The 258325-nt window shown below is 37.5% G+C and overlaps 4 protein-coding genes and 1 pseudogene across 10 annotated transcripts; 3 read left to right on the top strand and 2 right to left on the bottom strand.

The window, feature by feature from the left end:
* Positions 1 to 23711: 23711 nt before the first annotated feature.
* INPP1 (inositol polyphosphate-1-phosphatase) lies at positions 23712 to 45948 on the bottom strand. 3 transcript variants are annotated; one of them, XM_010991987.3, is made up of 6 exons: positions 45599 to 45947; positions 32081 to 32348; positions 30667 to 30727; positions 27982 to 28182; positions 25828 to 26002; positions 23712 to 24458 (listed from the first exon to the last, which is right to left on the bottom strand). In XM_010991987.3, exons 2-6 carry the CDS (start codon positions 32297 to 32299, stop codon positions 23891 to 23893), a joined length of 1224 nt encoding a protein of 407 aa, XP_010990289.2. In that variant the 5' UTR covers positions 32300 to 32348; positions 45599 to 45947; the 3' UTR covers positions 23712 to 23890. The 3 variants fall into 3 exon arrangements, with proteins under 3 accessions (XP_010990289.2, XP_031307664.2, XP_031307665.2); XM_031451804.2 differs by lacking the exon at positions 30667 to 30727 and having other exon boundaries at positions 27982 to 28198; positions 45599 to 45948; XM_031451805.2 differs by lacking the exon at positions 45599 to 45947 and having other exon boundaries at positions 27982 to 28198; positions 32081 to 32220.
* An 11989-nt stretch (positions 45949 to 57937) lies between these two features.
* On the top strand, positions 57938 to 127548 carry HIBCH (3-hydroxyisobutyryl-CoA hydrolase). Of its 2 annotated transcripts, none has more exons than XM_031451801.2 (14): positions 57938 to 58127; positions 61908 to 61950; positions 67136 to 67273; positions 68772 to 68856; positions 71752 to 71832; positions 73531 to 73583; positions 92591 to 92669; positions 97335 to 97480; positions 99995 to 100081; positions 104062 to 104120; positions 105126 to 105207; positions 120315 to 120434; positions 123269 to 123302; positions 126122 to 127548. In XM_031451801.2, exons 1-14 carry the CDS (start codon positions 58093 to 58095, stop codon positions 126235 to 126237), a joined length of 1158 nt encoding a protein of 385 aa, XP_031307661.1. In that variant the 5' UTR covers positions 57938 to 58092; the 3' UTR covers positions 126238 to 127548. The 2 variants fall into 2 exon arrangements, with proteins under 2 accessions (XP_031307661.1, XP_010990283.2); XM_010991981.3 differs by having other exon boundaries at positions 57939 to 58127; positions 67133 to 67273.
* Positions 127549 to 127737: 189 nt separating this feature from the next.
* On the bottom strand, positions 127738 to 222235 carry C4H2orf88 (chromosome 4 C2orf88 homolog). Of its 4 annotated transcripts, XM_064484982.1 has the most exons (3): positions 222153 to 222235; positions 217029 to 217098; positions 127738 to 131512 (listed from the first exon to the last, which is right to left on the bottom strand). In XM_064484982.1, exon 3 carries the CDS (start codon positions 131346 to 131348, stop codon positions 131061 to 131063), a length of 288 nt encoding a protein of 95 aa, XP_064341052.1. In that variant the 5' UTR covers positions 131349 to 131512; positions 217029 to 217098; positions 222153 to 222235; the 3' UTR covers positions 127738 to 131060. The 4 variants fall into 4 exon arrangements, with proteins under 4 accessions (XP_064341052.1, XP_064341053.1, XP_031307662.1 ...); XM_064484983.1 differs by lacking the exons at positions 217029 to 217098; positions 222153 to 222235 and adding an exon at positions 162705 to 162869; XM_031451802.2 differs by lacking the exons at positions 217029 to 217098; positions 222153 to 222235 and adding an exon at positions 148804 to 149164.
* LOC105099359 (bolA-like protein 1) lies at positions 133257 to 138408 on the top strand (annotated as a pseudogene).
* A 10893-nt stretch (positions 222236 to 233128) lies between the features above and the next one.
* MSTN (myostatin) lies at positions 233129 to 239861 on the top strand. Its single transcript, XM_010991955.3, has 3 exons — positions 233129 to 233709; positions 235511 to 235884; positions 237924 to 239861. Exons 1-3 carry the CDS (start codon positions 233337 to 233339, stop codon positions 238302 to 238304), a joined length of 1128 nt encoding a protein of 375 aa, XP_010990257.1. The 5' UTR covers positions 233129 to 233336; the 3' UTR covers positions 238305 to 239861.
* Positions 239862 to 258325: the final 18464 nt, after the last annotated feature.

The following is a 258325-nucleotide window of genomic DNA, read 5'->3' as shown; positions in this document are numbered from 1 at the left end:
AATAATAAAGGTATCGTTTATTGAGCCCTTACTAAGTGCCAAGCAGAATGCTAATGCTGTTACCTTAGCGTCTGTAGTCCGGCCGTGGCCGGCTGTTCTTAGTTGACCCGGGAGACAGGAACTGGGGGGCAGGAGGCAAACAACCGAGGTTTCAGGACTCCCGAGGGAAGGGTGCGTTTGCAGATTGAGAAGGTGCTGCCGAGTATCTGGCACCTTGCTGAAGAGGTAACCATGTGTGTCGCATCAACAACGCAACTGTAGTCGTATTTCTGGTTAAGCACGCAGAGAGGGTGAGGAGAGTGGAGTCAGTTGCAAAAGGTACTGTTCCTTCAGCACGTACTTTGGGTGCCTGTGACGGGCTCAGCGGGTGCCAGCTCCTGTTCTCAGGGAGCTTATCCTCTTGTTCTGGGAATAACAACAAGAATAATAGCAGCTAACATTGAGGAACATTTCTCATATACGAAGCACTGTTAAAACACTAAACTTTACCGTAATCCTGAAAGTGTAAGTAATAACTCCCATGTTACAACTGAGAAAACGGAGGCTGAAATTTTATGTGACCTATTTAAAAGGACATGTGACCTATCTAAAATGACTAAATAGTAAAAGGGAGAGAAGTCTTTTATCTCCAGGGTTTAAGCTCTTAACCACTGAAACATACTGATGAGAATTGTATAGGCCTTGAAGCTTTAGGATTTGAGGTCCCTCTTTAGGAAGAATAAGACAAAATTGCAAAGTTGCTGTGGCCCATTCTGGAGCCTGGGAAGGGTCCCTGAAGCTTATGCGACATCAGCCTCATAATAAACCCACCTGCAATGCTGATAAAAAGCAAAACAACGAAAGGCAGTGAGTGCTAAGGTTTCATATGAAGAGACTGAGGTTGTCGTCGGACTCGGAGAATGATAGATTTTCGTCTGATGTGGCCTGGAGACAACTTCCCACGGCATTATTTGGAACTGAACAGCTCATAAAGTATCCAGCTGGTAGCTGTCATAATAGAATTATCATCCTTCTTTTCTGTTCAGATATTAAAGAAGCAACCTTTTGAAATACAAAGACAAAGAAAAGGAAAAAAGTGAACAGACTCTAGGTCTAACATGATTCAGGTCCTCTCCTGTGTCCAGAAGGAGGGCAGGAAGAACCCAGGGAGGGGCTGGGGGAAAGGGTACTTCTTAACCTACAGCTGCTCTGAGGTGGCTCCATGTTGAAAAGTGAGGCCAAATCATCCCAGCAGTTAAAGTTGGTTTCAAATAAAATGGGGTAGCCTCAAGGGTTGGCGTAGCAGAAAATGCTGTTTTAATTGGTCTTATTAGGGCAGGATTTTTTTTCCTGGTTGCCTCTTCCCTTTTCAGTGTAACTAAGGAGAAGATGCAAACATGCATACAGAAAAAGTGATCTGCCCCTCCTCCCACATCTCCTTACCCTCTGTGAGGTAATTTGTGGGTGTGGTGAAGGAAATTAGCTTCCAAGTGTACTGCGGCAGGCTATCCCAGAGGTCATTGCGCAGAAAGGCTCAAAGACAAAATTAGGGTGTTGAAATCACATGGCTAATTGACTCAATTTAAAATGCAGAGTTAGAAGTCAGGGGAGAGAGAGAGTAGATTAACACACTTAGGAGAGGGTGCAATCAGGTGGTAGAGTTTCTGACATACACATGAAACCTGTGCTCCTCTATCCTGCGTCAGCCTTCCCTGTGCTGATGGTGTGATCACAGGGACCAGAGTTGAGGTTGAATGCGGGGGACCTGGCTGTCAGAGGGTACCTGGTGCCAGCATCAGTCAAGCTCTCTCTATTGAGACACGGGAGCAAGGATGGCTGGCCTCAGGTCCAGCTCACCAATTACCCTGATGAGCAGCTATGGATTTTATCTGCATGTCTCAGGCAGAGAACAAATGGAGGCTGGTAGGTGTCACCAGCGGGTGGTCACTTGAAGCCTTCCTGAATGTTGAGTGCCTAATATGCCTCGTGAATATTTACCATATCGAGAATATTTAGGGTCTACTTGGACCTTACAACCCTTCCCCTCTATGTTCAGGTCATAAAAGCACTACTTCCTTTGTCTCCCAGATGACTTGCTTCTATTTAATTCCATTTCTCTTCCTTATAATGTTTCTCTTATTTCCTTTGGCAGAATTGATTATTCTTATAATAACAAAGCAAGGGTATTATAGTCAGTAACAATGAAAAGAATAACAGCTAACATTTATATAGGACTTACCTGTGCCAGGCACTACTCAAAGCCCTTTCCATATGTTTATTGATTTAAGCCTCACAACAAGCACATACAGGTAGGTACCACTATTACCCCATTTTATAAATGAGGAAGTGGGTACGTATAAAAGTGAACTAATTTTACCACGCTCACACCACTAGTAAGTGGTAGAACCTGCATTCAAACCTGGGTAGTCTGGCTTCAGGGCCGTGGCCCCTAACCAGGCCCTCTTCCTAGCTCGTGGGAAGACTTACAAACCTGTATATTCACATACGGAGGGTTGGGGATTTTATCTTTAGGCAAACGGTGTCATTTGCCTTTTCTCTCTCAGCAATGTTGGACACGAATGACCATCCCCACCGTGAAACTCTCCCTTCCTCTGACCTCTGTGACCCACAGCCTTGGGTTTTGCTCCTCCTTTCAGGCAATACCCCTTTGTTTGTTCTAGGCCTTTCTTTCATCTCCTTTTTCTGTGATGGCTTTCATCCCCTCCCTTGGTTTTAATCACAGAACATTTGAGGATGCCCCCAATCCCTCTCTCGGGGGCAGCGTCTCCCATGAGTGCCCCATCCACTTGGCCACCTCCAGTAGGCTGGTTCACAGGCACCCACCTCCCGCCCCTCCCCTACCGGCTTTTACTTCTGGGTTCCAAAACCGCCACCCACCCAGTTGTATGAGGCCCTATTCTTACCACTCCCTTCACCTGACCCCACACCTAGCATCTTGGTGTCCTATGCTGCTCTAACAAGTTACCACAAATGTAGTGGGCTGAAACAACACATATTTATTATCTTACACATCTGTAAGTCAGAAATCCAAAATGGGCTTTACCAAGCTGAAATCTAGGTGTCCGCAGGGCTGCCTGTCATCTGTAGGCTTTAGAGGAGAATCCACTTTTTTGACTCTGGCAGCTTCTAGAGGCTGCTTGGTTCACAGCCCTTCCTCCATCTTCAGAGAGCATCACTCTCACCTCTGCTTCAGCAGCCACGTTGCCTTTTCTGACTCTGACCCTCCTGCCTCTCTCCTATAAGGTCCCTCATGATTACATTGGGCTCACCTTCACAGTTCAAGATAATCTCTCAAGAACCTTAATCACATCTGCAAAGTCCCTTTTGCCGTGTAAGGCAACGTAGTACCGGGTTCCTGGCATTAGGACAGGGACATCTGTAGGAGACAATGATTTTGCCTACCACACCCAGTAAACACCAAACCCACCTTTCAGAACATCCCTGGAATCTGACCTCTTCTCTCTCTCCCTGTGCTGTGCTAATCCATGAGGTTCTCTCTCTCTTCTCTGCCTTATGACAACCACTTCTCTGGCCTCTCAGCCTCAATGAGTTTTCTCACCCAGTTTTCCCTATTGCAACCAAAGTCACCTTTGAAAACATCCGACTGTGTAATTTCTTTGCAGCCCCACAGGGTTGTGCAAGGCCATGGGGCATTTCACATTGTGTTGTGCCTCCTAGATGTGCTGCCAGCAGACCTTAGTTCCCTACCTAACAACCCATCCAAGGCCTCCTTTACTGTAACAAAGAGATTCAAAAGTCCAGTCATTAAACAGGACTAGATTTTTTTTCACATATAACAGTCCGCAAGTGGGCAGTCCAAGGCTGGTAGTGTGACCCTACCATCCACACAACACGTGAATTCCACATGCGGTCTAGGGTGCCGGCTTCAGGTCTCACCACTCCCAGCACATGGAACAGGGAGAGTACAAGCCCTGTCACTTAAATGGGAGCCCTAGCATGTGCACGCAGCACATCCAGACACACCCCCTTGCCAGAGGCAGTCACATGCCCACATCTGAGTTCAAAGGAGGGAAACAGTCTTTAGCTGAGTGGCCACATACCCAGCTAAATTCCATTACTACAAGAGAAAGGGAGAATGGATTCTGGGAATCAACTAACAGTCCTCCACAGGAAGAAAACAATGTGTTATGCAAGAGAAAAATAGAGAGAGGTAATTTAGATTTGAGGACAGGGAAGGCCTTTTGGAGGAAGTAACAATAAACTGAGACCCGAGGCATTACGTATTAGATGGCCAGGAAATGAGTTCTGGAAAGACCTTACCTACAGAAGAAACAGCCTGGAGGCAGCAAAGAGCTAAGCTTTGGTAACTGGAGCAGAGTGAGGGGCCGGATAAGAGGAAATGTCAAGTGATGATGTTGCAGAAATGGGCAAGAGCCAGGTCAGGCAGCAGCCTGGGCTTCGTGTCAAGCATTTGCTTTTAACTTTCATTCAGTGAGATCCACTTAGGGGATCTGACTTGTGCCTTTAAAAGATCGCTTAAGGCTGCCGTGTCTGGAGAGGGCAGAAGTGGAACCGAGCCTCAGTCGGAAAGTAGCCAGTGGTAAGGAGAATGATTAGCAGTAGTGTGGACCAGAGTGGGAGCAGTGGCGATGGAGAGAAGTGGATGGAATTGAGAGAGAGTTTTTGGAAGTGTGTCAGCCCACTTGGTGATGTACTGGGTGTGGGAGGCGAGGGAAAGGAGGTGTAGGAATGACTCACAAATTTCTGGCTGGAGCAACTGGGTGGATGGTGATAACCTTTAGTGAGAGAGAGAGGACTGTGGGAGGAGCAGGCTGGAGGGAAGAAAGGAAGCGCTCACATTTTCGCATAATAAATCTGAGATGCCTGGGAGACTTGCTGGTGGAGCTGTGAAGTAGTCAGTTAAGTATATGAGTCCAAAACCCAGAAGAGCGGGCTGGACTTGGCAGTCATCAGCACTGAGGTGCTGTTTACAATCATGGGAATGACAGGGTCACCTGAGAGAACCCTGAGAAAGGCCAACATTTACCAGGTGGTATCGGAGGAGCAACGAAGAAGGATCAACCATAGAATAGAGGGAACAGGAAGGTGTTGTCACGGAAGCCTAGAGAAGAGTTTTTCCAGCAGGAGGGAATGGATAACACCCTACCCCTCCTTCAGATCCCATGTAAAACATTATTTCCTCCACAGACGAGGCTTCAGGTACCAGGTGCCTTCTCTATCATGGAACTTATCAAATGCTGTTGTGATGACTTGTCTTCCATGCTGTTCTGAGAGCTCCTTAAAGAAAGGAAACGACTTGCCTTGTTCAAGATTTGTATTATTTTGTATTGTTTGTAATAGTTAGCATGTAACTAATGGACATTAAGTTAGCATGTAACAGTCCACATACAGTGATCTAAACAAGATTAAAGTGTGTTTCTCCCTCATGTAAAAGTTTAGGTAAATGGGTGTTTCCGTGGTGTTGGGGACCAGGGGATTTATGCTCTTTCCATCTTGTTGTTCTTTGGTTTTCAGCATAAAGCTACCATCTCAAAATCCAGCACGTCTACTCCAACTCTTCCCATTGTGTTCACATTCCAGTCACAGGGAAAGAGAAAAGGAGAAAGGGAAGGCATGTTTCTGCCTTTCAAGAACATCACCAGAGGTTGTGCATATTATCTTATATTTCAATTGCAGTGACAGAACTCGGTTGCATGGCCACATGCAAGGAAGGCTGAGAAATGTAGTCTTTAAACAGTAACCCTGTACACAGATAAAAACTGTATTACTATGGAAAGAGGAGCAGACAGATACTAGCTGCAACTAGCAGCCCCGACATGCCATTGTAACTGTCTCACAGAACTTGAATATTGGAATGTGCTTGAATGAGCATAGAGAAAGATGTAGAAGAATAAACACCAAGATCTTGACAGGATTACCTCACGTGGGGGGAAATGCAAGGGGCATAGAGGGAGATGTGATAAATATTTGTTGAATAAATAGATGATAGTAAATGAATTAACTCAGTGGTGACAGTATTAATGAGGTTGGTTCTTTTTAGCTCCCTCTACCATCCCCCTTCTTTCCTTGGCATTGGCTTCATGCAGAAAATGGGTCTTACACTAGACTTAAAGGATGACTTAAAATGTAAATAGGAGGAAAGAAGGCTAACATAGAAATCTTTCATCCTGGTAACTTTTTGCTTAATTCTCTTGAGTCTTCCAGATATGGATGATAATATCAACGTATAAATAATGACACTGTGGTCTACTTTCCAATATTTATACCTACTTTTTTTTAAATATTATTACACTGACAAAAGAATTATAAATATTCATGATGATCAATAGTTCTTGTCTCTTATTACCTTCTTTACTATGAGTGCTTCTCTTGCTTTGCCACTGAATATGTGGCTGGCTATTGCTTTGAGATAGATAATTTTTTTTTTTTTTTTTTGGTGGGGGAGGTAACTAGGTTTATTTATTTATATATGTATTTTTTCAGTGGAGGTACTGGGGATTGAACCCAGGCCCTCATGCATGCTAAGCACACACTCTACCACTGAGCTATACCCACCCTACTGAAATAGATAATTCTTCATTAGGTTACTAATGTATCCTTCTATGTATGATTTGATAAGGGTTTTAAAAATTAACAACAGATATTTTAATATAATTTCCTTCACATGTTTTCTAAGATGTTTTCTTGCCCATTCCCAATCCAGTTCCACATCATATGTTGCTTTTGATCTTCTAATTATGGTCATCTTAAGTAATAACAAATCTGCTGCAGTGGAGCAGAGAGTTAACCCACAGAGATATGAGGAAGTATAAAATCTGGCCCCTTCCATCAAGAGGCTTGTAAGTTACTAGCAAAGGCATGGCTATAAATAGATAGATGATAAAAGAAGGTAGCATAAGCACAGATTAACTTTTCAAAAATATCACTTTCATCAGATCTGGCCGAAGGCATAGAGTTCCAATCTTTAATTACCTTCAAATGCCAATTTTATCTCCTTGGTATCTCACGAATATGTTTCATCTTACTGTTCTCTACACACACTACCTACCCTAAGGCAACAACCTCCATAATGACTTTGCTATTTCCAGCCTTGCACATCTGTACAAAACAAAGCACATAAAATAGATCTCAGCTGTGTGATTTTTAAGAATATATTTATTTTTAATTTTAAAAACTTTTTATTAGGGTATGACATGTACAGAAAAGTGAATAATTCATAAGGGTAAAATTCTATAAATTATAATAAGTATAATAAAAACGTGTAGTCACCACCAATAGCAAGAAATTGAGTATTACCTGCACCCCAGTAGGTCCCTTTGTGACTCTTACAAATTGCTACTACCCCTCCCTTCTCCCCAAATTAACCCCACAGATTAGTTTTGCCTGTTTTTAAACTTTATACAAATGGAATCAAACAGTATGTAATCTTTTGTGTTTGATTTCTTCTGCTCAAAATTACATTGCTATGTGTAGTTTTATTTCCAATGTACAAAGATACCACATTTTTTTCATCCATCTGTTGATAGACATTTGGATTGTTTATATTCTTTAGCTATTATAAATAATGCAGTTATGAACATTCTCGTACTTGTTTTTTGGTGCACATATATATGAAATTTTGTTATATATACATAGGAGTGTAATTGCTAAATCATGGAATATGTAGTTTCTCACTCTAATAGCAAACAGCTCCTCAAGGTGGTTGCAAGAATGTATATTCCTACTGGCAGTTTTCTTGTTTCCTATTCTTGCCTTCACTTGGTGTTTTCAGTCTTCTTTCTCTGTGTCTATTTTTAATCTTTTATTCTGAAGTAATTTTATACTTACAGAGAAGTTGCAAAGATAGAACAGAGATCCCACATAACTATAATGTAATGATCAAAACAAAGAAATTGACATTGCCGCCAATACCCTAACTAAGCCCCAGTATAGCTCCTATTTGGATCTCACCAGTCTTTCCACCAACATCCTTTTTCTGTTCAGGACCTAATCCCGGATTCCATATAACATTTACGTCTCCTTAGCGTCCTCCAATCTGTGACAATTCTGCTGTCTTTCATGACCTTGATGCTGGTCAGGTAGTTTAAAGAAGACTCTCAGTTTAGTTTCACTGATACTTTCTCGTGGTTAGAAGGAGGTCGTATATTGCGGGCAGAATGTCACTGCGGTGATAGGCCCTTCTCAGATCAGATCAGGGAGCACACACATCATACATCCTACTACCTACGATATTTATCTTGATCCCCCGAGACAGGTGGTACTACTAGGTTTCTCCAGTGTAAAGCCACTGTCTTTCCCTTTATAATCAGCAATGCATGGGAAGAGACACTCTGATGCTATACGAATATGCCATTTCCCCTTAAGCTTTTACTCATTAATTTTAGCATTCATCGGTTGTTCTTGCCAACAGCTGTTATTACTGCAGTGTTCTAGTGGAGATTTTCTACTTTTCTTATGACTTCTACATTTATTAATTGGAATTCTTCTGTACAGAAAAGTTTTCCCTTCTTCCCTACTTGTTTACTTATTCAATCATTTATTTATATTAGCATTGACTTATGGATATTTTATTCTTTTTCTTAAAATTCAATATGGTTATTTTCTCTCTCAAATTGTTCTATAATTTGCCTTTGGGTGTTCTTTCAGGTTGACTTCTGTGTCCTTTTTTTTTTCAGGGTGGAATTTGAGTATAATTTATTCATTTCGGCAGAATTTTAAATATATAAACAAGGATAATTTTGCCACAGACTTCGCCAACATATCTTCTAAAATCAGTTCTCAAATTAATTGCTTTATAAACTCATTCTGTTTTGTGGTAAAAGACATATAGAAAAATTTTAGCCATTTTATTCCTACAATTCAGTAGCATTAAGTAACATTGTTGTGTAACCATCACCGCCTTCCATCTCTGTAACTATTTTATCTTCCCAAAATGAAACTATGTGCACATTAAACAACAACTCCCATCTCTCCCCTCCCCCCAGGCTCTGGAAACCATCATTCTGCTTTCTCTATGAATTTGGCTACTCTAGGTACCTCATATCAGTGGAATCATACAGTATTTGTCCTTTTATATCTGGCTTGTTTAACTTAGCATATCTTCAAAGTCTGTCCATGTTGTAGCATGCGTTAGAATTTCTTTTAAGGCTGAATAATATTTCATTGTGTGCGTATATCACATTTTTTATTTCTGCATCTCTTTGACATGCTTATTTGTTTATTTATTTGGGAGCTTTGGCATCACAAGATCCAGGTTCATCTTATATATTGCCTGCCCCAACCTAGAATCAACTCCTTCTCCGAGGAGCTCTGGTTCTTTTTATTGAATGGTGGTATTTGTAAACCAACTGACTGCATTTATTATAATTAAGGATATCACTGCTTCTAGGTCCTATCAGTGGACAGAGAAGGAAATAAACATGTGTAGACTAACCCATCTATACATACATTATCTATACTTATTTCTATACCTATTTAACTGTATATGTAATTAAAAATAAAATAAAACATGAGTTCATACTGATACTCCAACTTTAATCCAACATTGTAGGGTTCATTCTAGCATTCCCCTTTTGTTTATTTAGAATTTTTCTCTAGCAGTAAGCAATCTAACTTGCATTGTCTATAATATATTTACTTATTTGTTCAAACCCAGTATACATCTCAATTGTTTTCAGAGTTGTTCATTAATACCCCTATGAGAAACACATTTACCAACCAGACTGCAGTGTTTTGGAAATTTATTTTTTAGCTCTACACTATCCAGTCAAACACTGTTTTCCAAAGCTACTTAGGTCAGCTTCTTTCTTACCCAACCCTTCAGTGTGGTCAGTCATGTGTAATGCAATTAGATTAATTAGTAATGCAATTAGTCATTTGCCAAAATTCTGCATTTCATCTTGAGTCCCCCTCCTATATCATGTCTGTTCTTTATTTGTGTGCAACAAAGTACACTGACATGTGTGTGTTGTTCTGCCGATTTTGAAAAATTCAGTCATGTTTCTACCAGCACAGTAACGTGAAGAATAGTTCCATCACTTGTAAAGTTTCCTTGTGCTGTTCACCTTTGTAGTTACTGCCCCCAACTCCTGGCAAGTTTATCAGTTATCTGTGCCTATAGTTTGCCTTTTCCAGAATGTCAAAAAAATGGAATCATACAAAACATAGCCTCTTAGATCTGACTTCTTTCACTTAGCATTATCCACGTAAGGACCACTGACGTTGTTGTATGAATCAGTAGCTTGTTTCCTTTTATTGCTGAGTAGTTTTCCATTGTATAGACATAGCACTTTTTTTTTATCCATTCACTGATGTCTGGATTATTTCTGGTTATTGGTTATTATTAATAAAGCTTCTATAAACATTTAGATACAGCTTTTGTGCAACAAAAGGTTTTAATTCACTTGAGTAAATACCTAAGTGTGGGATTACTAGCGCACATGATAAATGTATGTTTAACCTTGTAAGGAACAGCCAAACTGTTTTCAGTGTAGCTGTAACGTTTTGCATTCCTATCAGCAGTATATGGCGACACTTGCCAGCACTTGCTATACAGTGTTTTAATGTTAGCCTTTCTGATAGGTGTTCAGTGGTAGGTCGCTGTGGTTTTCATTTGCCTTTCCCTAGTAACTAAAAATATTGAACATCTTTTATATATGCTTATTTGACATGTGTATCTTCTTTGGCAAAGTGTCTGTTCAGATCTTTTGCCCATTTTTATTGGGTTGTTTATATTCTTATTGTTGACTTTTGAGGGTTCCTTACATATTCTGGGTACAAGTCCCCTACAAGATACATGAATTGGAAATGTTACTCCAAGTCTATGGCTTGTCTTTTCATTCTCTTAACGGTGCCTTTTGTAGGGTAAGTTTGTTTAATATTCATAAAATCAAACTTATCACCTTTTTAAATTTTATGGGTTATATTTTTGGTGTCATATCTTAAAAATCCTTGCCAAATCAGTACAATTAAAGGTTGGTTCTTTAAAGAGATCAATAAAATTGATAAACTTCTAGGCAGATTGAATAGGATATAAAGAGACCATCTACAAATTACCAGTACATTGAGAGAAAAAGAGAGGGATATAAGACAGGGGTGGGGGGTGGCGGGAGAGGAAGAGAGAGAAAAAGACGAAATCACCGCCAATCCTATTAAAAGGATAATAAGAAAATACTATGAATATGCTAAAAATTTGTTAACTTCAATGAAATGTACAAATTCCATCAAAGACATAAACTATCGAAGCTACTTCAATAAGAAATAGATAACATGACTAGCCATGTATCTATTAAAGAAACTGAATTCGTAGTTTTACACTTTTCCACAAAGAAAACTCTAGACTTCGATGTCTTTATCGGTAAGTTCTACCAAGCATTTAACTAAGAAATAACACCAAGTTTATACAAACACTTTCAGCAACTAAAGAGGAGACAACTCTTCCCAGCTCAGTTTATGAGGCCAACATTACCCTGATCATAAAACCAGGCAAAGATGTTGAAAGGAAACTTTAGGCCAATATCCCTGATACAAATGCAAAAATTCATAATGCAGTTTAAGCAAATTGAATCCAGCAGTGTATTAAAAACCATAATACACCATGATCCTTTGGGATTTATATCAGAAATGAAAAGATGGTTCAATATTTTAAATTTAACCAATATAATTCATCATGCTAACATAATAAAAAGGAAACAGGATCATCTCAATAGCTACAGAGCAAATATTTGACAAAATCCACCATCTATTCAACTTTGTACTGTAAGTTCTATTTAATGCAATAAGGCAAGAAAGTTAAGAGCATCCAGATTGGAAAAGGAAAGAAGTAAAACTGCCTTTACTCACAGATTACATATTTGTATATGTGGAAAATTCTAAACAATTTACAATAAAAGCAGCTAGAACTAATAGAACTGAGTAGTGATCTATCAAGTTTGCAAGACACAAAAAGCAATTTAAAAAATCAGTTGTATTTCTCCAAACAGGGAGTGAAAAACAAGTAATTTAAATTTATAAGACATTACCATTTACATGATGTCAAAAAATATAAAGTACTTATTTTGACCTGTTAAAAACTTTCAGTTAAAAAAGTTTTTAGTGTTAAGAGTTACAAAACATTACTCTGAGATATTCAAGAAAGCATAAATAAATGAAAGTGATCCACCATAACAATGGATTAGGAACCTCAATATTATTAAAATGTCAGTTCTTCCCTAATCTGCAGATTAAACACAACCCCAGTCAAAAATCTCAGCAAATTTTTTTTGCAGGAATTGACAAACTGACTCTAAAACTTATATGGAAACTCAAAGGATCTAGCTTTATTTGTAATATCCAAGAACTGGAAACAACCTAAGTGTCCATCAGTGTGCGAATGGATAGATAAATTGTGGTCTATGCATACAATGGAATACTACTCAGCAATTAAAAGAAACAAACAACTGATCCATGCATTGATGAGTACATAAACATACATGGATGAATATCAAAATTATTTATTGTGAGTGAAAGAAACTGGACACCTCCCCTGCAAAAAAAAAAAAAAGAGTCCAGTATAATTTCATTTACAAAACTTAAAAATGCAAACTGACCCATAGGAACAGAAAGCAGATGGTTGGTTGCCTGGGAATGGAGGTGGGTGGGGAAGGCAGGGGAGAGAGGGAATAATTATAAAGGGGTGTGAGGAAATTTTAGAGGATGGTGGATCTGTTCATTACCTGAATTATGATGATGGTCTCAAAAGCGGTTTATAAAAACTTATCAAACTGTACAGTTTAAATATGTGTGATTTGTCGTATGTCAATTATAACTCAGCAAAGCTGGGAAGGCAGGGAGGCTTCAGCTCATGTTCTGTGTCAGTGAGTCAAATCCCCCTTCCTTCCTGGTCACTACTTTTCCAAAATAAATTTTATTTTTTATTTTATTTTTAATTTTTTTCTTTTCTTTTCTTCTTTTCTTTTCTTCTCTTTTCTTTCTTTTAAATGGAGGTACTAGGGATTGAACTCAGAATCTCATGCATGCAAAGCATGCGCCCTACCACTGAGCTATACCCTCCCACCCCTGGTCACTATTGATTGATCAGTTCAAAGCCAAATAACTCTGCAGTACTGAACTGAAAAGCAGTCAGTACCTCAGAGTATTCTTGACTTAAAACTCTGCCTAGTAGCAGTGTCCCATATTGGATGCTACCAAAGGACTCAAGATATTGTACAACAAATGAGGAAATTTCCCTTCCTTGCTATATAAAGTAACTGTTTATTTTTATAATAAACTCTCATTACCAAGGATAATCCATGCATGTTAAGGAGCCAGAAAATTACACCTACTTACACCCATCTTCCACATGCTTGTTGAAGCATTCTTCCAGAACTCCTAGTCAATGCAATAAGAAAATAAAAGGTGGGTTATACATGTTGGAAAGGAAGAAACAAAATCATAATATTTATACTGCTTGATTATATACCTAGAAAATTCCAGAGAACCAAACTGAATAATTATTAGAATTAATAATAGGTTTATGTAATATGGCAAGGTACAAAATTAATACACAGAATTCAGTATTTCCCAAATATCACTTAAAAAACAAACACTGTAGGATGAGGGAAAAAATGACTCAGAATAACAAGAAAATCTTCACTAGCCTGGTCGCTTCTTCTGAACATTTTTTTAGTTCTTCTGAATCCTTCTTAAAGAGTTATCTTGGGAGGTAACTAAAAATACACATGATCATTATATCTCTTTCTGGAGAAGCTACCACAGTGGCAGCCTAAGTGCCATCAGCCCCCCTTGATGCAGTGTCACGGCTTGGTCTCTGCCTCATTCCGTGCTCTCCATGGTCTGACCCGTCTTACCATATGGTTGTCTAGGAATTTTCTAATGAGTAGATTTACACAAAATGTAAATACTGGGTTGTTTTTATACTGGATATTTTTTCTATATGGTGAGAAACTCATTTAATTCAGGAGAGCTCTGTGGGTAAAACAACATATTTGTAATTATAGATTTAAGTTAAAGAAAAAAACAACAGAGAAGCAAATACTTGTGTACTTGTCGGCTTATGCGAATAGGATGTAAAACTGTTGCTATATGGCGTTTTTAAATATTTCAAAATAAAAGTATGAAACAATTAAAATATTTTTAATTGTTTAAAATAAAATCATTTTTATTATTGAAAACATCCCCTGTTGACTGTGGAAGCCTGAGTACTAAAGTCACCGATCTCCCTCACTGTGTGCAGATTACTGAATCTTGCGAGGTATAAGAGTCTTATATAAAATGAATGAACCAGGAATTGGTTATCCTTAAGGTCTCTTTAGCTAAAATTTTTGGTAATTGCATATAATATGTACATCTCAAGTGTTTTCATCTTCTTGCTTTTAAAATATTATGCAGTAAATAATGCTTTCCTTTAAAGCAAAAAGCCCTGTACTCTGTCTGTGTGTTGATATTGTTGAAAATTTGTTTGTAATACCAATATTCTCTGTGTATCCAATTTTCAAAATATTATCACATGGCACACAGAGAATTTAAAAGGAAACGTAATTCTACCTATCTTCACTTTAAATAGATTCAAAGTTGAGTCTCTATTAAATTTGTTATTGTCAAAATAAAGTAGGAATGATGTTTAAATCCTTAAATACCAGGTCACTATTTTTTATCACTGATGATATGTAAGTAATGAGATATCAATAACTGAGCAATTATTTAGATAATAGTTACTAGGCACTCAAAGTTCTGGTCAAGTCCTTGTTGAAGTGGGGGTGATAGCAAGCACAGGAAGAATGAGGCCTTGCAGTCTCAGCAGAGAAGAAATATATTTACAGCATATTTCGAAAACGTGCATCACAGCTGACCCTTCAACAGCACGGGTTTGAGCTGTGTGAAGCCACTTACACGGATTTGCTTTCAATAAATACAGCACCTGTGTTTTCCTTTTACGTATCTTTAGGTGTGAGGAAAAGTTAGTGTTTGGTTAAAGATCCCAATATGTGGAATCAAAAGAAGTAGTGTTTGAGTCCTGACTCTATTCAAGCTGTTTCAGCTTCCTGCCCTCCTGGTGCGTCATTTATCAGTTACTCTGTTTTTGAGGCGGAGGTTGGATGGGGACTTTCAACTGCACGGGAGGTTGGCGCTCTTACTTCCATCCCGCATTGTTCAAGGGTCAACTGTATTTGAGGGAAAGTACATGTCCACATTCAAGTGATGCCCTTTAAAATATTCTTCCATAATGCCACGTGGAGAACTCCTTTAGAGGTAACTAGATGTAGGAAGCTAGCTTCAGTGTCCAAACATTGATGTCAAATATTTTGGGGCACTTTGGTTCATTCATTCAACCAATATTTACTGAACACTTATGTTGTGACTCACACTGTCCTTAATTTTTCGGGTTTTGGCTATTATGAATACCGTTGATAAGGATATTCTTGTATGTGTCTTTTGATGTATATTTGCATGCATTTCTGTTGGGTACATACCTAGAAAGGGGTCATAGAATAAACATATGTTGAGCTTTATTAAATATTGTGAAATATTTTTCTAAAGTAGTTGTACGAATTTATACTCCCACCAATGAGTATGTGTAAGAGACTTAGTTGTTCCAAATTCTCAGTAATATTTGACATTGATTGTTAAGTTTTAGTTATTCTGGTGGGCACGGTGACATCTCTATGTTGTTTTAATGCATTTTCCTGATGACTAGTGATATTGACACTTTTCATATGCTTATTGGCCGTTTAGATACTCTCTTTTGCAGAAGGCCTTGTGGCCATTTTTCAGGTGGGCTTTCTGTCTGCTTGCTGACTTGTGGGAGTCTTTTATATCTTTGGAATACAGGTCCTTTGCTGGATATATGTTACAAATATCTTCTACTCGGTGGCTCATGTTTTCATTTGTTTATGCATAGGAAGAAAACTACTCTAGGAAAGCTGACTAAAATGTCAAGAGTGGTTTTGTCTGGATGTTGTTTTTTCTTTCTTTTTCCTTCTTCATATTTTTCAGTTCCTTAAGAAGCATGTAATGAGAAGAAAATTTAAAACACAATAAAAGGAGTGAGTTTTTTAAGGAAAATGACATACTTGAAACATGATGATGTAATTTTAAGACAACCCATCGGGAGAGGTTAGCATAGACAAGAACTGGAACAATTTTCCTTTACTGTTACTCCTGTCCCTGTGCAAACCTGCTAGAGCCACCTGGTGGACAATGTTGAGAAGTTTACAGCAAATGTCAGAATGTGCTGCAATGTGCTTGGGTTGTTACAGCAAAAGACCGGCTTACTTACCAGGTGAGAAATGTACATAAAACACACTGGCTACCATCTCAGTTTTCAAATAACTGAAAAGACCCTTCAACGTTCAGTGGGGGGTACACCTAGCTCACCAAGGGCCTGGGTTTGGACCTGACCAGCAAATATGACAAAAATTCAGAGTGAACAAAAGACAGCAAGGTTAGAAATAGAAATGAGACCAGTTCAGGGCTGGCTACACAGTTTGCAGCACCCAGGCAAGATGGAAATGTGGGGCCATTTGTTCAGAAAGCAAGAGAAACACTTGCTGTAAAGACACTACTGTAAAGTTTCCCTTGCTTCCACCTTCTCTCTCTCAACCTGTCAGGGTATTGTTCAATTGCTATTTAATGTCATTCTGGGTAAAGAGAATGTTTAAATTCAAATTATCAGCATGAATTTTACAGCTTATCTGCAGGCTGAGCACTCAGCAGAGGTAGGTGTGGTCTGACAAGAGCAGGCAGGAGGCCTCTAGGAAAATTGCCAGGAGCAAGAATCCAAGAGATTTCTCACAGGCCTCAGAAGACGAAGAATTGTGTTTATATTTGTCTTATGTTTTCAGCTGTGTTTTTACTGGCAGGCAGTTCCCTTTCTTTAACATCTTGATGAATGTATTGTTTATGGCACTTTGCATTCTGTAGGGGGTGAAGTGGATAAGTATATCATAAGTAGATAAGGCAGCGTAGCTAAGGTTTGGAGAAGTCTGCCTACAAAGGTCAGAGACCTTAGTGATAAGAACAAGGGATGTGTGATTGGAGGTCAGAGGAAGGCAAACGCCTGGTGGCTCAGTTGAACTGGGTAATAGAGATTGTTTGATGTCCTCCCATATTTGTTTCCCATCTTCCAGGGTGACAGAAATGCCTGATTGTCAGCTGGGTACACAGCTGCTCAAAATGGAGACTACATTTTCCGGCTTCCTTTGTACATGTAGTCATATGACTAGACTCCAGTCAATGATGTGAAAAATCATCTGCCCTTCTTTTCTTGTCTTCTCCTCTATCTTGCTGCCTAAAAGGCAGACCCTGTTGTCTTGGACCATGAGAAGAAGGGCCGTGGTCCAAGGGTGGGGATCAGTGAGACGGAATCCCAGAGGACTCTGGGGTAAAGCCTCCTTTCAGCTTTGGACCACTCACCCAACAGCGGTCTTCTTCTCATGTAAGCCAGTGTTATTTTTGACATTTTGCCTCTCACAGTTAAACCTCATGCTTACTGCTACAAAGTATTACTGCAAACTTACCCTGGAATGAACATCTTCCAGACAGAAGGGCTGTCTTACACACTGTACACACAGAGGCAAAGGTCTGGTTTTTCACACTCCCATCACTATAACATAGCAGAAAGCCCTTTATAGAATGCATATCCCTTGGCACTTCAAAATCTCACACAGGGAGCCTGGGGGTCAGAAGCCAGGGCAAAATTTGGCAACATACAAAGTGCATTAAAAGACAATGATCTTGGGAATGGGAAAGGATGAATTGGGAGTTCAAGATCTGCAGATACTAACTACTATAAATAAAACAGATAAACAACAAGTTTCTACTGTGTAGCACAGGCAACTATATTCAGTATCTTGTAGTAACCTATGATGAAAAAGAATGTGAAAAGAAATATATGAAATATATATGTATATGTATGACTGAAACATTATGCTGTACACCAGAAATCGACACAACATTGTAAACTGACTGTAATTTAATTTAAATTTTAAAAAGGCAATGATCTTTAGGACCATACTTAAGTGGGTGCCAATCCCTAGAAACAGTTGGACTGAGGTAGAGATGATGGTAAGTGAAAGCAAGTGGCTGGTGTAGAGCAACAGGTGAAGGGAATCTGTAGAAAATGTTTTAAAAATCAGATCTTGAAAAATTACTTTATTAGTTAATTAACTTTGATTTTTAAGACACAAGCAAACCATCTAGCCAGGAGGAAAAGACTGTTATGCCATGATGGCTGGGATTACACAAATTTTGCTCATTATTTTAAATAAAATAATGCACATAAGTGTCTAAGACAGCACTTAGAGTATAGAGCTCAATGTACATTAGCTATTACATAGTATTATATTACGTACTTGTATTACAATAAAAGAATTAAGCCTGTTAACAAATTGTCTGAATTACTGACTGAATAAAGTGAGGTCTCCCTTTTAACGTATTTTGTCATGTTTTTGTTCCATGATAATGTTTACGCTGACTACATTATACATGAATAATGCAAGCATTAGTAGCTATGTTTCATTGGGCATCTGTTATGTTAGGGAAGTTTTACACACACTATTTCACCTGCTTCTTACGGTATTCCTGAGAGATGACATAAATCATTTACCAGATGAAGAAACTGGGATTCAAAGAGGTTATATGGCTTAAGATCTAACTTAAGATCACATTGTAGGTGGCAGTGAACCCAGGTTTGTTAAACCAAATTCTTACTCCTTTGGTAGCAAGGTATGTGTCAAGTTTCATTTGTGGGTCTCTTTGTCCTATTGAGACAAAATGGTGGGTGATCATTTTTCCATAGTCATTTTATTTTTAACAGATCTTAAATCAGTGGAGATACAGTAGTACACGATTGCATGAAAGAAGGAATAAATCAATATTTCTAACATGGGAAATGTGAGAAACAAAACAACAGAATGTGAATTAGAAACTTACAGATAGGACCTAGAAAATAATTATTAAATATTTACTACTTGCTTTTGTTAGTGGACTTAGTGCCTTACTGCTCTGTTATAATATTCATCAAGTTGCAAGTTAAGATATTTTATTCCAAAATTTAAAACTGTTGTCCCATTGCAAAACTTGAATTATAAAGATGTCTGTAACAAGTTATGAACATTTTACTTTTTCTCCAGAAAATCCAGGATGTTTTCCACTTGCAGCTCAGCTCAGATCAGATGGGACACATCTCAAGTGCTCAATGGCCACCCGAAGCTAGTGGAAACCATTTGGGTAGTGCAAGTCTCGATTACCTACAGTTTTGATAATGATTATTTTTCAGAATAATCCAGATAATTAGATCATAATCCTTAGAATTCATTTAAACAACGACCATAGAACCAACCTGCCGCATGCATGACCTAGCTTATGATGTATTAGTATAAATTGATAAAATAAAGATAAATTGATAACAAATATCTGCCCTAGGGAAAAGTCATATCAAAGCTACAAATTTCCACTGTAATGGCACTCCCTCGTATGTCCTAAGAATAAAAATACATTAAATCCCTCTGGATTTGCATTATTTGCCTACTTCTACACTCTCAGCCTTGATATGTCAGTTTAACCATATGATAAGCTGTCCCTGCAGCAAGCTGTCTTAATACACCACAGGCACAGTTGAGCTTTCTTGAAAAGGTGAAGGTGGTAAGCCATCCTAGCACAGAGCTCCATGCCTTTAGAAATGCTTGCCCTGAAGTAGATGCATTTATACAGCATTGTATCTCAAGCTATAGATTCCCAAACCCTGCTGAAAGGGCTGATTTTGCGGTGGAGAGAGGTGGCCAGTTTTCTTCATATCCCAGCCATTGCAAGCTCTCTCACTCTGCCTCACCATCAACAGGACACTAGAGTCTGGGGAAAGTGACTTAACCTTTGCTTTCTCCCTCTTTAAAATAATTGATTAATTAATCTTTGTGGGGGGAGGTAATTAGGTTTATCTATTTTTGTTTATTTATTTAATGGAGGTATTTAATTGAACCCAGGACCTCGTGCATGCTAAGCAGGCATGCTACCACTGAGCTATACCCTCCTCCCTCTCCCTTAACTTTTTTTTTTTTTTTTTGGTTTGGTTTGTTTTAGGAGGGTAATTAGGTTTATTTACTTATTAATTTTTTCTTTAATGGAGGTACTGGGGATTGAACCCAGGACCTCATGCATGCTAAGCACGTGCTCTACCACTGAGCTATATCCTCCCCACTACCTTAACTCTTCATAGGTCTAATATCCAGGGCTTGAATATTAGTTTGGGAAATGTTTCGATGTTTATTCTCTGACACAAGAGTCCATAGGTTACTTCAGTCATTCAAGTGATTGAGAATTTAACCAACCAACTATAGGACTAATTCTCAGCATGACAGCAATATTTTTGAAGTATTTTAGAAATAACTGATGTTCAATTTGGAAATAGCTGACAATGCAATGTGATCATGGAATGTGGGTTGCAACAGACAAGTAAAGACCAAACTGATACAGTGACGTTTGAGCCAAATTTTGATGGAGACGAAGGAGGGAACCATGCCAATATTTGGAAAAGAGCTTTCCAGTTAAAGAGAACAGCAAGTGCAAGGGTCCTGAGACAGAGGGAGCATGCTTGGCAAACTCAGGGCACAGCAAAAAGGCAATTTGACTGGAACAGAGTGAGTAAGGGGGAGAGTGAGAACAGGTGGGTCCCCGCTCCACAAGGAGTAGGAAGGGTGGCTGGTGGGCCTGACAAGCTACGCTGGGAAAAACCCAGTCTTTCCCTGGTGTTTATCTCCTTTCCTACTAACACACAACACTTCACTTCTGACACTTCTGGTCACCAAATGTGTGGGATTTTTTCCCCCCATCAAGAATTTTTCTGAGACACCAGCTGAGTGTCCCACAGTTTAACTCAGTTCTGACATATCTACCCGCAGTCAGTGGCTCAGTCCCACAAGACTGCTCCCCCACGTCAGATCCAGTCACAGGTCAGGTGGTCACCAGGGCTCTGACCAATCGGCTGTAAATCAGAGGTTCCCACAAGTCCCTTCTCAGGTTTGATTAATTTGCTGGAGTGGCTCCCAGAACTCAGGGAAGCACTCACCTTTACCTGCTTATTGACAGATATGATAAAGGATGCAAGTAAACTGCCAGATGAAGAGACACATAGGGCGAAGTCTGGGAGGGTCCGGAGCACCAGGGCTTCTGTCCCTGTGGATTTGGGGTGCACCCCCCTCCCAGTCTGTGGATGTGTTCACTGACCTGGAAGCTCTCCAAACCTCATGCTACTGGGATTTTAGAGGCTTCTTCATGTGGTCAATTATTAACTCCATTTCCAGCCCCTCTACCTTCTCCAGAGGAGTTGGGGGCAGGGACGTGGCAGAAGCAGGGCTGACAATTTCAAGCTCCTAATTATGGCTTGGTGTTTCTGGTGAACTGTCCCTATCTGGGGGTCATCCAGGAGACCACCTAGTAGAATAAAATATACTCCGAGTTCTCCTATCACTTAGGGATTTACAAGCATTTAGGAGCCCTGGGTCAGGGACAGGGTCAAAGGCCAAATATTAGAATAAGAGATGCTCCTAGTGCTCTTACCACTTAGGAAATTACAAAGGTTTTAGGAGCTTCGCACCAGGCCAGTAAATATACTTCCTCTTATCTTACCTAGGCTGTGCAAAGACTTTGGCTTTTCCCAAGAGAAGTGAAGAACCACTGGAGGGTTTTGAACAGAACAGAGACATGATCAGATAAATGTTGGAGGAGGATCACTGTGTTCTGTGTTGTGAATAGACACTACGGAGGCAAGTTGGTTGATGGCAATAATCCAGGTGAGACACAAAGAGGGCCTGACACAGGGTGAGGGTAGCAGAGTGATAAGGAATACTTGAATTCTGGGTATATTTAGAAGGTGGAGCCAAGAGGGTTTCCTGAGTGATTGGATGTGGGTTGTGGGAGCAAGAGAGGAACCCACGTTGACTTGCCTTCCCAGAGACTGCTAGTATTAATGTGCAGGGGAAACTTTCTTTTTATTACCCTTCACCTAAGTAACCTGACAGAGTTATCTCTCTGCTAATCTCCTGTAAAACACACTGGCTGATGCACATTTGATCTTCATGACCCACAGGCTACACTCTGGAATATCCTTCCATCATGACCCATAACTCCATCCCCATTAATTGAGTTGTATGTTTATCTGGAATGGTTGACTCCTTCCCAACACTGTGTGTTCTGATTGTACTTATAATAATAGATTAATTAAATATAGTATGAAATAATGGAACATGAGTTTGAAGTCAGAATTGAAGGCTTTGGAAAGTATAAAGTTGAGTCTTAAAAACTCACTGAGTATGAGACCATTGTAAAAATATAGGGGGAAAAATTTAAATCCAGAATGATCATGTTCTCAGATTACTTGCCAAATATTTTTAAGTTCTTCCTCTAAAGAAATCAGCTAGACGTCATACTCCCATGGGTGTGGTTTACGCAAGAAAAATAATGCTGGCGAACCAGCAGACACGTGCTTAAGAGGAGCCTTCCAGCAGAGACTGACAATGGATGCGTATAATAGACATTCACAGAATATAGTGGATTCTCTGTTCTATCCAGATTTTCTGCCCCTAATAAATTGATAAACTGCTTGTTCAGGTCACGTTGAAGACGACAATTTTCACTGCATTTTATTGATAATTTACATACCCTAAAAATGTTCATGTGGACAACAAATGCTTTTCCTTGAACCATATTCCATTTCTCTATTCTGGTGCCTATGAGGGAGCACGACTAGTTTCTGGGTATTGGGTTTTAATGTGTTTGGTGAAAAATGAACTCACTTTGACTTAAAAACCACCTTTAAAATTAGACTGTAAGTGATAAGAATATACAGCTCGAGGGCCCATAATCAATCACAAAGCACGTGCAGACTTTAAAAACTATAGGCCTGTCACTAAGTCGTCCAGTCTGCTGGGTGCAACAAAATACTATTAAAAAGTTTCTTATTATCATTCGTTTGTAATCACAGAAAAATAGAGGAGGTTGCAGAAATATCCTTTGGCCCCCAGAGGGCGCAAGGCGGAAAGAAGTCAGAGCTGGAGTCTGATCCCTCCAGATGGTGGCGCTACCTCCTCACCAGGGCTGCCAAAAAGACGGAAAAGTGGTCTCATCCGCTTCAGAGGGCATTCGCTATGGGATTCTAGTAGATTAAGGACTAAATACAGTAACTCTACCCCTGGTTTCTGAAGTGTAGTACATTTTCAAAAATTGCAGAAGCCTTCTGCCTTACCTACAGAAATGGAGTGTGCATGTGAGAGTATTAGAATTCGAGTATTAGTAGTAGAATGAGAGAATGAGAATGAGTTTGAGAGAGTATTAGAGTGTGTGTGTGTGTGTGTGTGTGTGTGTGTGTGTGTGTGTGTGTGTGTGTGTGTGTGTGTGTGCGCGCACATGACAATGTGTGAGAGTATGTGAGTAGGAAGGAGCCCACAGTGCTCTGGCTTTAATTCTTTTAAGAAACCTAAGCATACTGTTGAAAGTACGTGAGCGTGGCTAAATTATGCTTCAGATTCAGTCCTGCATGTTCTGCCAAAGGCTAAAGCTGCAGATTTTCCCTCCAGATGGGAAACAAAACCTAAGCACAACCCCTCTTTACTTTCCCTAGATATTTCAGCGACATTTTACTTCTCTAGAATTTTACCAATTGGGCAGGAATTTTTATGGAAGAGTTTCAAGCAACATTAATAGCACAACATCCACTATCAAGAATCTCACACATTCCATTGCTGCATGAATATCATTCATTTATTGACATTAACATTATGAACACATAATGGAAAAATGCTCCTCAAATGAGGAAGGTGAATGTTGACCGTCAATAGGACAAAGCTATCTTCCAAAGATAGAGATGTGGGGAGTAGGTTCACAGTTGGGTGCAGGAGTCCACGAGGACGGAGCTCACCTATGTATGTGTGTCCTTGGGGGCGAGGTGTTGGATGAGGAGGCTCAGGAACGCCTCCAGCTGCTTCCTTGACCTGTAGGCGATGAGTCCTCCCTTGTTGGCCCACTGATCCACCCCCGCAGCGCCCTCGTTTCCCACGTGGTACACCAACTGCGGCAAGTCGAGCCCCGCCTGGGGATGTCTTTCCAAGCACTCTTTTAAGTCCACCATGCCCCCACCCATGGCCCTGAGGATGGCGTGGGCAGCACAGGAGTCCCACTTGAACGTGGTATCTTCTGAGAAGATGTAAATGTCGACAAGGCCGAGGACAACACAGAGGCTCTTGTAACCAGCCCCAGCCGCCCGGAATATGCGCTCTCCACACACGCGCGTGAGCGCGGCCTTGATCGGCTCCTTTTCACTCGTGCTGATGACGGCTGAGAACGGGTGGGGGCTTTCTGCCCCCGAGCTGGGGTTTGCGGTCACCGGGCTCCGCGCTTCACGGCTGTTCCTTGCAGAGAGCGGAGACTGGAGTGAATGGATATTGGTCCCCATGTAAGAAAGGCCCCAGTAGCACTGTCCTTTCCACCTGCGGAGGAGAACATTCAGTTTGTGGCCGTAGGTTATCATGTTCGTTTTCACTGCTCATACGGCTTCTCCACTTGATACGAAAATCATTAACAAAAATAGTCTCAAAGGCCCTGAAGCCTAGAAATAGACATCAAGTAGCTAATTCATTTCTAAAAGTTACTCCTACACACGTCGCTGCCCGTGTCATTGCAGATCAGGAATTCTTTGTTTTTCCTCATTATCTCAGCCATCTCAATAAATGCTAAAATATTTATGGGATTTCTGGCCTCCAGGAATACAGCAAAGTTTCACTGTCACATTTGGCATTTAAAGTTTAGGAGGGATACAGAGGGTGGGGAGCCGGGGAGATGAACCAATAAATAATCTCTTTTCAATCTGCAGATCTTTCACAATCTTTATAAATTCTTCAATTGTTTACATCTTTTCATTCTCTAATTCACTAGCTCCACTTTGGCTTTAACACCAAAAAAGAGGGACTCACTACTTTTGGCAACAACAGCACCTATCATTTCTCTGTGTCTGACTGACTATATATGCTGGGTAATTTATTTCCAGAGAAGGAAACTGAGGCTTAGCGCATGTAAGCGTAAGGACGTAAATCAGTGGTAGAATCTGCATTCAAACCCAGGAAATCCCACTCCAGAATCTGTACCACTAACACTTTGTCAACCATTTCTAGGCCATGATTATGTTGGCACCCAGTCTCACTTCTCTTTAACATCTTAACGACCCTGTAAAGATAATAGAAACATTTTCAGTGGGGAAGAAGGCAGGGGTAGAAGAAAAAAATGTCAGGATTCCAGAGGTGTAGTTTCTGACTATTAAAGAACAAGTGATTCTTAGTTGCCTAAAGAAATTCGAAGTTCAATAAAAATATGTAGTTCTATGCAAGTGGAAAAAAAATTATGTATTTCAACAAAAAAACTGAAACCACAGGAGAAAAGCAGCTTCCACTTGGACTCTGCCATGCCCTGGAGTCAACCAAAGCCTGGGGCCATGGATCAGAGCAACTAATAGCCTGGCCACCCTCTATGCTCTGCACAAGAGTCCATGGAAGGGGGAGGGGGGAAGAGGCAGGAAAGGAAGTGATGCTGGTATAATTTACAGGGAGAGCACCCCATAGGCAGGTTCTAATCCTGGCCAGACCTACTCATCTTTTCATTAGATGATTTTCATTAGACATTTTGTTTTGAAACCCAGGATTGAAACTAAAAAGCACATTAATTCATACAATGCAGACTTTTAGTAGGAGTACCCCAATATATCAAGTCACGGGAATGTCACGTGGAGAGAGAATCCTGATGATAAGCAAAGCTGAGGCTGTAACGTCTGAAAGCCATGACAGACTGCAAGTGTTCCTCTTTTACCTGAGGGTGCCTAGGTCTTGTGATACAAAAGGCTGGTTGATGACGCCCATCAGGGGCACTCCTGTCTGTATGTCATAGACACCAATTAGAATAGTGACACACTGAAGTCCACTGGGGAAGATGCCTTGGTTGGATTTAATGTCAGCAGAACCTTTTATATACTGGTAAGTTGAATCTGGAAAATGAAACAAATTTGTCTGGTTTCAGGTCAGGATTATTTAGAAGATAGTGATGAATATATCTATAAACTCTGTCCTGTATCATTTCTCTCTTCAAATTTGGTAACTGCTATAATGTTTATGTGCCCCCAAAATTCTAACCCCCAAAAGGTGATGACATTAGTAAGTGGGCCTTTAGGAGGTACTTACGTCCTGCGGGTGGAACCCTCATGCATGGAATTAGTACCTTAAAAAAAGAGGGTCCACAGGGATCCTGAGTCCCTTCCACAAGGTGAGGACATGGTGAGAAGGAACCAGCTAGAACCAAGAAGAGGCCCCTCACCTAACCATGCTGGCACCCTGATCGTGGACTTCCCAGACTCTGGAACTGTGAGAAATAAATTTCTGTTGTTTATAAGCTACCTGGTCATGGTATTTTCTTATAGTAGCCAAAGTGGTCTAAGATAGGAGCGATCAAGTCTTGCCTTTGGATGCCATTTACACTGAATTGTTACATGATCTATTGCACTTCACTTTTAAGCTGCTTATGTTTCATTTGCCCAACTGTAATGGAAACTCTTGGAGAGAGAGGACACATCCATAGCTCCTATGGCAGCTAGCACAACACCTTGCAGGTAACAAGCACTCAAATACCCATCACATGTCAGAATCATTGAAAAGCTAATGGCTCAGGAGAACTGGTGGGATTTCTTAGAGTTCTTACTAATCAGGGGACTAGTCCAAGGGGAATGGAAAACCTCCTTCCAGGAATCTATCAGGGGTGGAATTACCTTTTTGTTCTTTTGTTTGTCCCTCAAATTAAGAGGAAAGAAATAATGATGGTGGCACAAAAGGAAGAAATTGATGGTGCTCCTAGGAAAAAGAAGCCAAGGAGCCAGGTTTCTCCTTAAAAGATAAACCTGCAGCAGCTGACTGCTAACATCCAGTGAGTTAATGCCCAGTTAAGGATGTACCATCACATCCTGAATCAATTCAGGACGGGACCAAAAAAACAAGGTTTCTGTCCCTTAACTGAGGCTGACTTACCTTCAAGTGGTAAAAGAGTCTGGAAAAGATTCTTAGTTTCTATATATAATCCATTGGACGAATGTTCTTTAGTTTTGATGCTTACAGGCATTTCTATAATGTCGTATTAATGTGATGATAGGAAGGGGAGGGTGGGGGGAGTTTGCCTGATCAGCATAATGATTGGCCCCAGTTGTTTTGGGTAGAATATGCCAGGCAGGGATTTCTCAAAATCCATACCTAGGGCATTATATTAATAGCATCACTGAGATAGGCCTATAATTTTAAAATAATGAGCTATAGATTAGAGTTCTGCCATAATCATGACAAAAAAAATACCGGAAGAGGTTTACACAGGATTCATAAGTTGACTGCTAAAGACACATTCAGCCCTGTGTTGCTTGACAGGTACAGCGATTTTGATTGTTTGCTTATTTAACTGAATTAGTAGCCAGTGGTTAAACTGAGATCTCATTTAAAAATCTAGATTTTGATCGTTTTTAAAAAATCTGAAGCTCTGGACTGTACTCCCATATGGCAACAATCTGCTGGGGCGTGATGCTCTTCATGCTCAGTTATAGCTGCTATCACTTCGTCCTTCTCTCGTATTTAGCAGTCTGGCCCCTGAAGTCTTTCAAAGATGAGTTCATCAGCTTTGTTATGTGTATGTGTGTGTGTGTGTGTGTGTGTACACACACATATATGTTATAGGTATACGAGTTACAGATACATGCATTATAGATATACAGATATATGTGTTACAGATATAGATATAAGTATTATAGATGTGTGTCTCTAACACACATTTCAACGTTTCATTTATCATTTTAAAGCTTTAAAAATTTAAAAATTTCTAGGAGAGATAAAAATTGAAAGTATGGTTTATTTTTCCAACCCCCTGCCCTGCAGAGGACAAAAAGGGTTACTAATAAAAGCAAATGAACAAAAGCAAACACTCTCCTCTACTTACCTATGGGATCCACCCAAATTGCCAAAATGTCCTGTGGAATGCTGATCTCTATTGAATCCAGAGCTGGGTCAGTAAAGATGACGTCCTGATGTACAACCTTGGCTAACGCTTCAGATGCCAGCTTGTTACCACTAAGGACTTTGTTGAGAAGATCTACTGTTTCTTCCTCTGTTGGACACAGTCTCATGATAATCTTTTCCCCTAGAGTAAAGACAGACTAAAACCCATTACATTTCAAGTTTCGGGGGAGAAAGAACAACAGAAGGATGGGAAGGGGTAAAAGCCGTGCACTCAGGTCAGGTGAGGGCAACATACCCATACCAGTGGTTCCCAGCCCATTCACTGCCAGAATCACCCAATGGGCTTCACAAAGTCACAGATGCCCAGTGGTCACTCATGCACCTAATGTGAACAGTGAGGAATGGATTCCAGGCATCAGAGGAACCTCTCCCCAGAAAAATGTCCACATGGGCACATGCATACAGTTTTGTATCCAGTTTAAAGCAGCTCAGGGACCAGTTAAGAAACTCCTGAACCTTAAGTCCTTGATAATTAATCTCATATTTTTTGCCTTTTTACTTTTAATACACGTAGGTCACCCTATTCGTGTTAGAATACGTTATTGAAAAGAATGAAGTGTTTATCAGTACACAGAAGTGCTTCTACCTTCCTCTAGAATGCTTTTAACTAAAAATTGTTCATGCTCAGTAATGTAAATATACTAATCTTTTTTTTCCCCCTTTTTTTTTGGCAGGGGAAGGTAGTTAATGGAGGAACTGGGGACTGAACCCAGGACCTCGTGCATGCTAAGCATGCACTCTATCCCTAAGCTATACCCTCCCCGGAGGTATACTCATCTTAAATGTGCTAAAACTGTAGGACTCTAAATGGCATTCATAGAGTAGCTCTCTTCTCCACTGGGAATCAGGATGTAAGCAAAACCGCTTCTGCGACTGAAGCCCCAAGTGACCAAGTGTAGGTGCTTTACCATCACTTTAAACATGCTTCTTAGACCCTTGTTTAATCTGGTTTCCAGCTCCCCCAGAATGTGAGGAAAGAGGCTAGAAAAAACAGGCAAATTAATATGTCACAAAAAGTGACAGCAAAGCAGAATATAAGCTTTTAAAACTTATGAAAACATGGCACTTTGGGGCTTTTTAAGGTATGTGGACAAATACTCCTAGCTGAGCTAGCCATTCCAAGGACTGGTAGCACCTGCATCATCAATGAGTCACCTGAGAGCTTGTTAAAGGCAGAACTTCAGGCCCCATCCCAGACCCACTGAGTTCTAACAAGCTCCCCAGGTGACTCATTGATCGTTAAAGTTTGGGAAGCACAGTGCAAATCTATTACAACAATGAGTCTGAAACAGCAAGAAACATTCAACTAAATTTAGTTTAATTCAAATTAAATCAGACTATTAAAGTTGGGAAATAATAATGCTAATCACTGCCACTTGGTAAGCACCTACACTAGGCTTAGTAAATGTCATGGGATCATTCAAAGCAGCATATCCTGTCACATTACCACTTTGCTTAAAATTCTCCACTGAATTCCCAACACACTTAGAGAAAAACCCATACTCCTTCCTTTGAACTTCTATGGTTCCATCTCACCTGATCCACCAGCCCTTCTCCTTCACGGTTCTCTCCCCCTCCAACATGTTAAATGCATTCTCTCCTACAGTTCTCAGGCATATGTATGTAGAATGCCCTTTTGCCCCTATAATTCTAGGTAAATGAAATATTAAGATAACTGTTTATGAAATAGTCAAACATAGGGTTTTAAGTGTAGGATTTCTTGAGTTAGTCACAGGTTTTTTTTAACCTTAACTTTAAATGAGATTTCTCTTCCTTCATACTGAATGTTGTAGAACTAATTGCATCTTAATACACAGCCCATGAAGGAAACACATTTTCCCAGGGTTAATCCAGAAATTACTTTTCTGTGTAAATATGCTTCTAGATGTTTAACTATTTGTCACAAGAACAATGTTTAAAGTTCACTGTTTTAATCTTCTACCATTAAACAAACAAAACCCCAGACAAACTAAAAACAGTTTGTTTCTTAAAGAAGATCAGCGATTTTGGTATTTTTCTTTCTACCACAAGGCAACATGGTGGTCCATCAAAGAAGAATTTGGCCTACAGGAAACCAGTTAAATAACATTTAAAACTGTACTAATAGGAACCTTTTAGGTAGTCCAACTCCCTTTCCAGAGTTTCTGAAACCAGAGAAGTGATGAGGCGATTTGCCCAGGGACAGGGCCTCCTTGACATTCTCAGCCAAGGTCTATGGACTCCTCAGGACCTCCACAAACGGGTTTACATGGACCTGAAACTGTCTGCACAATTATACAGATGTGTATCTTTCTGGGGGCATCTAGGACTCCATTAGATTCCCAAAGGACCATGTAACTTTCCCAAAGGTTAAATCATACATTACTCAAATGCTACAGATTTATAACTAGAACAATAAATGTGGACTTGCTAAGTAATTCTAAGACGTCACGTCTCCCTAACTTAAATGTCATGATATTCTGAGGTACTGAATGAAGCTTATCATTAAAATATGTTATTTACATGAAAGGCCTCCAAACATCCACTTATTTCATGATGTAGGTTGAAAATCAGAATACCATATGATAATTAAGTTATAAAAATACATTAAGATTCTTATACTTACCCAAATCATTAGTAAACTCATTGGATTCTTCTCCAAAAATTTTTTTTCCCAAGCCTGGAAACTGAATGATTCAGAGTATGACAAAAATACAAAACAATAAAAAAAAAAAAGAACCCACATTCATGTTCAGTTCTGAACAGATTTCCATTTTAATTTCAAATTAAATAGCACAATTAGATCTGAAATTTAGAAATTTACAATTCCAGAAATCAACCCAAGGATAAAAAGTGAAGCCAGCTTGGTTCAGGACTTAGTTTTTTAATATTTTCCTGCTCCTTTGCCCCTCTAGAAAGTCCAAATCATGGTAGAAGGCTGGTTTCCTTATGTTCTGCTGAGTCTGCAGAAGTACTTCTAAAAACTTCATCCTTCCAGTTAAGGGCCATAGAACTAGAATGTTTACAAAGGAGGTATTTTAACTATGGCTCTTAAACAGCACCCTAGTAGCTTATACAAGTTGATGTTACTGACCAAGTACCTAAAATGATTACTTGAGACTGGATAGAAGGGATCAGATGATAACACGAGATTCTGATATGAAATTCTATCCTCCCAAATCTAAAAGAAAAGTATTCATTATCACATAAAAGGCAATACAGTATCACAAAGAGTCCAAACTCTGAAGCCAGTCGGCCTGTGTTCGAAAACAGACCCTGCCATTCACTTTGCTGTGTAACCCTAGGCAAGTTACTTAACCTCTCTGTGCCTCCCTTTGCTTATTCATTACATTGAAATAATAGTTCTTACCCCATAAAATTGTTAAATGTGAAGTTAATATACTTAAAGCCCTTTGAACAGTACCTGGCACATAGTAAGCATTTATAAGTGTCCGCTAATGTTATTGTTTGTTATGACGACTTAAGATTACAGTTTCTTTACCCTAGTCAACTTAAAAGACCTAGAATTGCAATCATTATTAGTTATAAACAATGTTTTTCTACTAGAATAAAGGGAAACTTTAAGTCTCCAGGACTCTCTGAATCCATTACTAAGGCAATCATTAGATAAATGATTATGTCAAAAGGTGAGACTTAAATATATCAAGTTAAAAAAAAAACAGGTTATAAAACAACATGTTCCCATTTCTTGCAAAGTAAGTTAGACGTGCCATGCAGACACACACAGAAGGGAAACATTCTAACAATATTCAGCAAAACACAGCTGTGGTTTTCTCTAGTGGTAGGATTAAGAGGATTCTTATTTTTCTGTATTTAAAATTCTTTTCTGCAACACACACTTTCTGTAACACACATAATATTGAAGTCAAAACGAGGGGGAAAACCCAAGTTGTTTATTAGAATCCAAGGTGCTAGTATTCTGAGGGGGTGTGGGGGAGGAAAAGGCATGCTACTCTATCAAGGGGAGAAAACCACAGGGGCAAATATTTTGCAATTACCTTGGCTATGACCTTTCTTACCTTGTTCTCCATATTCTGTTTTATAACTTCCTGCACCAGTACATCAGCCAGGGTCTTGAAATCAACTGCAAACTTCTTGTTCTTTTCTCCCTCTCTCTTTTCTTCTATCAGTAGCTGGAAGAGGGCTTCCTGCTGCCTGCACGCCCGGGCAATGTCGGCAGCTTTCTCAGAGACACGGAGCAGCTCCCGGAGGATCTCTGACATTTCTAAACTTGGCATTTTGGTTGCAGTTGCTGGTGGAATAGGCACCCACCCTCTGGGCCGTCAGCTGAAAAAGAGCAAGAATGTGAAAGAGAAAGCAGCTCAGAGAGTGATGTCAGGGTGCCTCAGCACCGCTAACAACCCAACCACCCACCTGGCAGCCAACCTGGCAGCATGGCTGAACAGCTAGTATATATCACAGTCACATCCTCGGTGTGGAAGACTGGATAGCATCTAAAATTTGAAACTTATTTTTGAAAATCAAAATAAATGTATAGACTCAAATCCATTAGTCTCTGAGAATCCACATACTGTTTACAAAACCTTAGACAGATAGACAGCTGGATACACCGGTACAACATTAAAAGGAAAAACCAAGTTCCTGTAATGACCTTCAAATGGGCACGCAAGCTTAGCGACAGTATTAGGAAAGTAGAACTCTTTCTTTCATCCTTTTGGAGAAGGAAACAGTGAAAGTGGATTTACCCTGTCAGTTTGGGGCAGCTTTCTAAAGCACTAAGCACCACACCAGCAAGCACTGTTGTGTCCGGCAAGACTCTGAGGTCACTCTTGGGCTAGCAGCCCAGGCCGTCTCGCAAGACTAACCACCTTTTTTTTTTCTCCCCTATTAAAAAAGTCCCACTACCTGTGCTGCTCTTCTGGCAATTTAAATAATAAAATGAAGTAAAATACACAACTTGTTGGGACTTGAAAAGTTCTGGCTTCTAAGAGGCATGCTACCACACCTTGACATACCTATCGGGTAATTAGGAGAAGAAGAACATTTCTCACTTTCAACACTAGCTGCATTTTATTGAAAACTTTAATAATTTCTATCTCACGATTGTGAGAATTATTGTGAGAATTATCAGCCCTGCTTTATAGTCAAGGAAACTGCAGCTTTGAGAGGTTAAGCAACCTGTTCAGGGTTACACAAGACTAACCGGCAGGGCTCAGTCAGTCTTACACACAAGCTCCTGTTCTTTATTATCATAACAAATACTTTACTTCTTAAAAAAAAGTTCCCTTAATGGACTCTAGGAGGCCGAGAATTAGTACAACAACGAAGATGTCAATGCAATGGAGTTAATTGTTAACTGTTACAGCTGCTTTGTCTTAAACAGTTTTGCTTAAAAAAAAAAAAAAAAACCAAAATAAAACACACACACACACAAACTAGGTTATTTTCTTAAGATTAAGGGTCAACCGCCATGAGAGGATATGTCCAAACTCAATGGTAATAAAAGGAAAGTGAGTAAAAACAATGAGACACCCTACTTCACTATTAGACAGGCAAAACTTTTTAAAGTTAACTTTCATTCTCGCAGGTGAGAAGCAGGTGCTGTTACTTTGCTAATGGGCACACAAACAAGTGGGTTTTCAGCGGGCAACTTGAGAAACGTGTATCCTGATCCCTAGAGATGTCACTACCTCTTCGCCAGTAACTCCAGTGTGGCCTTATTTTGTGTTAAGAAAGTCAGAGTTGCTAAAATCCTTCGGCACAAGAAGGACTAGTAGTATTTGCAGTAGCAAGAAGTTGTCATCAGCTATCGTCATCTTCATGCAAGACCTTCTAATTAATTTGCATGGCTAGCCTGCTGCTTTCTGGCTGAATGCACCATTTCTTCCAAATAAATCAAGCCACCATTCTCTGGATTTCTCTGTAAGCTTCTTCTGTATCTCTCTCTCTCCGTCTGTCCTCAGCTCATTCGCTCAGCCAGGCCACAACACTCAGGGGAGTCCTGGACAATTTGTTCTCACCTTAAGTGACTCACCCTGAGACAAACTGCCTATGAGGAAACTGAGGGCTACATCCAACACAGAATTTTTTCTTCAAGTTTATTAATAGCTTGCATTAACCCTCGTGGAAATTATTATTCAGATGATTTTTTAAAGCAAGTCTATATACTCATTATTGACCTATGTTAGCTTTAAACATTTCAAATATTTTCAATGAAAATTATTATAGATCCATGATTAGTAAGTTATGACATTTATCATAATTTAACAGCCTTGAATATTGAAGAAATTCTTTTGGATTAGTATTTAATGGGTGTTCTGAGAACCACCACCCCACCCCCGTGTTAGAATTACCTAAGGTGCCTATTAAAAAGGCAGATTCCTGGGCTCCATCCCAACTTAGGGAATCAGAATCTCTGGGGACAGGGCCCAGGAATCTGTATTTTTGTTAGCCTCCTAGATGATGCTAAACACTGAGATTTAATGGCTGCTTTCTTCCGGGCTGTTTATTCTTAATACTATGCTGGTAATTTCAGGGGGGCTGGCACCTGGTGGCAGATATCTTGGTGGAACCATGTACGTACTATGATATCCATGTGCAAGGAAAGGCCCAAGTTAAAATAATAATAGCTAACATTTATTAGGTGATTTACTACATGGCAGGTACCCTTCTAAGCACTTTACATGTATTACCTCATTTGATTCTCACACAACCCTATGAAGAAAGTACTATTATCTCTATTTTACTGGTAAAGAAATGGAGGCACAGGAGGTCACGTGATTTGCCCCAAGTCACACGGCTAAGTGCTGGGACAGGATTCAAGCACAGACAAACCGACAGAAACCCATGCCATTAGCCAGTGCCCTAGCCAATAAAATCCTTTTGCCAATTTTTAGCTGTTAACTAAGGGAAGAAATGACTAGTTACTGGATAAATAATCACCAGTGTATTATTATCATAAGGTCCATTATACAGCAAAAAGGAGAGAAACACACACATCTACTTGTTAGCTGTTAGTAGTCTGACTATTTAAAAAAATATATCACTTTATTTGACACTCACTTCCCTTCTTCCCTTCTACTCTCAGGAAAACCTTTTCCCTAGCTGATCCTCCGTCTCAATGTAAACCAGCTTTGCTGGGTAGTAAAAGCTCATCCGTGTTCTGATATCTGTCTTCACTGGCTATCTTGGCATGGAGGTGGAGGAGGGGTTAGCTCCTGCCAAACATCTCATTCCTCTTGTATCTGTTTACTAGGGCTGCCATAACTAAATACCACAGACCAGGTGCCTTAAACAACAGGAATTTATTTTCTCACAGTTCTGGAGACTGGAAGTCCAAGATCAAGACGTAGGCAGGTTTGGTTTCTCCTGAAGCCTCTCCCTTTGGTTTGCAGATGGCCTTTCCTCTGAGGACGAGCAGGCCTGAGTGTCTCTCCCTCTTTATAAACACACCAGTCAGACTGGATTAGGGCCCACCCATGTGGCCTCACTTAACCTTAATTAAATTGAAGGCCCTACGTCCACAAACCGTCCCATTATAAGGTACTGGGGGTTAGGGCTTCAACATTCAAATTTAGAGGGATTATTGTTCAGCCTATAAAATCTCTCCAGACAAAGAGACCTTGATAATCTTAGCAAATGCCAACCCAAACTATTCCTTTGTCTTTTGTTTTCTGGTTAAACAGTAAAAGTGGGCTAGGGTTCTCTTCCCCATTTATGTGGGCAATATGTTTAATTTGGTGTGACAACCTTTCCCACTAGAAGCTACTCACTTTACAGCAGTCAAATTTTTAATGATCAACTAACACTGAAATAACTTCTCATAAGCCTTATTTTGTTACAACCTATTTCAAGTCACATTTGAGCAGAACAGGTTGAAAGAAGTTACATTCCTTACCATCTCAGGCAAATAAATATCTGCATGTTTATATAAGATTGCATTACAATGTCAGATAGAAAGTCTCTTTATCTTTTATGGCATTTTCATATCTACTAGAGAAATATTGAATAAACTGAAATAGGTCAATTAGGGGGACAAAAATCTCTTAAGACTTTTCCTGGAAGCCCAAATCTCTCCACAAAGAGAAAACTCAATTTTAATTTCTGACCATTGTATCATCTCATCAGAACACCACTGTTTAACAATCATATCTGAATAACATACACATATTTCAGATATTATAAACAGTATAATGGGAAAGACACACGCTTTGGAATCAGACAGACCTGGGTTCAAAACCAGGGCTCTGTCATTAACTAGCTGTGTGGCATCAGGTAATTTACCTACCCTCCCTAAGCCTCTCTCTTCAGCTGTAATATAAAAATAATAGTTGCCTTGCAGGGACATTGTGAAGACCAAATGAGGTATTTCTGGAGAAGTGCCCAGCACAGAGCCTCACATATAGTGTATAACAAATGACAGCTACGACTATTAAATACAACTTCACAGGAACCACAGTCACATGTCCTTACTTGAAAAAATAGGAGGTCAGCAACTTTATATGGGTCACTGAAATCTTTTCTGAAAATTTACTACTCCATTAAATCCAAAAGGCTGGAAACTACTTGTAATTCTTTGAATGACCCAGAAAAATGTTCCTTTATGCAGGCCAGATCAGATTGCTTCAGTTTCTGGGCGTCTGGGTGGAAACTTTGGCTCCCAGAGGCTGAAGACTACTCTGGCTTCACGGTAGACATTGTATAGATGTCAAGCAGGATATTTTGTAGGGGTATTTTGTGGGGATTCTAGAGCCAAGGGTGTCTGTTCTTGTGTGATGAGCCTGGTTGTATGAGAAGCTGGCCGTGTCCTCTTGCTGTTCACAGAAGTGTGACGACATAGATAAGGGCCCTCAACAAGACAGAGCTGCTAAGGAACAGGCAAGTAGCTCAAAACATTTCTGTTGGCATTCATTTCTTCCTGCCAATACTCCACCACTTCTACAGAGCCCACATTTTTGCCCATTAGACAATGACTCCACCCCGGCACCACCATTCACATCCTGAACTCAGTCTTCCGCTCATCCTCTGAAGGTTGGCAATTTGGAACTACTGAGTGGTGGCCCTGCCTGACTGCTGTTGCTGTTGAGGGGAAAAGGCCCAACTTCCACGAAATACTTGGTTGTTTTACACTAAGTGTCCATGGTGACCTCTCTCAAGGGATGCAGCTGTCCAGGAGTCTCCCTGGGTGGGCACACGCTGAGGGGCTGGCCAGGGCTATCTTTAGCTCACACTGCTGTCGTAGGGGAAACAGAGACCTTGTTCCCCTTCCCCTTCCTGCTCCATACTTAAGGCTGCTTTAGGGAGTAGTTTAAAGAATGGAAGCTGCCCTGGCAGAGAGGCTGGGGAACAGAAGTGGGCTCACACAAAGTACGCCAGAGGCTCAACTGGAGCAACCATTGATGGCTAACATGAAACTTGCTAACAATAGCCTCCCCCAATATCCCTAAGTGATGCTCATCTGCTCACCTGGTTACCTAGACCAGAGGGAAACCTATACCACAGGCATTGATAGGGATTTACAAATACTGCCTTTCAGCTCATGGGAAACTGAATTTCCTTCCAATGTCTAGCTGTGTTCAATTTTCAGATACTTGACTGTCAAACATTTCTCAGCATCCACTAAGTAGCATAGCATGGGACTGCCTGTACTTTCTTTGTGTTATTTTGCTTTGATCTCTGTGATATTGCTGTCATCACTTCACCGGCTCTGAAGAAGTTTAGCATTTTAGTGGCTGATTTCCTACTGTCTGTTCATTTGCTCCTGTGCTCTGGGCAGACCATTAATTTGTACATAATGTTCCCTCTGGTTGACAAGCCCTTCCTCCTGCTTTCTATGCCTAATGTTTACTTAACTTCTCAGAATCGGTTCAAGGGCAAGAAATTTAATTAATCGAATTAAATTAATTTAAGTATAGTTGATTTACAATGTTGTGTTAATTTCTAGTGTACAACATAGTGATTCAGTTATACATATATATATACTCCTTTTCACATTCTTTTTCATTATAGGCTATTACAAGATATTGAATATAGATCTCTGTGTTATACAATAGGACCTATTGTTTATCTATTTTATATATAGTAGTTAGTATCTGCAAATCTTGAACTCCCAGTTTATCCCTTCCTACCTCTTTTACTCCTGGCAACCATAAGTTTATTAGTTTGTTTTCTATGTCTGTGAGTCTGTTTCTGTTTTGTAAATAAGTTCATCTGTATCTTATTTTTATTTAAGATTTCACATAAAAATAATATCATACGGTATTTTCCTTTCTGTTTTTGGCTTACTTCACTTAGTATGACAATCTCCAGGTCCATCCATGTTGCTGCAAGGGCTAGAAATTTGAAGAGATACTTCATAACAGAGGATATTTAATGGCCAATAAGTATACAGAAAGATGGTCTAGATCATTAGTAGTCAGGAAAATGCAACTTAAAATCACACCAGGATATCAGTGCATATCCAATGGAATAGCTAAAAGTAAAGCTGAAAATGTCACTGTTTGGTGAGGATGTGGAGCAATGAACTCAACACTGCAGGTGTGAATGAAGTTGGTACAACCATGTTGGGAAACTATTCATAATTTGTTGAATATAAGCATAACCTATGACCTAGCAATTTTCCTTGAAGACTTATACTCAACAGAAATTCCTGTACACATACATTAAAAGACATGTAGAAGGATATTTATTAGCAGCATAATTTGCAATAACCTCACATGAAATATAACCCAAATGACCATCAACAATAAAATGAAATAAACTGTGGCATATTTACAAAAGAAAATACTATACAGCAGTGAGAATTAATGAATTACTGCCATAGGCAACAATGTGAATGCATCTCACAGAAACATACTGTTGAGTGAACACACAAAAATATATGCTGAGGAATTTAATTTATTTGAAGTTCAAAAACAGGCAACACTGACTTACGGTGTTAGAAGTCACAATGGCAGTTATTCTTGGAGAAGGAGGGGTTATTGATGAGGGTATAGGATGGGGCTTTCAGGCACTGGTAATATTCTGGATCTGAGTGATGATCACCTTTTCGGGCCGACATTGTGTAAATTCATCAAGCTACACACTTAGGACTTGCATACTTTTCTATATGTATTTCTAATTGGATGAAAAAAAAAAAGGTTTTTAAAAGGGGTGCATGTATAGAGAGGAGAATCAATTCAACAGTTGGCTTCTCCAGGAGCCATGCCTACTGCCTTTATATTGGGTACCTAGGACAGGGGAAAACAGAGGTGGGCCAAGTCCCTCTCCCAGCTGCCCAACACACTGTGTATTGTTTTGCTTTATCTAGGCTCTGTCTAGTAGGAGATTTAAACGTGTGTGGCTTCTTATAACTCTTAGCACATACCTCAGAGATGTTCCACAAATGTTGGCTGATGAATTTCCTCTTAGCTTTGTAAATACAGAATTCATCCTTGTCATATTGTTTATCACACTTGGATTTTATCAGCACTACCAGGTGCTATTAGGCATGTGGGCCCATATTCATTTATATCAAAGTCTGCATACATTCTATACTCATTTACAAAAACAAACCAAAGCTGTATCCGGATGATTAGCAATTGTACACATTTTTCTGAGCATCAAACCAGAATCTAATATGCTCTGTCATTTGGAGGTGACCTATCTTGATGAGATTAATTTAGTTAATTAAATGGCCAAAAATAGTAAGTTTAATTTGGTTTTGTTAGAAAAGACATTAAATATGGGATATGTAAATCCATCTATTTAACCTTAACATTTCTCCCTCCCTTCTTCCTAACCTCAAAATTGTGCTGATATACATGCCATTTCTAAGCTGATCAGTCTACCTCACCCTAGCTCTATTAAGGCTACTGTTGGACCACATTAGCCCCCATTTTTGCTCACTGATGCTGCTCAACACAACAGACCACAAAGATGTCCTCTAACCTCAAATGTTGTCTGGTAGCTTAGAAAGGGAAGCTTGTGCTGAAGTCGTGTTTCCCAAATTAGTAAGACCAAGAATTAATTGGAACACTCATTTAAAATGTAGATTTTTGGACTTTTCCCCTGGAGATATTGATTCAGTAAATCTAGGTAGAGGACAGGGAATGTCTCTCAGCTTATTTTTATTTAACAATTTAAGGAAATACTAGGTGCAACTGTCAGCTCTGGCTCTCACTGGTTATTCAGGAGCAGAACAGGGACTCTTGTATTCTTTTTTTAAGTTTTTGTGTGTGTGGGGGGGGTGTATTATTATTTTTAGGATTGAACCCAGGACCTCGTGCAGGCTGACCACGAGCGCTACCACTGAGCTATACCCTCCCCCTCAGAACAGGGAATGCTAAAGCTACTGCAACTAAGAATAATGGCCTTGATCAGCTAAGGGCCAATTTATATTCCCTTTTTTGTTACAAAAGTTAAATGCCGGGAAAAAATGTAAGTTGATCTACATAGTAAGTATTCCACACTAGCATAATAGTTGCCTGAAGTATGCATTCCAATGACTTCCCAAAACATATTTAAAAAGTGTTAAAAAAAAATCTGTTTGAAAATACTTCTAAATTTGACAGTGATGCTTTTTTACCCTCTTCTCCAGAGTTGGGAACATTTTCACTAAATAGAAGCTCTTTTCTATCTGCTATTTTCTAACTAGACACTTCAACTTCTGTGCGCTAAGAGATGTTTTTAGCCTACAACTGTGTTGTCACAAATGAAACCTGCAACAAATGAATAGAATATAAAAAATAGAAGTAGATTCAGTGTAACTATCTTAACTGTAGGAAAGAATAAATGTTTTAAAAAATACAAGTTGAATGCTTAATTCAAGGCAGAAAGAAAAGACACAAGATGCATAGTTTGTAGAAAGAATCTTTTCCAGCAGATTATTATTTATAGTTTTAGTAATTATTAATCTTATTAATCCTCAAATCCATTTTGAACATTTCCTTCTGAATATAACATTCAAAATATAACAGTCATTTTATCTTTCCTTATGAACTTTTGCAATATGTACTTTGGGTACCAACTCATTTAACACCTGCCTTTTATGGTCTACATGGGCTGCATGGATGTGTGGTAGAAACAGCCTCGTTTAGGCCACAAGAGAGCTGGTTCTTAGGCTCTGCTTTGCCTTTAACCAACAGTTGTGAAACCCTGACCACACGACGAAGCTCTGAGGGACTTGTTTTCCCCATTTGTGTAAATATAAAAAAGGACAAGAAAGAAGGGACAGGCAGGTTGGAGGGGATGATTTCTATGGTCTATTCCAGTTCAAAACTTCCCTGTTTTTTATATCCACTTTCCATACAAAACAGGTTGGGGAATATTATTCAGCCTTAAAAAGGAATGAAATTCTGGTACACGCTACACTATGGATGAACCTTGGAAGCAACATGATAAGTGACAGAAGCCAGACTTAAAAGAACAATATTGTATAATTCTACTTACATGAGATACCCAGAATAGTCAAAATCACAGAGACAGAAAGTACAATGGTGGATACCAGGGCTGGGAAGAGCAGGTAATGGGGAGTTACTGTATAATGAGTCCAAAGTTTCAGTTTGGGGTGATAGAAAGTTCTAGAGATGAATAGCGGTGATGGTTGCCTAACAATGGGAATGTATTTACTGCAAGTGAATTGTACACTTGAAACTGGTTAAAATGGTAAATTTTATATTCTATATATTTTACTACAATTTTTAAAGAGTAAAACACAAATGAAGTTAGTTTTAAAAGAAAGTACATTTTTAAAAAATGTACATTTTAAAAGCTTTTGATGTTTATCACCTACCTAATAAAGACATAATAAAAAAAGATTGGGATAAGGCCATGAAAATTAAGTTGAAAAAGAGCACTAGGCTCTTTGACTTGCAGTTAATTTTGTACAACAACACTGGTTTTTATACTTAGATTGTATGTTCATACACTACAGTAGTTTGGGTTAATGAACATTATGAGGAAGGCCTAAGCTCCCCACCCAAACCAGCCCTTAAGGCACCACTGTTCTCTCTCTAATAGGCTTTAAGTTCCCTGACAACAAGATACATGTTTTTTCCACCTCCTCATGACACACAGTGGGAGTTCTGTAATTTAATTGACTGATTTTCATTCCATTAGAGATAAACATGTTTAAAAGGATTTTCTTGCACCAAAATTAATCTGTAAAGGATTATTCATCATGCAAATTTTAGGATTATAACTATTAGAAAATGAGATTAAAAGGAGTTCTTTACAGAACTTTTTAGAAGATGGTTATTATTATTTATTTCTGCAATGATAAACTATATGACCTAAAATATATTCTTTGACTATTAGAGCAAGAAAGCAAAGGTTGTAGATCATGTTATGTATCATTTTGGCAGACTTGGTTTATGGCAGCACATCTCATCATTCTGCTTTCACTTTGTAGAGGCAAATGTTTATTTTCAACAGATATTTACAAATGTTGACTAGAACAATATAGAATAGTGGATGTAACATTTGCCTTCAGAGGAACACAAACTGATAGAAGAATATTTATAGTCCTTTTCACTTGAAAAGATCAAAGTACTAAACAGATATAAATGGCTCTTAGAGCCACTCCAATACATAAATATAATAAATGCTCCTGCATTTTTGCTAATCCTGCAACCATGATAAATGTTTAAATGGGCTAATATTCACCTTCTTGATCTGATTTTTCATTTATAGTTCCCCCATTCTTTGCTATTCATGAAGCTTGCAATCAACCGTATTTTTAAAACAGACCTTTCATTCTTCCCAGAGCAAACTGGGATTATATGTGATTATATGTAATTCTTGTAAATTCCCAGGCTAGAGGCGTTTTCTAGAACTTGGAAGATAAGGTCCTATTTTTAAAAACTACTAATAAAAAAAGTGTAGGATTTCCTTAAGCAATGTTAAATAACATTTTCCTTTGGTCATCCAAATTAAACTCCTCTGCTATTGATTATAACTCTCACTAGCATCAAGAGAAGCCTACCATCATCACTCTATAAAGAAAAGGACAAATTTAAGTATCTATTGATAAAGTTAGCAAATTACATTAAACTTGGATAATTAAATTATAAGATTTTAAATATTCAGTTGATTAAAAACAAAAACAAGAAAGCAGACAACCCTCCCCTACCCCTCAAAAAAGAGGAAAAAAATGGAAAGAAAAGGAGTGGAGAGAGAAGGAAACTGACATTTTCCATTGTGGTAGTTCATCTTAAGGAACTCTTTTCTAGATGGTTAAAACTCTATTTTGTCAATTTGTTTTTATATATAGTTTGCCACATTTTATGCCCAAGTAAAGTTTTTTTTTTCTTTTTTAGATGGTGTTGGGTAATTTCAATAAAAGTTATAAATAAGTTACTAAAATTTGCATGCTTGTCTTCTCTAGCTAGGAACACAGAAAAGTAACAAATAAGTCTGTTATATGAAAGAGAAATGATGAGGCAAAATATTTTGCTGTGGATTACTACTCACAGAAATCTGCACTAAAAATCCATTAATAAAACGCTCTTAAAACATTGAAGGACTTGAACTAAGATTGCCTACCACAAAAAAGAAACCGAATGTGTAAAAATGTTTGCTAAGTTCAATCACCAGAAGGCTTGACTACAAAAAGATATAAAAGTTTCAGATTTCCTAAATGTGTGACATCGTCATAGGAGCAAAACCACAGCTTCCATTTAAGAACATTTTACGTACAGGAATGCTAATAGGTTGTGTCTGCTATTCATTACAGCAACAGTTGTCTCCCACCTGTGTTTCCCAATCTTGCCTTTTTTGTTTGTTCTGGTTTGCCCTTTGGAAATTGCATCATTTTGGCCTATTTTAAGTATCCTCTTTCTCTTAGAAATTCTGATTCAGGAAATCCCAAGCTGCAACCTGGGAATCTTTGTAGACTATTATTATCCCCTCTTCCTCCCACTTGCCTGCTCCCCTCCGTAATTTTTAAAATTAGACAGATTTGGGAATCAGTACTTAACACTAATCATGAGAGATGGGAAGCAAAGGGCTGCCAGCTCTGCTTTTATCTCGGAACTTCAAATCAAACAAAAACATCAACGCAGAGTTTTATTAGCTTCATTACAAGATTCAAAATATTTTCACAAGGACATTTATTGAGGACACATATCCAGAAAAAGTTCTCACATACACCACCCTCATGTTTAATAAATGAAGATACTTGTACTTATTAATCACTTTATATAACATGATTATCTTTGAGGCAATTTATTTACAAAATGGAATAGAATAAGACTCTTCTAATTGGTATCAAAGACAGAAATAAAAGGGGAAATAAGTAATGAATAACTTTTGCTTCACAGGCCTTGTATGTCAACTATGACTTTTTTCAGAACTACTACAAACATAACTGTAATTTAAATCTGTAATAAGATATTTCACACTAAATGATGTTAATCCAAGATGCAATTTCCAAGCAAGTGATGATTTAGTCTAAAAGCTTGAAAAGAAATGGTAGCTTATTCTATGAAAAAAATCAAGCGTAACTGCGCATTTTACATAATCTTCGTGACCAAGAACTAAATTCAAGAGTAGTATAAAAATCCACAAAAGCTTAAAAATAAACTACGTTCTAAATAAGAATGCAAACAAATATCTGAGTTGAAAAAATTAACTCTTCCATTACCTTTTACCCCCTTATTGTCTATATTTTAAGAGGTAAAAAATGAGGTCACTTAGCTAATTCATCAGTCAATAGTAGTTCAGTGGATTATTTTCATCATTAGACTATAATCAGGTTGAACAGGGCTGATCCTTAACAAATCCTTTGGTTTCAAAGCTAGGAATCACAGGAGAAGGGCCAAAAATGTTCTATTCAACATGTGGGATCCGTACAGCCTTAACCCACTGTTCTTTTGAAGTGAATGCCATTCACACAGTGGAAAACTTCTGCTTATTCAATGCCTTAAAACTAGCTTTAAAACGGAAATTTTCCAAAATACACACATGGATTGTTTACACGTATTCTTCATGAATGTAACGAAATAATCTAGGGATTTTTTTTTCACGCTCTTTGTGTGTAACACGATAAATGATTCGGCCAAACCCACGTTAAATATTTCCCCCTCTACTACTCTACTCTGGCCACATCAACTAACTATGCATATCTCACAAAACAGCCTTTCAAAATGCAGAAAATTAAAAGCGAGGAGGTAAAGACTTTTCTAAATATAGTCCCTTTAGGTTTATTTTACACTCGTCTAGTAAGTCGCTAGCAGGAGCCAGCAGCTCTGGACACAGCATCTCTCAAAGCAAAACCAAGGGGCGCTTGACAGCTATGCCATCTACCTGTTGAACCTGGGCCACTGCTCTCGACAACTGTCAGTTTAGCTTCTAGGACCTAGAAATGCTAATGACAGAATTTGGAGGGGAAAAAAGTTGTTTGCCAATCTTGCTTCTCATTATCTATTTCTTTCGGGTCGTTTCTGCAGGGAGGGAGCCGCAGAACTCGCGAGCTCCTCCGCCCGGCTGGTTGCAGCAGCAATGCGGGCCGGGCGGAGTGGCAGCTTGGCTGCAGCAGACACAGGTCATCACAGGCCGGGCGGAGACGCAAGGAGCCCTCCCGACCCAGATTTACTCACCTACAGTCCGGAGAGGCGATGCGGTGCGTGCTGTTCACCCAGCCCGGGGACCCAGATCCGAGCAGGAAGGGAGGTTGTGGCGCCGGGGCAAGCGAGGCGTAAGGAGGAAAACGTATTACCTAAGCCGGGATGCGGAGCCCAGGAGGCTGCAGCCTTTCCCTCCAGAAACGGAAGAGGCGGGGGAGAAGGAGGAGGAAAATGCGGAGGAGGAGGTGGCCGGGCGCAGGAGGCTAGCCGAGGGGCGCCAGGCGTCTGGCCGCAGGCTCAGCCCGAGAGCGAGGGGCGGGGAGCACGGCGGTGGTCACCCGAGGGCGAGGCGCAGCCGGGCGGCGCGCCGCCTCGCTCGACGCTGGATCGCAGACCGCAGCATCCGCCAGGCCGCCGCCCCGTCGTTTCCCCCGGGACCGCGGCGTGCAAAGGCGCGGTGACGCCTCGAAGCTCCCAGGGCCGGGCGACGGCATCCCACGGCTGCCTGCCGGAGCCCGGAGCCGGCAACATCACAAGTGGAGCGTGATGATTCAGAGGGGAGTGCCAGGAAGAAAAGGGCTCTAGGGTCACCAAATCCACTGTTTTTGTTCTGTTCTGTTCTTGTAGCCGCCCACAAATTCCCTTTTAATACCCGCCTCCTCCGTTCTCTTTTTGAGGATTATGGCTTTGACAGAAGGGTTGGTCGCTGTGAAGATGGACTTCCTGCCGGTGGCAACCGGGTCCCACTGGTCTAATAGAAATGTCAAGTGTGCTGCTTGTTCTGCAAACCCCAGCAAGGTCCCCTGGGCTCCTGACTTACAAGGTGTGGGCCTAGGGCCACCTTGACAGGAGGAGCATCGTGGGTAGGGAACTCCTCTCTCTCAGCCCTTTACACTGTGGAATTTAGTATACCTTAAAGGTGGTTCTCAGTGGTGGGTGGGGATGGGAATTGGTGGTGATGGGAAGGGTAGAAATTTTTAAAGAGCATCGTGGTTTCGAATAGAAAGGGTCTGGCTGTCCGCCCAGCAGGTGGAACGTTGTCTGTGAGCGCGCCAGGCCTTCTAAAGCCCTTCAACATCCTCCCCCTTCACGGCGCACCTAGGAAGTGATCATGTCTGCAGGGCCCCAACTGGGGCAGACAGAACAGGCTGCTCAGGAAGGAGGAACTGGGCTCTTCCACCTGGAGGGCAGAGGAGACCAATACCTACACACCTTTAACTCATTCCGTGCCATGAAATTAGGAAGCTCTGCTTTAGAGTGCTAGCTAGCAGGTTTTCTTATCTACATTTCCCCAAATCACGCGGGACTGCCTCCTGCGTTGTCAAGACTGGTTCTCAGAGCAGTGGGGAACCATCAAGACAGGGGCCTGGAGTAATACTGAGGTCATCGTAGTCCAGGAAATAGTGCTTAAAACTTTACATCTCTCAAATGGAACTCATCTTTTTTCTCCCAGGCTGCTTCTGTGGCCTCTGAGACAACTCCTCCTTCTCACCCTACCCCCACCCCATTCTCGGGCTTTCAGCCTCTAGCAAGTCCAGCTGATCCATTCTGTCTTCTCTCTCAGGTTGTATTTTAGGTCCATCCCCTTAGGGCTCATTGGGTCCACCCTCTTTGCTATTGTTCATTAATCAGTCTCATCATCCTATCTAGTCTCATTTCCAACTATGATGGAAAAATCAAGAAATAGTTTGAACACAGTATTTGGAAGTAAAGAAGCAAATATCAGAATAGTTAGAAAGCAAAGAATTTGCCTCTAGGGAGCAGGAGACTGCTGTTTTTGTTACAACAACATGAATATGATCCAAATCTAGTCCATTTTCCACTTGGCTACCACAGAGGTCATGCTATATCACACATCTCAATGGGTTGCTTGCTTGGAGGCCTTCACGGGCTCCCAGTCTCTGGTACCATCAAGAGCAAGCTCCTGGATGTGACTTTCAAGGCCACACTCCCCCTCCCATCGGTCAAGCCTGCCCCCTTACACTTGACACCCATTTTACCTCACCACATCTAGGTTCCTAAATGCACAAACATTTCATTCCTTTCTACCTCTACACATGTTTGCCTGGAGTATTCTCTCACTGCTGTAATAATAGCTAATGGCATGAGGCTAAGTGCTTTTCATGTTTTACAGCTGTTCATTTTTACATCAACCCTATGGTAGGATTACTGTTATCTCAATTTAATAAAGAATAAAACTGTGACTTAGGTTAAGTAATTTACTCAAATATGTAGTGTGTGGTAAGGCCAAATTGGAACCCAGCAATATGACTCCAGGACTTACACTATTTTACCTGTTCATGCTTTAAAAACATTTCTCAGATGCTAAATTTGAGCAGGCTTTAAAATTTTTAATTCTTTAAAAGTCTCAAAAGTGCAAAGAGAAACTATAAGTGAATTGATTTTAATCTCAAAGTAAGCATGGAACGAATAGCAAAATTACAAAGAAAAAGTGATGGATTTGACTATAGAATTTTAAATTTCTTTCATCAAAAAGACCCATAGGATAAAATTAAAAGACAAGTAAAAAGTGTGCAATATATAGGAAAGATAAGAGAGTAACCTCTTCATTCAATAAGAAGATCTTACAAAGAAAATATAAATATCCTGTTTTTTAAAATGGGCAAAAATGTAAATTAGTTAAATCATGAAAGAAAAATGCAAATGGCCAAACATATTTTTAAGGGAAGTGAAAATGTAAAATGATAATGTACCTTCAGGTTGACTGAGAATAAAAACATACTCTGAGCTAGTGATTTGGGCCAGCGACACTTGAGCCAGGCTAGTTAACAAATGAGGAAGCTCAGTGCTGAGAAGGGCATAAATTGCTTCAGTGTTTCTGGAGGGCAAATTGGCAGAATACAGTAAAAGCCTCAAAAATGTTCACACCCTTTGACTCAAAAATTATATTCTGGGAATTCACAATATAGGGATTGACAAATGTTTTCTATAAAAGTCCAGATTGTAAATACTTTAGGTTTTGTAGGCCACAAATGTCTCAGTTGCTTTTCTTGTGTGTGTGTGTGTGTGTGTATGTGTGTGTTTAACCCTTAAAAAATATGACAGCTATTAGCTTGAAGGCTGTAGAAAAACACACTGTGGCCTGAAATTGGCCTGAGGTCAGTAATATGTGCAGAGGTGACTACAAGAAAGTTCATCCCAGTACATTTGGTAATAGCCAACAGAGAAAGCAAACTAAATGTCTGAGGATAGAAATTAGTTATAACCAGGTATGAAACAAGTTTTTAAAAAGTATTAAATGTTTAAAAAAGTTTCAGCATGATATTTATTGCATGAGATAGCATTCATGATTTATTAAGTGGAAAAATACAGTTTACCAAGGAATATCTATATTATCATTGCAAATACAACATAATCATGTGTAGTTAGGCACAGAAAAAGATCTGGAAAGATATAGACACCCTAAGATATTGATAGTGGTCTTGGGGTGGGGGTGAGATTATAGATATTTAGTTTTTGGTCATGTATATGTGTTTCCAATAGTGAATATGTATTGTTTTTTCATGATAAGTAAAAATATAATAAATTTGCTCAGGTGGCAACAGACTTTAGTTCTCAATTTGAGAAAATCTTCCCTAAATCCACTTCCCCCCACCCCGTGCTCCCTGAGTACATAAGCTTCTTTTGAGTACCGCTATTTACTTAATTGGAGCATGGTCAATACCATCCTTAATTATGCATTCCTCTATTATTGGCCATCTGGGTTCCCAGTACTTCACTGTTATTTTCTACTTGCTCTGCCAGATTCATTTCCCATCCTTCTCTGCTGGACTTTGTGCCTCAGAAGGCAGAACTTCCATAGACTTCTCTGTGCTCTCTTGCCAGCTAGCTTCCAGGTGGGACTGACCAATGTGTGACACCAACAATAGGTTGGAGGATGGAAAACAAAAAAAGGTTGGGGTATTTCTCCCCACCTCTTTTCCTGCTTGGGCCTCTAAGGTTCCTGCAAGGCAGCCCCTACTGCCCTGCTCATTCGATCTCCTGTCTTTATCCCTTCAGTCCTAGCAATGGTAACGGCTTCCTACTGTTGCAAGAGCCTGGGTACCTCCATCTCTAGTTGTTTCCATTTACCCAACTCTATACCCAACCCAAAACTTCTGTAACTAGTCCCTTCAATAAAATCTCTTCTGTTGAAACATCTAAGTGGAGGTGGGATCCTGTTAAGACAAACTCATATATTTAAGAACACTGGTGAACATCATGGAACACAAACCTTTCATTTATTGTGCAACAGGCCCTGGACAGTCACAGATTTTACATCTGAGCTTTTGACTATTTGCAAGGTAATTATAGAATGATTTACAAGTTTCATGAATCAGGAATTTTAGTAGCTAACTGTGAGGCCAGTGTTTGGGAATATAACACTCTGAGTATTGTTCTCTACTTCTCTGGACTTTTTTGAGAAGTAACACTCCATTGCACTTTTATTAAAGAATCATATACTACGGTATAGTGGTGTTCAAATTTTGATATTTGCAGCGGAATCTTTAAGAAATACTCTTACATATCAGGTCTAACAAATAAATGAGATAAAAGTCACATGTGGGGTTGGGGAAGCCTTCTTCCTCATCTTTGAGGCAGACTTTAGGACACCCCTGCCAAACCCCAGGGCTCCTTGGGACACAAGTTCTTTCATGCATGAGGACATATTTCTGGGTTTTTTGTTCATTCATCTGGGTCCTTTCATTCATCCGCCTTTGGGTTACTATGCCAATGGCATAGCTTTTTTAAAAAAATTTAAATACAGTTAGTTTACAATGTTGTGTTAATTTCTGGTGTACAGCATCATGATTCAGTTATTTATATTTATATATTCCTTTTCATATTCTTTTTCACTATAGGCTATTATAAGTTATTGAATATACATCCCTGTGCCATACAGCAGCACCTTGTTGTTTACGGCATAGTTTTTAATAGTAGGAGGGTAACTCTCTGCCAAAATTCACTTTTTCAAAATATTCAAACTATTTATGCTTTTCGATGAAATTTATTAACCATTTTTCTGGCTATAAAAGTGATGCATTATGAAGACAAGTTTGCGGGAACTTTGAAAAAATGTGAAAAAATGTAAAGAAGGAAGTCAAACTCATCCCAAAGTCTATGATTAATATTTTGGAATAGAAACTTCCATCTTTTCTGTGTATGTGAATATTATTTCTACAAATATTACTAAATATACTGTTTTATAAATAGCTGTTTAATCGTCATTAAGGAGCATTCCACCATGTCATTAAATATTTCTTTGAAACATGATTTTTAATGACACATTAGCCAAGGCCTCTAGCATAAGGGTCATAGTAGCAGTGTCAGCAGGGAGCGCTCACATCCTCCTCGACTCAGTCATGTCCTTTGTTCAGCCATATCAAACTAGCAATGAAGTCACTGATTGTTGTCACATAAGTCAACAATGCAAGCCTGCCACTGTCACACCTCATAGCTTCAGATCAGCTGTTAGAAACTTGAAACTGGTTTTGACTATAATTCACTGGATTATAAAGAGTTTCAGAGCATTTGCAACGTATATCTCTTGTTAGGCTTATGAAAAAATGACTCAACTATAGGATATTAGATAGCTAACAAAAACAGGGGGAAATGTAGGTTACCCACACAAGGACTAAATTTGAATGGATTTAGTCGTAAGAGATTCCCAGCACCATATCACACAATTTTATTTCTGTGTTCCTTTTAAAATCATTAACTCATATAAATCATTTATATATACCTTAGAAAAGACTGGACAACTCTCATGAAAACAAAGCATATCTGTCATTTAAAAAAAAAAGATTTGGGGGAAGAATCCTTGACATTTGTGGCAGAACATTTAAAACTCTGAGTTTTCCTTAAGTAACAGTGCCCATTTACTAAACTATATAAACTAGGGGACGGTGAATGTGGGATTGAGGGCTACACACAGCTGAGATCCTACAAAAGCAAAGGATCAATTTCTAGAACAAGTCATACAGATATATTTATAGGCACTTCCCAATGCGTGAGAGCATAGGCTTATTGCTAACAAAATTTCACTGGGCTGGGGTGTTTATTCTCTCACGCTCCACACACACACACACACACACACACGCACACACACACGCGCACACATACACACACACACACAGTGTAAATATGTTAAACTTCGTAAAATGGGAATGATCTATTTTTTTTACTTGCCTTTCCACAGAAAGTTTGCTTACTGTTCCTAGATGTGAAATATAATAAATGCAAAAGTCTTGAAATATATGAATATTTAGGATTTGTATTCCCCTCTGTTTCAAGGGAATTAAAGGCTGGAATCTGAGACCATAAAGTTTGGAGAATGGACACTGGATTGCCTTCCCCAGAGCTTCATCCAAACAATTTTTTAAGTAAAACTGCCCAGCCCAGCCCCTGCTGAGTAGATGTAGAATTCTTTGTTGTTCAGTACAGAAGTTATCCTCTGGAGCAAGCACATTATCAATGAGTCATTTCAGCCAATTCTTAAACTTTCCTGAATATTTTCTTGTTTACTTCAGCTATCAATGGAAGATTCTAGTATCAACTTATTGTTGGATCATCCCTGACACTCTTTAGTTCGTAAAATCATTTTATTGCATACTTCGTTATCTTGAATATTTACATCCTGATTGCTTATTCCTTTTGTGTATTTTGCTTTGGAATAAGTTTGCCTAGCTTTATTTTTAGAACTGTTGAGAAGTTCGTAATCTGTCTTTTGGATATTACGTGGCGAGTATGAATATAAAATTAATTTCATAGGGAAAAATGCATTAAAGTTCTTTAAACTCAGGCATTCAAAAACAGAACTTTAAGAGGCTTCTTTAAAATGTCTAATGTGAAGAATCAAATTCTTTTCCTAAATCACAAGCATTGTATCTCCTCCATATTTCATGTTACCAAACCACTCTGGTAAAAACCTAAGCCAACAAGAGATTAGAAAGGCAAGAAAAGACAAGAAGTAGATCCCTCATATGATGATTATACTGTGCTTTTAACTGGTTAAGTAACTTCCTTCTGTGATGTATACTTTGTAATTTATGCAATATTAGGAGACAAATATATTTGGGCAAAAGGGGTTGTGTTATTACTCCTAATACAAATTAAACATAATATTAGTTTTCATAATGTCTTCACCCGTATTGAACCTTTGATCCTAAATGTTTTTCACAAGTTTTTTTTTAAACAGGATGTACTGACACTGAAATGTTTGCATATTGTGATTAATTTCAAATTTACATAAATAAAATGTTAAAAATGGAAAGAAAACACTGGGTAATTAGAAAGAACATATACTGGTATCCTGTTGGTTATTTTGTTTGGTACTTACTTCACATAGTTTTTTCCTTTATATACATTTCCCCCCTCTTTTCCTGTAAGAAAAGTTAAATATATTAACTGACATATATAGTTAAATTTTATCTTGGAAATAGCAACAAATGTGGTTCAGCAGATGCTTCTGTGAGGCTCAATGAGTTTAAACGAAAGCTGCAGACTTTTGCTTGGCACCAGGATGAGGCAAAGGAAGCTAATTCCCAGTCACCATTCACTTCTCTACTCCCATTTCTGGTCTCCTGCCTGCCATTCCTTTAGATAGTCTTACCTGCTGGGTGATTACGGTGGCTTTGTCCTCAACATACCCCAGAGTCTAGGAGGAGATCCGGTACAGCAGCAGCTGTCTCTAATTTGTTGTTTTTGGAGTCACAACTTGAAACTTGTAAAAAAGAGAAATCTTTGATGTTATCATTTACCACAAATCTTTCATCCGCTGCAAATTATTTCCTACCTCATCCACTGTGACTCTTAAAAACACATACCAAACATTGTTCTCTTGCCTTCCACTATCTTTTTATTCTAACTGACTCTTTTGCTCCTAAATATAGGCAGAAATTTTACAAATTTCAATTGATTTCACCACTAACTGCCTGAGATGCATTGTTTTTGTTCTTTTAATTTAGGATTTGGAGGCAAGGGTCCCAAAGGAGGGTTTCTGAGCATAGTAGCTGCACAAAATGCTAATGTTCACAATTTTATCTTTCTTTACCTCTTTCCCTCTTCCATTGGGAAAGTGAATATAGCATTAAGAATAGTAGCAAGCCTCACCAACCAAACACCAGAACAATTCAAAAGTGACTCTGAAAAGGACTCAAAGTTTTCTCACATGAGCAGAAAAACATACTATTTTGACACACATTTGCTTTTATTTCTCCTCTCTAAAACAAATATCAAATATTAAGGAATTCAGTGCTCATCACAGGGAAGTATATGCACACTTTAAAACAAATTTTAATCTACTTATATATTATTATTGCTATGTATAGATACATACAGGGAATTCTAGGGAAACCTGGAAGAGTTTAAAGTCCATAATTATTACAAAAGATTTTCCTGGTTACAAAGTTCCCAGTGGAACTTGCTAACATTACAGTATTTGTAACACAACTTAACTAAACTTGGTAGGACAGGTCAATTTACTCATTTACAATTGGGAGATTTTTTCAGTGGTAATTTAAATTATTTATTGCTAAACCTAGATTCTCAAGACTGTATCTGTATAATATGCATATTTAAAAATAGTGAAGATAATTTACATTGCGTATTAGAGATACGCCGATTATAAGAAATATAAAAATAGACATTTGTACTATTACTATGTACCAAGACTTAAGTTCTTTGAAAATACGGTGCTTTATAATGTCAGTATTTTATGTTGTGTATGTAAGTGTTATGTATGTATTTTTAATTATTAAGGACACAATTTGGCACACAATAAATCAAAATTAAGCAATGTATTAAAACTTTTTTCTAAGAAATCTGATGTGGAGGTTTACCTTATGGAAAAATGTAAGCTTTCAATCTTTTTTGGTGTAATATATTCACTACCTGGTGGCAACTCACTAGAAACCCAGTGTATGTAGTGAAGAAAAAACTCATCCAAAAGGTATTTTGGGAATTACCTATAAAGAAAATATGGTGGGTTTTGTGCAATGTTTTTTTATTTCTATTCTATTCTTAAGAGAAACAACAGAAAATGTAAATGACTTTAGAGACATAGTAAGTCATCCATATTTCCACCCAAGGATAACTGCTGTTTACATTTTGGGTATGTAGTCTTCTAGAATGTTTCTGTGCATATATACACACAGTATTTTTCTAACAAACCATATTTATTTTTCAAATTTCCTATTTTATTAATGCTCCTATCTTTATCAACTGCTATTTGAAACAAGACGCTGGGCATGGACAATGGTTGATGATCTGAGAAATGACTCATCATTGCCTGCCAAGCCCACATAATCTAGCAACCCATGAACATCTCCAGTATCCAAACAGATGGTTAAACCCCATAGTCTCTTGATTCAAGGTGGCTCATTTATAGTTCAAAAAAAGTTAAGCTAATCAGATTGGTCTTCTGAGTTCAGAAAATGAGAGACAGATTGGCCAGTTAGCAAATGTCTTAAAAGCAAAATGAAAAAGTTAATAAATAAGGATTTAAAAGCCGTAACGTGAGATAATGTCATGAAGTAAAGCTGGTATCAGATAAGCCAAGGCAAGTCAAAATCCCTTACAAGTCAGATTAGTATTAAGGTGTAGAAAAGATATAGGAAGGGGTGTGGGGAGCCAGACATGTTTTCTGTGATCTACTGGCCATGTTTCAAAGTGATACTGATAGAATTCAGATCTGATGCTTAAACACCCTTAAGGAAAGTTTATAGGCCCTTTGTGATCTGAACCCATGCTACCACTCCAGTGCCACTCTCAGAATGCTAGAGTCACATTCTGTTCCATCTGTGCAGAATTTTCCTACATCTGAAACAGTCACTTCTTCTGAGAAGCCTTCTCTGATTCCTAGACTATGACAGGTGGCCTTAGTATGTGCTTCCATAGCACCATGTAACTTCCAAGGCTGTAGGGGCCAACACCTAATACAGCATCTGGATCATAATAGGCCCTCAATGTCTAGACAAAACACCAGAAGAGAAGCAGACATTCCACGAGTCTGTGTGAGAGTCCATGTGACCAAAGAGAGAGGGAGAGGAAAAAGAAAAGGCACCCAGATATGGCTCAACTGTAATCAATATTAAAATAATTTTTACACTGGTTTGTTAAATTTAAATTAAAAATAATTCAGTTTCTCAGTTGCACTAGACACAGTTCAAGTGTTCAATAGCCATGTGTCTAGTATTGAACAACATCGTTATAAACAATGGTGAGATTATTTAGCAGGTAAATAATAAGTCAAAAGTGGTATCCTAGGAAGATTTGTAATCAGTGAAATGCAGAGTGAATTGAAGGATGTGATGGCTGAGAGAGAAGAGAGAAGTTAGACCTAGAATGAATTACATGTGGGTACTAGAATGGAAGCAGTGGTGTTCTAAGAGGATAGGGCAAATGTGAGAGATGTTTCAGAGAAATAATTGGTATGCCTTGATCACTGATTGGTGGCAGGAAGAAAAAAAATATTCAAAAATATTCAAGAAAAAAATAGCCAGCTCCAAACATGATCCTTGCCTCCTAGTATTCACATCCTCATGTAGACCCCTCCTACACTGTGCCAGGGTGGTCTGTGTGACCAACAGAATAAGGCATTAGTGATGGTACAGCACCTCCAAGATTAGGTTATAAAAGATATAGTGGCTTCTGTCTTTTGGGTACTCTCTTTTGAACCACTTGCTCTGGAAGAAGCCAGCTGCTACCTTGTGAGGAGGGGATATGGAGAGGCCCCTGTGGTGAGGAACTGAAGGTAGCCAGCAAGCATGTGAGTGACTTTGGAAGCGAGACTTTGAGCATTCAGATGACTACAGTTCCAGCCAACACTTTGTTCTATTTGACCTAGGTAGTAAAGGTACCTTTTGAACAACCTCAGCAAAGACCCTGAGCCAGAACCACCCAGCTACATCTTCTTTGGAGAACTGTATCTTCAATCCACTGTCCATTTTTAAAATTGGGCTATTTGTCTTTTTTTAATCATTGTCTTTTTTAATAATTTAGTTCTTTACATATTCTGGATACAAGCTCCTTATCAAATACATTATTTGCAAAAATTTTTTCTCCATTCTGTGGATTGTCTGCAACTAGAATTCTTAGTCCAAAATAACACAAACATTTTTGGAAAAGGTCTTGGATGTTACATAATTTGCCTAAGGTCAATAAACTGTTAGTGTGCCAGGGGCAGGTCAGAACCGACTACATAACTTGTGGGGCCTAGTGCAAAAGGAAAATGCAGAATCCTTTGTTCAAGAATTACTGAAAACAGAGCATTAAACCAAACACGAGGTCTTTCTAAGCTTGGGGACTTGTGAGGCTCACATCACACACACATGAAGCCAGGGGGACAGGGAAGATCTGAAGCTTGGGCTTACAGGAAATCCTGTGCTCTTTCCAGTAAACCATGGTGATGATCCATTTTTTTGTGCACACTGGATGAGGACAAGGCCAAACAGCAATGTCACATAGCTGACTGAAAACTTGCAGGTCAGTAAGTTCTTTCTGTGATGCCTGTTTGTCCTCTGTTTAAGGGGTATTTGGTAATTATATTTGACCTAGGTAGAAAAGTACCTTTTGAGCAAAGGCTTGACAGTATATTCTTACATGTTAACTTGCTAAGACTAACTCCTTTAAATTCCCTCTCTCTGAAATTCTTCCCTGAATTCCTCCTTCCTAATAAATATGTCAATGCTTCAGTGGTGATGAAATGTTTGCTGCTGGACATCAGGGTATATCTGGATGCAGAGGAACATTCTTCTGCATCTACATAATAGTGGAGCCTAGTGAGTGAGTTAAATTTTGGTTTCACTCAAGAGTAAGCTATTTTCTAAATACAGTTGCACTTTCGCTGATAACAGTAACTTTTAGTTTAGTTGGTGAAGACATATATCACCTCTTAATAGGACAATATTTGTCTGTCATTAAGGAAGAGTGGGGGATCTGTAACTCTTCCAAAAAACTGTGAATATTGCAACCTGAATAAGAAAGAAGTTCTGCTATGTTAGGCTAGGATATCAATGACCTCTTATCACGTGTATTTCATCCGCTTGATTCTCAGAAAAGAATACTAAGTTCACATTTTTAATTAAAAAAATCTTAAAATTCCAGAAAAGTCTTTCCTGTCAATCTCTGCTAGTCAAACTAAAAAGGCTAAGCCTAGACCACTTGGGTTCTTCGATTGAGCCTCTACAGAGCAATCCTTTCTCTCCCATCCAGCCCGCGTCTGGTCTCCGCCGGCTCCTTCAACCCCGCCCCATCTCACCCTCCGCCTTCACTCCGGCCCCGCCCCTAACTCAGCCCCCGCCCCCTCTCACCCTCTCTCTCTCTCCCCCGCCCTCAACCCATTTCCTCAGGCCGTTGTTCTCGCCTCACCCCTCGGCACCTGCGCAGTAAAGTCCTGCCCCAGGGCCTCTCTGGCCGTCTGGAGGACTTGTCCTCTGTGACCGGAGGCGGTGGTCGGGTCTGACGTGCGGCGTGACGTGAGAGTGCGCAGACTCGTCTGGGCTGCTTTAGGCTCGTTTGTTTTGGCGATGGGATTGCAGGAAGTGTGGAGACTCATGTCTAGGTGAGTGAGCCAGCGGCCTGTGCAGGCTCATCGGTTGCGCTCGCCCATGGGGAAAAGGTCAGGGGTCAGGACTGCCTGGCCTCAAAGTTTCTCGAGTCGCCCTTGGAGGCCGCAGCTCTCAGACCCGAGCCCCGGCCTCCACGGACCACCCCCCGCCCTCCTCCGGGCCTCGCTCTTACTCTTAACACTTTTGCAGCATCACCTTCGTTTTTTGCCTCTTTGGTTCTTAGGCAGCCTTGACTTAGCACTATTTTTTTCTGTTTCGACTGCCCTCTGTTTCCTTTCTTCAAAGTTGAGTAAGTTTGGGGGACATGCAGGGTTTCAAGTTGGAGGAATTTTGTGACATGTTTCGTGCTAATAAACTCTCGCGTTTTGCCACTTGCCGCATCTGGGCTCGTGGTGTGACCCTTGTTCCAGCGTTAGCACAGGTGTCTGGAACTTTGAGGCTAGTGTTGGCGGACACACAACTTGGCTTGGTGGACTGTGTGTGCAAACGTGTGTTTCACTTTTGTTAGTGCTACTCAGTGCAGCTTCTCAGAAGCTCTTAGAGGTGTCCTCCTACCTGTGGAATTAAATAAAAACTTCCCAGCCCAGGTTTCAGAGATTTGGCCCCAATTACTTCATAGATTCAACAGTACTTACTGTTGGGGCTGGGAGGTGGGGGGTGGTATATCTCAGTGGTTAGAGTACATGCTTAGCATGCAGGAGGTCCTGGGTTCAATCCCCAGTACCTCCATTAAAATAACTAATTAAATAAAGAAACCTAATTACCCTCCCCCCCCCACCCAAAATACTTACGGTTATGTTATAGCTCCTGGGGAGATACTGCTCTAGGCACTTGTGTTATCCTATAGCCACCCTGGATTACTTGTTCTTACTGTTTTTTCAGGTCCTTGAAGTCCAAGGATAGCAAATGAGAAACAAATAATTAAACAGAAGTAATACTTAGTTATCAACTCTGGTAACTGTCTTAAAGGAAAAGACAGCTGGATTTAGAAAGGAAGAGGGGGGTCAGGGAGCCTCTTCAAAGAGGTTGATCTTTAAGTTATTACTGGTACTCATTCCTTTCTCCATCTCCTCTGTGCTTTGCCGAATTACATTGTTTTGGTTCGCTTCTTGGGTTCCCTCCTTTCTTTTACTTCTTTTTTTTTTCCCAATTGAAGTGTAGTCCGTTTACAGTGTTGTGTTAATTTCTGGTATATAGCATAGTGATTCAGTTATAAATATACCTTTTCATATTCTTTTTCATTATAGGCTATTACAAGGTATTGAATATAGTTTCCTGTGCTGTACAGTGGGACCTTGTTCTTTATCTGTTCTCTTTCTTGAACTTCTGCATAGTTGTTTTTGAAGGCTCAATATTTGACTGTTAGTTTTTGTTTTTGTTTTCTGTGCTATGAGTCACAAACCCAAATGCAGGGGCTCAGAAGGAAGCGTTGAGTGATGCTGGCTGGCTGGCAGCAGTGGGGACTGGTGGGGAACTGGTGAGCAGTAGAGAGCCCTCTGTCTAAAGGAGGCAGCTTCTCAGCCTCTGGCATTGTAGCCTTTGTAGAATGTAGACTCAGGATTTCCATAGCGACCAGTGTTCCTGGAAAAGCTGGAAAACTGCATTTTTAAGTGAAATCTCTGGATTTTTAAGTATTTGTCGCTTTGAAACACTGCTAACCAAACAACACATTTGTAGGCCCAGACAGCCTTCAGGACACTAGTTTTCAACTGCAGTTTTCTCATTTATTCCTCATAGAGCATTGAGAAGTGCTTCTGCCTCAGTGATTGTGGGTGTGACTTCCTGACATGCCTTTAGTTCTAACTTTTCTTTCAAACTCTAGCCTCTCTTCTCTGCTCACTGTTGAATATTTCTGCAATGTCATTTCAAGCTCAAGAACTTCAAAATGGATTCATATTTCATCCCACAAACCAGCTAGTTTCCTTCACAACATTTTCAGTACCTATTTCTCCTAGCTTTCCTGGCTTGAAATCTTGGAGTCGTTTTTGATATAATTCTTTATCTTTTCCTTTGAGTTTTTAACTTCGTAATAACTCAATAAATCATTCCTTTGATTCCACAGCTGCTCTTCATCAGTTCTTGCCTGAATTACTTGGCCTTGGGCTTGATCTGTGCTTTCCACATTCTACCTTGCCTACTTCTGTAATCTTCATTAAGCACATTTTTATTATGTCATAATCTTAAACAGTTTCTTGAAAAGTTGTTTAATTTTGTTAGCCCATGTGTGCTTTATTGGATAATCAAATCTAAATTAGCAAGGTTCTTACCCTTCTAAGACAGTTGCTTTTAACTTTAGCATGGATCAGAATCACTTGGAGGGTTTGTTAAACAGAGATTTCTTTCTGGGCCTTACCCCCAGAGTGTCTCGATTCCATAGGCGGGTGGGGTGGGGCCAAGAATTTGCATTTCTAACAAGTTCCCCGGTGAACTGATGGTGTTGGTCTAGGAACCACACTTTCAGAACAACTGGTACAAGCCGCCAAGTTGACCATCACCTGAAGAAAATAGGCCTGATAAAGTGAACTAGTAAATTAGCAGTAGCTGGAACGTGTATGTCTCTTCCCTTCCACCAGATGGCAGTTTTGGAGCCAAAAGGAAGGAAAGAGAAGCCCATAAATTCAGCATCACTTGGGGACTCTGCATACTCAAATACACTTTATATATATATATATATGTACAGTCATTTACAGTGTGTCAATTTCTGGTGTACAGCACAGTGTCCCAGTCATGCATATACATACATATATTCGTTTTCATTCAAATACATTTTTGTGATTTAAAAGTTAATACTAGATTTTGAATAACAGCTGAGTATAAATCAGTGTAAGTAGAAAATAGATTATATAGAATCTGGCAGGAAACTTAGTTGTACTTGGGTTCATTTTCTATTCTGTTTTATAGTAATTGGTCTAGAGATTTTTTTTTTTGACCTAGAAATGCTGTGTACAGTGCTTCAAACTTACATTTGTTAGGTTTACATTAATTTTCTTTGAAATAAAATTCTGTCTCGTAAAGAAAACTAGGACTTGAAGTCAGTCCTGTGTTTGTTTTAGGTTTGCAGAAAATTTTGACGAATGTGTAATGACGGGTCTCTCATTACAGTTGTGAAGACTAGTTTCACTGCCCTAAACATCCCATGTGTTCCACCTGTTTTTCTCTCCCTCCCCCACTAAACTCCTGGTAACTACTGATCTTTTTACTGTCTCCTTAGTTTTACCTTTTTCAGAATGTCCTATAGTTAGAATCATACAGTATGTAGCCTTTTCAGATTAGCTTTTTTTGCTTAGCAGTATGCATTTATTGTTCCTCGATGTCCTTTTGCGGAAAGACAGTGGATTTCTTCTTATTGCTGAGTAATATTTAATTGTATAGATATACCACAGTTTGTTTATCCATCCAGCTATTGAAGAACCTCTTTGTTACTTCCATATTTTGGCTATTATGAATAAAGCTACCATAAACGTTCATGTGCAGGATGTTTTGTGTGTGTGTGAGTGAATATAAGTTTCCAACTTGTTTGGGTAAATACCAAGGAGTGCAATTGCTGGGTCATGTGGTAAGATTATGTTTTTGTTTCGTTTTGTAAGAAACTGCTAGACTTTCAAAGTGGCCATATCATTTTGTGTTCTTACCACAGTGAATGAGAGTTAAACTCTTAACTTTTGTAATACCTTTTCAAAAAGGCTGGAGCAAACAAAAGGGAATATAGTATTTATACATTGAAACATGATTACCCAGATTACTATATTCATTGTATTCTACATTTGTTTCAGGTTTAATTCATCCAGAAGGACTAATGTCATACTGCAGCATTTGGTAAGTTTGGACTTTGTTTTGTTGGCATTATTAGATTATGAAGTGTAACTTAAAATGTCATTGTTAGGGAAGTAGAGAAATACTGGCAGGTTTCGTTGGCTTTGATACACCATAGTTTCGAATTTTATAGTGCCAAGACTTGACACGTACAACTTACAGAAGGTGGCATAAAGTTATGGATAAGGGGATGGATCTTAAGTCAAAATGCCTGGGTTTAAATAATGGGTCCACTGCTTAATCTTGGGCAGATTACTTGGTCTCTCTCAGCCTCCTTTCTTACATATATAAAATGGGGCTAATAGTATCCACCTTAGAGTGCTTATGAGTGATAAGTAAATCACTTAAAAATCTAGCATAGTGGTTGGCATACAATAATCATTTTATACACATTAGCTACTTTGTACTAAAAGTACCCTTCCAAAGCTTAGAGGGTGTTAGTTTATCACACTGCAAGGAAGAAATACTTTTAATTCATTTTTGTATATCTCTGCTATTGACTGCATATGTCCCCGCAAAATTCATATTTTGAAATCGAATCCCCTACATGTTGGTATTTGGAGGTCAGGACTTTAAGTGGTGATTAGGTCACAAAGGTGGAGCTCTCATGAATGGGGTCAGTGCTTTTATAAAAGAGACACCAGGGAGCTCCCTCACTTCTTCTGCCTTCTGGGGGAGGACACAGTGAGAAGATAGCCATTTATAAACCGGGAAGTAAGACTTCACCAAACACCGAATCCGCAGCTGCCTTATCTTGGACTTTCTAGCCTCCAGAGCTGTGAGAATTAAATGCTGTACAAGCCGCCCAGTCTATGGTATTTTTGTTTCAGCAGCCTAAGTGAACTGAGACACCTTTCATACAGCCTGACAAGTACCTTGCACGTTAAAATGACAAGTCACTCTGATACGGCAGTAGGGTGTGCCAGATGCTGTTCTGAGTACTTCATATGTGTTAGCTCAGTTGATTCTCATTATAGTCTTTAAGGAGTGGACACTACAGATCTTTTATCTGCAACTCTAAAACCTGAAAACCAGAAGTTCGTGGTGGGTTTGTGGTTTATTTGTGGTTATATTTGGTGGGACAATCTAACCTGAGCATACTTAAAGCTTTTCTTTTTTTTTGTCTTTATCCTAACTAGGGTAAATATTTCTGGTTTGGTGCAGAAATAGTAAAGCATTTGTTTATAAGGTACCAACCCAGACTTCGCTTGGGGTGTTTCATATACTGTATGTACTGGAAGGATATGAGACTGGGTAGAGAGAAAGGTCAGTAAGACATGTCAGTGTTTCTTTTCTAAAGTTACCATTTTTCCCTTTTCACACTCTGTTCTTTGGAAACAAGTCAGTAAGTTCATCCCACACTCAAAAGGTGAAGGGACTAAGCTCTACCTCCTGGAAGGGGCATTTCTACATAAATCATTTAGAGTTCTTCTGTGGGGAGAATCAGCTCTTCTCCATTGATTTATTCAGTTATTTTTATCAGTGTGGACTCATGGATATTTATTTTATTCTTTGGGTTATAATCTAACAGCACATTATTTATTTTGCTACTCAGATAATTCCAGCTTTGGCCATTAGGAATTCCTTCATTTTGGCTTCTTGTGTCTTTTTGATAGGACCATATTCTTTTAATTTTCAATTTTTTTTAAAGTACTCCTTACTTTCTGGTATGAGAAGTGTGCTCTGGGCTCCTCTCACCTTTTCCCTTTCCTGGCTCTGGGATCAGTCATTTCTCCAAGGAGCCCTGGTTGCCTTTACTAGAGAATTGCATTTAGAAATCAAGATGTAAGCTCTGGGCTGGCTCTTTGTTACTGGGGTGTCATGGCTTTCTCTTGGGGGTTAGAGCTAGGGTAATGCTTGTATGTATGGTAGAATGCATATAGTGTACAGTGTTTGCTAACTCATGTATCATATCTGTAGTTTCTGTATTTATCCTATGTGTGTATTTATTAAGATAACAGATTTATACCACTGTCTCTGACTTTAATTCAGTACCATAGGGCAGGGTTCAATGTAGCCTTCCCTTCTTGCTTGTTTGTAACTCTCCTCCAGACAGTGAGAGTCTGGTTCTCACTGACAACCCTCTGTCACTTGTTTAACCTCAGTATACATGCAAAGCAGTTTCACAATTTTAACCACCCCCACCATGTGAATCAAAGTTACTAACTAGAGCAGTGTTAGTGTACAGTTCTTTTGTATATTTCCTTACAGTTTCCAATCAAATGATTGTTTTCTAAAGTTACTTACGTCAACTTTCCTGCCACCGTCACTGAAGTCACTTCAGTATGCTTATGTCATGCATGTGTAGTTCAGTTAGATTGATTTGTCATAGTCTGCATTCCATGTTGGAATCCCTTGACATCCTGGCTGATTTTTAAAAAAATAGTTTGTATACATTAAAGTTCACTCTTTGTGATGTAACCTTCTGTGAGTTTTGACAGATGCATAAATTATGCATCCACCACCCCAAGTCCGTACAGAGCAGTGCTGTCACCCTAAAACTTCCCCTCTGTAGTCAGCCACTTCTCCCACTCCCAACCGCTGACCTGGCTTATGCCCCTATCGTTTTGTCCTCTACAGAATGTCATATGAATCATACAATATAATGGCAGCATGTTATTGTCATTTTTGGATTGTATGGAATCATACAATATAATGGCTTTTGTAAATATAGATTATTTCACTTGGCAGAATGCGTTTAAGATTCGTCTGTGTTGTTGCATGAATTGATAACTTGGTCCTTTTCATCATTGAATGGTATTCCATTGTTTGGATGTACCACAGTTTATCCATCTCCCTGTTGAAGGGTATCTTGGTTGCCTCCAGGTTTTAGCAATTATAAATAAAACTGCTAAATGGTTGTTTACAGGTTTTTGTATGCATATGTTTTTAATTCACTTGGGGTGTGATAGCTGGATTGTATGGTAAGTCTGTGTGTAACTTTATAAGTTTGCCGAGTTGTCTTCCAAAGTGGCTATACGAGTTTGCAGTTCCTCTAAGAATGAATGAGTTCCTGCTGTTCTATGTCCTTGGCAGCATGTTATTGTCTGTTTTTGGATTTTAGCCATTTTAATATGTGTGTGGTGGTATCTCATTATGGTTTTAATTTGCATTTTCCTAATGAGAAATGTTGAGAGTTTCATGTGTTTGGTTTTTTTTTTTTTTGCCATCCCTATATATTCCTTGAAGATCCTCAATTTTTTTTTTGCCTCTTTTAGGATTGACTTGTTTTCTTACTGATTTTAAGAGTTGTTTATACAGTTGTATATTTTGGATGCAAATCTTTTGTCTGATATGTGATATCCAAGTATTTTCTTCTAATTTCTGGCTTGTCTTTCTTGTCTCTAACAGTATCTTTTGCAGAACTGAAGCTTCTAATTTTATGAAATTCAGCTTATCAGTTTTTTCTTTTGTGGATCATACTTTTGGTGTTGTATCCCATTAATCCTCAGTGTTTGGAGGTCAGTGTGAACTGGAGTCCAGGGGTGTGGCCGTCATAAGCGTTCTGTTCCTTGGCTGGGGATGGGCTGCCTTTTTTTTTTTCTCCTTTGTGCCCTTTCTTTTCCCAGCTGTGGTTGGTAAACACTAAAGTCAGTAGGCTATGGTTTTAAAGTGCTTCTCCCTTGGGATTAAGGGTTTTATTTTGTAGGCTTCCATCCCATTCTTCCACTGTAGTGGGGCTCCATGCCTGAGCTGCCAGCTTTGAAGTCCTTCCTCCCTCCCTGCAGATTTAGCCTTTTGTTCTGTATGGAAGATGAGGGGAAAGGATTTAGCTGTGCTTGCTGTTCCCCTCCCTCAGCCAGCACTTCATGGAAGGCTTTCTCCAGTCTTCCCTGGGAGGGCCTGTTTGGGTTCCAAGAGGAAGAACCAGCAAGTGTGGAATCTCCCCACCCATGACTGTGACCACCCACCCGTCCTCCAGAGCTTCATACTATCACACTTGCCCTCACTCGGCCTCTAGCAAGTCATCAAAAATTCTAGTTAATCTTTCTTAGGGCTTCTGCCTGAGGTAAGCACTTATTCTGGTCCTGCATCTCCCTGAAGGCACCTGTCTCCAGTTTTTATTACTGGCCGTTTGCCCTGTGACCTCACTTCTCTGATTGAGTTCACCAAAAGCCATTAATTTGCAGTCTGTTCATCTTTTTTTCTTGTTATACGGTCAGAAGGTGCATCTTTTCAGCTCTCAGCATCTCAGAGCTGAAACCAAATAATAGGATTTTAAATGATTGCATCTGGTTAGTTAAAAATTTATGTAAAATTGTTCAGTGAAAGCAGTCATGAAACTTAAAAATTTTTTTTGGCTGGCGAATCTGACGTGGGTCAAGCAAAAAAGAAATACAATGTGGAAGGAGATGAGAGTTTATTAATACTCGTATGTAACAAGTTTGTATGCTTTGAAAACTTTTATCTGTATTACTTTAAAATTTAGAATGATTAGGTATCTGAAAAGTGCAGCTTTTTTACTCTTTCATCTGTCTTTTCATATGAGTAAGGGATTAATCAAGGAAGTTAGAACTACCGTGAGTATTGAAGGGGAGGTCACTTGCCTCACTCCATGACTTAGGCAAGTTCTTTACAATGATATGACTTGTAATCTGGCCTTAAACTACTTATTCCACCTATTTTCCCATCACTCATTTCCTCAACCAGCTTTTATTCCATTCATGTTTAACATCTTAATATTTCCAAATAGTCATTGTCTATGTTTTAGCATGTGCTGCTCTCCAAGATTCTCACCCCCCTTTTTTTCTTGGCATACATCAAGGCCCAACTCAAATACCATGTTTTTTGTCCCAGTTGTTGGTAGCTGCTATAGGCAGAATTATTTGCCCTTTCTATTCACCTTTGATTTCCAAGTACCTAATATGAAATACTTGCTTGGTACACAGAAATAGGAGTATTTCATAGTCCAGGAAATTCTAGGGCTGGGTTCTATTTTAAATCAGTTGACCAAGTTTACTCAGAAATAAAAATTAAGAGATTTAAGAGGTATGTGTAGTCTGATTTGGATTGTCTGTCTACAGAGTCTAAATAAACTCAGAAACCTTTGTCAGACGTATCTAGTGACCCATTAAATTACCCTTAACATTGTGTGAAAGATTTGTATTTAATGTATATGTTTTGATGTTGGCTTGTGACAAAACCTTAATGAATTTCATCTTATAGTTATTCTCTGTTTACACAGAAGGTGTCTAAGCACACAGATGCAGCAGCAGAAGTGCTTTTGGAAAGAAAAGGTTGTGCAGGAGTGATAACGCTAAACAGACCACAGTTCCTGAATGCACTGAATCTTAATATGATTCGGCAGATTTATCCACAACTAAAGGTTTGTAATTTTCTTAAAGCAATCATATGGATCCTTTTAAATGTATATCTTAATAGAACACTTCTGTATGCTCTCTATAGAATCATTGGACTATCTGGAATCAGTGCCCAAATCCCGTCGATTCTTGGGTCCTCAGCACTTCCCCTAAGTGGTTATCCTAGGGGAGCACCCCTAGTGACAGGGAGCTCATTGCCTCACAAGACAGCCTCTTCCACTTTTACATAGCTCCAAGTTTCTTCTTGTGCTCTGCCACTCTTTATTTATCCAACTTTTTAACCAGTATACTGGTTCTGCCTCTTGAGTCATGAGTATACAAATCTAATCTGCTTCCAGATTTGAAGACGGCTGTTGTTGAACTGCTTGCCCAGCCTTTTCTTAAAGAAGACCTTAAGCTTTTCTAAGTTAACTGCATGGTGCAGTGAAAAAGCACAACTTGAAGTCAGGCCACTTGTGCTTGGAACTTGGATTTCTATTAACTGTGTAGATTGGGAAAGTTAATCTCTCTGTATTTCATTTACTCATCTGTGACATGGGGATGATAATATTTCATAGAATTGTTGTGAAGATGAAGTGAAATAGTGTACCTAACACAGTTGGCTGCACAGGGGTTAAAGACTAGTTCTCCCCTGGTCACAAGTTCCTTTATTCATTTGATGAGTCTCTCTTCCATCCTGCTTTGTCTGTTTGGGACACTTTGTAATATGTTCTTAAATGTGATACAGAGAAATAGACCAAGTGTTCCAGATTAAAGTGGAAGAAAGTAGAAACTTCCATGTGAGAATACCATACTTCTATTAATGTAACCCATTGTATTAACCTTTTTTGGACAACCACAAGGTTAATCTGTCTAGTTCTATCTCTTCTTTGCCCATTTTTTATTTTTATTCTCAAGTGTAGAATTTATGGATTTCCTGTTAATTTCTCTGTCTCTGGTTAACTAATTTTTTGTTTGATCCATTGTTTTAGCCTTTTCAATTTCCACTGGTTCTTGATTCTTTCATCCTACTTAATTATTAGCTGTCCTTACCAACCCAAGATCGCTTTCAGATCTGATCAATAGAAGTGTTTTTTTTTTTTTAACTCTGTTCCTTTTAAATTTGTCAGTAGGCCTGTATCACCACAGTAGAAAGGTTTACTGTTCTATTTATCAACAGTCTTCGGGCTGATTTGTTCACCGCTTATATAACATAAAATTAAGCCCGTATTTTTTCACCTTGGTTTCAAAGGTGTCGTGGTAAAGATTTCAGTTGCCATCATCAAATCTGGATCACAAAATGCACTCATCTAGCAAGTTTGTTGGAGTGACCTCTAATTTATGCCAGAAAAGAAAATGAAAGTGGGATCCATTCTTCTGGATATGCTTTATAAAGCTTATGCTTTATTTATATCCACATATATCTCTATCTATACATATATATGTCTATGTGCATGCAAACATATCTTTCATGAGTTTGTATTTATGATATGCTATATACTGTCTTCTTTTACATTTGGACAGAAGTGGGAACAAGATCCAGAAACTTTCCTGGTCATCATAAAGGGAGCTGGTGGAAAGGCTTTCTGTGCTGGGGGTGATATCAGAGGTAAAAACTTTTTTCCCCTCTCACCTAAATCTTTTTTCCCCCAATAGCACTGATAAGGTATTAGCAGATTTTTATAGTGCTTTGTGATTTGCTTTACTTCTTAGAATTTTTAAAATTATAATGTTAATAATTCTTAATGAAGTTAACTTAGAAAAAGGAATAAAGACTTACCTTTTGTAATTAATAGAAAAATGAGAATAGTGAATTGTTTTATTTTTTAACTACACGTATGCACTTCAGATATCTTGGTTCTCTTCCTGAATTATTCTAAACAAAATGTCCAGTTATGGTTAATGAGTCCACTTTTCATTTTGGAAAAGCTGATATTAAGCAGTTCCGTCTGGCTATGTAAGTGACTTGCCATTCTGCACATATGCCATGCTCTCACATATTTCCATGAGTTTGTACTTTCCCATTGTTCATGATCCCAAAGCAAGAATGTCCTTACAGAATTTATCCTATAATATTATCAATATATTTTTTATGTGTGTTTAAATGAACATGCTGAGATGAATAAAAAGATTAATTCTCCTTGTCTTTCTAATTATTTGGGTCAATCTGTACACATTTAACTATTAAAGATAAAAAGAAGAAATGTTATTACCACTTGTTAGTATTTTATGTATACTGAAAACTGTTCTCACATTTTCAGTTTTGTTTCTTATGGGATTGATAGGTTCCTGCGATGGTCTTTTCCATGTGTTTTACATTTTATATTTGTTTGTTTTTCATATTGGGTTAAGACAATAATGTTCGGGTTGATCTATTTATGAATTTTATAACTTTATGTAAACCATTATATTTGAAATAGGAAGAAACAAGCTTGATTCAGGACATAATTCCAAATACGTGTTAAAGTAACTGAGTCTTCAAATTTCACTTTAAAATTTTTAGTTGCTTAGATTGACTTGTTAGCGGAATTGTTTTTGAATTTATTGTTTTGCCCACAATTAAAATGTTTTCCAGCCTGGAATTGACCTTTCCTCTAGAGTTGGGCCTTCTATCTTGTCACTTTACAAATGGGCAGAGCCTTATGTATTGATTTTTAGCTTCTTCTGACTGTGAGCTATTTTTGCATATAGGCCTAACTTTATATTGATAGTAAGAAATACTAGGGGGAGGGTATAGCTTAAGTGCTAAAGCACATGCTTAGCATGCACAAGATCCTGGGTTCAGTCCCCAGTACCTACTCTAAAAATAAATAAACCTAATTACCTCCTCCCCCCAAAAAGAAAAAAAAATTTTTTAAATTAAAAAAAAAAAAGAAATACTGTTATAAATTCTAGAGTTATTCTAGTTTACATGTATAAAGCAGTGGATTTCAATTCTAGGAAATTTAGTTTCTTTAAACATCATAGTCTAAGTAAGTGGCACTCTGAAAAAAATTTTTTTAATGATATTAACATCATTTAATTTATATGGAACCAATTGATTAGAAGGTTAGAAGGAAATCTCCAAAGAGTTCTGAGGCAAAAGCTTTATTCCACAGGCAATACAGTTCTCACTCCTTTCCTTTTAGAGAAATGGTAAGAAATGACAAAGACTGAATAAAAGATAATAGATGAGGGTTTTGGGGGTTTTATTGGTGAAAGACTCAGAACAAGAAAACTAGATATCAAAGCTTTTTTTAAAAAACTGGGAAAATAAGCTAACATTTGGTTGGAACATTTTGAAGGAAACTATATCAGAGTTCTGGAGTTAGTCTAAAAATCTGTTAATAGTCAACAATTTTTATGTAACTTTCCCATAAAAGAGGAAACGTGTATATTTACATTTTAATTTATATTTTAGTAGGTAATACTCATAGGACTTGAAGGCAGGAAAAGCATATCAGCCTGCAATATATGGAAGAGAGTGGTTTGTTAGTAGTTTTATGTTGACTAGAATAGGAATACAGTAGCGGTAAAGTCTGGATAATAGGAAATTGCAATGGAAATGAAACCATTTGATATTATTTATTATTTAGATATTTACTGAACACCTGCTTATTAAGCCAGGTATTCCTATGCTGTAGAACATCTTTGAGAAGTTATATTTCATTGATATTAATAAACAAAGATACTGCTATCTCATTTACCTCTCTAGCCTCACTTTTTACCATTCTCCTTTAGTCCTTTAAAACTACTTATTTCTTGATTTTATTCTTTCTTGCCTGTGTGCCTTTGTAGTACTTCTTTCTCTACTCAGAACTTTCTCCAGTCATTTTCTGGGAAATCTCTACTGATTATTCATATTTGGCTCAGATCTCTCTCTTCTGGGAAGTCTTTTAATTACACCTCTCTTGCTCCCATTCCCACAGCACTCCAGGCTTATAGCGAGCATAACACAGGAGTGTGTTTTAGTAGTGTGTCTGTCTTACTAGTCAGAACTCCAGGGTGGCCATCTTAGATTGCTGTCTTGTTATCTAAAACATTGTGTGGTTACTAGTAGAGGCTCAACAAATCTTCCATGGTGAAATGAATGTGGCAGAAGTATTTTGACGGAATATGTAGAACTCTGTGCACACACATGTGCATGCCTTTCTCTGTGTATAAGTATAAGGTACTTTGTATTAAGGTACGTTACCAAAGGAAGTATGTATCCAGCAAATGTTTATTTAGGTGCTACAGAAAATAGAAGAAAATGCATTTTGTAGTGCTATATAACTTCTAATTTTACACTTTGTAAGAGGTTCTGAATAAGAATTTTTGCCTTGACATTTGAATTTGGATTATGGATCTGGGGCTAACTATAGTATGTCTGTGGCATGAACATCTTCAGAACCTTAACAAACCATTCTAGAATTTCCCCCTGGTACTTACTATCACAGTATTTTAAATTTATTCTATTTGACCGTATTGACTAGAAAACACTTTCTTTGATTTGTAATCCTTTTTTTCTTTTTTTTTATTGTAGCACTCTCAGAAGCTAGGAAGACGGACCAGAAGATGACTCAGGACCTCTTCAGAGAAGAATATGTGCTGAACAATGCCATTGGTATGTGTGCTCTGGTGAGAGCTTTGAAAATCAAGACTTAAGTTGCACAGTGTGAATTGTTAAAATGTAATCAACAGACACTCTTATTTAATCTTTTATATACTTTGTGCCAGAAATAAACTTGATTAAACTAGTCTGACTGCTCATTCCAGAACATTTCACACTTTAGTAAATAAGCTATATACCTAACTATTTGCCACACAATCAATGTGAAAACATGGATTTTGATTATATATGGTTGGCTTTCTTGGAAAATGAAAAACTTGGGTCCCAGTTTTCTGTATGAAATGAAGTTACTTTCCTAATTATTGAGGAACTCTAGAATGAAATTTCTTTTATAGTTGATGTTCCAGATTTTATTGGAAGTGAAGCCTCTATCAATCATATGTTTCAATGTTAAATTACAGGGAATAATAATGACAGATTCTTGTGTACCTGCCAGCCCAGAAGGAATAGATATCCATATTTTATTTTTGCTTGATGTTTTAAAAACTATTTAAATAAAATAGAATACTACAAGTTTTTAAAATTACTGTTTAGTCCATTTTGTTGCTTTCCTCAGTACCATTTCTTTCTCCAGAAGCAACCACTGTCATTAATTTTTAGTGCATCCTATTAGATCAAACTTTATATTTTTACTACATATTTATGAACAAAAGTAGTATTACTTTGTTTTTGAAATTTGCATAATACTATCTTACTGTAATGCTGTTCCATAGATTTTTAATAACATGGAATGTAACTGTTCTATATGATTCAGTTTCACCATATTATCTATTCTTCATTAATGGATATTTTAGGTTATTTCCAATTTTTGCTAATACAGATTGATGTACCTTATATACCCCCCTAGTGCCCATGTGCAAAAGTTTCTAGAAGTAATAGAAGCTGAATGGATAGATCATTGAGTTTATACATCTTTAATGTGTTTCCAAATTTTTCTCTAAAGCACAAAACTTGATTTTCTACATGTCCTTTCTGTCATTTTTTTGTTTGTTTTTAAACTTTGCATGTTTGATATCTTACTCTGGCTGTAATTTATATTTCATTGAACACAGGTCAGGTAGAAAGTGTTTTCTTATGTTAATTACTCATTTAGATTTTCTTTTCAGTTTTATCCTTTGTTTATCTTCCTTTTGGATTGTTTATCTTTTACAGATGTAGTAGGTCTATATGTATTCTGGACTGTTTTCTTTTGTACATTATATATATTACAAATATGCTTCTTTCAGTCTGCTACTTTACCTTTTGGTATAGACAAGTTTTTGATGAGATGAAGTGTATCCATTCTTTTCATTTTGAGTTCTGCTTTTTTGCATTAAAAAAACAACATGGAGGTTTTTAAGATGGTCTTTTATTTTTCTTTTAATAGTTTGTTTATACTGTAAGCCTCTAATGTAATTGGAATTTTTTTGCATGTGGCGTTTAACTTTTATTTTCTCAATAGTGGAGTTATTGAAGGCTTTCATTAGTTCCAAATTGAAGTACTGAGTTATTAAATAATGATGAATAGATCAGGATTGTATATGGATTGACATTGTAAAAAGAATATATTTTATAAGCCAAAAGTTTAGTCTACTTTGATATTTCTTCTAAAAATTTCTAAGGAAAATACTCAGAGTTCATGTAACATGTAATTTTTGGAAAAAACAAATGTATTTTAAACATTATAACTGATTACAGCTCTGTTTCTTTTAGATTCTTGCCAGAAACCATATATTGCACTTATTCATGGAATTACAATGGGTGGGGTAAGTAGACTGTTCTTATTATTGAAGAGAGGTGTGATGATGAATGTAATACAGTAGAACTTTTTGTAACAAAATCATGTTTTGAGCCTTGCAGTTTTGCTTCACCCAAAAGAATATGTTCTTAATTATGTTATATGCTGTTTCAGCTTCTGGAATTAGTGAGTTCTTAACCAACAAAACGGACTCTTTTTCGGTTACGTAGAGCCCCTTTTCAACTTATAAGTAAACCTATTGCTTCAACAGCTTCAGAAAAGAAATTGGAATGTTGAGGGTTTTTTCTTTTTTAGACTCTGACTAGTGGGGATGTGGTTGCCTAAATTGTATCTTCTGCACAAAATCTTAGAGAAAGTATTCAGACACTTCGTGAAGCTCTTTGAAAGCACTCTTCTACCAGTTCACAGATCTTTGTAAATAGCACAGATGCAAAACAAATTGTCAATGTCACTGGCCTTGAATAACTTGAAACATGAAATAATTACAGAAAAAGTATTCAAATGTATGGCACTGACCATAAGAAAGACAGGCCTTTAAAGAAATGAGAGGGCAGCATGGGTTTTCATGGCAGGAAAAGGTAGGATTTAAGTAGGTAGTAGGAGGCCGAAGGGTAGAATTTCAAAGATTGAACCTGTTCAGTGTTTCAAAGATTTAGGCATTGGGAATACAAGAAGTCTCCCTCTTCCCAGTAGAACCACACTAGATGAAGCCTTCTGGCACTGGGAATTGCTTAGATCTGGGAAGGGATTCCACTAGAAAGCAGGATCCAGGCAATCTTTACCTCTCTGCTTGTGGCAGGAACTGAGCATGGGTTGATTGTGCTTACTTGTCAAGGAAGTATTAAGATGGGAAAAATAGGAACTCCCTGAAAAAATACTGCAGAACCAGGGGAAGGAAAATAATCTGAAGCATTTTGAAGGAAGAGTCCCCCATGAATGTGAAAGGAAATGAAAGCAAACAAAAAAAATTGGACATACTTAATAACATGTAAAAAGATGTGGCTCCAATAAAATAGGAATGACAGTCCATAAGGAGACAGCAAGCTCAGATGAAAGGGCAACAGGCTGCAGAGGGGAACAGGGAACGTGAGCAAAGATGACTGGAAACTAAAATGCAATAGCAGAACCTGACATTCCACTTTGAAGGCAATAGACTAGAAGTAATTGAATTTAATATTACAGATAATGAAGTGTCTGTGTAGGATAAACTTGAGAAGCTGTCACCAAAAAACGACAAGGATAAAAATGATGAGAATAAACATTTTGAAGTAATGAATGTGAAAGAAAGATACTGGGAACGCAGCAATGATAAATACTCGATAGGAAGTAAACAAATGGTCAGATGTAATTAAAGATGCCTTTCTTTTATTTAATTAAAAGCAAAAAATTCTCAAAGCTGAGAGATGTATAGTTAAAGGAAACACAGTGTTCCAGGTAAAAATCGGTGAAAAGAGATCCACACCTAGGTAAAAGCTCTGGTAAATTTTTTGAATTATAAGCTTTAAGACACAAACAACTGGAGGTGTTCAGGCCAAGCCCTGGGAGTGCAGGAGTGATTGATGGATAGAGGTTATGTGCAAAGCAGCATAAATTATTCTGGTTTCAGACTTGGTTATGCTGAGTGCCAGAAGTCAATGGATTGGGAAAGTTGTAAAATAGTCATTAAGACCCAAGAGTTTTCTACCCAACCAAATTATCATTTAGTGTAAGTATAAAAGAAAAATACTCTCAGAAATGAAAGGAAAATATATTACTGACATAACAATTGTTGAAAATACTTCTGTAAATATTTGGCCTAGTTGACCAAGAGATTGCTCAAATTTAATAACACAAGATTAGTTTTGAAACAAAAAGATTGGTGAACTTCCCCTTAGTGGTGTCAGTGGACAGAACTTCCTTCTTGTTATAGGAACCTGAGAAGAGTTCCTGCCCTAGCATACCACATCTGAATGAACTGGCCATGCCTGTGGCCTCCGTGACAGATATAGGTTGGTACAATGTTTGCATGCACTCCTGTGTGTGTTACAGCCAAGAATACGTCATTTATTTCTAAAAAGAAGACTGCAGTAAAACAGACCAAGATTATGTTGTCTTGAGTAGAGGAAGTAAGGGTGATGGTGCTTCTTCCTACTGGTCTCTAGTTTTCGGTATTTAAAAAGTATGAATGACTTTCAAAATGAAAATGAAAATATACTTTATATCAGCCTTTCTTAGCCAGAATGCTACCAGAGAATGAGGTCTTAGTACCTTAACGCAGTAGTTTTCAAAGTGTTATCCCTGGGCCAACAGTATCAGCAGCACTTGGGAATTTGTTAAAAATACAAATTCTTGGGTTCCATCCCCAGAGTCAAACTCTAAGGGCAGAGCCCAGCAGTCTGTGTTTCAGCAAACCCTCCAGATGATTCTGAGTCATGCTAATTCTGGGAGCCAGTGCCCAAGGCGTCAATTGTTTGTAATGAATTAATTGCACTCTTTATTCTGTCCTGTGATTCTAAAGTGGTACCAGTTATATACTAACTTTGGAAATATTGAGCAAGTAGTTAAGTCATTTGCAGTGATCTGTGGTTCAGATAAGGAACCCCTCAATGAGAAAGGTTCTTTTTTATTACATGTGTTACATATTGTCAGCCCTGCCCCTAACCCCCCATAAAACCAAAAAAAAAAAAACCAAAAAGCAATAGAAAAACCCCCCCAAACCCGTGTGTCTTTTCTCCCATCAGGCCTGCCACCTACACGTCCTGTGTGCTCTACATCTAATTCATCCTTAAAGACTGAGGTGCTACCCTATTTTTTTTTAGCAGTCATAAATACCACTATGATTAGGTGTGATTTCTTCCTTCATTGACTCAGTGCATTCAATCTTTACTCCAAATTTGGTGTTTATACTTTATTGTCAGTTATTACAAAAAATGCCCAAGTACATTAGATGATCTGTAAAGGAAAGAACTATCTTGCCTTGATTTTTTTTTTTAACCTTCCCATAACAACTAGGGAATGTACAGTATATAGCTAATAAATTAATAATTAAAACAGTTGTACTTTAAATAATAGTAAACATCTTGTGTAGCCTTCGAAAGAATAAAATATACAGACTGGAGTTGAACTAGTTTTGTTTTGTTTTGTTTTGTAATGGGTTTTGTATGTATCTTGGTTTTGAAGGCTAACTTTTCATGTCATATTTACAAACTTTGCTTAATCTAAGGCTCTTAGTGAACTTTAGCTTTTGAAAATGTAATCCTTTAGGTCATTGGCTGTCAACCTTGGCTGCATTTAGCATCACTTCGGAGTCTTTCAGAAATCCTAGTACCCAGATTTTACTTACCGTCCAGAACTATTAAATCATATTGGAGCACAACTCAGATGTTTTTAAAACTCAGTGGTAATCCTAATGTGAAGCTAAAATTATGAGCTGATTAAGCGATTTCTTAACTAGAGTGTGGTTCAGTGTAAGCTGTGGGCCTTTTTCAGAACGCCCTTAAGGCAGTGGTTCTCACAGGTTAGCTTGTATCAGAATCACTCCAAGGGCTTGTTAAAATGCAAATTCCTCTCACACCCATTTCTAGTTTAGTCTGTTTGAAGTGTGGCCCAAGAATTTGCATTTCTAAAAGTTCCCCTATGATGCTGATGCTGCTGGTGATAGTGGGGGCACCTCACTTTAGGAGCCACAACTGTAAGGTGTTGAGAACACATAGTTTGTTATTTAAAAGGCCTTTATTTTCAGAATTTTTAATAGAATTTTGGTATTATACATAATAGTTCTATAGATATATTTTTAATCCCAATATTAAAGTATGAGAATAAGAGAGAATAAATATGGCTTAAGAAAAGGTATAGAAATTGTTTTCTCTGTCTTTATCTTGATAGTGATCAGTAGTATTTCTTATAATGTAAGAATTTTAAGAAAACTTGAACAATCCAAAAGGTGGCGCCATAGAGCTTGATTTTACCTACCTATCTAATCTATCTGATCTATCTATCTTACCTATTTCCAGCAAGAAAATGACAGTTTTCCTGTCTCTTGTTGTTTACCATGAAGAGTATCACAGCACTTTATAGAGGGAATGGCTAAATTCTGTTATGTTTTCAGGTTTCAGAAATTCAAACATTTACTTGATGTTTTTGGTATACAGTAAAATAAAAATGTTTCTGAGTAGTTCTCTACTTGGCTAATCAAAATTATGTAAGATTATGTCATTACAATGTTTCTGGAAGAGAGAAACCCAATTTTTTAACAAGTAACAATTTGAGAGAGTAATTCATTGTTTCCTAGGAAGAAAGAATTTAAATTTCCTTTACCTTTATTTTAAACATTCAAAGTCATATTTTTCCCAAGTTAATATTAACAGAAGCCAATTTGCTTTAAAAATTAAAATTAATTTTAAGTAGATATAGAACAGAGAAAAATCTTTACATTATTTTGTACGTGTAGTACCCTGTTTCCCTTCCAACTGAATTCCATGAAAGAACTTGTAAGTTTGTTTCCTTCTTTTCTTTCTTCCTTGCTTCCTTTTTTCTTTCCACTGATGTGTTTTACAATAGAAACAAATTAGCTCCCCCAAGCCAACTCAAAATATGGGTGCAATATGGTATTGTTTTTGTGTTTCTCAAAATATCTTAAGATGCTACCAGCAAAAGAGTTTAGTGATAAGTATGATGGAAAATTAAAAGTTTTAAGGCATACTTTAGAAGAGGTATATTCTGATGAATAGAGAAGTGGGAATTAGAATGGAAATAGTGAGCAGATAAAATTCCCAAAAGACTTTGCGACACAAACCAATCATGTGGAAAATTGACTAGTGCTCAGTTAAATGGGAACTGTGAATCAGATGAAGTTTACCCACTGATTAATGTCATTGAAACATGTTCTTATGAAAACAGCAGTCCTCAAAGATTGAATTATGTTAATGTATTGCAGAGACATACTAGGTACACCTTTGTTCAGTTCTAAAGGTATTTTGTTTTGCTGCTGTTAGTGACAATTTGAATAGATGACATTTTAAGAAACCATTTTTTATTGTAATGAAATGCTAGGTTCTTCTTACAACAGCATTTAATTAATAGAATCTGAGCAATTATGCAAGAAGAGATGACATAATTTTGTTAACTATGTTAGAGAAGATTTTTAAAGAAACTTGAGTTTAGCTGAACTTTGGTACCCTTCTCTCCCCACCTCATTTAAATCTCTTCATTAAAAAAAGAGTTATTATAATGCTTTTTAATGTTTTTACATTGTAGCACGGTGAGAATACAAAGACAGGCAAGGGCCATGCCATTTTTAAGTGAAAAACCCTCCAAGAAGCTTTCAAAAGATCAAATATTAAGTCGTTAACAAAGCCTGGAAAACATTCTAAATTTGTATTTTGCCATTTCAGTTGCCCATGCTTGAGACTTCCATTGTAAAGGCTATAATCCACCAACCAAAGAATGTTCTTTTTCATGCAATAACAATAGGAAGGGCTGGGCATAGGAAATTGATCATGTATTTGCCCTACACACAATTCATCAGTGATGTTCCTTCAGCCTCAAGGACTAATTGAGAGGCTTAGCCATATTAAAAAAAAGAATGATTTAGAATGACCATCCTTTGTCCAGTGATTGGGCATGTTCTTAAGATAGATGTAAAAATCACAATCCTTCTTACGATTAGACATGACAACTAATGATAGACGTTTTTTTCTGCTTTATTGAGGTATAATTGACAAGTAAAATTGTAATATATATAAGTGTACAATATGATGATTTGATTTATGAATACACTGTGAAAGGAATATATTGTGAAACAATCCTCAGATCTTATAACTGAAAGTTTGTACTCTTTTAAACAACTCTTTTATGTTTTCCCCATCCCCCAGCCCTGGCAACCACTATTTTAGTCCCTGTTTACTTAAGCTGCACTTTTTTTTTTTTTTTTAAGTTTCCACATATAAGTGATACTGTGCAGTATCTATTTCTCTGTCTGGCTTATATCCCTTAGCATAATACCTCCATGTTCATCCATGTTGTTGCAAATGGCAGAGTTTCTTTCTTTTTTTAAGGTTGAATAATACTCTAAATTATATATATATTTATACTATGTATTTATATTGTATAATAACCATATATATTGTTACATATATTATATGTGTATGTATATATACATATACATACATGTGTGTATACACACACACACACACACACACACACACACATACATTTTCTTTATCCATTTATCCATGGACAGGCACTTACATTGTTTTACATCTTGACTATTGTGAATAATGCTGCGGTGAATATAGGAGTACAGTTAACTCTTCAAGTTAATGATTTTATTTCCTTTGGATATACACCCAGAAGTGGAATTTCTGGATCATATGGTAGTTCTATTTTTAATTTCTTAAGGAATCTCCATACTGTTTTCCATAGTGGCTGTACCAGTTTGCATTCCCACCAACAATGTACACAGTGGATTTTTGTGTACAGTATGAGGGGTCCAGTTTCATTTTTTTTTCCATGTGGGTATCCAGTTTTCCCAACACCATTTATTGAAGAGACTATCCTTTCCTCATTGCGTTATTGTAGTATTTAGATTTCCTTTATTAGGGAAGTAGTATTTAGATATGCTTTATTAGGGAAGGGTTGTTAGGGTTGCTTTTAGATGCAGAATTTCTCATAGCAAATTTTTAGGGTCACTTAGTTTCTTAGTGATCCTTTTTCATAGGTAAGCATTGGATTCGATTTTTCAAGACACAGTGGATTATCCTCTAACAGATGTTCTTATGCTGTTAAACACCATCTCATCCCTTGTCTGTCTTACTAGGTAGAGCTCTTTTATTCTTCCCTTTCCTCTGTTCTTTTCCCCTTGACCTTTAGCCCATAGATATCTGACTACAGAATTTGGAAATGCTTCCATTTCCTAAGTAGGAACTTGGCTTTACTTGTCTGCCCCTCACCCCACCCTCATTTTAAGGTATTGATTTCTGGGAAATAGAACTTTGACTTTCTAGGAGTATGGGTGTTCTTGACAACTTTCACAGACTTGCAGATTCTCAGATCTGCTGGGAGTTCTCCTTTTTTCTTGGCCATTTCCTGTGGTCTTATTGGTCAGGATTTTGGTTCATTTTCTTTTTAACTGTGAAAGCACCTTGGGTTCCTGGTCAAATGGCACCCCTCCCCTGTGTCATTCTCTCCCTGCCTTCATTTTATCTCCACTATGTTGATTTGGATGATTTGTGGTCTAGGGGCTCTGTTCCTTAATGAGGCATTAGATTATTTCACAAAAATGAAAGGGACAGGGGAACTCCTCTTGACCATGAAATGAGCTCATTCTTCGAAGGATGTATGGGCATAGGAGATTTAAGACTACCTAGAGCTTCCTTATGATTTTGGCCATTATTTGACAGTGTTTTCAGCTCTTTCACCCATCCAGCAAAACGAATTGAATGTCTGCTGTTACTAGATACCAGATAGGTTCTAGGGATAAAATAGTGAGCGAGGCAGATTTGTTTTCTTTCCTCATGGAGATTACTGTCCAGTGAGGCAGGTGGGTACAGGGTGGTCTGGAAATATACATAACAGTACCAGCCTCACCTGTGTGTGTATGTGTGGGTACATGTGTGAGTACTTTAATGATGAGGATGTTGTAGGGAAAGCATCCTGGTGGGTTTTATTTAAGCTGAGACTTGAATCAGTCAGGGAAGAGCGAGTTGGAGTGGTGGAGGAATGTGGTATGGTTGATACAAGTGAGTTAAGGGGTTGATGCAGTGTAGAAGAATAGTGTGTGAGTGAGAAGATAATAGCATGTGTGAAAATGAGATAGAGAATTCATGTTTGGGGGAAAGTTCAGTGTGCCTAGATTCTGGAGTACGAAGGAGATAATGGTTAAATTCTGAGGTCAGAGAGGTAAGCAAGAAGCCAGATCAGTCCTCTTATATAAAATATATTAAGTTGTTTATCCTGAGATCAAGAGGGAGAGCCCATTTTTAAGTGCTTTTATCAAGGGGGATGGCCTGAATGGCACATTTTAGACAGATAACTCTTGTGGGAAGAATAGGTTGGAGGGTGGCTAGGACTAGATATAAAGAGATTATTTAGGAAGCTGTTGCAGGATCCAAGTGAGAGATGATGGTGATTTTGAACTAGGGTAGAGAAAATGCAGGAGCAGAAAATTAGATTTAAGGGAGATATTTAGGAGAGACTTGGTGGAATTTGGTGATGTGGTGAATGTAAAGAATAAAGGCTAGAAGGAGGCGAGGATGACTTCCAGGTTTCTGGACCAGGCAGGGGGATGAATGGTGGACTGCTCACTAAGATTTGGGAGAAAGAGTGACTGGGGAGTGGGTTGGGGAGAGTGAAGGGAGATCCGTTTAATTTGGGCCTCGTAGATGTGAAATGCCTGTGGGTTTATCCGTGTGGGAGTGTCTTGTCCAAACAGAAGTGTTTTGTCAGTTATGCAGGTCTGAAACTCAGGGTGCTGCCTGGGCGAGAAGTGTAACTTTGGAACTTACAGACTTGCTTCTGCAACATGAGTCAGCTCATAAGTGATTGGTAAATGGGAAAACCATGTTAGGATAATACAAAAGTTGTATCGGTTCATATGCAGTTTTTTCCTAGATGTGGGGAGATATGATAGTGGCAGTGGATACATAATCAGCTAGATGGGATGAAAGTGCTTAGCTCAGTTGCCATACTGTGAGCAGAAATTCTCTTGTCTGTATTTTTAAAAAATTAAAAAACAAACAAACGCCTGTTGGGGGCACCTCCACCATAGGACGAACCCTCAGCTCTCAGCACTCGGTTGTGGCATGGCAGTCCCACTGGCTCCTAGCTGCACTTACACCTGCTTTGTCTCTGCATCTGCCAGTCCTGCTCTGATTAAGGTATTGCCATTCTTTTCACTTTTATTTTTGTGCATTTTAAATACCTGCTGTGACATTCTTTGTTCATACTGAGCTGGTGGTCCTAATTAAGTCCCTGGGGCCATTTATAGTTTCTGTTGCACTCAGATTACAGAGACGCACAGGTTTTGAGCAGGTGGCCCAAACCCTTTTGCCTATAAGTGCTGTGCAGTTTTGTAGAACCTGCGGATTTTTTCAGCAAGTCATTATGTTACAACAGAGATACTCGTACTGAAAACTTGTCAGTAGAAAAGATCATGTGAGGCAATATGGCAGAAATAGAGTGACAACCAAAGTAAGTCCAGAAAGGAACCTTAAAAAAAAAAAAGGTTTATTGGCCAGAGGCAGAACAAAGAGCCTATAAAACATGCTGAAAAAAGGGGCCCAGAAGAGTGGGCTTGTCATGGTAACCTTTGAGTTGGCTTCTATGCTCCAGAAATCTTTGACAGTTTCTTTGCTTTGTGGTAAAGAACCATATTCCAGGTCATCTTGTACACTAATTCACCACACCTAAAATCAGGTGTTTTTCTAAGGCAGCCCTGGTCACTTTTAGTGAGAAATGGTGGTTAACAATAACAGTCGGGGCACTGCTTTAGTTGGTAGTTTCTAGGCTTTTTTGAAGAGAACTAAGAATATATGTTTTGTTTTTAAGTGAAAATAGATCCTGAGTTCAATACTCCTATTCAAATTTAAATTTTCATTTCTTTGATATTTGTATCATGTATGTTGAAAATCTTATATTTAAAAAAAATTGAAATTGTAACAAATTTGCTTTGTTCTAATGTGTATAATAGTTTCAGAATAACAACATCAATACTATTATGAAGAACAGTCACTTGAATTAATTGCTGTCTTTGCCCTATACCAAATTATTTTAGTAACTTAGCTTTTTCATAATTTTTCCAGAGTATTCAGCCTGGTTTTCATGAAATAACTCTTTATACTCATATTATTTATGATGAATAATATTTAAAATATGTACTCACCACAACAGGTGCAGCTGGCGTAAACAGATTGGAAATAAATATGACTGCCATTTGGTAAAGTCTGAACTCAGCAGATCAGAGAAGTATGCAAATATACCAAAAAGTAGCCAGAATAGCTTTCAGGATGCTAGTTAATACGGATTTTAGTTAATACTTTACAGAGTTAATGGAATTCCTTGGTAAATACGAGGTTGTTTTAGGAGTACTCCTATTACAATAATCCTTCTTGTTTGAATATATAAGACAGTAGTTTCTTAGAACTTCTTTTTTTTTAATATCTACTAAGTATACAGACATTTAAATATAATGTGTGATATGTGATATGTTATAATATATTGTGGAAATGTACTTATTGAGGTAAAACCTTAAGTATGAATCTAGGAGGTGTGTAAAAGTTATTTCTAATTTATGTTTTAATGTATGATGTACCAGAATTCATATTTCTACTCATTGGCTTTTTTTGATTGAGATATAGTTGACATATATTAGTTTTAGGTGTATAGCATAATTTGATACATGTGTATGTTGCAAAACAATAAGTTAACACTCATTACCACACATCCTTAAATTTTTTTTCTTACAACTTTTAAGATTTACTCTCTTAGTAACTTTCATATCATTTCTCCCTGGCTCTTTTGTTTAAAGTAAAACTGTACCTCCAAGAATGGTAGACTGTTAATTCATAAAAAAAATTCAATATTTCTACTTTGTTTCTGCTGAATATAATCTAAATATATAAATATAAAATGTAATCAAAAAATAGCATGAATTATATGCATCCAAAGCAGGATAAAAAAGTGTGTTTGGTGCTGATTCCGGTAGTCTATCAAATTATATTAATATTGTATAATCATTTATTAATACTATTAACATTCAATATTAGCCTGTTAATATTAATGTGAGAAGCATAATAATCTTTGTTTTTACTATGGAGCCTGCTAATTGGGCTGCTAATCTAAGGTATGTGGTCCAACATAATAATCTTTGTTTTTACTATGGATCCTGCTAATTGGGCTGCTAATCTAAGGCATGTGGTCCTAGAGATACATTATGAAGATTATTGTATAGTTATAACATTGACTTTAATACCATAATGAGATAACATATGATGAAAAGTCTATTTGAATTTCTAACAGAAATATGTAACTATTTCAAAGCACCATTTATAATCTTGCATGATAATGAGAGAAGACTCTCACATGCTCTGATACTGTGTTGCAGTGTTCATTCTGGACAGAACCTTACTCATTCTCTCTGATTAGAATTTAAATGCATGACTCTTTGTGTGAGCATTAGTCACATCATCCATTGTATGCCTTTTGTTTGTTGTTTTCTTTCCTGTGGTTGTTGCTAGTTACTTTGGAACACTTACTTTTTATTTTATTTACTTTTTATTTAAAAGACTTTATTGTGAAACGACTTCAAACTTACGGGAAAGATGTAAGAATAATGCAGAGAACTCCAGTATATCCTTCATCCACATTTCCTGTTATTTCCATGTTTGTTTTATTTTCTCTTCTCTCTCACATCTGTCTATGGATAATTTTTTTCTGAACCATTTGAGAGAACGTTGAAGACATGATAATTACTTACTGCTAAATTCTTAAGTGTGTATTGCCTAAGAAAAAAGACACCAAAATCAGGAAATTTAACAGTTATGTTATTATCTGGAACATTTCTTTTTCAAGCACCAGATTAAATTGTTGTACTTGTGTCTTTGTGTATTGAGGGATTAATCTTGCCATTAATATAAATTGTGAGGTAGTTCACTGTATCTTAAATTAACTTTAAGTATCCTTATAATTATCAATTTAAAAAAATTAATGTTTTTTATCCAGAATATTAATGTTATCTGGAAATAAAGAAGTAATACTCATTTCCAGTTACTGACATACATATTTGCATTTTGAAGGATTAAATTGTGCTTAAGTAATCATGATGACATCTTCTTTAAAAGCCTCAAGTAAAGCTACAGCAGCATTTTTCCTCTATTGAACAGTGTGAAAACTCATCCAGCCATGTCTCTTGATTAAAAAAAAGTCTTAGATTGCCTAAGTATTACCTTTAAGGATGCCAAAATTTAAATAAGTAGATCGTCATTCTTGTGACAGGGTATGATAGTTCGACTACATTCATATATTCAGTTATTTATCCTTATCCATATTAGTGTTATAAATATGGATCAGACTTATTTTACTTCATCTGCACAGTATCAGTACAGTATTGCAGTGAAGATTGTTTACTGGTAATTCAGGGGTAAAACAAGGCATGTCAGAGTGCTTGGGACACCATTAACGTAAGGCACAGAAGGGTTAATGTAAAATAGTAGAAAAAGATACCAACACTAAAAATAAAGCTGATGCAGCTATTTTTAATATCAAATAAGGTACGTTTTATGGCAAAAACTTTTACTTGATACAGGACGTTTCATAGCTATAAGACATATAACAAATCTAAATTTGTATGTTATGTGAATCTTTCTGTTGTGTATTTTTTTCTTTCGCTTTAGTCATGTGGTCTTATATGTCAGATTATTTCTGAATGCTGGTTATTTCTAACTGAGTTATTTCTACTTGACAATTATTGGAGCCCTAAGATGGCAATCTCTCAACCCTCACTTGTAGCAGGTCTCTAGGCTGAGGGCACTAGCAATCCATATCATCTCAGTCCAGTCAGGAAGGGAGGATTTGAAGCTGAGCTTCACTCCACATGACGGCTGGTCTGAATCCAGGCCACCCTATCTCCTATTGTGTAACAGTTAGGGGCCCAATTCAGCAAGTCCTAAATTTCAGGTTTTGTTTCCTTAGCAGATGGGGCTTAGTTCAGTCTGTTGAAAAATGTTGAGCTTTTCAACTTCTTAAGATGAGTGAGGTCAGATTCTGAATATAATTTTATTGACTATAATCAGCTATAGAAAGATATTTTATAAATGCTTGTCTAAAACTCTCCGTTTATAACTGAATGTGAAGCTGAACTGAATTAATGTGTTTCATAACATACACTATGACACTGAGAAACAATGAGAACAAACTCCTGCCTATCTGAAATAACTCTTCTGGTGTGATATTTTCAAACATTTAAAAACGTTTGGTCTTGTAAAAAAGTGGAAAGACCTTAAAGGGGAAGTAGACAAAACCACAATCTTAGGAGATTTGAACATACTTCTTTCAGTAACAGATGAAACAGAGACATAAAACAGTATACGTGCATGTATGCACACATATTTTACATGCATGCACACAATTTGAACATTGTCCAGTAAACTTGATCCAATTAACGTGTACTCGGTAACTGCTCATTTCATGTGTGTATGGAACATTTATCAAAATTATCCATAGATTTAGTCACAACGTTTTTTGAAGGATTAAAATTGTTCTCTGGCCCCAGTGGAATTAAACTAGTAATCAATAATAGGCAGATAATTAGAAGATCCTGAATGTTGGAACATGTTTATGCTACACCTTGAGGGTATGGAAGGATTACTTAAATAGTACATTAAATGCACCATAAACAAAAAGAACACATTAATTGTGCTAAAAAGTAGTTCAATTCGCTGCATGCCACAAACTGGAAAATGAGTATTTGGAATACAGTTGTCCCTTGATATCAGCAGGGGGGTTAGTTCTAGGACCCCCCTCAGACACTACAATCCAAGCATGTTTAACTTCCTTGTATAAAATAGCATAGGATTTGCTTATAACCTATGCACATCCTCCCATATATTTTGAATCATCTCTAGATTACATATAATACCTAATGCAATGTAAATGCTGTGTAAATAGTTGGTGGTATGCAGCAAGTGCAAGTTTTTTGGAACTTTTTGTTGAAATTTTTTTTTTCTGAATGTTTTTGATCTGTAGTTGGTTGAGTCTGCAGACAAGTACCAGTGGATACGGAGGGCTGACTATATGTATATTTGTCAAGGAATCATATCCAGAATGTATAAAGAATTATGACAAATCAGTAAAAAAAAAAAAAAAAAAACCAATGGAAAAATGAGCAATAGATTAAAACAGACATTTCACAAAGAATATACAGATGACCAAAGCATGGCAAAGCACTCAATTGCATTAACATCAAGGAAATGAAAATTGAAAGCACAATGAAATACTGACATATGCCCAGAATGGCTAAAATATGAAAGACAATTTCAAGCATTGGTGGAGACGTGGAATATAAACTTACATTGCTGGTGGAGTAGAAATTGGTATTACTGCTTTGAATAATTGTTTGATACCATCTTTCAAAGTTGATTGAATTAATTCTCTGACCCAACAGTTTTATAGCCTGATACAGACTCAACCAAAATGTGTGCACTTATGCCCCAAAAGATTTGTGTAAGAATGGTCATTGAATCATTATTTACAATAGCCCCAAGCTGAAAAACCTAACTTGCTATTTACAGTAAAATAGATCAATAAATTGTTTATTCATATAAAGGAATGCTATACAATGAAAAAAATTGCTACACATGACATGAATAAATCTTGCAAACATAATGTTGACAGAAGTCAAATAAAAAATAATATATACTCTATAAGCCTATTTATGTCAAGATCAAAACCTGAAAGACTTAATCTTATTTTGTTAGAAGTTAGGATAGTAGTTACCTGAAGGATGGAAGGAGTAGTGACTGATGGGATGCATAAAAGAATTTCTGATAATTTTTATCTGAGTTTGGGTGTCATGGGTATGTTAATTTTGGGATAATTCACTGGATCTGTATGCTTACTATTTATACCATTTGTGTATTTTCGATTGTATATTATATATGTCAATTAAACATTTTTCAAAAAGAAAAAAAAAAGCCATTGTGTCTGACAGGACACACTGAAAGTGAGGAAAGCGGAGAATAGTGGACCATACAATCAGGGAGATAGAAAGGGACCAGTTCACATAGGGCCTTATTAGCCGGGATGTGGAATTTCAGTAATACTTTAATGTGATGGGAAGTCACTGGAGAATTTTGGGCAGGAGAATGTCGTGAACTGATAATACATTTAATAAGCTCGCTTGGCTGCTGTGCAGAGGATGGATTGTGGCAAGAACAGAAGCAAGAGAGACTAGGCCAGGCAAGAGGTAATAGTGGCTTCAGCTAGTGTTGTAATGGTGGAAGTGGTGAAGAGTGGCCCAGTCCAAGATAAATTTTGAAGTTAGAGCTGTCAAGACAGGTTCATAGATTAGATTGTAAGGTCAAAAAGAAAGGATGATGCTGAAATTTTTGGCTTGAGCAGCTGAGTGAATGATGGTGCTATTTGCTGAAGTGGAAAAGACTGAGGGAGCAGCATGTTCAAAGAGAAAGGTTTACTTCTGATACATGAATGTCGAGATTCATGTAGACATTCAGGTGGAGGTGTTAAACAGCTAGATATAAATTTCTAGAGAAATCAGGGATGGGGAAATAATTTGTCATTAATGTTACAGTGCTTAGAATCTTGGGGCTCTTGGAAGAGATTACCTAGGGAATGAAAGTAGAAAGAACAGAGTGTAGGGATGTGGAGGGAGTGGAGTGGAGGGGGTGACATCTGGTCATTGGGGAAGATCAACATTTTGATGTCAGAGGGAAGAGAAGAGCCACTAACGAGAGAGGAGGAAAGCCAGGATAGGTTGATGTCTCAAAGCCAAGTCAGGTGTGTCCTGAAGTAGGGAGTGAGCAACTCTGTCAAATGCTAGAGAGATACCTAATTAGATGACAAATGAAATTTGACTACTGGGTTTGGTAAGATACAGGGAGAGTATCTGAGGAGAGTTAGGAATTGGAATAAGTTTTACATTTGGGGAGTGAATTTGTATAACCAGTCATTGATAAAACTTTGAAGACTTTGAAGCATTTTTAGTCTAGCAAAGGAGTGCCAGCTAAGATGAATGATTAAATAGTAAATAACAGATAACAGTAAATTTTGAAAGTTTCAAGGGGGATTTAATACAAGCAGCCTATAATGGATTATTTTATGTAAGATACAAAAATTTGGTATGAACCTGCGATGAGAGTGCCACACCCCTTTCATCATTTATGTTCTTAGTATCTCCAAGTCAGGTGGCTTGAATTTCCCAGTCCTCACTTCATCTTACTTGAAAAGCATTTTATATTGGCTCTTCATGGTACTTGTGTCAATGATCTCTTATTTGGAAAGTTTTTCATTAATAACTTCTTAATAAAATTTTGAAGATTTTTATTTCGTTCATTATTTTTATCAGCTATGGCTGAAACAAAATAAAGAACTGAATCAATGTATAGGGGATCAATAATTTCCACGTGAAAGAGTGTGAAGCTTATAAATTTCTTTCTTGAATTTGGGAGGTTGGCAGGGCTCTCTGTAGAGAAGTTGGGCTGTTAGGTGGTTCTTCTGCAAAGGAGTGAGGGTTCCAGAAGGTACGATGGGAATGACTGTCAGGGAGAGCAGTGTTAGGGAAAAGCACACAGCCCTACTGGGGTGAATTTATACCAGGGGACGAAGGCATCTATCGTGTGAGGCTGAAGCGTGACAGAACCGAGGTCTGGTTCTGATTAGAAAAGGTGAAGAGTCTTGTTTAATTGAAAAGAACAGAGACTCACCCAAACAGATCCAGAAAAGAGAAGGGAGCAGTTATTAGCCAAGTGCAAGGGTCAAATGGGAATCCAAAGACAAAAACCGCAGTAAAGCTTGTCTTCCTAAAAATTGAACTGCAAGTGGGACCTAACAGCAAATTTGAGTAGTGTGTTTTCCTTTTTTCTCTCTCCAGCTTCTACTTCTCTTTGTATGTTTGCTTTGTTCTCAGTGTTGTACAGGCTGCCTTCAGCGTCTCAGTTTTTTGTTGTTACCCCATATAATTTCAGCTTTCACTTGGCTGTCCTGTCTTCTTTAGCTCAAATTTCAAATGACCTTTAAGCTTCTTTGGCTGCCATCGACTCACAGCTGCCCACTGTGTTTTAGGTTAAATACCTAAGAGTGAAAATCTTGTCTAATGTACTCTTCCTCCTCTGCTCCCTGGGCCTTGAAATCCTGGTTAGCCTCAATTGGCTGCCCTTGGACTTAGTACCTGTCCGTAGCTCAGCCACTGCTGGGGAGAGGGCAAAGTCTCTGGGCAGAGCAGAGTGACGGGGCAGTCAGTGGCCTTCTCTGCTATGTCCTCCTCACTTTAAAATTAGATGATTAATTGAAATTGTAAAGGCTTGGAATTTGGGAGGAATGGCACAAAGACCCTGTGGCTAGTGGAATTAGCATGGGAAGAGTGATGGGAGATGAAATCAGAGAGGTATGCTGGGCCATATTATGTAGCACCTTGCAGGCCATGGAGTAGAGTTTGATGTATGTGTGTGTCTCAGATATAAATATCCACATTTGTTCAAATATGTATCAGAGATATACAGGGAGAAAACCTGAAGGGTAACATGCGAAATTAGTAATAACTGTGTGTCTTTGAGGAGGTAGAGGGACACTAGGATTGACGGTTGTGGTCAGACTTACATATAAATGTTTTGTAAGGAGGGATATAGTCATGTGCTGTTTGTGGAATTCAAAGTTAATGAAGAGAAGTAGGGGCGATCGCCAGAGCAGTGTGGTTGGGGCAGGGTCGTTCAGTGAGGCCTGCAGCTCTGCCTGTGTGCGGTCCCAGACGGAGCTCCTCTGAGCCCCAGGACTGAGAACACAGTGTGAAAAGTGCCACTCCAGTGCAGCCTCTTAGTTCCTGACAAGACATTCCCGAACTTCCTTTAAGTTCCTTTAGAGAAATTCTTTTATAAAGAATTATATATAATATAACATATTCTGTACCTGAACACTAATAACCTTCAGCCACATTGTGATAAAGTGGAGAGTAGAATGTGAGACAAGGGCTCTTAAAATAACACAAGGAATTATTAGTAACACTAGTAATGTTTTATTTCTTATTAAAATTTGTAAGAATATATATAATCTTGATGTGGATACAGTATAATTTAGGCTAATATTGTGATGATTGTGTCATAATAGAAACTTAGAACATGATGTTTACCTGTACAAGGAGCATCAAATTTGTGGATTTAATTTATAAATGTTGACTCCAAAGGATGTAGGTAGTGACTGAAGAATTTTATTCATTTCCGTGTTTATTTATACAGTCTTCTAAAATTTAAGAAATTGCATGTGTTTTTGAGTGTTTTCTTAAGAAGTTTTAAAAGTTTCAAGAACTTTTAAATGGCTGAACTGTGAAATCACTTGAAAGGCTTGAGGAAATTTTAATGAAAAATTAGAAGAAACAAATTAAAAATAAGGCCCTTTCTATTTAGTTAACACAGAACTCTAAGTGCCTGGCATTGTTCCAAATACTTTACAAGTTTTAACTCATTTAACTCTGTGATGTCAAAGAAGAATACGCTGGTTCAAAAGGACTAAGAATGAGTAGAGCCAAAATAATATAGTAGAAGTTCTGAATAATGTGAAAAGAACATGACATAGGAAATGTATGTAATAATGTGAGCACTGACATAAACTTGGATACTTTAATCACGTGTCCCTCTTATTTTATTAAGGTATATCTATTCAATGACCATTCTTTTCATTCAACAAGTCAGAAATAGACTTTCAGCCAAATCTTTTTATTTTGTAAAAATTTATTTTGTGTTTAATAACCCAAATTAAGAGTTAAATAGTTACTAAGTGATGTATCTTAGAAAAATGATGTTGCTAATTTTATTTGATGAAATATGTGAATAAATAAAATGTGTTAAGGTTCTATTTAAATCTACTGAAATTTGCTAGAATAGCTTGGTTGTGCTTTTCTAATGATTGGTTCCACTAACAGCACTCAGTGGTTCTGGGAAGAGTCAGTATTCTGTAATGCTCCATCTCATTTGAAATGAGAGGAAATGGGGATACAGGACGCAAAGCAGAGCACAGGACACTGATTGAAAACATCTTAGCTAAAACAGATCTATTCCAGATAGCAGGTATATTCGTATTTTTTTGCCCAATAATTTCTTCTGAAATTGTGTGAGTTAGGGTTTCCCTCCCTTGTATCTCTTGAAAGAAATTCCTTTAGAGAAATTCTTTAAAAAGAATTATATATAATGTAGCATATATACTTTTATATGTAATATAAAGATAATTTACTTGGTTTATAACGTTTGTGAATATGTGTTCTTTTTTTTTTAACCCTCACAGTATTTTTAAACAATTATTTTGCCTTTTCCCTAGGGAGTTGGTCTCTCAGTTCACGGGCAATTCCGAGTGGCTACCGAAAAGTCTGTTTTTGCAATGCCAGAAACAGCAATAGGTAAAAACAACAAAACCCCCACAATTTTTCATAATTACTTTTAGAATTATCATCTTTTGATACATTTCAGATTACACTATTGTTGAAGGAATTCACTGAGTCCTGTTTGAGATACAGCAGTGAAAGAATTTTTAAAAAGAAATAGTAGGACGATACCTAAAAGTTTATGTTAGCTCATGATTATATCTGAAAACACAAAAGCATAAATATTTAACTGGAGACACTAGTACACTATAGTTAATTTTAGGTAAAAGATTATTAGCAGAAATATTCTTGCATTCAGATCTGTGCTCCATTTTGAATTAACTTTTGTAGGTGGTGTGAGGTATGGATCAAAAGTATAGGTCAAAGTTCATTATTTTGCATATGGAGAGAAAATCATTCCCATATCATTGTTTTGAAAAAGCTGCTATTTCTCCACTGATTTTATATCTATGTCTATATAGTTGACCTTGGTGCCAACACTGCACTGCCTTTATTACTGCTGCTTAATAGTAAAGTGTTGATTGGGTAGTGATAATCCTCTAATTGTGTCTGCCACCCCCTCCCCCCCCAATTGGTTTGGCTATACAGATCCTTTTATTTTTGTATGAATTTTAGAGTGATTTTGTAAGTTTCAACAAAAAATGCCTGTTAGAATTTTTATTTAGATTGTCTAGAATCTGTCAGTTTGGGAGGAGTTGACGTCTTAACACTATTGAGCCTTCAGACCTGTGAGAAGGTGTATCTCTCCATTTATTTAGGTCTTCCTAAATTTTCCTAAGCCAAGTTCTGTAGTTTTCAGTTTCTTACACATCCTTTGTCAGATTTATCCTCAAGTATTTCATATCGTTCAGTGATATCATAAATGATATTTTTAAAAAATCTAGGTCTGATAGTTACCGATACATAGAAATGTAACTGGTTTTTGTACTTATTTTGTATCCTGCAAACTTGCTAAGCTATTAGTTCTAGTAGATTTCTTTTGTAGACTGAATTGGATTCTCTAAATGTGTAATTTTGTCATTTACAAATAAAGTCAGTTTTACTTTTTCTTTCCCACCTGGATACTTTTTTTTTCCTTGCCTTATTACACGAGGTTGAACTTCCAATACAATGTTGAACAGATAAGTTGAGGGTGGACATTCTTGCCTTGTTATGGATTTTAGGGGAAAACATTTAGTCTTTCACCAATAAAGTACGATGTTAGGCATGGGTTTTTCACAGGTGCCCTTTATCAGGATGAAGAACTTTCCTTCTATTACTAGATGTCTGAGTGGTTTTATTAGGAATGGATTTTGAACTTTGTCATTTTTTTCTGCATATGTTGAGATGATCATTGTCTTTGTATGTTTTAAGTTTGTTAGTGGTGAATTACTTTGATTTTTTTTTTTCAACGTTAAACTAACCCTGCATTGCTGGGCTAAGTCTCACTCTGGTATGATGTGCTGCTCTATTTTTTATATGTTGTTGGGTTTGATACACTAAAATTTTATTTGGAATTTTTGTATTTGTGTTCGTGAGGGATAACGATCTGTGGTTTTCTGGTAACGTCCTTGCTTCTTTTGGTATCAGGGTTATGCTGGCCTCATTTTCTGGAAAAGTTTATGTAGGATTGGTTCCCTTTTGTTTTTTGAGAATTCACCAGTGAAACTGTCTAGGCCTGCAGTTTTCTTTGTGAGGAGGTTTTTAACTACAAATTCAAAAATCTTTAATAGATGTAGGGCTATTCAAGTAATCTATTTCTGCTTGCACAAGCTTTGGTAATTTGGGCCCTTAAGGGTTTTGTCCAATTTATTAGCATAGATTTGTTCATAATATTCTTTTACTATCTTTTTAGCATTTGTAGAATCTGTAGTAATAGCTGGCTTTCTCTTATTCTTGATATTAGTAATTTGTCTTCTCTTTTTTTTCTGATCAACCTAATTAGAGGTTTATTAATTTTATTGATCTCAAAAAGCAGCTTTTTGGTTTTATTTAGTTTCATTGATTTCTGCTCTGATCTTTATTACTTCCTTCTACTTCCTTAAGGTTTTATCTCCTTTCTGTAATCTAAGGTGAAAGCTGAGGTCAGTGGTATGAAACCCAGGTATAGAATCCTATTCTATTCTGACGTTTAAATGTCAGTACTTCAGAAATTTTGCTACGCTATCTTATTTATATTGGTTTCCATGAGAAATCTGCCCTCATCCTTGTCTTGGTTCCTCTGTAAATGTCTCTTTTATTTTCTCTTGACTGCTCTTAGATTTTCTCCTGATCACTTGTGCCTCGGTCACTTGATTATGATGTGCCTCTGTGTAGGTTTTTTCATATTTCTTATACTTGGGCTTATTGAGCTAGTTAGGTTTAAAGTTTTTGTCAAATTTGGAAATTTTTACATTCTTTCAAATACTTTTCTGTCCCCCCATTTCCTTTTCAGGAACTCCATTTAAACTTTTATTAGGCTCACTCATGCATTTTTTTTTCTTTTTTTCATTTTAGATAGTTGCTATTCCTGTGTCTTCCAGTTCACTAAACCTTTGTTTTGCAAAGTTGAAACTGCCCTTAATCCATTCAGATATTTTTCAGGTTATACATTCATCTTTGTTTTCATCTGTCATAGTATCTTTTGGGTATTTTTCTAAAAAAAAAAAACTCTGTTTCTACTTAACTTTTGAACATATTGTATATGTTTATTATAATTGTGCTGATATTTTTGGTTTCTGACTCTTATGTTTATGTCAGTTCTGAGTCTTTTATTTTCCCCCCTGGCTGCTTGGAGTTTATTTTTCACTTGGTGCAAGGCACAGGGTTATAGGATGTTAGGAAGGCTCTCCTGTGGCTTGAGTGGGGTTCTCTTAACTTCCTTTTTGGTGTTTTGCTGTTTTGGTAGAGCTCAGCTGTCTAATACTGTAGTCACTAGCCATATATGGCTACTTAAATAGAAATTAATTAAATTTAACTAAATTCAGCTCCTCAGTTGCACCAGTCACATCTCAAGTGTTTAATAGCCATATCTGGTTAGTGGCTACCTTATTGGACAGAATAGATTATAGAATATTTTCATCATCACAGAAAATTCTGTTGGCTAGTACAGGTCTAGAGAAAGATAATTTTAGGCTTGGAATAGTATGGCGGTGTAGAGTTGGAATGGAGTGGATAGATTTGGAAAATGTTTTGGAGTTAACTGGCTTGCTGATGTAATGAGTCGGGAGTAACTCCAAGGTGTTTAGCTAGTGCTGCTGGGTGGATGACGCTGATTAGAGGGATGGGAATTAAGAGCTGTGTTTTTGCCACATTATATCTGGGATGCTTATTATCTATGTAGGTATATCTAGAATGCAGATCTGAGAGTTTTGGTATGCAAGGGAAAAGGTATAACTAGATAGACAGATTTGGGAGTGTATTAGTCTGCTGGGGCTGCTGTAAGAAAATATCACAGACTGGGTGGCTTAAACATTTATTTCTCCCAATTCTGGAGACTGGAATTCTGCACACTATACTCCACCAGAGTGGCTGGAGTATAGTGAGTGAGTAGTAAGAGATGTAATTGAAAAAGTGGTCAGTGGTCATGAAGACTGAAACAAGTGTTAGCTTTAATCTAAGAGAAACAGAAAGTCATGGAAGAATTTTGAGCAGTAGAATGCAAGACTGATCAAGATTTGTGTTATTAAAAAGATCACCCTGGTTGTTGTGTGGAATACTGTTTAGAAGAGGAATCAACAGAATATAGTCATTGGTGGAGGGTTAAGGGGGTGGTACAGGAGAAGAAGGTTTGAGTGTTGCTGGTTGTACCCTTTATTGGGATGGGTGCTACTGGAGGGAGATGATGGGGAGGGGGTCCTGAATTCAACTTTAGACCTATCTTGTTTGAGGTGCTTTTATCTCTTAATTTCTATTTATAGTAGCTTGCCACTGATTCTTTCAAGTTTAGGAACTTTTAGATAAGTAGAACTGGAAAGAATTTGAATGTTTGTGTTTTTACTTCAATTTAATTAATTAAAACAATTTTCAGATAGATACATGGATTATAAAACTAGAGGGTCACAATTTTTTAAGAAACTCTTAAACACTAAAAAGTAGAGTACTGGTATATTTATATATATGATACTTTTAGTTGTTGCCAGTGGAGACAATAAGAGAATTTTTAAAATACTGACAGTTAAGAAAAGAGTAGATGCAAGTGATTTGATTAGGTATAAAATTGTTCATTTAATAGGATGTCACTTTAAATATCTTGAATACTAGATAATTTGACTATTTGGAAAGTGATTAAATGGTAATAATGATTTTTCACTTAATAACCTTAGATTATGTATGTTTTTTCCTAAGCTTATTATTTGGAAAGAAAGTATTTTTTCAATCTTCACCTATTTTGGAGGTTCTAAAAAAGTAAACTAGTGGTGAGAAAATTTAGGTAATGTTTATTGAGTACCTATATACAGAACATTGTGCTGTCAGCTCCTTTGTTGGCTTCTATAGAAATGAGACATAAAAAATTTGAAGAATACTCCAATTAAGTTATCATAATTTATAGCAAGTCTCTTGTGATATTGATTGCATTGTATTTGGTGCATTGTATTACTCTGGTATAGTAATAATATTTTTAATATAGATTCAGACTCCAGAGGAAAATGGCTGTCTGACCTAAAGTGAAGTATGTTTATCTCTCTCATTTGAATTATCTCTTTTTGTTCATAATTACAGGGCTGTTCCCTGATGTAGGTGGAGGTTATTTCTTGCCACGACTGCAAGGAAAACTCGGATACTTCCTTGCATTAACGGGATTCAGGCTGAAAGGGAGAGATGTGTACACAGCAGGAATTGCTACACACTTTGTAGATTCTGAAAAGGTAATTACTCAGATGATTGCATTTTGTGTTGGAATAACTCATACTGCATGGGGAGGAGTATGAGTGGTTAAAAGTACATACTTTTGGTAGCATGAGTCTGAATCCTGGATCAGCTCTTAAAGCTGTGTGACCTTGGAGAAGGTACTTAAGCTCTTCAGTCCTCAGTTTCCTCATACGCAAAATGGAGATAATTATAGCTGGACCCAGGGCCATTTTGCCTGCACTTTCAGTGAATATTTCTATTGAATAATTACAGCCTATGTTAAAAAAAAAGCAAGTAGTATTTTAAGAAAGTCTAATACACAAAAATCTAAATTTATATATAGATAGGCTTTTATAAAGACATTTTTGAAAGGTTCTCTTGTTTGTGTCCCTAATATATCTAAAAGTTTGTAAAATATGGTCTTAAAAACTCTTCTGAAGAGTATCTGTTGCAAAGGACATCTGTTACTTATCTTTGTCTTTAAAAATTATTTTTAAACAGTATGGCCACTTTTCTTCTACAGGATAGCATAGTGACAAAGGATATGCAGACAGACAGCCTGGCTTTAAATCCCAGCTTGAATTTAGCCTCTTTGGCCCCAGTTTTCCCATCTCCAAAATGGGAACGACAGGTTTACCATAGTAGTTGAAACTCCCTTGTGTTAAATGTAACAGAAAATGCAATTCAAGGTAGTTTTGCCTTGCAACTCCCAGCAAGAGATTTGGGATTTATTCTGCTTCAGCTGGCTTAGCTCACTCTGACTGGGCTGGCTTATATAGCCCCTAAACCACATGGGTGACTGGAATACACTGACTAACCAACCCATCCCCGCTAATGTGCTCCATCCCTGGAACTTTGGGGGTGAAGTCAGTTTCTGAGGAAACCCATGGATTTCTGATCTTGATGGAGGGGCATTATGGGGTAGTGGAAGGAATGTTATTAAAATGTATGAGGTAAACAAAGTTGAAAGTTGTCCCATTACTCTGTTAGGAGGGCCTTGCCTCACATTTGCTTGATGTTTCAGATCTTTCTCCATGTTACGGGCATCCTCAGTCCATTGAGTAGTAGGTGCCTGTCTCAGTCTTCCCTTGAGCTGTAACAGGAAGCAGGCGTGGGCGCTCCGTGATCTACTCTGGAGGGATGCCCTTGAATCTCGTGGAGTTTGGTTAAGAATGGGAGAGACAGCTGATCCACAACCCTTTTCGCTCTTTGTCAGATTGCCCAGTAGTATCAGTAGCATGTAGACCGCCTTACAGGGCCTGTATTGGAAAACAAAAATAAGTAGTACACATAGGGAATGGGGCCAGAGGTGGGTACAAAAGGTAAAAGCCCCTGTATCGTCTGGCAGTACAGTGTGGTAAGTGTGAAAACAGAATACAAAGAAAGTACTCAGTGGATTGAAAGGAGAAAGAGCTTACTTAGAAGAGGGGGCTGGAAGTTTTCTTACAGAGCTTGCAGTTCGGCAGGGCTTTAAGATAAGTATCGTCAGAAAAAGCTGTTCTGGATGGAGGAAACTTTAATAAGCAAGCCTGTCGGGGTAGGAAAGCATTAGCTATGTTTTAGAAACAGTAAAAAGTCGCATTTGGCTGAGCCCAGGAATAGGTATGGGAGGGACTTAGACGGAGAGTTGCTGGAGGATGGAGGGAACGAAAAGTACCCCCTGAACTAAGAAGGTATCTTGAGACCAAAAAACAAACCAAGCAACTCTGTATAATCAACAGATCAGTTTCTTATAGTGTAATTTACTTGCAAGGTGAGATTGGGCGCAGAACGATCTGGCAGCATTTGCAGCTATGCTTTGTACTGCTGAGAGTCTATTGGGACAGGTTTATAGTTGACCTTGGGGCATGGGGGTGTGTGCTTGGAAACAGTGCATTCCTAAGTCAGGCTTTATGAATGGGCAACTAGTCTCATATGAGTACCAGGAATACATCAATGAAAGTCTTCATCATTGTTCGGGGACTAACAGAGCATAGAGGCCACCTGGTCCTAAAGATTATTAAACGTTATCTATTAACTACAAAGCCCTTGATGACAGAGAAGTGACTTACCACACAGCACAGTCCTAGGTAGAGTCAGTGGAAGGACAGGAGGAACTGTATGGGCCCAAGATGATGTCAGTTATGTTAACCATACAGGAGTTACATGTGGCTATATTATAGAGCTGTGCATTGACTATAGTAACTGTTAGTCACATGTGGCAATTTCAGTTAATAGTAATAAAATTTATAATTCATATCTTTGGTTGCAGTACCACATTTCAAGTGCTCAGTAGCCCGAGGGAAACAAAGATGAATGTCTCTCCTCTTCAGTGTCTTCCATCTTTATCCATTCCTTGCAAGGGAGCATTTGCTTTGTGGGAATGTGTTTGCCTTCAACCTCAGTGAAAATTTTCTTCATTGACTCAGCTGAAGAGAGAGCATCATAATTTTAAGACAAAGATTTTTTTAAAAAGAATGTAAGATTTCTAAAAAAAAAATTTCTGTGTTTCTATGGGGTTTTAAATGTTTTCGTTTATTTCCCTCCCATAGTTGGGCTTTTTAGAAGAAGATTTGTTAGCCCTGAAATCTCCTTCAAAAGAAAATATTGCAGATGTCTTAGAAACTTACCATACAAAGGTAAGTTGTCAGTATTCTAACCTCAGATTTTAATTCATGGGGAAGGGGAAGTGACCAAAGAGTTAGCAGCTGGTGAATATTACAGTGTGTGTATGTAAGTAAATGTACTGGGATTTATTTACTTTAAAGCTTGATGGGAGGATCTCTGCTTCATGGTTGTTAGGATGGCCGTCTAAGAAGATGACTTCTTTACCGTTCAACTGCACAGCTTGCTTTCTCACTGCTGGTGAATTTCAGTGCATAGCCTTGTGATTGGCCCTTGTGAGGGCTTTTTACAACGTGCTGTGACATTTCTGTATTGGAGGTTCAATGTTGATGCTGTTTGTGGAGCTGCTAAAGTAAAACTCTGGTATATATCTAAATATAATAATAAAGTATATCGCAGTATTTACTTTTAATTCCTATGTTGTCTAACTTGAATTCAAGCCAAGAATTATAAAAATGCTTCATGACTTCTAGTTAAACTTTCCTTCCTGAAACCCCACTAAAATTAAAAAAAAAAAAAAGGAATGAAAAATGCATGAATCCACAAAGACAGACAGAAAGAAGAGGAGACAGTGGCAAGCATGAAATGTCAGTATTTTGGAAGCTTGAAAGTGAAAGTGTGAGGGCAACTATCTTAGACCCGAGAACGCTGAAATTTTATCCTTCAGTGGGGGAAGCCAGTTAGAAGCAAGCCAGTTCTTGATGCAGACCCTTTGTAGTGCCAGGGCTCCCTGCTGGGCCTAGCTGACTTAGGGGAGGGCTCTACTGAAAAGAGGCAGAATGTACTAAATGGCAAGAACTCTGGCCTCTTTTTAGTTGGCCTCCAGAACTCTTACACTGCATCTGTTGTGGTCTGTTTGGGCAGCCGTAACAAAAATAACATAGTCTTGGTGGCTTAAACAACAGATTTTTCTCACAGTTCTGGAGGCTGGAAAGTCCAAGCTCAAGGTAGCAGCCAGTTAGGTTCCTGGTCCTGCCCTCTTCCTGTTGTGCAGGTGGGTGCCTTCCTGCTGTATCCTCACACAGCAGAGAGAGAAAGTGAGTGCCCTCAGGTCTCTTCTCATAAGGGCAATAATCCCATCTTGAGGGCTCAGTCCTCTTGACTTAAGTACCTCCCAAAGGCCCCACCTCCAAACACCATCACACTGGGGATTAGGGTTTCACCGTGAATTTTAGGGGGACACAAACATTTAGTCCATAGCACCATCCCACTCCCAAGAAGTTCATGAGAAGAAGAAAAAAACCTATAGCTGTTGACATTTGAGGACCTCTCTAATGAAAGAAACATCCAGTTTCTTGCCTGAGCATCTCATAGTGCGTCAGAATTGACAGTCCTAGAAGTGCAGTTGGCGTTACACACAAAGCTTTCTAATTTCAGTGCTTCACACACACACAAAAGCAAGGATTGCCAGGCGTTAAAAAAACAGGGATTGGCTAAAACAAACAAACAAACAAAAAGCACTTGAAGGAAGTAGACAGTGCAAGGGGAAGAAGGAAACTTAACAATTATAGGCTTGGTTGGTTTTTTTATTTTCAGATAAGAGGAAAATACTTCATCTATGACATAAGAACAGATATTATAAAGAGAAACAGTTAAAGAATAAAAAAGTTTAAACTGTGATAGTAACAGGAGCGGAAAAAACCACATCAGATTAGATTAAAATGATGCCTGAGGAAAACTCTAAGAGGAAAATGGAGAGAAAATAAAATTAGGTATTATTCCAGGAGATCCAATATCTAGCTGTTAGGAATTTGTAACAGAGGAGAGGAAGTATTTAGAGAAATAATCCCCCACCTGATTACCCAGAACTGAAGAACATGAGTAGAGGCTGATGGAGCCCTGAATACTTAGCGCTATGAATGTGAATACAGAGCGTGTGAGGGTTTCATCCAAGCATTTGAAGTCTCCTCTTTTGTCAGATTGGGTAAACACGGGGTGGATTATAGTGTGTGGGGGTTGAAGGGCCTTAGCAAAGAGTTCTGTTAAATGTGTAGGTATTAGTCTATAAGTCAGGTCATCTTGACCTTGTCTTACTCAGTATTTTTCTCAGTGATTTGGATGAGAAGGTTGATGGCATTTTGATCAGATTGATTTGAAACTAAGAAAATAAGTTAAATTAGGTAAACATACTAATGAAAAAAACCACTTGGGATTGATCTGTTTAATAGTAACAGTGTGAAATTTAATAGATGTACAGGGAAACTCTCCATGTGTTTTCTCTTTCTCTCTCCTGTCACTTTCACAGCACTTCTGACACCAGATGTGCTGGTTTTCCACATCAGGCAATTCTGCACAACACCTGCTGGGTGTGCCATATAATTCATTTCAGTGCTAGCACTGTCTCTCTTAGATTAGTGTCAGATCCCACAACTTAAGGGCGCAGTCGCACAAGATTGACCCTACTTTAGGCAGCCGCAAATCCCAGGTTATCACCTGTACTTCTTCTCGCTAACTGGCAATAAATTTGGGTTCTCCTGCCCCTCCTCTTTGGGTTTGATAATTTGCTAGACTGGCTCACAGATCTTGGAGAAACCCTTAACATTTATCAGTTTATTATAAAGGACACAACGAGGGATATGAATGAACAGTTCTATAGAGAGATACATAGGGTGAGGCCCAGAAGGGCCCCCAGCCCAGGAGCCTTTGTCCCGCGAAGCTGCGGTGCACCACTCTCTGCCTTCTCATCAGCTTGCAGCTCTCCAAACCCCATCCTTTTAGTTTTTTTCTGGAGCCTTCATTACATCAGCATGAGTGATTACATTACCAACCATTGGTGATCAGACTCAGTCTCTCCCCTCACTGGAGGTGGAAGGGCTGAAGTGTGGAGGGAATGTTGATATTGGGAGATGGGACTGAAATTTACCTTGATTCTCCTGGCAACCAGCCCCCATCCTTAGGGGCTTTCGCTAGTCACCTCAGTAACAACAAAAGTGTGATCGAAAGGGGCTTGTTGTGAATAACAAAAGACACCTATTTCACCTTTATTTCAGGAGCTGAGGACAGAAAACCAAATACAACAAAAGATGCTCTGCTTAGGGATTTCCATGGGTTCTTGGAAGTTGTGAGCCTGGAACAAAAGACCAGATAAATAGGCAAAGATCAAATACGTATTTCTTATTTTAAATCACAGTGTCGCAGTAGAGATAAGTGAAAATCTTGGATATCAGTTCAAGGTACCAAGTTCATAAGTACAGTATGGGATAAACGTAGCCTATGGTGGCACCAGTTAAAACAGAGTTATAACTGCTCCGTGTAAATCAGCAGCATAATAGGACTGCCTCAAAACTAATCTAGAGTTAGTCCTGTTATTTAAAGCATTGTATCCAAAACAAACAAGGGTATGTGAAGCCCTGTTGTACTTTGCTATGACTCAGGCACATCTGCTACTAAGGTACATGTTCCACACTTTAAGAATGACCTTGATAAACTGAAACTGTATAAGAAGGACCTGGATTGTGCGGGAACACAAAACTGCACTGTGTAGGAAGAGAGTAACTTGAAGAGGGATTAACTAGAACTGTAAACATGAGAGGGCTGATTTTTGGTCCAGAATTTTAAAAAACCCTAATTACAGTTGTTCAAGCACTTATGAGTTCTTTAATGAGGTACTGTTTCCGCCCCCAACCCCGAGGTCAGTGCTGCAGGGATGTCAGGGATATGGGATTTCTGTATCAGACAGAAATTTGGGCAAGATGACTTCTCAGGTCCCTTGCAATCCTTAATTTCATTGATGCATTTTAATGGTAACATAATCATTTATAATTACATACATAAAAATACAAAAACATTTTTTGCTGTTGATGCTTTTAAGAGCTAGTCTGGAATAATACTGTCTGAATTTTGAGCATACAGTGATAGTTATTTATGAGGCTGGATGTGATTTGACTGGAAGTTATAATCTGTCACAAAATGTATCATTAAATATGAAAATTTTAAGGATTTTTAAAAGGCTTGAGTTACTATAAATTAATTAAAGATTTTTCTTTTCAAATAGTCTAAGATTGATCAAGACAAGTCTTTTATACTTGAGGAACACATGGACAAAATAAACAGGTACCTAAAGAGAGATCTCAATTATATCTGTTCCTTTGGAAAGACTATATTAAACTGAATTTACTACCACTGTAATTGCATTGTGTTCAGGTAATATACCGAATTCTGCAATCAGATAACAGTGTTTTTTTTTCACTTAACTTTGAAAGTAGCTTCCTGCCAATTTCAGGGGGAAATAAATTCATTATATTTAAGTAATCTATCATGCTAATTTGTTTTAGTGCAAAACATTTTTTTTCCCTTTAATGGGGAAGAGAGGCTAGAAAATAACATTTGAATTAACTTTTTTTTTATTGAGTTATAGTCAGTTTACAATGTTGTGTCAATTTCTGGTGTATAGCACAATTTTTTCAGTTATACATGAATATACATATATTCATTTTCATATTCTTTTTCACTATGAGCTACTATAAGATCCTGAATATATTTCCCTGTGCTATACAGTATAAACCTGTTTATCTATTCTGTATATACCTGTCAGTATCTACAAATCTTGAACTCCCAGTCTGTCCCTTCCCACCCCCCTCCCCTCGGCAACCACAAGTTTGTATTCTATATCTGTGAAAGTTTGAATTAACTTATCTTTTATCTTTGTAAAGTCATGTTCTCTGAAGGTCTTAATCAAGCTGATCAGCAAAAGGTTTTGTGCAGTGATTTGAGAGACTGACAGACTAACTTAAGGAACACAAGAGGAAGAAAACTATTGGAAAATAAGACAACTATCTCTCCATTTTAGAAGCGTCAGCTTTTCACAGCATTGTTTAGTTACATGTAATAGATACAGGAAAGCAAAAGAGAAAACTTAGGCTTTACTTTGCAGCGGTGAAGGTAGACTGTAAACACTTACCCAGAGAAACACTGTTCTTTCATCATCCTGTGAAATAGATTAGAAACCTTTTCATTATTGAAATGGGGTTTGGGGAAAACCTGTGTTTAGATTCATTGCCATCCTGGAAAGAAGAAATTGCTTGCACATTGTTGAAATCATGTTTTCTTTTTTTATAGTTGCTTCTCAGCCAATACTGTGGAACAGATTATTGAAAATTTACAGCAAGATGGTTCATCTTTTGCCTTAGAGCAGCTGAAGGTAAAACATAGATTGTTCCTGCCCTGAGTGTGGTGAATTCTTGTGATAGGGAAGCCTCTGAGGGGTGGTAGAGCTCTGTGGTGGTGACACTGCATAATTTTTTTTTTTTTCTGAACTCAATTGAGCTTCATAAAGTAGTTTCACAAAACCTTTATTTACCTAAATCCAAATGCCTTGACTATCTGCTGGATTTTGACAGCAAAGCTAAGCTGTTTTTAGGTCCTTTGAATATAACAGAGAAGAACTTCATAAACATGCTTCATCTCCAGTAATCCTCCTTGTCCTGAGAAGAAATGTTCAGGGACATTTTTAGTAGAATGGGTTAGATCAATGAAAACAGTCAGCTTATAGTATATTACAATTGTGACATCAATCCGTAAGTTCTGTTTAACGTGCATCAGTATGTGGTCTTTTTAGCAGTAGGTTTAATAAAAAAGTGATCCTTTTTAAACTAACAAGAGGCTCCATCTAGAGCCAGAGCTGAGTCTTAAGCAGTGTTTCTCAGTGTTAGGTACACTTTGATCTTTCTTCAACGTAACTCAGCTGGTTACAATAGAAGAAGAATTGTTTCTGCATAAATGAGTGCACATTGGACACTGACATTCTTGAAACTATCATGTGATTATGAAACGTGGTATTTTAGGCTGTCAGACAAAGGAAAGGAAAAGGTCTGCTTCCTTATACTAAAAAGAAATGATATTTTGGCTTGTCTTTATTTGATAGTATTTTTCAATTAATAATTATAGCATTTCACTTATCAGGAAACTTTTGACAAAAAAATCTAAGTCTTACCTGTGAAGATGAAAACATTTCCTCATTTTTAAGGGAATGTTAATTGTCTTTTAGGGTCTTACTCAGTATTGGAATTCTATTAACCTTCCAAGAATAGACATAAAGTAGACCAGCCATGTATTTCCCTAACTCACAAAAGTAATGTTACTATGAACAACTTTCAGGAATGTTTGCATAAATGTAGGTAATCATTTTATATTTCAGGGGTTCTGACTTAAAAGTTGGTTCTCTTGTTTTCAGAGCAATATAGAAACCAACATTCCTGTTTGGTTTGTTTTTTTTTTTTACCCCTTGCATTAGGGCCCAATTAGGTATGCACTTAAAATAGTCAGGCAGCACATTACCTCTAGTCTGTATGATGTCACTTTAAAGTGATGCAAATAGGCAAGTAACCGTATTATTTTAAAACCGCTGGCTTACCCCGAAACTGAGGGGTAGGACACAGACGGTCTTTCAGTCTTCCTTCCATTCCTCTAGCAGTATGTTTATTCTGCGTTTGGGAGAGGGTGCTTGGCAAGCTAGGATCACTATAAGCACTCCCAGTGAAAGGACAGATTTTCATTTTTATTCATTTGACCTGCTCTGGTGAATGAATGTGGTGCCACAATTTTAGTACCTGCTGGGAATCAAGAAATTCCCACTGAGGCTTCCCTGCTAGAGCTCAGATACAGGGCTCCTTTTAATTATGTCAACCAGAAACAACCCAGAAGGAGGAGATAACTGATGGTGCTTCAGTGACAGGTGTGCAAATCACATGTTTGAACAAATTTTAAAGAAGATTCTAATACTTGGGTCAGTAAGCCTTGAGGATTGCTCCTAATCCCTGTAGGCTCTTCAGGGGTTCCTGTCTACCTTCTGCAGGTGCCAACCATCTAGTCTATGTCTATATCTAGGGGTTCCTTTCTCTCCAGGATTGTGCACAGGACTTAATCTTTTCAGCATATTTATAAATCATTACATAAAGACATAAGGGTTTTTTTTTAAATCCTTTCTTCAGAGTTTTAACTAATCACTATAGGATAGTATGGGGCTAAAAAAATGACAAATATGGGGAAGTTGTAAGTTCTTTACAACTGAGAATTTTCATAGAACCTTATTTTATGGCTTCTAATGTCCTTTCTTAGATTTTCCTCCAGAGTTTCAATACACTTTTGTTTTTTTAAAATAATGCTTAAGGTTGGAATTTATCAAATCTCCTTTTAATCTCTCTTTTGGTGAAGGCTATTCATGGTGCCAAGCAATTCATGTAAGCTAATAGGCTGTTTAAATACCCTGGTGGGTAGCTTATATTAGAGAAACCTTAACCAGACTCCAGTACTCGTGTGTGTGTGTATGTGTGTGTTTTTAATAGTGGTCAAATACATGTAACATAAAACTTACCATCCTAACCATTTTAAAATGTGCAGTTCAGTATTGTCAAGTATATTTACATTGTCATGCAACCACCCACCAGAATATTTTCACCTTGCAAAACTGAAACTCTGTCGCCACCTCCCAGTCTCTGGCAGCCACCACTATACTTCCTTTTCTGTGAAGTTGACTACACTGGATACCTTGCATAAGTAGAATCATACAGCATTTGTCCTATTGTGACTGGCTTATTTCATTTACCATGGCATTTCAGGTTTCATCCATGCCGTAGCAGAATTTCATTCCTTTTTAGGGCTCAGTAATATTCCATTATATGTTTAGACCACATTTTGTTCATCCGTCCATTGTTGGTCATTTGGGTTGCTTCTACATTTTGGTTCTTGTGAATAATGCTGCTGTGAATATGGGTATACAAATCTTCAAGACACCCCTTTTAATTCTTTTGGGTACATACCTGGAAGTGAAATTGCTGTATCATACGGTAATTCTGTTTTTTAGTATGTTCAGGACTCTGTACTGTTTTCCACAGCAGCTGCACCATTTTAACATTCCCGCCAACAACAGTGCACAAAGGTTCCAGTTTTCCCGTGCCCTCCCCAACACTTGTTACTTTCTGTCCTTCTGTCCTTTTTGTTGTTGTTTATGTAATAGCCATCCTAATTGCTGTTGGGTGGGAGGTGATATCTCACTGTGGGTTTGATTTGCATTTTCCTAATGGTTAGTGGTATTGAACATCTTTTCGTATGCTTATTGACCATTTTGTATTTTCTTTCGAGAAATGTTTATTTAAGGTCTTTACCCATTTTTTAATTGGGTTTTTTGTTGTTGAGTTGTAGGAAGTGTTCTCCTGTTTCAGTTTCCCTTTTCTGGTGGTGAGACTATTAGGGTTGCCAAAGTGAAGAAGATTCTTCAGGGCCGATGAGAAGTTTTTCTTTTCCAGAATTACAAGTGATAACAATAATCAGAGCAATCACAGGTAGAAGGGATTGCAATTACCCCCCTCACCTCAACTCTCAGCAAGGACACTAAGCCGAGGACATAATGTAAGTGGGTCAGCAGTCCTTAGGAGGGCTAGGCAGTGAGGTCCACAGCCAAGAGAGGCAGAGAAACAAGAGTAGAGAGCAGTGAGTCCGGGAGGGTGGCCCTGAGCAAATGGCCAGGGACCATGGTTGCTTTTGACTTGTCTATTAGGTGTTTCCTTGGTTACTGGTGGTAGGATAGGCTGCTGTGTCAAAGGTGTAGAGAGAGGGCATACACTTTCCTTTTCCAGCACTAGAAAAGTCAAAATTCTTGGGAATTTCTTCTTTCTAGTCACCAGTGTGAGATTTATGTGTGCGTGTGTCTGTGTGTGTGTGTTTTTTAAATGCTCATTTTGTGAAGAGTAAATAAAACTCAGTTTTCACTTGACGAAGTTAATATACAAGAATATGCCAGGCCTCTGTGAAGAATTCATGCACTGAAGAATTGGGGGAAGATAGGAAAGCTAAGAATGATAACCAAGGCATAGAGTTTATGTAAGAAGAGCAGCACAGTATTAAGAGGAGAAATTAAACTTAAAAGATTACTAAGCTTTACGTTTTGAGAGTTACCTATGTACTGTACTACTTAAAAATAAAATGACTGATATTCAGGAAAACTGCTAAAAGAGTTGTTCTCCTGCTGTAAACAACTAGAAAACTGGACAAAACGTATGAAACAAGTGTTTGTAGACATTAGACAATGCAGGCAGCACATGTGATTCCTGAGAGAAGGGAAACAAACAAGAGAGCCCTAAGATTGACCCAGCTTTCTTCCTGCAGGAATTTCCAGACTATTGATCTGTATGTTTTTGGGGGTAAAACTTCAGAAGACCAGCGGAAGAGTCACAGGGAGGCAGTACTCTGAATAGTTAGCAAGGCTCATACAGGTCTGGGAAGCATTCACATTCCCATCAGCCAGACAGTTTATACTTTAGCAGTGGGGGTAATTAATACTAGAATAAAACCTGCTCTGAACTCCCAAGGTAAGTCAGTGGGGAAAAGACAGTCTTTAATAAATGGTTCTGGAACAACTGGCTATCTGTATGGAAGAAAGAAAAGTTCTTGACTCTTAACCTTGCCCTTGTATGGGAGTTAAAAATTCTCTACCCTCTTGGGTTCTCTGGCTTGGCCTAAGAATCAAACTTACATAAGACAGATTAACAGTAGAAAAGCATACAAATTCTGTTAAATTTTTACATGTACATAGGCATCTGCACAAGAGAATGAAGACTTGAGGAAGTGATCAGAGCAGGAAGCTTTTGTACCTTTTAGGCAAAGAAACAATAAGTCTGTGAAGAACTGACAAAACAGAGAACTTTGGGCTAGGAGTAGTAAGTGGTGAAGAAATTAAGGAAGATAAGGGTTATTTTAACAAGTTTGTACAGATTTCTTAGCCACAAATTCCCTGTCTCTGGTGATCAGAATGTCTTCCTTCTGGCACAGGGAGGGTACCTTTCATTTGGTATTATCTCCTGCTTTCAGGAAGAGTAAGGTCAGAGTGCCCTTCTTACACCTGTTATTTCTCAAGTGACTGTAACTCAAAAGAATCAGTATGCCAACGTGCTGTATCTTGGGATGATGTGCTCTGAGCTCCTTCACAGCATTTGCAATTCAAAAGGGATTACGCACCTAAATGTAAGAGGTAAAACTGTACAACTCCAAAGGAGAACAGGAGAAAATTTTGTGACTTTGGGTTAGCCACTTTTTTTTTTAATGCAAAAAGCAAGAACTGCAAAAGAAAAAAATTGGTAAATCTATTATAATTAAACTTTTCCTCTTTGAAAGACATTATCAAGAAAATGAGGAAGCAACAGATTGGGGAGGGGGGATATTTGTAAAACATGTATCTTTTAACAGGACTTTAACCCACCACATACAAAGAACTCTTACAACGTAAGAATATAAGGAACGCAACTAAAAAATCTAGACATTTCACCCAGGAAGATACATGTATGGCCAGAAAGCACATGAAAAAATTCTCAAGATCTTTAATCTTTAGGAAAAGGCAAATTAAAACCACAGTGAAATGTCACTGTGCATCCATTATAATGGCTGAGATTTAGAAGGTTGATGGTATCCACACCAGGTGTTGGTAAAGATGTGGGGCACCCGTAGCTTGCATATTGCTGGCAGGAAAGCAGTTTGGCAGTTTCTTATAAAGTTAAATGGACACTTAAGTGTAAGACCCAGCAGTCCCATCCTTAGAGATTTACCCAAGAAAAATGTAAACATATGCCCTCGAGGTGCTTGTACTCACAGGTTCATAGTACCTTTATTTATAATAGCCTCAAACTGGAAACAACAATCCCTGTTAACTATTGAGTGAGTAAGCAGATTGTGATGTAGTCATACAGTGGAGTACTCAGCTGTAAGAAGGGATGAGCTGATACATCACACAGCATGGATGAGCCTCAGAAGCATCGTGCCAAGTGAAAGAAGGCAGACACGAAGGACTACTGTATGATTTTATTTTTATAAAATTTTAGAAAAGGCAAAATTACAGGCACAGAAAACAGATAAGTTGCTAGGAGATAGGATCGAGGGAAGGAGAAGCCTTTGAGGCAGTGGAAATGTCCTACATCTTGATTGTGGGGCTAGTTGGACAACTGTGTATGTCATTCAGAATTTGTAGAACTGTGCTCTTAAAATGAGTGAATTTTTATCAGATGTGAAAGTAAAGCTAATGATTTGAAAAGTGAAATGACATACCAAATTGCATTTAAAAAAGTTTAATCTATAGAAGTGAGCGTTATATTTGCTGAAGGTACCCATAATGGTATGCAGTTTACTACTATTAACAAAAGTAATTTAATGGTAGTGCTGATAGATACATTGTGCCTTTGGGAAAGAGTACAATAAACCTTAAGGGGAAAATGCATCAGCTTATGTAGACAGGAAGAGAAGATGGTTTCCAGTCCACTGATGGATCTCAGTGACCCTTAAGTGCTCTCATGAGCATTCAGGATATCATGAAATAGCGGTACTTGAGTCTTTAGATACTGTCATTTTATTTAAATTGTCAATGCTTTTAAGAAATTACTAGAGAAGTTTAAGGTTGCAAAAAGTACTCTTCTTGGACTGGTTCTAAGCTTTTTTCTAAGAAGAAAGAAATATTAGTGCTCATTTTTTTTAAAGTATTATTTGGACTTTATATAACAGTGTGACCCTCCAGAATAGTGAAAATATATTTAAAAATAAGATTTCTGTGAAGCGGTGGTATTCGGTGAAGCAGACCAACTTGTTTAGGTGTTTTGTATTTCTGTTGGTTTGTTGTCAATCTGCACATTTCCGGAAAAGGTTTATAGATGTAAGTACATAATGTATAAGATGATTTAGAAAAATATTCACAATTCATAGCGCAACATTAACTCTTAACTATGGTTGATTTAAGCGAGTTTAAAAAATCAAAAACCTGTTTAACAGACAGGATGTAACACAGACTTATGCTGCTTCATTTTAAAATAATGGATGATGTGGTTTATTGTAGCTTAAATTCCACCTTCTACTTAGTTTTTCACTCAGTCCTGAGGACAAATGCTAAGAAATGCTTCCCTTTGAAGCCTTAGAACGGCACAGCAAAGCTTTAGATCCTTAGCAGCAGTGCTGTAAAACACCATAAAAGTAGCAGTATTATTCAGTGAAGACCCCTGTCTGCTTGTCCCCATCCCATTATGTGTCCTTTTCTATCTGCTGCTCTGTCGTTTTCTTTATTGACTGCTATCTATAGCAGACGATCAGCTCCTGAGAAGCTTGCTTACCCCTGTATTTTCAGACCCCTGTCACAGAGCATTCCACGTGGCAGGGATGAGGGATGAACAGGTGAGGCGCTGTGCTGCCCCTGAGCCCCCAAAATGGACCCTCAAGTACCTGTTCTCAGAGGGAGTTGACAGTTTAGTGGAATAGACACGTACCCAGACAGGATGGTAAGTGCTGCTAAAGCAGAGGCTTGCACAAATGACTGCGGGTGTCCAGCACACGGTGGAGGGAGTCTTACAGGCTTCACAGAGGAGACCTCTGAGCAGAGAATAAAAGAAGAGGATGAGCTGCCAAGTGGCAAAGGTATACCAGACAGAACAGAGCACACACTCAAACTCAAAAGACAAATGTTCTTTTGAAGGATTTTAGGATTTTATTCATTTTTGAGTTGTGTACAAAATCATACATTTTCTGTCTTCTTTTGCTCAGTACTATGCTTGTGAGGTTCACCCATTTTGTATGTAGCAGTAGTTTTCATTGCTCTGACATATCCCTGTTGTGTGACATAGCACATTTTATTAATTCATTTCTACTGTTGATGGACATTTGGGTTTATTTACAGGTTTTTACCGCTAGGGATCATGCTGCTGTGAGCCATTTTGTCTGTGTCTTCTGGTTAACAAAGATACACATTCCTGTACATACCCAGGAGTAATAATGCAGAGCTATCACATACGTTGTTAAAAGATAAGCTATGGCATATTCACATTTTTAAAGGTTTATTTAGCAAAAGTTGATTTAAATTGGGCAGTGCCAGACCAGTAATGGTTAGAAAAGCTCCACTGATGAGAGCGTAGGGAATGACTTTTATGGAGAACAGGTGGAAGCAAAGCAAGGAAATTATTTGATTGGCTGTAGTTTAAGTGTTGGCGTTGTTTGGGAAAACCTAATTGGCTGTTTATGATTGGTTGTCCTTAGGTTTCCATTTTTAACCTTGAGGCATTGCAGGCTTAGATTGTGATTTGCTTACAGGCTACTAAAGCGTTAAGGGCACCTCAGTCTGATGGCCTTTTTGTTTAGTTTGACAGTGTGTACATTTATCTTAATAGTTACTGTCAAACAGTTTTCCAATGTGGTTGTAACAATTTACATTTGCATACTAAATTGCTCCACATTCTCACCAACACTTGATATTATTTGTCTTTTTCATTTTACTCATTCTGGTGTATATAAAATAGCATCGTATTGCGGTTTTAATCTGCATTTCCATGATGGCTAATGACGTTGATCATCAGTTCATACATTTGTTGGCAGTGTAGGTATTTAAGTGCCTATTAAATTTTTTTATTATTACTATTAATTTATAGGAATTATTTCTATCTTCTGCATATTAAGTCCTGTATCTAGTACAAATACTACATATATCTTCCTCCTGTCTGTTACTTGCTTTTTCTCTCTCTTAATGGTGTCATTGAACAGAAATTTAAAATTGTTGTGTAATCCAAAAATCCCTTTTTTTTTGTAGTTAGTTCTCTTATGTCCAGTTTAAGAAATCTTTGGCTACCCTGGCAAGTTTTAGAGAATAAAATGTCACATATTAAGGCTTCAGATTTCTCAACACCACTGGAAGCTAAAAGGCAGTGGGGATCATTGCCTTCTGTATCAAGGGTTCCCAAGACTGCCCCTGGGTTTGGTGATCCACCAGAGGATTCACAGAACTCAGCATAGTCATACTCATGGCTAAAATTAAATACAGTGAAAGAATACAAAGTGAAATCAGCAAAGGGAAAAGCACACGGGGTGAGATCTAAAGGAAACCAGGTGCAAGTTTCTAAGCGTTTTCTCCCAGTGGAATCACACACGACTTGCTTAATTCCTCCAGCAACTAGTTGAGACAACACATGGGAAGGCTTTCGTTGTGGACTGGTCATGTAGGTACTGTCTACCTTGCATATATTACAAAGTTCCAGACTCCCAAGAGGAAAGCAGTTGTTGAATCTTCCATTTCATAAATAAGATATGTTGCTCTCTTATTTTAGGTCCTCATTAATTCATCTCAATAATGTTTTATACTCTTCTTTATAGAGGACTTGCATTTATACATCTTGTATTAGATTTATTCCTAGATATTTGATGGGGTTTGATGCAATTATAAATGGTATTACATTTTTTCTATTTGTTGACCTATATAATTGTAATTGGAATTAATTTTGTATATTGACCTTGTGTCCAATGGCTTTGCTAAACTCATTTATTTTAATTGTTTTTTAGATTACTTTGGATTTTCTGTATACGTAATGATATCATCTATCTTTCCTTCTTCCGTCATCCGTTCTCTTTCCTTCCTTCTCCTCCCTCTCCTCCCGTCTTTATCCCTTGTGTTTCCTACCGCCTCCTCCAGCTTCTTATACTGGCTAGCTCCTCCAGCAGAATGCTTAATAGAAGTGGTTATAGCAGCCATCTTTGGTTTATTCCCAGTCTCAGATGGAAAGCTTATAAGGACATTAAAAACGTTGATTGCTGTAGGTTTTCTGTGGGTATTATTTATTAGTATACGGAAGTTCCTTCTATTCCTAGTTGGCTAAGAGGTTTTTTGTAATTGTTTTGAATGAATGTTGTGTTTTACCATGAGTGTTTTCCTGCATCAAGATGATCATACGGTTTTCCTTTTACCTTTAATAATGTGATGCATTCCAGTAATTTTTGATTAAAAGCTTATAATTTAAAGAAGCCTAAGTTAACTTTTTTCTCTTTCATGAGTATTGTTTTCTGTATCCCAAGAAATCTTTACCTACTCCCAAGTTCAAAAATACTCTTCTGTGCTTGCTTCTAAAAATTTTTAGTGTTTACTTTTTTTGTAGGTCTAGATTCATCTCAAATTAATTTTTTGTGTATGATGTGAGATATTAGTTAATTTTTTTCTCATATTGTTATGCAGTTGTTCTAGCACAATCTGTTGAAAAGATTTTCTTCTTCATCATTGGATTGCGTGGTGTAAATTGACCATGTAAGTAGGGATGTATTTCTGGGACAATGATTGACTTTTGAATATTGAACTCACTTTGCATTCTTGAAGTAAGCCCCATTTGGTCATGATGTGTTACCCTTTTTATATATTGCTGGATTTGACTCACTAATATTTGTTCAGGGTTTTTGCAGTATGTTTATGAAAGTGATTGGTCTATAATTTCTCATGTAATTTCCACGTCAGATTTTGGTAATAAGGTTATGCTGACTCAAAACAAATTCCCCCTTTTTTTTTCCATTTTCTGGAAGACTTTTAAGAGTTTGTGTAAATTCTGTATTAGTGAAGCCATGTGGACCTGAAGTTTTCTTTGTGAGAAGGTTTATAATTATGGATTAGTTCATCTTAATAGATAGAGGACTAATCAGATGTATTTTCTTCTCGGGCCAGTTTTGACAATGCATGTTTTTTAAAGCATTTGTCACTTTCATTTAAATTGTCAAATTTACTGGAAAGTTGTTTGTGGTTTTTTTTAACATCTTAATTACCTATAGTGATTGCTTTTTTAACTAGTGCTGCTGCCTGCTCTTTTTCAGTACCTCACCTATATACCTTATTTTTTTCCTGTTTATATTTTTAGGCTCTTTGTTGGTGAGAATTCTTGTAGAAAACAAAGCCGACTCTAGGTACTCCGAGCAGAAAGAGTCTTACTAAGGGGCATAGATAGTTCACAGAATTTTGGGGATACTTAAACAGAAACTGTTTAATTTCATCCATTAGATAGTTGGAAGTTACACTGAAGGGACTATCAAAATGTAGAGACGGTGTCCAGAAGATTTAGGGCAGCCATAAATGAGAGATTTCATTACAAACTCTTTACATTAACCAGCTGTAATGTTGAACAGGAGTTTGTTATTTGGGGGTTTTGATAACTTGTTTTAACTATGTTCTTATGGACTTAAAAAGTGGTTGGATATACTACTTTAGGTTTGCTTTAAAAAAATTAAAAATCCAACAGTATAAGGTGTTTCTAATTGTAGTATTCCTTAGTTTATTTTCTGAGCATCGTTTGCCCTTGTAGAGAACGTTATTTCTACTTAACATGCTTTCTATACTCTCTCAGATGATTTGTTTTGACCAGTTTACACTGCTTATTTTCTCTTTTGCCTTGGAAGTGTTTAAAATACCTGCTTTTCAAATTAAACAATTTCTGTAGTATAGTATGAGTGAATGGTTTTTCCTTCTCTGACCTCTATAATGTGAAAACTACATTGAACACTTCTTAAGTGGTTATTGTCTGTGGCTTAAACTTTTTTCTTGATGCTTTAAAAAAAAAGACAGTTCAAAGAAAGTTTTTTAAAGTAGTGAATTTCTTTTTTTAATGGAAGAATTAGAAAGTTCATCTCAGCATATTAATAGATTTGAAATATGTTGTAGCCTTTTTTTCAGAGTAGAGCAAAATTACACACATCTGTATTTTTCTTACATCTTTATTCTTTTTAAAAAACAGGCCAACTTGTTGCCTTTAGTTAGCTTCTTAAGCTCTCATTTCCTGTTCATTGCCTTTACCCTCTATTTAATGTAAGTCAGTTATCAGCTCTATTTTTTAAACACATTTTTAAAAAGTAAAATGATCTAAATTTACTTGAATTGCTAGCTGTTAGCATTCCTTCTTTTGGGATTAAATCTGGCAGAGCCTAGACTTTTAGAGAGTGTTACGATTTTCTTCTTTATAAAGGAAAGAAACTCAAAAGCTCATTTTCTAAGATCACAGTGAATCAGAGAAATAGCTATGTTATAGCCCTTAAGTCAACCCTGAGGCCTACTTGGTAGAAATTTTCTAATTGTAATCAGTAGTCTTGTTGAATATTGTTTTTGTCCTGATAATGCCTGTCAGATTGTATATTATTGGGTGTTCTAGTGGACTCCTGAGGAGAGGGTCAGAGGCAGGATCCTGAGTTTTCCTTTTGTTGGAAATTCCCTAGGCTTTAGTAAAACTTACCAGAAGAAGGGTTCCTAGGACTCTCACCCAAAAGGCAGTGCTTATGGTACTGATAATGCTCTTTGAGTGGAAGGACCACATCCTGTTGATTGTTGTCTCCCCTTAAGTGTCTAATGCATAATTGATACTCAGTAATGTTACTGAATTTGATTCCTCTAACACGTCTCACTTCCTTGTCAAGGGAAACACCCCTGTCTGTGTTCTTATTCCATCTTTTTCTGTCTCCTCTAGGAACTAATTGCATCAGTCATCTCCCTCTTTCAGTATCTTCAGTTTTACCTTCTTTAGTTAGTGGCACGTTTTCTCCTGCCATTGTTTTCACAGCTTTCCTACCCTTATAAAAAAGCCTTCCCATGACTCTGTTTTCTCTTGAGCTACCGTCCTGACTTTGTCTTCCCCTTTCGCCATCAAAATTACACAAGCAAGTTTTTGTTCACTTCTTCACCTGACACAGTGTTGTCTCCTTTATCTTTGTTCTTTTTGGCTTTTCTTCAGCCATTGACATTCCTGACTACTTTTATAGCTTCATATAGTTGAAGGAAGTAGGCTTTGGGGTCAGCAAGATTGGGTTTGGATTCCTGCTCTGTGTGACCTTGAACAAGTTCATATCAGAGTCTGGTTTCCTTATTGTAAAATGTGCATATATGTGAATGCACTTGCCTGAGAGCTAAGTGTGCTCAATAAATGTCCCTTCCCTTCTCTGATTTGCTTGCTTGCTGACATGTTGTGATATAGGAAAAACGAATGTGGGGAGAGAGGAGGGCCATGTCCCAGGTCTTGATTGAGTTCCTGGGACATGTCCTGCCAAGTATGGGTCCTTGGCTTCGCACAGGAAAGAATTCAAGAGCAAGCCACAGTTGAGTAAAGGTAGATTTATTTAGAGAGATACATACTCCATAGAGTGCAGGCTGTTTTAAAAGGTAAGAGAAAGGCCATGAGGTATCAGGGGTTGGGTGCTCAGTTTAAAGTAGATACACTCCATAGACAGAGTGTGGGCTTTCTTATTTAGAAGGGAGTGTGGTCATAAGGTGTGGGATTGTCAGTTTTTATGGGTTCAATAACTTCATATGCTAACAAGTGGGAGGATTATTCCAGCTACTTTGGGGGAAGGCCTGGGATTCCCAGGAATTGGACCACCGCCCACTTTTTGACCTTTTATGGTCCACTGTCATGGCGCCTTGGGAGTGTCATTTACCATGCTAACATATTACAATGAGCATATAATGAAGCTTAAGACCTACTGGAAGTCAAATCTCCTGCCATCTTGGGCCTCAAGGCCTACTGGGAGTTGAATCTTCTACCATTTTGGTGTTAATTGCTGTGTCATTTCTTGATTGGCTGTGCCCTGCCCCCTTCCTTCCTGTCTCAGTTGCACTATCCTGTATTGCCGTTCCATTTATGAATTGTGTAGTATTACTAACTTCATTTGATAAGTGAGGAAGCTGCCGTGTAGGAGGTGGTGGAGCTGGGCTCCCACCCCAGAGCTGTCTGACTGTCGAGTCTAAACCCTAAGCCTCTGCTGAATTGCCAGCATACTAAGAGTTGTTGAAAACTGCGGTTTCCTTGGGTGGTCAGTACACCAGTTTCTTCTTATGACAGTATCTTTAATACATCATGAAATGTCTGAACCAGTGGAGCTTTTTGAATGAAATTTTCTTCCCAGTGTTTTCCAGTGTATGTATGTGTGTATGACACAAGCACAGACAACGGGGTCCTAAGTGGCCTATCTTATGAAATTAATTGGTAGCCAATTGAGGAAGTACAGTGAGAGACAGGCTTTGTTTTGAGAATTCTAGATGGCACATAAAGTGCCAAACCCGGAAGTGAGGACATGGGCAGTTAACTGTAACGGTATTACTAGGTGAGGTACATGGTCCTGGGTTCGCATGCTGCAGCCCTGTTGGAAAGGGAATTGTAGCTTCACTGACTTTACAGATAAGAAAAGGAAGCTATGTCCCTCCTTATGTACGCCTTTTAGTGTTGTGAATGAAGTTCTTCCAGGTCTTCACTGTGATAACATGAGCATTGCTCTGCCCAGAGAAGCTAGTGATTTTGTCAGTAAAATGGACTCATTACCTACTTGCCTATGGAAAGGATGGGCCCCCTAGCACAGTACGCAGACCACTGCAGTGCTGTCATCCTCATGACCTGCAACCAGAGGGCAGGAGCATGGAGTAGGATTACTCTCAGGGCATTAAATGGGATCATGTCCACACAGCACTGAGGGCAGAAGAATGAGTTCCTGTGAAGATGAACTAGGTTCGTAAAAGCCATGATCAGTTCTGTCTCCTCCTCATCTTCAGCAGTATTGTGGCTGTAGGCAGGACGCTGATCATCCCTGAACTTTTCCTGTTCAGCGTCTCTGTAAGCTGTGGCAGCTGCTTGGTAAGATACTGCCCTACCCACTCGCTCTGTTCCTAAATCTGTTTCCAGACTTAAGGATGCTACTAGCTACCTGGAGCCTTGATGTGGGAAATTCTTTGAACTCAAAAAGTGAAATGTGTGTATACCTTTCAGACAGTCATTCAAAAATACGCCTGAATGTTTACTGCAGTTACAAAGGAAAGGGCGCGCATCCGATTTACACACATGCCAATTGCAGCAGTTGTGGTCAGTCACACTCGTGTGTCAGAACATCAGTAATAGCATCTTTAGGTTCAGGAGGAAGTGGCATAGCATTGCAGCCAGGGAGTCAGGCCTGTAATTTCTTACTTTATTAAATATCTGAGTACTGTGAAGACCACCTCACAATACCTCGAATTAATGTCTTTTTCCTTCTAAGGTAAGTGGATTTATTTATAGATGAAGACTGTAGTTCAGTTAAGACACTTCTCTAGAGTCACAGAGTGGGAAGGAAGAGATATGTATTTCTACTCCTTTGCCTTTTTTATAGTATAAAGCAAAATGTCCTATGATGTGTTAGTGGTTTATAACATGTATTAATTTTATCTAGGCATAATCACTGCTTACCTGATAATTTATGTCAGGCAAGCTATGACATGTAGATTTGTTTTATTACTTCAGTTATGAGTTTAGAATTTCTTTCACTTGTGGAATATCTGTTTTGTTGTACTGGATAGAAACTTGTTTGGTGCTTTGGCAGAATTAGGCTAAGGCATAATCTTTTATCAGATTTTGTCATGTGAAAGTACTGTTACGGAGCAAGTTTTAATATGATTCATATCAAAACTCAGCTGTTTATTGTAGACAGTAAATTAACTATTGGGCTAAAACTAATAAAAAATTTTTTTTTCTCTAATAGGTAATTAAAAAAATGTCTCCAACATCCCTAAAGATCACACTAAGGCAACTCATCGAGGGGTCCTCAAAGACCTTGCCGGAAGTATTAACTATGGAATATCGACTGAGTCAAGCTTGTATGGTAAGAGTTTTTCTTTAAAGCTTTGTCATTTTCTAGTTATGAAAGTAATGTATGTTCATTGTAGAGCATGTAAAATATAGAAAATTACAAACAAGAAAATTGAAACTATCTGTAAACCTACCCTGTGAAAATACAACAGGCCACTTAGCTTAAGGCATGTGGAAATACTGCTCACAAGTTATTATTAGACTTTACGAAACAGCATTTATATTTGCATGTTATTGTAAGAAGGCCTCTAACCTCGTGTGATACTCAAAATAGAAATTATAACCATTTTTCAGGCATAGTCCCTGACCTTGGTCAGGAGGCATAAATTCTCTAAATCTAAGTATATATAAAATGTGCAAATGGAATTTATTAGTTTGTTACATGTTTTAATTAATAGATCAGGATTGAAAATACCACTATGTTACCTACTATATACAAAATACAGAGCAAATTTCTTCTGTATATCACAGGGAACTATATTTAATATCTTGTAGTAACCTGTGATGAAAAAGAATATAAAAATGAATCTATGTATTTATTAAAAGTATGACTAAAACATTATGCTGTACACCAGAAATTGACACATTGCAAACTGAATATACTTCAATAAAAAAATGAAAGTACCATTATAAATACACTTAAAATAGGCAATAATCACATAGAATATTATTGACTTCATGAAACAGTTCAAAGTCATAGTGATTTCTTCTTCCAGAAAAACTCTTTAAAAATAGAATTGTCTCTTGTGTTACGTGTAGAGGACCCTTAGGTCAATAAACTCATGGCCTAAAGGATATACTATAACTAGAAAGCAGACATCCCTAACGGACTTCCATGTCTTGAAATAGTTAAGGTATTTGAAATAGTTCATCCAACCATAAATTAAACTCTATTAATTGTATCTTTTTTGGGGAGGGTGGGGGCGGTAATTAGGTATTGATTGATTGGTTGATTGACTTAATGGAGGTACTGGAGATTGAACCCAGGACCTTGTGCATGCTGAGCATGTGTTCTACCACTGAGCTGTATCCTCCCCCACCATTTGTCATATCTTGAGGTCACTTCTGGTCCATGAAAGCTGAGGTCTTTTGTTTATTATGAGTAGGTGCTGCGCCAGGCACTTTATGTGCATTCTCTGCATTAAGTAGTATACTGTCTCTAGAAGGACAGGTACTACTATTATTGTTTCCATTTTACAGACGAGGAAACTGTGCCATAGAAAAGTTACCTGCCTTAATGAGGTGGTACGGCTATTAAGTGGCAGAGACATGGCGTGTGAAACCAGGTGGTTACACTCTTGACCACTGCCCAGTATGCCTCGTCCAGTCGCTGTCTTTCTCTGTACAGTTAGTGCACTGCCTAACTAGATCGATCGATTCCCTCCTTCATTCTTTCAGCAAATGTTAGCCGTGTGCCAGGCACTGTGCTAAGTAGTCTGTTGTTGTCTGTCCTTGTTCTCTTGGATTGTGTAGCCTGTGGAGACTATGAAGAACAAGCAAACAAAACAAGTAAAATAATTGCAGGTTGTGCTCTAAAACAAACATACAGTGATGATAGAAGAGAATGATGTGGAGACAAGAGGGGCTGGGGGAGGCAAAGGGAAACCTGCTTTAGATAAGTAGGTCCAGGAAGCCCTCTTTGAGGTGTCACATCACCTATGACCTGAAGGGTGAGAAATGAGTGTGTTGAAAAGCCTCTTGGGTTTCAGCAGGGGCCGATTTAGTTTGATTTAAGAAGGTAATTATTGCTGCTGAATGGAGATGGGGTTTGGGAGGGGTTCACAAGTGGATGTAGAGAAGAGACAGGAGTTTACTGTAGTAATCCAGGTGCAGGATAGTAGTGGCTTAGGCCAGGGTGGTGGCAGTGGAGAAAAGTAAATGGATTTGAGACCAGTGTAGGGGCTGGCGTTGATAGGCCTTGATGGATGTGAGGTTGAACTACCTACACTTAACCGTTAAGTTATACTTCCTACACTGATGATGCCAGGAAAAGAGAGATGGATAACCTTCTCGATTGAAGTCCTTGAGAAGAGGGCATATGAGTGGGAATGCAGGGGAGGGCTGGCTTTTGGCAGTGGAGGGTCCCTTCCTCATCAGGAAAAGGAGGGCCTGGTACAGGTGGCTGCGGTTGGGCTGTAAGAATTTTAGTGGTGGGAAGAAGAGAATGCTCATGTCTTAGGGCTTATTTTATTTAATAAAGTAGAAGGTTGAGTCATGAGCTGAGAATATAGAGTAGAATTTGCTACAGGTAGGGGTTGAGGGGAGAAAAGACAGTTTCAGTCATTTTCTTGGAGTAAAGAAGAGAGCATGGATTATTGGGCAGTTTTCCATGCCTGTTTGAGATGTGCGATCATGAATTTTAAAAGCCAATCACAGTTGTATGGCTTTTCTGCAGTAAGATTTAGTTGCGTGAATGCAGGCAGAGGTAAATGGTAGGATTCAGCTGGTGCTGAGATTTTGCCAAGATAGAATAAAGGAAGAAAAAGGCTTGAGGGAGATGGGGGCATTTTTCAAGAAAAATTGAGTACATTAATGAACTGGGGGAACTGGGCTGGATGAAGAGCAAAGTGAAGCCAAAACAAACGATGAGACAGTTGTATACACTGGGGCTCAGTAAGATCGGGAATTTGCAACCACAGAGACAGCTGGGCAGATAAGGATGGGAGGTGGTTATCAGAGAGAGCGTTGTCAGAGGTGGCCCAGTCTGGGAATATGAAGGCTGGCAGGGGTGAGGGTGGGGCGCGGTCATGGGAGTGGGAGGCTGACGCTGCGGTGGGGGGGGGGTGGTAAGATCATCAGGAATGAGGATGCCCAGAAATCTCCTGTTTAATCTTCATTTTCTTTCAGAGGGGCCATGACTTTCATGAAGGCGTTAGGGCAGGTAAGTGACAGTTGTTTACTTCCTGGCTTTTATGGAAGTAGGATTTGTGAGTTCATACTGTTTAAAAAAAAAAAGATAGTTGTTTTATTAGTGAAAATCAAACTTTTATAAAGATTGCAAAGTTGTATGCATGTGTGTTTTAATATTACCAACTGGTATATGAGGGAAGATCAGTCTTTGAAACCAACATTGTCTTAAAAATTGCAATAACCTGGTCACTGCTCCTTAATTTATATGTGAGAGGTAATCCTGCTCCTCCAGGCATGGGGACTGCCTCTGCTAAGTGTAGTGTGAGTTTATAAACTCATTCTTCTGCTGAAGCCTTTGAAAGGTGCGTTTATTCTCTTGCAAAAAGCCTCAAGTCCCCTACCCTTTCTCTCTCCTTGGTCCTGGCTTGGCAAAATCCCAGCAACGTTAACCCTACCATCTGCCTCTTTACCTGCACCCGAGCAGTTAAACATTGACATTGAGAAAAACCATATGACATAATTAGTAACATCTGCTAATGTTATTAATTTCTATTTTTGCTTATCATTTTCAGTCAGTATATTTAGAAGCAAGTGAAATAGTTGATCTTTTTTTTTTGTTCCTAGCAAATTTGCAACCATTTCTTTTTAAGTATAAGCCCATATCCCTATAAAGAATGGCTGTTATTTATGTTGTATAAAATGAGTTCTTTCCCTGTGCATCTGTCTTGCATACCTAATTTTCTTATGTCTTTCTTTATCACTTCAATATTGTACAGACTTTGGATAGACTTTATCTGAATAAAAGGTTATGTTCTCTGAGCTGTAAGCTTCAATACACACTGGTCACTGTGCTGGAATTCTCTTCATTTCTGGCATGATACGGTATCAGAAATAAACAGTGGATTCAGGTCCTTTTAGAGGATGCGTGGAGTTAAGTCAGAGGAGATGGCTATATGTTTTCTATAAAAACTTGCATTCTTCCTACTAATTCTGTGCAAATTCTTGCTGCACGTGGATCAGAGCCTAGATCTCTGGTTTTAGGAGGACCTGGGTGCTACTTGGATTATGTTGCTGAAGTATTCTTTACGTTATAGCAGCCCTTATTAAACTTAAAAAAGAAAGGCATTGTTTTTAGATACATTGTCAGTTATTTAAAGGAAAAAGAGTAGAAACCAAGTAGCAGCAAAGTTGATTCACAAAGCAGGTGCTTATCAAGCTACTTTTTAATGAAGAGAAAATATGTAGCCTCATCTTCAGAAAGCAGTATCTATTCTGGGTAAAACTGTTAGATGTTCTTTCATAAACAAATGTTTGCAACAAATTGCTAATTATAAAATATGTAGCAGATTAGTTAAACTAGCAAATTAGGGGAATGGCTGTCAAAAATTCTTACTCTCAACATCTAGAATAAACTTCTTCCTGATTATAGAAGAAAATAAAAATGGATTATTTTAGAAGAGCCAGAGAGCTACCAAATGGAATTTGAGTGGATGCTTCATGAAACCTGAAAAGGCTGAGTTGTCTGCATGGCAAGAACTTGTTATATCTATGGTAGATTAAAATTCTGTAAGTTTGAAATTAAGCAACATGCAGATTTGATTAATACTCTCTTTCCTTTTGCCCTTCAGTGGACTGTCAGGGAGGTAGATAGCATTGGCCATAGGGCTTAAAAGGGGAGAGATTCTTGTAGAAAGAAATGTTCTAGGATTGTTTTCATTTACTCTCCCCAGGGAATGTAGAACTTTCAAATTGACAGGGATCAGTGTTCAGTATCACCACTGATCTGATCCTGGAGTCCTATAGTTAGGCAGCCAAACCTTGAAAACCTCCAGTATCCACATTAAATTATGCATAAAGCCCCCTTCCTTCCGCCTCTTGAGGCAGCGTGCTGCTTTGGTTCCCAGATTGCTTCTTCAATTATTCAGCCTTTTAGTGATTAAATTCATTTTTTTTTAGGTTCACTGCAGACTCTGTATGTTTAAATATTTTCATTCTTCACAGGAATTACGCACATTTTAAGCATGGTTGAAATTCCCTACCATAACCATACTGGGTATAGCCCCCTTCCCTTTCTTATTTTTTTTGAGATAATTGTAGATTCATATGCAGTTGTAAGAAATAATATGGAGAGGTCCTGTGTACCCTCCACCCAGTTTCCCACATGGTAACATTTGAGTAACTGTAGTTGCTATCACACCAGGGAATTGATGTTCTCCTGTTTTTAAGGGGGTTATGGATTGCCTCATACTCCTAGTCCTGTGGGAATACTATGTGGCTACCCTAAGTGATGACTACATTGAAATAAGAGGAGTTTCTCGTGACAACCTGAAGTGGTCTGGTATTTTAATTCAGTGTGAACTAGAAGATTCAGCAAAATGGCAATGTCCACATTTAATTATGTATAAAGTCCCCTCAAGTAATTTTCCTCTTAATTCAATGTAGAGAAGGTTAGAAGGCAGATCTAAGCCCTCCAACCCCCTCCCCCACCTTCCCTTTAAACAACACCAACTCTGGTCTTAGCTATTTTATAACAGATTTCATTTATGATTTTGTTTGAAAAAGGAAAAAGTTCCAAGGCTTAAACCATTGGATTAGTTCAGTAGATGTATTCAAGCTAGAGGCATCAGGCTTAGCAGGTTCAAAAACCACCGCACAGATCATCATCGGTATCTCTTATCCATAATTTACGGTGGAAAAAAGGAGCACATACAAAAATTTCAACTTTGCAGAAAAGATGTGCTATGGAAAAAAAAAATGCCTAGTTCAGGGTAGCTTGTGTCACTTCAGTAACTAAAATCCGGTAATACCAAAAAGGAATGTACTAACATTTTTTATGTCTTTACTTGACAGTTTTAGTAGACAAAGACCAGAGTCCAAAGTGGAAACCAGCTGATTTAAAAGAAGTTACTGATGAAGATTTGAATAGCTACTTCAAATCTCTGGGAAGTAATGATTTGAAATTTTGAAGTGACTGGATTTTTAAAATACTATTTTGGAGCAGAGGTTGGCAAACTATGGTACATGGGCCAGATCGGGCCTGCTGCCTGTTTTTTATATATCCCTTAGCTAAGAATGGTGTCTGCATTTTTAAATGGTTGGGAAAGAAATCAAAGACCAATACTGCGTGGCATGTGAAAATTACATCAAATTCAAATACCAGGGTCCATAAATAAAGGTTTATTGGAACATAGCTGTACCCTTCCGTTTACATATTACCTGTGGCTGCTTTGAGCAGCTGCAAGAGAGATTGTAAAGCCTACAAAGCCTAAAGAATGCACTATCTGGTCCTTTTCAGCAAGTTTGCCAGCCCCTATTTTAAAAAATGGGAAAATTTGATGAGTCTTTAGAGATCCTTAGTTAGTGTATCTAACTGAAATGGGAACTTAATGTTTTGGCTTTGGGTAATGGTTTTAAATGTTGATTAAATAAACATATATAGGTTATAAAAAAATTAAAACCCTGAAAATTTTTTGGATACTATGTTAACACTTCATAGAATTTTCTCCATATATAAATCTATTTTAAAATAATTATGAGTTACTGTAGCAGAAGTGTTCCTTTTATAACATTAGAAATCTCAGGCAAAGAGAAGAGAAAGAGGTTTTTATGAGGCTGTCTTTCCAGTATTATCAGCTCAGCCTTGGCCGTCCCTGAAGTTAAGCAGAATTCCTTCCTACGGTGAAAGTAACAGCATTATTTTTTGTTGTTTGTGGTATTTGCTAATCTGGCAGAATGAGGCATTAGGAAACTCTAATCTCTAAGATAGAGACATTTTGCTTTCTGCAATTTACACCAGAATTTTGTGTGGTAACAGTTACTCGTCCTTACACAGTTCAAAGCAGGAGAAAAAATTGAAAATGAGGACTTCTGTTCAAAATAAAAATACCTTCAGTAATTAGTCTGTTGACAAAATGAGTTGTTTTTGTTTTTGTTTAAGGTACACAACTGTAGGTGTTCCAGACTTGGAATGTTAATGTCTAGGTAAGAATCATTTTAAAATTAAAGGCCAGCGTACAATTTATTTTATAGCTTTGTACAGTTTTCCTTCATTTATATGCCTCAGAAACTAAGAGAACTTTAGGTCGGGAAGAACAAAAAGTTGGCAAAACTGAAAAAGACATCAAGGATTATATCCTGCACCCTTCTCGTAGATGAGGAAATTGAAGTCCAGAAGGAATTGCTTTAAATTTTCTGTTCTTAATATATTTAACATGAAGCATTTTCCACCCCCCAAAAATTAGGAACAGATTTGGAATAAAGATGCCATGATAAATGAACATGCTTACATTTGTATTCTTAAAGCTGCTAAATTAGATGTGAGTGATCTAAGAAAATATTTGTAATGGATTTTTATTCCCTTTGTATTTGCTAGAAATGCAGAAAATGTTGTCTTTTATGTTAAAAAATTGAAATCACGCAATGGTGAAAAGCATTTGCTTGCAACTAAGTAAGAACTCGTTAACTAGTTAATTGCAACTAGACTTTTATTGTACAATTAGGAAAAATGTTTTCACAAAAATATTTGGAAAAAATATACCATTTCATAGCTAAGTCTTACAGTGAAAAGAATTTGCTAACAAAACTTGAGTTTTGCAAAGTACTGTTGGAGTACATCTGAGCTTGTCCCCAGTGCTCCAAGGAAGACACATCCAGTTTGGTCACACAAATACAGGATAAGGGCATTATAAGTAAGCAGTTTGTTAGATCTTTGTTTTTAAGTTACTGTTCCTTGACATTATTTGTAATTTGTCTCTAACTTTTGATTTCTAAAGCTATATAATTACAAAAGCACAGTCCCCTATCTCATAAAATGCCAATGATAGCGAGTAGGAAATACGAGTATTATACTGCTTCCCTCAGCGCGTCTCTCTAATACTAGTAAGGCAGTTTGACACAAATTACTCCTTTAGGACTAAGATTGTTTTATCACCTTCAAAGTTGTGCTTTAAGTGCTAATAACTATAGGTAGCTGCAAAGAACTGATAAGGCAACGGGAAGTTTCGCGGAGAACTCTCAGATGAAAGGCGTGTGACTGAAAGGTAATAGTTCCCCAGAGACACCGCGCTGGGCGCTGGGGGCGGGGAAGCGCGGCGGCGCGGAGCTGGAGCAGCGCGCTGCCCCTGGTGATCTGCTGCTGCCACAGTTGCCTCCTGCGGGTTCGTCGTCGGTTGGTGGCCCCTCTGCTGGACGTTCTTGAGGGAAAAGTGTCCGTGGTCGGGCACGTGGCAGCGTGGTAAAGAACAGGACTTGGCTACTGTGTCCTTGCCCTCAGAAAAAAAAGGGGGAAACTTGTTTTTGGAGCCTGACATCAGTGCCGTTTATTGGGCCCTCTTTTCCTCACTTGCCTTTCCCTTATAATTTGGCCACTATTTTTATTTCTTCGTGTTTGTGATTTAAGTTGAAACAAATGTTTCCCTTTCCAGTAGCTAATAATTATGTCAGTCTTCTGCTTTATGTTTCCTTCCTTCTCAAATGGTCCTTCTGCTCTTTGTTTATGAAAGACCTTATCTTGTCATGAAGGCCAAACTATATCTTGATAATAATCACAAGCAGTATATTTGTTTATCCAGCTCTTTCCTGCCCCCAACATGGTTTATCCCCTAACTTGTGGATTAAGTGAGCCTTTGCAGTTCCTTGTTCATGGTTTGACATGTAATACGACGTACATTTAAGTAAGTCTCTGTATGTCCCAGGGTATTATATTCTTGTTAGAATGAGTCAGGGCCGCACTGCCGTGGTACCAGAGAGGGCGGCCCCAGAGATCAGACTTGTAGCCAGAAGTTGGTCTGACCTGCATTCCTGTGTTATGCCCATGCGAAACAGAGGGCCAGGGCAAAGAAGGAACCAGAGGTTAAATGGTTTAGATATATTCAGAACGTAATAGTCTGTCCCTGTGTATGCTGAGAAATTTAGTGTGATGTGCTGCTTTTATATGGCTTTGTGTTCTCACCATAATATCTAGTATCTTATATACCTAATTATACTTTTTAAACAGCAAAGTATCCTGATGTGAGATATAGAGTGAGTGAAAAAACAGGGTCTAGGCTTTTGTCTGAGTCATTAGTATAAACGCTCATAAACCTAAATTTTTCTTCCTGAGCCAGAAATATGCTTTGCATTTTTTGGAAACTTCTTAGTCTTGTGATTTTAAATCCTTGTATAAACAGAGGAGGTGGTTTTTCTATTTTGTAAAGTTGCTAGATTATAAATACAACAGGAGAGTACAAATCCTAGGACCAGGTGAAATGAAAGTTAAATGACCAATTGTCCAAAGGCAACAAAAAGATGCCTTGTCACTCACTTCAAAGAACTTTCTTTGCCCATTTTCTGTGGGGAATTAACTATTTGATTGTGGATTCAGAGTATAATTGCTGAAGTTAGAGGTAGCAATTCTGCCTGCTTTGAAGGTCAAATATGTATTTATGTTATCAGAGGTCACAGGCCCTTTTCTGCCTCTTTAGATTTCAATGACAAGGGTCTGTTGTATCTTAGTAAAAGGATCTAATAATGCTCACAGAGGTAAATAATTCTTTTTTCAGTTCAACTCTATGTGTAGCATATCTTGATGAAAAGGTAATTCTGAAGACTCAGTATCAATTTTCTTGCAAGTTATGTCTTCTCAGTATCTTCTTCCCTCTTCCTCTGAGTTTTCTGTAACCATTGCTCTTAAGCAGTACTTAATTCTTAAAAACAAAAACAAAAACAAAAACCTTCCCTAAAATGGTAGCCAAATTTATGAAAACAGTATAGTCTATGGCTATAAATGCCCTGTGGGCGTCGTTACCATTAAAAATACACAGCGTATTCCCTTTGGAGGAATACTTGATCCTGTGTAATGACAACGATAAATTCTCACGTATGATCTGGTGCCACAGTAACTTGAAGGGTGCTGCCCGCGTACCAGCCCCTGGAATCTGAGACAGTAAAGCTCAGAACACATGCAGCACTGAGACCAGGTTCCTTCCACCTTCCCAGCTAGGGCTTCTGCTATTTTTACAATTTACTGGATTGCTGTTTGTCACAGCTACCATACTTGTTTACCTGTATAGTAATGTCAGCGGGCTACTGAATGCAATGCAGTAGACATTGCCATGACTTCTGTAGATTGTATCTTGTTAAGATGCTTGTACACAAAACCTGAGTCATCCAGTAACAGCCGTGAATAGTTTCAAGGTGAGAGTTACGCTTTTCATCTGCAGAAGTACCTTAATAAGGACAGGGTGCACGGTGGGCCTCTTCTATGTGAGTCGCTTCCTAATCCTTGGTCGCTTGAGGGATCCTTGACTCAAAAGGCTTTGACGAACAAGACCCACTAATAACCACTATGGCCCGAGTGCCATTCCCTTGCCCAGGCATTTCAAGAAAAATCCTTTGATACTCTGTTTTTTTGTGTAAATTGACAGTTATTTTAAGGGAATGTATTTAAAATAACCATTTGGAAACCCAGGGTACTTTTAAAATTCTTACTCCTTTGGTGATGGCATTACTGCCTCTGGGACGGAAGTGGTGTGACACACAGCTGATTACTGTAGTGCCATGGGACTTACATTTAGCCCTTTAAGGACTAAAATCCAAAACCAAGCAGATAGAAATCACTGTTGTAGAACTGCTTAACACACCTTTCATTTTAGGCATTCTTAGAATCTCGATGCTGTCATAGATTTTTTTTTTAACACCCAGATGGAGTTACCGTATTTATTCATAGCAGTTTTTGCTATTGTTTCATGTATTTAAACTAGCACCGACTTGATCCACAGTTTGAGAAAGTGTCATCACCCTACGTACAGCGTCAAGGCCCCTCACTCTCGATATAGGGGATGTCATAGTACTTGATGTTGTCGCCTGCCCACTGCTGCAGGGCGTCAGTCAGGATCTCCTGGGACAGGCGGTGTGCAAACTCAAAGACCACGATTTCAGGCCCTGGGGGTTCCTTCACTTCCTCTTTGACGTTAACCAGAGAAGGCATCCTGGGTAGAAATCTCTCTTCAGGCATAAAGCTTTCCTCGTTCACATGCCTCTTCCCACTCTCAAGTGTGGTGGGAAATGGGAACGTTTGCTTTGATTTCATGCAGCCCATGTTATGAAGCGCTCTGAGTGAAGGAAGGCAGCAGCAAAAGACTACAGCGGCATCTCTGGGAAACACCAAGCATTTGTCCGCTTGATGGTGCCCGGTGCTTCTCCTGTCCAGGCCCCCTCAGCAGTCAGCGCTCCCTCTCAGCAGTCTGCACATGTGGTGTTTATCTGTTGAGAGAAGGGAAGTTTCATTCTGAAGTCATAGAATGCAAAATACTGTATAATTAGGTAGCAAGTAGAAACAAATCTTTACCACCTTCATCACTCGGAGGAAATGTGAGGCAGCAACAGCTTTTCTTATTGGTAAAGAAAATTAGTCATTCAGAAACAGCAGGGTACAAAACAGGAAAATGTTTTTTCAAGCTCTTGAAAATTTTATAAAACTGAAAACAAACCATTGCTGCCTTAGATATCAACACCAGGGTTCAGCGAACTGTAGCCTTTGGGCCAAATTCCAGCTGCCTGTTTTTGTAAACGAAGTTCATAAGAACACAGATGTGCCCACTTGTACAAATCACCTGTGGCTGCTTTCCGGCCTCAGTGGCCCAGGTTGGTTGGCACAGAGACTGGCCTGTTGGTCTGAAATACTTGCTGTCTGGCCCTTTGCAGAAAACGTTTGCTGACCCCTGAGCTATACTGTTGAGGGAGACAAGCAAATCAAAACTCGCTCAAACCTCAAATGTCGGGCACCTGCACGTTTTGGTCTGTGATTTGAGTCCCTTGGTCACATGTGTACAACTCAGAGAGGAGGACAGAATGATGGCCTTCACACTGGTGCCAACTCTGGGCGACACAAGTCAGACACGGCAAAGCCGCCCGTCTTTCCTCCTGAGTTAGCTGTTATGAAAAGTACATGAAAAGCTCAGATTACTTTAAAATTAGCCTAAAAGTTTCTCCCCCAAATGTCTCTCTCGGGTTTGATGTTTGGACAGTAAGTAGGCTACAGTGTTTGGGATGTGCTTTCTGAGCTCAATGGGGTGCTGCCGCAGAGTGCACTTACCTGAGATAGGACTTAAGTAACTAAAACAGCACAGAGCAGCTTCACTGGGGGGAGGTCTAGTTATAAGAAAGCACAGGCAAAGGTTCTATGAATGAGGTTATGGTCCTTGATTTTATCTTAGTTTTCAGACCAAAGACAGCTCTAAAAATTCATAAAATAAAACAACTATATCTGAACCACTGATCTTAAGAAGGTAAAAACTAGCATGCATTTAATTCATTTTTAATAGCTTATAAGAAGTCCAGAAAAGGTGACCTTTGCCCAGGTCTTAGTACTATATGTTTTTCAGATTTCTAAAAATTTTACCCAATTTCTCCCATAATATAGTTGTTTCCTACCTCTACCCCTGATAAGGGATGATATGGAGGGCTGGAAAGGTAATCTAGCTTTCTGCTTTTAATTACCTTCAGTTCTGTATGCCCTGCTACATGCTCCAGAGATGCATTTCAAACAGAACAAGGGATGTGTGTGCTGTGTCTGCTTTACTAGGCTGAACTAGAAGACAGGAACTGTGCTGGTTCTGCACCTCTAACAGTTATGACTTACACAGGATCTATTTTGTGTGTTTTTTTTTAATGGGGGGAGGTAATTAGGTTTATTTATTTACTCAGTGGAGGTACTGGGAACATAATATCTATTTTGTAATATGAAGGATGGTTAAGGGAACTGGACCTAGTTAACTAGAAAATGATCAGAGAATTCAGTGAGTGTCAAAAGGCCATGAGAAGAAGCAACTCTGTTTTCTAAGATCTTTGGTTTTGCAAAAGCAGCTTTATCTTACCATAACAGAAGTAGTGCCAAATTTACCCTCTCACCAAAAACAACTTTCAACCTGGAAAAATATATGTGGGCAGGCATTTGCAGGCGTTGAACAACAGCACAGGACTGTGATTTCCCCAAGAGGAGGGAAACATGATGTTAAACCTCACAACTGGTCCTCCTGAGAGTCTGCCTGGGAGCATCTACCAGCCTTATCACAGGGGTGCTGAGCCCCAGCAGAGTGCAGTTCTGCCGAGCTGCAGAGGCAGAGGCTGGGTTACTGAAACAGATGAAATTTACAAGACAGTTCAAGAAAAAAGGGAGCTGAGGGGGGACTGAAACTGAAACTGAACAGGACTCTTCCTGGGGACAGACCCCTGTCCCCTGTCTCTTGTTTCTAGAAAAGCTTTAGCCTCCTAGGCTGTCCCCAAGTTCCAAAGAGCAAATTTAACCAGAGAAGTGAGAAAATCCAGGACAAAACGAAGTAATAGTTTAGCCATAAAGTTAAGGACCCTTGTTTCCTCCTCAAGGGCTACAGACAATATCCTGAGCCATATACTTGAGTTGTTTTACAGATATTAAAACCCCCACCAGGTGAAGGAAGTTAACTGCATGCTGACCACCAGCATGTTAGACCTCAGACCTGCTGGAACCAGAAGGTTGATGATATTAACTCCTCAAACGCCACCCAGTTACCTCACCACCAGCCAATCAGAAGGATGTTCACGAGCTGATCACACACCGTCTGTTAATTAACAGAACTATAAAGCAGCTATTTAAATACATTCAAGGACAGAAAGGCAAAATGATCATGGAGTGAACAGAGAATCTCACCAGAGAAATGGAAATTGTAAAACAAAACCAAAAACAAAGAAACAAAAACCACACAAACACACACAAAGTAAACTCAAGAACTAAAATGAAAAACTCAACTGTATGGGCTGTTGGACACGGGAGGAGAAAGTATTGGTGAACTTGAACATAAATATATAGATATATAGCCAATCTGAAAAATAAGGAAAAGATTTTAAACACCTGAACAGAGAAACCACTAAAAAAGATAAAGAAACAATGAAGAATCAGATACGTTTAACCCAGAAGAAAGCAGGAAAAGAGGAATATAGGACGAAAAACAGTGGGACCATTAGAAAACACACAGCAAAATGACTAACTTTAACCTGTAGATATAAAACATTATTTGAAAAAAAGGACTAAAGATTAATTCAATTAAAGGGAAGACTAGTTAAATAGTTAAACAGGATCCAACCCACACAAGTGTAGTCAGCTGATCTTTGACAAAAGAGCAAAGGTAATATGATGGAGCCAAGAGTCTTTTCAGTATGTGCTGAACAACTGGACATCCACATGTTACCAAAAAAAATCTAGACAGAGACCTAACACTTTCACAAAAATTTACTCAAAGTGAATCACAGATCTAAATACAAAACAACTTATAAGACTTAGAAGATAATATCCAGAATTCAAATCTAGAGAAATCTAAATGAACTTGGGCTTGGCGATGACCTTTTTAGATACACCATCATTTCATGATTCATGAAAAAAAAATTGATAAATTGGACTTTTCAAAATTAAAAATGTCTGCTGTGTAGAACGTAGCCAAGAAAATGAGAAGATAAGCAAGCCACAGAGTGGGAGAAAATACTTGCAAAAGCATATCTGATAAAGGATTATTTATCCAAAATATAAAAAGAACTTTTTAAAACTTAGTAAGAAAACAACCTGATTAAAAACAGACATGAACAACAGATCTAAATAAATACCTCACCAGAGAAAACATACAGATGGCAAATAAGCATGTGGAAAAAATGTTTAACATCATATATCATTAGAAAGTTGCATTTTAAAACAACACTGAGATACCACTACAACCTATATGAGTGGCAAAAATCCCAAACACTGACAACAGAAAATGCTACTGAGGATGTGGAACAGCACAACTCTGATTCATTGCTGGTGAGAATGCAAATGGTACAGCCACTTTGGAGGACAGTTTGGCAGTTTCTTACAAAACTAAACATACTCCTATCATATGATCCAGCAATCATGTTCCTTGATATTTACTCAAATACTTGAAAAATTATGTCCACACAAAAACCTATACATGGATGTTGATAGCAGTTTTATTAATAATTGCCAAAATTGGAAGCAATCAAGATGTTCTTCAGTATGTGAGTGGATGAACAATGGTATATATCCAGACAATGGAATATTATTCACTGCTTAAAAAAAAGTTATCAAGCCATGAAAAGAAAAGGAAGAATCTTAAATCCATATTACTAAGTTAAAGAAGCCAGTCTTTCCAACTGTATGACATTCTGGAAAACTCAAAACTATGGAGATAGTTACAGTCTAGTGGTTACCAGGGGTTAGAGAGGAGGGAGGGTTGAATAGGTGGAGCACAGAGAATTTTTAGGGTAGTGAACTGTGCTGTATACAATTACAGTGGTGGATACACGTCATTATACAATTGTCAAAACCTATAGCATGTCCAGCACCAAGAATGAACTGTAAATTACTGGCTTTGATCATGATATGTCAATGTAGATTCACTGATTGTAACAAATGTACCACTCTGGGATGTTGATAGTGGGTGAGGCTGTGTGTGTTTAGGGGTGCTGGGAGGGTTTATCTGTACTTCCTCCTTAATTTTGCTGTAACCCTAAAACTGCTCCAAACAAGAAAGTCTATTAAAAGAGCCAGCTGGTCCGCGCTGGGCTGCCGCCCCGCTGGGCTGCAGCAGTGGAACTCACAGCCCAGTACCTTGGGAGAAGCTGCAGCGGGACCTGGAGGCGGAGCACGTGGAAGTGGAGGACATGACTCCCAACCATTGCGCGTCCAGCTTCCGAGTCCTCATGGTGTCGGCCAAATTCGAGGGGAAGCTGCTGCTTCAGAGACACCGGCTTGTGAACACATGCCTAGCGGAAGAGCTCCTGCACATCCATGCTTTTGAGCAGGAAACCCTGACCCCAGAGCAGTGGGCCCGTGAGCAGCAGAAATAAGAGACTGGGACCAGCACACGCAATAAATTATGAATCAAGGCCAAAAAAAAAAAAAAAAAAAAAAAAGCCATCTGTGTGCTACCTATGAGAGATACACTTTAAAAACAAATACACAGGTTGCAAACAAGAAAGGATACAGTATGCAAACAAACAAAAAAGCTGTTATGGCTATGTAAGTATCAGACACAGAAGACTTCAAGAACAGTAGTATTACCAGAAATAAAGAGGGACATTTTATCTGTCAGTGAGAAGGCATGGCAATCATAAATGTACATGTAACAGAGCTTCAAAATACATGAAGGAAAAAATGACAGAATTAAAGGCAGAAATAAACATTACTCTCTCAGTAACTGATACAATATCCAACGAAAAAAGTAAAGAATTCAAGTTTTGAACACCACCATGATTCCACTTGAGTTAACTGACATTTATGGAAGACTATACCCAACAATTCTAAGATATATATTCTTATAAAATGCATATAGAACATTCATCAAGATAGACTACATGATAGTCTCAACAGATTTCAGAAGTTTGAAATCTTAAGAGTGTATTTTCCAACTACCACAGAATTAAATTATGAATAAATAATGAAATATCCAGAAAAGCCCCAAATACTTGGGAATTAAACATCCCATTTCTAAATAACTCATGGGGCAAAGAAGAAAGCACAAGGAAATTAACATATTTTCCACAAATAACAGAAACCACAAATTAAAATTTTTGAAATGCAGTGTAAAGATTTAGAGGGATAGATTTAAATCTTTTTAACAGAAAAGAAGGTTTAATTCAGTGACCTAAGCTTTCACCTTAAGAAGCTAGAAAAAGTAAATTAAACCCAAAATAAGTGTGGAAAGAAGGAAATACTATAGATAAGAGCAGGAAATAGTAAAGCAAAGAAAAAGCGCAAATAATGGAGAAAAATCAATGGAACCAATGCTGGTTCTTTAAAAAAAAAATCTTATAAAATAGGTAAGTCTCTAGTCTGACCAAGAAAAATGAGAGGACACATTCCCAAGATGTGTGTGGGGAAAAGGACATTACTACAGGTCCCATATACATTAAAAGCCTAACAATGGACTATTATGAACAACTTTAGACACACCAAATTATCAAAACTGGCACAAGAGAAAACAAAGTCTGACTGCCCTTTATCAATGAAAAAAATTGGGTTTGTAACTTAAATCTCTCCAAGAAGAAACATCCTGGCTCAGTTGGCAACTCTAGAGCTCTAAATTCTTTCAAACATTTCAGAAAGAAAGAATGCCAGTCTTATCCAGACTCCAGAAAATAGAGGACGAGGATTCCAAATTCATTCTGTATGAGGTCAGGATTCCCCTACTACCACAAGCAAAGGCAGTTCAAAAAAAGAAAACTTTACAAGCCAATATTCCTCATGAACATAGGCCCAAATATCTTTTAAAATAGCAAATTCAATCCAGCATATATAAAATGGTTATTACATCATGACCAAGTGGGATTTATACTGGAACACAACGTTAACTTGAATGTAACATTCAAAAGTCCATAAATATAATTCACTATATTAATAAAAAAAAGATCATCGCAATAGATGCAGAAAAAACATTTGATAAACATTCACAGGAAGGAGGGAATAGCTCAGTGGTAGAATGTGTGCTTAGCATGCACGAAGTCCTGAGTTCAATCTCCAGTACCTCCATTAAAAAAAACCAAACAAACCTAATTCCCCCCTCTTCCCCCCGCCACCCAAAAAAACATTCATGATAAAGATTCTCAGCCAACTAGCGACAGGAGAGACTTCCTGAAACTAATGTAAGACTGAGCAACTTTTTTCCATGATAGGAGTAAGACAACAATGTTAATTCTCAAAAGTTCTATTTATTGTATTAGAGGAAAGAAATACAATGCATAAAGATTGTCAAAAAGAAAAAACCCTTTACTTGCAGATTGTATATGTAAAAAATGATTTTGGATCATTTGTAAATGATCCAAGGATCATTTTTATAATGATTTTACAAATCAAGGGATATGTAAAAATCCTAAAGATTCTTTATGAAAAATTACTAGAACTAACAATTTTAGCATGATCTCAAGATATAAAATTAATATGCAAAAATCAACTATTTCTGTGTACTTAGTAACTGAAAGATGAAATTAATGCCTTGCAGTAGCATGAGAAGTGTGAACACTTAGGGGTACATTTAATAAGATACATGAAAGAAAACTACATTGAATACTGTGTATATAGTACATAAGTGATATGAATTGTTACTGAGAAAAAATAAAAAACCTAAATGAACAGAGAAATAGTGTTCATAATCTCAAAGACAATATTGTTAAGATGTCAGTTCTCCCAAAATACATAAATATAAAAAGCACAATTCCAAGAAGCTTTTTTGTACACATTGACAATTCTAAAATTCCACTAAAAAATCTCAGCAGGATTTGTGACAGATATAAACATGCTGACTAGAAACTGTGTATGGAAATGCAAAGAAATTAGAATAGCCAGAACAATGTTGAGAAATATCAAAGTTCAAAGATCACATTACCCAATTTTAAGAATGATTAAAAGCTACAGTAATTGAGACAGTGCTATTAGGCTAGACACACAAATCTATGGAACAGAAGAGTCCAGAAATAGACCCACAAAAATATGGTCAACTGACTTTTGACAAATGTGCGAAAATATGCAAGAAGGAGAGTTTTTCCAACACATGGATCTGGAACAACAGCCATATCCTGCTCCCCTTCCCAAACACAAAAATATACCTTTCCTTTTATACAAAAGTTAACTCCAAAGGAGGCATAGATCTAAATGTAAAATATAAGACTTTTACAAGATGTCACAGAAAATATTCATGATCTTGGTAAGAGAGTTTCCAGATAAAACACCAAAGGCATGGACCATTAGAAAAGAATTAATAAATTGGTCTAAGTCAAAATTGAGTACTTTTGTTCTGAGGATTACTGTAGAGGAAATAGATAAGCCCCAGATAGGAAGAAAAATATTTGCAAATTATTTCCTCAACAAATGACTTCAATCTAGAATAGATAAATAACTATCAAAAGTCAACAGTAAAAAGCCCAATTTTTTAAATGGGTAAAAGATTTGCACAAACTTTTCACTTAAGACATCACCTATGGATGGCAAGTAAGTACATGAAATGATGCTCAACATTACTGGCCATTAGAAAAATGCAAATTAAAATCATGCTATGATAACATCTACACACCTATTAAAATGGGTAAAATTTTAAAAATACGATACCAAGTGCTGGTAAGTATGCAGAGCAACTGGAACTTTCTTTCATACATTGGTAGTGGGAATGCAGAATGGTACAGCCACTCTGGAAAACAGCTTAGTTTCTTTTAAATTTGGAACATCTACTTACCAGATAACTTAGCACACCTAGGTATTGAGAAATGAAACTTGTGTTCATATAAAAAGCTTTACATGGATGTTTATCACAGCTTTATTTATACTTGCAAAAGTTGGAAACAGATACTGATACCAACATGGGTGACTCTTAAAGGCATGCTAGTCAATGATGCTTGTCTCAGGTTTCGTGTTGCATGATTCTATTTACATGATTCTAATTATGATACTGCATGATTTTGGAAAAGGAGAAACTCTAGGGACAACAGATGTGGTCTTCAGGAGTCAGAGGAGGCTGTGCTCTTTAAAAGCCTAGTGAATATACTGTCTTTCAAATTTCAATTAGATGCAATTAATAAAAATGCCAATTCTTTAAAAGATATAACTGAGTTCATTAAAAAAAATAACAAAGTCCCTAATAGCATGTTTGTCATTATTTTATTTGTTCTCTAATAAGAGTACTAAGACCCTCCTTCCTGTACGGGTCCATGAAAACTGGACAGTAAACAGAGGTCTTTGTACTGGTAATACTGACAGTTATTGACTTAGGGTATAAATTCATAACAGGGTCAAATGACACCAGTTAAACTGGCAAACATAAATGAACTCAATTTAAATTTAATACTCTCACGAAAAAGTAAAAGCTAGAAAATACAGTAAATATGATTTTGGTCAGTCTGAAGGTCACCTCTAAAGCACACCACTGTTTGGTCTTCAGACACTGGGTGGCTGGCAGCCGCTCACCAGCAGGGCAGTCTCAGGAGGCTCTTTGTGAAGTCACATTTGGGGCCAAATTTCTCAATGGAAAGGCAGAGAAAAAACATTGGTAAGTGAAAGGACAATGTCTGAGATTCTAATAAATCTGAGTAGAGCCGTGTGGTGCGACTTTTGTCAGTAAACCAAGATTCCACCTCTGATGTTCACCATAAACATCATGTGAGCATCTACACGTAAAGCACCTAGAGCCGCCTTGGAACATGGAAGATGTTCAGTAAGTGTTACTTCCTTTCCTCCTCTTAGATTGTTCCCTAAACCTACTAACATCAAATTACTAGCTATTTTTAGTTAATGATTTAGTCATTGTATTTTAGGATTATAGTTAAGGAAAGAATTATAACCTAAGAATGCTGACAGTCATTTGGGATGTTGAAGAGTTAGAGCCAGGTGACAGATCTAAGTCAGGTGTCAGCGCTTCATCTAATTTACCAGGTCCTCCGGGTGGAGAAGAGAAACAAACAGGCTTTACTTTGGGTCCAACTCTGGCTTCACCTGACCACTCCTATTCATAACTATAAATAGTGAACTTCAGTCTGCAGTTAATTCCTCCAGCACTGTAATCTAAATCCTTGCAGGAAATGAAGACCAACTAGTTGAAGAAAACCTGACCAGTAAGATTGTAAAACATTTATACTTTGTATTCTGTACTCCTTTCTCAGTCATGTCTTGTCCTAACTAATGACACAACTGGACTCGTAACACATGAATTAAGCTCTGTAAAATTCTGAAGCCAGTTCCTTAAGCAAGTGTTGATAAATGGAGGTGGCAGGGGTGGGTGGGGGAGCTGGGTAACGTCAAGAGTATTGTATTTAGTTTGTTACAACTGGACTATTTAGATTGTGTAGCTAAAACTAGGAACCTAGAGTGAATCAGAGCAGGAAACTAATAAAACATAGAGCACAAAAATGAATACTCGGTCCTTGATCCACTGCAGTCTGAAAATCATGATCCACTCATCCTTATATACTAAGCCAGTTATTTACTCTGTAGACTCCTGTATCACATTTGTAAATGTTTTCTCTTTTAAAGGAGCTTTCTTATTTTTTTCCTTTCTTATTCACACAGATCTCTTTAAAAACGGACTCATTCTTAAGTGTCCACCTCAAGTACACTTCCTAACATACCTATCCCCATCACTATTTTTCCCATTCTGCGTTGTTTACAAGTCTGTGTGTCCCTCACATCTTGAAGGCAGGTACGTGGCCGTGCCACTTAAATTCTTTCTGAAAGATGAGAAATAAGTAATTGTTGTTCATCTTTATATCTCACTTTTATATACCTAGCATAATGAAGGCCTTGAAAATGTTAATTGATTTAAATAATTTAAGTCAAGATATTTGAAAGAAATTCCTGTACTCTTAGAGAGCAACAGAGTGTGTGTACCCTGAGTTACAAACAATAAGCAGGTGTCTGGAGCTTTTCAGAGTCTATCTCTGTTATCCATCTCTTTCTGTTTCTGCTGAGCAGTCTCATTTCCATTTCCCCTTTCCTCTTTCCCTGGTGTCTTTTGATTATTTTATACAACAGAAAGGAATTATTTTTCCTCATTTTACAAAGTACATTGACATTTAACTATAAACTTCAGGTTAAGTACCCTGCCTCGGGAAGCACGTGGCCTTGATGACATTGTTTGAGAGACCAATTGCACTGCCTGTTCTAAAACCCGTATCTTTTGACTCTAGTTTAAAGGAACTTGCTGCTTTTCACTGTGCATGCCTTTCACATTTTGTGACATATGCTAGTTCAAATAAACTGCCTAATTATGGAACAATTTATTTTACAAACCCATTCTTCAAAAGAATTGTTTTATAAGGGATAGGGTGCAAACACAGATATTAGTAGTGCAAATTGCTTCCACAGTAGCTTAACAATTCATGTTAAAAGCCCAAACCCAAATATCCCACTTCTAGAAATCTATCTTAAATGATCAGAGTTGTAGACAAAAATTTATACAGAAAAACTTCCATGAAAGCCCTTTTATATAAAGAAAAGTTGAAAACAGCCTAAATGTCCAATAATAAGATGTTTGTTAAATAGCTATATCCTAGAATATTATGGGATTGTTAAATAACTGCAGTAGACAGTCTCTAAAAAGGCCTTCAACAATCCCTGCCTCCTGGAATTCCCATGCCTTGTTTAATCCCCTCCCCTTGAGTGAGGGACTACTGAGTCACTTCTACCAAGAATATAGCAAAACCAACAGGATGTCACTTCTAAGATCAGAGAAACCATGACTTCTGTTTTGCACTCATTCTCTCACTCTGATGGAAGTCAACTGCTGTGTTGTGAGCAGCCCTGTGGAGAAGCTGATGAAGGAAACCTCTGTACGGCAGTGTGCAAGGAACTGGACTGTCCCCTACTTAAGCCTTCAGATAAGGTGACAGCCCCAGCTGACAACCTGACTGTGAAAGGCTTTGAAGCAGAGGTCCTAGCTAATCTGCACCCAGATTCCTAATCCACAGGAACTATGAAATTAATATATGTTTGTTATTTTAAGCAATTAAGTTTTAGGGTAGTCCATGATACAAAAATAAATGCTAACAAATTATTTAGTAACGTGAAGAAATGTTCATGTGTTAACTTTTTATTACTGTTTACTGTACTGTTACTGGCAACTGACTAACTAGTTAAACTGCTGGTCAAATGGTTTATCCATAGCAAAACAATTTTAAAATAACCTCAGGCTGTAAATAACAAAAATATTGTTTAAAAATGCACATATTTGTCATCTGAACTAACAATTTCCTACAACATTTGCATTCATTGAAAATATTTTCAGGACTGTTAAAAGCCTGCCTTGTAATATCATATAATTTTAAGTAGAATCATCATTAGCTAAAGAAATGATACCAAACATTGAAAATATTACAAACTGCCTCCTAAAATATAGTAGAAAAGTTTACAAAGATTACTAAGTTTCCTCCAAAACATCCTGACGAGGTTCTTTTAAAAAATGACACCTTGATGTCACAAAATACCAAACTAAAAAGGCTCCACTAAACAAAATGCCTTTATACTCAAAAATCAATGCATAAAATCCTTTTCTCACAGGTTTTCTTTGAACTTAATGGGGCCTAAGGAGAGAAAATAGATCATGTACAGCACATTTGTATCATTTAGGGCTCAGAAAAGTCACAAAAGCCAATAGATTGTACAGATTTCCTCATACGGCTTTTGTCTAAAAAAGGATTGAGGAATTTAATGAGCAGTTTTTCTTTGCTTCTTTGAGACTGTTTCCTCATCTCTAAACTAAGGGTAATAATGCTTGCCTGAAATTCCTTGTGAATAGTGAAAGGGAAAACAAAAAGCACCACAAGAAATGCAGCTATTACAAGAGCATTGCTAAACTGACAGTGAGGCAAGAGGAAGGAAGAAAACACTGAAAGGAAGGAAAAGCTAACATTTGAGTAATTATCCTGGGTAACCAGAAACTCCCTGGTTGTGAACCGTTCTCCCAATCCTCTCACTAAAGTCCACCCACAAGAAAAACACCCTAATCGCAAACCTCCCTCAATGGTGGAAGCCTATACTCCAAAACAATGTAGAGCTTGTGGAATTACAATCATGAATGCAGATCTCATTACACTGGGATGGATGGTGTGTTTGTCAGTCTCTCTCACAAGACTGAATTCACAGAGGGTAGACACTTTGCCTCACTCAAGCCTGAACTTTAATAGTTTCTAATTCAAGGCTGGTCCAAAATAACTAAATCTTAGTCAGCTTAATTGATCAAATAATCTTAACTGACTTTTTTTTTTTGAGCCACTAACTTTTATTTACCTCAGTTGTCATTAAGTAATTAAAACGGGATCAGTTTGCCACCCCAAAGCATGCCTCATTGTCATAAGGGTTGTTTGATGTGAAGGAAATTAGCTTTCTGCCATCCACCTTCCTGTCCGAAAGCAGGGCATAAATTTCCTTTTGTAAAGGTGTCTCCCTCTCCTACACCAAGAAGAGAACCACTCTGGAGACAATTCTTATCTGCAAAACAAATAACCCTTACTTATCTTACATTTCCTATCACCCTCCCTCCTAGAACTCACTGTCATGCCAGAAGCCCCAACCCCCCTTTCCTTAGTCTAGCTGCTTTCCACATTTTATCACTTTTGTTAAGATGATATGCAAGTCCCCAGTTCTAACGTTTCTTGAGTCATTTCTTTATGAACTCCCATGCATACACAGGTGATTAATTTTTTTCTCCTGTTAATCTATCATGTTTGATTTGCAGGCCCGCCAATGAACTTAAGAGGGTAGAGGAAGATGGTTTTTTTCCCTTCCCTACATATTCAAGGTTAGTCTTTATGTTACATAGTGAAACCACTTCAAGTATTTTAGAACAAGTAGGAGGCATAAATAATAAATTAAAAGAGCGTTAAGTGCTATGCACTGAATTAAATTCCAGGTAGTAGTATACGTAATTTTGAATACTTAAAAGAACCATTATTCTTTTAATGGGGAATTGGGAAAACACAGTGTCCAAATCCACTTCGACTCAAGATCAAAGGACAAGAATTCTGAAAGTTTTGCTATTTACATTTTGATAATTCTTTCATGATACATACACCATACTCCTAAGGCGTCACAGAGTTCCTGTGCTCTGTAGCTGATGCTACAGTGTTTCACGGTGGGGAGTGGAGGTGAGGTGGGGGCAGGGGTATGTTAAATTCAACCATTCTTTAAAAGCCTTCTTTTTACTTATTGGATTTAATTTCTCACTAATCCAAGGAAACTTCCCCCTCTCAAACTATAACCCTTACCACATGCACATGCTCATTTTCTTCTTCTAGCCTTCCCTCACATTGAAAACCACCACCTCCCCCGTGTCTCCCCCCAGCACCCTTTCCCCTCCTCCCTGCATAAATCAGAGCTGTACCACATTCAAGGCTAGAGGAAGTCCCATCTCCCTCATGTAGACTTCCTGGAATTCCCCAAACCTTTACCCAGAATTCTCTTCTTGAACTCAGATCTAGCCTATTTAATTTATAAGTGCTGCCGCCCCAAATGAGACTAAATGTTCCTCAAGGGCAGTAGTCATTTCTCCTTTTGTTATTTTGCACAGAAGTTCTCCACATAGAGGCACTTAATGAATGCTAATTAAAATTCGGCTATTTATCAAATATCCATGTGCTTCAAAGTGTGTTAGATGTCGGCGATAAAACAGTGAACTATACGGAGTTCTGTCTCTTTCGGGGCCCTTACGAGCAAACGCCCCAAACTCACAGTAGTGTTTGGGCCAGTGTTCTGTCTGGCCAGTGTAATGTTCAAAGTGTTCTGAATTAGAACAGTTCCAAGCGGGGCATTCACTCTCCAGTCCACAGGACTCTGTCACTCCCTTGTATCTGGCACCTGTCCACTCACTAATTTATGTTACCTTCAGCCCCTTGTGAAACATCCTTTATTTCACAATTCTCAATTTATAAGGAACAAATTAATTATCAAAGTACAGGCTCTTTCTATATCAGATACTGACCAGAGTTATTTATTACTCCCCAAATATTCAACATTATAATGCTGCGATTGATTTATTTCTCCACCATCATTCTGTTCACAGTACCCTTATATGGAAAACATGCTCCAGTTTAAAAAATTCCAAATCCAAATCCAAATCCAAGGCAGATGGTATATTAATTAATTAGAGAAAGAAAATAGAATTCCTCAGGAACTGTTTTGCTTTCTTAAAAGCAAATGATCTTTAAGCTGGAAAGAACAGAAGAAACCTCACTGAGAGAGAACCAAGGTACATGCAGAAGAAGTCACTTTAAAAGAATTCATGTCTTCAAATTCTGGTGAATTATATTCCAAGGAGAACCCACAGATGTAAGCACAGAAATATTCTGACAACCTTTAGAAAAACATGGAGAAGGAGGGAAAGCTCAAGAAACACACTTTTTTCCCCTAATTTTTTTAAAATTCAAAACTGAAGGAAAAAATCAGAGTTTCTAGGCATTACAAACCAGTTAATACCGATCTCTGGCAAAATTCAAGATTTAAATAAAAAACAGGGAACATTTGGGGAGGGTAATATTGGAGACTTCTGGGAACTTGCAGTTCACTAAGAATCAGTCATTTTTAAACTAACATCATTTACTTTTGTGACAGATCAGAGAATACTCACAATGTTTACTTTCAGCAAAGCATTTCATTAAAATGTTTCTCATGATGTCCTTCTGAAGAAGACTGATCTATGGGCTAAAGAGTTTGATAAATACAAAGGACAGTGCTAGCTGAGTTCAGCTGATTCATTCATTAATTTGTCTCAGCTGAGGGCCACCTACATTCCCAACCAGTACTGCGCTTGGTACTTTCAGCACATTACTGTGAATTCTAACAATCACTTGAAAGGTATGTGTTTCTAACCTCATTTTATTGATGTAGAAAAGAAGTTTCTCAAGATCACAAAGCTAGTAGGTGTCAGGGCCAGGCTCCAAAAGTCCAGGACATTCTCTGTGCCACAGGCTTCTAGATGTGCCACCATGGCAAAAGGACCTGTCCCATATATTATCAATGACTTGAATGGTGAGCAAACTCACCACATGTGCAGGTGACTCAAAACCAGAAGGTAGGGTGAACGTGATGACTGCCACAATCAAGATTAAACACATCTAACAAACCGGAGATTGGAGAGAGGCTTACAGTAGTGGGAGAGAAAACAAAGTTCATATTCAAGAAATTTTTAACTGCACAATTAAAAAGTGAGGAGGGGTAGAGCAGGAGTAGTGGTGAGGTTTTCAGTCAACTTTGGTGTATTTACACCAAAAAAAAAAAAAAAAAAAGCCAATTGAAAATTAGACAACTTTGAGGACAGGAACTTGTTGCAGCCTGCCCTGTGCATATTAGACTGAATTACTGAATTCAATTTGGGGCTAAGGATCTTTAGCACAGAGAAGGGTCTTAACGTAAGGAGGGAAAAATAAAAGTGATTATTATTTAGTGAAGATAATTAACATTTACTAACTTCCAGGCAACTATGCTAAGCACTTTATGAACATTATCCCATTTAACCCTCATAATAACCCTATAGGTAGCAAGAGTATATTATCATTCCCATTTTACAGATGAGGAAGCTGAGGCACAGGGGTCTGAAAGGCTGTCAAGTAAAGGAGACAAAAGTTTTACTCTACCACTTTAGACTTCTCATTTCTTTTCTAAAAAATATTTTTTTTATTTGTTATTGTATCATTTTATTTTAAACTGGTGAGGAGAGGTAATTAGGTTTTATTTTATTTTTAGAGGAGGTACTGGGGATTGAACCCAGGATCTCAAGCATGCTCAGCATGCACTCTGCCACTTGAGCAATACCTTCCCCCTGGACTTTTCATTTCTTAACAATTTTTCAGTTGGATGAAAGTTTTAGATCTCGGCTGAAAAACTCTACGTATAATTTCACAAGCAGGAGGGCTACTGGCAAAAGTAGGACTAATGATAAACAAGTCCAAGGAAGCGGTTGTCAGTTCAGTGTAAACAAGGCCTTGCTAATAATAACAGAAAGAGGGATACCTCACAATGCAGTTAGCTCCCTATCACTGAAGTGTTTGCCCAAAGTGTGGCTGGTCCGTCAGGAGTGCAACAGGGGGATATTAAAATGGGGTGGAGTTTGGTCTATGATTTTAAAGTCCTCTTTTGATATAAGGCTGTGGGCCTAATAAGTAATTTTTGTTTGATGGCAAAACAAAGAAGTTAAAAACTGAAGTTGTTTTTCTAGACCATTCCGCTGAATACGTCAGACAGAATACCTATATAATGTTATTTGCCATCTCTATGTGGTACCCGTATCAGGTATTTGAAAACAACCTCATCCTAGGGAAAAAAGATACATTCAACTGTTGATCTTGATGTGATTTATACACTGTAATAATATATAATAAAAGTAGACTCCTTATTCCTCTGAATCCGTAACTAAAATTTTCCCTAAAATAAATACCATAAACACCAGATCCTAAAACGATGGCGTCTTTGATGAGAAACGTTTACTAGTTTATAATTTTATGTCAACCTACTTCCATAAAGGATGGGGAGGGGGCATGCGGGAAACAGAAGAGAAATAACTCCAGTTTTTCTGCTTTGCCTCTCTCCTAAAGGCTGAAGGATCTTACTGTCTACTGCGCTTTATTTCCCATTTGCATCATAATTCACCTCAAGGTTCAGCCTCCCACCGCTAAAAGCAGAGGCGCTCGCACTTTGCTCATGACATGCCTTTCAGAGCACAAGCCTGACAGCTTGGCATACAGATTAAATGTTCACAGGCAAATCTCTTACCTGAAAATCTTCATTCACTCTTCAGGGAGGAAAGTGAAACTGCAACTCATAATGCAAAACCTTCCATTTGGGGGCTCAGAACAAGGTGGGAGGGGCAGGGGCTAAGTCCTCAATTAGGAGCCGGAGAAGTGAGGCCCAATGCCAGACACCTGGCCGAGAAAGATCCGCTTTAATCAAAACCTCCTGTAACTCACAGGTTTCTGCCACCGAAAGCCAAAAAGGCAAAGCTGACGAGCCGAGACCGACAGACACACGCCGGTCGCCCCCCCACCAGGGGTTCACTCACACAGCTCCTCGGCGGGCAGCCGCGCGCCCCTCGCGCGTCGGGACGGCGGCGGGGCCGACCAGGCATCGGCGCTCCCTCCGCTCCCGGGGCCGGCGCTGTCCGGGAGCGGGTTGGCGGCAGGGCGGGTGGGAGCTGAGGCCGCGGCCGGAGCGAAGTGCGGTCCAGCTACAGGGACAGCGGCGCCGCCTTCTCGCCAGCGGCCGGCTCAGTCAAGTGGCAGCATTTGGAGGACGGGGTGTCCTTCGGCCGCGCTCCGGGCTCCTCCTCCCGCCGCCGCTGCTGCCGCGCCCGCCGCGCGCTCCTTGCGGGTTCGCGCACAGCACCCGGCTGGTCGGGCCCCGCAGGTGGCGGCCGAGGGGCGTGTGGCTCCACGGCGCGCCCTCTGGGGGCGGAGCGCTAGCACTGGGCGGCGGGGGCAGCTACGGTCACGTCCGCAGGGGCGGGGCGGAGCTGGTGGGTCCCGGCCATCGCCCTTACGCCCGCTGTCAATACACTATCCAGAGTGCAGCCGCCATCCTCCGCCCAGAAGGAATTAGACCCCCAAAGTTCGAAGAAAACATAAGTGAGCAAGCCACTTCAGTGTCCTGGCCCCTGATCCAGCCTTCTGGTTCCCCCAGGTGAGGGAGGGGCTGGTCTCCGGGCGGGGCCTGCCGTGGAGAGAACAGGTGCTCCCGGCCCCGCGGCGCACGCCGAGCCCGCGTGCAGCTGAACTCGCAACAGCTGAACTCGCAGCAGCCTCACCGCGGCCTTCCCAGCTAAGGGTTCCCGCACCTAACTCCAGGCTTAGCGGCCCAACCCGCTTCGACCTCAAACCCCATACTTTGCAGGGCTAGGCCAGGAACGCTGCCCTTCCTAACTAGCTTGCACCGTGGGTGTGCAGAGCAAAAGTGCTTCAAGCACTTCAACGTTTAAAAGGACACATTTTGTACTCTATCCAAAAATACTAAAGGACGGTACTTGAAAGTATGTTTCTCCTTAAAGCAAAACACCTCTAACAAAACAGCCCTTTCTCTCTTTTTAGCCTTTAAGTCTGCCTCAAGACATGGCCATTATTCATTGTGTTTCCCTGCATATTCCATGTAATGCCTCCATCTTTCCAGCATAGTTCCCAGAAATAGGAAAAGCCCCAAGAGAACTACAAAAGAACCATTATTTTAGTTGTGTTCTACAACGGATTAGTCATGTAAAACTCATGCTTGACCTTAATGATAACATCACCGACTCCTTCACATCACAGGTGAGGACACTGAGGACCAGAGTCCAACGGCAAAACTAAACATGAAAAACAAAGACTGGAACCTACAAAGCTCATAGTTTGTAGACTAACACGACGTTTGGCTCTCTGAAGGTATAACATAGTAAGGAATATACCTAGATTGCAGAGGAATTGAGAAGCATAAATTATAAAATCTAGCTCAGATTTTTTAAAAGATTTTAAATGAATCAAACATTCCTATTTATTACTGTGCTTAAATTATCTAAAGTAACATTTATATACAAAGACAGCAGCCCAGACATGTAATTTTTCTTCATAATATTAACAAAATTGGAGTAGGTGCATTCTGACAATTACAGAATGTGAATACACTTATACTAATCGATTTGTCTGATCAATATTAATTTCTAATGTATACAAGTTGGTTATACTCAGATAAAACAAGTATTTTAATTCTTCACATTTCAGGCATATCATGCTAAATAATAATGATCAAATGCAAGGCTCCACCTTTAGGTCTAAGTCTTCACTGAAGGTGTGTCATCGCTTGCTCCCTCCCCTCACCAGCTTTAAGCGTGTTCTTTTTTTTTCTTTTGCACTCTACTGCTGAGCTATACCCTCCCCCAAAAGCCTTTACCAACCTAGTGTGCAATGATCCCTAAGAGACCTCTGGGTTGCACACTGAGAGATCAGTGTCGGTCCATGACATGCTCAAGGTGACAAAAGAGAAACTTAGAAATTTGTATTTTTACTTCCCAGTTACCAGAGCAGTAGTGGACGAGGAATGAGTCTGGTGTCCACCAGAAGAGAAATAACTCATGTACATGTGCATTCCTGTCTTTCACTCAGTTCCAAGATCCAAGGGATCCAAGTGTTAATTCCTCAAGCCAGCCAGACTCAGGCCAGGCCCTCCCTCCATCATTCCAGGTCTGGCCAAGACTAAGAAAAACCCAGGAGCAGCCCTCTTCACTCTCTGCGGGGTCTTCCAGGTCCTGGGCGGACACTGGGAACCCTGAGTCTGGGGGTGATCTTCTCCCCCTGGGCCGCGAAGGGTAAGGCTTTGCCGGCTCCTCAGCGGCCGGGGGTGCTTACCAGGCCCTTCAGACGAACTTGGCCATTCGGGCTAGGACAGCTGTAGAAGATGCTTCTCCAAGCTCCTTCAAGAGGCAGCCTGCTTCTAGCCTTAGGACATCAAAAGGTAACCAGGACCTTGGCCCTTCACAGGACGGCAGGCCTTGCTTCTGGTCAAGAGAGTGCTGTGGTAAGACCCGAGGGAAGATGCTTGGGGAGCGTAGCATCCTCTGCTGCCGGGGCCCAGAAAGGCTGGCTTTCCTCTCAGCCACCTAGCCTGGAACTGGGAGTCAGCGTCCAGCATTTCTGCCCTCCTGTCACCCTCTCAGCCTGGCTGGAATAAGAATATAGTTGGTGGGAACCCAGAGCTGCTCCAACTGGTGGTGGCAGAGACCGACTATAGCATTTTGAAAGTGTGCCGAATACAACTTTTAAAAAGCTGGAGAACAAAGCAAGAGAGGCAGAAGGACCCTGAAGATGGTCTAAATTGAACGTGGTTAGGGTGTGGGTGTCTGGGCTATAGCAAGGGTTCAGTGGGTTTTCCTTCTATACCAGATGGGCATGGAAAGTAAAAATGATAAAAAAAAAAATAGTGATGAGAAAATTCTAGGATTTGAACACAAGTGATCTGACCCCAGAGCCCATGCTGTTGACAGAAGTATTGAGCTGGATTGAAGACTGCCTACCAATATCCTTTCCCTGGTAAATAAATTCCATTTCTACTCCCAGCCCCCTAAAACTTCCACTTGTACTCCAGACAGACAGGTCAGAGAGAGGTAGGTGGCTGACCCCCTCCACTGGTCTCCCTCCTTAAACACTGATCACGAACCAGACTTTCATTTCTGCTTCAGGCAGACCAGTCAGCTTACACCTCTGGGAGAAGCAGCCAGGGCATGCCGGCTTCCTCTCTAAAAGAACTCTAAGTAGTGAAATGAGGCGACCCTGTCAGAAGGGATCTGGGTCCTGGGACTCACCTCTCTGCCACTAGGGCTCTTCTTAGCATAGCAAACAGTCAAATGTCATTTGTTTTCTGATAGGGAAGTGATGAGAAGGAAATAAGTGTATGGAATAGTTTGGGAGTGTTCACATGGAGCATGCATGTATGTCAGAGAGTTATGAAAGTCACAGAAAAGATTTATAAAGAATAGAAAGTGATGGAGCAGATAGAAAAAAATATATCATTATGATATGCCATTATAGGTATGAGAGAATAGCACATATGTATGACCTATGAGAAAATATGACTTATTTTGACATTTGACCTTCGTAATGACAAATCTCTGTTAAAATAGAGAAATACCTATTTCTATATCTATTCTCTGGAGGGATAAATTGGGAGTTTGGAATTTGCAGATACTAACTGCTATATATAAAATAGATAAATACAAGGTCCTACTGTATAGCACAAGGAACTATATTCAATACCTTGCAATAGCCTATAATGAAAAAGAATATGAAAAGGAATATATATGTGTGTATGTATAACTGAATCACTGTGCTGTACATCAGAAACTAACACAACATTGTAAACTGACTATACTTCAATCTTTAAAAAAGAGAAATAAATAATAATTGTTTTCTGCAAAGGAAAACTGAAATTCTACCCCCTCTTTTCTCATATAATTGTCCACTATTATTAGTGGAAGTGTTAGGGGACTTTGGGGGGAAATGGGTTTTCTTTTTAAGGGAAAGGGTATGAGGTGGCTTGATTTAATTACATTAATTGCAAGTTTACTATTTGGCATGCAGTCCTCAATCCAGCTCAATACTTCCTTCCTGTCTACTCTAGGGAAAAAAAAAAAAAAACTTTTAGTAATTACTTGTAAACTTGGCTATTTCACACACATATTTTTCACTGATCCAGGTTTTGTGTTTTATATGTTCAGGCTACAATGGTCTCTCTAAAACAGTGAACTTATCTTGTATGTGCTAAAAAAATTACCTAGATTAGGCTGAGAGACCCAGATTGCTCCTCTGAGTGGGTAACAATTACATTTTCATGTCAAACCCTAGACTAGGGTTTTAGGATGCGAAGCTTTAAAAATTCAGCAGCAGAAATGGCATATTGATTCCTTAACACTTTCTGTAGCCTAAGACATGTGAACATGTTTCTTGATGAAGAACTAGCTGTCGATATGAAAATGATGTCATCTTCCGCTCCTGGGCCTTTTCCTGCACTCTGTGCTACTCCCAGTTGTTTCTATGCCAGAGCTGCCGTCAGAATCTTGCTGTAAACCTTAATCACCCTGTTGTGAAAGACCTCCATTTGTTTAACACTTGCCCAGAATCAAGGTACAAATGATCAGATTACCTGACCAGCTAAATAGGTGAAAATATAAACCTATAGGAGTTCTCATTTTGATCTTTTAATGTATATTATGATGTCTTTGAAAGTTCATATGTCCAAAATCAATGTTCACAGCTGGACTTTAGACCATTCTGTTCTTATTCATTATGTCACTGAAATGAGAAGTAATTAACATTATTTTTCTCATATGGTAAACAGTCTAATTGCCTCTCAAACTTTCTCTTTCCTGAGGAAAAAAGGTTTATTTAACTTTTTCTCTCAAGATTTCCTTTACTCTCATTTGTCAGGCTTCTCTAGGTCCATTCTGGTTCTCCATATGTAATTAAATGTCTGGCAACCCAAATTAAGGAAAAGTTCCAAATAAGAATACAACAATGCCAAGCATTAGAGTATTACAGAACAGTATTTCCCAACCACATATGGTATGATCCAGTTCTGTTCGTCATGTTCACAACTATGTAGGCTGTCAACTATGCCATCAGTCTATTTCTTCTTCTCACTTGTTTAATTTCTCCTTAAAGTTCTTCTACATTCTGAGTTTTGGTCTTTAAGTTTACTGATGTGCATCTGTCCGTAAGTAAGGCTCATCATAACCTATATAAGATCTGTCTGAAGATCTCTACACTAAACTTAATTAAATGCATTTTGGAGTCTTTAAATCTCCATCAACATTCTATTTCTCTTGTAAAAGTAAATTTAACAATCTCCAAAGAGGTAGAAATGTGTAGAAATATAAGCGTCTTATTTTTTTCTTGTTGTCTTTTATGGTTATCTATGTTTGTTTTCCCCTCTAGATTCTGAGTTTCTCGAGGACAAGAGCCATGTACTTTTATGTACTACTTACTTCTACCACCTGGCATATGGAAGGCATTAAATTTTGTTGAATTGAATGTTATTTCTCTGCTTTCATGCTTTCTATGATTTCATCCCATTTTAAACAGAGAAAAACATTACTGCTTAAACCCACGAATCCAAGATTCTGTAAGTCTTCTCTACCTAAGTTTATCTTGATAACCATTTTTAATAATAAGATGGGTTCAACTTCTTTTGCATACAATGTGGATATAAGATGTTGTTAAAAATCAGATAAATACTGCATTAATCACTGCTCCAAATTTTATTATTTCAAAGATCATATTGTAATGCATGTTTTATTTTTCACTTAATGAGTCATATCAAAAAGCACATATGCCCTATCTATTGTCTCAATACCCTGGTTATTAAAAACAATCTGTCTAAATTTGATCAAAATAGTTCAGCTTCCTCTTGGAATTCTGGATTTTCACGTTTGTTTATTAGCTCATAATTTTTAAATTACAGCCAAATGTTTGATAAATATACCTTGAAAATAGGCATAGCTACATAATTAAAGACATTAGGATGTTTATTCTGAAGAAGTTAGGGGAATTAGAATAGATAACTAAATGGGTGAGGCACTATACTTAATCTATGTTGCTCTGGTGGGCCTTACTAGAACCACTAGAAATAAGTCATGGCAGGCATATTTGGATTTAATTAAGAACAGACCATATGTTGGTTAGAGCTTATGACAGAATGGACTGATTAGTGGAACAGTGACTTTCCCCTTAAACCAGAAGTTGGATGACGTACTGGACTGTTATAATGGAGATTTCTAAAAAGAACAGCAAAATTCCATATCCTCTAAGAAAATCCCTCCAAAGCCAAGATTCTATAATCTTAGGAGTTGTTCTGCATACTAATACATGTGAACTTGGCCTTTGGACTGCATCCAGCCCAGCATTACAGCAATTATCTTGATGTCTTACTGAGTGTGCCATCTACGAGGACAGAGAAAGCCCTGCTGTGTCCTTGGCTAAGGAGGCAGTTTAGCATCTTTTAAAGATTTTTCCTTAAAAGCAAATCAACTACCAAATGTTGTATAAATTGGTACTCAAAGAATTCCAGCTAATTCAGCATAAGAAACTAACTACATAGGGATATTTTTTGGCTTGTGATATTCCACTTAACTGCTAACCTAATTTGATGAAGTGGAGACCTCCTATAACTCAAAGATGATAATGATAATTACTATTTACTGAGTACCTACTGTGTGCTGGGAACCACAGCAGCCTTCCACATGTGATCTCATTTAATCCTCACAATAGCACTGTGAGGTATATGTAATTTAAATACGAGGAAATTGAAAAGATAAGGTAATTGTTCATATATGGTAGAACTTGAATTTGAACCCAGGCCTAAATCCAAAGCCAGTGTTCTTTCTATTATTCTATATTGCTTTCCATTGTCTTGGTTGACCATACAATGGCCTGTTAAATATGTCTGTAGTACCATACAGCAGTCCTCGTATCCAACTCCTAAGTCCTCAACTCTGATGGGCAGTATCCATGACCAAGATATTGAGATTTGGAAAGATGGGATGTCACCCAAACTGATGACTTCTCGTTGTAGACCATCTGACTTGAAAATGTTGATAGGGGAAGCATTCTGAACAATTATATTTCCCATGGCTTCTGTATTTCTGAGCAAGGATCTATTCCATGGACTCTACTTTTCACACCTGAAATACTTACATAGAGCCAGCCCTGGAGGGGAGATAGTCATGAAATTACTAAAGAATAGCTATAACCAAGCCAACCAGTAAATACATGCTAGTGGGTAGAGGACAGACTATCCTGTAAAATGTAAGTTATAAGAGATCACTGGAAAGTGGGTGAGTTTTGATCAGAGTCATGAGATAACCACAGAATTTTAATTGTTGAAAGAAGAGGATGGGTGTGGAGCTGGTGTTATATTCACAGGGGTGGCAATGAGCATGGAACACATATTAATGGGAGGAAAATGAATCTGTGAGGAATAGCTAGCAAGGAATCAGGCCCACTTCCCACCCATGCCAAGCCTGGATGATTTGTTTAGACAAGTAATAGACAGACACAAAGAGTTCTTAAGTTGTGAAGTGATGTAATGAAAATTGTCCTTGAATAGAATAGATTTAGGATTAATTTGGCAGCACTGAGCAACTAGGTAGAGATTAGTGGCACAAGTCAATCATTCTGCAGAAATCCAGATGGAAAAATATCATGACCTGGCCTACCATAATGCCTGAAAGAATGAAAAAGCATTCATACAAGATGTTTTGTGGGTTTTTTCCCCCAGATTTATTTTCCCTTCATAAACTTAGTCTATCTGTGGTTATTCTTGATACCAACTACCAAGATCTGATGCTCTTAAAGCTTAATGGAATCAATGTACACTGAGTTTAAGTATCTCAAGTAATAGGAAATTTGTTCTGGCAAGAAACAAAGGTATATACCAGTTACATATATTTATAGAGTGGAGTAAAGGAAAAACTGAATCACTCAATTAGCTCAGTAAAAATAAGGCAAAGTTATTAGCTGAGCCTGAAAGAACTAGGGATTTAAGAAGAGAAAGGTTTTTATTTTTAGTACTTCAAACTATTTTTTACATTGAACATTGATTATATTTGTAATCAGAAAAAAATTCAGTAGAATGGCCACCATTCAAAAGTCCACAAATGATAAATGCTGGAGAGGCTGTGGAGAAAAGGAAACCCTCCTACACTGCTGATGGGAATGCAAGTTTGGTGCAGCCACTGTGGAAAACAGTATGGAGATTCCTCAAAAGACTTACCATATGACCCAGGAATCCCGCTCCTGGGCATATATCCAGAAGGAACCCTACTTCGAAAAGACATCTGCACCCCAATGTTCATAGCAGCACTATTTAAGATAGCCAAGACATGGAAACAGCCTTAATATCCATCAACAGATGACTGGATAAAGAAGCTGTGGTATATTTATACAGTGGAATACTATTCAGCCATAAAAACGAAAACATAATGCCATTTGCAGCAACATGGATGTCCCTGGAGAATGTCATTCTAATGAAGTAAGCCAGAAAGAGAAAGAAAAATACCATATGAGATTGCTTATATGTGGAATCTAAAAAAAAAATAAAAATAAAAAAAACATAAATACAAAACAGAAACAGACTCATAGACATAGAATACAAACTTGTGGTTGCCAAGGGGGAGAGGGGTAGGAAGGGACAGACTGGGAGTTCGAAATTTGTATATACTGACAGGCATATGTAGAAGTGATAAACAAGATTATACTGTATAGCACAGGGAAATATGTATAATATCTTGTGGTAGCTCACAGCAAAAAAGAATGTGACAATGAATATATGTATGTTCATGTATAACTGAAAAATTGTGCTCTACACTGGAAATCGACACAACATTGTAAACTGACTATAACTCAATAAAAAAAAAGTGTTAAAAAAAAGAAAAAAAGAAAAAATTCAATAAAGCAATTTTCATTTTGAAAGGAAAAGCTGAGTAGAATAGTTTGGGGCTACCTCTAAGAAACCATGATCACAGTAAGGGGTCCTTGTTCAGGAATTAGCTACTGGTACACTTTTACCACCTCTTTTAGCCTCATTTTCAGGCCTTGCTTGCCTTTCAGTAAAATACTTTAGACTGTATGAGGATTTCACTGTTTATCTTTTTTTTTCTATTTTATTTGCAAAATGTAATAGAGAAGAATTAGCATTACTGGTGCAAGAGGCAATGTATGGATAATCTATGCCTTAAACCAAAGGAGACAGGGGCTTTAAATCATTTCACTGGCTTCCCAGAAGTCCTCCTAGGACTTGCCTCCATCCAGTGTACTACTTGCTCATGAACTAAATTGACCACCTTGATTTAAAGAATTAAGCCTTCAATTAAAGACAGTTACTGGGAGCCTAAAATTCTTTCCCAGGAGAATGGTTAGCTCAGTTCCAAAAAGATATTACTACTTTATCAGATCTAGGATTACCCACTCTTTATGTACAAGGAAGTTCAACACACATAATCTTCAGTCAACATCCTACATTCCTAACCAGCCTGATCTAAGAGCTGAGATTGACTCTACAAGTCTAATTTAAGTAAAGAGATCAGAAGAGAGTGAATCTACCAGGGTAAAGTTCAATAGAACATCTGTACTACAATTGCATCATCTCAGTTTTATGCATGGATCTTGGCTCCCACGTCATTTCCTACATAACTTCAAGACCACCCTTCCTGTTACTGTGAACGAGTTAAAAACCTAAGCTGCTAGGCTTTAGGGTCTATTTCTGGGTATGATGACCCCTGCCCTTCTTGCCCCACTCATACCCACCCTCTTCCCCTTGGTGTCAGCTCCTGTGCATATGGCTCTAGTTTTCTGTTTCTTCTTTTTTGGGGAGGGTACCTGGGAATTTCTATTTCTATTTCTATTTCTATGAGGCCACTATATCTTTAAATTTGTTATTTGAATTTAGCATGTCTGAGAGTTTAGAGAGTGATGAGTTGTATATCAGTTTGATCCTCATTTTGTTAGACAGGAAAGTTCACATTTGCTCTTCAGCATACTCCAGTCTGGCTTCTATCCCCTCCATAAAAGCTGGCTAGTCCCTTCTTTTAGCTTAAGTGATGCTAGTTTTCTTCCTGTGTCTCTAGCTGCTCCTACTCTTGATTAATCCCTAAGTTTTGTTGTCCCCCAGGGCCTGGTGTAGGGTTCTATTCTCTTCTTTGTCTACAATAACTCTTCAAGTAAGTTTATCCTTTTGCGTTGCTTTAACATCATCCTTACGCCAGTAATTCCCAAATTGACATGTCTTGCCTTGAGTGCCTAACAGGCATCTTGGATTTAACACGTCAGAAAACAGAACTCTTAATAGCTATTCTCCAAATAGTCTCCTCCTCTGGTCTTCTCCAACTCAACAAATGGTAGCCAGTGGCTAAAGCCAAACTTAGGAGTCACTTCCAGTTCTCCCATTTATATTTTCTCTCCTCCCAATATATATAGTTCACTAGTGTTAACTGACTACCTCCTCTTCAACCTTATCTCGTACAGCTAGTTCCCTCCCCTACTAAGTCCTAGCTACACTGCCTCTTTTCCACTTCAGGGTGTTTATACTTTCCATTTCCTCTGTTTTTGCTAATTTTTCACTTGACTGTATTCTTCACTTCTTTTATGACTCAATTCAAACGTCACCTCTTTGGAGAAGAGTTTCTTGATTCATCTGTCTTAAAGCAGCCTTCTCTCTATAACCAGCTACTCTTTTATACATCCACACTGTTTATTTCCTTCATAGTCTTTATCGCTGCTTGAGATTATCTTTTTTGTTTTTATTTTATATGCCTTCTCACAAAAACTAAACTTGGTCTTTGATTAGCTCCATCTATTACGTAGCCTAAAAGACTGTAAAAGCATCATCCGGAGTCTCAAATTATTCCTACAGTTTTCAAATCACAATGTCTGGCATTCAATTAAATATTACCACACATACTCTGAAGACGAAGACCAAAGGCTAAGAGAAAAATGGGAAAAATAAAACCACAAGAGTTTCAGAAACAAACTATAAAATAACTATGATTAGTATGGTCAGAAGATAGAAAACCACACAGTATCTTTTTTTTTTAAATCAGATGGAAATTTGAGAATTGGAAAATGCAGTAACTAAATTTAAGAACTCAGATAGATTGAATGCAGACCAGATACAACTAACGAGAGGAATAGTGAAGAGGAAGACTCAGCAACAGAAAATATCCAAACTTAAATATGAAACTTAAAAAAGATGGAAAATAATAAAAAAGAATATAGAGACTTATGGGACAAAATGAAAATATTTATCATAGGTGAAATTAGAACCTCAGAAGGAGAAGATAGAGACAATAGGGCACATTGATATCTGAGTAGATAATGGTAAAAAATTTTCCAAAACAATGAGATATAAAGCCATAGATTCAAGATCCTCCATGAAACACCAAGCAGGATAAACTCCAATAAAGTCACATCTAAACACATTATAGTAAAACTGCTAAAAGTCCAAGTCAAATAGAAAATCTCATAGCAGCAGAAGAAAAAGAGACATATTATCTTCAAAGGAGCAACAATAGTTTTGACAGCTGCCTTTCACCAAAATTGATGAAAACTAAAAGACAATAGAATGACAACATCAAAGTACTGAAAAAAAACCTGCCAACATAGTATTTTTTCATTACCCTGGGTAGGCAAATATTTCTTAAATAGAATACAAAAATCACATACATAAAGAAAAGATAAATGGTATTAAAAGTAAGAACTCCTTTTCATTAAATAATACCATGAAGAATGAACATGTATACCACATCACAGGAAAAGATATTTGCAATAAAGATATCTTATATGGGACTATGTATAAAATAAAAAGAACTCCTGCAAGGAAAAGACAGATAACCTAATTTTTTAAATGGGCTAAAAATTTTAATTACTTTAATTACTTTACAAAAGAGGATATCTAAATGGCTAATAAATATATGAAAATGTGCTCAACGTTATTAGTCACTATGAAGTGCAAAATAAGACCAAAATAAGATACCACTAGACACTCGTCAGAATCAGGAAAGCACCAAATGTTGATTAGGATGATGAGCAACTGGAATTCTCATACACTGCAAATGGAAGGAAAATTGGTACAGTCATTTTGGAAAATGTTAGGCACTGTCACCTAAGGCTAAATATATGCCTATCATATGATTTGGAAATTACATTCCGAGATACATACTCAACTAAAATGCATGTGCATGTGTACCAAAGAGACAAGAATATTCATAGCATCATTAATTATGAGAGCTCCCAAACCAGAAGTGCTCATCACTATGAGAACCACATCTGGCGACGGTTGTGTACTCAATGAATATGTTTTATTATTATTCCTTTTAGCTTATGAAGAGCTTCCCGTATTTTGTAGACTCCCCAAATCTGCCTAATTGAGAACCAAAAACATCTACCCAGAAATATCTAATTAAATATAATAATTGAAAATACCTAAATAAAATAATTCTTACCTGAAGGACTGTTAAAGATTTATGGTAGATTTAATCACTGAGTTGGTTTTTGTTTTTGCTTTTTGTACTTTCAAGTACCAGAATTCTAACAATAGGTATGAATTAGATTAAATGTTATTTTTAAGAGGCATGCTCTTATTACACTGGAATAAAGACTCTTCTTTCTATTGAATTGCAGAACTAAGTTTTTCAAATAAATATCTTGCAAGGACACAAATCAAGTTTTTTATTTGTTATTTCACTATGAATCACCGGTTGACCTTTTCTATTTCACAGATAAAAGTTGGAAAAAACCTGAAGTTAGCAGGTTCACTAAACGATCACCAGTCTCTTTCAGCAGTTGTGAACCCAGATGAATGGTTTCTGCATAGATCTTAGAGCTTGCTTTTTTCAAAGCCTCTCATGCTCCCTTTTCATATGATGGTTGGAAAAGATTTGAGATACAATCCTAATCCTAAGAAGCATTGTTTTAAAACATTTATACACACACATTGCAAACTGGAATTTAGTAGAATGTGATTGGTTAAAATTCTTACATATTCTTTCTGAAAATGGGGAAACAAGGATCCACAGTTGGTGGCAAAGGAACCAGTCATAATCTAACTGACTGACTGAGGAGCTCTTTTCCCTATCCTCCCATCACATCTTACATAAGTGTCTATAACAAGAAATACTGTAATGAATGGTTTGTATTTAGGTATCCTCACTCAAATGGTAGAAATGATGTCTCTTCATTAGTATGCCCAGTTCCTAGCTGAGTGCCCGGTATTTTGTAGGAACTTAAGATATGTGAAATAGATGAAAACTAAAGGAAGTTATAAATACATTAAAGAGAACTGTAAATTCTAGGTCACAGTTTCAGATTTGTAAATCATAGGGCAGGGCACAATTTGCAGGAATTGATATCCCCTGGATGACCTAATAGAAATCAAATCTTAAAACTGTAAAGTCAAAAAACATACTAGTTGGATGATTACCTCAAAATGATCCAGTAATCTGTTTCAACTTTGAAGCAAGCGTACTCATATTTACTATTACTACAATGTACTCTTCTGCCTACTTTCTAACAGTATTTGCTTGTATAAGAACTTTTATTCCTAGTGGAATAAAAAAATAAATTTACTCTTAAATATCCAGACAAATAGGTAACTTATCAAAATAATCAATTTACCATCATTGTTTTCCAGACAAGAGGTATCTTCACTAAAATGTTTCCTTAAAAATTGCTCCCTTGTGCCCAACATCTTAAGCAAGAAGAATCCAAAGGAACCCTCTGCTATGCCTATCCGAACTTAAGTTTGGATTGTATTTATTATCAATAAACCTTGAACAAGGCTCTCAAATAGTCATCTTAGTTATTTTCCTGGTATTTTCTTAAGTGAGCATGGGGATATTAGCATTCTGATTTTACTGATGGAGGAAACAAAAGGCATGAAGCCCTCCTGCCTTACCTCCGCAGTCATAAATGTGGTAGCGATTACAGCCCAGCTTGCTCCTCTCCGCTGTTGTCTTTGTGGCTCTATTAGCAATTCTGTTTTCTTTTTCAAAGCTTCTTTTCATCGAGTTTTAATTATAAGCTTCTCTTCCATATATGTTCCACACTTACTTCTCCTTTTCTTTCAAAAGATTTTCACTCCATTTTTTTTCCCCAACTACTTCATTATCTAGGGTGGTTAAGAAGAATATTCTGCTTAAACAGAAAGTCATCATAAAACCAAAATATGCATAACCAATGTTTTAAAAGTTACTGCTTTAGAATAAAAAAATTCATTCATATTACTCCTCAGATTTTCAAAGAAAATACCTTCTCTATTTCCTACAACCTAACCTAATTAATCTCCACTCCACCAGGGAATGGCTGTACAGAAGGCAAGGGTGGAATCTTGGGAAGTAAACATGTGTGCTCAGTTAGCCATTTTGATCAGGAGGTCTCATGTCCTCTGCACCAGCGGGGAGCATTCTAGGTAGCACTGAGTTTGAGGAAACTTGATTAATAGGGCTGTCAACTACAAAACAGGTGACATGTCTACCAAATAATGACCTTAATTTTGGAATAGTTGATCTGAAGCCATTTTCTTCTTTTTCTGGCAGTGACTAGAGAGTAGAACCAATAGTCTTCCAAGGTCATTTCTGGTTCTTGATAATAATGCATATCCTTTGACTATAGGTCTTTTCTTTTTGGAGGCTGAGAGAAAAAAAATGTATCTTGTTTACCCAAAAGTAAGCTGGGAATACAGTTATTTTTTAATGCACTTGAAAATGTTTTCTTATGCAACAAGAGAATAGTTGCACTGCTCAGTCTCTGCTCCTGAATAAGAATCTGTAACAGGGAAGTCTATATGAAACTGCTGCATTTTTATCTCATAACTTATTCCCACCCCAGGAATCAAAGGCTGGTGAAAGATTAACAAAAATAAAAACTAGTAATCCGCTTTAGAGTAAGTCTAATAGATCTTTCCACCAGACAACATGACAATAGTTAAAAAAAGGAATGGTTATGCCTGGAGTCCACTTTTTGCTTGTTTAGAATATAGGACTGAGAAGCTCAGCTGTGTTGTTTGCAGAAAATAAATCTAGTATAATTTTAGATGAAATGTCTTTTAAATTAATAGTTGTGCCACTTGGATAGAGTAAAGAAATTGCCTTTTAAAGGCTCGTATAAACTACATTCTGTGTTCAACCATATTGGACCATCCCTGCAAGGCTGATTAAGGCAAACAAAGTGACTACTTAGTATGTCACCATAGGAAATGTTATTAATCACTTTTTGGAGGCAAGGATTTCTAGACGTAAGGTCTTCCCTCAAGCACCAGTACCATCACTGAAAATAGTGAAAGCCTCTTCTTCAGAGCAGCTAAAATTTAGTTTCTACTCCACAGTTGGCCTCTTCCTGTTACAGCAGCTGACAACACAGGCAGACCACTCTGAATATCTGGCTATTCCCTCAACAATGTTAGCAAAAATGAGAATAGGCATGAGTCCTATTTTAGAATTATCCTCAACTGTAAGGAGTAGCATGAGAAAATTACCTTCACTATAAATCGAAGATGGTTTGAGAAGTCAGAAAGCCACTAACAATTGATTAAATTGTCTTCTCCTCTCATGTTTACTTTCTCTTTTCTACCATGTATATCTATATCTCTATAGATAGAGACATATTTATATATAGATATAGATTTTTTGCAGGTAGAACAATAGAACAAAAATTCTACATGCCAATAAAGCAGCTTCAACAATCAACATTTTGCCAATTAAGTTTTGTTTTTTTCCTAGTATATTTCAAAGCATATTCCAGATATCATATGACTTCATGCATAAACTCAAAGAAGTTATTTCCTCCACACACACACACTACGGTACCATAAACTCTGAAAAAATATAACCAAAATACCATCATTATATCTAACAGAAATTATAATTATTCCCTAAAATCACACGAAAACATCCATGTCCAATGTACCTGTTGTACCTGAATCTCTCTCTTAAATTTGATTGGTTCTTATTAGGATCTAAACAAGTACCCTACATAGCACCAGCTGAAATATAACTTCTTCTTTTATCTATAACAGCCCTTCCCCCCTTTTCTCTGCTATTTCTCTGATTAAAAGACTGGATTATTTGTCTTGTAGAATTACTCACATTTTGTATTTCTCTGTATGCATCCTGTTCTGAATACACCATGTACATTGTTAAGAAAAAAGTTTAATTTAAAGTCTAATAATCAAGAGAACTGAATTAAAGCCCTGGTTTTGTCCCTAAATAATAGGAAGGCTTTAAAAATTTTCAAGTCTATTAGAGATTATTTGCTCATAGGATTTTCTAATGAATCATCTAAGACCAATTAAAAGTTACATTTTAGTATTCTTCATATCTCAGTATTTTATTAACTTTACTTTTTCTTAAGAGTATATGTGACTGACCAGAAGTTAAACTAATTCTACTATTATTCCTTTTAAGATTAGGCAGGAAAAAAACCCAGCATATCCTTCAAAGATAAAACCTTCTAATATTTTGATATATTTCCTTTCAAACTTTTATATATTTTATAATAAATGTTTATATTCATATTTTACATAGTGGTTCTTATACATATATCATTCTATAACATGACTTTTATTTCACATAACACTAAATAGAATTGTCTTTTTCTATAATTATTGACTATAAATTTATAGAATTTAACTGAATGAAATCATATTTTCATTTAGGGAGACAATCTGGAATATGATATATTTATTTCTGTTTTAAAGCAAGTATGATTAGACTTTTATGTAACTGCAAATGGCATCATTAAGAAAATGTTAATATTATATTAAGTTTTAAAGATTACTTATCCATGACATTAATATACTTTGTCTTGGAATCTCTCAAACATTTATCATCCCTCATACTGAAATCTTTTGTGGTTATTATTTAATATCTATCTAATTTTCAAAGGCTATTCCTCTTAAAAATATCCTAAATGAAGAAAGAGAGCTAGTTACATAAGACATTTTGTCTTAATGTCACTACCTAGTTAGTGAAGGTCAAACACAAAAGTCTAGTCATACTTGCGTTAAATGAGAAAGAAGTATATCCTAAGATTCCAGTTTGTTTCCCATTCCGTGAGCCACATACAAGTTTTCATTTAGTATTTTGTAAATATCATGGGAGAAAACAAATTTCAAAGTATACCTTTTTAAGCACAGGATATGGTAAGCTATTTAATTCTCACAGAATCCAAAATAAAAGGTCAAGGAACTATATTTGGGGTTTGGCATTTTGAGGTGGGGATCCCCAAAGAGAAATATGGACTGAAATACCTATGACCATGGCTTAAAAAAACAAAAAACAAAAACCTTCTAGGACTAGTGCCATCAAGAAAGGTAGGAAAAATTGGAGCAGAGTATGGGAATAATAGAGCAACGTCCAAGGGCAGTTGGTGAACAACCATATCGAGGCTTTGAACATGTAATTGTTTCCAAAGCAACTTAATATAAGAAACAGAGACCAAAAAAATCAAAGTAACCTGAGATTGAAGATCACATCAAAACTAGATCCATGAAAAAGTCAACTAGGTCCTGATTATCCTCCTTAAAATGTTCATAACTTTGAAAATGAACCTCCACTGTCAGAGTAACTGCCTGGATCTAAAGTGTCTCACCTCTAAACTGAAACATTAACAGAAAGTGTTCAGTAAAGTCTTATTTGCAATGAAATTCTAAACTCATGCATTACTCCTGGCTTGGCAATGGCAAATTTCAGTTTATAATACCTTAATGTTTTCAGATAATGACAGCAGTTTGAAGTTCAAGAACAGAATGGGCCAAGAAAATATATGTATGTGTACATACGACTGAAACATTGTGCTGTACACCAGAAACTGACACAACATTGTAAACTGACTATACCCACCCCCCACACAAAAAAAAAGTAAAAAAAAAAGGGGCCAACGATGGCTCTCAAGACTGGATTGCTGCAACTTGAACGTTTCCACCTTTCTTCACTGGTTACCTTGCTATTTTCCCCTCCCATGTACTGCAAAAGTCTGGTTTTGTGAGCTACTGAATTCAGCTTTTTTTCTTAGAGTGATTTCTCAGTCTGAGATATTGAATGTTACTGGCAAGCCCTATTACTTTACGTCACGTTGGCTAGAAGAATGTGGTTACAAAGTTGTCCTCAGCCAAGGACCTTAGGGACAAGAGAACTCGAACACCAAGCTTCACAATACAAAGGGAGCTCAAAGAAATGAGTCCTGCTCACAGCCAAATATGACAGAACTCCAACATTCCAGCAGTTTTGCCTCACAAAGTGATGAAAAAACCCCAAAGATCTCCAGAAACTGAGTCCAAATAGTTTAGCTCATGACCAAAGAGTGAATATTTTATACTTACAAAAATACCATTGTTAATAGTGACTTGTATGGAGAGTGAGAACACAAAAGCTCAGTACAGCACATTCATCAACCCAGAACTCCCATGATCCTGCTTGGAGGTCCTGCCCTTCAGCTCCACCACTGTCCCCAGGCCCATATGAACACGTTCTGAGACAAGTCAGACTGGCTGGGGCCCTTATGGCAGTTACACCACCAATAGAATTGGTACCAGATTGGGTGGAGGCCTATCACTGCTGATTATAACTCTCATGTAGGAGAGGCAAGTACTCCAACCCAGCTAAGACCACCCACCTCCTCTAGTTCCCTCCAGCCAGTTCTGTTTTCTCAGCCTGGTGAATCCTGCTGTTACCCTTCTTCTCAGCCCTTCCACTGCAGCCTTTGGAATCCTAATCCCCGTCTCAGCCACCTCCTACGTCCTCATCTTGTCATAGAAGTCGCTCTGCCTCCAGGCCCAAAGGGAAACCGGGTCCTCCGCTGAGGACAGCCCTTATCCTGCAGCCTGCCCTCCACATGTGAATGTAAGATTCTCCGCCCACACGATGTCTCCAGACATGAACATCTCCCCTGCTTGCTGAGGCTTCTGCCCAGTGATCATACTCCCTGCTAGGTTTCATCACTCTTTTAGATCAGCCTCTTACACACTTTCCCTTGTTCAGCAGGAACTTCGGGGCCTGGGTCCACCCTTTCTCTTCACCCCTCAGTGTCTGCGTAATGCTGGAGATGATGTTAGCCGTGGAGAATGGAATCAAAAAAGATAAACTTCTTTAGTGGTAATATAAGACTGTGGATCCCCGTAGGAATTTATAATGTAATCAATAACCTTAAAAATAATGCATTTATAGCTTGTGTATAGTAAAATTCATTTAAAACATATAAATATTTATATAGGAATGTGAAAAAATTCTTACTGGTTCCTGCTCTATAAGTGAAACACACTTTAATTTGCATCAAATTAATTAAGAAAGAGTATGTCACCACATTTTTAAATGAAACTGCTTGTTTGAAGGATCTGCACACATAATAAAATACAGATTAAATTTAACTTCTGCTAAAAAATTCTGGTCATGAAAGCAGAATTTTTTAGCGGAAGTTAAATTTAATCTGTATTTTAATTAATTAAATTAATTCTTAAATTAATTTAAGATTTTAAGATTAATTAATTTAAGATTTTAATATAATTCTTAAATTAATCTGTATTTTAATTAAATTATTTTAATTAATTAATTAATCTCTTATAAATTAATTAATTAATTCTTATATATCATCACTGTACCTTCTGTTGTTAGTATTAATTTTTTAAGTCTTAGAGACAATGGGAAAAATCTTGAGATGGTCGTACAGAATTTAATTAATTAAATTAATTCTTAAATTAATTTAAGATTTTAAGATTAATTAATTTAAGATTTTAAGATTAATTCTTAAATTAATCTGTATTTTAATTAATTAAATTAATTCTTGTATATCATCACTGTACCTTCTCTTGTTAGTATTAATTTTTTAAGTTCTAGAGACAATGGGAAATAATCTTGAGATGGTCGTACAGAATTATCATTGTTATGTCCCCATTAACTTCGATTTTTTTCCCACAATGGATATAGCATACCCTTCCCTTAATCATGCATACTCATTTAAAAAAATTATGCAACTAAAAATTAAAAACCAAAGTAAAAATAAAAATCACATAGAATACACTCTTCCCCTCAGATAATCATTCTTTCATAAACAGCTGTATGAGATTATAGCTACATAATTTTTTTTACCATGAATAGTATATTTACTTCTTCCATAAGGAATAATGTTACCTCACGTGTAGCCCTCCATACCTTTCTGGTATTGAAACATATTCTAGATAAACAGCATGCTATCAGGGTGTGTGTTTGTGTGTACAAAGTTTAGGGGGGTCATTTGTTTTGATAATAATGTGATCTTATTATATAAAACTCTATACATTAAGATTTTCATACTGAAGAGTATTATGAGACTCTGCAAGTCAGCAGCATAAGGAGAAAATACAGTGATTTTAAATACAGTTCTGTGAGGCCTTGGGTAACTTTTTAAAAACTCTATGTTTTAGTTCCCTTTCCTATCACGTTGTTACCACCTACTTCACCAGGCTGTGAGGATCCAGAGTGCTTCATAAGAACCTAATTTATTCCTTCCAGTGGCTGTGTAGTACCTGACATGGGTGTGCCATACTGAGTCACCTACTGAGGGGCATTCACTTTGTTTCCAGTCTTTGACTAGCACAATGTTCAATAAACATAACTGTGTGTACACCTTACCTAGTAGTGATTTTATTCCCATGGGAGAGATTCCTAAGCGTGGGATAGGTAAATGTATCATTAATTTCAATGGTTAAAACCATATTTCTTTTCAAAAAGACTGAAACAATGACTATTTCCACATGCACAAGAGCACCCTTCTCCCCAAAATTCCTCAGCAATAGATATTTTCTCTCTCAGCTTTTGCTCATCTAATGGCTTTGAGAGGATGCGTCATTGTTACTTTACTTCCCTGACTCCCGGCAAGGTGGAGCATGAGTTCACGTTTATTGGCAACTTGGATTTGCCTTCTCCGTATCTCATTTGCCCATTTTTCTTTTTGGTTATTTATGTTTTTATCCATTAGTGAGCACTTTTGTATGGTTTACAGCTTCTCTATCATGTATTTCAAATAATTTTCCCTGAGTTATAATTTCCTTTTCCAAAGTAAAATTTTTATTGAAGCACAACATTCATTTCCTTCTGGTTTACATTTGATCTCTTATAAACGAGTTAAAATTTAAAATGTGTGTCTTCTCCTCCACGGCTTCTTGGTCCCGTCCCGATTAATCAACAACTTGAGGGATTTCTGTGTGTATATGAGACCTATTCTTTCTTTCCTTTAGGCTATCTGGAAACTACCTGATACAGTTTTTTCCAGATGAATAGGTTGCTGGGTCAGCACCATTTTAAAAATAACCTGTCTTTTCCCTTTCAACTGAAATACCACTTTTGTTATATATCAAATACCCGCATGTACTGGGATCTATTTCTGAGCTCTCTAGTCTCTTCTCTGACTTGTCTCTTTCTAAGCCAAAACCAAAGCCAATAAGGAGGTCATGATACGCTTCACTCATGCACATGTCACTAGGCTTTACTAGTCTTCTTATTTACATTTCTAATTCCATAGAATCTTTAAGATCATATTATCCAACCCCCCATCTTATTCAAATTTAAATTAGAATTTATTACATTTGCTTAATTTTGGAAGAAGTCATGTTTTTATGATATTAAATCTTTCTATCTAAAAACAACAGATGTTGTTTAATATCTTTGTATAATGTTTTTTAGATAGTCCATTGTTATTTTTTCTCTTTTATAACTTGTTGCTAGTACAGAAAAAAGTAATTTATATTTATCTCTCTACCTTAGGTCAAATTCAACTTTAGTATTTCAATGAACATTCTAAACTATCTTCACTGTTAAAGCAGTCCTTGTTCTCAGCAGACATCCTCATTTCCTACTTTGTTTAAAAAGTTGAGGTTATCAGCTCTCCAGACTTCTCTGTGCACAATCACCTCTTTCAAACCCCTTCCTAACATCTTTTCCTCCATTCTCAAAGGGTGAGATTTGTTTCCTCTTCTTCAAGCCCAGGCTCTATTGACTCCAATCCTTTCAAGTTCCTCAAGGACCTTGCTCCATTAGTTATGCCCCCTTCTCTCCTGCATCTTCCAACTCTGCTACTTATTTCTTTTTTTCAGTCTCTACTCTGTGCTATGTTAAATTCCCCTTTTCTGTTGTGGAGAGGCTCCTTTAAATCTCTTGGCCAGATTCTGCAGTCTTTCAGCAATTTCCAAGCATCATAACTACATCATTCTGATTGTTAGTTTTTTTCCTACTCTTTCTTAACTTAGGCTAAAGCTACGGCTCTATCAACTTTATCAGCTTAGGGTGAGAAGAAAGGCCAGAAAAATGTCTCCTTCCTTGACTGAGGAAAGTCACAATCCTCTATGTTGGGTATTGTTGCTTCTGTGGTTAACATTGAATAGCCATCAATATCCTCTGGGGAGCACACGTTCAAATGCTGGCTTTCTCTTCTAATACATGCATGTGCCAGCTAAAGAATGTTGCATACCATCTGTTTCTTTAAGAATGAAGTCACTCTTCACTGCAGTCACTGACCTTTAACACACCCTGAAAGGAGTTCAGGGTGGAGATCAGGAATGAAGTATTCTGTGCTCTGGGAAAAACTGGCAGAACAGGCCTTCAGATAGATTACTTTCAAGGGAAAATTTTATGAACTCAATTTCTTGCATCTTCACATGCCTAGAAAAGCACTAAAATTATTCATGGCTCCTCATCACTGGCAGCAGCCTTCTACTGAGATGTGTGCTGGACTGCACGTACCCCTTACACTAAAATCATGTATATACTGAACTCCCCCACTACCTCTTTGGAGGAGTTCCTCAGAGCTATCTGAAAGGCTGTCTCCCGGGCTATGGTCCTCAGTAAGCCCCAAACAAAACTGAACCTAGAGCTCTCACATTGTGCTTTTTTTCTTTTTTCAGCTGACACATGGATTCTTAAGTAAGCCTTGGAAAAGAGTCTCTCTATTGTGTAATTTCCTTGAGGGGAGATCTGCCTACAAGCATCTATCTCTTCTCCACTCCCCAGTTAGCTTTTACACAGGCAGTCCACCTCACTGCCTGGAGTGGATCCATTCTCTGACCAAATGGCCATGGTATTTTGCAACTTCTCCCTAAGATTAGAGTTAACTTCCCCACCCTTTGAATCTGGACTCAGCCGTGAAACTTGCTTCGGCTAGCAGAACATAAGAAAATGTGACTTATGGATTTGTGTGCATGATACACTTTTATTGTAAAGAAAAACTGAGCCCTATGCTGTAGACAAGAGGCACTCCAAAGACAATTGAAATTGATAAATTAGGTTGTAGTAGCCTAAGCATAGTTAAGCGTATCAAGGTTAAACACTGTAAGATAATACTAAAGTTGTGAATTGGAATTAAGAGAAATCCTTAAAGAAGTGGTTACAAACTGGTTTAGCTGTTGCTTATATATGTTGCAAATATCTTCTCCACCCTCCAAAAAGTACCATTATCTAGCCTCACAGAGGAATCTTTGGAGAGCAGGTAATTCTAAAGCTATTTAAGCTGTCCCAGTGCCTAGAAAAAGTAAAACCTCCAAATTATTTTATAAATTACAACACTGATACTAAAACCTGATAGACTGCAAAAAGATGATCAGTTTTACTTATGAATTTCAATTCAAAAAGACAATAAAATATTAACAAACAGCACAGAGAATAATGTGTCATAATCAAATGGGGTTCCTCCCCAACACCTATGCAAGAATATAAGAATAGTTCAATGTACAAAATTAATTCATGTATTTCAGCATATCAATAAATCCATGGAAAAAAACTATGTTTATACATATAGTCATTGAAAAGGAATTTGATAAGAATCAAATCTGCTCTTGATTTTTAAAAAAATACACTCAAAATAAGAGTTGATAAAAACATCCTTTATGAGTATACATATTTTATCTTACCCTTAAGGCTAGCATATTTCCTAGTGGAGAAGTACTGAAGATATTCTTCTTAAATTTAGGAACTGGACAAAGATGTCCAAAATGACCACTACTACTTCCCAGTGTCTAAATGATTGCCCAGTATCTCCAAAACTATAGAAAATTAAAGGGATAAAAATTGAAAAAAAAATTGAATTATATCTGTATTTTCTGACGGTTTGACTGCATACCTGAAAAATCCAAGAGATAGCAAATGAAACTGATACTAATAAGAGAATTCATCAAGGTAAAAGGATATCAAATTATTAATATACAGAAATTAATCAATTAACATAAAAAACAATGACAAAGTAATGGGATAAACAGACCCCATTTCAATAACAACAAAAGACAAAATATTCAGGACTTAATAATAAATATCCAGAACCTAAAGGAGAATCTTTCTAATACAAAGAATATAAAAGTTAACTTGGGAGGATCTAAAGAAAAAAGAACGCTTATGCACTCCTGGTGGGAATGTAAACTGATGTAGCCACTATGGAAAACAGTATGGAGATTCCTCAAAAAATTAAAAATAGAACTACCTTCCCATCCAGCAATTCCACTTCTGGGTATTTTTCCAAAGGAAACAAAAGCACTAACTCGAAAAGATATCCCCATGTTCATAGCAGCATTATTCACAAGAGCCAAGATATGGAAACAACCAAAGTGTCCATCAGTGAATGAATGGATAAAGAAATTGTGGCATATTTATATTTATATTCAAGTTCATATTTATATAATTCAGTGTAAAAGGAGGAAATCTTGCCATTTGGGCCTTGAGGGCATTATGCTGTGTGAAATAACTCAGAGAAAGACAAATATTGTATGATCTTACTTACACGTGGAGCCTAAAAAAAAAAAAACTGATCTCATAGACACAGAGAACAGATTGGTGATTGCCAGAGGTAGGGAGTTGGGGTTAGGGGCAAATGGGTGAAGGAGGTCAAAGATGCAAACTTCTAGTTACAAAATAAGCCTTGGGGATGTAATATACAGCATGGCAACTATACTTAATACTGTTTTGTATATTTGAAAGTTGCTGAGAAAGTTCAGTGATAGATATTAACTAGATTTATTGTGATGATCATTTCACAGTATAGACATATACTGAATCATTATGCTGTACACCTGAAACTGATATAATGTTACATGTCAATTATATCACAGTAAAATTTTTTTAAGTTAACTTGGATAAATGTAAAGATATACTGTATTCTTTAATAGGAAGACTCAATATCATAAAGCAGTATGTTACATTTATAAATTATTAAGGAATAATCATAATAAAAATACAGGTTATTTATTAGAATTAGATAAACAAATTTTAAAGTTCTCATGAGAAAAATAAGTGAGCAAAGAAGAAACACCTGGAACATTTTGACAAAGAGCAGTATGGGTACTACTCCTACCAGATATGCAAACATGCTTTAATGCAGCAATAATTCAAAGTGTAGGATTGGCTCATGAAAAGAGAGACTCATCAAACAGAATAGAAAGTCCAGAGATAGGCTTGAATACATACGGGAATTCAGTGCACAATGAAGACTGTAGCCAAGTCAAACACTAAAGACAGACTTTTTGGTAAGTAGTACTGGGGAAACTGGGTAGCAAGTTGGAAAAAAATAAAGCAAATTCCATATTGACGTTATTATCAGATTAAACAAATAGGTCCAAATGGATCAAAGATTTAAATGTAATAAAACAAAACTATAGAAGTGTTAGAAAACAACATAAGTGGTTTTTATTGTAAACTTGGGAAGTTATTTTATTATAAACGTTCTAACTATGACTCAAATTTTGGAAAGGCTAATAGTTAAAAGTAAACACAAACACTTTGGCATGTCAGAAATACGCCATTAGCAGAGTGAAAACAAATAAGATAAAATAAGACATTTGCAACTCATAGCACAGACTGCTTACATTCCCAAAATACATAAAAACTTCTAGAAATAGAGGAGAAAAAGACTAACTGTATAGAAAAATAAGCCAAAGATAATGGGCAGGTTATAGGAAAAAATCCAATAACAAATAGCCACTAAACACATGAAATGGTGCTAACTTCACTAGTAAAAATGCAAATTAATATTATACTGATATATAATTCTTCAACTATTGGATTGGCAAAATCCAAAAGTCCTATGACAAACTGTTGGAGAAGCTTTGGGGAAATGGACACTTTCAAACATTGCTGGTAAGAGTAGAAGATGGAATAACCATCAGGAGGGAATTTTTGGAAATAACTACCAAAATTTCAGATGCATTTACTCATGATGTAATAATAATCTAATTCCTAGGAATCTCATACATATAAGTGTATATGTATGTATATACACTGAATTAGACACAGATATCATATATAACATACATATAATGTATGTGCCTATCTATATATCTGTGCTAACATGAAATGACAGTTGTTCAAGGTTATCCTTTGCAGGATTGTTTGTAAAAGAAAAGGACTGGAACACAGTATCCAGCATTAGGGGACTGGTTGAATAAATCACAGTAAAACCATACAATCAAAAGCTATGCACCTACAAGAAAGATTAAAGAAGATCTCTGTCAACTACTGACGTGGAGGCATCTCTAGGATAAATTTTCATGCTTAAAAAAAAGCAAATAATAAATGTACATTTTAGGCCATCTTTTATGTAAGAATACATTGATGCTTACTTGTATTTGCATAAAGAAACACTGAAAGGACAAAAAATAAACTAATAAAATGGTAATCAATACCAGCAAGAGGAAAAAGGGTGAAAAGGCACAGGTAGGAATGAGATTTCTATGTATTCCTTTTACATATATATTGATACTTGAATCAAAAAATTAAAGTTAATAAAAATATCAAGTTTTCTTAGAATCTGATGCCAGTTTTAGAGCAAAGCTATCTGGATAAACTTTAGCAAAGTAATGCAGTTTTAGATGATTGTATAAGGCAATTGTCCATCTTTTACTTCCAATTAGGTATTTTACTTTTCAGTGGAACTGAGAACTCAAAAAACTTGATGAAATCATGTGTTGATGGTATCTTTTATGCCAGGTACTGAGGACCCAGTAAGAATACATGTTCTTGCCCTCAAGGAGTTCAGACTTATGGGGAGACCAAAAATAAGCATGTGATTACCAGCATAAGAATACTAAGCACTACACACAATATGTAAAGTGATTAAGTGCCTTCTGCTGCCGAGGAAGACTTCCTAGAAGAGGTGAGAGCCAAGCTAGGCTTAAAGGATGACTAGGAGCTTGAAGGTGACCCCGGGCAATGTGGGCATTTCAAGCACAGGCAACAGCAAGTGCCACGATCAGTGCTGCTTTCCTATTCTTACAGGATAAACTTCAAGTTCCTCAGGCTCAAAGCTGCCCTCCGCAGCCTGGCTCCTGCCTCTCTCTCCAGCTGCGTCTTCTGCTCTGGAGGCCTAGACATGTGTAGGTGTGGTAGGAACTCGAAAGATAGAAGCTGTGGTCAGAGAAGTTTACTACCATAGAAGAGTCCTCCCACAGGGCGGCCCCTGGTCTAGAGGAGCTGCCCAGTGTCCCCTGGAGTTGCCCATGTCATGTCAGGAGCTCTGATGTAGATGTGGTGGCTGAGCTAGTCAAAGGGAGGTAGCAGGAGTTTGGGATAGAGAGGCAAATTATGACCTGGTGGGGACAACACTCAATAAATACTGGAGAGCAAGGCCTACGTGAATATAACTTCAATGGCCAAGTAAGCACTGGGTTCCAAATGCTGTCCTCGGAGACATCTTTTAAATGCGTAAGTCATGTTACGCCCTTGCTTAAAAGCACTGCTTCTCATTGCATTTATGATGCAATTAAAACTCCTTCATCTGGCTTTCATATTCAGGTCTCACAAATTCTGTCCCCAGCCTACACCTCTGACCATGCTCTGTGACACCCTCTCCCTCTCATAAGGCCCTCTGCAGTCTCTGCCATGCCCTCTCCATCCCTTGCTCCCTTGCCTAAATCCTACTTCTGCTATTCTTATTTTAAATGTCACTCCTCAGGCCTTGCCCCCTGACTACCTCTCCACCATCTGAATTATACGTCTAATTAAATTTTTGCTACAGCACCAAAACATGTGTCTAAATCCAAATCCCATGATCTTAAATGCTATCTTGTCTCCCAAATGAAGAAAACGTTCTCGTGAAAATAAAAAAGAAAGGTCTGGAAGTGGTCAAGGTGGCTAAAATAGGCGGCAGCCTGTCTGCTGGCTCTGGCTTATGAGGTTCTGGTTATGGACAAAGAGCAGGCTCTGTCTGAGGAGACTGAAATGAATAAGGTCCTTGGGGTTTCAACAAAATAAAGATGCGATGGAATATTCTGTAAACAGGTCGAGGGAAGTGGCTTTGCAAAGGAATATGCTTTCAGAGGATCCTGCAGAACTGAATTAAGAGACTGGACAGCAGTAAGAAAACGAGCAAGGAAAGAGGGTGAGACTTGTAAGCAGCCACAGGGATCCAACAATGAATGGATGGTTGACTGGATGCTGTGAATATTTTGGGAAGTATTGGGGGACTCTGGGAACAAGTAGCTTGGACAGGAATATCAGGAAGTACTCAACCATTGTGACGCTACAGTATTGACTACATTCCTTAAGTTTTCTGAGCACTATTCTCCCTGGAGAGGCTTCTCCACTAACATGGCCTCTCTGTCCCTCATCAAGTTCTCGCAAAACCCCTAGTCCTCTGGAAACTCCTGCTTCACTTCTATTTTCTGAGCTCTATCCTGCAGAAAGGGCCAGAAGCAAGAAAATAAATCATGATCAGTCTTGGAAGTAGAAATAGTGACTACACAAGAAGGCCAGGGATGGGTTTTTCAGGAGAGTTAAAAGTTGAAAGTTTCTGGGGTATATTTAATAGCACATCTTGTGCTCTCAGAAGTGGGTGTAAATCGGGGTACAGTCCTAGACCACCCAAGAATGAGGCAGGCCTACAAGGAACAGACATGAATGCTGTTTAAAATCACTAAAGCTCCTGACTTCAGACATATTCTATTGTAGTCAAAAATCTATACATTTATATTATATTCAGAGATAGATAAAATTAGTGATATTAGGGTTATTGTGTCAGTCATTAAAAAGCAAGATATTTAGTATTAAGAATTGCTAAGGAAAACTCTACCTTAAAACTGTAATCCAAATAGTCCAAAACAGAGATCCTATGAAGTGTGCAGAAATAGGCTGATGGCTCCTGAAAGGCGGCAGCTGTGGCTGGCTCCCAGCCACCCTTTGCCTAGAGACAGTTGCTAGGCAGTACTAGATTTGCTCACAAATGCACTTTTTACCCAATGATCAGTATTATGGTAACACACATGCCACCTCCCAATCAATTTTTCTGCTCCTATTTCATTAAAGGCAAGAGAGTCTGGAAAACATTACTGATGGCGGCTAATAGTCTTACGGCCACTGAATGGTGCTGGGCTAGTTCCTGGACAAAAAGATTCAGATCTTTGTCTTCTAGGTCTAGGAATAGTTAGAGAAGCCCCAGAGCTACATATTTCGTTTGTTCTTAATTCCTTTGAGCCTGAGTGTAAATGTTGAGCAGAATGACGGAATAATGGATCTGAGACTCATTTTCTTTCACTTTCTTTTGTTGACTCATAAAAAAACTACTACTGCAACTCATTTAACTTAAACTCACATTGAAAATGCTTAGTAGACAGATCCTGAGAATTTGAAATATGTAAAGAAAACAAACATGTCTAAATTCCCATTTCCTCCACAAAGCTTTCCTCAGTTCTTCACACTCAAACTGACAGAACACACTCATCAGTAACTTCCCAGTCAGTCCACTGGCATCTCCATCTAGAACTAGAATGCTAGTCGGTCAAGAATCTTAACTCATAATGAGAGTTGAAACTTATATAGTGCTTATTCTGTATCAAGCACTAATTTGAATACTTCACATGTATTATTCACATCAACTTCATGAAGTAGAAACTATTATCATTCCTATTTTTCAAGTGAGAAAATTGGGGCACAGAGGGGCTATATAATCTGCCCAAGGTCACAAGGTAAGTGGCAGAGTTGGGAATCAAACCCAGACACACTGGTTCCAGAATCCATGCTCTCAACCACTAATTCTTACCATAGGTTCCTTCCAGTTAAAAAATTCCTACACATTATCTAGGTCAACCTCATTTGACCAAAGAGAATCAAAGGAGGAGAGATATCAGTTACATAAAGTTATATAAAGTAACGTTTTTCAAATTTTAATATGGTGTGAATCACCTAGTGGTCTTTTAAAATGCAGATTTTAATTTAGTAGATAAAGGATGAAGACTGAGATTCTACATTTTTAACATGTCCCCACATGATACCGATTTTACAAGTCCATGTACCACACTTGGAGTAACAAGAACAAAGAGAAATGCTGAGACTGGAACTCAGTTCTGACTTATTCCTTCCACTGTCATCCCAAACATTATGCTAATTGGGTAAGGAGGGAGAAAAAAGTGACTGAGAGAATTTACTGTGGAAAAAATTGACTTCATTTTGAATCATTTTCTTGTTGATTATAAGTAGCGAATAAATTTTATGGCGCTTTTTTCCCACATGTATTTTAATTTTGTAGTAGTATAAATGCTACATTTAGGTAGTGCTAAGATTTACCAGCTCTCTCAGATCTGCACAAGCATTGAGCTTGTCTAAGATTTATCATCTATAAATTCATTATTCACTTCTCTATACTCTTTAATTTATTGCTCTGGTAGTGACTTAGGGATGTGGGATTGAAGGAAGAAAGAGTATGTGGTAGGAACACACGCTTTGTAAGACCCCAGAAAGCTGGAGTCAGGACACCACTCCTGAATATTTGGGCAGTCATTCTGTTTTTCCCACTGGGGCATATATTGCCTATGCTCTTCGTAAATAGTAATGTCCCTGGTATAAAAAGTACAGGACAAAATTAAGCTTCCCAGATCTGCAAAGACTTCCCTTGCACAGCTAGTGTTAACAGTTGTAAATCCCTCTTTGAGGGGCTCTGGTAGCCACAGGAAGCTGCACTGAGATATACCGGGATGTGTGGCCGGCTGGCTTCCACTAGGTCTGTGTGACCTTGGTGAAGTACACAAATACGTCAGAAACTTGAGGGGAGTGAGTGTGTATGTTCTCTCTCTAGTCATCTATCGTTTATTAAACCTATAAAGTAAAAAAAAAAAAAAAAAAGGAGCACACCAATTCTTCTGATGTCATTTATGTATGCTATGCCCATCATTTAAATAAAAACCACCTATTCCCCCCCCTCCTTTTTCCTGCCACTCTCACCCTACCCAAATCTGTGATTCTGCAGAACAAAATCTGTTTGCTTTGTCTTCCCTTGCCTAAAGCCCTAATTCTGTAATTTACTCTAATGCACCCTTAAACAATTCTGTATCTAGGAGCTTCTACTGTAGATTTTAAGTAAACTTAACCACCAACTGAAGATGTTTTGCTGTTGTTAGAGAAGGACATAAAATAGAACATTATGCCTTACATTTATTTTGGATAAATTTAGAATACCAGATAAAATAGCTCTTTAAAAAGACCTGAAAAATAAACCTTGTGGGTTTCTTTCATAGATGAGAACTAACGCATTATTCAGGGATTAATTTTTTTTTAAAGACACTGTAAAGATGCTTTCAGATCACTATCATATTTTTATACATATTTATAAACATGATTTTCTGTTAATAAATTTTAATTATATAATGATACTTCCCAGTATACACTGTACCCTCATTTTTAAAATGCATTACTCCTGGAGTAATTAATCAATCTGAATTATTAAAGACATTATTGTTTTTAAAAAGATTTTGAGGGTCATCAAAAATATCTCATGTCATATATTTTGCATAGCTTCCTATGAGTCATCTGTTGAAAATCAATAGCTTTGAGACCTGCCATGCTGTTTTATTCATTTGCCTCTTCCTTCCAAAATATAATTAAGTTTACGGGGGAGGGAGGATTTATTTTGTTTCCCTCAGTATTACACTTATTAATTTATAGAAAGGCATCTTGCCTCATGAACTTTTTTTTAAATTGAGGCATAGTTGATTTATAATATTATATTAGTTTCAGGTGTACAACCTAGTGATTCAAAATTTTTATAGATGATACTCCATTTATAATTACTATAAAATACTGGCTATATCCCCTGTGCAGTACAATATGTCCTTGTAGCTCATTTACTTTATACATAGTAGTTTGTACCTCTTAATCCCCTACTTCTATCTTGTCCCTCCCTCTTCCCTCTCCCTACTGGGAACCACTAGCTTGTTCCCTATATCTGTGAATCTGCTTCCTTTTTGTTATATTATGTAGTTTGTTTTATTGTTTAGATCCCACATATAAATGATAACATACAGTATTTATCTTTCTCTGTCTGACTTATTTCCCTAAGCATAATACCCTCCAGGTCCATCCATGTTGCTGGAAATCCTATGAACTTTTATTTTAGTAGAAATTGCCTTTAGAGTGCCATGTCAGCCACCATGATCTTTGTGACAGATTTCCCAACACATATCCCAAAATAGTGGTGGGAAAGAGAAAGCTCTTTCAGAAACTTCATTATTCCAGCATTGATTTCTGCACTGATTACAGAGTGGCTGATTTCTTGGTTCACTCCATTTAAGTCAAGTCCAAATTCGTACTTTGTAGAAAGCTGTTTCTAAGAGCACAAGAGAATCTAAAACCATTTCATTAGGGTGATTTTGGAGACAAAAAGTCCTCTGAATTATGTAGAGAACATCATTTCACTGACCAAGATGGGCTTCACGGAGTCAACTTACTGCAGTAAGTCTCATAATCAGGAGTTATCTGCATTTGGCAATGCTATAGACTGGCACACTCCAAACTTAGGAGCATAAGGATTTGAAAGAATTAAGATGTTTTCTGAAAATGCATTTGAATTAAATGCAGAAGACTTGGTGGAAAAAGGATTTAAAAGCTAATGGTACTAACTCTTGATAACCCTCAGGAAAGCACCAGACTGATTTTACTGCATATGGACTAAATGGACTTCATACTCAAATACCAAGTTTTACCAGAAAAGGAAGATTTGGGAGGAGCAAACAAAGGGAAAAAAGTCACAGGTAAAATTCTGGAGTAAAATAAAACAATATAAAAGAAAAGTTAATACAAGCTAACAAAATTAGGGTGCTAGGGAACAAAGATGATTTGACAATGAAAATCAAGAAACAATCAATAAACTAATTTTTAAATATGTGCTTTAAAAAGATTGATGAGAAATGAGGAAAACTGAGTAAGATTTAAGTAGACTTTAAAAATGAGATTAAGATAGAAAATAATTAAAAGATTCAAAGTCTCATACAGAGATAGTTCCTGTATGTTCTACACTTTGTGTAAGAAAAGTGATCTTAACAAGTGCTAAGCCTCAGCATTACTGTCAATAAACTTTTCCATATTAACACAAACATTAAATTAATATGAAATAGTAATTGATATAATTAGTAGTAAGCATTTCTAAGAAATGAAAGTGACGTCAAATTATAAAAAGCTGAACATTATTGTTGAGTCAAAGAATAATGAGAATGATATTTAGAATCATGTAACATGAAAAATTTATTTGGATTAAAGAATAGCATGATTTGAATTGCTTCACTCACAAAAATAAGAGCAGCTAAAAGTCTGTGCTAAAGTGGGACTGATAAGCAAGCAAATAAGAGAAATTAGTCCAACTAGTGTGAGAAGAGAAGCTACCATGGTCTTGTCAAGGTCTTACTGTATCTTTAAAGAGACAAACTGATCAGAAGCTTCAGACAAGGTAGAAATCGCTACATCAAATGAACTGCTTCAGGGATCCGCTTAAGTCATCCTTTCTCCATTTCTAGCCCACCTACAACCTGATTTGAAGGTGGGTCTACACAAGAAGGGCACCAGCACACTTGTCAGTGTGTTCATTCTCACTTTGAATTCAAACACAGCACTCATCAATGGCCTAATGTGAAGCAGCCACTTTTTCAATAACAAACTCACCACTAGGTTGCAGTCTTAGCTCAACCGCTCCTTTAAGAACAAACTACAACATATAAAATAAATAAGCTGAAAGGATATATTGTACAACACACAGAATATAGTCAAAACTTTGTAATGACTATAAATAGAATATAATACTTAAAAGTTGTGAATTGTTATGTTGTACACCTGAAACATATAGTATTATACATCAACTCTACCTCAATTTAAAAAAAAAAAACCGTTCACAAGCTGTTAACCATTTTAATGGTGAAACACCATTACTTATCTCTTGTGACAGAGCTGATACAAGCCACACTTAGTTTATCAGTCAGTTTACTAGCCAATCTAGATTCCGTGCAGATACATTGTTTTTCAAAAGCATCAAAACTCAAAAATCACCTGTCAAAATGTTCTCACTCTTCAGCAGGCAGCCTCCTTTAGGGTTTTCTTGATCACGTAGCCAAAAGAAAAAAAATAATTCCTTGGGTACTTTAAGCCTCTAGTTTCAGTATAGGGCTAATGGTTAAATAACAAGTACATAATTACCTTTCTCTTTGTTTCTAGTGACGGTGCTAGGTCCTAAGACCTCCTTGTAAGAGTCAGCCTTACTGTGCTGATGCCTATGAAAAATCCACCTGTCTGTTATCATTGTAGGCATGCTCACTAGTCAGCCCCCAAATGAGCTTCAGGTGATACTCATTCTTTAATCCCTAAAGGCATACTTTTAAAGGAACTTGACACTTTTTATTTTTAAAGGGAAAACCCCAGAGATAGACAGAAATAAAATAAGGAAATGAAACAATGTCTTACTTGTCATGCATTTGAATCCTCTTGAATACTTTTTTAATGGAAGTGCCCATAAAAGTAGTGTTTCCCTTTCACGAACGACTGATAAGTTTTGTGGATGTTTTGGCAGTGGAAGGGTGGTGGGGGAGGGAGATAGTTATCACAATTTTTTTCTGGAGGAACTAGCTAGATATTTAGTTTGAATATATATTTTAAAATCATTTCCAATAGGTAACAAGGTATCCAATTATAAATTTAAAATACATTATATGTAACCACACCAAACTCTCTAAAATTCCAAAAAGATAGAGTAACTGGTAATAATCACATAAAACAGACAACATTCATCTAAAGCCTAATACATGCCAGACCTCGTAGTTGATGCCTGAAGTGCACTGTTTCATTTAATCTGCCCAACAAGCCTGTAAGGTAGATCCTTTTATTATCAGACAGTCTTTTCCTTTGTAGTGCGGAACTGTAAAAATGACTGTGCCACTGAAACTGCGCAAAGAGAGCTCAGTCATCAATGGGAAAAATTACAACTGATCCATGACTTCAAAAAATTTTAGAAAATTCTCCTACTGCTGATTAAATGTAGAGGGAAACTTACAAATCTATGAAACTGATGTTAGCATAGAATAATTTCAAACATTAGAAACATACCAAACCAGAGTGTTTTATTTCTCTGTAAAAAACTTATCAAGAGTAGTTTGAACAGTTCCAGCCCCCTTCTCCTTGTTTTATAACTTACATTACAGAGCAAGAGTCTTTCCTCTGCCTTGGCAAATGGTCATTCTCCTTTCTTAGTTTGGATCAGCTTACAATATTTTACCGTTTGTGCTTTCCACGTCAGGAAATATCTCCAAGATTACCTTTACTGTGAAGATTTCTGCCAGTATCACTTTCTCTGGGACATCTTCCTTTTCTTGTCACAACCATTTTCCTCCTTTGTGTTGATAAGGTAGCCTTCACTTAGTTGCTCGACTTCAGGTCTAGGGTCCCTCCAACGGCAGCAGTGTCAACTGCCCCACAGTCAGCTATGTCTTCTATGACTTTATTTATGTTTGATCTGAATTTCACCACCATTAACCTGAGGGCCAGCATTACCACTTTTCATTTCGTTGCTGCATTTCATCTCTTTAGGCCAATTTCTCCTTTGGCTAGCCACTTTTGTAAAATGTCCTATGGTTTTATCACCAGGAGCCACAGAGGCAACACAACTACAGACTTCACTGTCTGGGCATGAACTGAATAATAGATGCACAGTGACCAACCACTGATAGACTTTGAAAAAAACACTGGAGAATTTTGAGCAGAAGAGAATGGTGTAGGAGAAATGAAAAAAACATCTGTCCTTTTCCTCAGGCCTCGTGATTAATGGGAAGGAGACGCAGGGAAGAGAGGTAGATGGTGAGAAAAGCAGACGTGGGGCTCCTTCTGCTCTCCTGGTTTTGGCCGGGAGATGGGAGGGTACTCAGGAAGTGAAGCTCTTGCTCCATTCTCTGGAAGAAAGTTCTCTCACGTTGCCCCTCCCACCAACATGGAGCAGTTCCAACACTTTAACACAGCATGGGCAGCCAGAGGGAGGCCAAGAGGTTAGCTTTCCTGGCTGAGAATCTTTCCAAACGGTGGCCCGGTTGGGAAGGTGACCCTCCCCAGAAGCTGGCTATGGGGTACACTTCTCAGGCAGGACCCAATGGCAGTCACAGAGTTCAGAGGGGAGCCTTGCTCACTCAGAGTGTGCTCCCTGGATGGGTGGCATCAGCATCACCCTCACCTGGGAGTTTGTTAGAAATTTAAATTCTCAGGCCCTACCCTAAATCTACTTAATCAGAATCTCTGGGAGTGAGGCCAGGGATTTGTGTTTTAACAAGCTCTGCAGATGATTTTTATTCATGTTTAAGTTTGAGAAGCACTGGTCCATAGCACCAACAGAAGCTAAAAGTGAGGCTGAGTCTGTCAGTGCATCCCACGGAGGCTTCACCCAAGCCAAAAGGACCAGTGGTCTCCTTCAGCCATCAGGCGATAGGGGCTGTTGTGCAAAGGAGGTGGCAGAAGGGAGACCCCTGGGGCCCCAGGAGCCTGTCTTGCCCCTGCCCCCAACCCCCATGCCTTCAGATCACATAAGCCACATACCTCTCTCCCCAGATATCTGGCCCTCCTGGAGGAGGAGAGAGGATTGATAAGAGACTCGGTATTTTATGCAAGAAAACCCAAGCACTACCTAGAAGAACAATTTAAAATACCGGACAAAATTTTAAACTGGATTGGACATTGTTGATTTTTTTTTTTTTTTGACTGTTTTGTTTTTCTAAGCAGAGGATGGCGAGCATGGGCAGAAGACCAGATCAGCTGCAAAGTAAAAAAGCTACAAGTTACCTGCACACTTCAATTATTGTTTTACAATTACAATATGTTAACATGCATTCTAAGTTTCCAAGAGTGGAAGACTGTGTAGCATTTCCACACTTATTTCAACACAGAGCCCTTTTCCTCCAAGAATAATAAAAGCTAACCCTGACTGTACACTTACTATCTGCCAGGGACTACATTAAGCAAAAATACTTCAATAGAATAGACCAGAAAAACATAAAAGTAGATTCCATATCATTCCCACTTTAGCAGAGGAGATCTGCAGTGTTAACTAATGAATCTTAAGTCTCAGGGGTCCTCACTTGCATAGGCCCCTTCCAAGGCCCTATATCTAATTTTGTATTTATAATTTTGTATTTTTTTCTTTAAAAGGGCTACTGTATTTCAGCTCTACTATCACTGGCCACCTGCCTACCACCTACCTTAAATGCAAGGTTTGTAATAGAGCTTACCTGGTAAAGAAAAATAACTGGGGAAAAGGTCTGCTTTAGCCACTTGCATCTAAGAGACTGAGGAAGTGACATATAGGGTGCTTAAGGAACTTACTCAGTTAAACCATTAGTTTATCTCAAGAGCTGGGAGTTGAGCCCTGGTTGTCTGACCCCACCCCCCATCCCCTTAATCGCTAGGCTATACTGCCTCTTTCCAACTTGAGGTGTTATTTCCATGGTAAACTAGTTTTGGAACTTGCTTATAGTAGATTAGGTCAGGCATCTTGGGGAAAAAAAAAATTAATCCACCTACATACACTCATGCAAAGTTAAATAGCCATGTGAGAGTTTAAGAATAAAGCAAGCCCAGTTCTGCCAGATAGGAAACTAAGTCCAGGTGGCTGGCTCCCACCTCACATCCAGCTCTGGGCAGGCCACAGGAGGGAGGAAGACATTTAGGAACCTAGAGCCAGGCTTAGCAATGGAAACAAACCCTGTGAGTGGTCCTTAGGGATCAGAAGGTAGCTGAAGTCGCAATGGGGAGAGAAAACGATGGTGAGGGTGGAGGGAAGAGCCAGGGGGCCACATGGATTGAGGTAGAGTGTGCTAATAGTAAATTCTTTTTTCTCATTTTTCTGTGGGAACCTAAAACTGGAGTTGTAATCATAGTCAGCCAAACTGGGACCAGAATGAGAATACAGAGAACACACGTCTTCTGTTTAACGTTGCAAGTTTGACCAACACGAAAGGCTTGCAAGTTTGAGTAGAAATTAGAGCTCTGCACAACAAGGCATTTGGTGAGATTTCACAGACATGCACACACACACGCACATACTGCATGAGCACAAACCTCCCCGACCCAGAACAGTGTCCGTTACATTGATCTCATGGAGATGAATCTCCTGGGATGATCAACTGGGAACAGCCATGTGAAAATAGGGTAGAGCCTGGACCTAGCTATTGGGAAGCCAGAGGAGGTAGTGCCCAACTGGCCCCTGAGCAGCTCCCCATTCCTTACTTGCTGACCAGGAAAGAAAATAAAAAATAAAGCTATTTGCTTTGTGATATGAATAGTGCCTCTAATCGAGGGATTGAGAATACACCAAGAGAGAAGAGAATATACAGTTGAGAATACACCCTTGAAAGGGAAAGTAGGAAATAACGGAACTCAGATTAAGAAGCACACACATCTCTTCTCTCTTCTCCTCTCCTTTCCTCTCCACTTTTCTTCTCTCCCCCGTACCCATGCACAAATGCATGCATACACACACATACACACTTACACTCACATTCCCTATGAGAAATACAAGCCAAGCCTTAGGCTTTTGTTCAAGGTAAATGTCACTAACCAAGGCAATATATTGTGCCAAAAAATAAAGATGAGCTTAATGGAAAAAACAGTTCGATCTCTAAGGAACATAAGCATTTTGAAATAAAGATAACAAATTCAAACAAAGTACAACAAACTTTAACAACATCAAAGACAGAAAAAATTCTAAAAGGCTTCCAGGGGATAAAAGAAGAAATAATAACAAAAAAGAAATTAAAAAAACCTTACTGAAAAAAGTAGGAATCAGGCATTAAACTTCCAATAGTAATACTTAGAAGACACTGGAGTTATATTTTCAAAGTCTGGAAGGAAAAAGCATTTAAACCTAGACTCTTATTTCCATATAAACTATAAATGCAAGGAGAAATAAATATTACAAAAAGTTTATCATACATCCTCTTTGAAATAATTATTATAGGTCATACTTCCAGGAAAAGAGCTATGAATCCAGTAGCAGGCAGTGAGATATGTGTGAATGAGTAAAGCATTGAGCACTTTATTATTGTTTAAATGAGCAATTACTACAAATAAACCCACTTGATCAATATGAATATGGAAGTTAAATGCTAAATGATACAAGTAAGAAAGGAGTCTGGGGTGCACCGATATACGTCAAAGTGTGTTAAGAACAAGATAAGATGATTGGTTTATTTTGGGTAAAAGATTGAGATATTGAAAAACTTTAGGTAATGCCCCTGGTTCAGTAACTTAGGGGTAACTACCAGAAGAATAAAAGTAGAATAAGTAACTTTCAAAACAGCAGAAGCAAACTGATTATCCAATAAATGGCAGGAAAGGAGACAAAGAACAAAACTCAGGAAGAAACCATGGTGTCTTTTCTTAGCTTCCCTCAAAGAAGAGAGCCTGAATCAAGGTCATGTATGCAGGTAGTTTACTTTGGAAAAGAACCCCTAGAGATGGGAATAAGGGGCTGGCAACAGTGAAAGAATGAGGGAAAGCCAACTTAAGAGTGCATTATCAAGTTAATCAGCATAGTGGGAAACTAGAGCTCAATCCACTAGGGTCTCCTGAGGACCCATGTAGAATGCACTTCAGAATTATCTACCCAAGGGATAGAAGAGAGGACTATCTATCCTCCAGCCCATATGCTTCACTTATCAAAGGTTACTCATGGTTGTTAACTCATCTGAACTTCTTGGTTTGCCCATGTCACAATGGTGAGAGGTTCTTGCCAATGTCCCAGGCAGTGGTGGTAGTGAAGTCCTAGAGTAGAAAGCAGAGACCCAGTGTGCAGCCAAGACAACATGCTGTCAGGTTACACCTGTATCCAGGCGGTGGCTTTAACAATGACTGAAGTAAAAAGATGAGCCAAAAGATGGCAGCAATAATTGTAATTATAGTCACTGTAAATGGATTCAACTTATTAGATTAAAGAAATGCAGGACTGTGTTATTTAAACTTCAAAGGGCACATACAAAATATTAATAAACTGTGCTTCCAAAGACTTGACACAACCTGTATTCTCTGACTCTAAGGAAATAAATTAGAATGGAAAAACATTCACAATATTCACAAGGTTGTCCTTCTCCTCCTCCTTTCTTGGTTATAGCAAATTATATCACTGGATGAGTCCTTCTATTGAACAAATATAAATATATTGGACAAATAATTTTTAAAAATCTTCTTAAAATTACTGCAGAGCTAACAAGATTGTGAGAAATTACCAGGTGAAGCCTGAAGGAGGCAGAGGAACCTAAAGAGGCGACCCAATACAGAGTCCTCTTTTGGCCTGAAGGTGTTAACCAATCCCAGCAAATCTGAGCTTTCATTCTGATAACTTCATTTGAGTCAGAAGACCAGGGGGAAAAAAAAGCAAGGGTCAGACAAGATGAGGAATCTAATACTAGACATTTCCCACAATAAGCTGAGATCTCAAAGACACTCTAAGACTAAGGGTTAACTAGAAATGAACCAACACATTTGTATTACTTCAGTATTCATTTCCATCATTGAGGTAGACCAAGGGACCTTAAGTCTTGAACTTGCTTTAATGTGGCCCTGTTATGGTGATAAAATTAATGTCCCTAGATGTCCCTAGGTATCTGGCAGAAGTCAATTCACACTTTCTCTGGAGTAAAAGTTACTTTATTTTAGATCTCAGAATTTCCTGTAATATTTTCTAAGTACAATGGCTACAAGGCAGCCAAAGATAACGAAGTTAATAAACAAAACACTACAAACAAGAACCGGGGAAAACAGCAGACAAAAGAAACAGATCTGAAGACCGTCAGAAACCAGAATTATCAGCCACAGACTATAAAACAACTATGTTTAAACAAATAAGACAAATTTGTGTGTGTGTGTGGTGGGGGGGTCTGCAGGGGAGAAGAACCTATGAAAACTGATAGATCATATTCAAAAGGAAGAAAACAAAACCTTCAGAACTGAAAAATACAATGTCCCAAAGTAAGAACTCAGTGGACAGATTAAATAGTGATTACAAACAGCTGAAGAGAGAACTGGTATAAGATAAGAAGAAAATATCCAGAATGCAGCCCTGGGAGATGAAAAGATGGAATATACAGAAGAAAAAGTAATTTGTTTAAAGGATAGAGTAGATGGTCTAACATAATTAATTGGAGTCTCAGAAGGAAATATGAAAGAGACCAATATTTTAAAAGACAACTGAGAATTTTACGGAATTTATGAAAGACACTATTTTATAAGTTCACAAAATCCAAATAACCAACAGTCAAATTTATAGGTGATTTCTGTACAGCAATGATGGAAAACTAATAGTAAGTAAAATGGTATCTTTGTTGTACTGAAAAATAATAGTCAAACTAGATTCAGCAACACTATTTTTCAAGAATAAAGGCAAAATAAAGACACTTTGTGACAAAAACGAAAGCATTTAGCACAAATACACTCACAGTATAGACAATTCTAAAGCATTGGCCGAAGAAATGAAGAATGAAGAAAATGATAACTATGTAAGTAAACCTACATAAATGACGGGTGACATAAAACAATAGGAATAATGTCTTATAAAGTTTAAAAAATTATGTATTTTTCCTGAAATAGTGAACCTGGTAATTCCAATCAATGCACCTGCTGAGAACAACTAGAAAAGCTGGTATTAGAGAGCCTGTGAATAATTACAGGGCTAAGGTTCAGGAGAAGAAAGAAACAGATAGGAAGCCTGCTATTTGTAACATCTATTAATTTCTGAAAAATCAGCTAATAGGCTGAAAGCTGAAGTGAGCTTTTCATAGATTCAAAGGGTTAGTAAGACAAAAATGAAGTTCAGGACCAATTAAGTGGTAATGTAGGGCTAGTAACACTAGCTTAAATTAGCATCCCAAAATGCTACATGCTAGGAATAAATGAACTAAAATAGAAGAGCCAGCTTCAAATCACCTCAATAACTGGATTGAATTAAAGTAATCTGGGATCGCTAGTGCCCCTGGACATCTGCCTGCAAGAATAAATCTTTTCTGGAGGAAAAACAGCATCATTCTGCCCCTCAAATTTTTCTACAATTTTTCATATCCAATTCCAGCACTCAATATAGAAAACAAAACATAGTAAGGAACACGCTAAAAAAGTAAGAGAAACAATAGATAATAGAAAGAGATGCACAAGGATACAGATATTATTAGATGTAGATACTTAAAATAACGTTTAATATTTTCAAGGAACTACAAATAAAATTTAGATTTTGGCAGGGAACTAAAAACTATATGAAAGAGCTGAGTAGAAATTCTAGAACTAAGAAGTACAATATCAGCTCAATGTATTTTTTTCAAGGCAGATTACTCACGGCTCAAGAGAAAATTAACGAACTAGAATACTGACTACAAGAAAATATTCAAACTAAAGGATAAAGAGAAGAAAGAATGGAAAATAGAGAAAACAGTGTAAAAAACTAGAAATTACAGTGGGGTAGTCTGAAATATAGGTAATTAGAGTTCCAGAAAGAGAGGAGAGAGAAAATGGGATAGAGGCAACATTTGAAGAGGTGACAGCTGATAATTTTTCAAATAAGCCAGATTCAAAAGAACGATGAACTGAAAGCAGAATAAACAAAAGAAACACACTAGGGCAAACAATTATAAAACTGCTAAAACAAAGACAAAGAGAAAAAAATCTTAAAAGCAGATTACCTACACACATACACAAAAAGCAATACAATTCACAGCTGTCTTCTCAACAGAAAAAATAAAAATAAAAAAGAACCTAGAAGACAATAAAATGATAGCTTTGAAGAGCTGGAAAAAATTCCATAACCAACTAAAATGTCCTCAAAAATGAACATTAAATAAGGATATTTTCAGACAAATAAAGCAGAGAGAACTGGTCACCAAAAGACCCATTCTAGATGCAGAAGGAAAATGTCATATGGAGACTTGGAGATGTAGGAGAGAGTGAAGAGTGAATAATAACTATCTGGGTAAATTAAATAAGTTATAAACAAAATCGTATATATATAATTCCTTTTGAATAGAAAAGTGTGTGTATACAAACATTTTATCCACACATATATGTATGTATATGTATATATATGCATGCATGCTTATGTATATATGCATAGACCTACATACCTATATGTACACATATATGCCTGTGTATTATGCTGAGTGTCCTTAGTGAGACTCTTGATGTTTTTATTGGATTGTCCCTCTCAGTAACTAATTTAAATAAGTTAAAGAGAACATCATGAGAAAAATTTCAAAATATTTAGAACTCAATGAAAAGGATTATTAAGAGAAAAAGGGAGGAAGACATAAATAACAATATTCTGAACAAAAAAAGTTAAAATAGACAAATGAATAACAGATTTTTAAAAATTATGACAGAATACCATGAACAAGTTAGTGAATCTGAAAACTTGATGAAATGAAAACAAAAATTGAAAAAGATAAAATTTCAAAATTGCCCAAGTGAAAGAAAACTTGAATAGACCAATTGGTACTAAGAAAATCTATTGAAAAATTTTTTTAACTCTTTTAAAACTGGCTATGTCTATACTGTTTTACAGGTAAGATCCACAAGAAACCCATAATCTCCAATTAGTGGGAAAGCTACTCAATTAATTTTATAATACTAGTATACTCTTCACATAAAATCTGATAAGGATAGGAGAAGAAAAGGAAATTATAGGCCAATTTCACATATAAAAATTGACGCAAAAATACTAAACAAAATATTAAATAATAGAATCCAATGTGCTATAATAAATATTAATAATGACAACAAAAGCAACAACACACTCTGATCAAGTAGGATTCACACCTGGAAGTAAAGTTGGAAGGAGGGAAGGATCAACTTAACAGATGTAGAAAAAGAATCTGACAAAGCCCAACAGCTATATATGATAAATAGCTCATAAGAAAACTAGAAATGGAAGGGAATTCCCTTGCTTTGATAAAATTGTCTATCAAAAACCTACAGCAAGAGTCATACTAAAGGAAAAACTTTAAAAGCATTCCCTTTGCATTCAGGAACAAGATAAAGATCCTCATTATTATTGATATAGACACTGTAGGTCCTGGTCAATAAAAGACAACACCAAAAATAAAAAAGAAATAAGAGGTAGAACATGAAGTTAGCACAGAAAAATTTGTAGCTTCCCCCCAACAATTACAAAACAAGACATCACAACAGTAACAAAAACGTTAGTAGTCCCTCTACATAAACCAACAATGAAAACATAAGGAAAACCTATCTGTTAAAATCCTTGAAAGGTTAAAAATAAGGTTACAAAATTGCATTAAAATTTACAAGTAAGATGAATAATAAGAGGGATATACTATGTATATGACTGGAATCATGACAAGTATAAGTGAGAAGGAAATAAGTTATTCTAAATATAGGAATATTAAATCTGAAAACAGAATGTTGAGAGAAAAAATAAACAGAAGCAAATTTGTACAATTTATGTAAAATTTATTAACAAACAAAAACTATACTATGTATTTTTAAGCATATGTATGTGTGCATGTCCATACTGACACATGCACACATTCCTGATGAACTCTATTTCTTGATCATGATGTGTTTTTATATAAACCCATATATTCTATTTTAAGGACAAACATTAAGGACCCAGGAGGCTTATTACTGCCTGTACAAGTGCCTTAAACGGTAACCTAGACTGGTCCTGAAAGATTTAATCTCTCTAAATCCATAGTTAAGTTAATCTAGTTTAGTTGGAAGAGATGATGCTGGCATACTCACTCAGAATGATAATAAAAATCCTCCAAATGCATTTATAGTGTAATATCATACCTCTGCTTGTGTTTATTAATGCACTATCACTTTATGGCTAATGGACACTGGGCACTCCGAGGCTCAGTCTCCCATCTGAGATGATGTACTACTCAGTAACTCGATTACCAGTGATGGAATCGAGATTTCATTTCTGGGGTGGAAACAAGCAAAGTAGCAGACAGACTCCAGCTCAGGTTGTGTTTTGTTTTGTGTTCAAAGTAGGCATTTTGACGAGGTATCTGGGCCACCTGGCAGCTCCCACTCACCCCTCCATTTGTAATCACCTTGCTGTGCCCACATCTACACCAGACTTTTCCCTGTGCTCTGCGGGGTTCTCTGCTCTTCCAGAAGCCTAAGTTACCTGCCCTTATCCACAGAATTAGAATCCTTGCTTTCCAGTTCTTGACATCCCTGTGACATCACTGTACTCAGATTCTCACAGAGAATGAAGTTCTTTCTAATCTTTGGAAATATTAGGAGTCATAAAGAAATCGTGCTGATCTAGCACCCTTTCTTTGAGCTTCTAAGCGTCTGAGAGTTTGACCCTGGGACTCAGTGGAGACCCTCTGCCTCAATCAGTGTGCCCCACATTTGTAATCTCCTTTGGCAGACTTACATGTGTGTAACAAAGGCTAAGGATGGTTCTCAGAGATGGTAGCCATAGCAGCAGACAGTGCCAGCACCCATTAACAGCTTTAAGACATGACCAGAAGCATTTCATTGCCCAATTTTATCTTCTTAACCATCACTGATTATAATTTCTGTATCATTTTTGAGACCAAGTGAATCTATGGTAATAAATAATAATGTTATTTAAGTTACATAGTCATCCTATATAAGACAAGGAAATAAACTGCTATTTTTATTATTATTCTATTAAAGTATCCACTACTGTATTTGTTCACCTTATTTGCTATCATTATTATCCACTCTCTTTATTGTAATTTTGATTTCAACCTACATCTGAGGAAGTCTGGGCTAAATCCGGGGTTTAAAAGAAGTAAAGGGCCTTTAAAAAAAATAAATACTTCATTCACACCCTGATGTCTAAGGGAAACTAGTGTAGAACAGGACGGAAAACCCACTGTTTTGTAAGAGTCTGGAAAACAATTGCTCTTTATTCTCTGTGCAAATTTGAGTACAATGATGTCATGGGGATGCTTGGCCATTTTATAGGTGATTTATTGTCTTACAATGTTATATTGCGTCTGAATATTGTCAGTTTTCAAAATAAAGGTAATTTTCATGTTACTGAAAGGAAATAATAATATTTGTTGGCCAAATATACCCTTATTATGTGATACTTATGGGAGCAGCAGCTATGACCGAGTGGCCCAGACATTCAGATGTTGGGCCACAGTATTTTGTTGTGATTTTCTCTAGATCTCACCATATGCCAGGCTGGTGGTTTTCAACATGTGGTTCCTGGGCCAACAGCATCATTATCATAAGAGAACTTGTGAAGATGCAAATTCTCAGGACCTACACCAGATTTCCTGGATCAGAAACTCGAGTTGAGGGGTCCAGCAATCTCTGTTTTAAGAAAAACTCCAGGTAATCCTGATGCTTGCTAAGGCTTGAAGGCCACTGCCCCAGGTCAATTATACCCTCAAGATGTAGCACTCATTTATAGCACCATGGAGGGCTAAATGAACCAAATTTTCTGATGCTGGGCTATTGCTTTTGTTATAAAATTCCCTGGGGCTCATAGGGCAAGTCCACCCCTTGAAGTTATAGTTTCTCTAGAAGAAAATGGACAGTCCTACATTGAGAACTCTAGAAAGAGGCAGATCCTAGGATGGGAAGACACGTTAGCCTGCAGGTGAATGGGGATTATTTTCTCCTTCCTAGGCCTAGTGATTATGTGGACCTTGAGGAGTGGAGGGAAAGGTCTGTTCCGTTTAGGACAGAAAGGCCAAGTGGAGAAGAGCCCCTCCCCAGCAGCTGGGATGTGGTGGAGCAACCTCCCAGCAGAGGGTCTGCTGGAGTTCTGGAAATGAAACTGTCCACCCCATGTAGAGAGATCATGAGACCATTGTCAGCAGAGGTGGTGGCCTGGAAGTTTGTTGAGGAAGAAGATTGTGTGACAATTCTTGGGATACTGTCTTAAAAAAAACCTGTTAAGAGTATAGAGGCTAAAGGCAGGTTGGGTTTTGCAGGCAATGTAATGTTGGCAAAGCGAATGAAGGTTATACCCACAGGCTGGAGAATCCTAGACCTGCATTTATACCTGCTGGACAGCCTGGGTACCACAAACAACTTCACTCCTCACTTACTGATCTCTGATTCTAATTCTGACTGCCTGCTTTCCCATATCGCACAAAACACCTACCTTTTCTCTTACCCTGGCCTTTTAATACATACAGATCAATGAGATTTGAAACGCAGGAAATACAGTTTCACAGTTAATTCAAAGATAATGTAAAAATATATCTTATTAATATAGATTATTCTTCCATATCTTCTACAATATTATAAAGCACCTATGAAGCAATCAGAAAGTAAAGAAAGCAGAAATCCCACAGAAGAATTTTGAGAGGGCTAGCCAGACTTTAGCCTCCTCCAGTAAGAATTTGAGAACGTGGGACAAATTTCAGTTAGAGTCCCAGTCAACCTATTAGTTCCCTTTGACTTTTCTTTGAGAGTCAGAATTTTATGTTTAAGGTTTTTTAGAAGAAAATATTTTCTTTTCCTTGATCTTGAAATGAGGGCTTCATGGAATTTTATTCAGAATTCTAAGGAATTCAGAAGAAACAAACAAACAAACAAACAAACAAACAAACTGTAGCTGGGCAACATAGTGTCCACCACCTGTTCCATCACCTGCTTTCTGTTCTCTCTAAACTTTTTAATCTCCCATTCTCTTTCTGACCCCATAGACCCCCTCCTAGACACTTCTTATGGAGGTGCCAAATGAACATCTTGTCTGAGATCTTCCCTGACTTGTGCCCCTGAATCCAGCCATTTGAATGACTGTAGCACTCTGTCAGGGGATACCACATTCTACAGGGAGGGGTTGCCATATAGGCACCAAGAATAATTCCCAGCTAAGTCATTGGGAATTACATGTGGCCCTTCCAAACATTTCATAGGAATTTTTTTATAATAACAAATTTAGCTTTCTTTATAAAACTGGAAGTGATTACATTGGTTAATATATCTTTTTGAGTTGTCTTTGCATAAAATTTGGACAACTTCTCTCTCAATTTCTATGTGGAGCAGAAACTGTGTCACCAGAAGAGTTTAGTGGCAGGTGTACTGGATCATCAGTAATGAGCTGGCTGTGTTAACTTGGGCTAGTTACCTAACTTCTCTGGGCCCTCATGTCTTCATCCATAAAATGAAGGAGTTGGACTCTGATCTTTAACAATATTTAATAGTCTTTAAGGTCTGGTCCAGGCATTAATTTTTTTCAGTGAAGGTACTGGGGATTGAACCTAGGACCTTGTGCATGTTAAGCATGCACTCTATCACAGAGCTATACCTCTAGCCCAGACATAAATACTTCTGATGCTGTAAAATTCAATTTGATCTGTTCTTTTGCATCACATCACATTGTCTAGTTGAGTTTCCCGCACAGAATACTCATAAGTGTTATTGGATGACTATTAGACCTCGTTTCCAAAACTGTGTCCTGGCATTGCTTTCTTGAGACATCCGTGCCTGACTTTGTATGACTCCACTCTTTCAGCAACGCCCTTCTGGAACAAGCAGTACTCAGGCTGGTGAAGGATGAGGCTGGACATCATCCTGAAATCAAATAGACTCATCCAAATAGCCTACTCCAAATTGGCAAACTGGCCGAATTCCATAGTTCTCAAACTAAAATAAAGACTCATTTTACTTCCTTCTCCAACTTGAAGTCCTGAGACTAAGTAGATGTAAATGAATAAGAAGACAAAAACAATAACAGAACAAAACTTGAATAAAAACTTATTTTAAATAATTGCCTATTTTATGCAAGCTTTTGTGTTAGATACTTCAAATGTCTTTTTTGTTTACTATCTTAACAATCTGGTGAAGTAAGTACTATTCTTCCCATTTTACAGATAAAGACATGGTCTCAGAGAAATCTGGTGACCTGTCAAAGGTCACACAACTAGTAAAGACAGAATCAATTAATCCCAACTCAGTTTGAACGCCCCTTCCACTATTTTAGATATTGACTAATAAACATGTTAAGAGCATAGATATTTGAGTAAAAAAGAACATTATTCCACATAAATATGGCCCTTCTCCTCAGTACACCTAGAGGTGGCCCACACAGTTGCCAAAGATTACTTAGCAGTCTCTAATTTCAACTCTTCCCTCTCCAGCTTATGTTTCTTGCTGGCAGAATAGTAGGGTCTAGGAATAGAATCTCCTCAGTTGGGTGAATTTAAGCTGTTCCTCAGTGATGGTCAACACTTAACATCACCACGACAAAAAACATACCTCTGGAGTTGTTAGACAATTGTTTACTCTAAATTCTAATGAGAAAACATGTTTTAATGAACTATTGATAGTTTCTTTTTTGAGATGGAGACAGAGAATATAATCACTTAAAAGCATTTTGTTGAACCGGTTCCTTTTCTTGGATATTTAGGATGCTGTTGCTTGCTCTGAAGTACCTCACCTGGACTATGATTAGGATTGCACAGACAAGAATTAATCTGGATACAAGAGATAAAAGAACTTATGGCTGCCAAATTCAGAATCTCCCATGAGCGCAGAAAACAGATGATAAGGAGAGAGGATAGAAAATGTAAAATGACCAACACCCAGGAGCTAGAAAACAATTAAGAACAAAGAAGTCAGCAGAGGCAGAAGACAGATACTGGATGATCAGAATTCTGATTAGGGTAAATACCTCCAGAGAGTGGCACAGGTGGTTAGGAAAGCAGGAAGGCGCTTTTTCTAGGGTAGGAACTACAGCAATTCAATAAAACTGAATACATTTTATAAGGCTGAGTGTACTTGGAATATATAAACTGGCAACCTCCAGGGATAAAATTTTCAGATATCCTTGAATCTCAGTGCCGTTTGGCTCCTTAGAACAGATACCATAAAGGCGTATAAGGCCAGGTAGATGTAAGCATAAAAATACAATTAAATCCTAGTATGATGTGTCCATACTTTTGATTTGTATCATGTCTCATATTATATGCCTTATGAATAGGAAACATAATATATTCTCGCCTCTTTTGCTATAGTTTAAAAACTTTATAAATTAGGTGCCAATCTTGTCTCACCACATGAATACTGCAGTTAAGCTCCATTGTTCCTACTTATGCTTCTGGCACTAGTTCTTTGTCATTCATTCCAGTCCTCATTCATTCATTGTTCAAGCACTTATTTGTGACACTTTCTCTGTGCCAGGAACATTCTAGTCCTCATTCATTCATTCCTTGTTCAAGCACTTATTTCTGGCACTTTCTCTGTCCGAGGAAATCTGCCAGATGCTGGAAGAAGCGATGAGTAAGAGAAGAGTCCCATCGTCAAGGAGTTCTATTCAGTGGAATAGCCAGGTTCACAAACAGAAAACCCCAGTACAGTACGACAATGCTGGGGCAGAGGTATGTCAGGATTTTAGAGGCAGGAACAGGATGAGAACATTACTAGGAAGCCCCAAGTGTCCAGCTGAGAATGGAGACAGTGAGTTTGCAGCAGCATCAACTCACTCTGCTGCTAGAGAAAAATCACAAAATATATCAATCCACATAAAGAAGCAAAGAAACCAAGTGGATTTGCTAGAGATCTACAGATTTGCAAGGGCGGTAGGGCAGGAAAAAGAGGGATCCAGGGTTACGGGGTACTTTTCATGAAAGAGCTCAGTCTAAAGTAGCTACGCAAGAAAGAAAGCTAAAAGAGGTCAGAAGCTTGTAGGTTAGAAGAAAAGAAGGATCAAATCTCAATGGGATTTAAAGGGCAAGAATTCAGAGACAGTGAATTAGGCATTTTGGTTCAATAACTCAATCAGCCAATAATTAGGATATTCATATAACTTATTACTCAAATAGTGAAGGGAAACAAATGATTATTAATCATGACTCCAGGCGGCAGATGTAAACTGGGACAATCCTAGGATGCCTAGCTGCCCTGTCACTAATCCATGTGCTAGATACTGTGCTAGGTACTGGGGATAAGGTGAACAACAAGGCAGAAATGGTGCCTGTCACCATGGAGTTCATAGTCATACAGGAATGACAAACACTGAACAAGAAATTATTACTGTGATGAATGGTGCTAACAAGAGAGATGAAGGAGCCAGGAGAGTTTATTTTGATTTTAAAAATGTTTTTTTCTATTGAAGTATAATCAGTTTACAAAGTAGTGTCAATTTCTGGTATACAGAATAAAGTTTCAGTCATATGTACATACATATATTCCTTTTCCTGTTCTTTTTCATTATAGGTTACTACAATATATTGAATGTAGATCCCTGTGCTATACGGTATAAATTTGTTTATCTATTTTATACATAGTAGTTAGTATCTGCAAATCTCAATCTCCCAATTTATCCCTTCCCACCCTCTTCCCCCCAGTAACCATAAGTTTGTTTTCTATGTCTGTGAGTCTGTTTCTGTTTTGTAAATACGTTCATTTGTGTCTTTTTTTTAAGATTCCACATATTAGTGATATCATATGGAATTTTTCTTTCTCTTTCTGGTTTATTTCACTTAGAATGATGATCTCCAGGTCCATCCATGTTGCAGGAAATGGCATTATTTTATTTCTTATGGCTGAGTAGTATTTCATTGTGTGTATATGTATATTTCTGTGTATACCACAACTTCTTTATTTAGTCATCTGTCAATGGACATTTAGGTTGTTTACATATCATGGCTATTGTAAATAGTGCTGCTGTGAACATTGGGGTGCATGTAGCTTTTCGAATTGGAGTTCCTTCTGGATATATGCCCAGGAGTGGGATTGTTGGATCATATTGTGAGTCTATTTTTACTTTTTTAAGGAGTCTCCATACTGTTTTCCATAGTGGCTACACCAAACTACATTTCCACCAACAGCATAGAAGGGTTCCCTTTTCTCCACAGCTAAGAGAGTTTATTACAAAGGAAACCAACATCTTTTCAGAGGTCAGCAAAGGGTCCCCTTAGGAGATGACATTTAAGCTGAGACTGCAAAAGTGAGTAGGAGCTTGAAGGTAGAAAGGGGAGGTATGAGTGCCCAGGCAGAGGGAAGAGTGTTTACTCAGGCCTTGGGATGGGAAAGGATGTTACATTTGATTTCTAAATTCTAACAGATTTTTAAAAATCCTTATGGGTCTTTTTATCTTGCTGTTGTTTTCTTTGCTTATGGTTTAAATTCCTTCCTTCATCGCTTTGAACATTCTAAACACACTTTGTAAACATTTCATTCAGGTCGTTCTACCCTTTCAAGGTTTGGCTCCTATTTCTTTCATCTGCTGACTCTTCGTGGACAGTTGTTTGTTTTATGGTATGATATATAACTGGTGACTGTGAGTTAGTCATGAGAAGAGATTCTCCGTGGGGACATAGTCTACAGGGTGCTATTCTTTTATCGCAACTTGAGCGAAAGAATCAGCTTTCTTTTCAGGTTGATTTCCCAGCTTCAGGTCCCACCATACAGGCCATGTGATTTTAGACTCTGTGTGTAGTGCAGACCTGGGGTTTTGATTTCCTGCAGGTGAAAACTTCTCAGTTGTGATCTTGGGATACTATAAACCTTCTTGTTTATCTGGGCTGATGGGCAGAGTACCCTTAGTCTTCATTTCAAAGTCAGCACAACCCTCTGTGACTTCCAGATTTATCTAAATAGCTCAGTTCAAGCTTACCTCCCAGGGCCTGGAGCTTAGACCCGCCTTCCAGGGCAGTTAGTTGTTAGAACCAATTCCAGCTTCTAAGGCCCATATCTGGTTGCAATAATTCTATGAGCTGTTTGGGCATAAGAATCTGCTTAACACACTGACTTGAAGCTTCCTCTTTAATTCTGACACTTGGGCGACACTCTTTCTTGGCTTGAAGCTTAGCTACATACTTTAAGAAGTTTTAGCCATATTTTATCCTGTATTTAGAGCAGAAGAGTGAAGAATTCTTTGGCATCAGCTCATGATATAATACAGTAAATTTTAGAAACTTTTTAAAACGTATTCATTCATCAAAAAAATTGTGGAGCACCTATGGTGTTCTAAGTATTGTAGGACTTAAGAACAGAAAATGAGAAAAATAAAGTTAAAGAATGAGACGGATTTGTGTAAATGACGTTAAGAATCTGGATTTTTCTTCAGAGCAAATGGGCAGCTAGTGAACGATTTTAAAATAAGTTTGCATCTTAAAAATGCAGAATGGAGAATGGATTGGAGCCCAAAAAGAACAGATGTGGGAGGAAGTGTTCAACAGTCCAGTGATTGATGATGGTGGCTTGAACTGGACAGTGAAGACAGATCAAAGTGACTGGACTTAAGAGATATTCAGGTAGTAGTAATAACTTACTTATGGGCTTAACTGGGGAAGGGATGGAGATGAGTAAAATATCACTCCCAGGTGCTTGGCTTGAGTATCTGAGGGGTTGTTAATGGCACTTAATGAGCTAGAGAGTACAAGGAGAAGGAGCAGATTTAATAGGAAACATCTCAAGTTCAGTTTTGGGCATGTTGAGTGTAAGGCACCAGACAGCCCAGTGGAGATATCAAGTAAGCAGTAAGCTAATTGTGTTGGAGACTCAGAGCATAAGTCTGAGCTGGAAATAAAAAGAAAATTGAGTTTTTTGGAGTAGATGAGATTTCCTGAAGAGAGGGTAGAGTGATCCTAAAATTCATACAGAACCACAAAAGACCCTCAATTGCCAAAGCAATCTTGAGAAAAAAAGAACAAAGCTGAAATTATCATCTTCCCAGACATAAGACTATATTACAAAGGTACAATAATCAAAATAGCATGGTACTGGCACAAAAACAGATATATAGTAGCTACCAGAGGGGAGAGGGAAGGAGAAGGGACAAGTTATGTGTATGAGATTAAGAGGTTAAAAACTACTATGTATAAAATAGATGAGCAACAAGGATATATTGTATAGCACAGGGAATTATAGCTGTTATCTTGTAATAACTTTCAATGGAGTATAATCTATATAAAACTGAATCACTACACTGTACACCTGAAACTAATATAATATTGTAAATCAAATGTACTTAAATAAAAACCAAACAACCCCCCCGCCCCCAAAAAAGAGATAGAGGGTAGACCAGAAACAGAAGAGGGTTTGTAAGTCCCCTTGAGGAATTCCATCACTTAATGGCTGGGTAGAGGTAAAGAGCCAAGAAAAGAACAGCTGGAAGGAAGCGTTATATCAAGGGTGACATTCTTCCCCTTAAGAAGGAATGGCTTGACAATATTTGCTGATAGGAAGAACACCAAAGAGAAAGACTATAATTCCATGGAGAGAAAGTACAACTGCTAACATAAAGTACCTGAGAAGCTGGAAGAGGATAGGGATTCAGGGCAGAGGTAGGATTGGTCTTTGACAGGAGGCAACATTGTAACAAGAGGGAAGGAAGACAGGATGGGTACAGATGCAGATAGGTTTGTAAAGCTGATGTTTGAAAGGCTGTGGTAGTTCTCTGACAGTGTGTTACTTTCTCTGTAAAGCAGATGAGCTCATGTGCTCCATGTACTAGGGTAGACAGAAGGACAGAGGCTTGAGAAGACTTTAGGATTGAACTGACTATGAAGACAATGGCTTTCCAGGCAATGCTGATGACACAGAAATCTGCCAGTTCATATGATTTTTCCCTATTAGTGCTCTTCAGTCTGAGTACAAACAGAAAAGGTGGGTGGGTAACTAGATATATCTAGCTTGGGCTTTGTCAGCTTGGGGCCTTGACAGACAGGTGCTACAAAAAGACAATGAGGCAAAGGTAAGTTAGAATATTGACAGGAAAGTGGCTAAGATGATGGCTTATGGACTATGCATTGGATAAAGGAGGAAACTAAATACAGAAAGGAGATGATGAGAGGAAGACAGCAGAATGGCACAAACTGAATGTTTGTACCCTGCCAAAATTCCTATGTTGAAATCCTAACCCCCAAGGAGATGGTATTAGGAGGCGGGGCTTTTGGGAAGTGGAACCTTCATGGAGGGAATTACTGCCCTTATAAAAGAGATTCCATAGAGTGCCCTAACCCCCTTCCACCTTATGAGTGTACAGAGAGGAGGTGCTGGCTATGAACCAGAAGAAGGCTCTGACCCAATCACCTGGCACCCTGATCGCCAGCAGCCAGGACTATGGGAAATAATTTCTGCTGTTTATAAGCTACCCAGTCTGTGATATTTCGTTATAGTAACCCTAGCAGACTAATACAAACGATCAATGAACTGAAAGTTGCAAGTGAAGTAGTGGTAGATCTAAGTGACAAAGCCAAAAAGGTCAGAGACTATAAACTAAGAATGTGAAGTTTGCAGAAGTGGTTTTAAAGGTTTTAAAACACTTCCCAGTGATGAGTTCCAGAGTTTGATTCTGGCCATGGTAGAGGTATTAGTCAGGATAATATAAGCTATTCTGCATGAAAAGATTGACTCCAATCTCAGATTAAAATCTCAAAGAAAACAAAGCTTTATTTATCACTCATGCTGTTTTATTTTGAAATGCTGCCATTTCAACACATAGCTTCCAGGTTTATACAGCAGGGGAGGAAAAGATGGCACTGAGTTAGTTCTTAAATGCTTGGATCTGGAAGCAAAACATGTCCTTTAGGCTCACAGTCTTTTGTCCAGAAGTAGTCATATGGCCCCATCTATTTGCAATGGGGCTGGGAAATGTAAAGGAACACATGGATATTTAGTGAGCAATAAATGTCTCTTCACAGCAGCTGAGACGGATGAGGAAGGAGATGATTAAAAACAAAGTGATTACAGAGCGTCATCCTTGATGATTGCCAGGGTTGTGTTAGAAAAGAAACCCGAATGAGGTGCTAGAGTTTTCAGTGAAGGAGGTGGGCAGTTGCAAGTTGGCAAATGAAAGCAATGAGAAGAAAAAGAGTTGGATAGTGAGTCTTAAAGAGAGTGGGATTTGTCCGTGGGTAGAGAAGCAAGTTCCCTGGGACAATACATTTGGACACAATAAAGAAATTTATCACCTGGGCAATAAGAATCCAGCCATTCCATTCGACCTCATGGAAACAGGACTATTGCTCAATAGAGTCTTTCAGAGAGCTAAGAATCGCCATAAAGCTGGTCTTCATAAACACAGAATGTTGACTGGGTGGCAGGAAATTATTTCTGAATATTAATTGATATCTTTCCTTGTACTTCTTTCTCTCCTTTCGTATTTGCCCCTATAAAGAGCTAGTTTGTGCTCACTGCCTTAGGGTAAGGACTGTGGCAAGGTGGAAAGCAAAGGACCTGAAATACTACTCCTAAGTTCTAGTCTACAAACAGCCTAGGTCATGACAAGAGTGGAAAGGTATGGTAGGCAGAACAATGCTCCCCCCTCAAAGATGTCCATGTCTTAGCCCTCGGAACCTGTGAGTGTGGTAGGCTACACTGCAAGGGGGAAATAAGATCACAGATGAATTAAAATTACTAATCAGCTGACCTGAAATTAAGGACATTTAAATGTAATGACAAGAGTCTTTGCATATGGAAGAGAGAGGCAGAAGAGTTAGTGTCAGAGCTATACAGCATCAAAAGACTTCCCTGGCTATCACTGGCTTGGAAGACGGAAGGGGGACATGAACCAAGAAATGTGGGCCATCTTGAGAAGCTGGAAAAGAAATGCATTCACCCCTAGAGCCCTCAGAGGGAACACAGCTCTGCCAACACTGCTTTTAGCCCAGTGAGACCCATTTCAGACTTCTGAACTTCAGAACTCCAAGATAAATCTGTGTTGTTTCCAGTCACTAAATGTGCAGTGATATGTTACAGCCCCAGTAGGAAGTTAATACAAAAGGCAAAGAAAAGGTTTTGAGAGTTGGCAGTCGGAGGAGGGAGTTCTCTAGGAGGAGGATAGGTCAAGCGATATCCCAGCAGAAGCTGAGCAGAACCTGGAGATTAGTTAACAGCAGAAGAGAAAAGCCCAGGACCCTGCACTCCAGGCCAACATACAGGGAGGCAGCAAACTCCCTGAAACAGAGGTGTGTGATCCGTGCTTCACACACGGTAACGTGCAAGGAGACGGCAAGACCCTGATGGAGGACGGCTGTGTGCTTAGTCAGAAGGCACTTTCATGAGCCTTATGAAGAGTTCATTTCATTTCAGCTGACAGTATTTTGCCCTCTTTTCCAGTGCTCTACTCGTAACATTCTTTTTGTTTAGTGTGGTGACTCTGTAAAGTGCTAACCTGGTTAGCCTGAACTAAATTTCTTGGTTTTCCTTTCCTATAGGTTAAGGTGTGCCCCAAGAAAGATTCTGGTGGGCGATGTGGAGGGCGGAAGGGAAGGAGCATCCTTTATGTAGCTCAACTGTGTGGTCACTGACCAACTGGCTCATCTCCAGGGTGTGAGGCAGCGGACGCTGCTGAAACCACTCCACCTCCGCCCCCCACCCCCATCCTCCTGCCGCTTCTCTGACTCCTGAGCCAAGGGTAGCTGTTTAGCTCCGTGAAGAAAGACCCACCCCCCACCCTCACCATGAGGGGCAGTGGCCATAAGAACTGACACAGTCTTCCATCCATCCTGTGGGCTCCACCTCAAGCTGTGGGTTCTGGCTGGTTCTTGCTCTTTCCTACATCACATCCCTCTTTCCTTCCCAACTGCTTGCCAGGGACTTCCAGGTCCAGGTTCAGAGGTGAAGACAGCAACCTTACAGAGACTGCTTAACTAGATCCCCCATTACGTAAGGTCAAATTCCTGCAATAAGCCCCTCGAATATGATATGATATAAGATAATGTATATGTCTATATACACCACACTCCTCTGAACCCCTTGAGTTTCCATCATATTTATTTCTGATATTACCAAAAATTCTTTTCAATGTCTGTGATTTGTAGGAATTACATTTAATGTCTTTCATGGATTATTATCCTGGTCATTTAATCTTTTAACTTACCCCTCACATTCTTTGAATACCATTTTTCCTGGACCAGTGGAAAGTAAGTGACTCATTCAGATAAAGTAATCACTTGTTTCCTATTTAAAGCTATCTTTAAAACTCCTCACCTCTCCTTTAACACCCTCCCAAAAGCATTGAAAGGATCATTCAAAATACATAATGGATATAATGCTAATAGGGAACCAGTGATCCATGAATAAATTACGAATAGTGACAGAAGGCAAGGCGACTTTTATGATTCAGCTCAACAGACTTTGCAGGCAGGAAAACATCCTGTAATCAATCTTGTGATTGCTGAAAACATGGTTCAAAATAAAAAATGAAGTAATCTTGCACATATAGCCAGAAACCTAAGAACAAACACTTGCAAACTTAGAGCTCCACTTCTCGGGCTCCCTTTTAAACAAAACAGGCTGCACAGAAGGAGTGGGGGATCTGATAGTCAGATACGCCTGGGTCGAAATCATGGCTCCGACATTCTGTAGCTCTGGGATTTTAAGCTGATGTTTTCACTTTCAGAAGCTCAGTTTTCTCATCTACAAAGTAGCAGTAATGCTACCAGCCTCATAGGATTGTGGAAAAGATAATAAATAATATGTAAAAGTTCTGACACATAAAAGGCACTAGGGGTCACCACCTATTATTATTAAATACTCCAAATAGCCCGTGCATCCCCTTTGTTAATACCTTTAAATATATATGTATATTAAATATATGTATATATTGATATATAATATAATATATATTAAATAGCTATATATACATATCTGAAAACAATGTCCTGGAAATCCCTACAGGTCGGTGCATATGTACTTTCCAATTGCTTAATCTGGAACTTATCTTATGTTCCAGCCACAAGAGCCATGTTCACCAAAACTCTGTCTACAGAATCTGAAGTCAGATTAAAGCAATGTGAGACCGTGTCCTCTTTATGGCTGGGGGAAGGTGGACGCTCTTGGCAGGAACACTGAAGCCTCAGAGAAAGTAAGGCCCTCGTCCTTCATCAGAGAGCTGCTGCTTCAGTAGCTGCACTAAGTGCCTGGTCACAAGACAGGGGAGGACAGGAAGAGGCCAGGCCCTTCCCGGCCCAACTTGAAGGTGAGTGGGTGAGCGGACTGCGTTCCACTCTGACGGCCTCCAGCTGTTTTCCCACCTTCTTCTGTAGGTTTCCATGGTCAAGTTACCAAGCCAGGGAATTCCCAAAGTGAAAATACATTGACAGCTGTGTTTGGAATCTATTACCAACATTTTAACAATTATACACAGGGCCAAATTTGACCTCGAAATTACTGGAAACTTATACCCAAAAGACTGAATGAAAATGAAGAGAGCACATAAATAAAAATGACCCCCACGAATAAAGTGAAATTATGGGTGAAGAAAGGAAGACATAAAAACAAAACATTATCCTGTTACAGACAATAGTTTAAAAAATTCTGGTGCCAAGGGTATGAATCTTTACTTCTATAACCTTAAATAAAACTCTGTTTCCTCCTACCTGTGCTACAAGGAATCCAAGAATATTTATTTTCTGATTCCTTGCCACATGTATTACTATTATTTTAGGTTAGCATTTAATGACTTTTTTTTTTAAAGCTGTAAACATTCATCTTCTGCCCTGATATGCATATATGTACTATCTATATATTTCTATCTATGGTCTGAAGTATCTGAAAGTGGTCCAGAAGAGCATCATCTTTATGACTAGAGACATTATTATAGTCTTAAAAATGAAAAACTGACAACACAGCATTTCTAGTACTTTCCCTTTCTTCTGCTAGCAATGAGCCCAAGGTAAGTGAAATTCTATTCACAGAAGTTAGAATTAGACAACAGAACTCTGGTTTTAATAGCCAGTCCTCTCCTCTGATCAGATACAGCTATCCCCTGACCAAGGAGATAACAGTTTTTACAGATCAGATGGACAATGATTCTTAAAAGGCTATTACCCTGGGTTGGCAATGGTTTGGGGAAAACAGGCACTTCTGTTCCATTTTTTAAAAGAACTGAAGTATAGTTAGTTTACAATATTGTGTCAATTTCTGGTGTACAGTGTAATGTTTCAGTCATACATATACATACACATATTCCTTTCCATATTCTTTTTCATTATAGGCTACTGCAAGGTATTGAATATAGTTCCCTGTGCTACACAGTAGAAATTTGTTCTTCAACCTATTTTATATATAGTAGTTAGTATCTGCAAATGGAAATAGACACTTTTGAATACTCCTACTGGACACGTAAATCAATACAATTTCCAAAGGATAATTTGGAAAAATGATTTAAATTCTTAAAAATGAATTTATTGTAAGTACATATATGTGTATTTACAAAAAGATTTACCATCAAGGATATGTTTTGAAAAGTTATGACAGGAATTTGAAAGAACCTAAATGTCCTACAAGAAGATATTGATTAAATAGGTAAATACTAATATGACATAATACAGATAGTCATTAAATAATAATGTGTAAAAAATATTTAGTGACTTGGGAAAATATTCACACTATAGTCAGTTAACTTTAGTTTATTTATTGAGTAGATAAACCAAAATGTTAACAGTAATTATTCCTAAAGGAAGGAATTATGAATGATTTTTAGTTTTATTTTTGTACTTTGTATACTTTTTAAAATTTTCCATGCTGAATATATGGAATATATATTACTTTATAATCATACTCTTTCTGGTATTAAAATGGAGGTTGGAAAGAGGCTTTAGGGCAGACTGAACCCCTTTAGAGTAGTCTTAAATTGAATTATAGTTCTAAAGAGTCCTAAGATTCAGGATTTAAGACTTAGGACTTAGTCCTAAAACTCAGTACTCTGGGGAGTCCTGTGACTTTCTTAGAGTAATGCTAACTTTGTCGGATGCCTGCCTTTCAGCATCACAAACACAGCAATCTCCAACTCTCTCTGTTATATGTACAGTCACTGTTTTCACAGCAAAAACATGGTATAATTTGACAAAGGACAGGGTACTTGGAATTAAAGCTGTCATTTAACATTTAGGTCCTTTCAAATTCCTGTCATTACCCCACTCTTGGCTATATGAACTAGTACTGTTATATACATAGCAAAATAACTATGGGCGAGTAAAAGCAATTAACAGAATTCTAGAATTCTCAGGGATGGGTGGGTTCTAGAGGAGGCAATTTTTTTTAGGTGTTCATAGATTAAAAAAAAGAAAACCCTTCAGAGTAGGACTGAATTTTGTGCGCCTTGTTTTTAATATAACCTCATATATTTAAAGAAGTGTACACTATTTCAAATTCATTACAATTCTAGGAGATGAAAACATCTAACATAGCTCATTAAAGTAAAATAAATTCTCCTGAAGGACGTCCAAGTCAATAGAGGTAAATGATCTCCTGTGACAGAAAAAATAAGTAAATAAAGAACATGAAAAAAAAACAAAAACAGAACAAGAAAATACTTGCAGTGGGCTTTCTAAGTACATCTGAAGATCAATTCAGATAACACCTGGGTGCAGAGAGGGTCTGTATGGTCTCAAACAGAAAATCAAGGCAAAGGGCTGATGTGATGTGCAAAATCAACTATGAGAGATTCAGGCTTAGGGCTGACGGGACAATAGTGACCCCTGCTGGAGCCTATCTTTTTTTTTTTTTTTTTTTCAAACTCAAGAACCTAAGTTGGGGCCTTTGTAAGGATACTTATAACTTCCAATTCCAAGAATAATTGAGTTTGAAAGTTGGGAGAAGGCTTGGAGAACATGGAGCATTCTCTCTTTACTTCATAACTGATGAAACAGGCTGTTAGCCCACAGAGTTTAAATGACTTGCTTTAGGTGGCAGAATGGGGATTACCAGGAAATAAAGACGCCTGCCCAGTTCTTGGGCCTGTTAAAACAGGTGGAGTTTTCTGTCGCAACAAATAAAAGTACCTATAATACACACAATAAGGAGGCCAAGCAAAATCTCAAACTGATTTTAAAATAAACTGTTCACTTAATTTGGTTAACTAGGACTCAGTTTTGCTGAAAAAAGAGATTTCTTTAAAAAAAATTTTTTCCACTTTTTAAAATGGAAGTACTGGGGGTTGAACGCAAGACCTCACGCAGGCTCAGCATGCGCTCTACCGCTGAGCTATCTGCAAACTCCTCTCCTGCCCAGGACAAATTTCCAGTCCATACTAACAAGCCATTTTTTCCCTTTCCTCTTTGGCCGTTAAAAGCTTAAACAACAGCATGTTAGAATCAAGTTTTTTTCTGGAATGCTGAGCTGGCCTGTCCTTCACTAGGTTCCCCATGTTCCCCACCTCTGCTATTTTGATCTGTTTGAAATAGTTCTTTGGGCTTGAATATGCTTTTATGTCCTTCCCATTGTTGGCCTGTAAAGATCTCTTGATGTTGTACTAAGATAAAGGACAAAAATGAAATAACACATACAGGAATGCTTCTTATACTGGGATTTTCTGGAAAACCTGACTCTGACTCTTACCCTCTGCTCAGTGCACTGGAGTCACCCATTTCAAGTGCTCTGTCTCTTCATCCTTCTTTCCTCAATCAACATCTCTCTCCACTCCATACATCAGAGTTCCCAAGACGCATCACGACCATGGGGTTCGTGCATTCATTCTCCTGTCACTGTACTAGAAGGCAAGATCCTGGTCCCTATTGATATTCCTAGGTAGTTATGGAGACGTTGGCAAAGTCACTTTTCTCCTTCCACATTTCAGTTCTGTGATCTTTAAATAAGTACAATATTGGCTACCCTTCACAGTGTTTCAGTGAGGTTCAAATAAGATGTAATATTTGAAAGAGCTTTGAAAAATAGAAAAAAGTAAGTATGGGACAGTTTTTGAGATACTGTTTTTATTATTTTCTTTGTAATTTTTTTTCTCTCCAACTGGTCAAGCAGGTAGCCAGATTTTTTGTTGATTTATTTGTTTGTGGAATTTTTTGAATTAAGCTATCTGAGGTTTGAAAGTGCCTCATCTTTTACAGAAAAGATTATGCTCGGAGCTCCAGAGAAGGAAGGAAGAGGAGAGTTTTAAGGAATGAGAACAAGACAGAAGTTCGGCTCATTCAGACTAGAAAGGTTACAGAGGTTTTTGCTTTCACACTGGAGAGCCTGCTCTGAGGATGCCCCTGAGGATGGTGGCAAGACCTCAGGTTAGAAGACTTCATGACGTCGATATTAAAAGCTGACTGTCCACTTTGCATGGCAGAGAGATAGACAAAAGTACAGATCTACATCGATTCATGGGCAAGTGCTATTTGGCTAAGGAGTCGGGGCTTGAAGAAACAGGATTAGGAGATGGGTTAAAAGGAGGTCTGAGAAAGAGTTATATGGATGGGCCTCTCAGAGAGGACAGAATGAGATTATTTGTGTTCTATATAGAAGCTTACTAAAAGGTATCCACTGGAAAAGATTGTCAATAGTCAAGTAAACACTATGACCACTGTGAATGTCACTTAGCTGTCTTCCCCAGCCACCCTGGTGCTTGACAGTGGGCCTGGCAAGAATGTGGGACTGGGAACATAGGTTCTCTTCACCAAGGCTGATCTGGCTACTTTCCCTGATGAGTGCCTCTCTCATCAACATCAGATATCCACAATGAGCTCCTAAAGTGGCATCAATTCCAGGACTTGCCAGTCACCTGATGGCAGATGGATTACACTGAACCTCTGTCATCATGGGGGAAAGACACTTAACCTGGATTTGGATTTGCCTTCTTTGCCTATGATGTTTCTGCTAGCACCACTATCCATAGACTTAGGGACTGCTTCATTCACTCTTCTGGAATCCCATAAAATATTGCTATAGATGAAGGAATTCCATTAAAAGAATAAGCATTGAAGACATGGTTTCATGTCCTTAGGAAGAAGCTGGCTTGATAGAATGATGGAATGAACTATTGACAACTCACTTATGTGGCCACTTGTGGGACGGGGGAGCTGTCCCACTAGTTATACTGTATTCTCTGAACCAGCACCAATACATAATGCTGTTTCTCCCACAGCCAGAACACTTAGATCCAGGAACGAAAATGCTCAAGTGGTGGTGGTCTCTTCATTATAATTGCTAATGACCTACTCACATACTTTTATTTCTAGCCCCACAATGTTATGCTCTTAGTCCCCAAGGGAGGAACACTTTCTCTAGGAAACACCGGAAGGGTTCCACTGAATGGAGTGGAGACTGCCAAATCAGCAATGTCAATTCTTCATGCCACTGAACCAGTAAGCAAAGAAGGGACTCACTGTATTGGCTGGGGCAGTTGATCCTAATTATAAAATAGAAAAGGTCAGTATACACAGCAAAGGGGAGGAGGACTATGTCTGAAAGCCTGGGGATTTTCTGGGGAACTCTGAGTACTCCCATGTCCATGGTAAAATCTATTGGGAAATTAGAACAACCCAAGCCAAGCAAGAACCACTAATGGTTCAGCTTTTTCAGGAATGAAAGTTTAACTAATAAATAATCACAACCAGTGAAACTATTATCTGAAGACGCAGGGAGCAAAGGAAGGTTAGTAGAAGAAGTGAGGTGCAAATACCAACTATGGCCCATAAACCTTGTAGAAATGAGAACTGTAATCATCATGCATAGTTACCGATTTTTAAATTTTCCTTTTCATCCCTGAGGTCTTCAGGATCTGAATCTAATTATGGAATAGGCCTGGGTCTGGAAGCAATGAGACCCAGTGGGTTTGACATTGAGGAGAGTCCCTATCTCTATTCAGGAATCTGAATCAGATTCCTCTGATAAGTCAACTGCCTCAGGTTAATATTAAAACAGGTTACCAGGCAGAGAGAGACAAAGATTGTCAGACAGAGGAGGGAGGTTTGTTTCTATTGACAACTGACTTAGTGGGATTTGGGGATTCAAGATAGCTGGATTCACTGGAACCTATCCAAGTGTTTCCATTCTCAGGATCCCAGTCTCCTAATCAATGCCTAGAAAGCCAGTGCTGTAATGCATAAAGCCACAGAATCAAATTTAGGTTTGTTTTTTGGGTGCCTCAGCCCCACTGGTACAAGAAATAAGACATTTTTTTAGGCAGTCAAGGAAATGTTCTGATTCTCCAACAGTTCCCTGAGTTAAACATCTAAATCTCTGGGTTTGTCATTTTTTTCTGGCAAGCTTTCCAGTGCAGTCAGAACCACCCCACATCCCTTATAATCTCCACCATGATACTTTACTAACAGCCACTACATTTCCTAAATTCTTATCATTGAATGGTACCTGATTCCAGAAAACAATGGGATCATTTAAGGAACATTTTGTCACTGCATGGTATGGACTACCAGTGTCCTGGTTTCCACTGACAGTAAGACCACTACTGATTTCAAATCTAATCTGTGTTTATGCTCATGTTCACTACGTGCTCATATCATATGCTAAGTTGCTTGGGAGGAAAGGGGATACAAATGAAGGAAACAAATGGGCCCTGACCTCAAGTATGTTGTGATCTTATAATCAGTAGCTAAGAGAGTTCTGCTGAACTCAGAGAGCAAACAGCATTCTCTGAGCTGCCTCATTCCCTCTTCACTAGAGGACCAGTGGGCACTTCTATTTGTTAAGCTGAGATAGAGAGGGAAGTAGTAGTTTCTTGGAGTCCCAAGTAGTGACCCCATATTTCTCACAGAAACAGTGTTATAAATGATGGTTACATTTCCACACTAATTCCTCCAAGCCTATTATAGGCCCCCCAAAGTTACTGAAATACAGTGCTATTTGTATATAAAATACAGTATATTTCTGGCAAAATTATGAATAAGCTTTAAGTGAATGACCAGGAAACCTAATTACCATCTAGATATTGTTTCTATTGTAAAACCTATTTCAGATCTAATATAAGACATTAAAAATATTCTTCCACTTTCCCTCCCACCTAAGCACATATACTGTACCCTAGCATCTGTGGCTAAAAGGGAATCCTCTCTTCTTGGTCACCTCTCAACAACACCATGTGGTCTGGCAGTAAAGGAATCATTCCTGGTGGCTTTGGGAATGTTTGGCAGCAGGGACGGGAGGCAGAAGAGGGTCTTCTCAATGCACAGTGGGCAGGCTGACCCCAATAGTAGGACACCAGAGACAGCATTCACTCCATCTGTTTCAAGATAGAATCCTCTTCTTAGGGACACCTTTACTTCTTTCAGAATCAATCCTTTACAAACTGCTAAATAACTTGCCAAAGGCCACTCAGCAAGAAAGTGTCAAAGCTAAGGTTCAAAGTTAGGTCTTTCCTACTCCGAAGCCCATGTACCTTCCTCTATATTCTTCAGTACTTTGTATAAAAATATAATCACTTTTAAAATAGCCCACAGTGCCATTTCCCACCAGTGTATCCTGATAAACGAATGTGCCTTACCTCAAGCTTCCTACTTACTTTTGATAGCTATGGTCTCAAACACATTAAAATCACCTCGAAGCTTTAAAATTACCTGAGCTCTACTCCAGATCAATGAAATTAGACTCTCTGAGGGTAGGGGTTTTTTTTAAGTTCCCCATTTGATTCCAGTGCACGTCCAGGGCTGAGAACCACTGGTAATCAAATCTAAGACAAAGGCTTGAAGTTGACAGCTATAATATGCTGCCTGTATAAGCAAGGCACTGAGTGTCATATTAAAGAAAATACATACAGATTAAAGAGAATGCATCTGAGCATTTCACAGTGTGTCTGGCATATGGTAGAAACAAAATAAATGGTAGCATTAAAACTGGACACGCTATAGTGAAAGGAAAGTGGGGTTGGAGTTGGATAGACCTGATTTCAGATCCCAGTGTTACTATTTTTAGTCTTTCCTAAGTTAAATATGCTGTGGCTTAGTTTCCTAGTTTGTACAATAGTTACAACAAATCCTATCTTATAGAATTGCTGTGAGAATTAAATAAAATGTTTGTGAAACACCTGGCACATTCCTTCTTTTGTTTGTAACCCACCTATGCTAATAAAACAGCCACTGAAAACAGTTACAGAATATTCCTGACATTTAGAAATGTTCTGTTATAGGTGTGGAAATGTATAAGTTCTGTATTTAGTATAATAAATTCAGATAACAGTGTAGATTCTATTTATTCTATACTATTTCCTACTCTACTGTAGAATAAAGCATCAAGATTGGTGACCTGGTATGATAAAGAGGGTTCTTGAAGAGAGGGCTGGTGGGTAATGAGCTGGGACAGAAATGCAGGCATGTGGACTCTTCCATCCATGTTATGCTGTTGCCCGGACCTGACCCCAGTGCAGATCAAAGTGGCTCAGAACACAGTGGGAAGCCAGGTTAGACTGTCACCACTGCCTTCATGAAACTGAGTCTAGAACAGCCATTAGCCGCTTACGTCTCAGTGCTGTCAGTGCCTGATGTAGGGGATTGCAATCAAGATGGAATGTGTCAGCAGTGTTCAAACAAACATCACTGCTCCATCTTGGGAGCAAAGCCTATAAATAGTAGATCTGGATATGGCTCACACCAGACCCTTGTGTAATTATCTGTCTTCACAGGATGTGCCTGGCACAAAGCGCTAAGAAATCTGGAACACTGCCTGACATATACAAGGTACTCAATAAGTGTTCCTTGAATTAAACTGACCTGTGTCCTCTGCCTGGAACACTTTCCTGACTGGTACTAGATGTTAACATTTACTGGGTCTTAACGACTGCCTGGCCCTGTACTAGGCACTTTATATAGAGATCATCTCATTCATCTGGCAAACTCCTGCCCATCCTTCAAGATCTAGCTCAAATGTCACCTATTCGGTTAAACCTTCTTGACTCCCCAAGGCAGAGTCCTCCGCGCTTCTGCACTGACAGCTCTTTGCTCAGACTTCAGAAAAGCACTTACCACCTTCTACTTTAACATATCTGTTTACAAGTCTGTCTCCCCCATTGCACTGTGAGGTCATCAGGGACATCATGTCTTTATTACTTTTTTCTTCATTAGTGGTACTTAATGCAGTATCTGATGAAATGAATTTTCAAAACTGCTTGCAATTCTGCTGACTAAATGATGTTACACTGAATGCTTTTACTTATAAAACTACATCCTTTTCCACATAGAAGCCAGCTAATATTTTTATGTAACTGAGGAAGGACAATTTTTATATAACTGAGGAAGAATGAATCCTCTGTCTCAGAATCTGAACCAGTGAAGAGTGGGATATGAGCTCTATCTGCACACACCAACTGTGAGAATCAACATCTCCCGGGAAGTGCCTAATACGCTTCCACTAGCACCTACCTTGGGACCAAATTGGTGTTCTCAGGGTATCTGTAGTTCCTGGTAACTGTCTTCTGGCAGGACCTATGGTCTGCAACAAAGAAAAAGAAACATGAGAGGATTTATACATAAATACAAACACACCGCATTTTTCAATAAAGCATTATCACCTGAAATCTTAAACTCTAATTATAAAATGGAGAAATAATACTTGCCTTATATACTTAGTGAGGATTAAATGAGATAATGTATATGAAGTGCCTGATATAGTGACTAATTTATTGCAAACTAAAAAAAAAAAAAAAATGTGGTAGCTATTTTATTATCCCACAACCAGGCAATACTCCACTAAACTTCCAGCTTTCTAACTCCTTTATTTGCAATACATAGTGTGGAGCTGGGAGCTTATTGAGAAAATTTCCTTGACTCCCAGGTGTCGATGTGAGCAAGTGGTTGAATAATGGTGCCATTTAGTGAAACGGAGAAGACTGGGTGGGGAGGAGAGGACTGGTGGCAAGTCAAGAGTTCTGTTTTGGCCATGGTATGTTGGAAATTCGTATTAACTACCCCAAAAAGGATGTAAAGTAGACTGCTGAATACGTCTGGAGCAAACAGCAAATATTTAATATTAAAGGTCATAGGACTGGATGAAATATCTCTGGAGAAAGCATACATATAATAAATGTCATTTTTTTCATAGTTATAAAACCTATTCTGTTCTAAAATTTTTTTCTGCTTAGTATATTATAATCATCTTTCTATGTCAGTATATACTTACATTTTGCATGGAGGTAGATAAATAATTGATTTAATTTATTTCTAATTGTTGGACAAGTAGGGTATTTGCAATTTTTCAATGTTATAAATTGTATAAATACTTTTGAGACTTTGTGCAAGTTGATCTGTGGAAAAAATTCTAGAAAATAGAACTTCTGGATCAAAGCGCATAGCATATCTAAAATTTTGAAAGAGAATGCCAAAATGCCCTACAAACTGGATAAAAATTAAAATCTACACTCCCACCAAGAGGGCAAGAGTGGGCTCTTTTCCAATGTTTATTCTAACACTTGAGTGAGAAATGGTATTTCACTGATACTTTAATCTTATTCTTACTTATGAGGGAGGTTGAATATCTTTTTATTTATTGGAAATAGATAAAATTTATTTTTGGTTTATTGGAAATTTGTATTTCTTTTGTCATTTTTCTACTGGGTTGTTAACTTTTTTCTTATTCTTAAGGGTTCTGGAAGGTAAGACAAATTTAGCCTTTTTCCTGTCATAAGCATTTCATTTCCTCATCTTTGTTATGTTTGACTTCCAAGGAGACTTCTACCTCGGGCTACATTTGATTATCTGGTACTGTACCTGCCTTTCTGCTGTAAACGATTAGAAAACAGGGTAGAATATGCAAAACAACTGCTTCAGAACTGGACACAGACAGAATAAGACTGTGATCCCTAAGAGAAGGGAAACAAGTCAATGAGCCATAGAACTGCCCTAGAGGCACATTTTGGATCACAGTGCAGAGAAGGGAAAGTCAGGCAGAGCACAATAATCTTGCTAAGTTGAGGAACCAAAGATCAGAAATCTAGGAGGTCAAGGACACTGGGTATTGTGGGATAGGGTGCTGGAGAGGACGGAGCTATTTGAAGAAAAACTCCAAAAATCTGTGCAGGGTTCCCTTGAGTCTGAAATAGGCTGCAAATGAATAGAGTGAAATTTTATGGGCCAGGCAATGAACACCGGGGGAACTGTAAGTGGAACACTTCTTCAAGGTCACAATGGGCTCCAAGATCTGACCAGCCAGAGTAAAAGACATGTTGAGTATCCAGGGCATTAATTAACCTTAGAAAGGTCATGTGTTCATAATTAGATTAAACTAGTCCTGGACTAAAGGCTACTGTAGACCCACCCCAGCAAACTTGAAAGGCAGCTTCAAAAACATCAAGCTGATCTACAAGAAACTATCTGCTTGTCTAAACCAATTTTAATATTCGTTAAAGGAAGACAATGAAATTCAGACACTTTATAACGTAATGTTTATAATTCCCTCCACCCAATAAAAAAGTTAGCAGACATATAAATAAACAAGAAAATGTGACTCAAATCAGGGGGAAAAAACAGTCAATGTAAACAGACACACAAAAAGACACTGATGATGGAATTTGCAGGCAAGGATTTTAAAAGTCATTAAAAATATGCTCTAAGCTTTAAAAGAAAACATGAACATAATAAGGAGAGACATGGAAGATATAAAAGAACCAAATGGATTTTCTAGGGATGAAGTACAATATCTGGGATGAAAATTTCACTTGATGAGATTAAGAGATGATTAGATACTGCAGAAAAAAATCAATGAACCAGAAAAATAGGAAATAGCTGTCAAAACTGAAACACACAGAGATAAAGAGAATGAAAAATATTAATACAGCCTCTGTGACCTGTGGGACAACATCAAATTGTCTTATTAATATATGTGCAATTACAGTCCCAGAAAGAGAGGAGGAAGAAAAAATATTTGAATAAATCATAGTTAAACTTTTCTCAAAATTGATGAAAACTATAAACCCCCAAATCAAGGGAAGCCAATAAACCACAAGCAGGATTAACACAAAGAAAACCACACCAAGGCACATCATCTTAAAATTGCTGAGAACCAATGATAAAGTCTTAAAAGTAGTCAAAGAAAGACATACCACACATAAGAACAATGGTAAGTATTACTGCTAATGTCCAGAACAATGTAATATAGAGGACAATAAAATGATATCTTTAAAATGCTTAAAGGAAAATGATGATAACAGAGAATTTTATATCCAGTGAAAATATCCCTCAAAAATGACATACTTCTAAATAATCAATAGGTCAAAGAAATAAGCACAAGAAAAATTAGAAAATATTTTATATTGTGCATGACTTTAATGTTTACTTTGCTATGCTGAAATTTGAAAGTTTTATCTGGACATGCTTATCAGGCTACAATAGAAAAGACTGATAAATGTGCCTAGTTAATTTTAAATTTCATCATGGCAAAGAAAACCTCAAACACATGGACAGACAAGTGCTTAGAATGTATGCTACCCACTCCAAAACTTACATCATGCTATTCAAAACACACTCACATTTCCTTCTCATACTTTTATGCTTTCATTTTTGAGATCTAAATTTTTGATGAATACAAAATTGTCCCTGTTTTCATGGAGCTTACAGTCTAGTGGCCAAGGCTCCCTGGGCTATTTCTGTTGCAATACCAATACACAAGCCATCTATTTAATGGCTTAACTGAAAATGACACTTTTATCACTTATGTGATTTTCTTACATGCTTGTGTCTATTTTGACTCTTCTTTCTGTTTTACTTCTCTTTTTATTATTCTATTAATACCATGCTATTTTAAACTACTAAGCCTTAAAATGTTTTCACATCCATTAATGCCAGTCCCCTCTCATTCCTCTTCCTTATCAAAATTTACCTACCTATTCTGAAATATTTGTTACATCTAAAAGATCGATTGAGGTTTTAATTGGAAATTAGGTTGCATTTATAGACTAAAGAGAATGACATTTATACATCATTCTTTCTATTCAAGAAAAGAATATGTCTTTCCATTTATTATTTGAGTTTTAATATTTTCTTCATATGGAGCAGCGGGCTTTTTCCCTGGTTGTACATTACAATCACTTAGATGGTTTTTAAAAATACAGATGTTTAGGCCCTGTTACCAAAGGCTTAACTGGTTTGGTGTGGAGCATAGGAGTTGTGTATTTATTAAGAGCTTAACCCCATTCACAGTTAACAACTACCAGTGCAGGGCCTTGCATACTTATAAGCTGAGTTCTTCATAGCTGTTTTTATTTGCTTTGGCTTAGTTTTGGCTGTTATTTTGAATGGCATCTTTTTTGTTCATTATATTTTAAAACTGATTACTTTTTACATAAAGAAAACCTATGATTGCAGAGTGCACTAATTTTGTAACATGTCACCTTACTGAATTTGTTTCATATGTTTTTCAGTCAGTTCTTTATATTTTTATAGGCATTAAATTATACCACCTGCAAAAATGACAACTGTTCCTTTTCTTATATTTATGCCTCCTTCCACTATCTTGTTCATATTCCATAAGAATAAAAGTAATAGTTATGGTTGAGTGTATCCTTAACATATTTCTGATTTTAATGAGAATATGTATAGTGTTTCATCATTAAGCATAATGCTGATTTATCACTTTAAGAAAATATCCATCTACTCATATTTTACTGAAGGTTGTTTTTTTTTTTTAACAAGGAATGGTCCTAACTAAAGAATTCCTATTTAAATTCTTTCAAGTGTTTTACAGGACTATATTAAGATGATCATGTTTTCCTCCTCCTCTTACCTATTAATATGTTGAACGAACCATGTTTGTGCTGCTGGAATGACTATGTTTCATTTCAGTATAATGTTCTTTCAATGTACTACAGAACTCTACTTCTAATATTTAATTTAAAAATTCAGGTGGGTAGTCTTTTCTTGCTTTTATTGTCATGTGTTAGCATCAGTAGCTCAATTTTTTTTTGTAAGCTTCCTGTATTAATTTTTATTCTTTAATTTATTAAAATTCTAAGACAGTGGCTTTCAGAGTATTTTTATTGTGACCCAGAGTAAGAAAGGCAGCTTTACTGGAGACATGGAAGAAGAGTCTGTTTCTTTTCCAGTATCTCTGTGCTTCCTTCCTCCCCGTGGGATGAAGACATAACTCACCTCCCCTGCCTTTAACATGTCCAACTCATCACAAATCCCCAGTGAGTAGCACCTGAGTTACTCAAGTTTTGCTGTTATACTTTTAGACTTTAAAAAAATTTAGTTTTCAAAATAGATAATACATTCTCATGGGTCAAAACCAGAACATACAAAAAGTTATATTCACCTAACTCATGTTTCTATTAACCCAGTTCCTCCCCTCCAGATGTAGCTACTCTTCTTAATTGCTTACATATACTTAGTTCCAGAGTTGTTTAACGCACATACAAGCAAAGTTCAAATATGTGTTCTTATATTTCTCTCTTTACCAGAGCATAACATAATTTTTTGATCTCTGTGTGTGTGTATTTTTTGTTTTTGTCTTGTTTTGTTTTTAATTAATATGTTTTGGAAACTTTTCCTTACCTGTTCATAATTTGCTTTCTCATTCTTTTGTACAGTGGCACAGTATTCCAGTATGTGAATGCATCACAGTTTTTACTTAATTAGACCTTTATTGATAGAAAAAAAGAGAAAGAAATGCAGCTTTAAAAGGAGATCTAGCATAAGTATACGCACTGTAACAAGTTTCACATAATACTTGCTCTATGAGTATTCACTCCGTACTATTCTATTTCTTTAAAAAAATGCTCATCTCAAAACACTATTTTGAAAAATACTGTATGTTATTTGAAGATTTGGAAGAATTATCTATAAACTGATGTTTTTCAGAAAGTAGTTCTCTAGCAATTATTCCATTTTCTTTCTTGCTTATGTTTTTTCTAGACAATCTATACCATCTTAATTTCACACAGGTCTTCAAATTTATTTGCATAATACTTTCGCAGTACACTTTTTAAATTCTTTAATTCTTTCACAGGGTCTGTAAATCGTTTCTCTCTCTCGTGCCTTCTTTATGTTAGTCAGCTTAGCTAGTATATCGGGATTTTTATTTTCTCCTTAAGTAAAGAAATTAGAGATTTATATTATCAATTCTATTGTTTCTGATTTCTGATTTTACCTTTTTATTTCTCTTCTGCTTTCTGAGGTTTTTTGTTTGTTTGTTTGTTTTGTTTGTTTTCTTTCTTTTTTTTTTCTTTTTTTTGCTTTCTGAGGTTTAACTTGTCTGTTTTCTACTTTTTTGAGTTAAATAGTATGTTATTTTTCTTCTTTCTTGTACTTGCATTTGAAACCATGACTATCTGATGAACATAGCAGTAGCTGTATCCTATAGGTTAGGTGTGTAATGTTTCAAATTACTTTGTACACATTTTGCAACATCAATTTGATTTCCTCTTTGTAAAAAGGTTGTTTTAAATAGTTTTTATTTTTCCAAGTAGGGTAGATGTTAACTTTTATTTTGGTCATTCATTTTTTGTTGAATTGCATGGTTACCAGAGAATGTGGTCTGGATTATTTCTAATTTTTGGAATTAATTGAGGGATCTTTTGTGTAGGGGGGCTAATAATATAGTCAATTTGGTAAATGTTTCATGAGCTTTTAAAAATAAGATGATTTTCAGTTAACAAGATACCTATTTCATCTATTTCATCTACCAAGTCTATTTCATTAACCTCATGGACTTCATTGTTCAAATATATCCTTACCAACTTTTGATGACTTGATCCATGAAATGAATTAAAGTAGGGTACTACTATTTTGTTTCTAATCATTTTTCTTTGTAGTTCTGCGTTTTTTCTTTATGTGTTTTATTGTATTATGTAGTGCTTTAAGATTTATGAAAGGTGTATCCTCTCTGTAGATCTTTTACCATCATAAAATTTCCTCCTTCATCTTGTATTATACTTTTTGCCTTAAATTTCACCCTATCTGAGTGATATCATGACCCTAACTTTCTTTTTGTTCACCTTTGCCTAGCATATCTTTTCCCACTTTTTTCTCTCTAGTTTTCTAGTCATTTTGCTTTAGATCTACCTCTGTGTACATCATATATGCCTATCCCTCACTTTACAAAAGTTAAATTTATAAATTTTCAATTTTGCAAAAAGTTCTAATACAAATTAATATTAGTAATATAAATATTGTTAGGTACTACTGGTACAATTGTTATTAAATACTGCCAATGATTTTAACTTTTACCTGGCATCAGGCACTGTTCTTGATGCCTTACATTATTTTCTCATTTAGTCCTCACAACTTCACCAATATTTCCATTCTGCAGATGAGGAAATGAACGTTTCCTAATTTGTCCAAAGTCAGGCAGCTCATAGAGAGTGGCTAGCAAAAGAGTTTATTTATTCATGGGTTTTGGAGAGGGGAGTCTTTATAATTTTGTTTCTAGTCACCCATTTGTTCTCCTCTTTTCACTCGTAAGTCTCCAGTGTACATACCATTTCAGCTACACCCAGGAAACTGTTGGTTTGCCAAATAGTCCAACTTCTTTCCATAATTTTGGACTTTCTCAAGTGCTGCTTTAACTATTACCCACTCTTCTCTAGGGGCAGCACGGTGTTGTATATAAATATACTCAATGCCTACCCACAACCAGTGAGTGTTAAACGAATATTTCATGAAACGAAATTCTAAGTAGAGTCTTTATCAAATTTTATCAAGTATTTAAATTTCAGCTGTTCTCTCATCAGATTTCTCCTCTGAGTCTAACTGAACATGTAAAATATTAGACTTATTCATATTTAAAATTAAGGTAGAAAATTTGATTATATTACAGTGGATTTAAACTTACTGTATCATGCAAAAATGTCTAATATTTAACACATATTTTGAGTCTTAATAATAGTAATGCCTTACTTATGGATTTTATTCAATAAATGTATGTTATAAAAAAGAGAGAAGATACATAAAACTAAATTCAAGGTTTAATCTGAAGTCCTTAAGACCTTAGAAAAATTGGTAGTATATAGGTGATGTAGTTCTTAGAGTTCCCAGCAGGGGCCAGAATGTTCATGTTAAATCTAATTAAATGAAAATGTTTTTACTACAATTCAAGACTGTACTCATTTTTAAACCAATATGAAAGTCAGATAGAACTCTTTATAATTAAAATTACTAGAAACTTCTGACTTATTAATTTAAATTTTCAAGAATGTAAATATATAATTCAAAATATCATAAAATAAGCTTAACAGAAATAGTAATGTTTTGTAACAAAAGGCTGACCCCCAATATCTGAGCAAATGGGTATCCAAAGTACGTTCAGTCAGTAGCTACTAAAACCCCTACACTGATTGCCAAACTCAGCTCATTGGGTCTTTCAGTTGCCAAGCCAGACGATGGACTGGGTCCAAGAACAAAGGGCACCACTATGGCATTGAGCCAGGAAATTGAGTACTGACCTTATTTGTTAATTTTAGAACATTAAAAAAAAAATTCTTAACTCAATATAAAAGAAGTACTGGTGATTCAAATGTATTTCAATGCAAATTTCCTTTGTAAATCAAATAAACTGTTTTTAATTTAATTCTAATTTAAGTCACGTAACTTCTCTCTGGGCCTGTTTCTCCATCTGTTCATGAGTGGGTTAGATATGATAATCTTAAAATTCTGATGTTCCTAAAATTCAATTTTTTTTCCCTTAGGCAAAAAGCATCATTTTTACCCTGTCCCTAGTTCTTGGCATAGTCCCTGTCACAAACTAGGTGCTTAGTAAGTGTTTAATGAGCAAATAAATGAATAAACAAAACAAATGAATGCATTTTTAGAGAGCTCTTTCTAGGAATTTACAAAAGAATTTGGAAATCAGATGCCTGTGAAAGCCAGTCTTCTGTGAATTATGAAAAAAAATGCTTTAGGCAGTTCCAAGGAAATAAGAAAATGTTTTCTGAATACTCTTGGGAAGAACTGAATTCTTCTATGGCTATCACTACTTTCTAGTCAGTAACTGAGTAAAGAGGGAGTTAATGTTTAAAAAGGATTTTATACTTTAAATTTAAGATCTAAATCTAAAAAAAAATTTTTTAATTATTTGAAGAAACATCCTCTGTATTGAGTCTATGGTTTCCCAAGCTCCGCCAAAACAAAATCCTGAAAACTACAAGGTTGTTCTCTTGGGGAGTGGTTGTTTACCAGAAGGCTTAATTCTTAATAATAAGGGTAAAGCTTTCAGAACTAAAGATATGCCTCAGCCAATTCAATCTACATTGTCATCTGCCCTGGAAACCATGTACTTGTTCACTTGTTCTAAAGTAAATGAAACCATCATGAAGGAAATCAATTATCAAAAATCACAACAATGAAACTTCTTATACTCGGTTTCTAATTTGTAAATTTTAAAAATATTACTTCATTAAATCTGGGGGAAAATGTATAACTGCAGGCATAAGTTTTGTGCCTTCTTAATCCAAGGAGGTGGTCAGTAGTATGGAAGCTTAGACCAAATGTGAGGATGTGGCTGTAGCAAATTTGAGAGCCTAACTAGAGACTGCTGAAACATAGGTCAGGGAATCTGAAACATCCCCACCTGCTATTACACCACATAAACAAAAAGAAAATTTAAGTTCAGTTTAAAAAGGGCTAAATTAGGGAATCACAAACTTTTTCCAAACATCAGCCACTGCCTTTGGGCAAAGGATTTAAGTAGCTCTGCTTATTTGCTAGTAATGGAATAAAGACATTATTTGAGATAGATTCTCAAAACTTGAATAATGTCAAGATTCTTTTCCAAGGAAAAACAATTTTTTGAGAACCACCTTAAATAAAAGTCAACCCCTATCACTTTAGATGCCACTTGAAGCCAACTTGATTATAGTAAAAAATTAAACTGTAAACACTGTTTAACAACACTATAGACATTATATTTGCAGACACTGTAGAAAATAAAGCATAAAAATTGAAGCATCATTCAGATGTAAGGTGGTTGGTTACCTGGATGCTCCAAAATATGCATCAAGTACTAAGTTTTGTGAAATTACTTCTGGAACTCACAGACACCCTTGGGGAGCTAAGGAACTTAGCTGTAGAGAGCATTCTGGGAAAACAGGTTTACTTCTGGTTGACCTGAGCTGTCTCCTCACAGAGCTATGCCTTGTTTTAAACTGAGGCAATAAACTCCATCCCAGTTTTAGGGGAAAGTGCCTTCCTGCTGGTATGAGGAGAAAGCAGGGAGCGAAGGAGTACTTTACGAAAAAGAAAATGTAGTAGAAGACTATAACATGTATCATCAGTTCACAGTTCCACCCACTGGGTCAAGCAAAGAAGACTGTCCAGCCTTGGCGTTGCCTAAACATGCATGCGCGTGCGCGCGCGCGCGCGCGCGCACACACACACACAGCCTTTTGAGATTTCTTTTCTCTGGCTACCTTTGACGCTCCTTAAACTCAGTTTGCCTTAAATAGGACTGTGTTAGGTAAGGGCTCTGTAGTCTTAAACAGTGATGTCACAGCCAGCATGGTCACTCCCTAGCAAGGTCTTGTTAAGAGCCACACAGTAGTCATAGATCATTTAAATGCAAAAGCTCCACTGGGATGTTCAAGTGCTCAGTGCGCTACCACAGAGCTGTGAAAAGGGGCGAGGACAGAGGAACGTACCAGTACTGGTACTCCATGCCAGTACAAGTAGGAGGGAATCCAATAGAAATTCTACGAATCATAGTCAGAGCAAACAAAAAACACTACAGAAGCACTTAGAAAGTCTATAAATATAAACATAGCAATATAAATACCTACTGAAAAATTTGCAAGTTGAATTTTCTTTTAATTAAAAGATGTTCATTCATTTATTGGTTCAATTATCAGTAAACACCCTTTTGGCAACCTAATTATGTGCTAGGTATTAGACTTGAAGCTGAAGAGACAAAAATGAGCAAAATAATTCCGTTTTTAAGGAGCTCGTAGTCTAATGGGGGAGGGAGGAGTAGAGATGGGAAGATAAGTAAGGACACAAAAGCAAGCATTTGAGAATTATAATAATCTATATAATTTTAACACTAAGTCTGGATCTAGTATTTTTTTCAGTGGAAAAATGAGGAAGCCAAATTACAACTTAATTTTTATTCTTTTTGTTTCAAATGTATAATGAATAAACTAGAGTTCCCACTTTGGAAAGGAAGGAGGAGAGAAATCACATTTTGAACTCTTCCTGAATTAATCCTACCTCTGAAGGACAGTGGAATGCAGAAATTTTGTTAACTGGGACATTATCATAACTCACTGGCATAATATAAATGTTATCATCCCAAGACTGACCTGAAAACTCCCTAGATAAATCCCTCAAGACCAGATTTCAGTCTATACCCCAAAACTGACAAATGTTGTATAAATGTACTCTAAATAACCTCCAAATTAGTAGTTGCTGATTATAATACAGTAATGTTTATATTTCTGCTCTTGGCAATAATTATGTATCAGTAGGTAAATAAGACCATATTTGATGTCTCATTAAAACCAGAGGTATTAGGAGGAGGGGACTTCAAGCTCAAAAAAGTTCAATCGAAGCCGTGTAAAAATTATTACTTTGGGGCACTGTTCTCAACGTGTGATCTGGGGAATCCCTGGAGTGAAGGCCCTTTCAGTCTGTGGAGTAAAAACTATTTTCAGAGGGGTGGGTACAGCCCAGTGGAGAGAACATGCTTAGCGTGTACAAGCACGCACGAGGTCCTGAGTTCAATCCCCAGTACCTCCATTAAAAAAAAAAAAATTAAAAATGAATAAAAATAGAAACTATTTTCATAATAAAGTTAAGATTTTTTTGCTACTCTCATTCTTTCTTATGCGTATAGTGGGGCTCTCCAGAGGTTCTGGGATATGTGATGACATCATCACTCTGTCAGCCAATAGAATATAGATGTGCATATGCCTTATTCTAAAATTTCTCATTGTTAATTTATAATGTGTTAAATATTGATAGATAGATATGACCCACACAAACAAAAGCTTTTGAGGATCCTAAATAACTTTTAAGCAGAAAGGAAATCCTGAGACCAAAAGGTTTGAGAACTGCTTTAGGGGATACACCTCAAAAGAAAGGGTATACCTCATCAAATTTTCTCCTGTTCTACATGAAGAAATTAGACAGTAGGTTTCATGAAGACAGTGGCTGTTTCTGTCTGGCTCATTGTTTTCTCCTCAGAATCTAGCACAGTGCCTGGCATGTAATAGGCATTAGAATATTTCATAAATAACAAATGAATTAATACAGTTGACACTCAAAACAGTGCAGAGGTTAGGAGTGCCAACTGTCCTTGGAGTCAAAAATCCGTATATAACTTTATAGTTGGCTCTCTGTATCCAAGCTTCTGCATCTGAGGATTTAACCAATAGCAGATGGTGTCCTACTGTTGTATGCATTTAGTGAAAAAAATGTGTATATACATGGACCCATGCAGGTTAATCCCGTGTTGTCCAAGGGTCCACTGTACATACAGGAATGCATTGCTATATGAAGGCTTTGCTAACAGAATTATTCAAGGTCACATAAAATGTCAGCAACAAACCCAGAACTATATTCCAGATCTCCTGTCTTCTATTCCTCTACTGTTGCTCCCTGGCTTAAGGATACTTTTGTTTTTGTTACATTTTATTCTGTAACCTATCGAAAGCATGGATAATCGGATGTCACTGATGTGCGGTGATGACCTTCTCATGCTGTTATGTGAGTTGAGCACCACACAGTTTTTTTCTGGTCTTGAATGTAATCAGAACAGTGTGATACCAAAGTGCTGTCATTATAAGGAAATGGCAAGAGTGATCAGATAAAATATAACTTTCTGGTTTTTCCCACAATAGAGTTGAATTTTTTATGATTCATTCTTATTCTAGTTCCCAGTCTCCTCCTCATTTCTTTGGCCAGATCATTAAACTTCTGGTAAGCTTTTACATTAATGCACTCAGTATTCCCAGACCACAAAGAGTAAAACCATAAATGTTTTTAGGGAGATATGGTTTATACTCTCAAAGTTGTTTTGGAACCCCTCTGCAACCCAGTATTTGTAAGAGAGATGAGAGAAATTTGCTTGCTACTTTACTTATGCTTACAGAAATATAAGGCACACCCAGTACAAAGAAAAAAAGGGGGAAAGAAAAATACAAGTCTTGTGAAGAGCTTCACTGGCCACCTAAATTCTGACTCCCGCGAGAGACTGCTTTCAAAGATGGTAAACCTAAGACAAAGCCAAGTCGGCAGACCATGCCCTCCCAGCCAACTAGAAGGAATTCTCTACTCACTCATCCTAATGACACAGTCCTGTTTTTAGGAAAGCAGCCAAAGTGAGGCCCCCAGCAGTCAGAGCACAGTGAAGGTTCCTACTGCTGGTGAACCTTTCTGCTCTGGGGCCTTGGGAAGGTTGCAATCACCAAAACCTGAGAAGGAATATATGTTCTTGAAACATCTAGTGCACCTCTTAACTCATTCAATACTTACCTCTGGAGAAGTTGATTAGATACAGTTGATTCTCATTATTCACAGTAGTTAGGTTTTATCAAGTCACTGCCAACACTGAATGAATGATTACTGAACCACTGCTCCTAAGGTATACACAAGGTTAGGTTCCTGTGAGCCTCTGGTCACATTTCATCAACCAATCAATATATTATCTTGCTTTATCTATCTATCTATCTATCTATCTATCTATCTATCTATCTATCTATCTATCTATCTATCTTGTGTTTGTTTTAAATTATCTTATTTAATATATACTGTTGATGCATTACCATTGGGTTCACAGCCAAAAGCACTGTTAACTCAAACCTAAATGAAGGTTACATAACACGTATTTGTCTGTAGGGAAAATTTTTTTTTCCTAAGTCATATCAACCTTTCTTTTTACAAATTATGGTAAAATGTACATAACATAAAATTGACCATTTAGCCATTTTTAACTACAGCTCAGTGGCATTAAGTATGTTTACTTTGTTGTGCAGCCATGATCAACATCCTTCTCCAGAACTATCTGATTTTCCCAAATTGAAAACTCTGTATCTCTGAAACAGTAGCTTTCCCCTATCCCACCCTACTCCTCCTCCCAGGACCTGGCAACCACCATTCTACTTTCCATCACAGCCTTCCTGTGCTTTGGGGCACAGCACCTCAGCACTATTCTTGGGAGCCATTTTAAACAGCAGAATCACTGCCACCACCCCCCACCAACACACAGAAATGTGAAAAACATGGCACTATATAGACTGCAAAAAGGGCATTCATTTACAGTATGAGAGCTGAAACAAAGCAGAGAATTGCCTTGTTTGACCTCATTTGAAGTCCTGTGAGTTTGGAAGCCTCAGTTTCCCCTGTTCTGTGCATGTGCATGAATGACTATAAAAGTGAATTGATTCTGGGTTAAAAATAAATTTCGGCAAGTATACAAATCTGCAAACATGGAATCCATGAATAATGAGCATCCACCGTATTTGGAAATGATGACCTTGGTTTCCTTTATTCCAGGTGGTAAGAGTAAAGAGCTGAAAAGTGCCTTGTTAATAGGGCTGCCTTAGAACCTTTTACTTGCCTCAGAGGCCTAGAGAAGTGGCCTATGTGAATTGATAATGGGCAGCTGCAACCTGAAGCAGTTCTAGTTCACCTGGAGGGTAAATATAAGCATAATCTCAAGCCCTTCTGCATGAAACAAAGACCAAGCACTCAAGTACCAGTTATCAATCACTATGTGACAGGCACTATACTCGGCAATTTACATGCTTTATTGAATTACATCGCCCCAAAATGCTATAATGAAACTGAAGGTTAGAGAAGTTAAGTATCTCATCCATTATTACATAGTTAGAACTGGCAAAGTTGAGATTTGAACTCAGGTCTGTCTGACTGCAGAGCCTGAGGTCCCAACTGCTATGCAATTCTAATCAAGTTTAAAAAAAGTTTGATTTACTCAGAAGTGTATAGGAGCATAAGTTATAATTACTATAACATTATGAAGATTTACATGTTGAAAAAGAAATTTACCAAACAAATTAAACTTAATAAGCCTGGTCTGATATTGCTCCACAACAAAGAATATCTGAAATTCTTCAGGGCATCTGGTTTGTGTCTGGTTTTCCTTAATCTTTAATGATGGGCAAATCTAATGCATTATGTAAGGCCATTTTTTCTCAAGAGATGTAGATACCTCTTAAGAATTTGATGAAAATGCATTAACTTTTCAGGCTACTGAGTTGCATTTTAGTGCACTGAGGCAGTAAATTAGTGTACAATGTGCAAAAGTAGTGACCTAAAAAATAAATATTTGATATGAACCACTGCATTCTCTTGGAAAAAAAAAAGTAATGGGTCAACTCTCCTAGGAGTCCTTAGCTTCCCAAAAAGGAGTAGGAAGAATAATCTCCTGTGGCCTGGAAACAGCTTCTGTTTCTCGCTGGCTATGTTTGTTTAGCTCTTTAATAGTTCATTTGATTAGATCTTGTGGCTCCCAAAGCTAAGGTTCAGAGTTTGATCCCTACAGAGGCCACTTAAATTTAGAGAACAAAAAGCTCTATTCTCTGCTCCCAGACCTCACCCCAAATCCCTGCCAGGTGTCTGCCCTCTGGTCAAATGAGAAGCTGGCAAAGGGGTGCAAACCTATCACAGTGTAGGCAAACAGAAAAAGGGGCACCCTTCATTATGGTGCTGCTTCCCTTGTATGTGCTTACAATATTTGGATATAACTTACAGAGAATAGAGCCTACATTTTTAACTCTTACCACTGGAAATCTGAGGCAAACTTCATTACCAGTCATAAAATTCATTGTCTTCTCAGTTATTCTAAGCTTATTCTAAATTCAGGGAGCTGACATAATCCTCTTGGTAATAAACAATGAAAAACACATCTTCTGAGCAACATTAATCTGCAGCTTTAGGACAGGAAATAACTTAATAGTAATCAGTCAAAAGTTGAGCACAATCTTCACATAAATAAAAGATATTAAATTATTTAAAAATAATTCTATGTGCAATATAGCATTAGGATCAGTATGATTTTCATCATGTGCTAAGAATTTAGACAGGCAAATGAGTTTCTCAAATCATAGCTGAAAATATTTTACTAGTATTACAATCTTTTCAAATTCAGGACTTCCTAATTTAAATCTTTCCTAATTTAAATCTAAATATTTCCCTAATCACACAGAACTAAAAATAATTTAAGACAGCAAATAAAATTCTTTTTACTTCAAATGTTTGCCTAAATAATATAAAATCATTTTATTTTTGGAGGAAAAAAAATTTCAACTTTTAAAGTACGAAGTGTAAATTAAGATTTACTTAGATTATAATTTTAAAATTTCCCACATAAAGATTAATAAGATTTAAATGTAGTTTATATTAGTGTTAACATAGATTTTAATTTTTCAAATGTCACATAGATATTTCATTATTTGTAGATTTATTTCTTTTATGAAGTAGTCAAATGAATCAGCTCACCCTTGACTGTAACAAAATACTGTTTGGTGACTTGTGACAGACAGGGTTTTAACCTCTGACAGCGAGATTCATTGTGGAGCAAGAGCCAATCATAGATCCTGACGACACTTGTCTCATCAAAGTTGGAATATAAAAAGCCACTTGGAATACAGTATAAAAGATTCACTGGTGTGGCAAGTTGTCTCTCAGGCTGTGCAGGCATTAAAATTTTGCTTGGCATTACTCAAAAGCAAAAGAAAAATAAAAGGAAGAAATAAGAACAAGGGAAAAGATTGTCTTGATTTTAAAATCATGCAAAAACTGCAAATCTATGTTTATATTTACCTGTTTATGCTGATTGTTGCTGGTCCAGTGGATCTGAATGAGAACAACGAACAAAAAGAAAATGTGGAAAAAGAGGGGCTGTGTAATGCATGTATGTGGAGACAAAACACTAAATCTTCAAGACTAGAAGCTATAAAAATTCAAATCCTCAGTAAACTTCGCCTGGAAACAGCTCCTAACATCAGCAAAGATGCTATAAGACAACTTTTGCCCAAAGCTCCTCCGCTCCGGGAACTGATTGATCAGTACGATGTCCAGAGAGATGACAGCAGTGATGGCTCCTTGGAAGATGATGATTACCACGCTACGACGGAAACAATCATTACCATGCCTACAGAGTGTAAGTAGTCCTATTAGTGTATATCAACAATTCTGCTGACTGTTGTTCTAGTGTTTATGAGAAACAGATCTATTTTCAGGCTCTTTTAACAGGCTGTTCGTGTGTATGTAAGTAGGAGGGAAAAGAGTTTCATTTTTCAAGATTTCATGAGAAATCTAATGAGACTGAGAGCTGCTGCATTATATATTCCCTGAGGGAGCTAAAAAGCTAAAAATAAAAAATAAAATGCTTGCATAGCATTAATATTATATAGTTTAGCATGACCAATATGCTTATGTTTTCACAGCTTAATACCACCAAGGCAAGGATTGTAAGATACTGCAAACAATGTGAAAAACACATGAAATTTGTAACTGCAGTTAGTTATCTGAAATATGCATTTATAACAGCAGACTTTTTGACTAATAACAGAGAAAGGAAGAAGTTTGTAGATGTTGAAACCTATTTGGGCATTTGCTGACAACCTAGAATGACTTCTGTTATTCAAAACTATTTCTCACAGTGTTTTTATGTTCTTCACAAATTACAATATCTAATTTTGAAAGCTATTACACTGGAAAGTATAAAAATATTTTTAAAAAATTTAATGTATTAGTAAGAGCAATGATGAAGTAAACATAGCATAATAGAAATCATGAGCTAATGATTAGAAAATGCCAAGAAATAAACATTTTAATCAAATAGGTTATGGCTCACAAAGTCCTACTTATACCTTGGCCATGGTGCTATTGTTGAGAATACCCGGTCTGCAGATTTCCAGGCAGGCACACTGCTTAATAACCTTCTAAAATATGATTTTATTATTCATGGAAGGGAGGACTGTTACTTGCAGTAGCTACATTTCTTCTGAAAGATAATATATTTCATATCTTTCCTGTTGCAGTCAGTTGAAAACTATACTCAAGGAAAGGGAGACAGGCACCTTAACAGAGAAGGCATGACAAGAAAGATTTTTGTGCCATGTGTCTGTGATCTTGCTTTATCCACTTTAAACTGGACACAAAACAGTTTCAAAGTATTGTCTTTCTTATTAAGTAATTAGGTTATAATGCAACAAATAATTTTCCTTTAAGACTGTGCTATCAGATAGTCCTGGAGTAGATCTGCCTTATTTATAAATAATCATGGAAAACCAAAAGGAAAGAAATTTTTAAGTGTTTCTCCTTACAATGACAGCCTGCCCCTAAAGACAATGTTCTCTAACTTTTGAGATAGCCTGAATGCGACATTTAAATTTTGGTATTAATTAGCTGCTAGTTTTGTTCCTTTCAAAGGCTATCCCAGCGCCAAAGCACAACAGATGTACTATATTTTCTACTAATTCCCGTTAGTTGCTCAGTGTCTTGTCCCCAGGTAATTCAGGCCTGGGGGAAGGGTTCCTTCTTCCAGACTGATTGGTACAGCTGCTCAGTAAGTGTAACTACTCAGATTCCCAAAGAATTCTAAGTGGATGTTCCTCCACGGTGTCTCTTGTTCTCTCTAATCATCATCATTTTAAAATTTCGTCCACTGTTCATTCCTTCATAGAATTTTCCTTAGTTCACAGTTCTCTGGAAAGGAAGCAGGTTCCTCATAAACAGCTGAAAAAAAATAGAGCCAAAAATTCTAAACAGCTATAGTAGCTATTTTGTTTGATTTTTTTTTGAGTTATGAATGAAATTCTACATAGTTTTTCACTTAAGAAGACTAATAAGTATTTATTATTCAATAGAAAAATGCTCACTGATTAATATGGAGGGGTTTGTTCATTTTCATGAAAAATAATCTCAATAACTCTTTTCTTTTCTTATTCATTTATAAGCTGATCTTCTAATGCAAGTAGAAGGAAAACCCAAATGTTGCTTCTTTAAGTTTAGCTCTAAAATACAATACAATAAAGTAGTAAAGGCCCAATTGTGGATCTATCTGAGACCCGTACAGACTCCTACAACAGTGTTTGTGCAAATCCTGAGACTCATCAAACCCATGAAAGACGGTACAAGGTATACTGGAATCCGATCTCTGAAACTTGACATGAACCCAGGCACTGGTATTTGGCAGAGCATTGATGTGAAGACAGTGTTGCAAAATTGGCTCAAACAACCTGAATCCAACTTAGGCATTGAAATCAAAGCTTTAGATGAGAATGGTCATGATCTTGCTGTAACCTTCCCAGGACCAGGAGAAGATGGTTTGGTAAGTGATAACTGAAAATAACACTCTAAAAACCTTGTCATGTTTTTATTCATAATGTGAATGAATAGTAGTGGAAAATAACTACCAGTTTCCTATGCTCATAAGCCAGACAAAGATAACTTACCCCAATGGTAGCCCTGTACCCAATAAAAGTAGGTGTTTAGTTTCATATCCTATGAAACACCCTCTTGATACTTTTACTTTGCATGAGGATTTAAAAGAAAAAAGTTATAACACAGTCCTTAACTTCTAAGGGAATTTTTTTTGAATTGGGAATGAAATATAAAATGCTTTTTCATTGATATGCACTACGGTCATATGAATAAAAACATGAAATCTTCATAGTAGATTCTAGTACATATTCAACAAAACATTTTTTCCCTAGAAGAGTATCAAATGTGTTAAAATTTTTTTTGGCTTAATAGGGCAGGAAAAAAACCTCTAAAATTATAATTAAAATAAAAAACTTTTATTTATAGCAATTAACTATAATATGTTTAGGCTTATATATTATTAAATATATATTTAAGATCTCTCATGATAAATATGTTCATTATTCTGTAGGGTGTTGATGCAATAATGTATATGTAGATTACTTTCTGAATTACTCCTAATAAAATTAAAATTTTCAGGCTAGTTAACCTGTGCCACCCAGCTTCTTTCTGAACTGTTTTGTCTTTCCATTCTTTTGCAAGAGTTTACTTAGGTAATGCCAACTAATTTAATATCAGGCCAAACAGATGATAATGCTTTATATTTTATAAAAATTAATAAAAATCATTTTAAAACCTACTATAAATTTAGAGTTACTCTTCTGGCTTACCTGTGCTTGTGTTTATTTCTGGTTTCAAAAATTTATTTAATGTGATATTTTTTCCTTCCATTTATTGATAAAATTTACAACAAAAGATTACACTTACAAGCAATAAATGTTATCTTTTTAGTTTTTAAATGGTCTTATTTATAAAGATCATATGGTTAGTAAGTCACATCTACTTTAAATGAAAACATATTTTTTAAGAGATTACATAATTTTCCAAGTGAACTATTTTTCTTTAACTATGCTACAAATGTTATTGACTCCCAAAATGATGTTACTGTTTTTTATAGTCTTAAATAACAATAATTACCAGGTCTATTTTGATTTTGATATAGGATAAAAAATACTATTATTTATTTAAGAATGTGGTTTTTTTATAGGTAGCATTTTAATCATTAAAGTTGGTGATGTGACAAATTTTAATTATTATTAAACAGATGGTTAATTTGATGTATTTCTCAGATTCTTCCATATTCAAGGAAAAAAGTCTCAAATTCATGAAAAGATTGGGGCAGAGGAAGAATAAGCAGATTATTGTTTAAATATCTAAATAGAAGACTTTTTCAGTGAAGGAATAAAGGAAATATTATCAGTATCTTCTTCTGAATCTGTCCCTCTCTTTCTTGGAGTTTGCCTTTCCAACCCAATATACCTACCACCACCTTCATTACCCCACCTTCCTTTTTTCCATTACAGTCCACACAGTGCTGGGAGGTAACTATTTTGTTTTGGTGTTAGTATCCAAGTTTCCCCAAATAAGACCTAGTGAATGGAAGATGGATGTGTGTACCTGTCCCTCCAGGAGTCATCAGACATATTTAGCCACCATATTTAATCAACAAACAGGAAGAGAGGAAGCTAACCTCTCCTCCCTCTTCTTTCCTCCCCCTCCTTCTCTTCCCTCTCTCCCTTTCTTCCTATAAATATTTTCAGAGCATCTATTATGTGCCAGGCATTCAGATACTCAAACTGGGGAAAACAAGAACAAAAAAAGACACAGATATGACCACAGGAGAATGTATATTGCTGCTATATTGTTCTGAGCCATAAGGGAAGAATCAAGCCTAGTATAAATTAAAATTCCTTAATGCTGTGCCTTTTAAAAACAAATGTGGTATAAGCAAAATGATTAGCTTTTGTCTTCAATAATGAGTCCCTGAGGTAGGAAAGTATTTCAGCATCTATTAGTATTACTAACTCTTCTTTCCTTTTCATATAGAATCCCTTTTTAGAAGTCAAGGTAACAGACACACCAAAAAGATCCAGGAGAGATTTTGGACTTGACTGTGATGAGCACTCAACAGAATCTCGATGCTGTCGATACCCTCTAACTGTGGATTTTGAAGCTTTTGGATGGGATTGGATTATTGCACCTAAGAGATATAAGGCCAATTACTGCTCTGGAGAGTGTGAATTTGTATTTTTACAAAAATATCCTCATACTCACCTTGTGCACCAAGCAAACCCCAGAGGTTCGGCAGGTCCCTGCTGTACTCCCACAAAGATGTCTCCAATTAATATGCTATATTTTAATGGCAAAGAACAAATAATATATGGGAAAATTCCAGCTATGGTAGTAGATCGCTGTGGGTGCTCATGAGGTTTCTATTTGGTTCATAACTTCCTAAAATGTGGAAGGTCTTCCCCTCAACAATTTTGAAACTGTGAAATTATATACCACAGGCTTTAAGCCTAGAGTATGCTACAGTCACTTAAGCACAAGCTACAGTATATGAACTAAAAGAGAGAATATATGCAATGGTTGGCATTTAACCATCAAAACAAATCATACAATAAAAAGTTTTATGATTTCCTAAGTTTTCGAGCTAGGAGATCAAATTCCATTTATGTTCATATATATTACAACATATGCAGGTAAATGAAAGCAATTCTCCTTGTGTTCTGGTGAATTAAAGGAGTTTGCTATGTCTATTTCTTTACAGTTTCATTTAATATTTACAGAAAAATCTATATGTAGTATTGGTAAAATGCAGGATTGTGATATACCATTATTTGAATCATCCTTAAACACTTGAATTTATATTGTATGATAGCATATCTGGTAAGATGAGATTCCACAAAAATAGGGATGGTACACCATATGCAAGTTCCCATTCCTATTCTGATTCATACAGTACATTAACAATTCATGCCAATGGTGCTAATACAATAGGCTGAATGGCTGATGTTATCAGGCTTAACAAATAAAAAACATACAGTAATGTAATAAGTTTCTCCTTTCTTTAGGTGCATTTTCATACTCCTCTAAATGGGGAATGGATTTTCTTTAATGAAATAAAAACTTTTTTTTAGAGGTCAGCATTCAATTCTGTAGCATACCTGGAGAAACTGCATTTAAAAGGCAGCCAAAAAATATTCATCTTTATCAAAATTTCAAAATTATAGCTTGCCTTTGCAACACTTCAGTTTTTATGATAAAATAATGGAAATGACTGATTCTATCAATATTGTATAAAAGACTTTGAAACAATTGCATTTATATAATATGTATACAATATTGTTTTGTAAATAAATGTCTCCTTTTTTATTTACTTCGGTATATTTTTACAGTAAGGACATTTCAAATTAAGTATTAAGGCACAGAAACATGTAATGTATGATGGAAAAGCAACTGCTTATATTTCGGAGCAAATTAGCAGATTAAATAGTGATCTTAAAACTCCATATGCTAATGGTTAGATGGTTATATTACAATCATTTTATATTTTTTTACATTATTAACATTCACTTATGGATTCATGATGGCTGTATAATGTGAATGTGTGAAATTTCAATGGTTTACTGTCATTGTATTCAAATCTCAACGTTCCATAATTTTAATACTTATAAATATTATTAAGCGTACCAAAATGATTTAACTCTATTATCTGAAATCAGAATAATAAACTGATGCTATGTTAAGAATTGTTAATTTTATTTTATAATTCGATAATGAATATATTTCTGCATATATTTACTTCTATTTTGTAAATTAGGATTTTTTAATCAAATACATTGTACTTATGACTAAGTGAAATGATTTCTTACATCTAATGTGTAGAAACAACATAAATTATATTAAAGAGTTTTCACCTTTTTTGAAAGACACAACAGTTTTATGCTATAATGATTAATTCTAGATTTCTGGTTTTCACTTTATTATAAAAGTTAAAAAACTTAGCACAAAAGTTTGGTTTAGAAATTTTAGATCTGCTACTCTAGTTCTCATGAGTGAAATTCCTGTTAAATTGGTTCTGGTTAAGTTGCTTTAAACATATGAAAGCCAGGACTAGTTATATCTGTTTCATTTCTCTTTATCTTGACCTGAAAACTATTTATATGTTTTCATAGGTTCAATTTCCAAATGCATTGCAGTTGGCAAGGGTATATGGTCCTAGAGTTACAAGCTGCCTTACTGAAGCCACAGGGACACAGGGAAACTGCATCTTTTTCCTAGCACTTAATGATACTGACACCCTTATCTGAGCCTTAGGGGCACCAATTTTCAAAGTAAATTGAAAAATAATTATAAAGTGCCTAGAAATCCTTGAGTGCAACATTGTACATAAATATTCTCGAGGTGAGCTCCCTTCTCCACCTCTCATTAGTTTTGTAACTTCGCTCTAAAGCAGTGACTAAGTGTAATGGGGGAGGTGATTAAAATTCTACCTGGTTCTTAAATAAAAAATTTATAAGTAATATAAATGTAATTTTTAACCATGAATGATATTACAGCAATTCATACTCATACAAAGTGCAGTACTATTTCTAATTTGAATACTGACATATTTAATGCTGACAAGACTGGGGCTGTAAGGGAGTTGCCCCTGTGGGGGAAGGAGCCAGCTGTCATGATAGGGTGAGGCCACTATTCAGTTGCCATCATCTGAACCTACTTCTTTCAAGACCATGAACATACAGGACCTAAAAGTCTGGGGCAGCAGGCCCATAAACACACCTTAGGCTTTGGAGTACAAATAACCGGGGACCTTGATCTCTATAGTGTGGACTGTGAGGAAAGAACACCCTCAGTTTCCAAGGACCCAGTCACAGGACTCCCAATCTTTATACTCACCCTTACCATGAAGCCCCAGGGTCACATTACCAACCTCTCCATTTGGTAGCCCTCTTTGAAACCCATATGACCATGAAAGGAAGCATTTATTTTGGGACAAGACCTAGGCATTTCTTTTTCAATTTTGTCTAGGTCCTACAAATGGCAAAGCCACTGCCAGTCTGCCTATGGGCACATCACTTTCCTTTTCAGCACCCCAAGAATATTCATTTGTAATATGTAATACTACTTTCTGAGATTTTCAGAAAATGCAATACGAAGTTTAATGCAGTGTATCAGTTTTACTATTCTGAATGTTTTGTACGCCTTCCCATACTTACCGCTAACCTTAAAAAACAACGATAAAAATAAAAACAAAAAAATCCTTTTAAACTCTATGGCTCCTTTTGTATTCAAGTTGGTTTTTGCTCTTCTGAATAGAACCCTATTTTATTCAAATAAAAAGGCAGCATTTTGACACTGAGAGTAACTAAATTAGAACTCAATTATTCTCTCGAAAACAAAAACAAATCTATTTCATTTTAAACCAGTCATTTTAGGATATCAGTGGCCCTTTTGGATCTGTTGAAAACTAGTGACACTCTCAACAGGAAAAATAAAAATCACAATTTTGCATATAATTTCAGGGAGTTTAGGGCCTTCTGAGAGCTCATTCATAGACTCTGGTCTATAAACCCTTAAGAAGGATACCAAATTTTCCTTGTTAAGATAAAAATTATTTATGAAGTAATAAAAATATATATATATAAGGGTCTGCCTCCCAGTTAATCAGTTTTAATCATTAAACGATTTGAATGTTCAAAAAGGAAAATAAACATCAAATCAGCCTGCATGTCTTAACATGGCTAGAACTTTTACTAATTACCAAATATTCTGTGTTTCTTAAAGACTATCCAATCACCAACTGGCACCTCTAATAGATTAAACTAGACAACTAAATACAAAGCACTTCAAATTATGAGTTCACATTCTTTTTATGTATCAAAAACAAAATCAAGAAATCATTAGGGCTTCTGATGTCTGGGTGTCAGAATTAGGAGGGCATGAGATGATAGTATTTACTGAGGACCAGATATGGACTAGGAACTTTCATGATGTGCTCAGTGTCGGGAGACATTATTGTCCCCAATTTACAGAAGAGAACTTTGAGGACTGAGACAATAGGAGGTACCTCAGTGGCTGGCCTGGATTTGAGTTAAGAGCAGTTTGACACAATGATCAATTGCCCTGGTTACAACAATTCTTCACCAAGTCCTAATGAAAGAGTGAAACTATATATTTTAAAATTCATATTTTGTAACATATCTTTATCTAGATTCAGCACTGGTTTCTGCAAAAGGTCTTGTGGCTGCATTTTAATGAGGGAGGTTAGAGTTGGTATCAGGTAGAAGAAGAGCAGGTGATTAGCAAAGCAGGTAAATGTACACACAGAGATATAAGTGGGTCAGTGTCATAGGATGCGAGAGCTTGAAAAGACCCTAGAGATAACTAATTTACATATGACAGAATTGAGGTCTAAAGAGAGGGTTGCCCAAAGTTATAGAGTGAATTGGTTCAAGGACTGAGACAAGAGCTCTGAAATGGTAGAATAGAATAGATGCTGGGTCAGAGTGAGAAAGAACAGTTCCCAAAGACAAAATACAGGAGAGCTAAAAACAAAACAAAACAAAAGTTCTGACTCATGGTTTGTTAGCTGGGGAATGTCAATATCAGACACTAGATAAATGTCCATAGGATTATAACAATTTACTTCTACTTAAACAAATCTTTTAACAACACGGAGATTTTCTTGGACAAATAGACACTAACGGGAAATGTATGCTAGCATGTAATTAGATCCACTACTTTATTGCATTATAGTGATACAAATTGAAATAATAATTAATTACTAAATAATAGTTTTCAAAGTACGTTCACATTAATGATACAATTTTATCTTCATAATGCTGAAAATTAAGTATTATTATTATGACCATTTCATAGAGGGAATTGAGGCTAAAATAATCAAACTGCCTAAGGAAATGTAGCATTTATATTTGTATATTAATTATATAAGAAATAGAAATTTAAATCAAATAAGTTATACTTGTTTCATCATTTATTCCAATAGTACTTATTAGAAATGTAGCATGACAAAAATCCATTAAAAATATCAAATGATCACTTTAAAAAATAATAAGACTCATGAATACTACCCGGTAATTTAACTAAGAAATTAAACCACAGACTAAAATGTGATATGCAAGTCATGACTTGCCTGGCATGTGACTTGTAGTGTTGAAATTTCATTTGCATGGTCATTCAGTTCCAGTTTACACATTGCAAAACATATCAAAGTAAACTATACTAATTCTGGTCATCCCTGAGTACGATGTCAAGCAATGCAAAATGGTACTAAATTTAGTTCATTCATGTCTAGATGGAATTTTGCAGAGGAAGTCTTTGGAAAATTAACACATTTTCATTAGATAGCATTCATTTATAGCAGGATTATCTTTGTTACCATTTAAAACACTAGACAGAGGGAATATTTACATATATTTTACTAAATTACCTATCAAAAGACCTTAATGAATATCACATCCTGTCAAGAGCACAAGATGTTCTTGAATGTAAGATTTTACATATGAAGCTGCCTAATTTATCTGACTGGCATAAAATGTATGTATAATAATGATAGACAACTCCCTAATAAACTGTTATAATGGTTGAATAGTTCACTTCAGCTATGAGTTCACAAAACACTAAATATTCCTAATACAGAAATGCATAACTTGGCAATGAAGCAAAGACATATATGCTTAGTTTTCATTAATTCCAGTTTTGGATTACTGTAAGATAGAAAAAAATTTTAACAGTATAATATGCTATTATTTCTGCTCCATAATAAAGGTGATTATTTATAAAACACACATATATATTTACTTTCTTAAAAAATTGACTTTTATAAAATTTTCTTCTGTTAGTTCTACATACGCACTATAGGCAAAACACTATTCAATGGAATTAACTTATAGAGACCTAACATATATTCCCAGATTCTGATCTTAAGAAGATCTATTGGTAAGTCCTCCTGAGGAAGGCCAACAGATAAATTAGATTCAATTAGTCTTAAAGGTAGTTTCAAACCCAAAATGTTAAGCAATTAACCTACTAATTCATAACTTTAATCTGTTTTCCTAACCATCCAAGATAACTCTATTAAGAAAACTTTTTTCCTATAAATGTTACGTTCTTTTTTTTTTTCTAACATCTTATGAAGGACCCTATTCAGAACAAAATTTGATTATGCGGTTTTGGCCATGGATCCTCCACAAGACTTTCCCAGATCCGCTCCCACGGACACTAACTCTGACTAAGAAGCCAAACGTCTCTTGGCTCTACTCCCATGGAACTCAGAATTTTGGCACTACCTCTCCACTCACCAAAAACAAAACATGTCAATACAGGAACGTTTGCCTACATCATGACATCAGATCCTCATAATGCTAAGATAGAATTCTGAAAGTGAAAATTAAGCATAAAACACCAATTTACTGAGCACACTGAAGTGACTATGGGAGAAAACTCAAATTGTCAAATGGAAACAATCAAGCAGTCATTGAGGCAACTGCTTGGCTTGAGCTCCAAGAATATCTTCCTGAAAAGCTGCATACTTCTCAGCAACTCAGGAAATGGCATGAGTTATGTGGCTACCGGCTCCTTCCTTCTACCAGGAAACTCAGGTCATCTTGGGCTCTGAAGCAGGCCAGGTGCCATGGGACAGAAATTATGCCAAGAAAGAGCAGATGAGAGTAGTCTTCTGTACTTATGGTTGCGCCTTGGCAGCAAGTAAAATTGTCCCAAAGTCTGGAATCTACTGGGACTTATGCCTTATAGTAAACTTAAGTTCCTTACAGCTCCAGAGTCGGACAGAATTACAAGAATTTGCAAAAGACTGATATGGGTTCCTGTCTGGGTTCCCATCTACTCATAGGCCAAAATGCATCCCTATGGCTGAAACAAACTGCACCAGGTGGGACTCTCCTGGGAGAACAGCCCTGCAAGGAAGTGCCAGCAAAGCTCTCTCAGAGGTGGGTAGACAATAGTGAGCCCCACCTTGCTTGACCAGATGTTTGATCAAAGATTCCTGGTACTGGCCAAAGAGAGCAGTGTCATTTGAGGGCAAAATTTTTCCCAAAGGCTAAAATTTGGCTTTATACCATGTACTGACACACCATGTATTGTGTTGACACAACATACCGGTTAGCCAGGTCTCATATATCCTGTTCAGCTTGGCAAGAATAAACTACCCATAGGATCTTGGACAAGAAAAGCATGCACATTTAGTTACAAAAGAAAAGCACATTATATAGGTATTATTATCTCCATTTTTAAAATGAGGAAGTTGAGGTTCAGAGATGGTTGTGACTAATGAGTGACTAAGACAGGTGAATACATAATGGGAGAAATACAAATACAAATGCAGCAGTATAATTTTTCAGCTATTAGTTCAAATGTGAAAAAAATACAATTTTCTGATTGTTGCAAAACTGATGTCAGCTTTTACCTCAAGCTTCCTGGTGCTATAACACCATTTCTCCTTTATAAAGGCAACACTCTGATGTCAATGGAAACTGCTCTAATAATGCTTATCATCGCTCTGGACCTCACCGAGAAAATGATACAGAATATTCCCCTGCTCTCACATCTCCACACTTACAGGAGGACTGTAATGTGTCTCTCCTCCTGACATCCAGCTCAGTCTGTGAAGCATGACACCAAAAAGGATCACTGTCCGAAATTTTTCTCCTCCCATCAAATTCACTCCCATCATAAGCTCATGAGATCTTTATGTGGGGAGATATAGAAATAGGTTCTGGCTTAACTGAATCTATTTACCAACACTTCATATTTCATACCTGAACCCTAGACCCTTGAATTTAAAATTCTGCTAAATACTTGCTATCATTTTTTTTTTCTGATTCTGATCTGTAAAGTACCCCCTGGAAAAATATAACCTTTTAATGAATCAGTGTCCATTCTAATACTACAAAGGTAAATTAAATTACATATTATCCTTTCACCTACAAATGCACTAAATTTTTATGTTACTATCTAGTATTATTAGTAAGGTGATCAGCAATGAACACTTTATACATTGCCTGTAGAAAAGTCCTGATCAGTTGCCTTCCAATATTTAACAAGATCCTTAATGTTTCTATACAGTGATTTTACTTCTAAAATTTTATCCAAAGAAAACAAAGATGTAAATATTTATGTTAAATCACAATGTTATTTACTGTTCTTTAAAACTAGAAATAATGTATCCAACACTAGGGAATGGTTACATTGATTATGATAGATAATAATAGCATATTAAAATTTAAATACAACCTGAGGGCCCAGCAAACACCATGAGGATGAGAGTGAGAGGTAGAAAAAAACTAAGCCTTCACTGATATTATTGAGATACTGATCTTACTGAACCTAGAGCTGCCTTACATCTGGACTTGTAGTTATATGAGATACTGTATTTTTCTACTGCTTAAGCTGTATTTGACTTGGGATTTCTGTTATTTACAGCTGAAATATTCTAAATAAGTAAATATGTGTACAGCATGTATATACATACATATATCAGATATCTATGATTACCTTTAATTTTAACAGAGATGCCAATTTGTACTCTGTAGAGGTTTTATAAATTTATATTTCCATTAATAATGTATGAGGTTATCTATTTTCATACACCCTCATCATTTCTATTTCTAGTCTGATAGGTGAAAAATGGTATCTGATCATGATTTTAATCATATTTTCTTATTTTGAATGAGGTTATTAACATTTTCATGTTTAAGGATTATCTGTACTTCCTTTTCTATTAACTGTTTGCTTTTATCCTTTGCTTATTTTTTTCTACTAAGTTGTTGACATTAAAATAAAACCTATATACTTAAGATATTAGCTACAACTATTCCCAGATTTTCATTTGTCTTTTGACTTTGTGGTTTCCTGTTTTTTAATGCAGAATTAAAATATTTGTATGATGTTACTTACATATTTTAGTCTTTTTTATGACTTCAAGTTTTTGTCATACTTAGAGTCTTTTACATATATGCTTATATTTCTAATATATCATATTTTCTTCTAATATTTTTATGGTTTGTTATTTACTTTTAAAATCTTTAATCCATGTCAACTCTATTTCATAGTGTGAGGTAGGAACCAATTTACTTTTCTTCAGATGACTATCCATTTGTCACCATTTCTAATACTATCTTCCCCTTAGTGATTTGAAATGTGGAAGGGTGCTTAGTGGACACATTCTGACCACATGGATCCTTAGATCCAAAAAGTCATGTTCATAGAATTTAGCAATAATATGTGATGCCTAGGGTCAAATTAGTTACTCTCTTGAAATCTAACTACAATCAATACTAATGAATATGTAAACAGTAGAATGATTGATGATAACAGGGTTCCTGTCCAGTCAGAAATGACCCGATACATTCATGCATATTCATATTCATGCATTTATTCCATCACAAATTTTTAGTCTACTATTGTTGTATTTTAATTCCTACTTCACTTTAGGTATGGGACATTTTGTATAGGACAGTGTCCCTCACCTCTACTGAAGCCAAGCTCCCTTTGTGTCACAACTCCGGAGGAGAAAATATTACACATCCCTCCTCCCCTAAAGTCACAAAAACTTCTCAGTCGCATCACTCAATGTATTATTCAGCCTCCCAAAGGATCAATGTCTTTCTTCCTCTGTTATCAGAAGAAGAATGCAAGAAAATTATTCAGAGGGCCTCTGGTACTTTTCCTCTGAAATAACATATGAATTCTGTTCATATTTGTATGCTAGCCTATCAGATTTTACCAATTCATTGAGTCCTACATACCATCGCAGAAACTGTAGAGAGAGAAGAGGAGAGAAATAAATTACTGTTTTTCTCTTGAGAAGCTCACAGTCTAGTGAGAGCAGAAAAGCACACTGTCAACTTTAATAAAATGTGACAAATGGTTTACAAGGGGTGCTGTGGGAGAGAAGAGGAAAATTACCTCAGTCATACTAGGAGTTCACTAGAGACTTCAAGGAGAAGGTGATGTTAGCAATGTCTTAAATAATGAATAAAAGTTTGATGGATGGGTAAGGAGGAAAAATAAATGAGGAAGAAGAAGGACATTCCAAGACAACACCCCCAACCCCCCCCCCCCACACAGACACACAGACATACATACACACACACAGACACACACACCCCAATGCAGGCATGAAAGAGCATGATGCCTTCCAGGTCCTACAAATATTTCAAAACAGTTGGAGGGACCAACCTTGGACAGTGAGTGACAAGCCATGAGGCTCTAGAGGTAGACTAAATAGACTGAACCAAGACACGCCTTCTATGTCTTTCTATGGAGTTTATACTTGATGTTGTCAGTAATGAGAGCCAGTGAAACATTTTAAGTAGGGAGCAACATGGTTAGAGACAAATTTTATTAAAAAAAAACTCACTTTAAATAAGGTGCTTTAACCTGCTTTGTGCCAAGGCCCTTTCTGATGTCTGATTAAACCTACATATCCCTTCTCAGAATGCTTTAAATTATTTTAAATTATTTAAATAAATAGTTTAAATTAAAATATATAATTATGTATATTATAATTATAAAATATTTTAAATGTGTCCTATAATAAAATCTGATATCACAGAAACTTATTAATGTAAATAACAACATCAAGTAGTGAGTTGAATAACTATCATAATTTAAAAGTGATATGACCAAAAGGGGTTAATATCCAAAATATATAAACAGCTCATACAACTCAACATCAGAAAAACAAACAACCCAGTAAAAAATGAGCAGAAGACCTGAATAGACATTTTCCAAAGAAGATACACACATGGCCAATAGGCACATGAAAAGACACTTAACATTGCTAATCATCAGAAAAATCTAAATTAAAACCACAATGAGATATAACCTCACACCTGTCAGAATAGCTATCATCAAAAAGATCACAAATAACAAATGTTAGTGAGGATGTGGAGAAAAGAGAACCCTTGTACACTGTTGGTGGGAATGTAAGTTGATGTAGCCCCTATGGAAAACAGTTGGAAGTTCCTCAAAAAACTAAAAATAGAATCACCATATAACCCAGCAATTCCACTCCTGGGTATATCTCTAATTAAAATGAAAACACTAATTCAAAGATACATGTATCCAATGTTCATAGCAGCAGGTTATTATTTACAATAACTAAGATATGAAAGCAACCTAAATGTCCATCAATAGATGATTGGATGAAGAAGATGTGGTATGTGTGTCTACATATACATTCACACAATGGACTAGTACTCAGCCATGAAGAAATAAAATTTTGCCATTTGCAACAACATGGATGGGCATTATGCTAAGTGAAATAAGTCAGAGAAAGACAAATACTGTATGTTATTACTTGTATGTGGAATATAAAAAATAAAACAAATGAATGAATATAACAAAACAGAAACAGATTCTAGATATAGAGAAAAAGCTAGCGGGTGCCAGAGTGGAGAGGGAAGCACAGAGGGGCAAGACAGAGGTAGGAGATTAAGAGGTACAAACTACTATGTACCAAATAAATAAGCTACAGGGATATATTATACAGCACAGGGAATATAGTCAATATTTCATAACTTTAAATTTGATATTGAACATTTGTGATTTCTGTTGGTGACATGGTCACAGATACTATGAATACTTTTGTGCTTTCAAGCCTATATTCAGAATGGAAAGAAACACCAAATTAAAATTAAATCTGAGCTAAAGTAAAGATGTAATTTTTCCCATCCAAGTCTTAGACCCTCTGAATTCCATTTAACAGTATAAATGACAGAGCCTAGGGATGAAAACAGGGACAGTGAATTCAATTAGAAATCTGTTTTACTAGTCCAGAGAAGTGATGATGGTCTGAGTGATAGCTAATATTAACTGAACAATTACTGTATTCTGGGCACTGCTCAAAATGCTTTATATAGTTATCCCACCTGCAGAGTTAGGGCTATTATTAATCTATATTTTACAGGCAAAGAGGCTGAAGCATAGAGTGCTAAGGAACTTCATTCAGTTCACACAGCTAGTGAGTAGCAGAATCAGGTGTTGAACTGGGAGAATCTGACTCCAGAACTTCACTCTTATCTCTACTGGGACAGTAGGAATCGTGGTTAAAAGTGTATTAGAAGTATGTGGGAAATTGGGTGAACAGGACACAGAGAAGCAGGGAGAGAAGACTGGAATCTACAGAGAAGCCCAGCTGAATTAGGAATATTGTAAAACTATTTGTTACCCAATTTTTTTCCTTCTTGGTAATTCTTCTCTCTCCTCCCCTAGTAGATGTTTGATCATTAAGGGTAAACCATGAGGCTGACGCTTATTGCCTCTGGAAAAGTAGAGAAAATACTAAGAAACTGGCATATGATACTTTTTTCTGGACCAAAGAAGGAGAGACAAAGGGAGTGAGAAATAGAGAAATCACATCCAAATATCCTTGCTTCATTTTGGGAGTCAAAACTTGGCTGAACGATGTAAGGAGAGACAAATATGAGAGAATCAAACAACGCTGAGGCTGGAGCCATGACTCCTATGTAGCACAGAAAGTCAGAAAGCTTTAAGAGAATACCTCTCCTTGATATGGTCCTATATCTAACATGATGCCAGAGTGGTTGAGTAGCAATGACTAAGAAGGGGTCCAGTCTTAGGCATCCATCCACATTGGATCCTGAACTCTCCAGACAGTTTCCAAGAAAGTTTCCAAGAGCCACCAGGTCTCCAAGGGAGCTTGTTGGAAGTGCTTCTGTACTGGCTGCTGGGTTTAGATGATTACAAAGTACAGGGACTTCATAACTGGAGACAAGAGTGTTGCCATCAATAATAGCAGGAGTCAGCACAATGCTCCAAAAACCAGGTAAAACCAGCAATATATCAGTGGTTATAAGTACAGGACACTTAGTTACCAGGGAGTCCAGTTAAATTAAAGCAGATACATCAAGAGGAAAGGATGATGCTCTGAGGCCAAATAACATCAAGAAGGTTGGGAGGGAGGACCAGAAGCCCTTTTGCAATGCCAGGAAGTTGAGTGAGCCTCTTCACTCAGATTCATTTAGAAAAGCACAATGGGGGTGAGAGAGAACATTTCTGAAGTGAGAAATGTTGAAAAAAATAAGAACCCCACCCAAACCTAAATTTTTTGATGATATCGAATTTATTCTTATTTTTTAAATTGTGGTAAAAAACACACATCAGAAAATTTACTATTTTTTCCCATCTTAACATTTTAAAGTCTGCATTTCAGTAAGGTGAAGTGTATTCACATTGTTGTGCAACTGAGTTCTAGAACATTTTTTATCTCATAAAATTGAAACTATACACATCAAGCAACTCCCTCTCCATTAGCGTCCCCTGTCCCCACCACTGCCACCTGCAACCCCTGGCCAATGCTGTTCTACTTTCTATGAGTTTGAGTACTTCAGATACCTCATTTAAGTGGAATCATACTTATTTTTAAAAAGCCTAAAATTTTCCCTGGAAAACAGGTAACTTTGATCGGCAAGCTCAAGCACTTTCCATCATTAGGAGGAGATGAGGTTTAAAAGCACGAGATCAGTCAAAGAAAATAAAAAGGTTACATCTCTTCAATCTCAGTTTGTGGCCAACACAACTCAACCTTACTAGATGTGGGGTCACACCACAGACCCTGAGGAAGAAAGTACATTTCTCAGACTCTGGAACTTTGACTCTCAGTCTCCAGAGCAGCAGAATATCAGCTGAGCCCTGTCTCGTGAAGCCAGTATAGCTCCACTGTGGTTTTCTTAGTTCTTTTAAACTGTTCTTAACTCCCACATTACCAGCTGCAGGTACTCCCTCCACCCTGGCTTTGGAGTTTATCCTCTAACTACGTCCCAGCTCACTGTATTTAGGCCTTTATTCATCTCTGCATTCCCCTTTTGAAAAGTCTCAATACTTTGAAAATTCAGAGTTCAAGCAAAGGGACATGCTCTTCAAAATTGTGCATAGCATTTCTTTCCCAAGTTTCTGGCCCTGGCCTCAGACTGACTTGGAATTCTAATCTAAGATTTATAATCACTCTATGTTGCAGATGTAGGCTGTGTCTAAAATCTTGGGCATCCTAGACAGGTTCTGAATGACTACAGCATTTGGTGCAAATAAATACTACTGTGGGACCGTGTCCATCTTCCAGTCTGGGTAGCTATGGCAAAGAATCAGATCAAGTCTGATTATTCTGTGGGTAGACTTCAAGGATGTCTGATCCCTGAGAGTTGAGTCATTCCAGGTCTCAGTGGAACTTTCAGTTCAAGCAATCATCAACATCATTATCAAGCAGCTATTTGGCCTTCTCTGAAAATAAAATGAGATCTCTACCTCTTGGTTGATAATTTATCTGTTGTGTTGTGCTATCAGTTTCAAAGATAGTGATAATATATAAATTCTTTCCTTTACAAATTGCCAAAATTTGTTTAATAACATAGAGTAATTCCTAAACATTTACATCACAGATTAGATGCTTGCACCTTGCTAAAGTAGTCTATGTACTTGGTCTTTTAGGAAGCTATTCCAGCAGTTTTACCTTAATCTGTTATGCTTAGAGGGTACACCGGATAGAGATCTAGTATAGGGCCTCATTGTCTGTGGTACTCAATGGTGGTTGAAATGAAATGTTGATAATAATAATGTATTTGAATCTATTCCATACCATACCAAGGTAAACCTAAATAAAGCACATTTAATTTTCTAATAAAATTGAAAATATGTCATAGTCTTAAATCCATGACCTTTCAAAACTCTGATGGCAAAAAAAAAAAAAATACTGTCAAGGACTTAGAACTCTTGACTTAAATTATTTCACCAGGTCAAAGGATGATGTACTAGGATGTCACTGTTTATGCTTTCTTTCCAAAATATTCAATGGAAATGACACCATTTTAATTTAAAAAGAATTTATTTTAACCCTACAAATAAGGCTCATTTCTTCAGTAGCAGCTTCATTTAACCAGAAAAACAAATCTTCTGGGATCTGTAGTCTTGTATGATATAGCCTGATTTAAGCCCTAACTTTCCTAAATCCAAACACGTTACAAAGATCAAGTCAGCTGTACTGTGCTGTGGCCCACAGCCACATTGTGATTTTGGGAGAACATAGTTGGCTGGGCTGCACTGTGGTCTCTCCAAGACAACTCTAGTCAGGATCTTGCCAGCAGTAAGCAGCAATATGTCTTGATAGTTGCCTCAGTGAATCTCACTGCTTTGAGTAATAAAAATAACCAAGCACTTTAAATCAAAGATTTATTAGTAACAGAAATTTAAAACTCAAAAAATTGGATAGTTTTCTTAGTTTAAAATTTTGCACTGAATTTTTCACTGCAATAGTGTGCCCACTTTGGAAAACAGTTTGGCCGTTTCTTATCAAAGTAAACATAGCCATTATATGATCCAGAAATTCCATGCTTAGGTATTTACCCAAGAGAAATACATACAATATTCACAGAAAATCCCAAATGCAAACATTCAAACTAGTTTCAGTCATAATAGCCTAAACGGGATAATCTCAATGTCCATCACCCGCTGAATGGATAAACCAATTGTGGTACCTCCATAAACCAGAGAACCACCGGACAATTATTGATACATGCAACAACACAGAGGAATCTCAAAAGTCTTATGTTAAATGGAAGGAGCCAGACACAAAAGGCTCCATACTGTTTGAATCCACTTACATGACATTCCAGACAAAGGCAAACTCTAGGAACAGAAACAAATCAGTGGTTGCTAGAAGATGGGTGTGGGTAAAGAGACTGACTACAAAGTGGCACAAGGGAAATTTTTGTGGTGATGGAAATATTCTGTATTTTACACATGCACAACTATGTGTGTATGTGTTCCAGCTCTTTAAAGTGTACACTTTAAAAGGGTACATTATATTTTACATAAAAAACACCTCAATAAATTTGCCTCTAAGAAAATCTCGGGCAGGGACAGTGAGTCGGGGAATAGATGAAACAAGACTGGCCATGGGTTAAAATGATTAAAGCTGGGTAATAGGTCACTCGAGATTCACTAAACTATTCTCTCTACTTCTGAATATGTTTAAACTTTTCCATAGTTAACAGTTAAAAATTTTTTTGCACTATAGACTGCTAGGTTTGTGCCATTTAATGTTCTCCAATCATCTTGCCCCACTTTTTTCTAGGCCAAAATGTAAAACCTGTGGAACTTCATACAATTCATCAAAGAAAAAAGCCCATTAGCTATTTTTTCAACATACAAACACACACACACACACACACACACACAAATAAACCATCACGAAAACTATCTTGAAAGCCATAGTTAATAAAATTATGGTCATGATTTTTAAAATTAAGTTCATTAGATGCAAAAATGTTTAAATGTACCTCTATAGCTATTTCCATAGGTCTTTCAGAGTTCATCTGAGACAAGACATTTATTTAAATGCCACAAAAATAAAAAGAATGAAGCTGTAATTATTCATGCAATCTTTCATTTAATAAACATCTCACATGTCTACTACATGTTAAACACACAATAATCTCGCTTTCAAGGAGTGCACAAATACAAATACAACCAGCTACAACACAATTGCTGACTGTGTGGAAAGAAAAATTAATGCTGCCTAGAATGGAGAGTAGATATGATTGGGGAGAGATGGTGAGAGGACTAGAAAAGAATCTACAGATACTCTAAGGGTGAATTTGGTGAGGAGAGACAATACATAGACAACCAACATTTGAAACTTTGGGTATTTGGGGATAAAGCTACAATAAGTGTATCTTAAAGTTAAAAAAAAAAAAAAAAAGAAACTACAGATACTCTGAATCTAGAAAGATGAGTTAGAAGTTTACTTGGCCAGGAGTGAGGTGTGGATCGGAGGGCAGGGAAGAAGGGAGAAAGAAAAAGAGCAGATTCTAGGGAGACATGAAGACAAGTACAAAGCACATTTGGGGACCGCCTGGAGTAATTAACACAGAAGCAGCAAAACAAAACTGAATAATTCATTTATAATCAGCCCAATCTGTTACTGCAAGTCCATAAACTGTGCAATTTATAAATGCATATTTCTAATGAATTCATGGATTTATTCTACAAATAAATAAGGTGATTTGGTCCCAAGGTCACAAGTTATATCCACAACTCAGGTCAGCTAGTCTATAAAGGTATGCTGCTAACTTTGAGGCAAGAATCTGGACATACATCTATTGCCTTTATTGGAAAACCAATTTAAACTTCATACCATTACTATTTTTGCCTATAAATAGATGTGCTTAAGGTTCATTCTTTTTAGCCCTTCCTTAGCATTCTGGATGGAGTTGCAGAAGGAGAGAATAATTTGTTAGTTAAATTTAAGAGACTACATAACCTAACCAAGGAGCATTACTAAGTCACTTCCTAAGCAGACAATCATGAAAGTAGAAGCTTGCAATTAATAAAATTATTAGATTATTTTCAAATCTGCTTCTTTGTTCCACCTGGCTAAAATCTTGTTGTTGGCATAGCTGAGACTAAATTCATGTATATAGACTTGCATACCATCATGATCGTTTACTGAGGAAAAAGAATTGTTCTCACTATATGATGTCAGTGAGGATGAATACTTTTCTTTCTCCTCTCCTTCACCCACTACCAACTAGGGAGGGTTGAGTGGGCCACTTTTATTTCTGATCTTTGGTATATAATACAACAATGTGTGAATGACACATACTAACTTTTAAATTACAACAAAAACAATTCTTTCAGTAATAATTATGCATGATGTCAATTCTTACACATTTAAGGGTATACTGATGCAACGATAAATGCTGGAGAGAGTGTGGAGAAAAGGGAATGAACCCTCCTAGACTGTTGGTGGGGATGTAATTTGGTGCAGCCATTATAGAAAAGAGCATGGAAGTTCCTCAAAAGACTAAAAATAAACTTACCATATGATCCAGTAATCCCACTCCTCGGCATATATCCAGAGGGAACCTTAATTCAGAAAGATACATGTACCCCAATGTTCACAGCAGCACTATTTACAATAGCCAAGACATAGAAACAACCTAAATGTCCATCGACAGTAGACTGGATAAAGAAGCTGTGGTATATTTATACAATGGACTACTACTCATAAAAAATAATAAAATAATGCCATTTGCAGCAACATGAATGGAACTGGAGAATGTCATTCTTAGTGAAGTAAGCCAGAAAGAGAAAGAAAAATACCATACGATATCACTCATTTGTGGAATCTAAAAAAAAAAAAAAAAAAAAAGACAAACAAACTTATTTATAAAACAGGAAACAGAATCACAGACATAGAAAACACACTTATGGTTACCGGGGGGAGGGGAGTAGGAAAGGATAAATTGGGAGTTTGAGATTCCAGATACTAACTAATATATATAAAATAGATAACAAGTTTTTACTGTATAGCACAGGGAACTGTATTCAGTATCCTGTAGTAACTTACGGTGAAAAAGAAAATGAAAATGAATATATATTTTGTTCCTATATGACCGAAGGATTATTCTGTACACCAGAAACTGACACAACATTGTAAACTGACTATATTTCAATAAAAATATATATACAAAAAGAATTAAAGAACAAAAGTGATAATAAAAGAGACATCCAAAAATTAAATTGAATTATTTAAAAAAGCATATTGATGCTTCTAAGTTAAATTCCAAGCAGAGAATAAATTTGAAATAAATTAGAAAAAAATAATTCTTGTGCATGATAAGAAGTAGCAACTTAATGCTTTATATTATTTGATGATTCAAAAGATAGACAAAACACTTCACCAAGAAAAAAACCCTCAGATGTAATAAGAAAGCAATCCACTGAAAAAACACACATGGTCAATTTTAGGAGTAAAGTAACCTAGTCAGAGGAGCAGGCCCAAAGACGCTTTTCTACTACACAAGCACACTTGAGCCTATTTAAAAAGGCACATTAGTAGGGGTGAGGAGAGTTCAGGCCAGTTAGTCCTTGGCGCCTCAATCAAGATTGCCAGCATAGTTATCAATTAATGTTGCAGTGGTTTCAGTAATGCATACACGTGTCAAATAGGAACTCTACTGAGTCTGCCACTTCATTTTACACACGATCCTGAACACCTGTCAGGTCGTGATGATTTTCAGTCACTACTGACCCAGGATAAATTTTAACAGGTGACAGGCTTTGGATCAAATTACCAATTCCCTGAGGCATCCAGTCCTCCCAATCCTAAGTATTTTTGGCATGATTTATATGTTCTTTAGTTTCCTTTATAATGTAATTTAGAGTTATGTCAATTCTAGTACTATTCTTGAAATGTGAAAAAAACCTAGTGTTCAGTTTTTTAAATATCCTTAACAGAAAACTGAACAATAGAACATAGAGGAAAACTAGTGGGTTTTATTATTGTCTTAAAACCTTCTTGTGCTAAATAAAAGCAGGCAATTCATGTTGGTCTCATAAATTAGATATGAAATTTTAGCAGCCTATGAATTTAAATGTCTGCAGACTGCTGATTTATAAGGATAAGGTAAAAACTAATGAGCATGGGATTCAAGACTCTTCACAATCAGGCTTTTGCTTGCTTCCCCAGATTTACTTCTCTATACTGACTTTCCCTGCTGCACACCTCATACTAGTGAATATTCAAGTATAAACAATTTCCAGGAAACACTGGTCATTTCCATACCTTCATGACTTTGCTAATATTACTCTTTCTGCCTGAAATATCCATAACCTCTCTGCCTGGCAAAATCCTCAAACTTCTGACTCCTCACTTCTTTTCTTTCTTAGCAGATGATAATAGCCTTCCATTCATGAGGAAAAGGGTAACTAGTATCCACCAACTGTACATGCTAGAAAACTGAATTATCCTTGGTGGACATTCTCCTTCACGTCTTCAAATCTAGTCCATCACTAAATTTTGGTCATGTTTCTAAAATCCCAGAACCCATTTACTTTTTTTGATGTCCACTGCAATCTAGTTAGTCAAAGCCACCATCATATCTTGCCTAGACAACCACAGATAAGATTAACTGGTTTCTTTGCTTGTATTCTTCCCTGTCTCCAAATACCTATCCAGAAGGTACCAAAGTGCCTCTTCCAAGACTGATATTGGAATCCAAGTTCACAATCCAGGCATATTGTGGTGAGCCAGATGTTAAAGGTGAGCTAGTAAATCTAAACTCGGCACTCCAGCAGGAGGAATTTGATGGAAAGCTAGAATCTACATGAGAAGCTGAAAGTAGTTATGGGGAACTGGTTATTGTAAGGACGTGTGGGTTTGAATAAATTCCCAAGACAGAATTGGCCACTTGTCACTTACTTCCAAGAATGTCTGAATGAGTCCTCATGTGAAGGTGTATCTGAACCCACGAGAATGCTAAAGGAAACGATGTAGTGAGAGATGAGAACAAGGACAGAATCTGGAGGGACACCTATATTAAGGGGATAGGAAGAGAAACCAGAAAGCTTAGTTGGCAGTGAGGGAAATAGGAGAGCCAAGA

Source organism: Camelus dromedarius, chromosome 4 (assembly GCF_036321535.1).
Source record: "Camelus dromedarius isolate mCamDro1 chromosome 4, mCamDro1.pat, whole genome shotgun sequence".
Taxonomy (NCBI): Eukaryota; Metazoa; Chordata; class Mammalia; order Artiodactyla; family Camelidae; genus Camelus; species Camelus dromedarius.
This window is presented reverse-complemented; position numbering and strand designations above follow the sequence as displayed.

Bases quoted from the DNA above. Each gene is read 5' to 3' on its own strand.
- MSTN (XM_010991955.3), top strand. From the start codon at position 233,337: ATGCAAAAACTGCAAATCTATGTTTATATTTACCTGTTTATGCTGATT. The intron at 233,710-235,510 runs GTAAGTAGTCCT...TTCATTTATAAG, and splicing joins CATTACCATGCCTACAGAGT to CTGATCTTCTAATGCAAGTA. The intron at 235,885-237,923 runs GTAAGTGATAAC...CTTTTCATATAG, and splicing joins GACCAGGAGAAGATGGTTTG to AATCCCTTTTTAGAAGTCAA.
- C4H2orf88 (XM_064484982.1), bottom strand. From the start codon at position 131,348: ATGGGCTGCATGAAATCAAAGCAAACGTTCCCATTTCCCACCACACTT.
- HIBCH (XM_010991981.3), top strand. From the start codon at position 58,093: ATGGGATTGCAGGAAGTGTGGAGACTCATGTCTAG. The intron at 105,208-120,314 runs GTAAAACATAGA...TTTCTCTAATAG, and splicing joins TTGCCTTAGAGCAGCTGAAG to GTAATTAAAAAAATGTCTCC. The intron at 123,303-126,121 runs GTAAGTGACAGT...TTTACTTGACAG, and splicing joins TCATGAAGGCGTTAGGGCAG to TTTTAGTAGACAAAGACCAG.
- INPP1 (XM_010991987.3), bottom strand. From the start codon at position 32,299: ATGCCAAGTTTAGAAATGTCAGAGATCCTCCGGGAGCTGCTCCGTGTC. The intron at 28,183-30,666 runs GTAAGTATAAGA...TCTTTACTCTAG, and splicing joins TGAGTTTACTAATGATTTGG to GGGAAAAGATTATCATGAGA. The intron at 26,003-27,981 runs GTAAGTAGAGGA...TTCATTTTCCAG, and splicing joins AATTTGGGTGGATCCCATAG to ATTCAACTTACCAGTATATA.